Source organism: Lipophrys pholis (assembly GCF_963383615.2).
Source record: "Lipophrys pholis genome assembly, chromosome: 16".
Lineage (NCBI taxonomy): Eukaryota > Metazoa > Chordata > Actinopteri > Blenniiformes > Blenniidae > Lipophrys > Lipophrys pholis.
In genome coordinates, this window is record NC_137634.1 from 17,406,022 (window position 1) to 17,674,927 (window position 268,906).

Consider the following 268,906-nt stretch of genomic DNA (forward strand, 5'->3'; position numbering starts at 1 on the left):
GGGTGGAAAAAAAAGGTATAAAAATCATCTGCCAGAATAATAATAGCTCAGCGAGTGTGTCGGATCTCTGCAGTCATCTGTATTGGGTTGTTGTCAGACAAGTGAGCGCACCAGGAAGCTTGAGGTGAGAAAATTTTTACAGATAGGAAAGGATTTCAGGGCTTTAGGTGCCGGGTATCATAAAATATTCTATGCACTGCATTTGAATTGTAAGTAGCAGGAACACAGTAGGATACTGTGCATGCAAACTTCTTTAGGCTGCTTGAAAGATAGCACAGATCCTGTAGCCTCATCTGATATGAAAAGGCTACTGTTAAATTGCCTCCATGTCTTGGAAGTGAAGAGACATGAGTCAGTACGGGAGATTTCCCTTTTTATGATAGACATACCCTGCAGTGCTTGTTTTTGCTTGGAATACGACATGAAATAAAGCCATGCGCAAAGCCTCATGTTTCCTAACCAGGAAGTATTCCTCCACCGTGTAGAGCGGTTGAGGAATGTAGAGCTATTGTAGAGCCTGCGAAATCCCGAAACAAGAGAAGAACCAGCCAGAAGAACATGCAGGAAAATATGAATAATTTTATAGCTTATAGTTACTGATGTCTAACAACAATTAAGTAAGAAATGTGTATTTATTATACTCAGCCACTAAAGACACTTAAAGTCCCATTGAACTGGAGTTAGCACCCATCTACACACACACTGAAATGCCTACTAAACACTAAGTGGTTCATTGGTTCGAGCTGAGCAACAAGGCTGGCATGAAGGTCAAAATCTGTTTTCATTTAGATTATCCATAAAAATCAATTGCTCATGAGGAAAATGAATTTAATGGGTTCTGATAAACATGTGCGATACATTTTTTTTATTTTTTTTTCCCTTTCTTGATCCCTCACAAATCGACCGCACAAATGAGTCTGAAAACATTTCAGCTCCGAGCTTATCTGTAGGTATGCAAATGCAGCAGTTAAGTGGAAACGAGGGAAAGGTCATTAGGCATCCCCTGCTTATTGTAAGCCATCAAATGCTTACTGCAAAGAAATAATTGAACATAAGCATGACGTCTTTGCTTCTAAGTGACTAATGTTCAGTCTACTAGCCTGTCTATTGACCCTCACCCCTCCTCGGCTGGAATGAGGACAGTGAGCTAGTACGCATAATGAGGAAGAAGCGGAGCAGTGATGCATGGAGATGCTCAAAATGTCTAATACATCTAATAGTCAGCCATCTCTTCTGTGCTTCCTGCGTACTACCACCAAGGGGCCCGGTGTCATTTAGAGGTGAGAGCGGCGCGAGTCCACCACAGAAAATATTACGTTTATTCAGCGAATGTGATATGAATGACAGCTTCGAATTGCTTTGCTTTGCGACCTTGGAGGACCGCTGCTCAGACTGAAGCCAGAACTTCTTGTGTGCGGGACTGCGGCCCTGCAGTGAAGCCTTGTACTGACGCGGGACTTTGTTTGCCTTCGAGTTGCAAATCTAGACTAAATGCATTATATCCACACACGGTGCCTAAAGATTACAGTAAGCAGTGGGAGCCCAGCCAAAAGTGACACTTATTTTCGTACATGTATTGTGAAAGTCCTGTGAGGAAAGCAAAATTACATGTGCTTCTTGCTTTAAATTTCTTCTGCTATCCGCCTATACAACAATCGGATGGTATAGGTGGATCTCAACATACTATTTACACAGCTGACGCTATCGGAGCAGCAGATTGCTGATCATTGTGAGGCATCATACTTCAGCTAAACCAAAGTAACATCTATAAGTAGTGACTTTAGAAGAAGAAGTCAATATTGACAAAAAAAACTATAGCCATTCCCACATATTTTTACATGTTCTCAAAAACAGCGTTTCCTCTCCGCCTCGCCCTCACAGTGTCCTTTCTCATCTTTCTTCTCTCCTCCTTATCTTGCCACATGCAGACAAACCTGCACAATGAGACACACACATTGGTGTGGCAAAGCGAAAACATCTATCCTCAGGAGAGCATGTCCCAAAGGTCAGAGCCAAGTGTATGTGGGCTGATGAGGTGAAAGTAATCTAAATGGTGTTCTGAGCGGCAGAGGTGGCACACACACACACGCTCGTGGCAAATCTTATCATCACACAACTATTGTGGCACGTTGGACCTCGGCGGAAAAACCGCCATGGCTCCAAAGAGGGTGAAACTACCTAAAATGAGTTGGACCTCCACCGAGACACAGGGTCGCCGCCTTTCTTTGCAGTCTTGCGTCCTTTTAGTTCAGGGGTCAGTAATTGAGCGTTGGAAATTGAAGAAATTGCCACAAGTTGAAACAAAGTCACAAAACAGCTTCATTTTCTTAGTTATATATATATAAACTGGGAAAAAGCCAACTGGGAACAGATGAGAGTGCCAGAAGGAGGTTTTATGTCTTTCCACATTTGCACAAAATACAAAACAGGTGTGTGTGTGTGTGTGTGTGTGTGTGTGTGTGTGTGTGTGTGTGTGTGTGTGTGTGTGTGTGTGTGTGTGTGTGTGTGTGTGTGTGTGTGTGTGTGTGTGTGTGTGTGTGTGTGTGTGTGTGTGTGTGTGTGTGTGTGTGTGTGTGTGTGTGTATATGCAGCTTGGCAGTCATTTCCCCTGTCATATATGGTTGTGGTTATAAAGGAGCGCTCACTGGTCCCTGAGCTGGTTTCCAAATGTAGAGCAAAGCATCTCATGACACGCTGCTGGAGCTCGGTGACTGAGTGCAACTTGTTTTCATCTTCAAGGACGCGGTGACCGATCGTCATTGACACTAAAAAAAAGGGAACTATTGAGAGCACCTGATCTTCAGGGAATATTTAACAAGACAAATAGGCATCGTCACATCAACAGTGCAACATAGATAAGTGAGAATAAGGGAAAGCCTGCAGTAGAGGACAGTTTGGTCAAGGATGAATGGCATAAAACTATCAAACATTAAAATGTGTAAAAAACATCTCAGAGCTGCAGTATGTTGTGAAAGGAAAAGTTGGAAATAGGAACTAGGAAGAATTGCTTATGCACCAGTTAGAGTTTCTTATGATGACCTCATTCAAACAGAACCAGTGAAAATGTATACCTTATTAAACATGACAATGCAAAAAGTTAATTTCCAGCTTGGGTCGGTTTAATCTTCATTTAGATCTCAATGTAATCCCTCCGCTGTGAGCAGCAATCACAACAATTGTCGACGACTGTACCAAAATAAGACTCTTTGATTACGGTATCAAACTATATATTACCACAAAATTGAAAGATAAAAAGTTTGAAAGTAGATTTATGATGTACTTTGAATCTAGACAAAAAGATGCATTTTGAGATTCATCCATTTTCACTCATCCATTTTTAGAGGGACAATTTCATTTTGTTTTATCCGTCTCCGGGCTTGCTGATATATTCATAGAAAACAATAAGTGTTCTTTCGAATGCATACAATCTGAATCTTGGCAATTTCTTTTCACTGGCTTTGCTGTATCTACAGGAACGTAATCTGTGTGTCTGTATTAAAATTCATGAGAACAGATAAGAAGGTTTCATTAGTGTGGGATTTCCAAGCTGGTAGTTTTGGGGAAAGTGAAAGCCAAAACACTTCCAGTATCACTCTCTTGGATCCCATCCGAGGTTGGAAAAGTGGGGTCGGGAAAGTTTGACCTACTGGAACAACATTATATGATCTAACTGAACCAGTTAAAACCTAAATGTGTCCAATAGAGTGTGCTTGAAGCACACAGTGTGAAACGAAGCACAACAGCAACAGTCAAATAAATTCAAGAATAAAAAGGCACATGGAGACATTCGCTGAGTAAACTTTAAAATCTAGAGTTATACGGCCCTGAGCACAAGGGAAAACAATACATTAGACAAGCGTACGTGTGCATTCTCCGACGTTAGCTATGCCGTCTCAAACGTCCTCGACTGGTACCTTTTTCACATATCCACTACCTGCTGAGGGCAACAAGAAAATGCCACCAGTATTTGCATATCATCTTCCCACTGCGGGTCAACCAAGTTCGTCTCCTGGAGCGAAATGTGACCTTAGTGCAAGTCAGATTACGCAATCTTTCTAAAGGTCTGGGTACAGCAGAATGAATTGCGATCTACAGGAGACGGTGAAATCATATATCCTACAGTTCTAAAGGGAGGGACACGGAAATGTAGCAAATCATCCGAAAGATATGTTCTCGATGCTGCAGGAGACCGTTTCGTCTTTAAGTCATTTTACTGAGCTTCATTTTTATACATTCTGTCATAGCTGTCAACAATACAGGCAAAGTACACAAGAGAAGGATCTGTGGTTTCAGTCCTGATTCGGAGAAATATTTTTGAACGTTGGAGGTTGCACCGGTGAACTAGAAGTAAAGAAACAACAGACAACAACAGACTTTTTAAAGTGTGTGATTGGAGCACTGGAAACCTCAGACTATAAAGTCATGTCCCAATGCACAGACCCAAACAAGACTCAGATCCCAACGTAACTTAAGAAATATACTCATCATAATAATCCCAGTTGTAAGGACAAATAAGATAGAGAAGAAATGTAGTTCAATTTCAACACTTAACCAACAAGTGGGACAGAATACGACGTAGGTTTAGCTCATCTTAATAACAAGTGTGATTACAGTAGCTCTCTCAACATAAGACATGCACTTTTATATTAGAAGTGCTGCCACATGCTCATTATCCATCATCTGCAATTAAAAAAAAAACCAAAACGCTGCATTATTCTGCATTTCAATACAAGCTGACTGATGTGCTGACAAGCAGCCACTTGTGTTGAGTTGACGTATTGAGCGTGTTTTCAATAGATATTGAATATTCTAGGAAGCAGACATGTTGGATGGCACCATGTTGGCCTGCATGACATGTCTGTTAGTGTCCACGGAAAAATAACTAATGGGGGCGCACGTGCCCACACTCTGAAAGACTCTGCTGGCACTGATGCACCTCACTGCTAATTAATGGAAAGAACAGAAGCGGTCTGCCATGGTCCTCTCTGTTTTAAGCGTATGTCACGCTGTCACCCGAAATTTGTTTTGTAGCGGGTACTAGACTGTGACTGCCGCCTTCCTGACAAGGCTTCAAGCGCTTGGTTTCTAAGCAGCAGCTGGTCACTTATTAGCTCTGGCATGTATTGGAAGTACTATTGATGCACAACTAATGGAGAAAAACAGTCTCAACTCCTGAGCCTATTCTCTTTGTCAAAAGCTGGCAGAGAGCTTCGACAACAGGTCTTATTAGTTCAGTTAAACCTTGAAATTTATGGAGAAGACACTAATTCTGAATTTCTAATTAAAAGTATTTTCCCATAATTTGATTTACAAAAATCAGCCATCGTCACAACTTGGCTCTACCGAACAAAAAGGAGGCAAGCACAGCTTCTGTTTGATTCTATATGAATGTGAACAATGTCTCAAAGCACATATGTAGTATTGCTGTACAATGAAATGATCTCAGAACAGAAATTCAGGTTGATTACGATGGTGATTTTTTATTTTTTTTTTGCCTCATTTTCTCACAAATGTGACAACAGCCGGAGTAAGAGAAGGCAGACGTCAGTGGAAATGTTAAACCCGTTTCCAGAGTTTCACGTCTGGGGTAATAATTGTCAATAATTGTCATGTATTGCTTTTTATCAGTGAAGATGTTACATACTGAATCATGTTGCTGTCGAGTCTGTTGTTACCAAGAAACTAACAATCAGCTAAAAACAATTTATATTCCTTCCATTTTAAATAAACGATTAAATCTTCCCAGTCTCTTCACATGGCCAAGCTCATTTAAAGTTCGAAATGTGAACAGAAATGACTTTATCAACATGAGATTCTGAATTCAGCCTTCCATGGTACAAGTCAATGACGAGGCAAAGTTAACATACCGTAGCTCAACATGCACGTAGTAGGATCCTTACTAAGTAATCAGATTACCTAACAAGATAAATGGAGATTTCAACAGTTTGCTATAAATATACAGTGTTTGCTGATGCTTGGAGTTTTTTTTTGAAGATTGTTTCGAAGTGGCTGCATAGAAAATGTACGTCATATACCTAAACACACAGGTCAGATAGGTTAAGTTATCAATACACACACATCACACACAGCTACTTGATTATAATTGAATGTGCCTTATAAACTAGAGGAATCAATACCTCTGTTTTGAGTTGTAATCTAAACTTTAATTTATTTTGAATCAATAGATTTTGTTATTATGGTCATAGCTGCTCTGTTGCTATGGCTGTTTGTTTGTTTGTTTGTTTGTTTTTTAATGAGTGTGTTAATGCCATTATCTTGCCAGTAGGAGCCCTTCAAAGAAAAACACTTCAAAGGTTGACAAAAGGTTTTTGCCGTCCCACACAGCTGTAACGCGTAGTCCCTCCCTCTACCCTCTGAACACAGCTCGAAATTTTATTGAAAAGGCAACAATGAAAATAAAAGAAAATATGACAGGATCGACTGGTGGATAGAAAGCCTGGCTGCAATAACCTGGCCAATCATTGTTGAACCCCACAAGAATGGTTGAAGCTTTTGGCACTGACTGAACGAATGATTTCACAGACAATCAGCCAAGATGGTATTTTATCTGTGGGGTGGTGGATCGCTGTCCGTCTGACGGACTGAGTGAGCTCAGAGATTGGGAAAGACCTCGATATTGAAAAGTCACTCTTTCACTCTGACAAGGAACAAGTTAAATGTGGTTAAGCACTGAGGATTGGCCCTGGCTTCCTTCCTCCGGAGGCAATTCAGGAAGACCCTCTGGATGGAACACTGAGGTAATTCCCTGCAGGGAGAAGTGTTCGGACATCTCACTGCAGGTATTAGAAGACACATATCTGGGTCCGATGTCAGCGGCGATGCAAATTAAAGATGAATGGATAGTCTGATTATTGTAAAGACTAATGATTACACGGAGACTTATCCGGAGCATTTGCTCTGCTCAGCTTGTTCTATCATCTGGCTCCATTTAATAGTTGATTAATTGGAGGTTCAAGAGGTCTTGGCTGACATTTTGGCTTTTGTTTACATGAAGCGAGTGACCAGGTGCAGCTTATGAGCGAGCCTCCACTCACCTCACCTCTGTGAACTTGGCCTCTGCTTCCCCCTCTCCATCTCTATCTCTCTCTCTTTCTCTGCGAGTCAAACAGCAGCAGAAATCTGTGCTTTTGTACACCGAGATGAAATGCAAGTTCAATAGAGCTATGGTCTCAGGTGTGTCTTGTGCCCTGGTGTTGTGGAAAATGTCACTGAGATGAAGAGCGAGGAAGAAAAAGTGGAAATGTGTGTGATGCAGAGCATCTGAGATTTTTTTTGAACGAAAAAATTAAAAAAGGTGAGTGAGTTTATGTTAAAAAAAAAAAAAAAAAAAAAGGCAGAAGCAATGACTGATCCAGACAGAAGAGAACCCGTTCTAAAAATCAGAAAGACAGAGTCGCTCGCGGGTATGAACTGAGGACTCAGCAGGTAGATGACGAAGTCAAAGTCAAGGCAAAGTGAGATCTCTATCCTCTATCAGGGTCTCCACATATGTCAACAGATGTGCACAAATGGTTGAGAAGGAAAAAAAGAATAGCACAACTTATCTTCAATAAATATCTGGATGTCTTTATGGGCTTTAACATAGTAACTTATTGCCACATGGAGAAATCACTTAACCACAACAAAATTTTAACTATCACTATTTTCTTTTTTCATCCCCCACGTGTCTCATGCTCTTCCAGCGGTTTTGATTCCCGTGTGTGTGTCCCATTGCTCTTCCTAACGCCTCTCTCCTTCACCTTGGTTTCTTTTCACATATCATGACCTCCCCTCAGTATTTCTCATCCCCTTCTTAACAGCTTGCCACTCAGTCCTCCTGCTCCACTCTCTTTCCTTTTCTTAACACTCCTCTCTGCTTCCGTCCCGTCCCTCCCCCTCATCACACACTTGAGTGTGATGACAGCAGTCTGCCAGTTGAACAGCTGTGCTCACCTGCCAGGCTGAAAACAAAGTGACAGCTTTGGCACCATTGAGGTGTTGGAGAAGAGACGCAGGTCTCTCACAATCCTTTTCTACCTTCTTGTTGTGCAATCCCTCCTTTCTGGTTTCTTGTCACAAAAAGCTACATACATACATATGTATTTGTATCTGTATGTATATATATATATATATATGTACTTTCATAGTGTCACAAAGTCTTCAATCCGAGGGGAATTGATTTCAGACGATTGCATTTCCATCAAAGGATGTCTATTGCTTTAAGAGAAGGAGGGGGAAGAGAACAAACATGAACTTTCACACAACTGCTTCCAAAAAGTAATTTTCACAGTCCCACTGTGAACTTGGTCTTTCTAGTTCAGCAGGGTCTCCCCCCGTCTCTGTCACTCTGGCTGCTGTTTGATCTGAGTCGACCCCCAAACACTTCAGCAGTGACAGGCATATTTCATTAATGCAGGTGGTACAGGATGGTACACACAGGGGGATGTGGAATCTGTGCGTGTGTGTGTGTGTGCGTGTGCGTGTGCATGCATGTGTGTGTGTGTGTGTGTGTGGCTACAGTACAGTGTGCCTGAGCAGTTCACTCACAAAAAATGCTTTAAAGAGGAAGAAGGGAGTCCTCTTTTGTAAACCACCAATGTGCCACAACTTCTTTGTGACCCGACCACTTTCTCTCCATGATGATGTTATGATATTACCCAAACAACCCATCTGTTTTCAGCCTCGCCTGAAATGACTACTCCTATACGCCGTGACATCGTCAATCAACCAAATGATGAACCGAATGACATCACTTCCAGAATCTGACTTGTGAGGAGGTTCAGAACATCAAACATTCTTAGTAAACAAACAGGTTTTTTTTCTTTGGTGGAAAACTTGATATTATTCTGACTCTGTTCTTTTTTACTTTACATCAGTTTTTACAATATCAGTACTAGCAGGGGTTGGCATTAACCCCCGCTAACCCACCAGATACAAGCAGTAAACAGTCTTGGTGTGTAACACAGACACTTCTAGCCACCAAGGTGGGTGGGGAATGGGGTTAAAATTTGGAATACTTTCCCCCTACACATTACAAATTTCAACAACACAATTTCAAAGAGTGTCACAGAAATATCCAACTCCATGTAATATTACTCCCTGCTGTGTTTTCATTTTAAATTGATTTCAAACACAGGGCAAAGTATGGCTTGATTGGTTGTCAGGAAAAAATGTACCTTCATTATTTTTACTGTTTTGGATTTCTTTACATACATACAAAAATGCGTGCGTGCCAGACCATGTGTGTGTGCTCTGTGATGGACCGGCAGCCTGTTCAAGCTGCAGCCTGCCTTCCCCCATAAGGGAGGTGAGATTGGCTCCAGCCCTTCAGCAGATAAAGAAGATCTGTGTCTAGATATGTATAGAAGATCAAGGGGTGGAATGGTGCTGATAGGTGTGATGCTCTGTATGTAAGGTTTGCTTTTGGTCGATCCCAGAAAGAAGAGTTGTTCCCTTGAAAGCAGCTAATGGAGATAAAAGTTGCTCTACGCCTCCATCCAGCATGCCTCCACACAGGCCCGTTTGAGTTTCAAAGGACCTCCTCAGAGTCAGATCGCTGGCGGTGTATTTTGTCTGGCACCATTTACGATGTGCCAGTTAAAATTTGATTAGGCGAAGTCTGGGAACGTTGAAACCCTGCTGTGTGTTTTCTCTGTTGTCGGGAGTACACTGGCAATCAAATTTTGCCAGGAGATATTTTATGAACTACTTACACTAATGTGTTTAGAAAGACAACTCATTTCAATTATTTAAAGCATTACAGTCAACTTTTAGATTTTATGTATTTATTTATTGGGGGTCGGGGGTGGGGGTCCATTTGGACAGCAAAGGTGCTCAGAGCCACAGAAAACAGAACTTTTTGAAAACGCTTCAGTTTCATCTTCGTGACTCAAATTGTGCCAAATGATTATTTTTCCTACAAGCAGACATTCTCTCCAATATCATGTGGTCTAGAAGTAAGTTTTTATATAACTTCATATTCAGAATTAATTTGGGATTTTCAGTTCATGAGGATCGCCTTTTTTGCAACGCTTAGAGAGACCAGCAGCATGTTGGGCTCATTTTTTTTCTCTTTTAATTTCTGTGAGCTCACCTAACAAGAAAAGTGAAGGTAAGACTGGAATAGGGTGGCCCAGGCATAACGATAAATCTTCACAGATCTTTTGCCAGAATGTTTGGACTGGTGTACACAGCCAAAGTGCGTGTAGATATGTAACGGGGAGCTCACCTGTGCAGTTTGAACATATGTTAGTGGAAGTGAGACCCATCTTGTACATCCTTTGTCCTGTGTAATGAACTCTTGTATTGTATGAGCTGTATATACATGTTTTTGCTCATTCTGAATGTATTTCTACAGATTTGTGACCAAAACGTTGGATCTCTGTTGATGTTGAGATCGTCTTCCCATTTGCAGGTGGGAAGGGATATTGAGATATTTGAACCTGACAAGATTGAAACATTTTTAGAAAGTGGTTTAGGTGCTGAGATCTTCAGGAGGTTTGTTACTGTCTGAGGTGAGTTCAGCTCAATCTGTTCTAGTTTGGACTTAGTTTGTATTATTGACTTGAGCTGAAGATACTCCAGATAGTGGTTTTGACTCATCCCATATGTTTCTATTAGGTCATTGAATGGAAGCAAAGAGTTTTTGGAGAGAAGTTGTTTCTTATTCCTTTATTTTGCCATCTTGGGAAGTTTATTGGTTTCTTTCTTTGCAGGATGTCGGTATTGTCCCAGATGAGTGTGCGTTTGCAGGGGGTGAGTGACGATCCATTCATTTTCTGAAATTCCCACCAAGCTGTCAGAGATGTGCTGATATTGATGCTTTTAAAGCAGCTGTGCTTTGTGATGACAGGACTGAAGAAAATACACATTTTCATGTAATATCATGTCTGTGGTAAATAGTATTTCTGCACCTGTCGTGAGTAGATGAACAATAACAACAATGACGGCCTCCAGAATGTCAGGACAGGTTAAAAGTCATTTTTAGGTTGGGAAAATTGCTTTAGAAGAGTCGCTTTTTAAATGTAATGAAAACATCTTTATAAGTGCCGCTCGATGCCTGGTTCATATGGGCATAGCGGGACTGAAATAACTGACAGAGATAGCGCAAGTCCACTTCATCAAATCACGCCCGCTCTTATGAACCATTCCACTCTAACATTCAACGGGGGTTTCTAATAAAGACCTCTCCCAATGCAGATCACGATTATCTGTAAGCCTGTGTACTGGTAAATACCTTTGTGATTCATTTATAACAAGGCTGTCAGGGTCTTTCAGACATTGTCAGACTTGTAGTATATTGCAACCTTTCCAACTCAAGGTCATGTATTAATTTCCTTTTCCGCAGCCTGTGAGCCGCCGAGTATTTTCCCCGTGACTCCAGAAAGACGTCTATACAGTGTGTGTGTGTGTGTGTAATCAGCACATGTCATCTGGAGATCTCCGCAGCCTGGATCACTGGTTCAACCTTCTCTGGTACACTCCGATCGCAACCATTAAATCGGCAGCCGTACCAAATTATGAACTTTTTTTGCAAATGTCACACACAAACAAAATATTGATTGCTTGAAAATGTCACGTAAGACTCATAGACATGAAAGCTTGGCAAGTGCAGAGACCTTGCTTTCATGTGTGATTCTTAATGCAACACTAAATAACACCGGGGAAAGCGTTTCAAAATAGAAAGACTTTATAGTAAAAGTAGAAAAAAAAAATACTTGCACAAATGTCATTTGTGAAGCTGACAAAGCTTAGACCAGATCGCGACCAACACTATAATTGTGACTTTCACAGAGCTGAGTGTGGCGTTCAACCACTATCCTGAAAAGCAAAGAGCATAGCAGAACCGCAAACCTACGAAAGACGTGGCCGTCCGCCTAAACTGAGCCGGGCAGGGAGAACGTTGATCTGCCGAGAGGCCAAAGGGTAACTCTGGAGGAGATGCAGAGATTCACAGCTCAGGTGGGACAATCTGTCCACAGGACAACTCACTTTGGTCTGGTGACACCAAAATGTATCTTTTTGGATAAAATTAAAACTGACCAAGAGACTGGCGGCAGCTTCAAGATCACAGAGGTGAAGGTTAGAAAACAGTAGATCCTAAACAAGGTCTGGAAACAATTTGTAGACTCTGCCGTAACTACAGCTGCCATGCCCTTGAGCAAAGTCACATGTGGTTGAAGTGCCAGCAAACATTTATGCTGAAAGCTTTAGAGACCCTCAATAGCAACCTGAAAAGAAAACGTCACTATGAAGCAACTTTCCTTCTCAACCATATGTTGCTGAAATAAGACGCAGTGCAATTTCACGTTGAAAACGTGATGAGGAAAATATACTACATTGACATAAGAATACAGATTGGAGGCAAAGTTTTGTAATCTAGCTCGTGCGAGCCTGCAGTCTGAGCTTCACCATAGAAAGACCAAACCTCCCACAGGATCCTGGGTAATTTAGCAGGTAATGAGCTCGACGCACAGCGCCTCTCATAAGGGGCAGAGGAAGAAATGTGTGCGCACACACACACACACACACACATACCCACATGATTCAAGTTTCCATAAACCTCTGAACACACCTCTGTGGTACATTCCACCTGTGGCAATTTTTTCTGCGCCCAAACAAGCAGACAGAGATCTACAAGTTCCACTGGAGGACGACTAAATTAAATCTTAATCTCGCTAAGTGAGTTTGCATTTTAATCAGCAAACCGTTTTATACGCCTGAAGTTCTTTTTCAAAAGCGCAGTATGTCTTGTAGGTAATACCCTTCATCATTGGCAAAAAAACTAAACAGAAAGTGGCCTAAAGGTGACCTTGGATGGGGTCAGTGTTCTAAAAAGGTATCACCAAAAATAAACTTGAGGAAGCCAATTTCTTAGCACGTAAGATCTCTCAACACGACACATAGCAGCTCCAGCCCTGTGTTATCGTCTGAATTAAATGTGCCACGGCTACACAAATGCAGAAAATCATTTAAATGCAATACTTTATGGGAAACCAATGCTGTGGTAACATAGTGGCTCCTGGTATTCACTTTTATACGGGGTACCAAAGTCATAAACAGTCTGAAAAGTACTGACGAATAAACCCTTGGATATCTGTATGTGTGTTTACTGTGCGACGGTGTACCCTGCATTCCCCCATCTGGGGTCGGCTCCAGCTCCCCACCACTAGGAGTTGGTGAAATAGTATAAAAGATGATTTCGAATCTCAGTCATTATAGCCTTTTTCAAAATATCCCAACATTGAGGGAAATAGAAACTTTATATAATAAATTGGAGTAAATCTCACCACATAGTTTATGTCAATACATACATTTCAATTAAGAAGACATTTAGTGACACTAATGTAAAGCTTATCCAGAGATGTGAAGTAAAGGACCACTCATATCAACTACCTTAGCTGGAGACTTCATATTGTATTAAACATGATGGCACATTAATTAAAGATTGTGTTAAGTTCATTTCAACCAAATACAGTTTCAGTTGAATATATTAAAAAAATCTTCTTTTTTTTTTTACATTGGACCAATCTGTAGAGGTTTTGCGTGATTAGACTTTTAAAGGAACAATTAATGACTTTTCGAGTAGATTGAACGTCCTTAACAGACCAACAGATTCAGAACTACAAGAGACGAGGTTAATGACTCAGCAAGGCCTCACCTGCTCACAGTTACCATCGCCTCACATGAGCACTGAGACACTATTTAAAGAAGAAAAGACTCTGCTTTCTCAGTCAAATTAAGTTTTTTTCTTCCTTTTTCCATCAAAAGATCATGGTCTCAGACATAAAAGTGTCTAAAACAGCAGTGACGGGAAAGAAAGGATGAAAAAAGGACAGATTCTGAGGAGGGGAAATAGCATGGAGGCAACAGTCGATCCATTTTGGCAGACAATTCTTACAGCCAGTGTGTACACAGCTACATCAATCACAGCTGTAATCTGGAGCCACAGCCAGTGCATACCAACCCAACGACGGCGGCACAGGAAAACACATAGAAGGCGCTGGAGGAAGCGCAGTGTTTGAAACGGGTACAAAACAATGCACAGACTATAAATACAAACACACACACACACACACACACACACACACACACACACACACACACACACACACACACACACACACACACTCTGCTGTCACACCCGGGCGGTTAAGGTATTATAAGCAGCACGCTGAAGATGTCACAGTCTCCCTGCTAATGAGAGACGACATATTATCCCCTCCTCTGCTTACACTAAGGGATGGCGGAGCGGCAGTCTGCATCTTAACAACACAGACCCGGCGTGTCAGAAAACATAATTCCTTCCCAGTAAGAGGAGCGGCGTTTTGAGGCAAATTAACTTGGATACACACACACACGCATTTTGCAGTCATTGTGTGTCTCTGGGAGGTCCAGTCTAAAGCTGAGGTAAAACTAATGATGAAACCTAGTGTGTGTGTGTGTGTGTGTGTGTGTGTGTGTGTGTGTGTGTGTGTGTGTGTGTGTGTGTGTGTGTGTGTGTGTGTGTGTGTGTGTGTGTGTGTGTGTGTGTGTTTCTAGTTATGAAAGCTGGATTGAAAACACAGACACACTTGTAACTTGAAATAGTTGCCTGCGGGCGCAGTAGTCATCCATCAATCCAAAGTCACAGTCATAAGTGTTATTCAGATTTGAAGGGAAGAGAGAAGGACAGAGAAAGGAGCAGTTTAGAAAACAACATAGAACTGCGACGTCTTTCACATGAGAAAAGCTTTAATTTGTAAGGCTATTTTAATCCCCACATCTTCTGGTCTCACAATCGAAGATGATGGAGCGGACTTTTGATTCTTCACTGCAATGGCTACGTGCCAAATTGCCCAGTTTTTATTTACTGTGAAAGCAATTCAACACCGCAATTAAGGCTTGGAGGCTTTTAGAGGAGGCTGCACATCACAGGTTTCACCTCGATGTGTAATTACTGCTTCTGCTAAACTGGCCGAGCGAGGAGCAACATCTGAAAGAAGAGCGCTGAGAGAGATGGAGGGTGGGGGGGGGGGGATGATACTGGCCTTGTGTCTATAAAACTATTTTGGCCAATCATACAAATAAACACCAAGAAAGAAACTGTTACGTGGGAGCGGCGAAAAAGCCTCTTAAAATGTGATGAAGAAATATTTTCACTTGCACATTAAAATAGAGGAGCGCTGACTCGTCACTCGCTCTCAAACAAATACCAGCCGCAACACAGCGGGGACCGGAGAGCGAGCTTAATAAACACACCGGCTGAAACTTCATTAGATGGCAGCAGGACCTCGGTTATTACGAGTCCGCAGTGTGGGGGGGGGATAAACAAGACCTGTCATGATGATCTTTTGCTCCTGCTGCAGGAATGTAAGGTTTGATCTTTCAGCGGGAGAACCAGATGAAAATAAGCCCAGCAGTCCACCTGATGCGAAGCAGTCGGATAAATGATCATTAAAAATAACAATGATGTATTTCTTTTTTTGGGGGGGGGGGGACAGTTTGGTTTGTTCTAAACCAGAGCAGTCAAAAGCAGCAATGATGATCAGGAACATATGAATATGGTGATCAGTTTGTAACTGAACTGAAAGAGGGACGGATGTGCCACAAAAACGAGCCACGGGATTGTAGATCACTTAAATAACTAAACAGGCAGATTGTAAAGGCTGGAAAAATAACCTTTCTATAAGTAAAATGTGAAATCTAGTGGTGGTAGTAAGGAAATGTGATAAATGATCTCAGCCAATGAGCTCAAAAGGTAAATATGTCAGGGGAATTATGAAGCGACTTCACGCATGACTTACATTTGGAGTTGAGATTCAGCAACATGATGAGAGTCAACCGATTCAATTCGATATATTTAATTAACACAGAATAAAAAAAAAAACCAATATAATTTCCTAAAGAGCGACTATCTATAAATCTAAGTCCGACACAACCATCATATAATTAAAGGGCTTTGCAAATGTCAAACAAAAAAACCCAAATACAGCAGTGACTTCAAACCATCGGCAAGGAAAACACAAATGGAGAAAAATGGAAACTCGTGAACGCCAAACTACAAGAGAAAGATACATGTTGGTGATATGAACCCACAGAACAATGTAGTAATTTGATAAGATCAGACGTTGAAGCAATGCGTCCACCATGAGAATCCTTTGACTTGCATTTCTACGACGTTTCAAGATTTGACGCGATACACCTATAAACAATAATAATGACAAGGATCATTTCGCCACCATCTTATTTCTGTTCTATCTTTTAATTTCTGTTCTCTTGTTTTTCTTCCCCCACCTCAGTATTAGTCCCCCACACACACACCTGATCACAATCACACTACACATCCCTGCTTACCAGCATGTGTTATGCTGCTAATACAGATGTGAAAAACACCTGTAAAAGGTGAAATCACTATTTTATCCAAACTTTGGTGCAGTTTCGAAGAAGAGTGCGGAGCTTGCGTCATCACACTAAATTGAAGATTGAACACGAGATGAAAAATGGCACGAAATAACAGTACACTTTGAGGTATATAAAAAAAGTGAAAATATACGATTCTAAGAAATATAAAACATGAACTATGACAGACTGGTTAGTGAAGCTCGTACAATGTTGTGTCATGTGAGTCGACATGCACAGGAAGGATGTGACGAGGTTAAAACCTTCACATGCCTGAATAAATTCTATCCAACATCCATTTTTTTTTTTTTTTGTAAATAATTGAAAAGTAATGCAAACGCTTGTGATGCATTGACCGGGTAGGAAAGATTTGTTCACCGATTTTTAATGCGGTGAGAAATTGGATAAGATGTAGGCTAAGGGCTGGAACGGGAAATATACGGATTCCTCTGGAAATCTATATGAGGCTCAGGGAATGTTGGGAGTTGTGTGGTACATTTCTAAGTTTGAGCACAGTTGGGAATACAGTGCAGGAGGAAGAAGAGAACCAGGAGGAGGGTTTTTTTTTTTTCTTTTTTCTGAGAGGACACAGAGAATTGGCCAATTCAGGGGAGCAGACGTTTGCTTTAAACCTGAGGTATGTTTTGATATCCTTGATGTTTTCTTTTTCTTATTTAATTTTTTTTTTTTTTTTTGAGGGACAGCATATGAATCAATTTGCTGACTTCAAAGAAATGGCCAAGCAGCCTCATGCGGTGGAAAAAAAAAAAAAAAAAGTAATAAAATTTAGATTCTGCATGTTTCTCAAGAGCCAGAGAGACTACAAAGACACTCCACTGTTTTCGCACACTGTGACCCGTCATGACCGTGGAGAACAGCAGTGATGCTGTTTCCAAGTGACACACAGAGCCGCGCCATCTGCTCCTGAGCCTGGAAGAGTTCGGAACAGCAGCACAGATACCAGATGACACTTCAGCTGTCCGACACGGTTTTCCTATAGATTTCTGTGTGTCAGTCCATCCATTTACTTGGGGAAAAAAAATTCAATATTCAGTGTGCCCTCTAGTGGCCATTTTTACCGTGACAGTAGCAATAAAGACGGTTCGGCATGTGTGTGAAGTGTATGAGGCTGCTCATCCATGTTTGTGCTTTCAGGGAGGCAGAGCAGGAAAAAACTTCAGGATCAATGGGATGTCTTTTCTCTGCCTATTTATTTTCCTTGTGATTTTTCACCAGGGACCATCCATCCATCCATCTTCGACACTACTTCATCTTTTTACTCAGGGTAGTTTGTGCGGGTGCAGGTCGTAAAGCTGAAGATAGGCAAAGAAAAGAGAAGATGTGGCATATGTTGCATGGGTGTGGCCCACGTGCACATTACAAGTGTGGTTAAAATGAAAATACAGAGGTTTTCGAGCATTGTTACAGGCCGAACACAAAAGGGTTTAATTTGCAGAGATCCTGCATGAATTATGCTAAATTGCAATCTCAAGCAATTTTCAAATAGGTTGTGACTTTCAGTTTGTGTGCGTCTTGCAGGGGATTTACACGGAATAACACAATGACGGACATCATAAACAGAAGTATTTAACTAAGGAATTTGCATGCATTAGGCCTGTTTGCACGCGAGCAACCCCCTGGAAACGGTATTGTTTCCATGTTTGTTTACTCGCGTTCACCGTGAAGTCAGTGAATGGAGCACTACGACGCCGCAGCACCAACATGTGATACCATGGAGTCGGACATGTTGGTCTAAGAAGCCACTCAACACGTCGGAGCAGTGCTGACATTAAACCGAAGAACAGAAAAAGCAAAATGGGAGATGATTGACAACACAGAAGTTCTCTAAGAATATAGTCAAAGAAGTTGAGGGAGTGCGTCCCATCACAAGCTTGCTGAAGGCTGAGCTGGCTCGCAGCACCTTTTCAAACACGGTAAAATCAGATGTCACACGTTGATAAACAACACACGACGTAGTGAATCACGTTACACGTTGTGCGTTAATCCCAGTATTTTTGCACTATGAGGCACTCGGCTCTGATATTCCATATTCATGAAGGCGAACGTGCGAACTGGATCATGTGTGGGTTTTTTTTTTTTACACTTCTGTCAGACATTCCTCAGTGAAGAAAAATTACACGGCGAGACGTATTTTCTGTTTGCACATTTTCTCATTATGTTCATCACAGACTATAAAATAAAAAAAAAAACAGAGAGATGACGGGCAACCTGCCTCTTGGTGGAGTGGAGTGTGTGTGTGTGTGTGTGTGTGTGTGTGTGTGTGTGTGAGATTTTTCCTGTTCTCCGTGTGCATACATGGACATACATGTTATTGAGAAAAGTTTTTTTTTGTTTCCACGGAAATGCTGAAAAAGATGCAATTTCCATACAGGGCCACTAGATGGTGCTGTTACATGTGACTCTCAACTAGAAATCTACGAAGTCCAAGGTGACTCAGGACATTGTCGTTATTGTCCATCTCCTCGCACATGTGCAGAAGAACTATTTTCGACACAGTCGGAGCGTATTCGATAACTTTTTGTTTTCGGTGACTCCGAGTGCCGTTGTCACGTAAACGCACTTCCAGAACGCCACAAAGGTTTTCCGTTCTCACTAGAAATGGTTGTGGTGTAAACAGGGACGGAATTTCGGCGGTTTCGATCAGACAGAGAGCGTCTTCCACGGTGTGAGTCGGATGAAGGGTGGGATCAAAGCTCGCTGCAGCTCAGCGGCTCAGGAGGAGGTTAGACCTTGAGACTCTCTTCTCTTCTCCTCTCCTCTCCTCTCCTCTCCTCTCCTCTCCTCTCCTCTCCTCTCCTCTCCACTTATGCTGAAGTTGCAGAAAAAAATAAAAAATCTTTCTTTTTCATCAGTTTCGTCTTTTTTCTCCCTCGTCTCTGTGTCGATCCGTTAGTCTTTAATCTACATTCCGACGCTCCGGTCCGTCCCTCTGCTCTCACTCTCCCTTTCTCTCTGCTGACATGGAGTTCAAAGGAGGGGCCTCCCACTAAGAACCCCCCCATCACCTCTCTCATCCACTTCTCTGCGGTGTTTTCCCCAGTTTCCTCGGTAGGGGGTATTCAGATTTTCCCTCCGACTCCCTGTAAGTCTCTCCCTCTATTCCTTCTCTCATTCTCACTCGTCTACCTGCCTCTCCTCCCTTCTTCCACTGGAGCTCCTGCAGAGATACATGTGGAGATTTTATTAACTGGTGCAGGGACAGAACTCCTGCGTGATCGCATCCAAGTCAAAGTAGCAGGAGTGTCTTCAGGACTTTCGTCATTTTCATGTCATTTTGATTTATTCTGACTGTTTTCTTTTAATTTTTCTGTATTAAAACTGGATTTTAAGTTTGTTCTTTCTACATTTTATACAAAATTATCAGAGCTAAACACGTTCTAAAGATTTTTCTTCAACAACAGTCTTTCTTATCTTTTATAAAAAAAAAATAAAAATTATATTTGATTCTTTATTTTTATTGCACTAATTTATTGCTGACTTGACGCGCCTGCAGGACATTAGAATTAGTACTTTATTACTTTCACCAGTGTTTTCATAGGAAGAGGAAACTCTGAAATAGCATGTAAAATTTCAAACAAACTTTAGAAGAGGTGAATGAATACAAACATTTAAATCAAGTGATTCAAAAACCTTAACAGGTGTCATTTTACAGTTATTTTATTGGAACCTGCACGTCAACACATCAGATATGAAGAAATCGCAGCATTTGTGGAAAAGAAGAAGGTAACTTCAGTGCTGTTTACTCCCACGGAGCTTGCGGGATGCCATGACACTGCATCCACATTAAACTGGCTGAAAGTCCCCAAAAAAATAATGATTTGTAAAACCTGACTTGGCAGTGTAGGAGGATTTCCTCCCATTCTGATCTGTGTTCACAATGAAACGCCAGAGGAAAAGTACCACTACTAAAAAAGGAGAGGAAAGCTCAGGCGACCTTTCATCTCCACCTATTTCCTCTCTAATTATACATTTTAAATGTCAGTGTAGCTGATCGTGGCTTCCTCAATATGATTGAAAAAAAAATGTATTAAAAAAATCTCCCATCCGAGGTGTGATAATGTCAGTCTCATGTGTACGAAGAGCCAAAGAGGAAAACACGCAGTGGAGGAAGCGCTTGGTGCAGAGGATATTCAGACGTAGTAGCTGGACCTGCATCTTAAGCTTCAGAAAGCATCTTCAGACAGATTTAAGGAGGATTTTTTATTTATTTATTTTATCTCCGACCCTGAATGTAAGAGAGAGAGGCTGTTCGGTTGGTCTATTAACAAGTTCCCTTCCACTGTGGGCAAATCAAAAGTCAAAGAAACAAGTTGATTGAGTAGAGTCTGGGTTGAGGCTTATTCACTCCTTTTGCCTCCCATCTCCTCCCTCTTTGTCCCTCTTCGTCCGTCCAGCTCTGCCTCAGACCCTCAATCAACCCTGACCAAACACACACACACACCAACACACACACCAACACAACACAAATCCTATCTACTCCTTCCTTCAACATTTTCCCCCCAGCCTCTCTCCATTTCCCTTCACCCTTCACCACTCTCCACTTACGTCTTATAAAAGGACAAAAAAAAATAAAAAAGAGTGGGAGTTGGTCCGTGTGAGCACATGCACATGTTGAGTCCTCTCGTTCCAGAGAGGCCCCCACGGCTGACCAAGCAAAGGGGCCGCACGCTTCTTTCTAATAATGAGCGCGATCGAACGGTTCAGATGAAGAGGAAGAAAATCTAGAGTTTGGACGAGGCGATCGAAGACGTTCACCTTAGGCCTCAACGATACGGTGACACAAAGTGCTGCGGACAAACTGAGCAAGTTTGATCAACACACACACACACACACACACACACACACACACACACACACACACACACACACACACACACACACAGAGCACGACCAACGGACCAGAGCCCACTCCGATTGGATGAGTGTGTACTAAAAAGACCGAAGACAAAAAAAAACAACACCAAGTACAAAGGTAATGATATACAAATGATGATGATGATGATCATGATCATGATGATTTGTCTCTGTGCATCCACTGTGGCTTTATATACACTTACTGAGGACAGATTGAACTCCCTAATGATTTCTGTCTCACTTGTACACGCAAACATGAACTCATAATAACTAACGAGCGATCACACACACACACACACACACACACACACACACACACACACACACACACACACACACACACACACACACACACACACACACACACACACACACACACACAACCATTAAATCTCTACTTTTTCCATCTTACGAGATACTGTTCAACAGATGGGGGGAAAAAAATCCTGAAAAAGAAAAAATAAACAAGATATAATCCACAAAGCTTTGGGTCACATTGTTCCAACACAGACAACGTGTTTGGTAATTTGCGCCTTAATAGAATGGCCTCCCTCAGGGGAGAGCCATGCGACCAAATAGTCCTCTTTCACAAAGCTTGCCTCAAGCTCAAGAGGAACGGGCCTAGTCCTCCGGTGCAGTACTGCCCCCTTGTGGTCGCGGGAGGAACAGCAGAGAAAATCCTCAGTCGTCCCTGATGATCAATTATTCATCTTCACAAACATGAAAACATAGAATTTTTCTTCATTACATTACGATATATATATACACACACACACACACACAAATGTATATATTACTTATTTCATAAAAGTAGTTCAATTACATTTATTCAAGTTTTGAATCATTATTTGATGTAAAATTAAATTACATGCACACACTCATCATTTCTTCATAAATTGCTCAGTCACCATCATTCTTAGAAAAAAAAATAATAAAACACATGTTACATTTATAAGTTTAAGAATTAGAGTAATTAAAGTATATCCCACGCTGCGGCGAAATGTCTTAAGTGACGAAGGTGAGTACGTATACATCTAATCTAGTCAGAGAGATTCGACCAAGTCACCCTGACGCCTCCTAAACGGGACGAAGAGGGAAGTTTGAAGGATTACTGGTGCTTTCCTGAACAATGGGCGACATTCCGCGAGCTTGTCAGGTCATTTATTTGAGCTCCACCGCTGACATTGTTGAGGACGGAGAGCTGCAAGGACGCTGACCTCAACCTTTTTACAAGCCGCGGGAAGCCTTGAGGACAGATGACAAATGGCCGAGGCGGCCCTGGAGAGCTTCACTTCAGCACGTGATTCAAGGAGCGCTCAAACGGTCCAGGAAAGGCCAAGGCGGGACATTCGAGAGAGACGACTGCAGGAAAAGAGAAACATTTCTTCTGAATTTCTTCTGAATGCAGGATCGTAACATGCTTGCCTCCAAATGTTTGTTTCATTCAGCACACAGCTGCTCCCATGTCAAAACGCAGAATTAAAGTGACACTTTAGCATTTATGAGTTGAGCGAGGTGCGGAATAAGCTTCTTCACATATTCCCAACTATCTAATTTTGTCCCATTTAAATTTTTTTGTTGATTTACGGGGATTTTCTGTTGATTTGTGGAGATTTCTGGGTCGATTTCTGTGGATTTTCTGTTGATTTGTGTGGATTTTCTGTTGATTTGTGTGGATTTTCAGCCTCCAACTTGGCGCCGACGTGGAGCAGCACAGTTAACGAATCCTCCAGTTTCTCACAGGTAAACAAAGCTTTCATTCTAACGGTGAGATCTCACAGATCGGCTGAGAAAGAAGAAGCCGCTAATTCACCAGGATCTCACGTTTAAAAGGGACGTCGAATCAGAGCAGGTAACAGGTAAAAACCCTCTGGCGTGGTGGTTGGTTGAGCTTTATTTTAACTTCAGAGTGATCACATAGTGAAACACATGAGCCCCATCCATCCATCTGTCTTTTATATCCACTTTATCCATCTTCAGGTCACGGGGGACGACTGGAGACAAATCCCCTTTGACATTTCGAGGAAAGGGAGAGGCACGGCTACATGTGTCCTGAAAAATGACTCCACTGACCGCAGCACAGGGCAGAGCGGGTGAAGAATAATCAGGTGACCATCACTGGTGACTCTGTCGCTGGTTGGTCACTGACTGACCTCTGACTTCTGGAGCGCGACGTCTCCTGATAGATCACACGTCTAAAAGTTCAAAGCTCACGGCTTTGATGAATCTCAGACAATATATCAGGTGCCCTCAAACTGCAGGTCTCACCAAGAACCTTAAGAAGACCTTTATTCTTCTGATAACAACCTCATGCTTCTGTCTGACTTCTGGGCTTTACCTGTTGTAGTGTGAATGCAGTCGGAGGTTTTTGCTTGTGGCTGCCGTATTGATTTGAATAAATATGTGTGATACCACAGTCTGACCTACATATCTGACTCCACAATGTCAGTTTGTAGAACCAATTTCCGTCGGTTCCCCTCAATAAAAGATCAGTCAATCTAATTTAATAATCAAGTATTGATCACCAATAAAAATAGAGAATACAATAAAATTATCAGGGTGCTAAAAAGAAGCAGTCAACCTCCAAGGAAGGAGAAGTCACCCGTTTTATTTGAATCTTTTGCAGAACCTCGAACTTCACAGTGGTCAACGAAGTTGTGTTCAGGGTCAAACTGAGGGGATTAGCAGGAAACAAGACCCGAGAAGTTAATGGCACACGAGGGAAAACAACAAGTTATGTTTTTAAACGTGTGAGAGCAAAGTCACACACACACACACACACACACACACACACACACACACACACACACACGAGGGGGCAGCCTTTCACATATTCTTGTCTAAATGAAAATTTGTAAAGCAAAACAGTTTGGAAAATAATCTGTCACCTGTAGTCTCGGCGCTGCCCTTGAGCTCAGGTGTGTGTGTGTGTGTGTGTGTGTGTGTGTGTGTGTGTGTGTGTGTGTGTGTGTGTGTGTGTGTGTGTGTGTGTGTGTGTGTGTGTGTGTGTGTGTGTGTGAAAAACCCTCAGGTGGTAGTTTTCGTTTTCCCACCTGCTTTCGGCTTCTGCGACTGACAAAGTCACAACTTCAAAGTCAAAACAGAGGGTAGGTGGGACACGCACGCACACACACACACGCACGCACACACACACACACGGCGTCCCCATTTTCTCCCCCTATATTTCCTCCCCCTGCCTTCCAGTGGGTTTTTTTTCGCCCTTTGTGATGTATAATTGAAGCCGTGTGTAATTTCACCGACTCGTTTCCAGTTGAATCCCACTCGGAGCTGAACTTTCACTTCCTCTTGTGGCGGTGGAATATTCTCTCTGAAGTGGGAGAGACCAGCTCTTTGAACGTTCCTGGTTAACATGCCTCTCTGCTTCCACGCTGACCCGTCTCCACTTACAACATCATTTGCAACTTTATCGCGGCGGAAGAACAAAGCGTCTTTAAAAAAAAACAAAACCCACCTCAAACTTTAGGCTGTGCTGAAACTTCAGCTGCCATCACTTCCACGAGTCCGACTGTATAGGAAAAGGTCAAGCAGGGCTGTCCAGGGCCGCGCATACCACCTATAGCTTATGGCACATGGACTCTGCTTATGTGGCGTACTTTCACTGCTGTTTGGCGGCGTTGAATCACTTTACACTCTTGTATTCACTCACACGCTGCCAAAGCAGTTCACCGTCTCTTCCAGGGACACTTCAATCAATGGATGGAAACCGGACGACCCATTTTAGCACTTAGGCCAGTTCTTGTGCATCTGCAGAAGAAAACACCCTCCACATTTAGCTCGGCCCTCCGCGTGACAGTAAACCTTTAATGAGTAATAAAAGGGGAGCTGACCTTGAACACTGGGACGCTCTCGAGCTTTGGCGTGATGGCGGGGAGCAGGCGGCGGCGCAGCAGGGACATACAAACAACAGACAAGTGGTTTGTGATGCAATGGTCAAAGACATAAAAGAGTTGTACAGACACAAAGTCCGTATCCAAACAAATGTAAGAGAAAAAAAAAAGTGTCTTCAAGCAGAATAAAATCCATTATGCATATTTTTTTTTTAAAGACAGTTTGCAATCAGGAGACACAAAACTTGTGTTGTTGTAGTTTAAGAGGCGCTATAGGACAGGAATTAGTATAGATCTGCCAATAAACTAACAGTGGTGAATGTTGCTATGGCAACAACCAATAAAAACAGGTTCGATTTGGGTCAAAGCATCAAATTAATCATGTTTGCGACAAATTACCAGATTAAAGGTGTCCTGCACAGGATTAAGTGGTAAAGAAGACTGATGGATAATCAAAGTGTATTTCAGTGTTTTTTTTTTTTTAAAGCGTTATACAAATAAAATGTATTGTTATTATTTTTATCAATAACAGGTGAATCAGTCTCTTCACTGCTCTCTTTTCCTGCAAGTGTCTACTTCTATTAACAAATACATATTTTATTAAATTACTCTGAATTCATTTTCTGGCTATAATCTGAATTCATCCAAAGATTTAATAGAAAATACTTGACATGATAAGTAGTTTTGGCTGATCCGCCAGTGTTAGAACGGGAACAAATACACAGTAAAAGAAACAGTACAAGCATTTCTGCAACTTGAATGTAAAAGCATTTTACGTTCTGCAATAAAAACAAAAAAACGGTAATTATCATTAATAAATACCACAATTATACACAACGAAAGAAACACATTGAAATCTCTTTGCTTAACAGTTTTATTCATTGTCCAAATTCATATCAGTAGACTCAGAGAAATAAAAGGCAGGTTTGTTTTTTTTTGTTGTTTTTTTTGTTCCTTTTTTAAACATTCTCTTAAACAAAAATATAACAACTATTTACAGTCACTCGTAAAAAATACATAAAAGGCGTACAAGCAAAATCAGGTTGTCTTTCTAAAAGACATAAGTTACAACAGCTAGAAGTGTGAGACGAAAAGCAAACGCTAAGCCACAGACCAGGTTAATACCTCTTTGTACAGATTGTGCAGCTCACTCACCACATTTAAGCTTATTGTTGTGCATTTCTGCCATAATGCCAAAAGACGTTGACATAAAACACATTCACATCTCTCTTATTGCATTCCAGATACCCATTAATATGAGGGCGGGCGGGGTGGGGCATCGTCTTTTATCTATTTATCTATTTATTTTTTTTAATTTGCTCCACTTTTTACAAACACTAACACGTTGTGCCCGCAGTGTTTGAAAGCTGTTCGAATGCCCCGTGAAGACCAACTAAATATACGAAAAAATGTGGGTAAAAGAGGTAAACGCGAATGACATTCAGCCCTGAAGGGAAATAATAGGAGTTAAACTATTGGGAGTTATTGGAGTGTGAGGAAAAATAAAGAAAACTGAATTTCTTTGTGCAGAGAAAAGAAAAAAAAGAAGAAAAAAAAAAGAGCCGAAATGCTTCGTTTTATGACAATTTCAAACTTCCACTATTCAAAGTCACTGCAAAATGTTTAATACTGATTTGTGGTTAAAGAGTCTGAGGAATAAAGTTGTGCAAAAAAAAAAGAAAAAAAAAAAAAAGATTGTCAGTTTCTGACACTCAGTCTGTTTGTAGGTTTTGTCAACATTGATTTCAAGAAGGAAGGAAGGAAGGAAGGAAGGAAGGAAGGAAGGAAGGAAGGAAGGAAGGAAGGAAGGAAGGAAGGAAGGAAGGAAGGAAGGAAGGATGATGTTCACAGTGGGTGATTTATGAAGATCTGTTGGAAAGTTAAGAGTCTCAAAGTCCTGCACGGAGAAATGTGCCGAAACTGAGACGCTACACTTATTCTGATTAATCCAGATGTTCAAAGTCTAGAATCAAAAAAAGCCTGTCCACATGTGTTGCACACACACGACCACACACACACACACACACACACACATGTGCACACACACACACCCGCACGCACACACACACATGCACCATATCCCAAAAAACACAGCAGCATTTACACTCAAAAGAGCAGAAATGGCACCAACAACAGAGTGAGGGGAGAAAATGTCAAAAAGAAGTCAAAAACAACAACAACAACAACAACAAATCCGTGAAAGATTCCTGCCACCCCCCTTAAAATAAAGGAAAAGGGCAATCACAACCTTGGATTATTTCTTATAACAAAATATTCAAAAATAGCCTTTATAGAGGACTCTTCTCTCATCTATACATGATCAGTTGACATTAATTTATGGCAAAAGAAAAAAAAACAAAAAAAACAACAAAAATATATATGTATAAATTCATATATATATATAATATATAATATATGCCATGTATATATTAGCATCAATCATTTCAAGTCTTTGTGTGGCAATAAAACATAAACAAAAGAAGCGTCACAGAGCGCGAGGACGACAGCAGAAGGAGAAGAACGTCGAATTTCCAGTTGCGCCCCCTGCCCCAAACCGCAGATTTAAAAACATCTTTCCATTTCAAATGTACAAATTTTGCTTCGGTCTTCGATACAAATCAAAACTAATTTCAAGCACATCCTTTAAATATCCTACAAAACAAGCCGGACGAGCGAGCCGGGCGGCGGCGGCGTCGGCCATCTTCCTGAAGAGGCTTTTACAAGGTCGGCTGAACCCGGAGCGTTAAACACGATTCCGCTTGTAATTCAATACACATCGAGATTAATAAAAAACACTGTAAACAGAAGTGTGTAAGCACGGGTGTAAACTCTGTTCTTGCTTTCTGTGCACGGCTGCACAGAAGTTCTTTTTGGCGTGCGTGTGTGTGTGTGTGTGTGTGCATGCTCATTGTGTGATCACACAGTGTTTCATTTATTGTTCTACTGCTGCCATAAAAGGAAACGAGACGCGTTGCACTGTACAGGAAGCGGCGAGGTTTTTGTTCTTCAGCTCGTTAAAAACTAGTTATAATACAGGTTTTTTTTTGTTTTTGTTTTTGTTTTTGTAGGAGATCCGGGAGGCAGCATGCCGCTAAAGTACCTCGCGTCAGACAAGAACGCGCAGCGGGTGGAAAAGAGGAAGGGCGTGTGTGTGTGTGTGTGTTTTTTAAATTTTTTTTTAAGAAAGCTCAGTCCAATAAGCGTTAAACACAAACAAGCTATGTTTTACTCTCAAATTCCACTTCCTGTGCGAGGAGTGGAAAAACATGGCGAGGCTCTCTGGGCGACGGACACGTAAACCGCTCCGCGACGCGATTCGATCCGGACCGAGGAGCGACTTCACAAAGTGTAAAAGAAAAGAAAGCCGCTGAAAACATTCCGACGACAGTTTTCAATTTGCTCGCCACTGCTTTTTCTAAAAATTATATAATCGCCAGAAACAGAGGAAAAAAAACCTATTCCATGCAAAATAACATAATTATTATCCCGGGTGTGTTTATTTCAGATTGCACTTTCAAGTAGTTTATTTTAGGATTTGTCCTTTTCGTATGTGGCCGTTGAAGTAAAATGAGTTTGACACTCCTGCTTAAGAGGTGTTTTTTTGGGGGTGGGGGGTCGGGTGGTGGGAGTGAATTCAGAGGCTCTTAAAAGTAATCTCAAAATGATTTTTTTTTTCCTTTTTCTTACTCATTTACATTCATCTTGTTGAGCTGATGACAAACTGCAAACGTCCAAACAAAAACTCACGAGCTCAACTTTGTCTGCTCCTCCGCGCCATCCTCACATCAACACAGCAAAAGCCGCCGACCAGAAGAGAAAGTAATCACAGAGAAAGAGAGGGAAACGACTGTACAACATCTGTAAAAACAGTATGAAACACTTTGAGACGAGAGAGCTCGGCGTGCGAGACGGAGGTACGAGGCGGTCTGTTTCCCAGGAGGCCGACGTCTTCTCATCACGTTCCTTCTGGTTTAATTCGCGTCGGGAGTTGTTCCGTTACAGATTATCTAAACTCTCTCTTCTTTGTGAGATCGTTTTTTTTTTTTTTAAAAAGAGGTGATGGGTGGTAATGTCACTCATGTGGGCGGGGCTTGTAGGATGTGCTCTGACAACGTCACGACGACGGGCCGCTAACTCAGTCCGAAACCCCGGTCATAACGACTTGGTCCGAGTGTGAGGTTTTTGTTTTGTTTTGTTGTTTTTTTTTTACACCGCTGAGACTTGCTCATCTGGAAAAAGAGAACAGACGACAATGTTTAGGCTGCAGAGTTCAGAGGAATGTTTCTGTAACAATCAAGGGCCACAAATGAAGATGGACTTGAGGAATGAGGATATTATTTCAATACATTTCATCGCTGATTAATAGTCTGGTGAAAGGGAGTTTCTCTTTATTGTCATAGCGTCTGTATTTTCTTTAATATGTAAAAGCCGCATGTGATGAATATGTTGTCAATGGCACCATGTATATGAAGCTAAACTGAAATGACTTTTTATACATTTATGTCTTTGATGCAGTTTGTATAATTATTAACTGAATTAAATGTAAAAAATAAAAATACATGACAAGCAGAGAACTAGATGGACTAAATGGCCCGCAGCGTGGCTGAGCAGCTTCTCTGCATGGGGTTTGCACGTTCTCGAAAAACTTTTTAACTGGAGGTTAATTGCTTGGTGTGACTGTCAATCTCCGTGTGTGTTTGCTCCGTCCAGTGGAATGAATCAAAGACAACGTTCAAGGTTTGTACTTTCTTAGATATTACTGTGGGATTTTAGTGGTAATGAGTCAGAAGTCAGAAATATGTGACTGTTTGTGTTTTTGAGAAGTGCAAACTTCAAATACAGTCTGTGGCGAAAAAACCCAACAAATTTTAAAAGGGATATTTTCTTGAGTACTTCTGAGTGCCGAGGCGACTAAGACCACCATCTTCCATTACAGTTGACTATCGGCGGGGACTCACCGTCCTCGCTGTCAGCCAGGTCCTGCGGAGGGAGGCAGATGCTGGGGGGTCTAGAGCAGCCTGTCCGGGTGTCCTGGTGCTGGAGGTGCGGGTTGCCGGCCAGCCGCCGCGCCTCGGCCAGACCGCCGGCCGCTCCGGGGCTCTGCAGGAGTTTGCTCCTCTGCAGGGCCACGCTGTAATCGGGAGGCCTGAGGTGAGGAGGTCTGGGGAGTTGACCTCCGGGCCCACCGACTACTCCGTCTGTGAGGCCGAGATCCCCCAGAGCCAGACCCTGGTAGCCTGGAGGGGTGGGAGGGGGAGCTCGGTAACGCTCATCCTTGGCAGGGGAGGTGACACAGTACACTGGATGGAGGTGAGGAGCGAAAGAAAACAAAGGAGGGGTGGAGTGAAGGAAGGTGAGGACGAGGGATGGGGAGTGACCGGGGAGGGAGGGGGTGAAGGTGCAAGGAGAGGAAGGGGGGGGTGAAAAAGGAAGGAAGAAACCAAAGAAAATAATAATGAAAAAATAATTAAATAAATAAATCAATGTGATGTTTCACTAACACAACTGACAACTACACATGCGTCAAAGAAGTGTCCAAAATTAAAAGGAAAATATACAACAAATGAGATGGATGGCTGCAGCACATATGCCAAACACTAAAGTAGCAACTAATATAAGTTACGTTTAATCTCAATCGGTTATTTACAACTATCTGCTTGGTTCTTGAATCGGAAAGTCAATAAAAGTTATCGTAATCGACAGCTGATGAACTTGAAGATAACGATAATATAAAGCAAAGTTCCCACATTTGAAGCGATGCTGAAACACAACTAAAGTAGTAAAATGAGTCAATCTTCTCCAATGAGCAGATCCTGAACCAGACGTACGCCGGATTTTGCTAAAAAAAAAAAATAATCTAAAATGTGAATAGAAATAATCAGAATTTTGAAAAAATGTCATCAAATGCAGAATCAAAAGAACACGAGTGAGATCGGATTGAGATCCCATCACAAGAGCTGAAAGATGACTAGATAACTGCAGCAAACTAAGAAAAAATAAGAAAAAAAACAACCCTTCTTGATATGAGGCATTGTTGGACTGTTAAATGAGAGTTGATCACACTTAAAAGTCCAAGATGTCACACGTCTTACTGCTCCACCTGGAAATAAGAAAGTGATTCTCTCTCCTTGAACTATCTCGACAAGCGCGGCAACCTGACCTACTGCTACACAGACTACAGGGAGTCGAAGCGGTGAGCCGATCCCTCACCTATCAGGCCCTTTTCTGTGCTTGACGTCACCGTTTTGTAGGCAGGATCTGTGCTTTGCCCTCCTCCTTCCTCGTGGGCCGGCGAGGAGGGGTTCTCCGAGGTGTTTCTGCGCTTTATCGTCCCATAATTCCCCTCGTAGGTGTCGGACAGCGAGCTGGACGACGCCCAGCTCTGCCGCGACTGACTGGACAGATCTGAGCTAGAGTTTCTGGTGTGCTGCTTGGAGGCGTCGTCGCTGGATGCCCACGCGGGGGGGGCGGCGGCAGCGGCAGCGGCTTCGACCTCGGCGATCGGCCGGGACAGCTGCGTGTGCTTGAAGCCGCCCAAGTGTGTGTGCGGGAGAGAGTGCGGGTGGCCGTGGATGCCGTGGTCCCAGGGCCGGCAGGAGGAGACGGGGAGGCTCTGGAAGGAGTCGTGGGAGTTGGAGGAGCAGGACGTCCAGCTGCCGCGCCCGCTGTCCAGGGAGGTGTGGTCAGGGGTCAACTCCTCCGTAGAGATGGAGGAGGTGAAGGTGGAACCTCGCGTGACGTATCCTCGAGCTGACAAGGAACTGCTGCAGACGGACGAACATCAGGGAGAGGAGGAAGAGAGACGTTAGATGAGCTGCCACTTACTATTTTACCCATGATCTTTATTTCAAATGTCGAGTCTTAAAAAAGACTCAACTCTCTGTAAACTTGCATTTTACTGTCACATTCTTTTACTTAGACGATCCAAAAACCCTAAGTCAAGTCCTCAAGTAATTACTCTGACATGACATTTTGTTTCCCCCAGATCATTTCTTGGTCAAGTGAAGCATCAGCTTACGTGATGGTTGTACCAGATTACACAAAAGGCAAGTTTGATCCTGTGATTATCACTGGAGAACCGTTGGAAACATAACTTCAACAGCAAGGAAGTCCAAAATGTAAAACAACGATTATGATTTTTAGCTTTGATTTGATAAGCTTATCTGCAGATTTGAAGAGCTGATACGGCATAAACACAATGGCTCATGTGTACATGTGCTTTATGCAAAATATATATAAAAAAAAAAACAAGTTTTCTAAAAACGTTTCCAGCTCTTTGACTCTCTGACATCATTTTCCTGGCAAACAAGCCTCCACTCCATGAAGCAAAGCTGTATTTCATAAAGCAGGTTTCTATTTTTACAGCGCAGCAGCTGAGGTAATATAACATCGGAAAAGGAGATAGGTTATTGCATCCGATGAAACTTTAAAGGCTCCTCTTTATGAGGCCGAACGGCCTGATCATGAAGGAACAATAAACAAACAGCAGACAGTATAAAAAAAAAAAAAAAAAGACGTGTTTGTTTAGTCAGCCAGATTAAAAAGCCGCCCGCGTAAAAACCGATACCTCGTTAATGGGGAAAAGGAGGAGAGAGAACAGTAGTAAATGCGAGTCGCTCATAAAACCTGAGGAGTTTTACCACTTCCTGTTGGGAGTTTTCATGAGGAAAGGCGGGTTTGACGTCCAGATGGGAGAGGGAATCAGAAGAGGAGCAGACAGTGGATGAGTGACGCCTTTGTGAAGTAATGTCGACGCAACCTTCGATGCCGCTGCCACCGTAGTTTTCTTATGGTTTGTTTATCCATCTCGGTATCTCCAAGAATTAACCTTAGAATATACATCGAGGAGTTGGGGCAATATTCTTTAAACTAAATGGTGCATCTGAAATTGTTGGGCCGGACCCTCCTCCTGCAGCCAAAGATAAGTCTAAATAGTTAACGCTCAGTCACCCTATTACTATGAAACAAATACCAGATTGCTTATATGTTACGATGGATGATGTAGTGTGAGCAAGAACTAATAATATAGGGGATATGAACATTTCCCAATATGAGGTGAGAACACTGTTTATGTGAATGAAAACATGGAATATCCCTTTAAACCGCCTGTCCAGGACATTCCCCTCTTTTCCCTATTGTCAGCTAGAATCGGCTCCAGGATGAAAATCTACACCTTAAGGTGATGCTGAAGGACATTTCTACACTTTCAAAGGGATATAAAGGTATACCAATACAGTTTTACTATCAAATATCTTAAGAAATTGTCTAAATAGGCTTTGAATTATTGCCAGTACATTATTGAGTCCTACTGTCCTCCATTAACGACACATTTATTTTACTAGTTATTGTTCTTTCAATTGCAGTTGTTTTCTGTGTTCTTCATTCTAGTATTAAAAAGAAAAAACCAACAAAATAGCACCTAATAAGTACTACTTATTCAGCTATATTCTAATACTCCTTTAATTTCCTATTGTTAATTTTAGAAAAAAGGGTTAATAAGAGTCAGACAATGAGCAGCTTGTAGAGACTACAATAGAAAAGCGTATTTAGGATTATATACTATGATTCGTACCCATGTATTATGAATACTGCAAACTGAAACCCAGCTGAGAAACCAAACCTTTGACCCCCTCCTTACACCATAGACAATCTAACACAGAGAAACTCTGCCTAAGTTGATTACCTTGTGCTGGGCTGACTGTAATCAGCATTTATGTGTGCGTGCGTCACCGCTGAGCTCTCGGCGACCGCAGACGTCGTCGTCGCGGCCGAAGTGACGGCGGCGGCGGCGGAGGTTGTGCCGCTCCTGTTGTTGCTGCCGCTGCAGCGGTCGTCCAGCCCGGGAGCCGGCACCGAGTCCACCGAGCAGATACTGGAGCGGGAGGAGATCTCGCTGTGGCTCGAGTCCGACAGGTTGTCTGCTTTACCGGCCGGAAGGAGGGCGTAGCCTGGAACGTTTAACACATTAGAAGGTTATTTCAAGCAAAGATTAATCATCAAGGTTAACACGAAGAGATAAAGAGAGGGATAAGGTCAAACTAAGAGGGAGAAGAGACCTGCAGCGTTTGAATGGAACAAAATTTAAAGCTCAGCGTAAAACAGTAAATGTCGACATTTTTACAGGACAAACACCGACAGGAAAGGGTTCGATAGCAGGAGTTTCACAGCCTTTTCCCTTGAGTCTTTTAGGCAAAGATAGACGACACTCATTATTGTCAGAGCCGCAAAAAATCCATCTTCTGTGCCAGAGAGCTTAACTGTGGCCAAGCACTTCAACCAAAATATAATGACAATGACCAACTGTGTTTCTCTAAAGTAAGTGTATTAAATGAACGTGCATGTTGCTAGTATATCCCACATGGAAATATATTTAGAAATAAAGTAATTCTCTTTCACAAAGGGTTCTAATGTAGAAATACTGGGGGCTGCCAGTCTTCAGGCAATGTTGAACAATCACTGTAATTTACATAAATTCTCCCTTAAAACTGACAAAAACACCAAAACAAACCAGTCATATGAATCTGTGATTATGGGATATATTTTGTCAACGGACTCAAATTCAGTGAAAAATCCCCAGTTTGTGCAAACAATGTTGCTAATCACTTTCACAAACTGTGAGGAACATATATTGTGAACACTTAAAGGTAAAAGTACATAAAGTTACCGGGTTCAGACACTCTGAATTGTGTGAAACTCAATAGAACACGTCAACAACATAAAAATTTGAATTTCATATCACACAGTCAAACTAAAGGAGACTGCCTGAAAGTGTAATTAAATACTGCTGGCCACAGAAAGACACATAACTGCTTCTTCTCTTTTAATAACAAACACTTGAAATGATGAACGCTTTTGCAAATAACTAGACGATAAAAAAACAAGTAAAGCTTTACTCGACATTGACAAAAGAACCTTCAATTTCTCAATGAAGAATTTGAGTAGGATTCCTGCGTTCAGAACATTTTGCTACATTCAGCCGTCGACGGTGGAACATTTGAAAGAATTCACAGCGTTTTTTTTCCCCTGAACAAACAATCCTTCCAGAACTCAGAACGTCAGCTCTTATGTAAGATGAATTCTCCTCCGTCATGTCTGTGCTACCTCAAACCTTCCAGACATCCTTCCTGTAGTGGATGTCAGGCTCCTGCATTTCAACCAATCCCTGCCGACATGCATCAAAAATGTTATTTGAATCTACGTGGAGTGATGGATTCATAGTGAATGTAACGATGTGAACATAAAGTCTGAGAACAAACTGCCATCTTCCTTCACTGTTTTTTCCCTACGACTTCCTCGGTCATGGGTCAGACTGTGTCGCTCCTGGTGCCTTTGTCTCTACACAGCCAGAGAAAGGGGTTGGGACTGATGGACCTCCTGGGTTTCTGCTCTGCCTCTGCTTGGGCTTCGTCTTCAGCTGAAGAGGATAAAAACTCCCCTGCTGCCCCGCTGCTGCTGGGACGAGGTCTGACTGCTGCTGGTCTCTCTCTGGACTGACTCCTTTCCCTCAGCATCATGAATGGGGACAGCAGCCTCGTCCGGATTGGTGACTCTGAGCGTTTACTGCTCAGTAACTGGGGCTGGGGCGGCGGCGACAGAAACACGGGTGTCAGTCCCGGTAAAGAGGGAAAAGAATGAGCCCCTGTCCATTCCTCTGACGATCTTTCTGCTCTGACTCTGTGAAACATGTGGCCTGCGTCGCTCCTAATGCTTCGCTGACTGCATCTTCCTCTCTTTGGCTCTGGGGAAAACATGCCTCTCTGAAGTGCTTCTGTCTCCTGCAACTTGTCCTCCTTTTCTACTATACTTTTTCTCTCCTCCTCCTCCTCCTCGTCTTCCTCTTCCTCTTTCAGCTCTGCCTCTCTCTCCCTGCTCCTCTTTAGGCTGTGCTGCTTGGTCATCAGTTGGATCCTCTTGTGGAGGAGAGCCCCACCTATGCCATAGCTGCGCAGGCTGACGGTGCCGGTCTTTGTGCTGGCGTCGCTGGTCAGGGATGAGGAAGATCCCGACAGGTTCATCTGGCCGGAGTTCTGGGACTTGGCCACGCCTCCAACTGAAGCCAGACGGAAAGCAAAAGGGTTGGATTGTTAGTGTTATCAAGGAGGTGCAGCAGAGTCTTTCAAAAAACACTAAAACATGGGATCAGGCCATGAATGGGAGAAGCACAGGAGCTGCAGACCTTTACGTGGGGAACCCTGGGGTGACACCGTGGGGCTGGAGTGAAGGGAGGAGATGGAGGACACGGTGTCATCTGACGGTCTCTTGGTGCTCCACTCCTCTGACGAGTTCACTGGAGGCTTCTTCACCACCTGAGGCGAGTTGGAGTCTGAAGAAAACAGATGAGTCAATGTACCTGCTGAGGCAGTTACACCCTTAAAGTCTATTTATATATGATGTGATCTTATATGATGTCTTGAAGTTACATGAAAACACAAAACTCATCGTCTCACTGGCCTTAACATTGATGATATACGGAACTGAAATTCATTCATTTCTTTATTAACTTTTTGTTTTTAAGGTCAACATATTTTATCCGTTTATGTATTGCGTGGGGGCTCACTGGGCGTGCCGATGTCCTTAGCAGTGCTTTTCTTCCGGAGGGGGTTCAGCGGGACCTGGACCTGAAGGACTTGCGACACCCTGTTTTGTGACTTCCCAGATGGAAGCGCTGACCGCAGGGACACTGGAGACATGTCCGACTTGGTCGATCGCCTCTCACTCAGGTTCTTTGACACTACAGGCAAAAGAAGATGAAGAGGAATGAATCAGAAAACATTGTAATGATTGAAATTTCCTTGCATCTCTCATCAAGATTTACCAGAGTAACATTTACTGTTTTCCACCGTAAATCTAAATGTGGGAAAACTTACATTTGTAAATAATTTAGGAATTCTGGTAAAAGAAAGGAGAGGTTTTAGAAGGTCTGTACACGGGACATTTCAGTATTTTATAATGTTCAAACCTTTTGGGATTTCCCAAAATTTGGTATCAGTTCAAGAGAGAAGGATTTCAGCATATGGGCATCTCACCTTACCCCAACTAGAACTTCTCGTAATAAAACCAAAATACATGGAAGTTCAAATGGTTTAATCAAATCAGGGGAAACTAAGCTTGAGTGTTGGATTCAGATTTTGTAGGTGCGTGTATAGATCTGCCTAAAAACCACTGTTTTCAGGAGTACTAAAGGTTTGATCTATGTTTCATCAAATAAAATCACATTTACAATACGCTCAACCTTTAAGAAAACCATATACTGTGAGCACATTGAGATAATTTGATGGATCAACTTCTATTTCTTTTCTGCAGTACATGTGCAAACACACTAGATGGCAGTATGAACAAATAGAGTCATATCAATGTTCTTAATTCCCATACATTGCAAAAATAATCTTCTATTACAACTTCTATTAAGTTAGAAATATTTGAATCAAATGTGTGCTTTGAGAAACGTCAGGGCTACACAATAATCGATTTTCTTGTCTTATTAAACATTTACTTACACCATATAAATCAATAGGTCATCTGAGCAGGTGGACTTTCTATGTTACTCACAGGTGTGGTACGCTGGCTCGCACTGCAGGGACATGATTTGGTGTTTCTCCTCATCCGACTCCACTGTGAGATTAGAGAGGTATTGCTTCACCTTCCTGGCCATCTGAGCGTCTTCGTACAGCTTCTTGGCGTTGAGCAGCGAGCTGCGGCGCACTCGCTTCTTATGGGCGCCGCCCTGAACGTCCAGCATGTTGGAGTTGGTGCTGCCCTGACTCAAGGACCTGGGGAGGGTAAAGATGACGGAGGAGGAAACATAGCGAGAGAGAGATATCCCAGAAGAAAAAAGTGTGATGAAGAAGAGATAGATGGCAGTAAATGTGGAATAACAAAGAGAGGGAATGCACATAGATGTAAGATGACAGAAAAAAAAGAGGGGTGGGGAAAGGCAAATAATCATTACAAGTGTAAACTTCCTTATCAAATAGTGCTTCACTGGATGTCTTTCTTTGTATCGGAGCATAGCATTTTAAAACAGGACCATGCAACTGGGAGGGAGGCAGCACTCCCCGGTGTGCCATGCTATCACAGTACAGAACAGCAGGTCATTCTGTCAGATGGAGGCAAAAAGGGTTAGGAAACAAAAGATGCGCAACACTCGATATGGGGGAATATTATGCCGGGATGCACTTAGGAACGAAACAACAAAACCTGAGTCAAATAGTATCTATAAAGTACTTCTCACAGTCTGTTTTGTCCTGATTTAGGAGAATGACGGGATGTGGCCTATATGGAGCTTCTGGCTGAAGTTCAAATTTCATTCTTTACTTTTAAAACAACAGTGGAAAAACAATATAGCCAGAGTGCATCAGGAAGTTTTCAGTAGTATTACATCAGGAGATGATGCCTTTTTGCTAGAGAGGTCTCATAATTGCATTCATGTTTTAAAACTTCCAATGATTTTTGTCGGGATTAAGTTGTGTTCACCGACACTTTAGTTGGTGTTCATGTGAATTTTAATGATGACAAGTGATGAAAAGACTAAATAATGACTAAAATCATCAGGATGCCGTCTTAATGTGATGGTATTGGTTCCTTCACTACTTTAATACTGCAATAGCTCCTTTTAGTACCAAATTAGAGCCAGAAGCTTTCAGAAACTAATAAAGTTGAGACAATAATATAATAACAAATCCAACAACCCTAACTACTTTATTAATGATTATCACAGCGAGATTAAATGACTCAAAATAGGCTAAATGGATCTTTGAGTTTTTAGCATTCATTAATGAATTTGATTTTAGTATTTCTTCAGGGAAGTAGCCACATTAAGCTTTTTTCTTTTGGAACTTATTAGTTGTTTTGTGTTTGAAGCTGTGCTGCCTTACAGAATGATTTTCACCCCTTGTGTATGTGTGTGTACACATGTTGACGACAGTTAATGCTCATTTGTGCAGAACTGCTTGGTAGGACAATGTTTTACTTGGAGCTACTAAATGACTCAAACAAACAAACTTATGAGCAGACAATGGGTGGGTCAATGATGGGCTTCAGCATGGTTCAGGTGAATGGGCACTGCAAATGGAAAGGTTATTTACACAGAAGCTCAGGCAGACACACGCAAACACTCCCACAGGAAAAGAAAGAAAGGGGGGGGCACATGCAGAGTTTATGGCGGTGAGGGATGCAGGGTGGATCGAATTTCTGCTGGTTCGGACTCGAAACCAGTACGAGACTGGTAAACTAGGACAAACTTACCCTAAACTCTTCCACCTCTTCTTCCTGCAAGCAAGAGGCGTGAAGATTGAAGCGTGACTTAAAGACAAGTTCAAGGGTCGGGGATGAGGGAAGAGGAGGAGGAGGAAGAAGAGGAGGAGGAGGAGACAAGACTATGTAGAGGTCATGCTACCACAAACAACAAGAAATGATTGAAGATGGGAGGACACCAGACATAGGACATCTCCCCATATCAACCTGAGGTGTGTGATGGATGTGTGAACCACACAAACACTGCAGCAGGTTGTTGTCATGAGTGTGTAAAATGCAAACATGTATCATAAGTTAAAAGATTGTATATCAAAACTGGGAAGAAGAGCAGCTCATTTCAGAATGATGCTCTCTTCCTGTTGAGTAACACAGATGAAGTTCATCCTTCAGGCCCAGACAAACATATTTACATAATGGCCTCCATTTTGAAGACCTACGATTGCTAAAATTCACTCTCCATTGCAGAAATACACGGGCATAGGTACAATTATGTCGCATCCCATTCTAAAAGTGAGAAGCCAGAAATTGCTGCAAACACCCTTTGAGATATGCAAGCAAATGTCTCCTCATATCTTAATAGATTAAATGGCTGCACACATGGGTGTTTGAATGCAGCTGTCTGCATCTCATTTGTAGATCCAGATAGTTGCAAATTTCACATACCCCATTATTTCTCTAATATAATGGCTTTGCAAAGTGTCATCAATAGCTGAGGCGGTATTCTGATGCTTGCAGGTGTTAAAAGGAACTTTTCCTCAGAGTTGATATATGTTAATATTATCAATAAAAAAAGAGCGGGGTCTATTTGTAGGAATTCAAGTGTCATTGTTACTTTTCCCCCCAAAAGATACTTTTGACACTTTGAAGACAAAAAGAAATAAAAAAAATTACGTATTATTTCTTAAGCCAGCCTCGAACTGCTTAAAACAGACATGGGTTCTCTCAAGTCGACACAAACTTTTAAATCCAGGCCTGGACACTTAACTTACGACCTGAACTCATCAAACCACAGATGGAGTCTTTAAAATAGACACTAGCAACAAACTTGTCTTAAACCTCCATTATTTATAACATGTGAACTCCTAAAAACATACCTAGCTGGGCTGTGTTGTGAACATGATCTCTAAAACATAATTATGACAAGACAAATCTTAATGTTTCTTCAGTGGACCGGGAGTCATACATTAGGTTCAGATTATTAACTGCTAAATAAAGAAAAAGTGGATTTGAGTATGTCTGAATGTACTAGAAATGAGCCTTTTCTTCCCCATGTCTTGAGTTTGCAGTGTAAAGGGAGTGTCTGCAGGGGGCAGTCATGCACTGCAGCAGTGACAGTGATAAAAACACACAAACTGAGTGACACAAACTACACACTGCGGCTGGCATCAATTCCACCTCCCGCTCCATTCATTCCCCGGCTCATGTCCTCGGCTGGTTATATTCCACCAGAGGAATGCAATCAAAACACCGAGTGCAATGAACAGGGCGGGCATCGGAGGGGAATTGATTGGACCAGACCTGGAGTGTGCGCCCTGATCCTGTATGTGAAGGATCCAGGTTGGCCGGGTGGTGGTATGGGGTTGTTGCCGTGAACCTTTTTGCCAACATTTGTAGAGTTCAGAAGTGTTGTAACACCTTGCATCACTTTTGTTATTCTGGGCTTTCTTCCTTCTCTTTCTGAGAAGTGTCAGTTTTGCTGCAGTCTGGCTGAGAGGAAACAGGAAGAGCCAGTTCCAAAGATACACAAACCTTAAAGGAAGTTTACTAACTGATAGTAAGTGATTTTTTTTGTACAACTTGCTAAACCGCCATGAGTTTGCACATTTACTTACAGTAACTGAACCGAGAATTATCATGGTGAAAATTTGCTTATCAGTTTGCACTATGATTTTTCAAAACTCTGAATTATACACTTTGGAGACATTTAACTCCTGTATAAGGACAACAAGTGTTTTTGATTGACATCTGTCTATCTAAATGTAAGAAATCAGGAATATCAATGACAGTTACTCGAGAAACTGGCTCCAGCGTCACTACATCCAGGTTAGAGGAAAGAAAAATCTTAAGAGGAGATCATTAGTTCTGCTATCAGGACAACCAACCTCTGTCTGAACATGAGTGCGGGGTCCATGTTGGCCGAGGTCATCCGCACCACGTGTCTGATCTCCTTCGCAATCATCCTCAGCTTTTCAAAGTTCACAAGACCGTCGACACTGGAGTCATTTCCTGGGAAAACAAAATCACACACTCAGACGAAAGAAGACAATTTCAGTGTGAAGTCGGCTCTCAAAGTTGTAATGGAGATAAATGATTCATATTTTTGGTTGTTTGCTACAATATTTTTAGGTCTCGTCTTCAGAGTAAAAATCAAATTCTCTGATCTCTTTCTTGTTGTTCCTGCACGGGATCAAAGTAGCGTCTTTCTTTTCTATTTAGACAGATCAGGCGGTGTCTGAGAGTTTTTTTTTTTGTAAGCTGCACAGTAAAAGAAGCTTAGTTTTTGACTGCTAAAATCACCCTGAAGGTTTTTTTTTTTTAAAGACAACCAATTCTGAGAAGTTTGTAGTTTTGACCTGACTCAGTATGATCTGTTACAAAGGCGAGATGGGGAAGTCTTTAGCAGAAGTGAACCGCCTGAGTGAGACTGAAATTGACCTTCTGCACAACGCAGAGGAAGTAGAGGCCATTAAACTGAACATGTCCACCATGTAAAGGAGCCTCAGTCGCTGAGCCTCTTTCTGACACGTGTATGATTAGATACGCGTCAGAAAAGTCTTTCCTACCTTCGTGTAGGAAGGTGAGGTCCTTCTTGACCACGGGAAACAGCGGGATGATCGGGGGCTGCATGCTCTGGCTGCTCAGCACGTTTCGGTACTTGGCCATGTTCCTGGACGGGTCGAACACATCCTGCAGGTCCCCAAACAGCTTCTCGTACTTGCTGGGCAGTTTTTCCCACGAGCTCCGCAGCCTGGCCACCGGTGCCAAGTTGAGCCCGCTGTGAGATAAAGGGGAGAGAAGAGGAAGATGAGGTGGGGAGGAAGATGGTGCAGCTACATAGGTTGCGTTGGGAGAAACGGAGGAGAGGTACAGCAATAAATTTGAGCAAGTGATAGACAAAGAAAATAATCAGGCATCACAAGGTAAGAAACAAGTGGGTTAAAAGTTTAAATGTGGACACAACAATGTCATTCACATAATCATTTTTTTTTTCAGCTCAATCGATTGAGTGAGTCAGAGAACCTCTTGAAGCTACTTCAACTCTATACACACACCTCGTTTAGACACTAATAATTACAACTGTGGGAGCATTCGCTTCTTTTTCGTCACGTTTTCTTGTTCATTCCCATTAATTCTTAATCCGGACTCTGCAGCTTCGGGGTATATTATTCCTTTCTGCAGCATCTTTTGTAGAAAATGATTGTGTGAATTAGAAATCCTGTGTTTGACCTGCCTTCATTTTTGGACTTTTCTTTTTTCCCTGCACACACTAGCAGCTGTGCCCCCATCACCAGTTAGGTGATGCATCAGTGGGCCATATGTGCAAAGACACCCTGTGGTGGGCAGGAGTGTAAAGGCACACGGAGGTCAAACACTTTCGCTCTTCAGTGATTTTTACAACGTCAAACAGAGGCTCAACATACTGTCGAGCTCCTTTAACTGCAAGTCCAGATTGAAAGTGGCCGGCATCTAACAGCACAAAGGACATACTTACAACAGCACGTGAGAAATGTTAATTAAACTTTGGTAGAGAGAGGGCTGTACTGTAAAGTAAAAGCTGTAAACACTTTACGCAATCACGGCGATTCTGATATGTCTGTGACGGAGAACACAGCAATGCAAAACACTGATGTGTATAAGCAATCTCATAAACAGCATGTGACGAGTTGGGACTAGACTGCAACAGAACACCAACAAACATGAAACTAAAACACAGAAACCCTTTGCTGTGGAGGCAAAGCACAATGACAACAGATTATGTAGCAGATTTCTATGTGGATAATTCTTTATAGGGTGGAAACTGAGTTAAGTTTAACTGTAAGGTGCACATTTCTTTTGAAGTACACAGAATACCTATGATCAAGCACAATATCTCACATTTTAATATTCTAAACATTAATGCATAAATCAGGTGCAGTTAGTGTAAACGGGAGATGCTTTCCTAAAGCAAGCCATACAAACTCTATAATGTTTATATCTATATAAAAGAAACACTACAAAAATGACACCTACTTGTATAATTACCAAAACTACTTGTCTACATTCTTGTATTTCCTTAAATTGACTATTGTTAGTATCGAAGAAAATATAAAGAGATCCACAAAGTACTGAATTTGCTCACTTGCCTGATTAAGGGCTCATGCAAATGGTTTTAGTCAGGGTAAGTTTTTTATATTGCGCCATTGAGACACCAGGCAATTCACAGTGCTTTGCAAGGGGGAAAAAACAATAGTGCTTGGTCAAATGTTAATCATGCTCTTGTTTAATAACGCTTCAACTAAAGTTAAAATTAAGACTCCACAGAAAGAGCATGAATCTTTACAGTAGATGTAAATCCTACAAACTCAAAAGAAGTGCAGACAAAAACAAACTGGAAGCTACAAAGGCAATCCATCGTCCAAGTGCATCTGTAAAACATATCACACTGAACACTGCTGCCTTGATCCCATAATGTGGGTTTTATCTGTTATCAGGGCCAGACTAACCTCCTCAGCTCAATCCTACAGCCATCCAGAGACTAACCACAGGGGCCGGAGGGACTCACCCAGCGCAACAAACAATAAGTGTAACTGTTGCTGTGGGACTGTTATTTTAAATGCTGCAGACGTGCAGAGGCAGACGCTGTGTGGTTTTGGCCGGACCGGCTGCTGGAGCTCGTTTGGCATAAATGATGTCAGCGGGTAATGCAAACCGAGAAGCTCTGGTGTGCCTGCGACGCCACTGCAGAACACAGACTAGGAAAGGAATAAATACGGTGCAATGCTACTAATAATCTAAGAGAACAGCCCACCTGATAATAGCAAACATGGAGTTGAAGTTCTTGCACTCCCTGCAGTGCAGGGCAATCTTGATGAAGTGTTTGATGGTCTTCATCCTCTTCAGGGCATTGGGCTCCTTCAGGATCTCTGTGGCGACCCAGAAGGTCTCCTGGTTTATCACTTCCTCAAACTGTTTTAGATTGCCACTTCCCACAGAGGAGTCTAATTTAAATAAGTCGTCCACATACCTGAGAATCAAGAAAGAGAAGAGGAAAACCCATGAAAGCAATCCTAACGGTTTTAGATGGTAACGGCTTCAGCCGGTAAGTTTGTGTCCTGAAATATGAAACTGGAATATCTTGTGAGGTTTTCTCTGCAAACTGCTGCTTCGTACTCACTCTGTGGACTCAATATTTCTAAAGAGTTCAAAGTCCCTCATGGAAAGCTGCGCGGCGACTTCCATGGTGCTGAGCTGCAGCAGTGAGATCTGACTCTCTCTGAGGAGGTCCTGCGCATCCTCATCCGAGCACAACGTCTCCGTCTCCATGTTGTTTTTCAGGTAGTACCTGCAGGGAGAGGGAAACATTGAGAACACGTCAACGTCAGAGTTGGTGCGTTGGTTCAAATCGGTGACGAAAGACATTGGAACATGAAATTCCGCAACAAAGAAAAGAAAAAGAAGCGGGACATCAAAGAGTACTGCACATGCAGGAGGTAACACTTTAAAGTGGCATGTATTTTTAGCAACGGTAGATCGCTGCGGTCCCGTCAAATGCTTTAATACAGCCTCCAGAGGCAGACAATTTGGTAGACAAGATTCAGTTTCTCTCCTCCTCCTTGTTTTCTGCACACTCAGCCGATCCTGGAAGAATCTTAAATGTACTTCACTTTCTGTTTCGGATGGACACATTTTCTGTCTCTACCTTCAGATTAGTTGAAGGAAAAAGGACTAAATGAGTAAGTAAGCTCAAACAGTTTATTTTTTTATTTTATTTGGAAAGTCTTCAGCAGCGGGCCATCTCTCCTACAACATTATGCGCCTTTATGTATATAAATCTAAAACCTCCATCAACTTCCACGCTAATGGATTTGTAATGTGGTCATCTCGGGATGCAGAACCTCCGAGCATTAAAGGTCTGAGTGAGGAGCCCCCAGGGGTGAAGTGCTGGCATGGATGTAACTCCAAATTGCTCCCGATTACTCTGCCTGAGGAGCAGGACGAAGGAGCGAGGGCAGCCCGTGGGGTGATTACACTCAATTTATATATGGGGGAATACATAGGGGGTACACATGTTTGACATCAAGGAACAGATTGTAAGATTTCGAGAAGCGAGTAGGTGAACCTGAGATATGAAAAGTTTGGGGTGAATGCAACTAACAGCGTAAAGCACTTTGAAACTGCTGAGGCGGTGAAAATGCGCTATATAAAGTAAAGTTCATTTACCGTTTACTGTAACACATTTCACTTTCTAAAGTCCCGTAAATGCTGAAAACGTGGGGGATGTGATGAAGGGAGGAAAAAAGGGGTGATAAAAATAAAATTAAAAAAACAAGGATATATATTTAATGGTAATTGGCCAGCCTGTGTGGCCCCTCAAATTTTATTCTTTCTCAGGGTCGTTAATAATTGTGAAAAGTTGACGCTAATTATACGAGAAAAAGAAAAAAAAAACTGGAATCTAAAAGTAAGCTGAACAGGAAGTTCTGGGCCAAACTTAACATGTCCTTCAGATCACAATGAGGATAATATATCATAGAAATTCAATAAATGCACCAAAGAACCAGAAATTAATGAGAACGATTCAATCAAATGGACGTATTTTACTTCATAATAATGTTGACAGACGAAAGAGATGACCCGAGGCCGACATAAATACAATAACTTCAATTTCACTGTGCAGTGAGATGAAAAAAGAGACATGTCAGTGAGATCACTTCTGGTTGGGACCTCCAAGTTTAACTTATGGCACCAACTGTGGACCCGATGAAAAATTATCTGTATCTGCCACTGGATGAATACAAAGGAGTCGGAGTGACGAGAGAAGAGAGGAAAAAAGAAAAATAAGACGGGAAAGGATAGAGGAGATGAAACAAAATGAGCAAACAGCAGCTGATAAAATGAAAGCAGGGCATTAGATAAGAAGTGATGAGAGGAGACAGCAAAAAATGATGTTAGAGAAGAAAAATCGGAGGGGACGGACGAGAAGCGAGGAGAGGAGGAATGTGGCAGAGAGCAGAGGAGACTAAATTAATGACAGACAAAGCAAACCTAAACAGAAGTGGGTGATCCAAAGTCACTGGAACCGGGCCACTGTAAACGGCCGCTGGCAGGGCGTGAGTGTGTGTGTGTGTGTCAGTGTGCGTGTGCTGATCTTCACATCTCCTTCGCTGGATCTATATGTGTTTTGGCAGCATAAACAAGGGGCGCTATTGGCTTAGCTTGCCCCCGTTGTGGACTTCCTGTCAATCACTGGCTGCAAGAGCAGGCGAGACGGAGGAAGATAGAGAGACTGAGAAGCGTGGCAGGGATGTGCTGCTGATAAAGGCGACCACCACAAACCGTGCTGGAAACTCCGCATGTGCATTCTGTTGACACTGCACAGTGTATAATGGTAAGAGGATGCTTTCAAACATGAATGCAGATTGACAGTAATTTACTCCTCCGACAACAGCACGTGCACGAATAAAGGAGGAAAGTAAAGGGTTTTCTTGGAGAACTCTGTGTGGCCAAATTAACAAATTTGCAAAAAAATCATGTGTGCTCCATGAAGTAACTACTCCAACTGCATTCTGATATATACACCGACACATGGCTGTACCAGGAGGTGGCTGTCTGTATCTATATCTTTGCATATGACTGCGCGAGAGCATGAATAATTCCAGGCGTGCCATGGTGTCTGCGGAGGCCTCCGCCCCTGAACAGAGGATGAAAAATTCATGCTAACCTAGTTGGGAGGGGACCGACGACGGACCACAGGGGACGAGGAGAGAGAGAAAGAGGGAAAAAGCTTTGAGGGGAAGAAAAAAAGAAGAAAAAACCAGACTTCATGGCTGTAGCCCAATTATCCTTCATGTCCTCCTATCTTTCATCTGAAGAGAAAATGCGTCTGGTATCACGACGAAGAAACTAGCTGGGAAACCTACTGTAAGATAATGGAGGAAAACACTGCAAAGTCACAATTATGCAAATTGTGGTTTGTGGTGTCTTCAACAAAATGTTTTTTAAATTTATTTATTTTTCTTCAGATGTTGGCTTCAGAAAGACAAAGCAGTAATCCTTGGTTGTTTGGGATTTGAACAGATTACTGCAGCATTAACAAATGTTACAACCAGCTCACAGTAAACTGCAACTTCTGTGCTCTAATGACACAATCTTGCTCTGGCAAAGCTTGTTTTTTTTTTCTCTCACAGTGGCTACAGAAACTCTTTTCCTGCACTTTTAAGGCATAACAATTCTTGATTCATTTTTCTACAGAGCAAGGATAGCCGTATCTTCTGCTCCTCTGTACCAGGGCTCCTGCTGGTTTCCACTGAAGCCATCCAGGCAGTGTCAAGCGAATGAGCTCCATCACATAAAAGTACCCTTCTAACTCCAGGAACACGACAAAGATCCGTGGCTTTGGATAATCTAAATCCTGAGTTCTCTGTTAGAGCTAAACTCAAGCTGAGGGGATGAAGTTTAGACCCGTTGTTTTAGTAGCCATTTGGAAAAGGACTTTACATCGACTTAGGGAATACATGTCAATAGTAGTTGTAAGAAACAGATGGAGTTCTGTGAGTTTTTGAAATATAAATCATCTTAGAAGAAGTGTAAGTATGAGTCTTTGCAGCTTGCGTGACAGATGTGACCAGTTTTTCTTGATGTTGGATGCAACAAGGATTTAATCAGGTATCCTACTCCCTCGATGTCAGGACATAACCAGATGTACCACGGTTGGGAACAGTGATTAAAAGGCAGAACAAAGAAAAACGGTGAAAAATCACTGAGTTTTCAGTCCAATCTTAACCGGTCATGGGGTTGGTTTTGTCCTATTTTCTCCTTCCAGCTGCTGTGTGACCAAAACTCCCCAGTGTGGATTAGATTCAAGTTCATATCGTTGCTTTTTTTACCGACGTTGCTGTCTGAATGTAAAAGATTCTTATTTCTTGACATATTTAAGGTGGTGTACCTGAAGGTAGAAATAATGAAAGACTCCAAAGTTTTATGAAAAATTCTGAAACTCTATCCCATCACCTCTGGAGATAGACAAATTTCAATTTACACTTACAGCAGGGAGGCAGTTTGCATACACATGAGAAATCTGGATATAGCAAATTATTCAAATGATCCAGTAAACAGCAAATTGCAATATGCTTTATCAAACACCAGCAGTTCTCAGACTAGATCAAACAAGAAATCGGATAAATGCAAATTTTACCCAATACTCTAATGTCTTGAAAGTCAAGATAGAGCCAATCCTGGACTGTAGAGGACACGGATTGCAAGTTTATGTCAGTCAAATAAAATGAAAACCTGAACGGAGGTATTGCCATGTTCGTACAGACAAGACCCAATTGGGAAATGTGAGTATGTAAGTCTGCTAAATAAAATACGTCAGTCAGTTTTTTTTTCCCATCATCGTATTTCTGAAGTAAACACATATCGGGTTAAGTGATCGTATTTTCCGGTCAGTGTGACATCTGTGCTTCATACCTGCCGTTGAGCTGAATCCGGTCGGCCAGTTTGGAGAGCTGGTCGGGCAGGCGGCGCTGCTTTATGACTCCCTCGGGGCTCACAGACACCTCGCACAGGGAGTAGGTTTCTGGTGCCGCCAGGAGGCCAAACTCATTGACAGTGTGGGCGACCACATCCTTGGCCGTAGTATCCTTACTGATGATGATGTAGCAGCTCTGCTGGTCGGCCTTGAACACCCGGATAACCTGGTCTGGGATGTCTGGGGTGGAAGAGAGAGCGAACAGGGGAGCGGTCAGTAATTAGTCAGGGTGGTGATAGAGACAGTTCCAGAAGCCGAAACTGCTGCAGATCTAAGAAATGACATAAGTCAAGTCAATGTGATGTTGAAACAATCATGCAAATTTTTATAATAATCTTCCTCATCAGAAAGGCTTTTAAGTTATGTTTGCCAAATGAAACTTTCATTACGTGATTAATAGGACCGTTTAGCTGGCAAGATCATCAATGGATTCACTCGAGTCACTCATTTGGTCCCAAATCAGACAAAAGTCAAAGATTTTTCTTTGCAGGAACCTAAATTTCAAACATTTGTTTGCCATCAGCAAGACTTGAATATGTTACCAAAACAACATATTTCAATGTGTTTGCAAACTTTAACAAACATTTCTGTACATTATCACATTTACCTAACTGAATATTTACTTTTATGTTTACGAGAGGCATCTGCAAGGTTGTCTCAGTAAAAAAAAAGTACACTGAGCATACAACAACAAATCCCAAACATGTTCATGACATCACAGGTTACTTAGTAAACATGCAATGCAATAAAACTTGCAGATTCCAGGGACGAAATGCATACATGCACGATGCTGCAAATACAGAGACAGCTGGAGTTACACCTCAGCACAATGTTGGCTTATGAGCAATCAGTGTGCCATTCAAACGGCTATTACATCCACTCATTCATCTTCAACGGTGTCGGTTTTTCTTTCACTATTGTGCCCTCGCAATGAATTTAGCTTCCATCACAATCTACACTTCTATCTGTATATAATTTATTTCACTTTATTACTCTTTCACATGGAGCCTGAGAGGGACACGGAATACAAAGTACAACAAAGATATCGTAATGTCAACTTATTATGATTATTATTATTATTATTATTATTATTATAAAACAGGTGGAATTGTGTGCAACACAATTCTTCATCATGCAATAATGAATTATTCAAGCTTATAGTTTTAGTGAACCATATTATGTAATGCACCACTCAAAAGCTCCTAATGCCACATTAAGTATTGAGCAGATCCTATAATAACTGTGCATTATCATGCCAAGTGACACGCGCTTGTTTATTTCCTAAACCCGGGATGAAATAAAAGCTTGAATGGTTGTGGTGACTCCAGATTCTTTTGGCTGCTGGAGCAGCTGCACGCGACTTACTCTGTGCGGTGTGCGTTAAATAATGGAAATGTTCCCCCTGAGTGAAATACTGCATTAAAGATCCTGTGTTTGAGTAAGGAAGAGGGCATGGCCCATTAGCCACAGGCAGCCGAACAGCTTTAAAAGAATGAGTTATGAACGCTGCACAGCGACAAGTAGGGAGAGTCCAGACAAGCAGATGAAGCCGTCATACGGCTGCAGTGTGTGTGATAAAGGGATTTGTCTTTCTTGTGGGGACAAAAATCAAGTTCCAACTGAGAAGATTATCACATTATTAATGTTTTAAGGTTAAAGTAAGGCGAAAGGTTACCAATAAGCTATGAATATTCATACTAAGTCGGCAAGAATGAAAGCAAGTAAGAGGAATTTCCCGAAAAGGTACAAAATAGAGATTGTGTGAGTGTGTACCTTTTGGCCAACCGGGCTGAGACAGAAAGTCCTTTTGTGGATCTTCGATCTGCTTGCAACTGGTATTTCAAGTGTGAGTGTTTATGTGGTTTTCGGTTACAACAGCTGGAGCATCGTCGCTGTCATTATTACGTCAGCAGAAGCAGCACAATATATACAAATGATGAGCTGAAGGAAAAGCCAATCATAATATTGTTAGAATGGATGCTGATAATAATCGCCTCTGTGTCTTCCTGCTTATTTAAAGTTTTTAGTTTGCTTGTTTATGAGTGTGTGTAAATGTGTGCACTGGACCCACTTAAAAGGTCCAGTAAACATGACGTTTATCATATGTGGGCCTTGAATGCTCACTTTCGTGTCTATAGCTCATCGCTTCATTTGAAAACCGGTACTGGAAAGCTTTGTTTGCGACTCAGACGTTGTTTGCACTCAGCGTTTTGTCTATTTGCATCCGCGGGTTCCTAGAGTGAGGAAATATTGATGTTGGCCGTCTTTTCTCAGTGATGTACGACCGCTTTATGGACTCTGAGCTTATTGATTGTATTCACGCGATCCTGTACACTTCCTGCATCGGTCACATGATCACTGGCTTCATGATGAAGATGGAGTCATGCATAGAAACAGTATTTTGTGGTACTGAGAATCAGTTACTGTATGCTAATGTTAAGTGAGGCTCTCTCTCCTCCTGCTGCGCTGCCGCAGTAAAAGAGAGTCTCTCTGTTGATGTGCAGCCGGGTGGTGAGAGCTGGCTGACTGGAAGCTAAATGCTTTGTGTCTCATTAGCTGTGATTTGTGATGAGAGTGTGGGAAGCCCTCAGATAAATGGCTGGCTATCACATCCAGGGAGAGAGGCCGTAATCTTGTTTAATCCTCTGGAGGGGCTGCGACCCATCCTGTACACAGCAGGACAATCACTGCCTGACCCAGCCAAACACCCAATCAATTACCATCTCTAATAAAGCATCATTCATTCTCATCAACACCAAAGGATTTATTTGTGGACTGAGGCCAAAATAGACTTCCACACCGGGAAACAAGGCTATATGGGTTTTTGCAAACACAGCACTACGAGGGGGGACATATTTCCCACAAGCCCCCCCCCCCCCCCCCCCCCTTCTTTGTTTGCCAATGCTTTTCCAGCCACTCCAACATACACTCAGAAGGCATAAATCAGATGTGAAAAGAGGGCTGGTTATGATGGTTTAAAGTCCTGAGAGGAGAGCTTAGTTCATGGCTTAAAATCTTAAAAATATAAATTAAATCTTTTTTCATAATAATCAATAGTTTTTGTCACAATTTCTCAATTTTTTTTTAAACCTCAAAGCATGAGGACTGGTATTGGAACAATCAGACCTGGAGGAACTAAAACCAACAACTCCTTCATATTTATCCCAGGTAGCACTTTGATCAGGCGATACAATGCAATGCATGCTGGGATATCTGTTTAGTTGACACCAAATTCATCTTGCAAACATGATAACCTAATCTCTAAAGCACTGGTATGAACTATATTCTGACACTCATAAACGTCATATTGAGCGATGATAATGGAGAGAAAAAGAAACTCAAACTCAGTATTTGGTAGTTCACGGATGCACGGATACAAAGATTAGTGAGAAAAAAAACAGCTCATGAATGAAAGAAAAGCTATATTAAGATGCAAGACACTTGGGACTAAGGCACAATCTGACAGTGGCAGTGAAAGAATGTATACTTACAATACAGTCCTAGGGCTTGGCATACAGAATAGAAAAAGAGAAAAACACAGTAATTACAAGCGAAGGGGCGTGTGGAAGAGGCACAAAGAGACACGGTGGTCGGAAACATCATAGAGGACAAAAAAGAGGGAAGACCAGCCGAGTTTGTACTCTAGAGTTACTGCGCTCATGGGAAACTGGAGAGGCAGAATATGACTCAACATGTCGACACAAAAAGAAAAAAAAAAAAAAGAAAAAGAAAAAGCTTAAAATCACAGCCAGTAAAAAGAGGGAAAATGGGAGAAGAGGAAGAACAGAAACTGTGGATACAAAAGTGCGGCGGCATGCAGGGATACATGTATGAACAATAAAAGCAAGAGAAATAAACCGCGGTCATTGGAGAAGTACTTGGATTCCACCGACAAAATGAAAAAAATAAAAATAAATCATGCTCCATTTCGCGAACTGTGACAGCTTGTGATCCTCTGAACAAAAGAAGAAAAACCCATGTGTACAATGTGACCGAAAAAAATTGAGGCTGCTATTAATAACTACCCAGCTTCTGTATCGGGTCAATCGGTCAACCGCTGACTCATCGGTAAGAATGTAAGAGCGTGTGTGATCTGTGTTTGTCCTGTGGTGGACTGGTGGTCTGTCCAGAATGTAAACCTGCCTTCAACCACAGTCAACAAGAACCAACTGGTGTCTCCATTGTAAAAAAACAATGGTTTGGTTTGAACAGGTAAGGTTCAATATACTGCAATATAATTAAGTGTCAACTACTTCTTTACTACTATTTCGTAAGTGTCGGGAACACAATGAAAACACAAGAGAAAATTATAAAAAAAAGAATTAAGTGGCAACAGATATGTGTGAATACCATTTATTGCACGAGATATGATATGTATATATTAAAAAAAAATTGTCCTTAAAAGTAGTCGCACTGCTTCATGATTGCATCAGTGAAGCTGACGTGAACATTATCATCTACAGACTGAAAATAATGATTGCACTGAAGAAATCCCTGCGTTCATTCTTTAATAGCTGCAACATCAAAGAGAATGGGAACGCCAGATTGACGGACATATGGACAAACTGAAGGCTTAATGTCTGCAGGCTATAGCTGATGTCAGCATGAAGGCATAAAAAAAACACCTTAATAGCTCCTTAAAACAACCCAAGAGCTGCTTGAAATCATAAAAAAGACCAATCCCAAACCAGAACTTAACAGGATAAACACATAAAAAAGCTCAAAATATCCCAGAAATTGGCAGCAAGGGACGAGAACATATTGACATTGATGCCTACACCAGCCAATATAGAGAAATGTAAAGGAATATTTGTGTTTTAGGAATATGTGTGCATCACAGCTGTGCGTTAATGTAATCAAAGGTAAGACTTTGTGGGTGTTACAAGCTCTGCGGAGCATCTGGAAAAAGAGGTTGTATTTCATCAGGCCGTTCCACCCTAAACTATCAGCGCTAATAGGAGGCCAGAGGACTGACGGAAACGTGACCTAATGGTGGATGATTAATGTGGCACATTTGGTGTGTGTTTGTGCTCCGTTATAACACAACCACATGTGATATATAGGTCTGCAAACTAGAGCTCGACATGCAGGTGTGCGTGCGTGCGGACTGATCATTGACGGATGGCTGGCGTAATAAATCAGAACCAGATTTCGTCTCTCGCCGTCTTATGCCTTTCCATTCTCTCTATCTTCATCTATTTTTCGCACATAAATAACATGTACGAATCCACAGGGGACGCTCCATGTTAGCTGAAATAATTATAGGCTCAGAAACCCGTTGGACAGGAAAAGGATTAAAATAGTCCAGAGGGTTAATTCCTGTCAGACAAACTCAATTCTACAAAAGGTCTGTGACACTTCAAAAAGAAGTATGTGCATGTGTGTGTGTGTGTGTGTGTGTGTGTGTGTGTGTGTGTGTGTGTGTATGTGTGTGTGAGTGTGTGTGCATGTGTGTGTGTGCGCACATCTTTGGCAGAAAGATTCACGGGTTCGCTCCAACAGAGTGGTTATGTCCTCCTTTGTCAGCACAACTGAGTGTTTTCAGGATTTTTATTTTTCCTCCCTGATATTTCAAGGCGACATACACATAAAGAGGATGAGACAAAGAGTTTGTGTTCCATCCCACAGAGTGCATACGACACTCCACTCCTCACACAGATGCTTTACGCGACTCTGCTCAAGGGTGACTGGATGTTTGCGCAGCGTGGCTCAGTGCTCGCTGAGCACCGGAGTCCTTCACTCCATAAGTGGTTAACACTGTTCAATGAGTCTGAAGTCTCAAGTCAAGTGTAACATACAGCTTCAGAAGAGAAGGCCTGAACTGGGACCGAGACCCCCTGAGATGCTCAGTGATTGGCCGAGGCCACGAAGGTCAGTCACAGCTGCAAATGAATGTTTTGCTTGCATGATACCTAAAGTAGTGAGTGGTAAGCTTCTGGATGTTTTCGATGAAGTTAGAGCTCAAGTCTCAACAAGTAAAATATATTCACCAAAAGTGAGTCGAATCAGCAGTAATCCTAAAAAGGTATCTGACTCATCATCATCATCTTTCTAGAAAGGTTTTGAGGATGTTTTGTGTTCATTTTTGTGTCAAAGTAATTGTGAATAGTAAGAAAAAAACCATTTTGGTGTGTATTTATAAATGGGTAGTAATTTCCTAATATAGAAATGTGTTGGTGGTGTAAAATTATTCAGTACAGCAGCTCATTTGTGGGCCGACAACAAAAATGGAGCAGAACACAGTTGATGAGTTTAAATAGATTAAAAGTGGCTTTTGGGTCAAAGCTGATACAGCTAAACTAGCACTCATTTTTATTTTTGGTTTTCCTTTGTTGACTTTCAGGTGAGAGTGTGTGAATCACAGGAATTTCTGCGAGTGAGAGGACGAGGTGGAATAATTCAGTCAGAAATTACAGCTCAAGGAGTCTAGTACTACCTGCCTCTGCAGTTTCACTTTACACCATGTATTCTTACGTGCTTGGATTATTATTGGCTCTGTGGAAACATGTGGGGCTGATTTTTATGTGTTACGTTAGTGAGACTTCACACCAGCAAAGTAAACCCACTACAGCCGTTTCAAAACATTGTGACTCTGCGGTTCATGATGACTGAATCTCAAACGGCAAACGAAACAACAGCAGAAGATTCGGATTTCACAGGTTTACCACGTAACCTCTCCTCCCTCCTCCTACCTGCAGGGTTGGAGAAGTCGAGGACGCTGGTTGCCGGCTGCAGCAGGTCGGGGCTGCTGGAGGACAGGTTTCCGGGGATGGGCATGATGGCCACGCTGTGACGGCACTGCTTGGTTCCCACGATGCTGTCGTCCTGAGACTGACCCATGCCACCGTCACTAGAGGAGAAGCAGGGGGAATCGAACAGAGACGAGGGGCAGGAAAAGGAAGCGAGGAAGAAGGAGAGAGAGAGACATAAAGTCAGAACTGAAATCTTATGACAGACGCTGCAGAGGTAAAACCTGGGATTTAATCAAAATATGAATGGGGCGTTGTTTCTCTTTTTTCCCCAAATATTCAGCAGTAATGCAGCTGAAATTCATGAGCAGGGTTGACGAACGGGAGGCACAAAAACGGAGCGTCCTTCAGTAGCAACACACATGTTCAACCAAAGCACACACGGACGGGACGATGAGACAAAGCATGGTCGTGTCGGCTGCAGACAGAAAAGAGCGCATCTGAAAGTCATGAGAGTTTCAGATCAGTCAGATGACTTTCGCCCGGGGTGTCGCTTTAGGATATGCAAACATCAACCTTTAAATTAACAGTCTCGTATAACTGACTGGATCTGCATATGTGTGGGGGAAATGGCAGCTCGCTGGAGAGACATTCGCAAGCAGAATGTTGGACATTGTGAGATAGAATAACCTTGAAACAATGTGGTTACTTTTAGGAAACTGCTGTGGCTTATTTTATTACTTTTCAGTCCAATTATGTAATCATAATTGTCCCATATACTTAAATATTGCATAGGGAATTGTTGTGAGTTTGAGTACTGGTCAGTCACTGCAGTGTCTCCTTCTGCCTGCATACTAATTGTAGCTTCCCTGCCAATGTATGTCTGTACAGTATGTACTGCGCGCAGCGCAGTAATGCAGGACTTCCACCGACACAGCTCCACGCCTCCGTAGCAAAGCCTGTGTAATCTTTGAATCACCAGCCGACAGGTAGAGCGCAGACAGGACGGAACAAAAAGGGAGAGAAAGGTGGAACGTTGACAAAAAACAGACACCAGAGGAGAGAAACGAGCAGGATTTAATATTTTTATCTAATGAAATAGAAGGAGAGAGAGGCAGGGGAGATTTAGAGACCAGATAAGAGGGGAAATGAAGCAGATAAAGATAGCACAGGGCTGAAAAGACTACACTAAGATGCGGGTAGCTCTAGGGGAGTTTCTACAGTAATAATAGTCACATTTTGGGCATATGGAGCTAAAAACAGAGACCTAATGTTACCACGCTGATGATAACAAGCAAGTAGTCAAACTATATCATTAACCAATTAGGTTTGAAAGAAATGAAGACATCATAGGGGCAAACTCTGGTAACTTGTGTCTGATTTACTAATGCACCAGATGTGCTCAAACAAAAACCATCTGTAGTCAACAATATTTCTCTCTGCCGTCTAATTCGATAATGAGCTAACTCCTTGATACTTCCTGCAGCCTTCCTCCACAGTTAATATGAAGAGCACACTGTACCCGACGGTGAATATAAGTTTAACTGCAGCGTCTGAATGTGAAAAAGCAGAGGAGGAACACCTTGACTTCGCAGTAAAGAGGGATTCATGTGGCAAAGGAATTAGCATGAAATCCACAAAAGCAGTCCTCTCCTCGTGTTGGTGAAGGTCAGCAGCAACGCTGAGCGTGTGTGTGTGTGTGTGTGTGTGTGTGTGTGTGTGTGTGTGTGTGTGTGTGTGTGTGTGTGTGTGTGTGTGTGTGTGTGTGTGTGTATTATGCAGATGGGTACTGAATAAAATGATTGGAGGATGGAGATTTACACAAGAGGTCTTACCCAAACAGGCCCCTGAAGCAGCGGAGACAAATGGGAGAGAGACGACATTGAAAATCGTGAAACAGAAAAAAAAAAAAAAAAAAGGACAGAAAAAGAACAGAAGCACAGCTTTGCTGAAGTAAATCAAATTTACCAGTGCGGCAGTGTGTGGCTGTGTGTGAGTGTGTGTGAGAGAGAGAGAGAGAGAGAGAGAGAGAGAGAGAGAGAGAGAGCAGAGGACTTAAAGCAGTATAAATAAACATGTAAGGGAAACAAATTACACAACAGCCAAAGTTTGGACACACTTGACAGGTTTGCTGAACTCAAAAAGCAGAGACATCAGGACCAATTTTGCAATGAGAGTAAAGATATATAAGCAACACAAGACGGCAGAAAAGTAGCATGATGCTCAGATAAAACACGTTTAACCTCCGGATACAGACATTCCTGTAGAATGCAGTGCAGTTCAGCATCGCAACAAACGTTCCTCTAAAAGTGACACAAACATTAAACCAGTAAATAAAGACTTCTGCGTCAGCAATAACTGAGACAGAGAGATGTAAATTATCCTCCATTGAATGTTTTTTAGCCCGTGCATTTTTATTAAAAAAAAACTAAGTGTGTTTTTTTTGTGTCTTAGCTGCTCCGACAACTGATCCTGCTTGATTTGGTTCAAGGATGTCAAACAGCTTTCCCCCTATATTCAAAATCATGATTTCCCATTTCTTCAACCCTTCTTCAGCTCTGCAGCAGTGCAGCCAGTTCACAGTAAAATTTGGACATGATGTTGTTCAGTGAGGCACCAACATCTAATAACACGGTAATTATTGTGATCCCATTATGGGTGAGCGCATGAACTGTATCACAAGTTCCTGGGGAATGAGGAAATGGCTTCACGGGACATGGAGAGTTATGGGGTTTATCCTCTCATTAAATCACCTCCACTCCTGATACAAACAGACTGCAGGTTAAAACCTCTGTCTATTGCTTTCCAATCTGTGGGATGTAAATCAAGCCGGGCTGGACGATATGGGATGCATATAAAGGCAATCACACTCGGCGGGACATCTTCATTTGGCAGAAAAACAACTTGTTTATTGCCTGTGTGTCCTTGTCATATAAAAAAAAATAAAATCCTGGTCTGAAGTGGAGGACAATGTCAGCCAAGAATAAGGAAAAGAAGCAGCAGCAGCAGTGATGCCGGCTTTGAAAGTATCCAGGAACGAGCAACCGAAGAGCAATTTTGGGTTTCTATAATGAAGTTATCTACAGTAATCCTATTAAGCAGATGTTTGAAAAGTGAGCAAAGGCACTGAATTTTTTAATCTATAGGAGAGAGTGACCACATTATAGCAAAGGTGATAGCAGTGTTGCATCCTCCTGAGAGCCACTGTGTCCTTACAATGACACCGAGTTCAGTGTGTGTAATGGAATAAAATACACTGTCCTCAGAAATGGATGCGCCATATACAAGTACAAATGTGCTTAGAGAACAGCTTAGACAACCGCCGTTGTTGACAGAGAATCCTAACTTTTCAATTCAGGTGTATTTAATGTGTTGCAAATTTAAGATGAGCTACTTTCAGTTGCAGAACTACCTTGAACTACTCATATTGAGCATTTTTTTATTGACCGTTGACTTTGAGGTGTTGGTGAAAGGTTTAGATACAAACACATGCTTTGAAAACTCAAGATTTACAGACCAACATGACGCCTTTGTATTTCACAAGAATCTTATGCGTGAGGTAATTGCGTCAGTAAAGTGGCTGTATTTTGAGTATTTACAACTTTACAAAATCTGCTCTTCTCTCATCCTTTTAGATTCAAGTGCCATATAAATAGTAAAAAAAAAAAAAAAAAAGACAAAGGACACAATTTAAATTGTAGTCTGGACAATAAAAGGCAGTGGAAAGCATTTGAAAGCAGCGTAATCAGCCAGGTCAATAACCATGTGAACGCCTGGTGCATTCAAAGACTGAGCACATTCAGCTTTCAAGCAAACTGTTTGACTTGGTGGTCACAATCACTGCTGGAGCTGCACACGACTGCATGTGTGTGAATTCACATTGATGGCTCTGTAATTACCGGTAGCATTACTTTCTCTCCCTCTCTCTTTCTCTCTCCCTCCAGCACTAACAAAGTATGAAGCTAAATGAGGCCTGGAGAGCCACGGAATGATGAGATGAAATCAAGTCTATATCGGCACGTTACGGTTGGAATATTGAATATGAGCCTCATCTGCACAATTGCTCCAGATGCTGCCAGTACAATGGCGGGTTATGGATGACAGAAACGGCTGTTACAGGGTGATGATGATGATTACCGTGATGTCTTTCACATTTTTGTAATATACCTGTATTCTACAAGCTGAAGATAAGTGGAAAAAGAAGAAAGAGCATTGTATATCTGAGTACCACAGCTGAAAAGAAAACATAAAACACAGTAAATACTACAGTGTCAAAGCAAGATTTGAATAACCAGAGCTGAAATTGAGATGGACTCTAAAGCTAAAGTATTACAATGAGTTTGGGGAAGCATTATGTTCGGAGGGAAATTGCTCCATTTCTTACACCAGCTTAAACAGGAGGATACAATGTGCTTCACTCTCACTTTGTGAAAGGCTCAGGTCAGCAAGAAAAGAAGAAAATAAATCCAGCTGAGCTCACTACTCGTTTGAGGCATTAGAGGAGGATCTGTCTGACTTTCAGGTCATACCTTGTTCTGTTTATGAGTCAGCATCACAATGTAAGACCATTTCTAAGCTGATTTTACTCCTGCAGGTTTGTCCAATTACCTGAAGGGTTTCGGCGGCAGGATGCTGAAGCGCGTCTTCTCCAGCATCTTCCTGATCTTGTTTCGTCCTCCTGACACAGTGTTGGCCTTCATTTTCCGGGTGCTCTTTTGGTCGGTGGGGAACTCCATGTCGCCGGGGAGGTCGGGGATGGAAAAGCGATTGCCTTTTTTCTCCTGGATCTTGGGAATGTGGGGGCCACCGTTCTTCTTCTCATGCATGATCCGGCTGAGAAGCTCTTTAAAGACTTGATGGAGAAACAAAAGAAAGAATATTAGACAGTCTCGATCGATCGCAAGTGTAGTTTCTGCTATGTGTGTATGCTTAGGAACCACAAATAGTGTTGACCTTACTCACCGAATATGTTGGTTTTAACAGTGAGGGAGAGGTGCGTGTTATTCCTCAGGATGTCAGCAGCTTTGGACAAGGAGATGTTCTCGAAGTTCTGACCATTGATCTCCATGATCTGAAGCACACACATTATAGAAGGAAAGATAAAAAGAAGAAAAAATTAAATGACTGCACTGCAGCGAATAAGTCATTTTCAACAAACATACACTGAATTATATAGAAAGGATTTAGTATATAATGTAAATACTTAGGTTCAGCGTTTTCATAAATTACACCAAACGATGCATTTTAGGACGCCTTAACAACAGATCAGGGTTTTTCTTTTAGAGGTTGAATATCAATTTGTAAGAGAAGCATCGAATAACAACAAAATTGAACAGCAGTGATGTGAACAATCTATTGCTTTTTATTTTTAACCTTGAGTTCCTGATGAAGAGAACTCAGGTCAAGTTGTTCACTCAAAGCCACATAGAAACAAAAATAACTTCGTATTGCGGTCTTGCGGTCCTCAGAGCTGAAGGTTTTACTTTAGTGTTTCTGCTTCCTTTCTCTGGTTTGTACATACAGATCAAAACCATTGTCATTGGTGACATGATGTCGTCTCACCTGGTCTCCCCGTTTGAGTCCGGCCTCCGCCGACTTGCTTCCTTCTTCTACCGAATCCACAAAGATGCCGAACCCTCTCTCGCTCCCTCCCAGCACGTTGAAGTGCAACGGTGACTCCCTGGCCGCCTTCTGCAGGGTGATCTGTCGCCACTTTGCCTTGGCGGCACATGCAATGTTTAGCAGCCTCAAATGGCCCTTCATTTTCTGAAAGGGGGGGGGGCAGATAAAATTTGGATTAATCCACATTCACAAATTGAAACCAATTTTTTATTTTTATTTTTTAAATGATTGTCTCTCACTGTTGTTTCTAGATGTTTCTCAAACTCCTCCAGGAAGCGCGTCATGGCTGGATCGCCTTCAAAGTCATTGAAGTGGTTGTTGACCCACAGCAGCACTATTCTGGTCACCTGTGAAACACAGTGGCAGCTTCTTTCAGAGGAGAGACAAAACAGACGGTGTAACAAGCTCTTCGTGTTCTGTGGAGACCTTTTTCGATTCGAGCGTGAGCTGCTTTGACAAGAATGTTGAGAACTGTAGCAGAGCATTAGTAAGGTCAGATTAAAATGCGCTGTAGGTGGCTGTGAGCCGGTCATTGCAAAAGGAAAGGATGTAAATGATGCTAAATCAAGAGCTTCGTGTGCAGTCTTAGTTAAACTGTTGAAAATAGAATGGTTAAAAGTACAAAAGAGAGAAATTCACCATTTCTGTGTCGTAAGTCCAGCTCCAGGGGTCAGGCAGTAATTTTAATGCAAGCCAATTATAGATCTGCTTTCACTTTATCAAAATATAACATTAGCATGAGCAAGTAAAAAAGAAGAAACAGCAGGAAGGCTTTTTAATGGCTTAGACTGAGACTACTATGAAAAGCTTTCCCCACTGGCTGAATGCTCAACATTGTACTTCAATAATTAGAAGGAAAAAAATCTAAAATAAATAAAAGCCACATGTCCGGGGAAACAATAATTTTCAACAAATGTAGTCTGCAGTGAGCACTGTTGTAACCTTTGCCAAAGGTGAGAGTGGCAGACCATACATTGACACAAAGCACCAATCAATGAACGCTCCATTTCCAACAGTATGGTCCTTCACGCCGTCGCTACCATTCTTCAAAGTATGTTACTTTTTCTCTCATAAAGGATTAGATCCTCTTTAAAAGGGGTGCTTAAGAATGTGAGCCTGATAACCACATAAAGACTATTGACAGTACAAGGATAATCTTAGGTTAACGCAGTTATAGACAATGGAAGCATCAGGCACGAAGAAATCACTACCGAACTCAAGGACAGCTGAGGTTGCTGCACGAGGATCGATCAGCATGCGAGTGACACGACACATGAATTTACATCATGAATAAAGATCGAACAGAGCTGATGCAGGCACCAATGACTTAAAATACTCCTCGAGCTAAGAGATTTACTTACATGACATAGTGAAGAGATAGCCAAACGGACTATTAGACATTATAACATAAGCAGAAAAGCCTTAGGAACTAAAATGTTAATCTTCTCCTGACTTGTACAAAGACAGATCCATAAGCATCTCAACACCCGAACGCTTAAAATTCACCCAGAAGCCTAACACACTGACCGTGTCCCTGAGGCTGTCCACCTGGAACCACTCCAGCAGTTTCTTGCCGACCTCCATGGGATTTGACAAGAAGGTCCTGTAGGTCAGCAGGAAGTCTTCAATGTAGGTGGGGTCCACCACCGACGGCTCCTCCACCAGGTGCATGATCAGACGCTCCGGGGTTCCCTGCAGTCAAATGTGCACACCATCAGATAGCTCCAGAGAGGGAAACTGACAAAGGTGGTACTGATACTTAAATACGCATTAAGGCAATGAGTCACCTCAATACATCAATTTCTGTATAATATGTCCACATGAATCACAAAGATGACAAGGGCACAGACGATGAAGTGGCCGCCATTGAACTGAGCCTAGTGGCTCTGTTAATAAAACAAGAGCAGAGTAGTCGCTGATGCGAGTTTGATAAAGGAAATATAATACAGATGATATTTTGGACTGAAGTTCAAGTCCATGCTGCATAAAGTTCACTCTCATTCCAGCGTTGCTAAATGCCACCGCGGCAGGGGTTTCTAAGGAGGGGACGATCCGTTTTACAGGGAACAGAAACTACAAAGGCATCCACTTTTGTCAGACACAAAAAGAACAAAGCCCAAAACAAAAGCGGAAACGCTAACACTTGTGAATTGACTCATCTCCAGTGGACGTGTTTTAGAGCCAACAGCTTTCCTCGGAGCCGCGGCCAAGAGAATCATTGGGGCCCATTATCTGATCAATACCTGGCCGCCTCTGGAGAGTCGGGGGGAAAGGATCAAAAGGCTTTGGAGCGCGCTGCGATGTAGCGAACCAGAAAAATGCCCCGGCAAACACTAATTCTGCTAACGGTGTCTCCTAACGATCAACCAAGTACAGCGAGCAACCGCTCTGATGTCGAGGAGGATCGGTCAAGTCATAATGATGTAGTGCACAGCACATCAATCTCAAGTATATCAGTGTTGGAAGGAAAAAAATTAAAAATAAGACAAAAACAAATACAAACACAAACTCGCTGCTTTAAGTAGTCTCGTTATTCAAAGTGAAGTTCAAGGTGAGATTAAACATGGTTATTAGCTCAACCTCTCCCTCTGGCTTTAAACATTGAAGTTGTGTCATCTTCAAGTTGGATTAAGATGTGTACTTGGACAAGGTCAAACGTATTCCTGTATTGAGTCACATTCAGAAATCCAAAGCACACCCGAATAACTTAACCTTGTATTTGAACAACAGACATTCCTGTTTAAGGATTTGCATTGTGTGGAGGAAACAAGTTCTTTACGTACTGATCTCTGTTCAGAGGCTAAGTTCACATAAAGAGCAAACATCTTGGAGTAAATTACGGTTTGGTAAAAGACAATGACAGGAGGATAAATACTCCCTTCTAGGTTTTTCTGCTCACTTCTTAGATGAAACTGGAATCTTAATTGCTACTCTACTCATGCAAATTCACAAATAAAGCCAAAATACACAAATACAGCGGGTTACATAAGTTCAAACTGAAGAAAATACAAGAAAAAAGGTTGATTCTGAGGGAAACGGTGAGAAAACAACAAGAAAATAGCTTTTTTTCCCCCCCTGTAACTGACAAGCATTTACAATATTCACTCTAAATTTTGAAGAAGTAACAATACTTGAAATCACTCACTTTAATAACGATGTGCCCCTTCCTGGTCCCACTGCGGTCGAGCTCCCGGTGCTCCTTCACCATCACGATCTCCCCCTCCTCCTCCACCTTGTGCGTGTTCTTCTCCACGTGGTTGAGGATGCGCCAGTAGTCCTCCTGGGCGATGCAGACGAACTGGTCGAGGACGACATGAGGACAGCGGGTGAACTTGTAGTAGAGCAGAACGCTGCTCTGCACCACATTCGGGAACTCAAGCAACAGCACAGAGGAGGCATGAGTGCGGGCAGAGAGCGGCATGGGAAGGTCAGGCAGACGAGGAAAATACAACCACTGTTCTATGCCTGAGCTGAACCTCTGAATTGCAGTCTTCTTCTCTGCAGTCCAAAAATCATCTCAACTCGCCATGTTGGACAAGCATCCTTTACTCAGGTTTAAATCTAAACTAACCTTCCATTATATCACACTGGAGGCGCGATCGTCCGCTACCCTAACGCATTGTCACTTTCAGCAAGTCTCTTGACCAAATCATCAATTTCTGCATTTTCCTCTGCAACTTCCTGAGTCTCTGAAAGGCAGGAAGTGACATGTGCATCCGGCGACGAGGCAATGTGGACAGGCAGGCTGTCACTGCAAGTGTGTGCGTGACATTTTTACACCTTTTCAGATCCCTGTGCTATATTTACTACACTGCAAGACAAACCCACAAAGCTATTAGTAAACCAGACCTGAGAAATATGCTGTCTGAGAGCTATGCTAAATAAGACTTGTTTCTCAGCCGTGAGTTTGTAAGTTTGCAGCAATTTGAAATGCACAAAGTTTATGAGTTCCCAAAAGTCAAGGGGAAGCCCTCACTTTGGGTTTGTAAATGTTCTGCACTGGCTTCAAACCTAAAGACTATAGTAAAAAGAAGAAATGAAAACAAGGACTTCATGATTCTTGAACTATGACACAGATTTTGCAGGACAAGCTCAAACAAAGCACACACGCACTCTTCACCACATTTCATCACAGCATTTTTGTGTTTGGTTATAGTTCAATTATTAGAATAATTCCGCTTACAAAATGAAGTCAGAAAGTGGAGTGGGCCAAAATGTCACAGCGTGCAAATATTTTTGCTTTTCCAGGGAAATGTGGCTAAATGCCATCAGCCTTTTTAGATGACCAACATACCTTCTCACATAATCCTTTTGTGAACAATAAAAACTGGTGCTTGGAAGGCTTCATCAACATTGCTGGAACCAATTCAAGCATCATTCAATCACTTAACCAACCGACCGATCGCCGTTTGTAGAGCACCTTTCAGACAGGTTAGTACAATACAAAGTGCTGCACCGATGATTAACGGATGATTCACCCCTTTTGGGCTGAATCCGTCTTTACCTGGCAGTCGTCTCCTTTGGTGCGAACCTCTCCATTCATGTACTGTTTTTCCAGCGAGGGTGAGATGCCGAAGCTGTTGCCCATGCAAAGGGTCTCGACTCTCCCGTCCGAATGGCTGATCTCAACCGCTCCATTCAGGATCACATACCAGAGGTCAAGCTGCAGAAAGCACACAGAAAGGAGAATGAGAGATACCATGTGAATCGTCTCCTGACCTGCAGAGATTTTACTGCAAAATGTAACACTGCATCGAGATTCTTTCATATTTTGGTTTTATATCCATGCATATCTAATATGGTGTAGTGTTGAAACTCCTTGGAAACCACTGAAATTGTACTACAGAAGTTTGCGCACAAATGATGTAAAAGAGAGAATAACGCAACTGCGGATCAGGAAAAAAGATTTGTCATTAACACCAGCCGGCATGTCTATTCAAATAATTATATTTATAGATTTTTTTTTTACTGCTAATGACTGTAATCGTGGCAAGATAACATTGTAGCAGTGAGTACAATGTGCGACGTGTGAGGTATGAATGCTGCAACGGAGAGGCATTGTGTCTCTAGTGGTGGCTTTTGAAAAGGAAATGCTGGCAGGCATAATATAACAAGCCATTCATACCGAGTGTGAGCGGATGGAGGTAGGGTGAATGAGCCCGGGGCTCCCTCTGCAGCGATAACTGATATTTCCTCCTCATTGCCTTTTCATTTGTTCGATGTTTCTCACCTTAGCAAATCTCTGATTCTTCTCCCAGTGCTTCTCACTGTTTCTTCCCGGCTGTGTCTATTTTTTTTCCCAGCCAGTCTGCCACCCCTCAGCAATGATGAAATGGTAGTAAGTTTTTGTGATGCAGTTGTGCTACATCCTCTCAATTAACATCACGCCCACGGAGCAACTATTCCTCCTCCCTTGGCATTTTTCTACAAGGAATCTCCACAGCGGATCATCTCCCAATACCCCCCATCTCCTGTACACTCCTCCATCACACAAATCACCTGCATAAAATTCTTCACTGCATCCATGAACCTCCTCAATATCCCTTCACCCTTAGTCTATCACTGGCTGCCTTTCTGATGCATACACTTAATCTACCTTTCCTTAAACCACACAACATACCTGCTCCCACCACCGTCCTGTACATCTTCCCCTTCAACTGCGCTGGCAATAATCATAAATACAATTTCTTTAACTAAAATGTCAAAGACAGAATATTTCGCTCTTCACTCCGACAGTCCCTTGTTGACTCACTCGTCATTTTCTCTTCCTTTGTGCCGTCTGAAGCCTCTCTTATGTCTACTGTTAAGGCCACTTTAGTCTTTATTTTCCTTTCCCTCTCGCACTCACTTAGCAAAGTGCTTCGCTGTGACCTTCAACATGAGTCCACAGAGAGAGACAGCGGAGTGGAGAGCTGCCCATCAACCGGCTTGACACAGACCGTATGGAGGCGCGCACACATACACACACACACACACACACATCCATTCATGTGTACTTTCCACGAATGAGTGTGTTTATGGTTTTGTCCTGCTGGCGTTCCTGTTCGGCCGTGCTTGGCGTCCGGCATTTCATAGCCATTTATCGCCCTGTCGAGTCTAATGCTGCCCCATGTAACAAAACAGCCATGACAGAGCTCCCGTTTCTCAGGCATGTAACTTAATTAATTAGCTGCGTTGCAGCTCAAGTGATTGACGGGCTTTGCTCACTGCAGTGACTTTGCACTTGCCAGTTTGTGTGTGTGTGGACACATAAATCATGTTTCAGCACCTGTATATATGTTTTTATAGCTTTCTTCACTTCCCATTTAACAGCAAAGTATTATTATTAACAGATAAGTGTTTTCATTGCAGTTTATATTAATGAACCAATTATTATTCAGCGTCTAACTCAATACAAACACAGATATAAGTGTTTGGGGGAATTTCATGTAAATACTTGAATGAGGCAGATAAAATGAAGACACATTTTGCATATCATGATTTTAGTGATTGATCTAAATTGCAAAAGCTGCAGAAAAGGTCACATAACATATTCACTCTACTCACTGCAGAAGCACTAAATAGCCAGACTTCAGACGCAAGACATTTTAAAAGTTGGCGAGTTCTTAACACATCTGCAACCAAACTTCCTTAAATTCATACCTCTTGCTTGTCCTGCAGTATGACCGTGACAGCCTGCTCCACCACCTCAAACACCATGACGCTGCACAACTCCCGCCGCACGGACATGGTCATGTTGGCAAAGGCAGGCAGCTGGTGCATGAACTCCAACAGTTGCTCTATTTGGGATGAAAAGATCGAGGCAGACAGAAGAGAAAGCAAATCACAAAGTGAGAAAATGGGGGGGGGGTAAGAAAAACAAAATACTTTGGGCCTTGTGAGCCATGAAAAGAGGGTGTATTGATAGAACGCCTGTATCCAAAGCAATGCGTCTCAGGTGCGCAGGGGGAAAAACATATTGATTTTGTTTTTCACAGACAAACAGCAGCATTTCTGAAATAATCTATTGACTTTTAAATGGTCCTTTCAGCAAGCGAAACTCCCTCCCAAATATATAATTTTTATATATTTTTTCAAATGTTGAAAGTCCAGTGTTTCAAAGAATATATATAAAAAAATAACCCTTCAAAGGTGAGTTGACGTTAAAGGCAACCACACACGGGCAGTGATTTCCACTACACATTGACATGTTTAGATGCGGCAAAAGTGCTCCGAAATGTAACCAAATTATACTTAAACTGAGTTTGTTTATTCATCCAGGATCCTCAAGAATCAGCACTCACTGTATCCACCCTCCTTCCTTGTGATTTTTATGACGACCTTGCAAGTTTTACTACTAGTTCCTTCCCTTGTGGCCACATGTCCGACTCCTCTGCACTGTAGCAGAGTACAAAGTGACTCACCAGCACACTGTGCTGCCTGCATCCACCTTCCTTCATTCTTCTTCACTCTGTCTCTCTCCGCATCGTTGTCCCTTGCTTTCTTTTAAGGAGTTTAAAGTACCAGATGGTGTGAAGTTTGGAGCATGAGGAGAAGCCTTCAATTAAGTGCATGTTTATTAATACGACTACAAACTATCGCATGTGGTAAATTCTACCATCTGGGAAGCAAGGCAGAAGAAAGCAAAACTCTGTCAAGTACACAATGGACTTTGTATAAATTATAAGGTTGTAATCCTACTGAAAATATTTTGATGACTACAGTGAAAATTGGCCAGTACCCAGCCTTTTTATTTGTTAACACATTAAAACAAATCCATGTCTTTCAACGAGGCTTTGTCGTGAGTATGGATTGGAAGCAATTCAACCACTTTTCTCTCTCTCTGACTGGAAAATGTGCATACTGGAGTAACGAATGAAGCAAATTCTTGGGTAAAATATGACTGAACCATTAACTTACCCTGGTTAATTTACTGAGCATTGAGTTCCCCCAAGTTTATTCAAGTAGGATAAATCAATCATATCAAGCTAAATGTAAATTTAAAAATTAACTAAACACAGCTCTGGTGAGCCAGGGATGAACTCAGGTTCCTTCTCTGCTTTTTCCCCCTGAATGAGCTTTGACTGTATCCACTAGAAGGCCATCCTCTCAGCGGGCACTCAGCAGGCCAGCCCTTTACAACGACTTCCAGCTCTCTGATGTGGTCACCTACTCCTCTAGGAACCCGCTGGGTCCCACTAATGAGGTTGCTTCTCTGATTGCCTGCTTAAAAAACACACACTGGAAGGGCACAGGTGTTTAGAGACCACCACGAGGGGTCTTTACAAATGGGGGAACATTTGTGTATCTTACTGTGTGTGCTTACTGAGTGGTAGACGATCTAAAAATAGCCACTGAGAGCTGAGGACCAGCAAGGGAGAGGAGCAACATTGGTGCAAAAGTCGTATTTCAACTTATCTATATGTTAATTGTCACACTTAGACGTTAAGACTGACCGATGTCATCATCATTGCGGTCAGTCGGATCTTTCTCCAGACACTCGCGGACCAGGTCCCGACCCAGAAGAGTGTCCGTAGCTCTCTCCAGGTCTTCATCTTCCTCCTCCTCTTCCTCACTGTCCACTGCAGCCTCTGGAAGTCCAGAAAGATCCACATCGCCCAGGTCGCTCTCGGTGGCCTGGAGAACAGACCATGGGAAAAGTAGCAAAGAGACCGGTGAGAAATATTTTGTATAGATTTGTTTATCCTTTTTAAAAGCCAGGTAAATCTGAGTAATACCTTTCTTTTTAACCTACTGGCCCTGTTCCATTTCTTTTTTGGTAGGGGTTACTATATTTCCTGAGGATTTCAGTGATACATAAACTTCATAAAACATAAAGGATAGCCTTGCATTCATCAACTGTAGCTGTGACACTGAGTTAAAACCCCAAAATTGAAAAACATATGCCAGCAGCCAGATATTTAAATCCAGCAGCCATAGTTCTCCACATTCCCCCTGAGCAGGGCGGACAGATGGTTGGCATGGTATGGATCTAAAGCAGCATCGGGGCTTTTAGATCAGCTGGGAATTGAACTGTCAACCCAGAGGTGAACCGAGGAGCACCGAAGACCATCTGCTGTTTTTATCTGGTTGCCGTAGAAGAAACAACTGATAAAAAAAAAAGGAAAGCTCATTAAACTGCTGTCTTTGTCCGTGTTTCCCAAAATAATTTCCACAGATGCAATTATCGAGGCAGCAAATTCACTCACTCCCCCAGTATTAAAAAAATCATCGCTTAATAAGATGATTAAAAGAGAAGGGCATTGGACCACTTTAATTTAACTTGCATTGTTGGGATTAGCAGGTGCAGGTGATAGCTCAATTGTGTGAGGGATAGCTACAATGTGCCACTTTCAAAAGGAGGCATTTATGTTTTAACAAAGAATATCAAAGTGCAAAAATCATCACTATATAGTTTCATATGTTTGTTAGTTTTGAGTAGAACATGCTATTTACTCTAATACTGCTCGGGAGTTCTCTGTTAACTGCGTCGCAAAAATAGAATTTGGCCTTTCGGATGAGAAAAGACAAGCAAGATAGAACATACATACAAAACACTACGGGTACAAAAGGTGTTTCTTAGTTAAAACCTTGAAAATGAGGGGGGGCAACACTGAGAATGAGCAGTTGTGCCACCCTGACACAACTGTGCCTCGCTTTATCCTCAGTCTCTTTCCCTGCAACTGCAGTCAGTGACACATTTCTTGGTTCTTCTGGGAGCCCTGTTCATTTCTAATGCAGGATGTACCCTTTCAGTTCAATCCCTCTGGTCTCAAAGCAAGTTTGAGGCAGGAATACGCAGGGACAAGGGACACCCGATCAAGCAATACCTATACAATTTAAAGGGCGGCGGTGGCTGGCGGACCATGATAGGAAAGTGAAAAAGCAGGAAGTATTGTTGCGAGGTTTGGGATTTACAATGGCCAGGAGATGAAAGAGTACAAGTGAGGAATATGAGAAGCGTGGGTTAGCAACGGAAACTGAGGGAGTTAAAGCGAAACAGGTAAGAGAGCAAGCAGGACTGAAAAACAATTGAATGTACGCAAGAAAAACACACGCAAAACAAAAAAGGTTTCACTGACAAGCGCAAACCACAGGGAGGTCAGTGCTTTAAGACAGCTGTAAACAAACACGGAGCCAGGTCAGCGACAAGCTGATGGGATCAGAGCGGTGTGATAAATACCTAATCTGAGGATGAAAAGATCAAGTTTGCTGTGTTAAATGTCTGAACCGGGCTGACCTGGCTTACATCAATCTGCAAGCGCTCGCAGATAAGACTCAGGAGGGAGGACAGGCAGTGGCAGATAATATAACGCCGAAAATCTGGACAATCAATAGAAGTTTTCCAGTTTGATCTCAGTAGAGATTTGCTGCCATTTTTAAAGTTGCACCTGGCTCTGTTATCTTATTTATTGATTCATTACTCCATAATTACTGCCGCGATAAATTCATTTTAAGGCAAGCTGTATCAAATGCATGCAAACTGACATATAAACTCACCAAATTTATACATATAGTCTGTGTTTAGTCACAGTTTGGCTCTTTGGGAGACAAAATGACATACTGACTGTGTGGCCCTACCTTTCCTAACCTTTCCATCTATTTAGAAACAATTTTAGTATTTAGTGGCACTAACTAAAACTAGGAACTCACAGCCAATGTGTGCCAGAGGTGTACATAGTAACAAAAATCATCCACAATTGACAACATTTCCTTAAACCATACAGCCCTAGCTCTCAGTAAAGAAGAGTCGAGGCTGGAACGATAATCTTGAAAGGGTTTTTTTTTTCGGATTTATTACAACTTTCTCTGTTAAGAGAGGAGATTAAGAGATCTGAGAGATTAAAATGATTACATGACAGACTTATCATGTATTCTTTTATGGTGGTATTGATTCACAGCCATTTAGATACCCGGCTCTCTCAGAGAGACATTTCATTGAAGAGCACACCGAGCTGTTGAAATGTCACACAGAAGGTGAAGCAGATACAAGAGGAGATGGTGAATTGTAACTGGTAATGACACTTAATTGGTTTAATGATGGCACACTTATGCATCGAGCTGGACAATCACACTAAATGCAAATGTGGAAATAAAAAGGAAGGAAAAGGAAAAGATTGATAGTGTGAGTAAACTAATTTACAATTTAAAAATTGGCTATAGGCAAAACCAAAATGCATTCATTTGGTAGTGGAGACTTGTCCCAGTGTTGAAGGTCATGTACAGATAAAAAGTAAAAATCCACAACCTTTCTAAAAGCTTAATAAAAACCACTGAAGTATTTTGTAAATATTTAGATGTTCATACGCTTTTATTTTGAGGACTGCTATATGTATTCGCTTTCCGTTTAGTGAATGTATGTTGTCAATTGAATCAGAGATTTAAATCAGCTCATGCTTTCCCAACAGTATTTTACTATAGTCATGAAAATTTTACTATGAATTGAAAAAAAAAAAAACAGTTGAGATGAAACAGTGTAAATAGGATGTGACTGTAAGAATGACAGTGAAGAAACACTGATGATGCAACAACCATTCTAATTTCCATGCTCTCTTAACTTACAAAATGACACTTATGAATCAAGCAACATGATCACACAATGTCAACTTCCTAACTAACCTTCATCCTAAGTTTCCTCCAGCTCTCGGCAGTTTAAAACATATGGATGCATACAACAGATGCGATGGCAAACAAATCCAGCTCCACTGATAAGGTCGGAGCTCTTATAGCCGCAACACAGGTATAGATGGAGCGCCAAAGGTTAGGTTCATTTCCTACAGGTGACCTTTAATCCTCAGGCGGCGGTTCAGAGGGAGACAAGTCACCGGGAAGAACAACTGATGTGTGGTAATTAGTGGGATAGAAGGAGTGCAAGGAGGGAGGGTGAGGTGGATAGATATACTCCAGGTACCCAGACAGAATTGGAGCACGTCGGCGGCAGCGAGAATCCAACATCAGTGGAGCACTTTTTGTCGCAGACCAGCTGTTGTCGCGGTGTGATGGTGAAAGGTTGACGGGAGACATTAGTTTGTTCTGTACTGAGACTCGCTCTTTTGGAACCTACGCGTCACTTTTACGTTCCTCAAACACTTTTTTATAAAAAAAAACAAAAAAACAAGTGACAGTGGTGCAAAAGAATGTTTGAAAACCTTATTTGAGAGACAGAAGGTTTTGTAAGAAAGTTATGAAGCATTAACCTTCTTCAGCTTTGGAAAAAAAATGTAGAAGGAGACAAATATTTCCACTATAAACTTCAAAAACTTGATGTATTACAGCAGGAATACAGTGGCGAGCTCTCTCGTCTCATTGTGAAAAGGCCTGTGATGAACTGGGCTGCCCTTGCCCATAGAGATGTGCGTATAGATGTACAACAGCAGTACGTTTGAGGAGAATCAATAAGTGGCTCTAATCCATCAATCAATTAGACAAACAAAACTGCGTGAAAAATGTGAGTGTCGATGGTCTTTTTGTCCAAAAGTAGTAGATTAAAAAAAAAAAAAAAAGTGTAGTTGAAAATAAAATATACTAGTATTCAAGCAACAAGCAGTGAAGCCCCCCCACCTGATAAATGTCGGACAGACTGCTGCTCCCCGAGTCGCTGGCGATGCTGCATCCTGATTGGCTGGGAGGCACGTGCATCACCTGCTGGTGGGCGTGGTCTGTTAGGTGCATCTTATTGAGGTCGGCGGGAAGCTGTTCAGACAAGAGGAAGAAGAACAGAGAGGGCAAAGAGGATGTGAGTTCAAATGAGGCCAACAACACAAACACACAGCGAGAAAAACGGTATAGGTGGGAAACTGGTTGTAAAATCTTTGGACAAAACAACTCAATGATTTGTCTTACTCACACAACATAAAAAGTAGTCTATCGTCTACATATACGCACTGGATACTTATATGACAGAAAAAGGAAACAAACAAATAAATATATGCCCGCGCAAAAACTACAGTCATTTCAACAATTCAAAGAGCAAACTAATCCAAAGGCTACAAACAATATCAGGTCCTTCAAGAAATCTGTAGCAGTTTGTGCATTTCTCCAATGAGACGCTAATTTGCAAAAGCAAACAGCAAGCATCAATTCAAACAGATCTGTTGCTGTTTTGCCATCAAGTCTTTCTGAAAATTGCCAAATCTAAATTGCTGTGAGCGCATTCAGGATACCTCATCAATCCGGATGGGGAATGAGACAAAGACGTTTGAGTAGCGGGGGCGTTTGAGTGCAAGATGATGACACAGAATCAGCCGCACGCTTCTCTGGAGTACTGTTACGTCGCCATCCCTCATTGTGTGTGATAAATCTAGAATCAGTGCACATAGCATTTAGACCACAAGGTCACCTCATGGATAAATGATGCAAAACCATTGTTGAAGTGTCTGTGTGGTCAATATAATAGTATGCAAAGTTTGAATGTTTTAGAACTGTGAAGAAAGAACTGCAAACCCTGAGAAATAGAAAGGGAGTACATTCTTTTGGCACGGTTGTACTGGTCAACAATCGGTTTAAGTCCAGGTTTTGAGGCCATTCTGTGCGTTGTGTTTGCATGTTCATTCCTGCACCTCCAAGGATTTTCTTTCTGTCCACAGCCCAAAAACATGTTTTCAAGGCTCACCGGTGTCTCTAACCTGCCCGTAGCTGTGGTTGTGAGTGTGTGCGATCATGTCTTTCACTGTCTTTGGCCTGTGATGGACAAATGGCCTGTCCAGGGTACAGACTCAAGCCTCCCCGATATTCTAACTTGGATAAAACTGCATAAAAGATGCGTGGAAATGCAATTATATCCCCAGATTGTAGCTAATGGAGTAAAAGCATGTCTCAATGACATACTTTATCACGTCTTAATTAATAGGCAAAATTACATTATCAATCAATCAATCGTTAATTAATTCTTAGCAAAGGAATTTCTTATATCCCCAGTTGGACTTATACACTGGTGATGCATACCGAAGCACCAAAAAACTAAATGTTTCCCCTTTCCAGCCACGCAGACGGCTTGCTCAAATAAAACTCTGACATGGCTTACTAAAACCGAGAATTGTGCCGAGCTCTGCCTTAAGCCAGACTCAGACGTCGGATGTTTAAAGATTCATCAGCAGTGGACATGCTCTCATTGAAACGGTCCAATTTGTAGAAGCAGCTCAGCGAAAGGTCAAGTCTGGGTTTTCCTCTGACATACAGCAACTCATATCTCTCGTCGTTCTCTGGGACCGGGGTGCTACTCATTCAGGGTGGGTGGGGATGAAAAGAGAAGTGAACAATCTTTCCACAAAGTTTTGCAGCTGAAAAAAAAAAAAGAGTACCTGCAGTCATAATGAGAAAGGTTTCTGAAACACGCCATAGATCTGTTTTAGCACTGCTCCAGCGTACATGGCGGCCCTTCGCTGTGCTAGAGGAAAGCCTGACAAATCTTTAAATCTTACCAGTTTGGATCGGGGCAGCGTAAGGGTGAGAGACGAGGTCCTCCTGCGACACCGAGCAAACCTGCAGCACACTTCCTCCATAGCTGCATCAGACTATCCAAACATGCACGTACTCACTCGCGAAAACACCAACCGTTGTAAACACACCGCGGCGCAAACCAAAGCGAAGCTCAAAAAGCTATCTGAGGCGACGAGGAATCACCATGTCCACATGCAATATTAAAGACAGTGAACCTGGGGGCGCTGCCCCCTCGCACCTAATAGGTCTGTTGTACTGTACAACATCATCAGCAGAGAACATCCCCCCTCTTCCTGAATCCCAAAGGAAAACAGGATTGGCGAGGGGGGTTCAAAAAAGAAAAAGTTCACTGGCTTGTTCTTAATGTCCAACATATTAAAAGCTTTATTAATTCATGTGCGGTCGAATCGCACAGAATCCAGGAATCTGACAGCCAATGGGAATCCAGAGCCTTCATTCCATTCACGTTTTAAGGATTTGTGTGAATGTTTGCAGAAATGGTGTGAAGTAACAGGGTGAAGAAGTCAAAAGTGATTAAGGGAGTTGCTTGTTAGATCTGCACGTTTTTGCAGAAAATTTTGACCCGGGGGCGTCGATATCAGCAAATGAAAATAGACAAATTAAACAATAGAAAATATACAAAGTATAGCGGTATAGAGGATGGATAGATCCCCGTCTGAATCACTATACTCACGTTACAGTTCAACAGTAAAAAAAAAAAAAACTATCTAATTTCAAAGTGAATTATTCTAACATTCAGGGAGATGTAATGACTCTGGCAGGAGGTTTACGTCGTGACTAAAGGAGCATTTGAGCGAAATCCATTTCCAATTAGGGGCGTCAGTGTAATAAGTTGTGTGATTCATGTATCGACCAGCAGACAACACGGAATTTCAAGACTGTTGGGTGCTGACTATTCACCAAATCACACAAATACACAAGCGGGATCCACGACTTGTTGTCCCTGATGTTTATTGTTGACCTACACTGCACAAGATAACTTTGTTGTGTTTCTTTGTGGATGAGAAGCGGTGGGGGCAAGAAAAAAAAAGCGAGGGGGAGGACAGAGAGTGATTGCTAATTTCTTACAGGTGAATACTTATCGATTTCTGTGTGATGGAGCAGTTAACAGCCAGCGATGATGAAACTCCCAACCCTACATCCATTTAATATATTCACCAGGTTTCACACGGAGACGGATACATCAAACGTGTGCCCTGCATTCAGACACAAATAAAAGCTGAAGCGCCACAGGAAAAAAAAAACCCAAAAAAAACCACCTGAATAAGAAAATTCAAAAGAGCAGCGATCAATAAGCAGGTGCTTTTTCCGAGGTCTGAAACAACCGGAGGTAAAGATCTCATAGTAAAATCTTTGGGAAACGAAGCAAACGTTGAGCTGGTAGTGAGTTTGAAACGACATGCTTTAGGAAACAGGAAGACATTCAGGGGGAGAATGATTCCGGTTTGATATAATCTCTCAGCCGAGGAAACAAAATAGAATAAACTGACGTGAATTTGGCCTAAAGTGTCTTGAGTTCGCGTTGTTTTCGAGCTTGGTTTGAGACTGGAAAAAAAAGGCTTTGGTTGTTTGTGAACTCGTCCTGCTTACAGCGAAAAGATCTGTTTGTAGCTCTAACTTGCAAGAATAAAAACATTCGACTGAGGTCAAAGTAAAGTAAATATGGTGCTCAAGCAGTATTTGGTAGACAAAAGAATGTGTATTAATTTACACTGATTTCTAGTTTACTACTGCCTCGAGGTGTTACTATGCCTTTTTAACAGCTCACCATGGAAACTGAAAAAAGAAGAAATCTCCCCTTCTAAAAAAAGCTTTTCAATCTGGACAGCACTCAATCGATTTGTGCCACTCACACTGCACATGTTTAATTTCGATAAACTCCTACAAAAGTGAGAGTTTGTCCACTGTCTCCTCCAATGGACGTGCATCATGAATACGGGGAGGCTTGAAGTGTCTAAAATCCGCCTCACTGTTTACGTGTCTCCTATTTTAAAAAAGATGTGGATCTTTCCTTGACAGGCTATTAATTCCATTTCAGGTTGGGGTGATATTTACACAGCTGGAGGCAGCTGGAGGCTACCATTAGAGCATTACGAAGTGATGTTTAACATACGAGCCCTGCTGTTCGAGTAAACCAACCCACTAAATTCCTCCAAATTACTCTGGATTGTGTTGATGTGACACTGATATGTTGGCAATCCAGTAGCTGCACTTCAGATGTGTGACAGCTGAGCAGTCAACATGCCAAACAGAGCTCTGGCTGCTACATCCAGCTATACAGAGGAATGTAAACAATGGATTCTGTAAGACAGAGAAGCCAGAAAGCACTGTTTGGAGCCAGACCTGCATGATGTCTAAATGACGTGTGTTTTAGAGGAGGCGGGGTACGACGATGACAGAAAGCGAGAGAATGCTTCCCAGTATTTGAGGGAGCAAAGGAAGGTACAGGGAAGTCAAGTGCTGGGGGAAGTGCATCATTATGGCGGTCTCATGGCCCCTATTCACACCACAGACTTAATCCTGCTCTAATCCCCCTCTTTCCCACTCCCTGCAGACCACACTGCGGGGTGGGGTGTGTGTGTGTGTGTGTGTGTGTGTGTGTGTGTGTGTGTGTGTGTGTGTGTGTGTGTGTGTGTGTGTGTGTGTGTGTGTGTGTGTGTGTGTGTGTGTGTGTGGAGGGGTGGGGATGTGAGGAAGATGGGGGGTTCTCCCATTCAGTTCATGCATTAAGAATGAGAGTTAGGAGATTAAATATAAATGTGTAAGGTTCCTTCAGCTGTACGATTCTATCACGTCAAGGAGTTGCCGGCGCCGCCATCAGGGAGGCGGGCAACTGTAAATGTCGCTGTCAGACAGACCAAGAAGTCATTCCAAGGGTCTGTTCAGCTGAACAAAATAACCTCATGTCTGTCATATTAAGCATAGGATATATATTTACCACAAGTAGGAGGCAGCAGCCGACGATGACCAGAAGAATGAAGCCTCAACGCTGTCAAAACATCAACTTTAGCTTTACCTAGTGTTTTTTTTTTTTTTTTTTTTTTAATGAATAGGTAAAACATATATACAGCTAATAGGTTAGCTGATTCACCGTAATATATATTTGCATTAACGGTTGTTTATGTTTATATCACGAGCTTAAATGATTTATGCAGATGTATTTGTACAATCAGTGATTGTTAAATCACCCACTGAGACGTCATAAAGGCTGTGGGTGAAACAAAATGCAAACATAGTGCATCTGGCTAAGAGCCAGCTCCTACACAATATTGTATATTTCATTTCTCTTTACCTCCCGAACAATGGCCTTCTCTCCATTGGGAAGAAAAACACATTAAGCAACATTAAAATTGCAGCTCTGCATGTTAAGCCCTCTTTGGGACTAAATTTGTCTTTCTGAAGACAAAACTCATCTCAACAAAAGCTGAACAATCTGGTCAAAATGTATTTGGGAAATATCCTCTTTTGCCTTATTGCGCAAACTGTGTCCAGTTTTATTTATTACATTCAGTTAATTTTTAAATACAGTGCTCCATTCCACCTATTCTCTTTAGGGGTTAAATGGGCTATAAAGGACACAGACTGGCCATTTAACAACACAGACAATTTTTAGTCGGGGGATAATCTTCGCTACGTCAGTGTCGGGTGGGGTATTTCAGGGCCCCAACGGTTTTGGTAAACCTTGAAGACATTAATGGATGATCGGTTGGCCTGGGGCACCAGAAGGGGCCATGCCATTAAAAGGCAATAAAAATAAATAAATGTAAGAGGAGAATGTAGTAAATCACACAACATTGAAAGACAGGCAGTTCTGTTTACCTCAAACTATATTTTGTTGTAATTTAGCTACTTTTTGAACTTAACATTGTCTTTTAGACAAAAGTGCTTTGGATGCAAACGATATAATTATTGACTAACTTGCAGGAGACACTGGGGACTTCATTAGACTACTGATAAAGATATGGAAAATGAGTTTTATTCATCATCAGATACCTAGACAAAAGCTGAGCCTAAGACAAAGGCAATTAGTTATGCCGGCAGAGAATTGGGAGATGATAAAACACTGCACATGCCAGAATGAGACAAAGAAGCAGAAAAGAATAAACAACAACAATACATTGAGATGAATGATGAAGCCAAGTCATTAAGGAAAATGCGATGAGGCTGATAAATCCTTATGCGGATGGCAATTAAAGCAAGTTCAACAGGCAAAGACACAAACAGGGCTCGATGAATATTTTAACGCTACGGTGCAAGGGAGACCGAAAATAGCAGTAGATAACAAAAGACTGCTAATGTTACAGGTGATTAAGGGAGTATTTCTGTTTAAATAAAGTTGCCTGCACATTAATGGCGGTACAAAAAAAAAAAAAAAAAAGAAAGCTGAAGAAATGTGTATTTTCACCTGGGACAAAGAGAAACAGAATCTACATATGATAGAGTGACTCTGCCAGACCCAATATAATAACCAATGCATGGCAAAGTGTGAACTTTCCATATTAAATACACACAAGCAAACCAAAAGAGTAAAACACTGCTCATAATTCACTTTAGTAGTACCTACAAATATCCAATAACAACCACAATGGACCATAATGGCTCTAAAAATAGCTGGAGGAGGCTAAATCTGTAAGAAAAGAAAAAAAAAAAGATTCAAGTGCCATTAATCATCTCGGCAACTATGCTGCCAGCTCATTTCCACCAGCTGAAAGTACCTACTGTACACTGCTCATAACCTCAGAGTAAATAAGCCAGTTCACGGGCAGGGAGGTCACTGATGGGCTATCTGACACTAACAAGTTTGGCCTGTAGATGTCAGCAGTGACAAACTGCCTTGACGTGGCCTGAAAGGTGCAGCCAAGCCTCAGCAACAATCACTCATAAAGAGGATGAAGCGTGCATTAAAACCAGACCTTTCTTGATTTGTAAATTCTCAGAACTCTGGAAGGAGCCTGCATGTATCGCTGCTGTCGAGGTCACACTACATTTTCCAACAATAAGACAAGTTCTTTGAATGTCATTATCACCAAAGTAAATTCTAACGAGAAACAGTGGGAGGTGATAATGTATGCATCAGGGTATTTCTCCCAACGTCTTTTTAAATAGAAGAGGTGTTCAGTTGGACGGTAGATTCCATAATAGGCTTCCCCACTATAGATTTAAAGCATAATTACACATTAAAATAGGGCGCCTGAGCTAGAATAAGTCTCCTCTGATAATAGCTGTCGCTGCGTCAAATTATCTCTCGCAGTTATACCAGAGGCCACATCAGACGGCAGCTTCTGCACAAAAGCACCGAAGTTGCTACTGTCTCACAGCACAAATGACGGATACTTTCATTGATGTGACACTTAATTTCTGGATCTGATTTCAACTGGATTCCTGATTTCTCAGCTCTCCAAGTCGCTTGTGTTTCTTTGCATCGTCTTATATTGTCCGATCCATCACACCTCTTGGCTTTTAACTTTATATTCATGCTACTGATTACTCACACATTGCAACCTCCACTCTCCGGTAGCCCAATCACGATACCTACGTAGTTTCTGTCATGTCCTGTTTGCTTTCATTTTTTTTTTTTTAAAGGGTTTTGCTGGGGTTTTTTTTCCTCCAATGGATCAAACCCTTGTCATAAATTCTGCTTCAAAGGGAGCGAGGAGGAGTAAAATGACAGCTAGTGGCCTCATCTGACTAGCTAGGTGAGAGAACACTGGCTCTGATGTCTAGAAAAAGGACAGACACACACACACAAACACACACACACACACACACACACACACACACACATTTTGAAGCTCCAGATTTAGCCCTGTAGCGCTGCAGAAAGCTTTGATCAATCAAGGCCACTGTTGGCTGTAATATTGTGAGAGCCGGCCAGTGTCAAGCAACGCAGACCCGTATAGAAAAATGGAAAATACAGGCTTACACACACCCGAGTGTATACCATCATTCATGCAAAAGAATGGCTGCAACAACCCTGACATAGATAATCTCACAAGCCAAATTATGCATGACATCACATAGATGGGATTCACCATAAAACAACTGTGTGCATCTCTGGACTCCATTCAGTAGAATTGAGCTTATTGAATTGGCTCAGCACACAGCCATGCTCCACTCCATTACTGGCAGGTCTGCAGACAGTTGGATTAAGATACAGTGCAGGAAGACAGATGGGAGAATGGGAGGAAATAGAAGGACCTGAAGTGAAGGTGAGCGACAGAGACAAACAAGGTGCGGGCTAAAGGAATGCAGTGGAAAAATCGCCACGGAAGAAGGTAGAGTGCAGAATATGATTGAGACTGACTCGAGAGTGTATGTGTTTGTATAGGTAGAAGACATAGCATGGAATAAAACAAATGATAAAGTAAAGATGAGACTGACAGTGTGTGGTGGAATGACGATGGACTGAAAGTGAGCGAACAGATGAAGATAAAAAGTCTCCAATACTCCTCTTAAGAATCCAATTCTACTACAGTCCACACTACTGTGTGTGTGTGTGTGTGTGTGTGTGTGTGTGTGTGTGTGTGTGTGTGTGTGTGTGTGTGTGTGTGTGTGTGCGTGCGTGCGTGCGTGCGTGCGTGTGTGAGTGAGTGAGTGAGAGAGAGAGAGAGAGAGAGAGAGAGAGAGAGAGAGGAAGCGTCTACACCAGCAAGGGAGAAGGAACGTATAATGAATTGAAGTTGCAATTGGAGGCGACAACTCCAGCCAGACTTGTAAGAGAGAAGGGTGGGAGATAGAGAAGACGTGGAGGAGGGGAGCGGTAAAGAGGGCGCGCTGGAGTTAGCAGGCGACCACATGAGGAGATGAGGAGGACTCCAAAGCCATCAGGCTGAGTGGACTGCACGTGCACCCCCACAAACCGGAGCTCAAACACATGCCGTCATGCTTTTACTCAGCTTCCCACTGTAACACATTTTCATCTCCACCCAGCAACACTTTACGTTGGGTCTTACTCGCTAATATAATCTTCACAAATTCAGTCCATCCCCGCTGCCTGAAACTACTTGTTAGTAAAGAGTAACACTCATTTTCACGGAAATCAACACCCACACCACTTCACAGATGTAATGAGACGACCTCGCTTGGAGTTTTTAGCATGCAGGCGGAGTTCAGAGTCAAACTGGTCCACCTGTGTAACACGTGAAGTTCAGTTTGGTCATCATGAGCAGTGACATGATGGTTGTGATGGAGGACACAGGATAACTGGAGAGGAAATAATAACTACAATCAAATACAATCACTAGAGGTGAACTCGCAGGTGTTAACTGAAAGGTGTAATCTTGTTGCGTAACGTGAAGTGCAGGCTGAAAGCTTTTTGTTTTTAAGGTGGAACTGCTTGTTAGACTGATGTCAGGATGGATGTCAGGATGGATGGATGGATGTCAGGATGGATGGATGGATGGATGGATGGATGGATGGATGGATGGATGGATGGATGGATGGATGGATGGATGGATAAAAAACTAGGAAAAGGTTTGCTTCTATTTGAATTTATAAAAAAAAGTGAACTGGTGAGTCTAAATTGGATTTAAGTGCATTTGTACCCGTAATAAACAATGTTTCTCAGCGTTAACCCTGCAAAGGACAGGCGGATTGTTCTGGATATACTCAGCCTCTTGTCTAGCTGGTGTAGAAGAGTGATACATTGATTATATTGTCTTTTCTCTGCAGTATCTCTGTCTATAATGAATGCTAAAACAAGGTTTTTGGAAAGAAATGAGATGCTAAAGTGGGACAACTTTCTAATTGGGGTGAGAATTCTGCATAGCAACAAATCACCTCAAAAACTCCGGAAATTAATTTTTAGCTCATTTAAAGAAAAAAAAAAAAAAAAAGCTTCCTCCTGTGATTTGGCAGGCAATAGTCTTTTGGGTACAAGGTTCAACGATCATTGGTTGGCAAGTCCTTAGCCTGGGCAGACATTGGCTGGCAAGTTTCTACACTGAATAAACAGTCATTAGTTGGCACTTTCCACACTGGGCTGTGCCAGTGATGTGACAGACGGGCTGCTGAGTGGCACCAGCACTGCCAAAGGCCTGTGACTTTTGCCCCTGTTGTCTGATGACAGAAAGAGGCACTGGAGAGAGCACTGAGACGAGAAAGAAAAAAAAAAGAAAAAGGAAAAGAATAAACTGCACCCAAAGAATAGGAATGGGGAGTTTTGTTTATGTGTGATGCATCAGTTCAGCTGCTCATTTGACCTCAGAGAACCTACAACCCTGAACCCATTACTGAATCACCCAACGCCGGGATTAAATGTTGAACAATGGACTGCCTACTTTTATATGATTGTTGTTGTTTTTTTGTGAGCGATTATAAATTAATCACTTTAAGTTCCTGCAAAGCATGAATCAGAGCTATTGTATTTTTATGAGAATATGTTGATGACATTACATCATAAATCACAAATCCTTCAATTTGTCAAGGTGGGGACACAAATCATTGATTTGCAATTCTCACTTCTTGCTTATGGAACACCTAATAAGATTCCAGTCTTTAATTTGTGGACCGCAAATTGGTCATTTACATTTGACAGTTTGCTAAAAAGCAACTAAATTGGTCGGGAAATTAAAGTCAAACTGAAAGTCTTTGTCCACACATCGAGTTGAAGTGACATGAACAGCTGTATATCATCTCCTTCAACCGATAAATAACGGACCATTTTTGCAGTTTGGGCGTTTTAATCGTCAAGTTGACGGTGCCATTTTTGATTTGGGGTTGGATGACTTAAATGAGATCTGTGAAATCAGGAAATTGCAAACCAAATAGCTCACTTAAGGTGCATCGTATCGTTTGGATCCGTCATTTGTAAGAGGTCGGCTGCCGTCAATCTCCTTCACCGGCTTCAACACCAGGTGAGGACATTTTCTTGAGTATGAGGGAACAGGGAGAGGAATTGAAAATGTGTGGTTGTGAAAATGTCGAGGGGAGAGCAGAATAACACTGTATCACAGTCGCAATCTTTAGGAGTGTTTTTGTTTGTTTGTTTGTTTTTGTTTTAAACTTCTGAATGTATCCCCCAACACGTTTATATTCCGAAATTCCCTTTTTTCTGGGTACCTGCAGATGTGGGCAGACTGAAATATCTGTATAGGTGATGGCTGATTTACTGTTAATTATTCAGATGGAAACTCCATCTGCTGGCTGAGATGAAGCTGTTTGTAGACCTATTTGTGTGTTTGTAGTCTGAGCAGAGTTCACTTCAATATGCAACTTGTGAGAGATGAATTACAGCTCGTGAATGAACAATATGGGGAAATATTGCACCCATCTGTTGGTAATCAACAGTTTTTGAATGAGTTTTTAAAGTTAGGGCCTGTCTGTTCGGTAATAGGCTTCTCTTGTGTGTGTGTGTGTGTGTGTGTGTGTGTGTGTTACAGGAAGCTACAAGGCGTCTCTGTCTGAGCCCCTGAGGAAGGTGGGCCATGGCCAGGTCTGCCGGATACGGGAGGGAAGGCAAAACACTCGGCTGACACGAACACATGCATGCACACACACAATCAAATACATGCAAATGTGCACACTTACACACATGTGCACAAACACATAGTTACAGTAGTACCTCCGGGCTCCCCTCTGTTAACAGATGCTTCCTGCCTTACAGTGTGCGCTCACACACACACACACACACACACACACACACACACACACACACACACACACACACACACACACACACACACACACACACACACACACACACACACACACACACACACACACACACACACACACACACACACACACACACACACACACACACACACACACACACACACACAATCCCTGGCACCCCTACAGGTTGACCCAGGGGTCGGTTGGAGGGGCAGCTCCACCCTGTGCTTCTCGTCTAGTGTTTTTGTTAATGTTGGACTATGTTCCTGCATTTTTATGGCTGTGGCTTGCCAGGTCAGGAAATTAACTTTTTATTGAAGATTATTACACTTTATTAAAAAAAAATAATTAAATGCCATCATGTTACTGAGATGTGTCGAGAAGTGACTACAGCTTTCTGTGAGTAATCACAATATGCATTCACGCATTCATGCAATTAAAACAAAATATGCACAACGGTACTGAAGTCCTCCTGCAGGTCGGAGATCTGCAAATAATCAACAAAGAGCTGTTATCTTGACAGGTTTCGTCCCCACTTTGATAATGCAGCAATGAGAAGTGAATGATTTATTAGCATCACAGATGTGCATTTTCAAGCTGTCCAAACTGTCCCAGCACATTTGCTTTCACGCAGGCATGCCGCACTGCTTTCAGCTTCATCTTTCTCTTTGTTTCTCTCAACAAATTCACAGCACTGAATGGCCACAGAGCAATCACTAATCCACACTATCTTGTATTTATAAATGCCCTTGAAAATTATCCAGTAAAGGCTCTCTGGTGGTGGAGGCAGACGAGGGGATGTCGATCAATAGCAGAGAGATAATGGGAGCAAGTGAAATTGAGGGGGTGGGGGCCACGAGTGGTTGAAATATTAGCACGAGTGTGTGTGTGTGTGTGTGTGTGTGTGTGTGTGTGTGTGTGTGTGTGTGTGTGTGTGTGTGTGTGTGTGTGTGTGTGTGTGTGGTGGGAGAGAGGGGTGGTACCTCATAACAGACTCAAGTAGGAGGAGTCTGCATAAACCGAGGTTGTTCTGCATAGGTGTATGGATATGAATGTTGTGTTAGAAAAGCAGTTTTCTTTGGGTGTTAAACAGCCTCCGAGTGTGAGCCAGAGGCCGCCGAGTTCAGTGGTCACATGCACGAGTGTTGTCTATGTGCGTACAGACAATGGATCCTCGTGGATGTGTTTGTGCACAAAGGGATTCATCGTCGTAATGTTGACCAGCTCAGGTTGTAGAAATGCACACTGAGTGCCTGACTGGGTTTTTCACTGTGAGATCTCAGCCTATCACAGCAGATGGACACGTCTCAGGCCCTTTTATCGCGCTGTGATTCCTGAAACATTCAAATAGTCATGATTTTTTTTTTCTCCCCTCCTCAAAAGAGCTTTTTTTTTAGAAGAGCTTTATAACAAGTGGTGTTGTGAACATTGAGATGTATGCCAATTGTAATATCTTCATCAGCTATACAGACAATACTAGCAAATGTAACAGCTTAAGACAAAAAAAATAGAGATATATATTTTACCGAACATCAACAAACTTGAAGCTTTACAATTGAACAAAATATGCAAATATTAAGTTATCATCTTTTACCTATGTATATTCTGTACATATGCATTTATCCGTCAATCAATCCATTCATTTATTATCCAATTTAGGGTTGTGAGTTATGTATTTGTTAAAACAAAATCAATTGTACCTTTTATTTATATTTCATCACTGGCTTATTGTTTAATGTGAGCTGACCATAAAATGGATGGATGGAGGTTTTTCTTTTACTGCGTTACACTGTTTTTCCGTCTCTCTCTGTCCTCTTGTGTTTTACTTATTAATTACTGTGTGACTGTTAATGTAATTACACGTCTAATATCAGTGTCATGACATTTTTATCATTACCTTGCCTGTGCTATTTTCGTTCACACTATTATTCACATGAAGGTTACTTGTGAAGCATCAATTTGCTTTTCCAGTTGATACAGTGAATAAGCAAAAAAGGGGAACTTCAAGACTGAAATTCTATCATTGCGTGTTCAGACTGTTGGTGCAAAATGCAAGCGTGATTCGTCAAACGCTTCTGTACAAATAAAGGCTTAAGTGTCCATATTCGTGATTCTCAATGTACTCACCCATTACTCCAACTTGGTAGGACAAACTAGTATCTCAATATATTCTTGGGATAAAAAAGTGTGACAAGCTAAGCTGAAGGCGACGCCCGCTAACTACAACAGCAGTGACACTTGCATGATTAAAAATGTCAACTATTACAAACAGAAGTTCTTGGTGGAGAAGCTCAAATACTTAATTCAAGTGCGCTGCTTTCATGGCCATCTGGCAAAGTCAGCATCAAGTTCAATTAGACCTCTGATGTTCGGAAAAGGAAAAGTTCCTGCATCGTCTCTCAAAAACTACAAGATGCAAATTACCCTTTGAAACGATCATTAATACGGCACCTAAATAAGGCTCAGACAACAGTTTACCAATAATACATTAAGAAAACACAGGAAATCCAAAGACTGTGGACAAGTGAAAGAAAAATTGGCAACATAGCTTGTTTTTGTTTGGAAGATTTTTAATAGTAAATTATGGCTTATGGGAGGTGAGTAGGGCATGGCTTGGCTTAATGCAATCCACATCGATCTTTATCACCCCCACTTCCTGTGCATATGATACCCTAGACCTCCCTCGGCATGCTAAAAGCTCGCTCACTCCCTCCCCCTCCCCCTCTCTCTCTCCTCCTATTCTCATCTGCTTGAGCTGGAAGGCCACATTACCTTGACACCCAGTGTGAATCGTGTCGGTTGCTCCATCAGCCCGACTCCAGAGCTGAGGTCACCGTGAAGAGACAGTGGCATTACCTCACCTGGCAAAGGTCATCCTCTTATTGCACAAAAAAAAATGGTTCAGTCAACATATTCATGCACCAGCGGCTCCACAGCGCAACTATTTAATAATATCTTAATGGCATGGCGCCTGTAGTTTCCATCGGCTGATCTGATGATGCAGGGGATTATGGCACAAAGTGCATTTTATGATCGACAGCCACTGAGTACAACCTGTTGCTCACAGCAATTTCATAAATCAAATACTTCCCGATAAGACACTGAGAGGTAGGAGTCAACTTTTCAGTCTGACTTGTGTTCTTTATGTCAGCACAAAACAACAATCCACTGAGGTTGTAAGTGTTCCTCACCTTGTTCAGCAAGCTACATGAGGCAGGTAATTCTGAGGTCTTCAGCAATGACAAAGGTCCTGGTTTTGCAGAGCTTCTTAACCGGATGGACTTACAAATATACAAATTCATTCAATTAGTTTAAAGGAGATACATATTAATTTTAATATACTGGCTTAATCGTTAAATTCGAAGGCAACAGTCCAAAACAAAACGACTGTTCAATGGAACTAAAAGGATCCAGGTGGGAAAAGTCTGTACGTTTGTGTCACTGCACCTTTCTTCGTCACTGCCTTTACTAATTGCTTCTGCAATTTAACTACAACAATCCCTTGATTTTATCTCTGAAACAAAACCAGTTCGCTAATTACTCAAGGTGCTATCTTTATCCCTTCGAGTACCAACCCAGAATTAACCTTCTGCAAAGAAAAGTCTGAGGCCTTGAGGTGCTCAGTCCCCAGTCAGACGCGTACGACTGCCTGGGCAGCAGGCTTTAGCTCCGAGCAAAGAGTCAATAGACTGTACTGACGAATAATTAATCTCCTCCGTCAACTCAATGCAGGTTCAGCTGTTTAATGTAGCTATCTACTCGACCGGACCAGATGATGAATGGTGGAACGAGAAATGCAAATTAGTAAAGTTTTGAAGATGAACTTTTTGGGTGTATTCAAAACACGAGTATTTCAAATCTGAATTATACTTTGATGGATTACTTCTTTAAACTCACTGATACCTTGGCGAGCACCATATTGTTATTCGTGATCTAAATCCATCATCCCACTGCCCCTCTTCCTGACCAACACCTCCACCGGAGCCCCATTACTATTCAGCAGGGCACAGATCCACACAAACTGATTATGCCAATAGCTATTGATTGCTGATGGAAGCAAAGACAGTAGCCTGGGTCAGCCTGAGTCTGGACTTGATGCACTCTGCACTCTGTTGGATGTGTATTTTGCATAGACTCTCCTATTGGGACTATATGACTCTTATTTTTGCCTTTAAAAGAGAAAAAAAACCGTATCTAGGTCAAAATAATTCCATACGTAGGACGTTTCCAAAACATTCACAATGTCTTTTAAACCAAGCAGCAGAAAATAGTTATAGTTGATGAGAAATCTTCATTGCCATTCTAAAAAGGGCCAGCTTCCAGCTAATTTCTTTACTTCAAACTAACTTTTATAATGTCGAAGCTACAGAGTCATAACGAAATCCACGACATCTGGAAGTTTCATAAGTAATGGCAGGCATTCGGTAGAGAAACCGAGAGCAGAGGTTGGTCTTGTGAGGACACAGATGGTTTCAGGAGGAGTTGGGGTGATTTATAAGACAGGATAGGGGCAGAAGAGTGAGGATACAGCCCAGCAGGGCAGCAACAACAGAGGCAGCAGGATCAGGCTGGCAACAAAAACAACAGGCCCCATTATTGAGGTTTAAATAATAGATGGGAATGAAGAGATGGAAAGGTAGAGGGAGAGGAAGACGTGAACAAGTGGCAGAGAATAGTTGCAGACTAAAAACAGAGGAGAGAGGAAGGAAAGGGACGGAACAACGAGATGAGGAGGACACATTTAAGAAGGGGTGAAAACACGAAAAAGGCGCAAAAACTGAGAAAACTCAACTGACGGGTCAGAGAGTTCAGCGGAAGAACATTTTGAGGCGTCTGCCAGCATCAGGGCGACGTAGACTGAGCTTGTGTTCCACCGGGATGAGTGAGACGTGATTTAAAAGGACAGTTAAGCCATAAACACGATACAATAAAAGAAGACAATGTAAGCCAGACTTTGAAAGCCTCTTAAAGTACGTTACTGGCTGCTTTCTTCGGGGGAGTCACCTGGAAGACCTCCCGTTTAAAGTCCTGGGTTGTTTATGGAAGAAGTAAATAAATCCAGGCCGCACAAGTGCTTGGTGCAGCAGGGAAAAAAAAGTCCTGTCCCCCTCACACACACACACACACACACACACACACACACACACACACACACACACACACACACACACACACACACACACACACACACACACACACACACACACACACACACACACACACACACACACACACACACACACACACACACACACACACACACACACACACACACACACACACACACACACACACACACGCACGCTCCACTGGCCTACATTTCGCTGTCTGTCATCCGATGCCAAATTTCCAGTCAATATTTCAATAACCTTCCTCTGATGTTAGAAATGAGAGCGAGTGCAGCATGCGATTTTGGTAAGAGCTTTGTCGCCAGCCAGCCGACAGGATTTCTCTGTCCAAGTCGGTGATAAAAAACTAAGCGGCAGAAGAGACTATAACATAAGCTGACAGCTGCAGATGTAGTGACATTAAGTAATTTGTTTGAATTAAAGAAGAAATACGGACTTTGTATTTGTCTCAAGGATTGGAACTGGTAATAATGCATTTAGGTGAATCTGGTGGTCAGTGCAAAAGGTCAAACTGAGATCACTGTCATGAAGAATACCCTCAATTCAAGCCAGTTCGGCCTGAAACCACCACAAGAGGCTGAATTCTGGAGAAAATAATTGGATGTCATGGAGAGAAGATAGTCAATTATGCATTTCTAAAGATTTCTTAGAATTCAATGCTTCAGAGGCTTTTTTTTTTATATTCATCGGCTGATATTTGTTTTTCTCTTTTCTTTGTTATTGTGCCCCCAAACTTGGAATCACACAATTAGCTTTTATCGAATTCCTTCTTCTGCAAGATCACAATGAAATGACATTGAAACACCTTCTCACACAATTAAAACCCCCTTTTATGTGCCTGAAAATGGCATTGTGTTTGCGTTTTCATTTCAGGAAGGTTCAAAGGAGAAAGCGGCACAAACGGCCCTCTGGAGTCCTCCGGTGTTTCAGAAAGTTGCATTTTCCATGTCCACATGCAAAGCGGAGCAGCTCAAAAAAGCTGCAATCCAGAAAACACTTTCAAAAAGGTTTCTGTTCAGTGACTCCGAACACCGGTGTCATGTAAACGAGCAGATAAAATGACACGGAATTCAGCCATTTTCACTTGAAAACAAGTAAACGGGGAATTAGACCGCCCTTCTATAGCCCCTCTCCCACTCTCCCCAGCTACCCCTCAGACACAGCATAACCTGCCTTATGGGAGGCAAAAGGAAACGTAATTAACCTTTTGCAAATGGTGGACTCATCACAGACACCGACCAATTAAGCATGGACTTCAAACAGGCCGCACTGGAGGAAACCTTCGCAGCTCTAGGAGGAGGATAAATCATCTCATATGCTCATGCGTGCAACCATGGACGGGCCAGTAATAACACATGAGATCATGTTGAACCAGTAGCATAAAACAAGATTGCGTCTAAAAAGGCTCCAGATCCACTCTGATCTCTGATTTGCTGAATGATTAAAGTGGAGCCAAAAGCTGGTAGGCACACCCACTCTGATGAAAACACAAAAGCGGGAGATTGTGAAGGAAAAAAAAAAAAAGTAAAGCTATTGGCAGTTTCCCAGATCTATTTTAGATTCTATAGAATGTCTATTTGGTTTTCTCTCACCAGTTCCGGTCCTCAGGTCGGAAGCCACTGCATTGAGGAGAAAGATGTCAAGAAGGACCCAATGTAAAGACGACCATTGAGAATTATGTTAAAGTCAATACTGCCAGAGAAAGATGTTTACACAGCTCAGGGATGAGCTGCCCTAATGTGAAAAGACAAGAGAAACCTTCCACATTCAGTATGGAGTTGCAGGCTCCTCTAAGTCTTCCCATAACTAAAGAGAGTCCAATGCATGATCTGCCACACAAGAGGGAAGGAGAACAATAAAGATGATTAACAAGGTATTTAAGAGTTTTCTCTGTATTATGTGTGGTACAAATGTAATATGTTATCTCAGAGTGAACATCTTTTCTCTTTATCCCCTTTCATCTGCAGGGACCTAATTACTACTTACCCTACTGAAAGCACGCACAAATGCAAGCACGAGCGTAGATCCACACACACACACACACACACACACACACACACACACACACACACACACACACACACACACACACACACACACACACACACACACACACGAGAACACACACACACGCACACGCACACGCACACACACACACACACACACACACGCTGCAGACAAACATCTCTAAGGCTTTCAGCACCCAGACAGATGCTCCCATAGAGACAGACATATAGGGATCTTATCCGACAGTCATCCTGCTTTGAGCAGTCAATGAGCCACAGCAGAGCGGGGCCAGGCATGTTGTCATTCAGATCGTCTTTTACATCATCCATCCATTCAGTATTGACACCAACAAAAGAAAAAAATGCAAACAGCACAGATAAGAAACCCAAAAAGTCACACTTTTTTTATTTTTATTTTTTTTCATGCACTGCAGTGGCTTCCCTTGCATCATCGAGATGTTCACTGGGGACTAACTGTGGCAGATTATTCTGAGAAACTAAAACTAGGACATGGAACTGTTAATTATACACACAGCTACATCATTACCAGCTCAGAGCTGATTACTGGGAGGCGACACACGGATTAGACGGATCACATACTATTCAGATATCAGATCTAAAGAAAATCAAGTAAATATATGAAACTGGGCATCACCTGACATCATAGTGAGGCAATTTTGGTTTATTGATCTAGTTTTACCAAAGTGATAATATGAACCAAAAGTAATCAATTTCCTATGATGAATAAAAGAATGCTGTATCAATTTGAGTGGTTTTATATTAAGTGAAGGCATTTTTTTCTTTATGCCATAAATAGCTCAACCATTGTCGTATTATTGTGATCATTGAACCTCTCTAAATACTTAAAAGTACCAACAAAAAAAAAATGTCAAAGCCATCATTCATAGTCCCAGGGGCAGAGCACTAATAATATTTTTGGAAACCTTGAAATCACTTTGTTCTTCAGAGTGTTGCTGCTGAGAATAATAAAACACTGGTGCAAAGTCCCCCCCCCCAAAAAAAAATAAAAAATGTCTCTTAAACATCAAAGCTCTTCACCGACCACTGACATAACAATACATCTTATATATAAACCACCAGGTTAATCATGTCACATGATATAACATTGTAAAAATGGGGTTCAGAAGAAATGTACACGCAAAAAAACTTTTCAGCTTTATCCTCTGCAGATTATTCTTTTCAGTTGTTAAATGCATCTCCGTTACAGTCCGGGGACTGAAAAGGGGCTTTGGCACGGTGCCAGCAATGGGAAATATCAGCATTTTTCAGTATACAACGGGGCTTTAGAATTCAAATTAAAGAAAGAAGAAAAGCATGCATGTGTTTCTCTGCAGATAAAATAAAAATATTTTCCATATGCATAAGAATCAAGCTCATTTTCTCACATCCCCACCCTTATCTGTATCCCTCTCAACACACACACACGCACACACATACACACTCGCACAAATGCAAACAGAGGCAGCAGCATCCTGAGCCAGAGGCACTGGCCAGAAAAGGGATTACGACATCGCTTACTTTGGAGGACCACGGCTGCAAGCAGTTGGCATAGCAACGGACCAGGAAAGCCATTTCCACAAGAGGGAGGGTGCCAGCAAGGGGAAGTTTCCCCTCGTTCAACAAGAGATGAAGAAAAAAAAAAAAAAAAAAAAAAGCGCGAGGAGGGCAAGGACTGACGCCACTCTTTTTCACTGCAAGAAGGGAAATATCCCCGAGGGGGTTCTGTAAAACTCCTTTCTTGATTCAGTGGCGAGAGGCAGATGAGCGGCTTGAACACTGTCTGATGTCACAACGGGAGGAGACGCAAAGTCGGGATAGATTTGCTCATACGTCAAGCTTTTTGCTCTTCTGCAGAAGCATTCGAAGGAGCTGCAACAAGGCGGATGGTTGCAAAGTATTCAAAACTAAATCCAGAGAGGGAGGTTGCATGGTCAAAGACAAAGTCATCCAACAAGTTAAATTGCAAAAACTCATTCGACTCAATCTTGTCTTCCTTAGAATTCACTTCACTTCTCCAAAGAAGCAGTGGCTTCCCGACTTGAAAGATGAGCCCAGACAGTGGGAAAGTGGGGTTTGTCTGTGCATCTGCAGCCCCCCTGGGAAGAAGCCCCCTGCACAGCTTTCAAGTCCTGCGAACAATCCCCTCTCACCTCCCGAAAGCCTGGATCATTAGCCTGCAGCTTTGTTTCCTTCTCCTCGTCATTCACTGTCTGTCAAACTCCTTCTCTCTGTCTTTTTGAAACTCTTAATCTCCCTACAAAGCTCCAGCGGTGCATGTGCTCGCCCGGCAAAGCGGCTCCATGTCAGTGGCCCCAGTGAGACCCCGGCTCCTGTAACCCCGGCTTCAAGCTCTCGTCCGGCGGCTTCAGCGCTCACGCATCTCCTCCCCTCTCCCACCCTCGGAGAGAAGCTGCCGTTGGATAGATGATGCGCTGTGCAGAGCCAGCCACTAATGGGGAAGCAGAGGAGCGAGCGGGAGTGAGGGAGGACAGAGAAGGGAGGAGAATCCAGCTGAAAAAGAATGACATCACCTGTGCAGCGAGGGCGAGGGAGAGAGAGAGAGAGAGAGAGAGAGAGAGAGAGAGAGAGAGAGAGAGAGGATGGGAGGTGGCACGAATGAAGCGAGCAGGGAGGAAACTGCATTAGATGGATTGGCTGGTGAGCTGATGTGGATGAGGAGGAAAAAGAGATGGACGGAGTGGGAGACTCTAAAAGACAGAGATAGAGGGGAGAACGAGGGAGCATCTTTATTGATCTGCCGGTAACATAAAGCTGAGTGTACCGAGGCAACCCCCTCCCCTTTGGAAGGGTGTCGCATAAATTACAAAAAAAAAAAAAAAAGAAACAGGGGGTGCATAAATCACAGAGCCCCTATCAGATGCAAGGACAGACGCTGGCAGTATTTTTGCCAATACAACACAAAAGCATGATGCCACAATAGTTCATCTCTCATCAAACTAAAAAAAAGAAAGAAAGAAAAGATTAGCAGGTTTTGACAGACAGATAACCGTCACAAAACATTGCGAGGCAAAATACTATGATCATAAAGACTGAAGATTAATTCTCTCTTTTTTTTTTTTGGCAGAAGCTCCAATAATCCTGACATGAATCAAACTGGGGAGACCTCCCGAAGTAATAGTAACAGTCACAAAAGTAATCCCAGATAAAAAAAAAACAACAAAAACCCACGTTATATTTAGTAATAAAGCAAATATTTTAAACAAATAATGCAGCTGAAACTGTTGTGGGATCTTTGACCGTTTAAAATGTCACTGACATCCCTGATAACTACTTTTCAACAGGGGAGCCCCTCGCCAGAAACAAGAAGCAAACGTGCTTAAAAGTGTTTTTTTTTTTTTTTATTGCTTTTTATACATTATTTATTTAACTTCATAAATCTTTATGAAACACCATTTTATCTCAGGAAAGGGGCATTCATCTAAAAAGTAAAACCTACATTTATAAAACTATTTACAAATCGTGCAACGCTTTACAGATAGGTTATGATTTTCTAATATTAACTTTATTGTGCAATTTATCACACGTCTGCCATCTGGCGAGTTAAAATAAATTCACAAATTGCCCCATTATTCTTCAGGCTTGAGCATCAGCAGCTTCTTCCACCTCTTTTTTTTCCCCTCTGTAGCTCCTGCAGCATCCAGCCTATCAAGATTGTGATGCTGAGACAAAGATGAGAGAGCTGAAAGCAGAGACAATGGGAGCCGTCTCGTGAGCGGCTGAGTCTCGGCCAGCAGGGAGGAGAAGCATCTCCCATCAACAGACGCTCAGACCCAACCCCCGTCCCTTTTTCAGTATACCCCCCCCCCCACACTTGTGTTTCCTTCCTCTTTCTTTCTGCCTCAAAACCCCTAGTGTTTTCCAAACCGTCTCTCCTTCTCTATTCTGTGACTAAAATCAGCAAGCCTTCCCTGCCTCTGTGTCAGTCCGTCCACCGTATCCATCTCATCCCCTCTCCAAACGCCTATTTTTACACTTTTTCCCTGCTGCTACGGACCAGGGTTTCTACCCTCGGTTCTCTCTCCTCTGTGGGTGTGCGCACAAGAAAAAAGCACACCTCCTGACAAGCAATGACATCATCTTTTTACCCACCGTCCAATCAGATGCAAGCACATGGAGCCCTGCCTTTCAGAGGGGAGCTATGTACACAAGACGGGCAGAGAGAGAAAAAAGGGGAAGGCAGAAAGAGAGACAGATGCACAGATAAGATGGGAAGGAAATAATTGGGATAGAAGGAGAAAAATGTGGAGAATTGAGATGGTAGTTGAATAAAAAGCAAAACATGCAACACACATTACAGGCAAAAACCCTCAGAAGCACACGATCATATATTTTAAAACTAAATGACATTACCCAACAATGAATTAATAAAAGACATCAGTTGTCTGTGTGTGTGTGTGTGTGTGTGTGTGTGTGTGTGTGTGTGTGTGTGTGTGTGTGTGTGTGTGTGTGTGTGTGTGTGTGTGTGTGTTAAGAGTTAGGAGTCTGACAGGAGGGAGAGTACATGTAGTACTGTGCATGCTGGTATGCAAAAGGGGACAAACTGCAGCCAACACACACACACACACACACACACACACACACACACACACACACACACACACACACACACACACACACACACACACACACACACACACACACACACACACACACACACACACACACACACACACACACACACACACACACACACACACACACACACACACACACCTGCAGTAGTCGCAGTGTTTCGCCAGTTCTCTGCCACTTTAGGAGGCTGCACAGAATTTGAGCAAGAAGCGAGCTCTGTTCTAAACATCACAAGTTTGCTTTCAAGCAACAAGTAGAAACATGAATTATTCAATAACCAATAAGTAATGAATCAGGACTTTCATGACATTTTGCTGTTCTCGATCAATAATTTACAAAACATATTCATTCTTATTAAAAAAAAAACAACCTTCCTATAGGTGAGACCTTTGACCAGACACCCCCAGAAATATATATCTCTGCTGCACACTGATGGATTACTGTATTTATTGTAGGGCCAACATGGTGTGTGGACGAACACAAGAGCACCAACAACTCTGACCTCAGTAAAAGAACACAAAAAAAAAAGTGGATCGAAGTGGAAGAAATAGTGTAGTTATAGACTATAACACTAGGTTTGGGATTGTACTGAGAAAATGAGGACAGAGTGGCTGGAGAATGTATTTGTTTCATAAATGCTAATATCTACTATCACGTGCTTCTGTTTATCCTGAAAATGATCAAAACTCAAGGCTGCAGTCAGTAGCACTACACTGTGACATTACAGAAAAGAAACTGAGAAAGCAATCACTCCAAAAGGAAGCTAACTTCAATGAAGAGACAAATTTGTGGAGGGCGAGCCAAAAGGTGGTGGAGGGTGAAAAGCAGGGAGAAAACGTAATAAAGGGAAACAACAGCCTCAGTCCAAGCTCAAAAAGTAAAGACAAGCTTGTCTGCATGGTCTTTGTTGACTTTGATAATGGATTGCTGTACGCAAGTATGAAAGATCCCGCAGCAAAACACATGGCAGGATACGCGTCACACAGGAAACACGTCCTGGAACACACTGTGCTTGTGTTTGTGTGCATGCAGTGGGTGAAGTCAGGTGACTGTTTTGTTGGCGGGGTTTAAAGAGACAAACAAATTGAAAAATGCACGAAAAGTCATAAGGAAGAGGTTCACACAGTCCTGCATTGGTCAGCACTTTCTCCTCATAGCGAGAATTTCCCCAACTTTGAGTCTGAGTTGGGCTCAGGGGACTTTCTTGTGTGAAGTTTGCATAATTCTCCCCGCGGCGTTTGGAAATTTCCTATCCACCACCTATACACATCCATTTAGAAATAAGAACTCTACTTTGCTTATAGATGTGACTGTGTATCTCTGTGTGTTTGTCCAGGATTTACGCTGCCTTTGCTCACAGTCAACGGGGCTCTGCTCCCAGCCGCAAGCTGGATAAAGTAGTGCGGATGACAGATGGATGGATGATATGAAAAAAGAAGAGAAAGAGGATACAACTTAACCTGCACCTTCACTTTAAACTGTAACTGTACGCACTTTTGATTTCTTGACCACAAGAAGAAAAATTGAGCCATTTTCTCGAAAATATGACTGATTCAGAAAGGCGTCAAAAGACAGGAAATGTGACCCGTCGAAAGGCAAGCCGCCAGACAGACAGACAGACGCATTGACAAGACCTCCAACACAGCATCCTGTGTGTGTGATTGTGGGCTCTGTGAGTGTGCTGCTCACTGAGGCGTGGTATGGCTCGGTGATTACCGAAGGGGGTCCTGTCTTCTCTTTTGTCATCCAGCCCGATGTTACGGGGAGAATTGCCCCCGAGGGACACCGCACACGCGCACTAATTTGTACGCCCTCGCAGGCTCACGCAGAGTGGTCAGCTGCATTCTCTGTGCGCGTCGGGCTACCACTCACAGCTAATCAGTTCTGCCAGGCTAATTAAAGGGAGTCAGCTGACTATGGTCCCTGAGCTCGATAGCGCACGACAGTGCATGCACATACCAACAAAGAAGTGCTGAGTTGTGAAAGCTCCCGTAGGCACAGTGCTTTCCATCGCCAGCCCGAAGGCACTGACACGACTTGTATTAACACCCAATTAGGCACAAGGATTTAGTGAGACTATCCCCTCCAAACATACACAGGTAATTAAGAAAAGGTAAGTTTTATCCGTGGCAGTGTAGTCAGGAAGGTATTTTTCTTCCCACACAAATACAACAAATGTGCTGTCACGGGCGTGCCAAACTTCATTATATCTGTCCGCCCTTCAGTGTGACAATGTGGCAGCCCACTCAACAACGTCCACATGTCCTTGACACACAAAAGTTACCTCGCCATGCTTCAGCAACAACTGCCTTATTTTGAAAGAAATCCAACCACTTGGGAGGTCCAGCCGAAGTCTCATCCAAGAGCCCGTGGCAGGAGGGTGGGAGCGTGACTCTGAATGATACTGTGTTAATCTTTAAGAAGACCTGATGTTTCACACAATCACAGGAAATAGTGGACAATCTCACATGAAGTTCCCACTTCAGAGGTTTTTCTCTGCACATCGGCACTAATCCGTTTGAACTTGTGAAGCCTTTCAGATGAGAGGCGATACATCTTTCTATTTAAAAGCAAATCCGATTGCATTTGTTCCTATTCATGTGTTTATATATAGTCGCACGTTAACTAAATACTCACCTAAAAAAAATATTTCACAATTTCTCGGTTTGCTCGGTACAAACCAAACACATAAAAGAAGTTGGATGAAGGCGCTTTGCAGGAAAATTAAATCAGACTTTGCAATTTGTTGATTTTTCTTGACGCATTCGTTTGAATTTCAGGTAAGAAAAGACGCTGGGAAAATTCAAGAAACAGTCTGATAAGGTCTGTCATGTGGCACAAAGTGCAGCTCACACATAAAAAAAAACAGAAAAAAATTTACCGAATGAGTACAAAGGGAATGCTCCCGCTGCAGATATGGGATCAGGAGTGTTTGTGTGTGCGCGTCTCCAAAAAGCAGGACAGGACTTCCTGCCATTTAAACAGGCCCTTCCCTTTCCGAGTGGCCCCTGCAGAGACACGCCGAGTGCGAGACTCACGCTGGGACGTACCGCAGAGTAGCAAAAACATGAAACGCGCAAGTGTTAAATGATGAAAATCTTCACAAAACCCCAGAGTTTTGTTTTGACACTCACTTGAGAACTGAAGGTTGTTTCCAGACTACCTGAATGAGTCTATGGAGAAGTTTCTGCTCAGGAAAACTTATTCAACGTGTCACACAGGGCAGACACACACAATACACAATACAGAAACATCACCACTTCTCCCTCATCATCTGCGTCATCGTGTAAGAAACAAGAGAGAGTGTCAGTACCGGAGAGAGACTAATTGAAAGCAAACGGGAGACGACAGCGAGTCAGAGATGAGCACGCAAGAGGAAGGAAAAAACAAAAAGTTGAGAGAGGAGGCGACGGCTGGATGAAAAATTTAGACAGAGGGAGGGAGGAGGAGTGGAGGGAGAATTTACAAGGTGAAAAAGGGGTAAGGGAGGAAGAGTAAATGCTTTGTTTTCGTCGGGATATAGATTGCATGGTTTTTTTTTTGGCAGCCAACACATATTTACTCGTGCTATTACGGCACTTTGTCTCTGTTTTACACAGGATCTACTCAAATTCTAGCCACTCCATGAACAACATATTTTTCTTCTTGGACATTTTAAGAGCAGCTTGAGCATACATTCATCTAAAAATATAAAATCTTATCGAGCTCAGGCCTCGTCAGATGGGGAGATGAAGGTTAGACCGGCGGAAATAGCAGAAGGAGAGGCGATGTTTGGAGGATAAGCGAAGGGTGGGGGGGGAGCGCTGGAAGAAGGAGGAGAGAGGGAGCAGGAGAGGGAGGAACATAGAGAGTGAGTTCAGCAAGGTTGTCATCTTAGTGCTGCTGATGTAATCCCTAAAATTAGCAGCAACAACAGCCTCAGACGGTGCCCCACTGGTACACTGTGCTGCCCAGCGTACTGTAGTGTACTCTGCATGCACATGCTCACGGCGAGGACGTGTGCAGGTTTCAAGCAGGCTGCTGGAAGAATAGGATCTGTGGCTGATTTGAAAGAAAGAAGCAAAGCTTGCAAACGACCACTTGAAATGCTTGTCCAGTTTAAAAAAGAAAGAAAGAAAAAGAACCTACCCCTCCCCTTTTTTTTTTTTTTACTTTTGAGAGATACACACTGAAACATCTGTAATAGGTGTGAGTTTAAAAAATAAATAAATAAATAAAGGCTCTCATTGAAATACTATAAATCTGCCCAATTGCTCTCTGCGCTTTGTGCATGAGTAGTAAGTGCAGCAGGAGTCCAGCAGCTTGGCTGGAGCTCCTCCGGCTGACCGAGGTCTGTGGTTTTGTCTGCCGTACGAAGGAAACCGTCCCAGCCTGAGTGGAGTATTTTGAGACCAAGTCACAATTTGAGGAAGTAAACAAGCCATCGATTGGCACATCGTTGGCGTACTCACCCCCGCCAGCAGTTTGAGTGCATATATATATATATATATTTTGGGTCAGTGTTTGCTTTGGGGGTTATTTTTTTTGCTCTTGTTGAGAGATGAATGATTCAAGCTCCCCTCTTTTGTCTGCCACACCATGCAGTAATATGTGACTCGAGGGTGTGAAAGAAAACTGACAGCGGACACTCCTGCAATCTTAGGAATTTCATAAATATATTGCTTGCTACACTGTTTGACATGCTTTCCATACATTTGCTGACAACATCAAATTTGATATGTGCGGGGTGCATGACGTAAACCTCCACTGAATCAGAGGTGGAGTCAATATGCAAGAATGACGATTCGCTGTGCCTGATGTTAAGAGTAAATAAAAGACGCTGACCAAGAATCCAGGCCATGTCTGCGATCTTGTCCCATCACTGTGGACATAAGGGCCACATTAATGAAGCCACGGCAAACGATACCGCACCATTAGACATTTTCCATCTAAGGAAGCCTTTAACGCTTCGAGTGATGTTTTGACTATGAGTCCCACCAAGAGGTCGACGAGGGTAAAAACAATACGCGTGTCCATTGTTTATCTTTCTTTCTCGTGTGTATTACTTTCTCAGTGGGATTTGGAGCAAATTAGAAAATACGGCGCGCTCCAGCAGTACTATTATCCCCAGTGAGATTCATTTGTTCTCCATCTCCTCCTTCAAATTCCCCCGTCTCCATATCCTGCCCTCACCCCCCTTTAACCTTGCTTTTCCTCATACCATCCTCTCATTAAAACCCCCATCTGACCTCGCCACAACCTTCACCTTTTTTCGCCTCATCCCTCCATCCCAACAACGCACCACTCCTCCTCTCCCTAACACATTCTTTTGGTTAGCTGTCACCCCCCACCCCCCATTACCTCTCACTCTTTTTTTCACCTTGCATTATCATTCCCCAAGTCCCCTTCTTCATTTCACTCGAGTCCTCTCATGCCTGCACACCCATCTTTTCTTAATCCCAGATTTCATATCGCTCCTGCTCCGCCAGCTCTTTGTGTTGGTTCCCATCAGGTTCGGAGAAAGGAGCTTCTCTGCACTTCCTCACCTCTTTTATTATCTCGTCTAACTGTCAACTTCTCCTTCCCCTTTGCGTTGCCGTGTCTCAGTTACCTCTCCCCTTTCCCTCTTTGTTTCATCCTTCTGCTCACCTTCCTCTGTCATTTGCTCTTTGATTTTTGATTTTTATTTTTTTTAAAAGGTCACTGTTATGGCTTCTCCGCTCCACAAGACACGGGGGAGAGTAAAAGGAAAACAGGAATAGGGGAGAGGAAAGATGACAGAGGTCAAAAATCTACAATGAAATCAAGTTGTGTTGTCAGAGGAGTTTCCTTTCTACAGTTCCTCATTCACCTGAACGCCAACTTGCACTGTTTTTTCTTTTTTTTTAAGTCTTTTGCAGTGAGAATATTTTTATGATTTTTTTGTAGTGTTAAATGTGAGACTTACCATACGAGAGGTAAAATTAAACAGTATTATCTTCAGCTAAAAAGGGTATAATTAGCCTGGATTTCTTTCTCATGCCGTTAACATGAATATTGGGCAACCACTGCATCAAGACGAAAGGCCGTAAGTGCCCAGAATAATTTGCAGAGAAGAGTTTAGCTAAAATAATTGATGTGAACAATGGGTTGACGGTTTGCTGGTTGTGTCCGGTGCCTTTGAGAAAAGCTACATTCTCCCCGTGATGCCACTGGTTCTGAATTGACAGGCATCACATATGTTTTATTCATGCACGTCTGTTCTCTTTCTCTTGCTCTTCACTATATTCACACACCAGTTTTATCACCTAGTGTAAAAAAAATGTTTTCCTCAGTGTGTCTCCCTTTTTTTTTATATATGATTTGCTTTCTCCTTATTTTCAGCAATTCAGTTAGTTCAATTCGGTTGGTTTAATGCAAAAACTGATGGTGAACATAGCAGCGCAATATGGGTTTCTGCTTGTTCTGTCCTTGTGTGTATGTAAAAACATGTTTTTTAATCTACTGCAGCCTTGCAGAAGAAAACATGCTGCCATTATATCACTAGAGGAATTACTTTGCAGTCCAACCAGGCCATTAGCATATACAATTGATAAAATGATATGTGAAGCAAAGCAATCATGTTATTTGGTTATCATAATATCACTGAGAAGATGTATTACTGTTGCCAAATATAAAAAAAATATTGAGGTCAAATATTGCATTCAATGTTGGGAGGTTCACAGCGATCCATAAATTAAAAAAAATGCAATATATTCATGATGCTATACACTTTCATTATTAATCTCTCCACCCCATCTCATAGCTCTCGGTCCCTCCTCGGGGCCCGGCTCGAACTGGCTAAAGGCCCCTGGGGGCGCAGCAGGCCCCCACCTGCTTTCTGACAGAATGAAACCAGATGAACTCAGGAAAGAACTGGATGCAATAAAGCTGCGGGGAGTTTTAAAACACAAGCGGGTCAGACCAGCAGGCAAAATGAAACAACCTTGCAGACATACATAAAATCATCATAATGTACATAGCCACAGTAAAACACATGGACCAGAGCCATTAAAAGAAAATGTACTGAATGGCTGGATGCACCCAAAAACAAAGAAAAAGTCAGAAAGTTCTGTTTTTACCAACACATATTTACAAACCACAAACACACAAGCTCCGGTGAATATCATGGGAATGCCAATGTTTTTTATCATTTAATGATGCCAAGCAAAACTCTATAAAACTGACCAACAACACTGAGCCAATTCCAAAACAATCAGCACAGGAAATTGAGTTTTCCAATGAAACACCACAGCAGCTGGTGCATCAAATGTTCCCCACATATGTTTATTGTTTAACCAGCTTGTTTAGGCTATGTTGAATTTTACAAACTTGAAAGAACGAGGGAGGAAAAAAGACATCCTGAGCCAGGTTCGCTGAATCATCCGACGGTTCAGAAATAGCAACAAAGCAAGATCATTTTCCCATCGGCACCATTTTGGTGACTTTCTCGTCTGCTTGGAGGATGAAAGATGAAGCGTGGTGATTTACACAGCATCCTCTGACACAGCACGCGTGTGACTCACACCGATGATTTAACCCAGACACATGAGGAGCGCAGCTTTAGAAGCACTTTCACTGTAAGCAGTGACGTGAGGCCAACTTGAGTAATGGACCTGTGTGATGAGCACAACTCATCAAATCGAGTTAAGACCCCCGAAAACGGCGCCATTGTGATAGTCACCGCTAATGGATGCCTCAACAGAAAGTGGGATTAGATGAATCATGGGTGTCCATTTTGGGCTGAAGATTTAATGTTAAAGGATCATCGTGATATCACTTTGTGACATATTTTGAATGATCTTCGCTCTGGTAAAGGAATGGCTGGTATTTTTCCTTTTTTTCTTTATTATTAAAGTTTATTTAAAACAAAAGAAGGTGGATTCTTGAGACTTTATATATATATAATAACACCAAGAAAATAATATGTCAGTACCAATAATTCCCAAGTGTAGATGATTATCCTCTTTTGACATTTTCACCAACAATTTGTCTTCCTTTTTTAAAGATAACTGTTTTAACATCAGCCCAACCAACACAAACTTGATATTCTAAGCAGCTTGATGATTTTAAATCAAATTTGCATGAGCTGGTTTTTTTTTTCTTCTGTTTATGGAGACAAATCTATGCGACTGACAACTTCATCTCATGGCACATAAAACATTCATGGTACCTCACATTCGGCGTGTGTGATCTGTGTGTAGTGGGAAAACGACTCTTCAGTAGTTGGTTATTGATGTGAGACATTCAGTCACCAGCAAACTTTCACCCAAATGAAGATGCTTTGCAAAACAAACAGCAATCTGGGAAATTTGGTTCTCTTTTTCACATCACCCTGCGGTGGATGGTGTACAGTACCATCAGCATCAACATGGGTGGTTACTCGGTCTTTCCATGGACCTAAAGGAATTTCATGCTAACACTTTGCATTATTTATGCTGGTTTGCAAGCATAGAGGAGCTCACGTGTGCCCCAGACTTGTAGTTTGAAAACACTTTTTTTTTTTTTTTTTTTACAGTCGTCAGACAGTTTGGCTTCTGACACAGGAAGCGAGCTAACCACAGACGTTGCAAAAAAGTGCAGTGTTTCCGGTGTGATGCGTGTCGACACACGTTTGCTTCAAAACAGCAGCGAGGATGCTGCTTCACGCTCAACAAGCACAGTCGACATGGAGCCAGATGCTTGCTTGCTCTCTTTGTTTTGCATAATAAGAAACATTTCTCTGCAAAAATGAAAAATTTCCAAATCCCACAGTGACATGATATGAAGCTGTGAATTTAGCACCGGTCGGACCACTGCTTGACATCACTCCTTTATTCCGGTACTGTGCACACTGAACTTTCCCATAAAGATGGCTGAAGGTGCTTCGTGTTAAATTAATGATCTTGGGATGCCACAGAGTAAGCCTGGCTGTAAAAAAAGAAGAAAAACCCTACAGCAGGTTTTCCCCTGCAAGGCAAATGAGGTGATGAGTTCATCTATCTTTCGTCCCCCTAAGAGAAAGACAGTAACCCAGAGACGCATCAAATGCCTAAATGAAGTGACTTGCTCCGCGTGCGTCTGCGCCTGTGTATGTGTGTGCAGGTTTGTGTGTGCTATGAGTGCGAGTCATTAGTGAATCCCAGTGGTCTGGTGTAGGAGTGAGAGCATGCACAGGATCGTCTGTCTCTTGGCTCACTGGAAAGGGAATCAGGTTTCTGGATCGATGGCGATCAATCACAACCATCTCAGTCATTACAGAGAAGCAAAGAGTCAAATTTACTCACAACTTGATCAGTAAATTTCACTTTTTTGTTTTGCATCGCACTGTGGGAAATACAAGTCAACCACGCCAAAATCATTGCTGTGATTTTTTTACTCTATTGTGCTCAACTCCCTGCTCAAGATGGAGGCAACCTCTTTCCCATTCCATCATTTTTTTTTGTCTGAACTTGTCTCAATTCATAGCTTGAGGAACTTCATTCACTTCGGCAGAGGCCATTAAAGAGAGCCAGAGACACCAGACACCAGTACAGAACAGCGATAATGGATTACTGATGTTATTATGGCCCGATAAGACCTCTGAACGACATCCTCTGATCCACTTCCACAACCACAGTTCTGTTTGGGGCCTGTGTGTACAATATGCTTTTGTAGCATGCGTAACATCTGCTTACTGTGATTATATTACCGCAGCCGGGGATCCCCTCCTAAGACGCACTCAAACAAGAGCAAAAATAATCCAAACGAGCGGTTGACAATTACATTTGTATGAGGGACCAGATAACAACACAAACACTTACATGGTGGGCCGAGTCTCCAATAAAGGGTTGAGTTTGTGCAATACCAATAGAAGCCAATGAGAAGAATCCGCATATTTAACATAAATACCTTTGACACCAGCGTATAAGTGCTTTGACGTTGTTGAAAAGTCGACACAAATTTTCTTTTTTCCAAAAAGCTGAGAGCAATTAACTGAATTGCCTTTTAAAGACATTTTATTGCTGCAGTTCATTCGAACTCCCTGTTTGACATACATACTTACTGATAACAACCCAAAAAGCTATGATATTATCGTGACTTGTCCCTTGTATTGCCCTTTACTTCAGCAAACCATGAACGCGGATTATGCAATGAATGCAAATTGAAAACGAGATTTGAAAGCAGAGAGTTTCCTCTTTGGCACACACTGCCCCTCGAATAAGTGAGGTAACCCGCGTTATGCAACTGACTCTAGCCATAAATCTGTTGCTTTCCTGTCAGGGTTTAACTGTCAAGGAGCAGACTAAAGCACCGTCCATTTGTTAACCAGTCAGTTGTTGTTGCTCCCAGCATGCATCTGTTTGTTCCCCTTTTAGCCCCCCTTCCCCTGTGCCACCCACAGTGTCAGCGGACAGCGGTGTGTGCGCGCGTGTGTGTGTGTGTGGCAGCCCCAAAACGGCCGGCTTCCCCACCAAACACTGCGAGTGTCTAAACAACAGGTGTCTGCGCCAGAAGTGACTCACACATAAACACAAATGGACAGCAGAAACATCGGCAAAAAACCTGGTGGATGCAGGATTACTCCCAAATAAAAGCACACACATGAATTAATGCTAGCAGAGTTACTGACCTGGTTGTTGACATAATCCTGAGGACGGGAGACACATGCAGGGACATGAAAATAGAAGAAAAACAGGAGACGGAGTTAGAATCAGCCGTTAGCACCAAAGCAGTCAGTATGATATCACATTATTCAAAGGCCAGATTGAGTCACTTAACAATGATCAGAGTATAATCTATGTCACAATGGTGTCTTGTGTCACTGGTGTCTTTTGTATCCAATGTGTGTCACCTCTCCAGTCAAACCAGAATTTAATGCAGTCCCACAGTCATTCTCAGCATTGTCAGGGCATTTGTGTTTTTTTTCTGCCTTTTTGCAGTAGCACATCAGAACAGATTCCCTTTTACACTATAAATTCAGTGGGATTATGCAATCCTGAAGGCACAAGAAATGTCAATTTAAAAAAAATGGCACATTCACCTAGAGACTAGGGAGGCAGGTAGGGTCAACAGAGGACACTTTAAGCTCTCCGTTAAGCCCCTTTGTGGAGCCCTGGGGAGCTTTGCAGGAGTTGGGGAATGTGCAAATGTCAGCAAAGTTTATGCGCCTTTTTGTGTATGTGTGTGTATGTGTGTGTGCTGTACGCCTCAGCCACTATGATCGCAGTGTGGCTTCTGATGATTAGTTGGGACTAACTGACACACTGCGGGCCCCAGCGATGCTATCGGAGGGAGGGAAACTCAAACTCATGTAGTGGACATGCATAACCGCCGCCATTACTTTAACAAAGAACTCAATTCAAAACACCAACAACAGCATCAAATCGGAGTGGACTAGTTAATTTCTTTAAGTCATCGTTTATAACAGACGAGGCGTTTTTCATTTGTGTGATGCTGAGAATTATCCTCAGGACTCCACTGCAGTAAAAACAGTTCAAGTTCACCATTGTACATTTGTCATTTAGAATGACTTACCTGATATAAATATAATCAGTGGCGGCTAACATTTGATGAACCTAAACAGACGACTGCATGCTGATCACAGAGCCATAAAACAAAGCTGTCTTGAAGAAGTATCAGGACTTGGCAAGAAGCAGCAAAGCACTATTTTCTACTTGTGTGATCATTATTATTTCAACGGGTTAATACAAAATGGTGTTAGTAATAGCCTGTGCGGCGAGTGGTGGATTCACTCCTACCGTGTTGTAGCTGGCGGGGTCTTGTCCGTCGGTGATCAGCTCCCGCTCTCCCCTTGGGTTGATTCTCCTGAAGCGCCGCCTGGACCTCCGTTGGGAGCCCTCTCGCTGCAGAAAGCTGTCGTCCCCTTCGCTGTTGTTATCCACCTGCAAAACACAGTTGACACTTTCCTCAGAGCGGCAACTTGGAGGTCCTTGGCGGCAGCCGGAGGACTGCTCCTGACTGTCCGAGACGGGAGAGCATGGCTCAGAACAGCTGCGTTGTAGTAAGTCTGACTTCTGGATATTAGGGGCCGTGCTGCGGTTGGTAAAGTCCACAATCCGGTCGTCAGTGAGTGACTTTCCACTCCGACAATCCAAGTTTTCGGTCTTGAAGTCGGTTAAATCCTGAAAGTCTGAGTTCTGATCCTTCTTTGTACTCCATTCACTTCTCTGAGCCTCTGATATGTGGCCCTGCTCTTCTGCAGGGGCCTGGTTGAACATCCAGCTCTTCCAGAGCGCCGAGAGCCGGTGCCAGCGGAGCACACTCATCCGGACACAAGGACGGGATCACAACAACACATAAAAGCAGGAAATACCACAACGGCGGAGGGAGAAAAGTGCTGGGAAATACTTGTGTACAAAGACGAATCGAAATGCCGCGTCCAACAATTGAAACAAAGTCCAGAATCCTGGGGGATTCCCCAACATTACATCCTCCGCGGCGCGCGTCCAGTAAGGAGGAGAAACCAAATTAATTTAAAAAAATAAAAATCCTGCCAAAAAATCAACAAAAACAACCAAAAAACGAGGGTTGCTTCTCTTTTCGTGTCCAATTTGGCAAGACGTGTCTAATGCCGGGGCCAAAAGAGTTCAGGACGGAGTTCAGCTGCTCAACACGTTGCATACTGACAGACTTACTCACATGCTCGCTCGCTGGTTCTCTGCCGCTGTCTGACACGCGCACAGAGCATACACTGAGCCCACAGTTTCCTCCAGGAAACCGTAAATACACAAATATCCTCAGCAGGCAGCAAGAAACAAAAAAAAAAAAGAAAAGAAAAACAGCGAAGCACACAGATTCCGGCCATACAAATCATTCCCCACAGGCTTTCTGTGCTTGTCTGTTGTTAGAGGAGGAATCTGTTTTCTTTCCGCATTGCATAATGATTAGGAAGTCAATAGCCTTATTATGTGACTAATCACCACATTAAAAAAAAGTATAATCTGTTACCCAACTCAAATCTGAGGAGGATTTCTTTAGAGCTTATTTCGTTGTATTTTTTTTTTCCCCTCATTTTTTTTGTTTGCCGTTTGTTTCATTCATGGTCGTTCATTGCATTTATGTTTCATGAGAATGAGAATTTTAGCCACGACACCGAACTGATTGAGCACAGACTCATTTTTACCGGCAGTCACTCAAATGTAAAAATGTTGAAACTGTGGCGAACCTACACAGAACAAGAGCAAGAATATTAGATTTCAACTTCAAAAATCGCAACAAGTAAGAGACTCAATCAAAGAGTTGAGATCCTTTTATAAGAGCTTCCATTCTCAGATGTTGCCATGTGTCTCTTTATCATCTCCAGTGTCCTCATGGGACATTCAGGGCACAAAATGTTCTCTATAATAGATAATAGTGAAACCTGAAATAACCTCAAGACTTCCCAGCTGGTAGTAAATAGTGTCCTCTCTAACGCTCTGACTGGTTGCTCTAAACAAGTATCCCTCATGTTTGTTGTTTACCTGTTTCCACTGTCATCGTGCAGCGGGCCAGTTTGTCAACCTGTACTGAGAAGCCATGAGAGGAAAAACTGAATAATCTCTGAACTGGCATTTGAACGCCATCTTTTTTTTTTTTGGCACTACTATCACTACTCGCTAGTCTTTTGTTGTCGTCTTTTCCGCTTCCCAAATGTTCATTACTCATCTCATATTTTCGCCTCACCCTCGATCTGCGGATTTCTTTTCGGTGTGTCTGGAGATCTAGATGTGATGGAGCTGCCGACACTCCGAACGCTTCAAACGACACAAAACAAGACACTGAGCTGAGACTCTCCAAAAAGCCGTTTCATTTTATCTGGGAGGAATTCGAAATTCATTCACGTATCCGACAACATCTGAACGTGCGACGAAGCCTCTGATGTGAAGTCTTTTTTTTAAATACCCGCTCGCCGCGTCGAGCTTACCATGTTGTAATGTGCTTAGTAGGAGAGATTTCATCAGATCGTTCAGACACAGAGCTTATGTGAGTGACCACTGTGAGGCTCTTTCCTCAGGCAAGTCATGCGTATTCACAGATGCCCCGAATAGACAGACCCATGATCAGCCACAGAGAGTGATGAGGAGATATGATTACCGTTTGTGCTGAAAGAATGGAAGGCAGAGGCCAGACAAGCCGTTTATGCCGTCTGCCTACATGTATTCCCACAAGTGACGCATGCAATGAAAGTCGTGAAAAGACAAGGATTATGTTTCTCAAAGGTAAACATCGCGGAGCAGTTTGACTTCGGAGTATCTCGCACATCGATCAGCGCGCGGCTTTGAAGTAAATCGTAGGAGAGAAGCTGGACCCAACGATTTTCTGTCACAGTTGAAATGGGACTCAATAGCGGCTGTGAGTCGAGACGGACAGCGGAACAACCTTCGTGTGAAGGGAGTTCAGGTGTAATATACGGAATAACTGCTGCACCGTGGGTACTTTGGTTGTAATGGACTCTGAAACAACTGCATGAAGGATAGTTCAGTGAAAAAACAACACATAAGAATTGAAGAACGGCCCTGGTATTGGTATCGATGTGTCCTGTCTCATAGCAGGAAAAATAAATAAATAAATAAAATAAAATAAGTCACGTCCCTGAGTTTTAATGGGCCCCATGAGACGGACCACCCGAAGGTGATACAGGAGAATCCTTGTGGGCAGGTCAGAAATCTACTACCATTCTATGTTCACCCCGTGACCATGTCATTATTTTTTTTCTTCTCTGGCTCTTTGTCTCCATCTATCTCATGACCATGTGGTTATGTGTTTTTTTTTGACTGACAGTCACTGCAATACAGTGACCACACTTCCCGTTTCCTCAGTTACATACTTATGTGATTACCTTCACGTATACTCATCCACCGGTTTACATTCCTTTCTGTCTATCTGATGGTTGGCCTGCCACCATGGCACTGGTTAGGTTTTTCTTCTTTTTTGTTGTTGTTGTTGTTGTTGTTTTCCCTCACTCTGTTCGTTCATTTCACACCCCCTTCTTCCCCACTGCTTATTTCCTTTCATTTCCCTCCATTCCCATCGCACACACTCAAAAACAACCCCGCCCTGTCAGTCCATGAATGTCACTTCTGTCCATCCTGTGACCGGAGTCATGAAGAAAGCCACAGATTACATTCCCTCGACTATTCCCATGGCCCTAATTAGCTGATTGGCTGCAGCGCGATGCAACTCGACCACAATCCTTCTGCTCTTCTGTGTGTGTGTGTGTGTGTGTGTGTGTGTGTGTGTGTGTGTGTGTGTGTGTGTGTGTGTGTGTGTGTGTGTGTGTGTGTGTGTGTGTGTGTGTGTGTGTGTGTGTGTGTGTGTGTGTGTACTTGTGTTCAGACTTTCTTTTCATTTTCAATCGTCGACGTTGGAGTGTTGATTTAAGAATTCCTCCACTGTCTCTCTGAAGACATCATTGATGATGAGCACTCACCGCTGAGAGGATTTTGCACCGCGCATCCAAGAAATAATCTGTCAACCACTGTGACTGGTGTCATGTTCTCTTTTTCTCGAACCCCCCCCCCCCCCCCCCCCCCCCCCCAACCCCAACCCTGCCACTGTTTTCTTTGTCTGTTCAGCTATTACCACTCAGCATCGCTTCCCACAGTTTCTCTGTTTGATTCCAAACAAGTCGCTGCCGCCTGAATTTTAACATGCATCAATTACCTCTGTGTGAGTCACAAGAGCTTTTCCATCAGCTTTCAATCAGCGTGCAGAGACTGAATGGAAGCAGCAGGATTTAATTTTTCTCTTGACGTATTGTAGTGACATACCTACTCACAAGCCGCATGCAACATGTATTTTGGAGGCGATTTTCAGCATGGGAACAGTTTGGTGCTTTCTGCAAGACGTCTTTAAAAACCCATTGGCACTAATCTGGCAGAGGTTTAACACTTAAGTTTACATGGCTTTCAGTGCTAACTTGAAAGGTACTTAACATAAAAAAAAAAAAGAATTATTTGAACCCATAGTCACATTTATGTACTTCTTAAGATGTACTTCTTAAGTTTTATGTAGCTTTTGAGCTTTTGTTAGGTCACCAGCTTCTCTTTTATTTCACCATAGGAGCACAAATTCATTGAATTCAAACCATTACTAGCTCAAAAACTGAACATGTTGCTTAATTTCACCCGATTCAGTAATTTTGTAGTGGGGCTCCTGCGTTCCCGTGGAGGATTCTCAGATTTGTAAATTCCTGATTTACTGGGACTTTCATCAGACAATGGTTAAAAACGAGAGAAAGAATATCCAGTGAGTGGCAGTTGTCAGGGTGAAAATGTCTTGTTGATGCCAGAGGTAAGAAGAGAATGGCCTCTTTAATCACAGAACACATGCAGCTGATGGGCTACAAAGGACCACCCCGGGTACAACTCTCCTTTCCATCCTTCCTATTATCGATGGTTCAGGCCAGGCCAGGCTGGTAGAATTGAGAGGGAGATTTTTTTTCTTTGCACACTTTGGGCCCTTTAGTATCAATTGTGTATAGTTTGAACTACTGAGCCTGCTTAAGAATTGTTGCTGACCATGTCCGTAACATTCTGACCACAGTGCACCATCTTCTGAGACCTACTTCCAGCAGGATAACAAACCATGTCACAAAGCTCAAATCACCTGAAACCGCTTTTTGGAAAATAACGAGTTCACTGGACTCCCAATGGCTTCCACAGTCACTAGATTTCAATCTAATAAAGCTCCTGCTGGGTACCAATTTTTGTAGTTATCCTGTATAATTGGGAGGTCTTGCAAGAAATATCATTGAAAATATTAATTGTGGGCTTTGGAAAAAAATGTGGCACATGTGAAGACACTGTGAGTCTGACATCCACGGTTTGTGTTAACCTCTACGGCAAATATGAAAACATCCCCGCAAAGGTTTCCTGAGATGTTTATTTCACAGAAACGGGAAACACGTGAGATGCGTACGCTCTCCATCTTCGTTCATCTCTGGGTAAAAGCACGGGTCAGAATTGAAGGAATTCATTTGAGTCATTCAAAAGATATTACATCAGGGACAGGATGTATGGCTAGATAGCCAGGAAGCACAGTTCCTCCAGAAAGAAGCTGTCACATGGTGGAAGGTTCTATAAATATCTATTACAGTTCTATTTTGCAAAATGTGACATTATATTAAATGAGCAAAAGAAAGGTCAGAGTTCTTCGTCCGTTTGAAAAGCGCCGGACACATGCCCAGTTGCAAAGCCACATTTTGGTCAAAGACCTTTGTGAGACATTTAAATAAACATTAAAAAAAACATTTAAATATGAATCTAATAAGTATTTTTACACAAGCTTAAATATGCTTTGTCCTCGTTTTTGAGTAAATATGCTCAATGACCTTGTTGAGAGACGTCCCAAACCTTGTGTCTTCTCTTTTGTTTACTTTCTATTACTTTGATATTCCACAGTCGGAGAATCACCCTGCTCTCCTGTGTGGAGTTGCATAGAGAGACGACCGTCTGGTAAGGTGGACAACAGGAGGTATGCTTGGACATCAACAACGTCTCATTTCCTCAATTTCAGAGAAAAAATAAAAAACAATTATGGTGAGATAAAAACAGACATGTCCATATGTGCAGACGCAGACAAATAAAACCGGCATTCTCCATCTTGTTCATATTATTAGTATTCGCCTTTCTACTACAATCTGTGTCTCTTTTTACTCCAAGACGATAATGGATGCTTTAAACAAATGCAAGATTATTCAATTGAGAAAACATTGGTGAGGTTTGTATGTGTTCTCAATTTAAATATTTACCTACATCACTTCAGAGTGGGGAAGTTTTACAATGTGTTCATTGTAGACTTTTTTTTTTTTTTTTTGTTTATTTGCTGTAGTTCCATGTTTCTGAGGGTTATCTTACTACAAAGGACAATTATCTGATAAGATGAACTGTTATCCCTTCCAAACAATCTCTTTTCTACCTGTAACGTATTCACTATTTACAATTAAGTCTCTGTATGTGCTTTTGAAAATGATAAATAGCTCATCAATATATATCTCATTAATGTTCAAATGGACTGCAATAAGAGGTTTGTAATCTGGCAGTAATAGGAACTGGAAGACATTTAGTAAAATACACACATACTTTTTTTGTGCAAAAGCCACAGCTTGGTGAGAGAAAGGACTGTGACTGCAAGAATTGAGTAATATGAAATATACCGTAGCACAGATTGTGAGATTTTACATACAAAGTGATGCAACCCTTAGTTTTACACATAATAAAAGAGAGATAGCAGCCTATACATTTATGTGGAACCACCAGTGGGTGTTAAAATAACACGCACATGCTCAGAGTACAATACGTTATAAAGTAATAACGGCAAGTACAGTGTAAAGTTGAATACAAATATTATGGGGGAAAAATAAAAAGGTAGGTACATGGACATTTGGATGAACAGCCACCAAGCAGGATCGCTATTATGGGTGACTCTCAGCTCTCGAACTACCAAGTACCAGGAGAATATTCTCTCTGGGGGCCGCCATTGTTGTTATTGTCAATTTTCTCATGCACGTGTAGTAGACGTATTTACCACGACCGAAGCACCGTTGCCAATAAGTTGAATTCTCCTCCGTCTAAAACGAGGTGGCGTTGGAGTGTTTTCAAAGAATTGCACCTTGTGAACCGTTTCCAGTGGCCCCAGAGCACCAAAAGATTTAAAGGTTTCACTTGAAAACATTGTTGTGTAAATGTAGTCTCAGTCATACAACTCACACAAAGCAACAACAACAACAACAATTATGTAAAGCAATCCAAGCCTCAATTAAATTCATCTCAGTGTTTTGTTGTTGCATGTTACATTTTATTTGAGTGACAAAAAAAATAAAATTGCGAAATTTCTGCCGCCAAAACATAATGTCCTACATAACCAAAACCAAAACAAGTACACTTGCTGAAACCTTCATATTTTCCTGGGAGTTTTTGGAAAAGATTTGCAAAAAAATGATCAGTCATCCGTGGGAGATACTCTCGTGTTTCTTTTTTAGTTTTGGGTGAAACATCACTTCCTGTAAACCCGGGGGGACTCCCCTGGTTAAAAAGTCTCGGAAAGCCCTAATATGAACGCTTTCACTATTGTTTTGCAAATGGGGTGATACGAGGGTAACTTATGTCAAGAAGTCTTGCACTCTATTACCTCAGATTCAAACATGGAGCTCGTCTGGGGATGATGGGGTTTCATCACTTCTCCCGCAGCAACTATGTTTGGTAACTTGGTAGAGTCAGAGCACCAGAAATCTCAGATGAGTGTTTCTTTGAGGAAAAAAAAAATATCTGAAAATCTGAATCGAAACTTCCCCGGGGACTTTGTGAGACGTCGTTGATTTGACTGTTACAGGGACATGGGTCCAAGGAGTTCAAGGTTTGTTTTTCACATCCTGTTCAGAAGCGTCGATAGAAGTTGTGGAACCTGCTGCACGATGTTGTAAAACTTTACGGGCTCACTTCGTCTCATACGGCCGGATCTTTCTTGACCCCCCCCTCCGACACACGCAGAAAGAAGGAAGGACATTCGGGAGGAAGAGCAGGAGACAGATTTGTATGCACTGCGACCTTGTGGAGGTAAACAGGAACACATGACACTTCTGTTTCATGAAATATTGTGAAGAAGCTCTCGAAGCTTTATTAGTTGTGATTGCAAAGATAAAAAATACTGACTTTAAAAACCAGCAATGTTTTCACATGTTGGACTTTGTATCTTATTGTCACGGGTCACAAGTCGCTGTACTGGACCGTTGTGTTGAAAAGGAGCCGCACTGAAAGACAAAACTCTCTTGTCTACCGGCCACTTTCCATCCCCACCCTCACCTGAATCCACCAAATTTCAGCCACGAATAAAAGAGTGAGACTGCCCGATTTGAGCGGCTGAAATCATTTCTTGTCGTGGGGGTGGCAGGCCTCACTGTTTCAGTTTCTGTAATACGCGGGTTTTCCGGGAGCGGGTTATGAGCTCACCGTGCAACTAACTCTAAACTCTATATTCATATGCACATCACCGACTGTGCGTCTCTTTCCTCTCGAGTTTCACTTCCATCGTTCTCTTTCCTTCCGCTCTGTACATACCAGAATGCGTGTTGATAATGAAAATGAAAATAGGAATTTCATCTGTCTTCATACTTGCATATGTGAGATTTGTTTTGGGGGGTTTTTTTCTACCTTTTTATTTGAATTGTGAGTGCCTTGCTCTGCCGCTATCAAAAGTAAACTAACTGACTAAAAAAATGTACTACAAAAAAAAAACTCTTGCCAAGAAGGCTCCTTCAAATTTAGTAAATATATAAAGTGAAGAAAGGTAGAAGATAAAGAGCAGAGGTGAGCGAGACAAAGAAGTGAGATGAAATAAAAATCTGAAAAAGGCCGAACAGAGGAGTGCAGAGGAGAAAAAAAAAAAGGTGACGCAGACATCAAATGAAGACAGGAAAACAGGGATAAAATCAAAGGACAGGGATGGCAGGGGTGGGAGGATAAAAGGGAGGTCCTTTGGTAGGAAACAAAAGAGACGCAGAGTCGAACAGAGAGCGAGGAGGTGTGTCTTCACTCACCACAATCATTTCGGAGGGCTCCAAAGTGATGCATTCACAGCCTCGTCGGCCCCCCAGCTGCTTGCCAAAACTGCGGAGGGAACAAAGACACGCAATAAGTATCGGAACAGAAAAATAAATATCAAGGAAAATTAAGACAATACTCAGACGGTGACAGCAGCAGATGTATACAATCACACTCGCCCACCCGCAGACGGAGACCAACATGAGAGGACAGTGAATTACAATAATTGCACAAATGATTGAAATGGCCTGTGATTAAACGTAATATGATGCCGAGAGTGTGTGGGCCATGGGAAATACTGCACAGGAGGAACATCTGTTCACAGTGAAAGGTACCAATCAGTCAATATACAGCTGAAACAACTTAAATAACATGGGTTGTTCTGATGGGCTGTGAGCCAGCGAAAGATTTAACAACAAGGAAGTCATCATACTGATCATTTTAGAAGAACGTCTGACTTGTCGAATTAACTGCATAGAAATGGTAAAACTACATTAAATTCAAACATTTTAACAAGACGAGTCATAAAGGGTTTGACCTTTTTTTTTCTTTTTCTCCCATTTATGAATTGTATTGTTCATTTCATTTAATATTTAAGCAATCGTTTCCTTTCATGGTGAATGACCTTTAATGTTCTAAAATTTGATTCCATTTCCTTCGCCATGCAGGATTTAGGTTTAATATAAATACAGCTTTAACTGAGTATTTTTAATGGGTAATGACAGTCGCTCTGGAGGTTCGGTCAGCGAATGCTCTGCAAGACGTCTGAAACATTTGGAAGGGCTCAAGTTATGATGTCTGACAGGATCAGCTTATTTGGGGGCGACAGTAGCTCGGGGGTTCATTTACATTTTTCCACAGCATTGTAAATGTTTGTTTTTCCCACCTTGTGGTTTATGTGTCGGACTAATTCAAGCATATACTTCCATAAGTCACATCTTAGCAGATCAACACAAAGTGTCCATTGTAAAACTTCCTTTTACACATTATTTGTCCAAGAAGTCATGACATATAACTGCTCGTCTATTCTTGTGCCTGAGATGTTGATCTGATCTCATTTTATGACTAATTATTGCAGAAAACTATGTCATTCCAAAGGCTTCACATATATTTACTGCTTAAAAAAAAAAAAGATGTTTATATGGATATCTCTGCCTTGGCTCCAACATAGATTGAGGGAAGCCCAGAGCAATCCCACTAAATTGTGTGTCAACAGCAGTAAATCCTGTGGAAATCCATGAAATCACCAGACTATTAAAAAAACACAATTTCATATTTAAGAGGCTATAATTCTCACCTTGCTAGAGACACAATATAAACGTCCCCTCGAGAGGTCGGAAAGTCATTTTTAAAGCTGTTTTAGTGTTTTAACGCACCGTTACCTTTATAATACCTTTCTTACACATGAGAGTAACTCGGTTTACTATTACCTGTATATCAGATTTTACCAGACACCTAAAAAAAATAAATAAATTGAGTATTAAATCCATGGTATGATTTGCATCGTATCAGAGCAGGACGGCTTGCAGTGAGGGGTTCAATCACTGATGGAAAAAAGAAAAGCACGTTCAGACGGACCAATATTAGGATTGAACCACTGTGTTATCAGTCACACACAATGCAGGCCCCACAGCTTTTGATGCCGTCAGCTGGGTTATTATGTCCACTGGTAGTGGAGAGGAGAGCAGCTGATGCTGCGGGGAGACCATGTGGGAGACTCCTGCTGATCCCTCATCACATGAACTCTCAGAATGACGCCTGAGCTCACTCCTAAAACATGTCCCAGAACAGTGACAAGCCTTGTTGATGAATAACAAGGTCTCCTCACTCATGGATTGTGTATGTTGACATAATGTTCAGCCCTTCATGGCCATTCACTTTGTATGTGGGGAATTAAAAGTACATTCAGAACGGATGGAGTGGTGATAACTTTCTCTGTAATACAACTTGCTTCGGAATAACTTATCAACACTACTTCTTAAGAGATTCGTAGAAAAAAATGTCCCCGAGCTCAATATGATAGCTTCATGTGTCCAAGAATTTTTTTTTATATTTTACACAACGTTGTGTAAAAGACTAAACCCTTGGTACTTTTCAACCATTTTGTGAACTTTCTTTCTGATGTTACTGTCAGCTGGTACTGCCACATCTATCACGACAGCCCTCTTCTGTTGTTTTGTCTTGTTTGTTGTCAACCACCTTTGGGGCAGTGTCCCGTTGGGATTCGGCTACCTCAAGTCCATCCTGGGCACAAATGTTTCTGTACACTATCCCAGCAACTTGGTTGTATCCCTCCATATACGCTGATCCTGCTTGCCTCTTACACCCTGCCACTGTGAGCCGGACCGTCTCTGGGGAATCGTTGCCTGCCTGCCAGTCCAGCATTTTCTAGCCATCGGTAGGTCTTCTTGATATCGGCCACTTCCTCTATCTAGCGGTGGTACACGCCATGTAGGAGCTTGTTTCTCCATGTTACCTGCTCCATCTCATTCTCAACAGGTTTCAGCTGTCAGGCATTCACTTAGCAGCTCATCCTCTGGAGCCGTCTGCCTGATGTATTCTTGGTTTTTTGATGTTTCATATTGGATCGTGGCTCTAACGCTCACTTGTCCTCGGCCTCCCTCTCTTCACTTGGTGTATCGCCTCAGGATGCTGGACTTAGGGTGAAACCCTGCATGTACGGTGAGGAGTTCCATGTTTTGACGTCTGTGGCTTCTTTTTCATCCTTTAGTCAGTTAGTGATCCCAGCTGGCTTTCTAATGTACATTCTGATACACCACACGGAGCAGGTATGTGAAGAAGTTGGAGTTAATTGACGGATTAGACCCAGACAAAGATACGCCTGCTGAGAGCGGCTCTGTAAAGTTCCAGCGTCAATTACTCTTAAATGAAACGTCATCAACACACAAACAACGCCTCTTTCCCATCGGTGCGAGGTAGGCAATACACCACAAGGTCATTTCTGTCAAAAGTAGTTGTCTTTGGAGCAGCAGAAACAACATTGTTCTCTATGAGCAGCCGGCTGAGTGACCAGATTGCCGGGACCGTCTGCAAATTACAAACTGCTGCTGCAAAAGCGAGGCCAGATATCACAAAAATACCCAATAACATCACTGGTATTCACTGCAGTGTCACTGAAATACATGGTTGGCCACTCCTGGCGTACATGTTGATGTCTCTCTGGAGGTATTCTCATTGTGGTTGAAGTATTAAAATAGAACAAATTGGCAAACTGAGTTCAATTATCAGCGAGCTCGAGAGTAGTTTACAGAAACTTTGTGATATTTTGATTGAAACAAAAAAATTAATTCAAATTGTTTCACCTCCTCTTCAGTTCTCTGGTTAATGTTAGTAAAAACAAAGTAACAAAGATGGAGGATGCTCAGAATAGGAAAAAAGAACCTAAAATTAGGTTTAGTTTTTCAAACCAGCTTTATTTTGAGACGTCTCTTCCCACAAGCTCACCCACCGAGTGTCTCCAGCAATGCATATTGCCATTACGCAGGTCTCTGCGCTGTCAAAGAGTCTGAGAGATCCCGCCCCCGCCCCGCAGTATGTACAGCTCAATCAGCGTGTGCGTTGAACCCTGTGAACAGATTGGGCTGTAAACATGTCCTGCTCCCTTTTGGCATGCTGAAAGTGGCGACTCAGCATTGTTTAAGGTCTGTGGGAGCGGCTGGTTTTAATCATGGAAGCGTGCTGAGCTGGGAGCCAGCCAGCTTTCACTCTCACTTCTCCTCTGATTGCACCCTTTCACTGTCTCCCATCCCCACAGCTCCTCCTTTCAATCATTTCTCTCCTCTGTCCATCACATCTCATCCTTCTGCCCTTCGACTCCACATTTGCCTCCCCAAATACTTCCTTATCTTTCTGATGTCTGCTTCTCTGTTTTTATTCCTCATCTATCGACTCCTTTCTACCCGTCTCTCACGTTCCCTGTGATCACTCGTTTAATGTATTCATCTCAACCTTCCTGTTTTTTTCTTGCTTTGCTTCCGCTCTTATGTCCAGTCCACTGCTTCTCTCTTTTATTTTCTGTATTGCTGTTTTCTTCTGCTTTCCCCTGGTCTCGTTCCACATTCCCTTTCATCTTTTCTGCCCCTCTTCTTACCGGTTTTTGCTTTGGCTGGATCAAAAAAAGAAAAACTTTCATCTCGTCCCTTCGTCAATCACAGCGTCACTCCCACAGACGATACTTAATGTCAGTCTCCTGATTTGGGGCTCAGATGAAAGTCTATCTACATAATAGCTTCTAATGATAGAAACAATGATGAAAGTCCATGATTTACAATTGGATGAGCTAGTTTTCTTCTGAAAGACAAGAGTTCTCAGGAAATGGAAACAGTTGTGAAGCCTTGTGCAGAATCAAAGCCTCCCTGCGTCACAGCTGAGGCAGGAATAAATCTGCAGCCGCTGGAATTGGAGAAATTTTTGTGGGAAACCTCTCCCGCTGCAGCTGAACCAGGCCCAAATTAACTGTGAGCGGATTTATTTGGCACTTTACTGCCACATGCACTCAGACACATTGAGTGTTGAACTGTTCAGACGCACGATACCCGAATGGGGCAAATGAGGGCTTTGACCCAGTCCCATTCAGATACCGAAATACAATTAAGACTAAAAGCATTACATGAGGTTTTTCCCAAAGGAAACTATATTATTCACTACGCCTACAAAATATAAGACACTTTTCATAATACGCATCGGTCAGGTGGACCCAAGGACAGCAAAACGTATAATGCTTCATATTGATTTTTCTCATTTTAGTACCATTTACAGCAAACAAAGTAGTTAGAAGGAGAAATTCTTCTTCTAACAACGTTGTTACGATATATTCCAGCCTTCAGCATGGCTTTACTTTGTTTGGATGAGTGAGTGATATGACGCATTCTCCACCATTTCTCAGCACAATCTGTCTTTTCCTGCCTCCCTACGGTGAGGTCAAAGGTCAGTGTCAGCTGCAGAAAGCATTCCTACAGCTGTGAGCGTTCATCGTTGTCTGTCAGTGGCACTTGAGTCAGAAAGATGCTTGGAAACACATGGATCTGATCACCAGTTTGGCCAGTTCAAGCTCCAGAATGGTTTTCCTTTTTTTTCTTTTCATGAATAAATGTTTAAAATGTATATCATATAAACTGTCCGATACAGGAACACAGAATAAAGAAGGACTGGGTGAATGACATGAAATGCATACTATCCATACCCACTGACTCCACCAGAGCTTGGACGCCCAAGCACTCCCAGCCAGGAATGCAGTCGGCTGGGCTTTCAGTTCTCTCGGAGCGCTTAGGCTGGAGGTCAGCCTGACTCTGACAGATCTCTCCACACTCCACTGAGGCGAGACGCCTGGTCGCTGTCAGTGCCGCACAAAGCCTGCCAAGCCTGCCTCCTCACTGTGGGCGAGTTTGTGCGCGTGTGAGACAGACCGATAGAGGCACGCAAAAAGAGAGGGAGTTTGCGAATGATAAGGCATATCAGGAGAGCGAGCGTTCTTGACTGGTATGTCAACAGTTATATCGCGGATGTGTGCGCACCTTCATCCCCTCCATTCTTTTTTTAACCTGCTGCATTTCCACAAAAAACAGGAAGGATCAACAAACTTGAATCACTGCGAGTGAGTAACCAGTTATGTGGTGTTTACCTAACAAAATGATGCTGTGGCTCCGACTGAAATGAAATGTGATGCCTCTGAATCATCTGTGTCCTAGAGAGGAAATCAAACAAACCACTAATACCACAATAAGGCCAGACTTTAGCCTTCGGTTTGACAAAATAACAGATGGATTAGAGCTTCATGAGCTCATGAAACTAACACACTGATACGGCCACAAATCAGAGCTCCAGTTTACTTCCTCCAGTTATTGCGCACTGGAACAATCACTGATGTGGTTTAAGATCGAACTGCCCCTCAGTTAACAACATGTTTATAAGAGCAGTTGTCCTTCTGGCTCATATTAGCTGGTTGAGCTCTATTCTGAATCTATTTGGTAGTATTGACTCCTAAAGACTTGCAGAAACCTATGCAAACAAATCAAATCCTAAACCAGCATTGAACCGCTGTCTTTATCTTTTTTTCACATATATACTGTCTCTGAAATACATGCTACAATCAGTCTACAAAGTAATTGTTGTTAATATCATAAATAATTACCATATTCAGAAATTCTCATTTATTCACATTAAGGAATTCCAGCGATCATTTCTGCAAAAACTCAATCTCCTTGACAACAACAATCAGTATTAAACAGTTGAGATCCAACCAGATTCGCTATTAAGTCACAGACAACAGAATTTTAATGCCAAAAATAAACACACAATCCAAAACTATACAATTGTGGAGCTGACTTAAAACGGTTCCATGTTACTCTGTGTTGGTAATTTGGCAGAGTTGTTGTATGTTTCTTCAAATAAAGAAGAAAGAGAAATCCACACTACATTACCTATTTTACTACTTTGTTGCTTGGAGCTTTTCTTTTTGAATAAACCACCATTAACAGGATTGGAAACCTCCTCCCATAGAGCCGAAGCTCACCCAGTGCTAGACTTCAGCAGGTGATGATTTCTCTCCCCTCTTTTTCCTGCAGAAACAAGTTGTTGGCAGAGGGACGAACAGGTTCAGTGCCGGTCCAGTGACAGCTGCAGTGCCACGGGCAATAAACCATGACAGCCGGTAGAGAAACTAAGGCCACACACACACACGCACACACACACACACGCACACACACACGCACACACGCACACACGCGCACACGCGCACACGCGCACACGCACACACACACACACACACACACACGCGCACACGCGCACACGCGCACACACGCACACACGCACACACGCACACACGCACACACGCACACACCAAAAGTGCTAAAAGAATCCAATTAGTCATTTACATTTTTTCATCAAGATAGTTGCAAAAAATGCAACTTAGAGTGCTTCAGGAGTATAAAAAAAATAAATATAAAAAGCATCAGAGCACCAGGAAATTATATATTTTGTGCTGTCTGTAAGTACTTGCAACAGATCTGTCACAAATAAAAACAAAAAAGTGAGCATATAGGAAAGAAGGTGAAGCAATATACTATTTATACATTGACTATCCATACATGAGAATGAGCAACAAGCTGGATTCTGGACAGAAAAAAAAAAAAAAAAAGTTTTCTTTTACTTTTATGCCACAATGACCCACAATTGCAGCCCTGCAGCCTGGTCAGACTGGTGTCACTGGAATGAATGAGGCAGCACCATCCACCAAACCAGCCCACAGGAAAATGTTCACTTCCCAACTTTGTTATACTAAACAAAACAAACAAATCTTTGTCATTTGAGTCAACAGAAAGTTTAGGTTTTTCCTTGCAAATCAGACACAAATAGGCCCACTTGGCACCATAGACGGTGATAGAAATGATGACCCACAAACCACAACCACACACACACACACACACACACACAAGAGGTCTGCTCCTCCGTTCTTTCCTTCAGTCGTACTGCTTTGCTGGTGAACACTGACCACTCTGACTCACGAACACACACGCCCAGAGTAAAGAAAACAGGGGAGCTGGCTCACGGTCGCTACCATAAACAGACCACCAAACACGTACGCGCAGTGATGCAGTGGGTCCGACGGACACATGGTGTTTCATCTGAGAGAGAATGATGAGGCAGAAGGGCACACTCAGAGCACCATCAGCTTCACTTGCGCTGCGGTTTGTTCAGAAAACCCCTCTTGATTGAGTCTAAAATTCACTGCCCACAACTTAAGTGGAGCTTGCTGAAATCTTTCCTTTCCCAGAAAAAAAATCCTCAAATCTGATTAAAAAAATAAATAAAGTTAATCTTTGCTTCTTAGATGCTGCACAACTCTGAAAACCAATCAATAAATTGATATAGTATGCCAGCGTCCCAGTGCCGCATACATCACTTCTGTACTTTTCATTATTACAGTTGTTCCTCCCTTTGCATGTATTCATCGATAAATTAACAGCAGGGGGTGCAGTAAAAACTGCCAGGAGAAACACTTCAACCGACAGACCTTAATCACACATGAATGGCCAAAGAGAGGTCTGTTTCTCCTTAAGATAATCAGCGTCGATACAGAACGACAGCGTGCGGTTGTTAGCGGTGTGTTTTTCAGAAGAATGGGGCCCAGCGCTGGTTAGCCATCCTGCCACAGTGCCACGGGGAGCCCCTGGCTGTCCAGCAGGATAAATGATGGGAGGCAGGAAATGGAGCATGCTGAGGGGAAGAATGCAGAAGAGAAAAAAAAGGAGCGAGGGAGTTTTGAAAAACCTCAATTGTCTGGCCAGCGAAGGACTCTCTGAAGTGAACAACATGATCATGAGGCGAGAGAGCAACAAAAACGTCACGGCTACTGACCACTTGCAGGAAGGCTGGAAGTCCAAGTCTTTGTATTGCTCGTAGGTGAAATAATCCACATTATCCACAATGCAGACGGGGGAAAGTTCATTATTCGGATAATCCAGGATTAGGTCCGAGTGTTTGTTTTTGGTATTCCACAGTGCGAACAAGAGAAAAGAAAAAGTTCCTACAGAAAGCAGAAGTGAGTGAGTGTCGGGCTTTAAGTTTGACTTTAACTGAGGGAGGAGTGACTTCTCTCTCTTTTTCACTTCTGCCTGCCCGTCTGTCTGTCCACTGGCTCTAGCGAGGTGTGTGTTTGTCACTCCGTGTGTGTGTGTGCGTGTGTGCGTAGCCTGCTCATTTCCTGCCTGGATGTGCTTCTGGGCTCCAGGCGGGCAGCCTGCTCAGGAACACATGGCCAGCCACTGCTTTGCCAGGGGTTCCGCATTCCACAAAACCACACACGCACACACACACATACACATGCATATACACGTATGTGTGCACAGAACTCCTCCCATTAGCTCATTCGCTAACCCTTTCCAACTCCACCCCCCCACCTCACTGCTACTAGTGCTCCAAAACAACTACCCCCCCCCCCCCCCACACACACACACACCCTCCAGTCCTTTGCCCAACACTAACCTTCCCCCACACTTCATATTATCAAGTGACCCACACATGCATGCCCGTGCACACACACACACACACACACACACACACACACACACACACACACACACACACACACACACACACACACACACACACACACACACACACACACACACACACACACACACACACACACACACACACACACACACACACACACACACACACACACACACACACACCCCTAGCTGCCCTGGGGTTATTGATACATGGCCAACAATTCTTTTCTGCCACAATTGCCACTTTGTGTTTCAGCAGCTGCTGTTCCTTCATCATGTAAGCACCCGCAACTACAAGAGGATGAAGAGGAAGTAGGCGTCAAGCAGCTTCGACACAATTCATCTGAAAGCTGTATTCCAGCTGGACGTTTGGTAAAATTCTGATGTTCGTAGTCTCCTGTGATTGTAAACCTCAGATTTTGAGTGGTCGCCAAAGAGCTAATGACCAAAACAACATAGGGGATATAATAATTGTAGTTCATCTGGTTACTAACGTGTCAATTCATTGTTTGACTTCCTGTTGGGAAGAATCAAATATGTCATGCACATTAGGCAAACCTGCTGTTTTCATTAAACCTATATGGGATTCTGTTATACTGTATATTCCGGAATAAATAGTGGGTGGTAATTCCAGTAACTGATCTGAACCATACACATGTGATAAAACGTACAACAGTAGTTCCCTGTAAAGTTATCTACAACTCTCATTTAGGTCTCGAGGGAAGTTCAACATGCAACGCTGCTTCCTTTCAGAGAAATTGCCCCCAGTGATGGAAACTAAAGATGAGCAGATGGCGATGTGTTCTTTTCCATATTGCGAGCACGACCTTCCGTTTTAGTGTGTGATGGATAAACACATGGATTGATGGATGGACGGACGGACAGAAGGATGCGCGGGTGGGTTGATGGATAGATGTTATGAGACACTATACTTTTGACATCATACCCATCTTGGAAAGAAAAAAAAAAACATACAGTTTACCAAGTTTACCCTGTTTGTTTTCAAGATATTCTTGAAAAGAAGGCACCCGCCCCCCTTTCATTTTATGATCCACTTTGCTTCTGTCTCAGTCCTCGTAAAAGGACAGAGCAAGGTAAACGCCGAGCTGAGGGCCGACCTCAAGCATTTGCTGCCTCAGCTTCCACCATTACAACAATTCCACTGTTGAAACAGGTGCAAAAGAGGTATTTCCTTGGCACTTTGACTCATCTGAAGCAAGAACTTATTGCTTACAACAGATAATACAATACAAGTATTTTTCACACTAACACAGCTTCCTCCAAAAAACAAAGCAACTAAGAGGAGTCCTAGTGGATATTTGGGATTCGCTGCCAGGCAAACACACGTCTCTGACATGGAGCAGTCGAATCCTGGAGTTTCAGCATTGGCGGGAATCCAGGGGAAAATTCGGGAAATCACTGAGCCCAGCAGAGACAACACAGCCAGTCATAACACCCAGGATTAGTCTGTGTACAGAATAAATAAACAACGTACAATAGGTGAACTACAAGGCTTGGAATGGTTGGCAGGTGATGTGTGGACAAAGCTGAGCTCCATGATTCCTGCCTTCATGTTGTTGTTTTTTATTTTGTCCATAAGATCACAGCTGCTGGCAGCCACTCTGCAGTGTTAGTGTTGGTTCTAGTACGTTTTAGTAGTCTATTCTTGCAACTATCCTTCCATCCAACTTTATCTAAAGGCCCCTTTCACACAACGATGTTTTCAGGTGAGAACGGAAAACTGTTGTCGTGTTTTCATTCGACACATCATGATCAGGGGGGCGCTGGAGTCAATCCCAGCTGACTCGGGGCGAAGACTGTGCTCTCCTCGGCGAGGACGTCGGTCCACCGCAACAGATAACCAACTGTAGATATTCTTTCAAAGGCAAATCGTGCAAGAGGTTGTATTCATTAGTTTTCATTTGTATTTATTGGTGCAAATATTCACAGATTATTCATCTGTAGTTCACCAGATTAAAAACCAAAAATATTAGTATGATTAGTTATATTTCACTATCAGTATTCTAAATTTCTCAATGCAAATGGATAAAAACTTCAAACAACTGACTTGATGTAAAAACTCCACAAAAGCAAAATACGAACAAAATGAAGCAACGAGACCACATCATAAATCATGATTGACAATAAATTACTTTCAGAGATATAATGAGGCCCGGACGAGCTCCTTCACCGTCGCTGTGAGCTGCTGAAGCCGCTTTAAGTTATGATATATAATATTCACTATGTCCAACACAGTTTATGTATTTAAACGCAGCGTATAGGGCCATGATAGCTTTAGCTAGATAATCTGATGCTTTGAAGGGTAGTTAAATTGAAATCGAGCAGGCATTTCTTCTTCTGGCCGGCTGATTTAAGCTCCATTAATCTTCATTAAACCCTCTAACTTGTGAAAACAACCACAGGAGAAGCTCGGCCATTACTCCAAGTTACGGCTACATCAGCTAAAGGCCGGCACACTCTACCGGGTAATTGGGACGATTCTTGTCCCGATCTTTCTCAAGAGCATCAGGGGCACAGGCCCGATTGTCAGATGTATGCAAAAAAAATAAATTTTCCTGTGGTGCGGGGAGTGTCAAGAGCGATTTTGGCGGGTCCGATCCGCTCGGAAGGTCTCGGAAGGAGAGATCGGCGATAATGAAAAGGGTTCAATATTTGCAACGAGAAATCCTGCAGTGTGTGTTCTGCTCCGAGAGGAGCCGAGCAGCAGGGGATGTGACGTCATGTGTGCCGGTATAAAAGTCAACCAGGCTGAAAGCAGCGCTGCTGCTGCAGCCAAAGCCAGAAAGTTCCTGACTTGTTAATGCCTGACTTCATGGGGTTATACGATTTTAACTCATTGGACAATATAAGCGGTCCTGCACGGCACAGGTTCACTTTATTATTCCTCACTGCTCTCCTTTAACTTGATATTTTCCATCAGTTTGTTTTCCCCAGTGTGAATGCATTTTGTGTTGGAATATTAATTTGTCATCGTGAGGGCAGAGTAGATGTGCGCTCCATAAATTCACGTTTCTGCAGTTATATCGGACGTGACCATTATTATTAACCTCGTTATTACAGATCAACCCTCGTGGAGCTAAACAGACTTGGAACAAGTCAAGAACAAAGACATCCTTCAAAGCCCCCAGTGACGAGGATTTGTTTTATTAGGTCATAAAGATCGCTCTAAACACTCCGCCTCCGCACTGCGGCGTTCTGAGTATTCCAAGTGGGCGAGACAATCCGTGCACCAATCAGGATATTGTAAAAATAGGCAGGTGATTTTCCAAGAGATCGGATTGGTCAGTAGCCGGCGCCTTCATTCTCTGCCGCGGAGTTAAACATCAGAGTACCGGGGTGATTTATCCCGGTAAGAAGTGACTCTGCTTCACGGTACGGAAATCCCAGGGTTAATCCAGAAGTTACCTCGATAAAAGAAAATCCCGAGTTGTAATATCAGCCCAAGGTTGATATGTGGAAACATGTTTGTTTACGTCGAGATGCCGTGTTTTACACTGAAGTCACGTTTGACTACGCGAGATCTGGAATACAGTGTTGAGTGTGAAGAACATAGACCTATATATATAGTTTTATAGAAGTCTATAGTGCAGCGCCTGATACTCTGCTGAAGAATCGGTCAGTGTGTGCTGAGCTCCAAAGTCACACCACACACTATTAGACCAGAATGACGGAGATCTTGCGCGATCTGGCATTTGTGATCATCAAGTGTGGTTCTCTTGATCTGTGAAGATTTTTTAAAAAATCCTGCAGCTTGTGCCAGGCTTTCCAGGTTCCTGTTTCACAAAGCTGCCAGTGCTCCTCAGTTTCACCACAGAATATAGGTAGAACGAACAGCACAGGAGAATGTGTTATATCAGTGTTTTGAACAACAACTGTTGACATGACAACACAGACTGTGGACATGAGCTTTCGAATGAAAAACAGCAACGTTTTCCTGAAAAAATAATCCTAAAGTCTCCGTTTATTTCTCGAGAATGTTGCGGTTAGTCACATTTAAGAACATAAGTAAGATATAAGAATGAAAACATTCAGCATGCGTTGTACATACCAACATCTGGCGAGATACATGTGCTCCTTGACGAATACGGATCCCGAGAGCAGGATGTACCAACAGGTAGCGATGCTGTCTGGGCTGTAACAGAGAAATAATACAAAAAACAAAAAAAAAGGTCAAAAAAAGAACGGATAATGAAAAGGAAATATTCGTAGAATGAACAAGCTTATTGAACCGCAGAAACAAAAACATTTTTGAATTGTAAGGAGAGGAGTCACATGAAGAAAGGGAAGTGAGATTTCAGGGAACACACTTGAGTTTCGAAGACCAACTTCTGCATTTTGCATTCGCATAAATGTATTCTTAGGATGTCCAGATTTATAGAACCATATGCGCCATCATGCCAAGGTGGAGAGAAACCATTACGGGCAGGCGGACACGCCGAGAGGCCTGAAACGAAAGAGTCGCGTAATCTCCTTCGACGTTGCGCAACGGGCTGCCGCATGGAATATTCCCTCATATGAAGATGAAGACGTCAAAAAAATGTCTAACATGTGACTGCCTACCCCCTGTTCCATGTACGCTGGTTCGATTCTGCAAATTAACCCCCTTATTAACCCAATGAGGGGTTGCTCCAGTCGCCAGCGAGCAAAAAAAGCAATCACACATGAAGAGGTGAGTCAGGGGAGAACGCGCATAATCTGGGCCCGTGGTTCTGAATATGAATGGCGGGATGAGGGAGGAGAATGAGGAGTGAATGTTTGAAGACGGGAGATAAGAGATGCAGCCGCGGCGGGAAGAGGACGGTCGCGTGGAAAGACGATGATCGACGTGGAAAAACCACTTAGCACTTTTATATAGTGACTGTACAGTGGCCACTTGGGAGGACGTGAACAGATTCCCTTCCACGTTCCATTTCAGCACGCAGTTAAAAAAAAAAAGAAAAAAAGAAAAGAATAGAATGGATTACATGCGTGTGCAATGATGTGTGAATGATGCTCTTCTGGAGGATGACGCAGCGATGGGACAAAAACGTTCTACTCTTCAAAACTTGGCACAAGCAGACCAAAGGCAGAAAAAGAAGATTGTAAATGTAGCGTCTGCTTAAAGACGGTTGATATAAGTTATTAGTCAAGACTGATTATTATTGTTAAATTAGTGACACATGTATGCAAGAGTAAAATCCAACTAGATGCAGTTGCTTCGTAGTATTAAATTTGGAAACTTGTGGATGACGTGTTTTTTTTAATGGACTAATGAGAAGAAAATCCTCTCGGGAGTCATTTTAAGCGTGAAAGGTCCATTCAGCAGTTCCTCCACAGTGTGAAAGGTGTTCAGGCTTGGAGCGTGGGTCATTTTGTGTTTTGACACACTTTGAGAGGGATTCATCGAGAGCTGCAGAATTGAAACACTTAGTCGAGTTTGCAATAAATGCAGTTTTACAAGTAAGCACTAAGCACTGAATGTTAAACCATTTCATTTATTGTATTGGTTACATTATTGTCACCAAAAGTATATACCTGAGATAATGTGAAATTACTATAGTTCCATCTTTTAAAAGACCCCGCGATAAAGTGAAAGCAAGCCACCACAATAACCAATATATGTTAAAATCACTCTTCAAAATACACATTTTAACTTAGCTGGGGTTTTTTTTGTGTGTGTGAATGTGAATGCACAGTTCAACGCACAAGATACTCCTCTCAGTAATACCATGTGAAACTCATTTTTTAAATATAAGGATGATAAGTAGCTGCTGCCTGAATCCTGTCTGGATACAAGTCATTCCCATTATTCTGCTGGTCATGCGATTTCATATTTTTGGTGATGTCTCCGAGCAGAGCAGAGCAAAGCAAAAAAAAAAAAAAACTAATGTTGAAAAGTAGACAGGCGAGACTTGTTTATTTCTCCATTCTTGTAGTGACGTGAGGCCAACACGATTAACTACCACTGAGCTCTAATTTAAGAGACCCTGATTACTTTCATCTGCTGCCTGTAAAGGGAACACTGATTGGACATGGCAGCCACTTTGGTCTGGGTGGAGGCACTTATATGGCGAGCCTCTGTTCGTGAGGCAGGGGAGCGGATACGCGCGAGAGATTCGGTGCGTGTGTGTTTATTTGATGCTAAATTAAACCGCTGAGTGTCTAATGTGATCCCAGCCGGCATAATAATACATCAACAGCATGTGCAGCTTCTCTCTCGTCCTTTCATCAGTCTCTGTCCTCCCTCTCTCTCACTTACTTCCTCTCCATCCCGGCCGCTCTCATCCCTCTTCTGCCTTGCTTTTGTCATGACTTCCCTGGGTTCATTTCTCATCTCACCTCTCTCTTGACATTGCTATCCTGTCCTCCTACTTCCCCCTTTCGCATCTTGTTTTCTCTCCTCCTCAGCATGCACTCGTCTCGTCGTAATGCACCTCCTTAAATCTTTTCATTTGCTTCCATTTCCACGGCTCCTTTCCTCCTCCTACCACTCCTTCTTTCACTAATGCCTCTTCTCTCCTTCTACCCAACCTTCCTGACAAGCTTGACGTCAATTCTCTATATGATGTTACAATGACTTCTTTCCTATCCATCGTGGAATTAATTGAATTTATTTATTGATACCCCAGAACAGAAATTCAAATGAAGAGAGGCAGAAAATCAGTATCCTGGAAACTGCAGAGACCAAAGGCCAAAACAAAAAAAGACATGTTTTCATTTCAAATGTATTACAACTAAAAAAGACCGTGTGCTAAAACCTGTAATAACAAATACCCAGAACCTCTCAGTGTGTCTGTATCGTTCCCAGTTTTAATGCTAAATGTGGTGGCAATGTGTTTATATGGCAGCAAGTCTCACCCAAAGAAAAAAAAAAAACCTTACACTAACGTCATCTGTTGTACAAAAGCTGCATTGAAAATCTGGGGAATCTTATTCATTCGCGCAACAGAGCATCCAATCTCATCAGATAGCCACAGGAGCAAGGACACAAATACCTTTTTTTTTTTTACACTCCGATAGATATCTGCCATTACCTTGGGAAATTCTTTAGTTCAACACAGACAAAATGCATTTGTATCCCTGTTTCTAATGATTTACATCGTTAGCCTCGGTGTCCTTGGGGCTGAGCGCTGCAAACAGAGTGAGCAAGTCAGAGAGTACCGAGAGACATCTAGTGTGTGTGTGTGCTTTGATAGTTTGAAGGTCGGCTCTGTTGCGAATGCACCTTGAACGAGGAAGTTGTCAGCTGTCCCCATTACCTCGTACCAGTCGGCACAATGCACTCTCACGGATTGCGAAGACTCAAACTCACACGGTCTGAAGTGAACCGCTTTACCTTTAGCCACATTATTCTGATTGGTCAGAATCTAAACAGCTCTAACAGTCCACCATGACTGCCCACTTGTTTGGCCCACACCAGAGTGTGGATGAGTATTCCCACATGCATGAAGAAATGGACTGTGCGAGGAACGCGGGTGTGACAGCGTCTTAAAAGAGAGGATGAATGCAGGTGTGAGAGTTTATACTTACTAGAACAGGATGTGGTTGGCTTCATGCCTCTCGTACCTGGCTGAGGTACACATCGACCTGAAACAAAGAGGATGGTGACTTTTCCTCCCTGAAAAAGCAATGGAAGTACATTCTATGCTCTTTAAGCTCATCACCCATCCATCTTTTTCTCTCAGGAGGCGCCATCTTCTCCCATTTTAGACACCATCATTACTGGCTGTCAGCTTAGAGAGTTAAGGTGACCCGCTACTCGGCATCGGGCCCAAATCCAACTCACGTTTCTTCTGCTTTTAGTCTCGGTTGTGACAGAATAATACCGTCTCATTGATTTTGGTCAATTTAACTCACTTATAAGAGAACAAGAGCTTGTAAATGAACACATTAAGTACTCTATCTGGATAACTGCTACGATGGATCATTCTTTCACCATGCATGACAGAGCGGAGTCCATAACTGCCTCTGCGCTGCTCTGATTTGCCCAGTTTCCTTGTCGCATTAGACCTGGAAACCCTGTTGTTGTCAAGGCATCGTCTGAACTCGTTTCACTAATAAATGTGACTGAGATAAAGTCAAACATTTCAAACATGCTCGGCATGAAACTCAACTCAGTCATATAAGGGATGCAGCCAGAATAGGAGGAAAAAAAAACACCAAAACATAATAATTCAAGGCCTATAAAACACGTTTGGGATGGGTGTGACTGTGACTGACACCTAATTTAGGAGCGGGAAGAAAGAGTCAAGATTTGATGTAAAAATCAAAACAACTCACCTCAGCTGATGTTCTCGAAGGTGAGAGAGGACGTCCATGTGGTACAGGTGGCTGTAGATGGTGTGCAGGTCCTGCAAGGCAAGAAATTAGGTGACATTAGTTCAACCTATTGTCATTTACTAAGACAGACATTCCCAACTTGGGCACCCAGATGCGAGGAAAATTAGATCTGTATTCAAAAATAAACAAAAAAAAACAACATAATAAGACATTGGAATCTAGAGTAGGCCTGGGAGACTCCATTACTGCTGTGTGTCAGTGGGAGTGTCCACTACTGTTTGGCTTCATTGTGAAGTCACTGCAATGGACAGCCTTTCTTAGAGGGGAAAAAAAAAAGGTTGGGAACTACTCTACAGGAATTGTAAATTGCATCACATTTCCGTGCATGCATAAAAGCCTGGCATTGTCTGTAATGGCTATTTAAAAACAAAGTTTCACCGCCTTTCAAACACCTTGTGAAGTACTTTTCTCATTTATTCGGAAACTCCTCCATCTGCAGTGGTGATGAGTATTTAAAAATTCAAGGCTTTCAAACAATTATCTCATTGTTATGAGTGAGCGTTGTCTCTCCGCACTGCGTAAATCATCTGCATCGGCGGCGATTTGACAGAAACCACTTGGACTATGCCGAACGCTGTCTGTCACATTGACGCCGTCAAACCAGGCAGACAGGCACACCGCTTAAGTGCGCACATGACAGCGGTGGAGGCATGCACAGATACGTCCACACCAGGCCTCGAAATAGTGCTTTATCAGGGCAACAGCAAGTGTATGTGAAGAGGTGACGGCTTCAGAGAGGCATCGGTGGGATCAAACAAACACAGTGGGGCTTTTAGGCGGGTGGATTGCTCTTGAACACAAACTGCGGCAGCAGGTTAAAGGTGCGTAGTTAAACATTTGTTTGCTTTAATTTGAAATTACAGGACTAAAATGACAGATATATAATCTCTCCACCACAAGAAAGTTAAACTAGTGCAGCGGGGGGTGGGCAACTAATGTTCCTAATGGGCCATAATGAACTTCAATTCTGCTCTAAGAAACGTTATCTCTTATTAGAAAGTATGTCACATGGTTCTGATTACTGGTCCTACTCTGCATCAATGACAACAATGGCGGCATCCAGAGTGGCATGACTCCCAGTCCATATTCTTATTGGACTTACTCTTCATATGCTTGGTAGTTTTATTGGTCATAATAACAATGAAACTTTGTCATCTGTGCAGAAACAACATTGCCAGCTCGTCACCTTACTTAAGAAATACACCGTTTCCAGGGTTTCTGCCGTTTCCATGTAAACGGACATCGTTTTCAATATATTGTCTATATTGTATATAAAATGCCAAAATGGTGCGTTTTCATTTGACATAGGGACTAAGTACCTAAATGTCATCATCTCTGTTAAAAACTACATTCATTTTAATGGTTAGAGTTCGCCAAAGGCCTCTAAGCGCACACCGTATACTTTGAAAACCATTAAGCAGATGCATTCAAAATAAAGACAGAGCAGTTGTATTGCACGCATCACAATTCTACATGATTTGTAAGATCTGCTTGACCTTTCACGGGCATGTCAGGGACAAACACAATACTGAACAATGCCCAGGTTAGTACTCCACCCTCTAACAGTGGACGTTTAACGGGTTGTACTGTGTAGAACTATTGTAATGAAAACTAATTAGAATGATTATTTCTCAAGATGTTCTTGAAAGATTTATTTTTACTCAGATTTTTCCGAGAATATGGCCCTACTACACATCTCATCAATCAAATCTCCAAACAGCAAAAAGCCTGAGCCTTTTTTTCCTAAAAACACAGTCGTGAAAAGAGGCCATAAACATCGGTTGCTGTATCTCACACGGTCGGCTCAAGCGGAGAATTCGAGGAAAATGAGCACATTTCATTGAGTAAAGATGAAAACCAGTTCTACGTTTTGAAGAAAGCTGCAGTTTAGCAAGAACATACAAAAATCAGGACAGCGACAATTCTCTGATGTGAAACTAATAAATCAGAAGGTCCCATGAGGACAGAATCCTGGAGCGGTGTGTTGCCTCTTTCCTCACCGCTCGCGTTGTTTGCATAAAGCTTAACTAGATCAAAGCTCTATTTTCCCCATTGTAAAGCGCCTCATACCAATACTGCGAGTCGGACAAAACGTTGGCGTACTTTGAGGTTGTCTGTCTAAAAAGCACATCCAAGAAAAAAATGCACACATAAATGAATGAGCACATTTGGGGTTTTTTCCCGAACACGATAAAAAGGTGGTCATTCCTGTATGAGTGTATGCTGATGCGCTCGTGTGTATGTAATTGTGAAGTTGAGCGTTTTTCCTCGTGAACCGAGTCAACTGACAGTGGGGAAATAGTGAGACCGAATGCGACGGACCAACGGGGCAGCTTTGAGTCAACTGGTAAAAACAGGTCGACATTCAATCCCAAGCTTGGTTGGTGTCCTGATCCTCCATGTCGCCACGTCCACGGCTGCTGTCACCGCTGGCGTGTGAATGCGTGGGCGGACGGGTGGATTTGACTGATCATGTGAAGCGTGTTGAAGCAGCTGAAGCGGTAAAATACACTATATGAGCGAAAGTTGATTTACTATCCTACCAACGCACACACCGATGTGTTGTTGGCTCGATGTGATGAGCGATGAGGGGGGGTGATCAAATGTATCAGGGAGCTAATACTCTTTAAAACATTGACGGGCTGTCCAAAAAGTCTACATGAATTAATAATGAATGAAAAATGGAAACACACCAAACTGTACTGCCTGAACATTTCCACGTTTCCCTGCGGCGTCACACAGAGACGGGGAGGAAATGAATGAAGTTTCCATCCATTTCGGCGTGAGAGCAGGAAGCGAACGCGTGAGGCATTAAGACGACAAACACTCTCATGCAGAAATCGAAATCGCACAAGATTGTTGCGTTGTCCGTCATCGTGACAAGGTTGAGAAGGTTAGACAAATTCTGTCCGAACATGTCATCAGGTGTCATAACAAAATGACGTCCTGAAACATTCATACAACAACCAGGGCCTCTTGAGCCCATGAACCCGTGTTTACACTGTTTACAGTGATAATTAAGTCCAAGGGAAGTGTAAAGAAAAAAAACAAAGTTGCTGATTGTACACAAATACTGCCAAGACGACAACAACTGTCGAAGCAACCCCCTGATTTCTAATTGTTAATAATAACATTCGGTTAGTGATGAATTAATTTAAGGTCTAGATTCATATTTTATGTTAAAATAAGTCGGTTTGCTTTCTTGTCATGTATTCTAAACTCCCGCATTCAAATATGTGGTCGACCTTCCGAACGTCCCCCGAAGGATAAAAAAAATCTTCTTTGCTCCATCTAAAGAGGGAAATTCATCAGGACAGAGAGCTCGACCCGGGCCAGCTGTTTTACAAGCAGAGCCGTAACCTCCATTTAGAGATCCCGAGGCGGAGAGCGAGCACTGGAAAGGCCTGGTTCACAGTGGTGAGAAAGTGGAACTGTATTGACTTCACATCGCAGTAATCTGGGTTAGTGAGCACAAACAAACTGCTGCAGTCAGCGCTGCTGTCAAGCTGCTGAGCGTGCTTGCGTGTGCATGTGTGTACCGAGAGAGAGAGAGAGTGTGTATGTTGTTGTGTTGCCCTGAAGTGTTATCCTAGAGATGGGAGCAAAGATTAAGCCCGGCAGCCCCAAAAGCCACCTCATGCCCGCTTGTTAGTGTCCCTGAGGTACATTTAACACATGAGGGACGGCCTGATTCAAAAAGGGGCAAAAACGGAATACACATAATGTGAATCAGTAGCCAAGTGTACGATGGAGGATTTATCTCAATATAGAAGTATTTGATGGTTTAGCTCTCGGAAGAAGCCTCATTTTGTTCGCTTTTCTTTCCGAGTTTGTATATTTATCAAGATATGTGGATGACCGGGTGATGTTGGACCCATCATGCTTTTCAAAGGAATGAAGAAGAGATGATGCAAATCTATTTCAACCTTTGATTGAATGTTACAATTAATCATCGGTTACAGTAAAAATATTTGCTGTTGAGTTTTGCTGCATATTTGTGACGCTCATTTGTCACATCAATGCTAGAATAACCTGGGAAAAGTCGTTTTTTACAAAACAACAAAACGACCATCAAACCACCAAGCAAATTGTAAAAATAAAATAAAATAAACAAAATAAATAAGTAATTTTTTTAGAGTAGCAGACAAAACTAAAAACTGAAACTGTGTTAGTGTCGTACATGGACTTGCGTACAAAAATAACACCAGCCCTGGCTGATAACCTGATGCCTCATTGAAATGACCTCCTGACCCAGAATGCTACAGAGACTTTATGACTATGACTACTACTATTACTTCACACACACACACACACACACACACACACACACACACACACACACACACACACACACACACACACACACACACACACACACACACACACACACACACACACACACACACACACACACCACTGCCTGTCCTCATTCCATGTATTGATTAGTGTAAAGCAGGTCATCAATGGGCTCAGACAGACAGATAGCAGGATGTCCGACGACGGGATCTCATCTGCTTTGTAGCCTCACTCTGCGGCCTCTCGGCGGGAGAGGAGAGTAACATGATCGCTGCATGACCCACGCTAACCTCCGTCAGCAACACACACACGCACACACACACACACACGCTGCTTGGATCTGCTGTTAGGGTGTGGCGGCTGAGGTTTGGACTTGATTAAATCTGTGAGAGGAGCGATTTTATTTGAATGTCGTGACGCCAAAAAGGCCCGACCTGCAAGGAAAAGCTGACGTAGGAAAATCGATTTGAAATATGCACAAGACTGAGACGTTATTCGACAAAAGAATTTTCTCAACACAAGGATTGCTTTGTTTAAATAAATGAAAAAACAAAACAGACTTGATACTGGAAATAAGCATACAGCTCAACGATTACCGAGTCATCAGTCTCAAATCCACGTGCTGTGCAAAGCTGATACGAGGTTCAGTAAAGCAAAGCATCCCTTGTGACCTCTGACCTTTCCTCCCCTGAGTCATGCAGTGACCTCTGTGACCTCATCTGTTATTAGCTCATCACTATATCAGGAGAGACATCTATTTACTCATCTGCAGCTGAGGCTGGAGGATTTTATTTACACTCTCAGAAAGCACTTTGATTATGTCAGATGAACCATGTCAGCGTTGATAATTACAGTTGGTAAATACGGATTTCTGGCTCACGATTGGGCTCAACCAACTTTTTTTTTTTTTTTTTTTAATAATAATTGAAGCAGTATTGCTTTAGAAGTGGATCGGCTCAATTCATCCAAATGTCAAGAGGAAATACAGAGCGGGGATACTAAAGTACAGGATGCACAGTAATGATGTAGTTCATAGATTTGAATGTTGTATGGGTTTTACAGCACTTGCAGAATGTCAGATGAAAAAAGAAAAAACATTACTAAAAAAAGACTTGAGCAACCAGAAATATCCCCCCCACAAAAAAATCTGATCAAAATCAGATTCCCTGAAGTGAAGCTGTCAAACTAAAAAGACGAATAGATTTGTGTCATAGAGCTCACGCTCATGTGTACAGACGTGTGCAAGTCAGGTAGCCACAGTGCTGCTGCCACCTAGTGGCTGAAAGAAAAAAGGTCTCAGGACACGAGCCACAGATCTAACAACAGACACGTTTAACCACCTCAAGAATAAGTAACTTCCTTTTTATGAGAGAGTAGGTTCAAACAATAAGGAACAAGATTCAAAATACTGGCTATTTTTACAGTGCAGTGATCTGAAGTCCCTGCCGTGAAAGGAGACAAGCACTCACTTCATGTCTGATCAGGTGGATCTGTGTAACTGCTTCATCCACGTTTTTTGCAGCAGTGATAGATTTGTGTTTCTAACTCTCTTTTACTCCGACAGGACGGTCTGACGCGAGGCTCACTAAAGAATGCCTGTTACTCACGAACAAACAAGCCGCGGCAGCACACAAAAGCAAGTTGTAGCAATACTGTACGGAAGTCGTTGTCCCACCCACCGCATTTCTCCCTTTCCCATCAGGAGGCGGCTTTTTAACACAGAATTTATGAGATGTAGAGGCACTCCTACATGCGAGTGATAAGCAGTGACGAAAGAAGGCCACTATTGTGCAAAGCCAAGTTCAACTTTTGGTTGTTCTTTATAGACATTTTGAGTGACTGACAAAACTCAATCCACAAATTCCAAGTTCATAATCACAAACAAAATTCTAAATATGTCAGACTCTTAGTGAAAAACTGACTTTTCAGGAGGAACCAGGTTCCCCTTTTGTAGAGAGCCCAATCAACCATCTGCCCACAGCCGCCTTCAACCAGAATGTAAAGCATGCCGGTCGAGTCTGTCGCCGTCGACAGAGAGAGTATTGTGGACCGATGATACAAACACGTCCATTCAAGCTGGAAGAACAAACAGCTTAGCTGACATCTTGCCTTCATAACCAGCCCTGAACATTTACATTACATAGACTGCTGGCTACCCGAGACTCTGTGTCAACATTGTGCTGGGATAAGCTCGCCGTGGACAATGATGCTTCACTGTGATGTCATAGGTTTTATTTCAAACCCTCCTTTTGGTGTTTTACATGCAGGGTTAGATAGATTAGAAAGTCAATCAAGTTTGTTATATTCACATCGTCACCACAGTTCAAAGGACAGTGATGGGCCGTAACATTATGACAGGTCAAGTAAATGACACCAATTACCTCTTCGAAGCATAGCTTGAAGCATGTAAAGACTTTGTCGTCAAATTTCATGTAGGATTTGATAGAATTTGACAAGGCTGGCTTAGAGAATCCAAAAACACATGGGATTCTGTGAGGTCTTCCAGGTCTGAAGCTTCCAAAGCTTTCCAAGATGGCCCCACCTCACATCTTGGCACCTTCTTTTTAAGTGGGAAGACCCTTTTAAAATACTAAAGGGTTTCTATTGTCGTCACTCTGAGTCAATATCTCCAAGTCCCCAGCAGTAAGTCTGCACACTCTCCACGGCTGATTGGTAGAAATTATACACACAAACACTCACTGGCCACTTTATTAGGTACACCTGTCCAACTGCTCGTTAACGCAAATTTCTAATCAGCCAATCACATGGCAGCAAGACGATCTGCTGCAGTTCAAACCGAGCATCAGAATGGGGAAGAAAGGTGATTTAAGTGACTTTGAACGTGGCATGGTTGTTGGTGCCAGACGGGCCGGTCTGAGTATTTCAGAAACTGCAGATCTACTGGGATTTTCACACACAACTATCTCTCAGGTTTACAGAGAATGGTGCGAAAAAGAGAAAATATCCAGTGAGCGGCAGTTCTGTGGGCGCAAATGCCTTGTTGATGCCAGAGGTCACAGGAGAATGGCCAGACTGGCTCGAGCTGATAGAAAGGCAACAGTCACTCAACTAACCACTCGTTACAACCGAGGTATGCAGAAGGGCATCTCTGAACGTACAACACGTCCAACCTTGAGGCGGACGGGCTACAGCAGCAAGAGACCACACCGGGTGCCACTCCTGTCAGCTAAGAACAGGAAACTGAGGCTACAATTCGCACAGCCTCACCAAAATTGGACAATAGAAGATTGGAAAAACGTTGCCTGGTCTGATGAGTCTCGATTTCTGCTGGTAGTGGTGGTGTAATGGTGTGGGGGATATTTTCTTGGGACACTTTGGGCCCCTAAGTACCAATTGAGCATCGTGTCAACACCACAGCCTACCTGAGTATTGTTGCTGACCATGTCCATCCCTTTACGAACACAGTGAACCCATCTTCTGATGGCTACTTCCAGCAGGATAACGCGCCATGTCATAAAGCGCCAATCACCTCAGACTGGTTTCTTGAACATGACAATGAGTTGACTGTACTGAAATGGCCTCCACAGTCCCCAGATCTCAATCCAATAGAGCACCTTTGGGATGTGGTGGAACGGGAGATTCGCATCATGGATTTGCAGCCGACAAATCTGCAGCTATCATGTCAATATGAAACAAACTCTCTGAGGAATGTTTCCAGTACCTTGTTGAATCTATGCCACGAAGGATTAAGGCAGTTCTGAAGGCAAAAGGGGGTCCAACCCGGTCCTAGCAAGGTGTACCTAATAAAGTGGCCGGTGAGTGTACATGTCAAAATGCTAAATATTTTCTTCATTTTCTGCAAACTGAACAATTTTCTTATGACCATGAAATCAACATGGGATTGAGAAGCAAAGTATTGCTACCTGTGACAGTTTGGATGTATTCAATTCTTTTGTGACTGACAGCATTATTTATATGACGACAAGTATAATCCCTCCCGCTCTGGGCTTTTGGAAGCTACACGTGTGGGTGTGTTTAAGCCATCATGTTTCCATGGAAAAAGTATAATCAAGTTCATACATATGCTATGAAGTCTCTCTACATACAGTGAAATGTGAAGCACAACACAGCAGTAATCATTCTTAAGCCCTAATGGTTTAAACCGGAGTGCCGACAAGGTCGACTGTGATCCTCGGCATCAAAACGTCAGACTGGATCGTCATCCTGACAAAACAGGACCTGAGCTGACAATCATCTGCTCCACCGTGCAGTGCAGTCTTATCGCTGTCAGCATCCGTGTGAGGGTTCCAATACATTTGTAGCAATTAAAGCTCAAGTCTTTCACCTATCGCTCTTTTCTACAAAGCAGAGATACTATTTTCAGGAACAAAGCCGGGTTGAAGAAATGGACTGGAAACTCAAAGGAGGGCGGGGGGGGGGGGGGTCAAATGCTGTGAAGGTCTTTTCAAGCACTCATCACAACACGAATCTGTGTGGCAAATCATTTCAAGCACATACTGACATGAGCCGATGTCTACCGAGCGTAAACGCTGAAAACTAACACCGAAGGTCCCGGCGAGTTTCCGCACCGTGAAAGCCGAGGAGTTGGGTTCATAAAAAGCCCAGTGACGACAGCAGTGGCGCTGGTGGTGGAGCGAGTTATGGAAACAGGAGGAGAGAGGGAGGGAGAGAGGGACAAGAGAAGAAAGTAGGGGGGAGGTGTCAGCCATGTGCAGAAAAGAGAAAGTTGTACTTGAGTCGGATTTTTACTGGGCGACTGGTAAACTGTCAAGTCACCGTCAGAACTAGAAAAACCAACAGCTTTTGAACACACCTCGGAGATTAACGGCCCAAACATCTGTGAAGAGGAGGAATTAACACTTCCACAGTGGAATATGCTTAGTTCGAAGTGAGCAGAATTAAGGTTTTCAAATGAATCACCGCTCCCCCTCCTGGGAAAGACGCCAGCTGTGCGGCAACTTGCATGCAAAACAGTTCAGACTGTCACTTTTGCGAGCGCTGCACCATAATTTCTGACTTTGCATCGGGGAGAAACGATCGCTCCTTCTTTACTCCCGACTGAAAGACGGGTGAGGAGCAAGTCTGGCCCCAGAAAGCACCACGGCAGCTGCCATGTCTTCGCCAGCCAAACCAAACAGCCACACACATACGCACAAAAACACTGCCACACACAGAAATGGAAAGTCTGAGCGTTTATGTAATCTTAGCTGCTGCTTTTCACCAAAATGAACGGAGCAGTCGGAGGAAGTTTCGCTCGAGTCTGCAGTGAACTCACTCGTGTTTCGTGAGGAAAAAGTTTGCTTCCCAAGTTCTCATTGCCGGTGCTGAACTGGATGATGTTTCACCGGTGTCCATCTTGGTTAAGCTGTGTGGTTGATCAGTGTGTATTAAATCACTACGTTTACATGGACACTCAAAAATAGATTCATTGCGTTGCTCCAGATGGATTTTTAAAGTACATGAAAGCATGTCACCTCGACTGAAATCGATGACGAAAACGGAAGGGCTCTATTTTTTTTGACGGATACAGACAGAAGAACCGTGAGTCCATTAAGCTGCATTGTCGAAAAAAAGTCCATTTATCTATCAATTTTCAACAGCCACTTTATACAAGTCAATGATGTGAGAAGCAAACGACAATAGGGAAAATGCAGGACACGCCCCAGACGAGTCATCACAGTGCAAACACAAAAAATCACACACACAGTCACACCTTGCAGCCATTTAGGCCCCGTTTGTACGAAGCAACAAGTGAAAAAGCATTATTTTTACACTTGAGAAAAGTTTCACATTCACACGGCGACGTTCTGAAAACGATAAATTTAGCATGCAGGGCCACGAGTTGGTGCTGTTGGTTGTTTTAGTAATGAGAGCACACACACACACGTGTGAGCGATACGCTATAAACATCAACAATGGGGAGTAGTACCTGGAGACTGGTATTGACAGATAATGAAGTTGGATTGATATTACTGGCGACTGTCAACTAGAAAACTACCAAGTCCCAGGAGAATACGGACTGGGAGTCATGACACTCTGGTGGCATGTGCACAAGCACTATTTACTATGGCCATGGTGCACATGCGTAGCCGCAGTCTTTTCAAACGGTTGCATTGCCCTCCTTTTACACGGAAACAGAGTCGGGGTGTTTTCAGTGTCTCCGAACACGGACCCCCAAGACACAATGAAAGCTTTCCATTTTCACTGGACAAACGGAGCCTTAGAAACAACTAAACCCAAAGACGTGTCATCTTCACTGGTCCTTCATGTGGACAAATTAAACTTTGTTTCATTTAGAAGCAGAAATATGAGAGGACGCACAGGAAGAACATGAAAACTCCTGTCAGAATGACCCAAAGCCAGGAATTTAACCACAGTCATCTCTCGTTTAAGTGAGCCTGTACTAAACACGGCACCACCGCGCTGCATCGTTCAGACAAACACCCATTTGAAAAAGCAATCATGACGAAAACAATTTGCAGCGCTACGCACGTTATCAATGTCAGCCTGTCTGTTAACCTCCGGCAGGCAGGTGGATAACATTTTATTGTTTCGATTAGCTTCCTAATAGATCCCATTAGAATAAATTGGTGCTGCAACTTGTGCTTTCAAGTTGTTCTAATTATAATGTACCCCGTGTCCAAAGTAGCCGTTGGCGGTTTGGGAATCTCAAAAGTCATCCTAAACACCCTTAAAAAGCGGTGTTTTCCACTCCCTCGTGCTCCCTCTCATTACTTACTCATTTTGTGTCTATCTATCACTTCCCCGTGCTGACAAGAGTGCAGTCGGCATCCGTTTGTTATGTCCTCTGAACTGCTCAGCTGCTAAATTCACTTCCTAGTTAATCTTAATGATTCCAGCTATAAGTCTGGAGACATGTGGAGGCGAAGCGCGCTTTTCATCACTTGTGGTTTTCAGACTAATATCCTTCCCCCAAACAATCTCCGCAGCCCCTCAGCGACGGGCAGCGCGGCAGTCGGGGAGGTTTACGTGAGCTGGAGCTGCAGCAGATGTTGGGAGACTGAACACGCAGTACCGGGCTGAGCGCGGTTACTGCGGGCTGCTGCCAGACGGAGCTCGGCCACCATGCAAAGGCTGAGGCGGGCTGTTCAGTTGAGGCAGAAACGTACAGAAGTGAACATGAGGGGGCATGTAAACGAACACCGCACTGCTCTCTCTCCACTTAAGTTGAACCGGAATGAGCGACGCGCGGCCCCCACTTGGCCCATAAACTGCCGTGCGCGTGGCCTTGCAGCCACAGGCGGGCTTTGTCGGATAGCCGAAATGTGGAACAGATAGCCCACCTCGTCCACCGATCTGTTCAGACAGGCAGCATCGGCTTCTCACGCGCTCCGCGCAGCGCCACAAATCAAAAGGCAGAGCCGGAGCAGCGAAAGCTCTACACTTTCTCTTTTTGGACTGCAAAGACAAATAACAACAAAGCTCCTTACAGCTGGGCCCGCTCGCTTCAGATAGCCCGTGGGACTGGAAGAATTAGGCCTGTTTTCGTTTGGTTCGGTTTCACATGAGCTTCAGAGGCTCCTGGGGCCCCACGGAGTCATTCAAACCAGGTGAAACAAGAATGACGGCTTTTTATAGTGCGAGCAAAACCTAAGCCAAATCCAACCACTACAAACAGTGCCGAAACGAGACCAATGCGCACAATTAATATATTTAGTAAAACTATTCACGGAATTAAAATCCGTGCCTCCGTACACTGAAAATAGCGCAGTGTGTCAAAAGTGAATCACGACATCAAAAGCCAAAGTCAGACCTCCAGTCAGCTTTCTAGATGCCACACAACCTCCTCCACTGAGCTGCGTCTTATCCGTGTATGCTTAACCTGATGCGCGTTACAGTGGACTTGCTGGACAGTGGGCCATTTTCATGAACTCCCCCACCGCCACAGAGGTTGGCGGGAATGAACTTTCTCTCACTCACTCAACTGTGGGATCTTGAAATGAATACATTCCCTGCCTTGACGGAAGTAGGCAAACCAAAAAAAAGACTAACCGAGACCACCGAGGTCTTGAGGTCGTCTGATCATGACAAATGCAGAACAGAAAAACGGGAAACAAAATGAGCTAAAGCCTGTAGAGAAATTAGAGGTCAATCGGGTAAAACTTTGCAGTTCCCTGAGCAGAACTGTTGACCAATTGTGATTTAACCCAAATCCTAAGAGAATACATGATAATTGCCTTGATTTCTAGATGCATAGTCTGAAATAAAGCCCCCAATATCGCACAACAATTGTCCTTGTGACATAATCTGACTTTGCATGATAACTATTTAGAGCCTACATAGCTGTATTGTGAAAAAGTGAGAATCTCAGAGACGGCTCATTCATTGGAATTCATGATAAGTTCAGGAAAAAAGGTCAGAGAAAAATTCCAAACTTTACATTAATATGACATGACATACCCGTCCAAGCTAACACACAGTCTGAACACTGATTAAAGTAGAATGCGGCAGAAATATAGCGACGTGACACGGCCCAGATTTTTCCCCAGAGGCTTGTCAAAGTGCATTTTCTCAATCCTGGATGACTGTAACAGCGTCAGTTATTACTCAACCCGTGTAAAAGTGTGATAAGGGGATGGATGGCTAATTGCTGAAGCAGAAGTGTGTGGTCAAAAGGCTGACAGACATGTGGGGAGTAAACATCAGCTGCTGCACATCAGAAATACTAATAATACGAATACTTAAAATGTACTGTGTGTTTTTCCTTCAATCTTCAAAGGGTCATAAACACAAGAGTGTATTGATATTTAAATGCAGCCTAATCTGTGCAGATCATCACTTCCATGCTCTATGGAGGACAGATTTCCTTCAAAGTATTTAAAATGACAGTCGGGAGGTCAGGACTGGAGCTAGCCACTGTATTATAGATAAACTGTTGCTGTGTGAAACTGTGTCACCTACTGCAAAAGTGTACAACTTCATCTGCTGTCACATCTTGAGGCATCCTGTTCCCGATCTGGAGGTACAGGTTAGGAATAAAGTCACCGCTGCCACATCTTTGAAGACGTACAACAAGGTAGGTATTTGAGAACTGTGGAAATGCACACTTGTTTAGTCGTGCTATATGCAACAAACACGCAAACAACCTCAGTATTGGTATAACCTCAGTGAAGAGTTGATGCTTTTGCTTTCTCTTTCCTCAGAGTATCTGTCTGAAAACACATTATTTTGAGGAAAAACAACCACACCGTGACATAGATGTACACAATGGTGTCTGATATCCAAACAGCAACAGTGCGAGAGAGGAAAAATGCAACCGATATGACCTGAAACATGAAAACAAAAAACAAAAAAGCACTATAGGATAAGAAATGTTCCTCGGAGATTAAGGAAGAATTTCTATTCTATTGGTCTCTCAATTCAAACGCCCTTTCAAACTAACCCTAAGAGTTAAACAAGGTGGAGCTCTGCTGATTGTTAGACTTAGGTTTAGGGCAGAGTTAAAAACAATACATCCAGATGCCGTATTACGTTGTATGTGAGCATCTTTTCTCAGCCAACCTCCATGTGTCATTGTTGAATTGTGCTCACAAAGGCAGGCAGGAAGTTTAAGGAATCCTGCCGTCACATTCCCCACATTCCAGAGGTGAGCGCTGTAAATTCTTGTCCGACGTGTCAAACAAAAGACTCGAAGTAGCAGGTGACTAATGAGAAACAAGGGAGGCATGTGTTGGTAAACAGAAAGTACTTTTTTTTTTTCTTCTTTTTTTTAAAGTGCCTTGACTTGGGCAAAAAAATCTAAATCCAATATATCACTAAATCAATAAAATACAATAATGTGACCAAGAGGTTCTACAGACAAATGTGTCACGTGACATTCACACCGAGCTGTCACCATAGGAGTGCACACACGTTGCCACCATCGAATGGTGCTGAAGACACGTTTGCAAATGGAACAGCTTATGCCTGCGGCAGCTCCAGCTCACAGGAAACATTGCAAAGACTCGGGTTGCTCTGCTCCACCGTGCTGCTGAACCCCCCTTGCAGGCTACATCCAGGCCACTGTACAAACCTGCAGATACAGTAAAAAAAAAAAAAAAAAAGAGTAGGCTAATATTCTTGTGCTCCAAATACTTGTTCACATTCAGATTGTACTGCTATTTTAATTCTGAAGAGGTGAGTACGGGAGGAAGCACGAGTCCATGTGATGCTGAGGTACAAAGAAGTTTCTTTTGTTTCCTTTTGTTGTTTCCAGTCTGTCTTCATTCTTGTGAAGGTTGTAACATAGAGGAATGTAAAAAAAAAAAGCATTGCTCTCTCAGACAGGAATGTTGTCCCAGCAACCTCTTGTTCACGTGAATTTGTATTCACTCAAAATGCTATCGGGAACCCTCATATTCCAACTTGAAGATTACTCTGTTTTGAGTGTGAAATATTTGGTAAGCTGCTGAAATTAAGGATGCAGATCAAATGAAAAATGTGCACGAGAACTATTTACCATAGGCAGGTCACGGAGACAGTCAGAGTGTTTTCGAAAAGTTCCATCTTGGGAGCCGTCTTTAGAAAAGCTGCAGATATAGTGGCCCCGAGCTGCATTTGTCACGAAGACGGACGCCCGAAACACGACGAAAGTTTTGCATTTTCACTTGAAGACATATAAACTGCGCCTGGGTATTCAAAAAGGTGGATGACGCCTGTACTTGAGACACATATTAACACCTCTCATGTCACTTCGGCAAACAATACTGCGGAAAACAATTCAAAAAGGTATGAATGTCTTTGTAGTCTCTGCTCCTGTAGAATTGGCATCCTGGTTTTTTGTTTAGGAGGAGACCGAGGGGGGTGGGGGGTGGGGTGCCGGGGGGGGTGTATGGCAGCTTGGGGTTTGTGTTGTGATGTGGACGGTGACTCAGTGTTTCCACTGAGGGGTTCTGCCAAACACGGGCCTCCCACAACACTGCTTCTGTCAGCACTGCAGACATAATCAAACTCAATAGGGTCATCTGGCAGCGACCCCCCCCCCCCCCCGGTGTCAGATGGATGTGATGGGGCAGTTGACGCCAGATTGTAAAACTTCGGGGCGTTCCAAAGTTACACTCGGAAGTTGTCATTATGTGATTTTTTTTTTTAAGATGTACAGTTTTTGAAAAGGGAAGAAAACGCTGCCAAAGTGGTGGGTAGAGAGAGAGGCAGTCACGGCAGAAAGAACCACACATTACTAGTATCCATTACACACTCCGCTGTACAGCGCCCTGTTCTACAATGTTGGGAGAACTTTACAGCTTGGTGAGCACTCCGACTGCACATTGATGAAGAACAGTGAGATACTGCAACGCAGCATCAAGCATGAATAAAACGAGCAACTACAGTAGCAGCACATTCGCAGCCATCTGAGGGAAATGGGAATGAATTTAAGTGAAGAAAAAAAAAAAACAGAGCCTTGCACGTTTTAGTGTCGGTCGGTTTACCACCATTTAAGTTCAGATACGCAGACAGACATTTTTTTTTGCCAATTTTGAAAAGTGTTTCCAAGTGTTTTTGGGAGTGTGGGTCATCTGTGGTTTCGAAATCTGTTTCATTGGTTTCCAAAGACAGTCCTAAAGGTTGATGTCAAGGTTAGCTGCATTTTTTGCGAACACTACAGTGTGCAATGACGGTAGAGATCAATGTTTAACTGAGTAAATATTCTTAAATTTCTGGCTTTAGTCTCTAAAGATGAGAGGAATTCAGATTTAACAGGCAAGCTTGGATCAATGGACAACCATACATTACTATTTAAAATGTTGATGAAGCTTAACTGGCATTTTTCACCTCTTTTGGGCAACGAGATCGTCTAAAAACATGTGAAAAGGAGCACGTGGCAAACACAAGTGTAGTCCAGTTATCTGAAAAGATAAAAAAAAAAAAAAAAAGGTTTCTCATGTGTCTGATGCCTACAAGCTGCAATAGAAAAAAAGGATTCCGATAGCTTCAAGCTAAGTCTTCAATGTCAAAATGGACAAGCAATGTCTCATTTTCAAATCTGCTATATCTGTGTGTAATGAAGAGTTGGAGCTCTTTTCTGTTCAGTCACAGCTTTTTGACGGGCGCACACACACGCGTGATGTTTAAACAAGGCAAGTGATGTAAAGCCAATCAAAACCCCATTCTCGATTCTGGCTGGAGGTCAGACACAGGTCGCGGCTGCTCACGGTGTGGGGCCGCGGAAAAGAAATAACAGTGACTGAGATGGGATTCCTCAACAAAGACCGCACTGATGCGGTCGCCGGTTGAAGGAGTTAAAAGAATACAGACAAAGCCTGGTAGGATTTGTAGCAGGTGTTGTCTCACGGTCCAGTCTTCTACCTGTCCGCTGCCAAGAACGGCAGCGTGGCATCCAAAGTGAACGGCGGCTCACGTGGAAAAGTCCGACTGACTCGACCGCCAGACGATAAAAGGCGATGATATCTGACAACTTACCATTTTGCATCATTTCCTCCACACAAATGCAAAATCAGAAGAGGTCGTCCTTCCTCTAACGAACACATTTGCAGCTGCCGGTTTTCGGTACCTTGAGACGCAGTGCGGGTACAGAGGTCTAATGAAAGCGGGGAAGACTCCCGGTCCCCCGTATAAAACACTAATTGAAGTGAATAAATCTGAAAAATCGCCACCTCAGCTGCCGCGTTGAGATTTTATTGATGGAATCTCTAAATCGCTTCACCAATTTGAAAACTTTTGCAAAATTCGCATAACCAAGTCCTGACTCATCTCACCATGCGGCGTAACTCACTGTCGAAAAGCTCGGTCCTCTGGAGGGAACGTCTGCAATAACCTTGCCCCCACCACCACCTTTCTCGTTTTCTTTACATGGGCCAAACAAAGGCGCACATACAAGTTTAAAAATAAGAAAAGCGGCGTGGGCTCCTTTTACAGGTTGTGTCCCCCTTGTGTACGTGCACCGCCTGGCTACTGGGAAGAATGCTGCTGTTGTTGACGACAGCTCGTTCTCCCGGGGATTTACTGGGGGGGGGGGGGCAGAGAGGTTGGACCCAACGCGCCAGCTGGGCTCTGCTGAACCTGCCACACATGAGAAAACATGTTCCTTTACTGCGCTCGCAAACACAAGTATTCAAAAAAAAACAGGAGGTCCAAAACCAATGTGGGCAGAAAAAAGAAAGAGGATGATGAAAGGACGACTTATGTTATGCGTTATTGACTGTTTATTGCTAATATCTGTGTTTAACACAATTTCAGGGCAAGAACAGTTACTCTTCCTATTTTTTGGGATGATGTGTTTTCAGTACAGATTGGATTGTTCTTTTTCTTTTTTTACTCTCTCAATCATAAAAACCAGGCTGATTGCCCGAACGGCGTGGCAAGTTTCGAACAGCTTCCGCAGTCTGATTTTTCATCACTGTTGTCATTAACCGCTGTGCGACGGCAATAACGTCACCGGCGTGAGATTTTACACGCTGTGGCTAATGCTGCTAAAGAAAAGTGAAATTCGTCGGTGCGGAACAGAGCAGATTGTTGTGCAACTTGCAGCCATTCTGCAGCTCCACATTCAACCCATGAAGACAGTGCGCGCATAGAGGCGGGACACTCTGGACACACAGGGAGGCTGATCGCAATGTGTAGCCGGTCAATACATCAATGAAAATCTCCCCCCAGATTCTTTTTGGTTTCTTTGGCGGCGCCCCGTGTGAACTGGGAGGAGAAGGGATCCTTCCCCACACGGCGTGAGTCGTTTGGAAATATAGCCGACAGGGTTTTTGCTGCATGCGAGCACAGCTCACCAACAGCATCCCGGCTCGATGTGGGCTGAACAGCCAAGCAGGTTTCACTTCTCACAATGAAAATCGTGCTTCAAGTGGTGCCACGTTGGTCAGGAACGCACATTTTGAGACGAGCAGCAGAGTTTTGCTCACGAAAAGCAAATCACTTCTGCCACTGTCGAACAAGTTTGAGCTTCTGGTGCCTCTAGGAGTTGACAGTCAGGGGCCCGATCGCCAAGACGAGGATCTGAAAGCAACGCCGATGCCATATCACCTCAGTTTGGGACCGGTGCATTACTCCAGGATGACAACACTGCTCACCACAGCGCCGGTTTCATCAGAGACCACCTCCAACTTTTTGGAGTGACGGTGATGGAAAGGCTGGTCAATGAGGCACTGTTTAGAAGTGAAAAAAAGACAAAGAAATAGTCTACCGCATCATATATTTTCTCACTGAAATACTCTTTTTTTTCTTTTTTCTGGTAGATCGGTTGGTTATGAAGCACAAACTTGACATTATTGGAGAGCCAATCAGGCACAAACATATAGCAACTATTTTTTTATAACATTTGTGTGCAACACAAAATGTATTACCGACAAAACGGTAAAAGGAATTGGAAGACACAAACACAATGTAAGTAGGGCTTTGATTTATTATTCCTTTTGAAGCCTATTTTACTTCACTCATTCATTCTCATGAGGACAAACACTGCATGCACTCACGTACAACAACAAAAAAACGACAAGGAAAATGTGACCTATCAATAAAATCCTTCAGGGTTGGAAAAGATGTTATCTGTTATCTATTAGCCTGCTATAAACACACAAGCGTATAGATCCATGCACAAGCGTTCAAATCGGAGGAACAGGAAGCTCCTCAAGCCCAACAATTAGAGCAAACAGACACACACACACACAAAAAAAAAACCAAAAAACCAAACAGCTGAAAGAATCTGCTGCTTTCTTTTTCTGACACACATTCCAGACCAGTTTTGCAAGCTTGTAAAACTGTACGGCAGCAACAGGTTCCTGCACAGGAGGGCCTCCGGGCCTCCGTCTGCTCCGACAGAAACACAAACACGACAGCAAAGAGTTAAGATGGCAGGACCTCCGCCAACGTGTGCCGCCGTGCACCATGAAAGCTGGTGAGAACTTACTGGAAATCAAGAGCTTTGCTGTGACAAAAACACAAAGTCATAAAAACCTTCAACCAAACTCAAAATATTAAAAATCATAGAATGTCTCCACTCAAATCTGCCGAGAACTTTCTAATAGTTTCTTTTGCTGTGGCGTGCGATGACCTCATGGCCACAGAAACACTAAAAGGAAGCTGGTCTATCTGGACTTACGAGCACCTGCCTGCTGGCTGTTGAAACTGTTCATCTTCAGAAATAAAGCTGTCACTGCATACACAGCAGGTCACTCTGTACAACCTCACCCGCCGGAGGGCGAATTTAATGAGAACAGAGTATTCTTGGAAACCCATCACCATGGAAAAGGTGACATTTTGTAAAGATTGTTAGGGCTCTAATTCATACGCCCCTCTGCAGATTCCCTCCGATCGCATTGTAAAAATAAATAAATAAATGATTTCCAGAAGAAAAGCCAGAGGAACGCAAACGATCAACTGATGTTCAGCCTGTCAAGGGAACTGTGACGGCCTGACTGAACTATGCAAGATGAGTCCATGTGTAGCCTTGATGTGCATTCCCCGCAAACCTGACAGGTCAGAGCTGACGCTATCTTCCTCTTCACGCCTGCTGTCCCGTATGGAATGCAGCTCAACACACACACACACACACACACACACACACACACACACACACACACACACACACACACACACACACACACACACACACACACACACACACACACACACACACACACACACACACACACACACACACACACACACACACACACACACACACACACACACACGCACACAGTAGCAGTGACATGCTACAGTGTTTGCACAAGCGCAGAGGGCAAACATGCTCGCACTGCCCGGCCGGCGCGGCCTGGGAGGCCGCTTGTGGTACCCACGGGGTAAGCTGACGCCTTCACATTCAAACAATACCCAAGCGGGACAAAGCCCGGCCGTTGTTTGTGGGCCGCCGTGTGAAAGAGGGACTTCAAAACAGCCTTTAATACGCAGAGCTTTTTTTTTTTTCTTTTTTTCTTTTAAACAAGCTTGTAATTATAAAGCTGAAGTGAAATATAAATTACAGCATGATTAAGGCAGTTTAGACAAGCCACAACTCGATTGCCGTGGTGTTGGTACATGATTTCATTGGCACGAAATAAAGCTGACTCACTGCGCATCCACTGGATTGTGATAATATTACGATTACGTCATGCAAACTCGCAGTGCTCATGCTCTCAGATCCATACGGATTTGACCGAAAGTGAGTGTGATCAAGTACACAAACAAGACGCTCCCCCGAGCAGGGAAAAGTTCACGCCTCCAACCTTTTTCTCTGACTCATGGTTCTGTGGTAGCTCAGTCGTTCACAGCCGATTCCGGTTCAAGCACAAGTGGACAGGCCGCAGGAAATGATGTTACACGGTGTACCCAATACGTACCCAATAGATAGCTGCACTCAGACACATCATGTGACGGATTGCTATTGTTGGTATATTAAATAAGAATTTTGCCGCGTTGCATCACTCAAGCCATTTCTCAGACTTCGCTCGGCTGCTGCCATGTGTAGCAGGTAACTGGTGTACTGTTTGATAACCAGCGACCACAAATCATCCACTAAAAAGTCACAAAAAAAAAACCCTAAATGACCAAAACCAGTTGTTGTTCAAGGTCTGTCTGCCTACCCATGCTCAGGCCCTTCAGCCGAGTTAGGAGGGGCCTTTATTGGATCTACAAGGAGTGCTTTGAATGTACCGGGTCAGGGGAAGGCTGTGTTTATTCATCCATTTAAACACACACACACACACGCACACAGACACACACACACAGGCTGTCTTTCCACAGCTACCAACCCTCTCACACACATACTGCTTTGTAACCATTTCATTTCACATTGCCTATCTCACAGCGACAGTTTGTTGGCATATTCAGGTTTGTTGATGTTTCCGCTGTGTGTGTGTGTGTGTGTGTGTGTGTGTGTGTGTGTGTGTGTGTGTGTGTGTGTGTGTGTTTCAAGTACAAGACAATGCACAGTGCTGAGATGCTCCTAGTTTATGTGCTGCCTCGAGTTAAAGGTGCACACGCAACTCGCCAGCACATCGACATCATGGCAGTCCTGAGGCCACAGGCTGAGCTCTATTTCAAAGTGAGTCATTGGTATTGCCACGGCTCTCCCAAAACTCTCCGAAAGCGGACCGGAATGAGGAAGTGCAGAGGATTTTTAGAAATGTAAAAGGTTTGTCAATGTGGAAATGTCTCAACCCGTAAGTCAACCTGGATGAGAGCTGACTAATGCTCAGGCTGATGAATTGGGTCGGGTCATCCTTCTTGCCTAAGGGTCTCAGGTTTTTGAGTCAATATAGGAACTTCCATACTTAACAGTTCTGTTGGCTTTCAGAGAGGAAACGAATACCCCGAGAAGACTCACACATAAAGAAATAAGGGCCCTTCATTGAAAGGAAATTTTTTTCTTTTTAAAAAAAAAAAGTCATTAATATTACAGCAGCAGGCGATGATCAAGTCATGTGTTTAACAAATGACTGTGTCTCATTTCACCACACTTCTCCTAGTAAGAGAAGAAGTACAGTACAGAGTCAGGGCCAATAAATCCCTCTTTAACACGCTCTGTGTATTGTACAGCCCACATGCAGCATTATGCCTGTCCCTGACCGGCCTGCGTGAGGTCAATGAAACATTCGGAATCAAAAGCGCAGGTTCGCTTCCCTTCACGGTGCCAGTGAATAGAAGTGACGCCTGCAAAAATGTTGGCTTTAGAAAAAAGAGAACGCTTAATGTAGAATGTTGAGTTTTTACTGAGATGTGAGCGTCGCCATTTACACGATGAGTAAAGAAGCATTGTTTTCGCTTTTTAGTTTGAGAAAAGTTTGCCGTTTACACTGCAGCGTTATGAAAATGATGTCTTTCTAAAAGTTCCACCTTGGAAGCCCCTTTTTTGAAATTGTTGCATTTCCGAGCTCCGTTGTCGTGGAAACACGGGAAACGCTACGAAAGTTTGTCCCTATTTACGTGGAAGCGTTTTGTAAACGAAGTCTGCGTCCATATTGGCGACGTCAAAGGCAACAGAAAGAACAGAGATCACTCTGTTCAAGGATTGTATCATCATCATCATCATCATCATCATCATCAACACAAAATGAACACCAGACAAAAACCTGATCAACGCAGAATGGTTATTGTCACAAAACAACTAATTAAAACGGTCCTATTTAAAAAAAAGCTCCCGTGGACCAAGAATATTTTGCGGCCAACGTCTGAGCGTCATGTTCCATACAATCTTTGGAATTCAGGAATCGATCAAAACAAGCGTGTCACTGTACAGTATAATGACAAATGATACATTTTTGTAAAGGTATACGATTTCTACATGTTTGATTTGAATTAGATCTCAAACATTACGCCACCTGGGAAGAATGGCCAATGGACTACGTTACTCAAACTGGACCTTATGGGTCAGAATCTGTCATCACTTCCTGTGGCAACGCCCCCACGTGTAGGAAAGGCTTGTGTCCACACACACCCTCCCTACTTAGTACGTATGTCTCTCTGAAACCGCCTGTGTTTATCTACCGTAACGGCGACTCATCTTCCCGAGAGCCCTCGGTCTGGCAGAAGGAAATCAAATTGTTCAAATTGTAGATTTTTAGTCCTCATTTGCATTACTGAAAGACGGATCATTTTAGAACGTGCCACACAATACATCATGACTCCAAGTTAGTTTCTGTCCTTTATTAGACTGACGTCACCCCCCCCTTTGAACTCACGACGTGGACCACCTCTTACGTCCACTTTTCATTTGCCAGCCCTCTGAAGTTTCATCTAAAGTTTGCTTTCTCATTCTCACAAGCCAAACTTTTGATTATATGTTGCTGCGGCTCTCTTCCCCTGCTGACGCTCAGGCTTTTTCTCAATTTAAACATCCATATTTCCCCCCTCCCCTTCTCTGAGGCATCTTTTTTGATTACCTGTATAGTTTCTCAAGTTCCCGCCCTCTCTCTCTCTCTCTCTCTCTTTTATTTTTTTTTTTTTTGCCTCTTCGATTGGGTACCTTATAAGATTTTTCTTAACTCGGGGAACATCTTTCTTTGCACGCCTTCTGCGTCTCTGCAGTTTCTTTATTGCTTATAAAAACCATTTTACTTCCACTCAGTTCTGCTGTTGCTCATTTTGTTGACAGGATAAAAGGATTTTCCGCCTCAATTCCTTTCTCCATCTCCTTTGTCGACAAACACCTCTCCTCCTTCTAACGATATGTGCTTTTCTTGTGACACGCGGGTAAAAAAAAAAAAAAAAAAAAAAAAAAAACGATGCCAGGGGTGACAGGAAGTGCGACCGATTCCGTTTCACATCAGCAGATGCCAAAACCACAGGTTCTCCAACAAGGTGAGAAACCGATGCAGAACGCTTCTCAAACCCTGAGAAATACTGATCAGTGTTTCCCCTTGCATCGAAGCAAAGTCGACAAACCGCAGTAGTAAGTTTCAAACAGTTTGCAGGATTCTGCGATGTAGGATTGTGGAGTGTGTTAAAAGTTTGATGTTCGACAGCGTCACCCCCCCCCCCCCCCCCCGGTTATCCACCTCCTCCATCTAAGCTTTATCCTCGGGGAGAAAATGCAGGGCACAGCTTTCAAACGTGTCTCAACAAACGCACTTCATTATGATTCAGTCCTCCTTCAGCCGTTTTTTTTTTTTTTTTTTGCCGTGTGGCAACAAAATGTCTCCATGAGGCAAGCAGACCTCGACACGGTGACTTATTCAATGCCATCCTTAAAAGGGACCCCTTCAGATATCACATGTAAAAGTCCTTTTGAGTCGTTTTTCCATAACGTACAGACAGATCAGCCACTTAAGAAGCGGGTTGTTTCGCAACAGCTTTTCAAGGGACGAGCCGCCTCATTCTGACTGCAGCTCACAGTTTGGAGCTGCCTCGCGGCCCCGGGGAGTGGGCAGCGTGGAGACAACTGCACCGCAGCGGAGCTTCGAGGTATTCCCAGCAGCCTTTTCAAGCAGGTGATGTTCCAACGCAAACAAGCAAACCCATTAACAACTTCAATCACTGATCTGCTCGCCAGATTGTCATCAGTTCAAAAAACGAGTTTGTTAAACCAGCATGGAGGCGTTTGGAATTTCAGTCGAGCAGAAATGACACGCATTTGGTTGAAATTGGGTTAAAATGACATTACTCCTCCAACGAGCAACGAAGCCGCTAATTCATAGGTTTTTGTCGCGTCGTCCATTGAGAAGAGCGCGTGGATCTCTGGTCTGGTTGTTCAGACTCAATGACGAGCAAAAGGGAGGAAATTCTGCCGTATTCAATATTAAAATAAACGGCAGTGGACGAACGGTCAAGTTGTTCTTTAGCGATAACAGAACGATGCCCCCCGGGCAACGCTGGAGGCAACTGGAGCAATGCGACAGGGCTGAGCAACAGAAGCAAAGTAAGCATGGGGTTGTGTGTGAAACACACTGTGTGGCTGCACGTACAGCTTCAAACACGCGCGTCGATTTGTGTCTCCATGGCTGCGTCAGGTCACTTGCATTCGTTTCCTGCGGGCTGACTTCAACCCACACTTGACCTTGAAACACATCCTCAACTTGAAACGCGATCACACCAATTAAGGGGACTCGGGAAATTTTGTCGCGAAATGAGGACACGCCCACCATGATGCGACACGCCGCGGTCTGCTTCCTGTCGCTTCCCACAGTTGTCTGTGACCTACATCTCGTCGGTGGAGCACGAAATGCCTGAGTGAAAAGCCTCAAACCAAGAAGGTTCAATTTCAGTCTTACGAGAGAACTGGTGTTTTTCCGTTCCACTTCTGTTTTTTTTGAAAAAGAAGAACACAGGTGTCGTGTAGAGCTGAGGTATAGCTCCATTTTGAAGGACGTACCAGAATTAGGCAAACCTTTCAGCAGGGCTGATTTCAGGGGACACATACGGCCCAATGACAGGTAAAATAGTGCCACAATAACCTCTCACTTTAAACTTTAAAGTTGTTCTTTGTTGCGGTGCAGAGTATACGTTATGAACGCGTCAATATTTTTACAAAACCAAACAATTACTACCAAAAATGACTGCAGCGTGAAGGCAATTTGAATTAAACCTTCTGGTGCAGAATACAGTGAAACGTTTGACACCTTTACCACACGTGATGCAGGAAACTAGAAAATGTAGAACTTTCTAAAGGGGGCTGCATGAATAGTTTGTCCAAATTTGGACTGTGGAATTAGGATACAACATATCAGCATTATTTTTTCCTTTGAAGGAAGGGTTCGGACTGAGCAAACATCTGTAGGCTGGCAACACCAGAGGTTGGGTGGGGAGGAACCTGGGAAAGAACTGCAGACAAACAGCAGCGGGACGATCCTTCCACTTGCAGAGCTGCGTCAGCGTCAGCTCGGAACCCCTGTGATTTGGTAGCCTCTGCCGAAACGCACGCCTTCGCAATCGCTCCAAGAATACAGTCCTGACCGAGGCGACCACACACTGGTCTGCCTCTCCGCCTCCGCCGCCGCCGTTCTCCAACATACTGCGCCTGTGTTTCTCCGTCTCTCCCTTCTACTCGCAGCTTCCCTGGGGAGCCTGCGGGCTTGGTGATGGCTGGAATTCCCATAAACGTCCAATCTGGAGCGAGCTGCAGCCAAAACCACCATAAATCACCCCGACGTGATTTGTCGTCTCGTACCACCAGGCAGTCTGGACGGCAACGAGGAAAGGTAGGGCCGTTCGCACACCCCACCAAACTGGGAAAGGTTGACAAGGCATTAAAGCTGCGGCGGGGGAGATTACCCACCGAGCCGAACATCTGCACAGGAGACGGACCAACCACCAGCACGTCTCAGCGCCTCCAAGAATTTTCGCTGACGCTACAAAGCGTTTGGAGCAAAGGCACGTTTGCGGGAACGACACAACAGATGGGAAACGGCGGTATTAAGAGGACTATTAATAGTTCGAGAAGTAAAGCGGGTTTGTATTCTTTGTGGTTTCGACCTAATGTATCGCTTCATGTGATTTTCTGACCCGGATCGCATTCAGACATTCTGTAGAAAACGCCACATCAAAGTAGCTCCAGCCGCACTGCTACCTGGAAACAGGAAGTCCCTCCCAGTGTCGTCACACCGAGCTAACGAGCCACCGCTGCATCCTGCTCTTCCCATGTATACTTCGGACTAGTTCATCACAACACAAAGACACACACACACACACACATAAACTAAAGCCATGTTCCCATGACAACGCCTTGTCACGTAACCACATCTTCTTCTGGCCGATCATCCACACGGCGCAGCGTTTCAGGAGCCCGTAAACGTTTTGGTTTCATGTTTTTTTTTTAACGGGTTTCAGAGTGGAAAGTTGAAAATGCCGCCTCGGCTTTGACGTGTGGACATGCGAGACACACATTTGCTGAAAACGATGTCATCACCCCACGTCTCGACCCTCTCCGTGACATCACTTCCCAGGAGAAGCTGGACTGGGAGTCATGACACCCCGGAGGAAACATTGTTGTTATTGTCCATCTACTGAGCATGTGCAGAGGAACTACTTATATTTAGGTTGGAACTTGTTGCTATTGCACTAAAGAGTCATAAAGTCTCTCAAACGCAAATCAATACCAAAACAAGAGTAAGAAACCTGTTTTATTAAAGAATAAATATTTGTGTCGTTATACAAGAAGTGAAGATGCTGTCCCAAACACAACTACTCCCGACAAGTACAGATACTTTAAAACTCTAGTGAAGAACAACATGTTGCATAATGAAATATCTGAGGTATTTTATGATCACATACGGCGACAGAAAAACACAACCCATCCGTCAGCTTTATGATGGACTTCGCCTCGGCCCCGGGGATCATAAAGAAACCGAGTCAGGCGGCAGGTCGTTACTTTCTTCAAGCGCTGGCAATCATGAGACGGATTCCCAAATGATCCCAGATCCACTTCACTTTGCTGGGACTGTGTCATACATCTGTGGACTGAACACGGCTGTTGTGGCTTGTTCGTGGGGGAGCACAAAGGCCCTCTATGGAGGTGTGAAAGAGGCTTTCAACCTGGCATCCACCCACAAACAAACAGAGGATCAGCGCCTTTAAAAGGGACCTTTTCAAAAGCATTTTTAAAAAACATTTGGAGGAAAAAAGTGCTTGCTCTTCAGAACTATTACCAGCGGTGGGACATGGAAGGGAGTACGGCGTGAGCTATTTTTTGGGGGGGGGGGGGGAGAGCGTGCCACCGAAAGCAATGACAGGCCAGCTGTGTTTCCACGGCTTTGGTGCAGGGAGGAGTGCAGGGGAGGAAGAGGAGGGCTGGGAAAGCGGCGATGATTAAACTGAACTGGCTTCATTCAAGGCTCACGTTTACACAAACTATCTCGTGGGTTTTACGGCATAAGCCGTCTGATGAGAAGCCGTGACGTTATGTTTTGTTTAGTAAGCCCGGGCACAGGATGTAGTGCAGTTCCAAAATAAAAAAAATTTTAAAAAAGGGTTTTCCCAAACACCAGTTCTCCTCTGTCCAATCCTTCCTCGTATAAAGGAAAGTCCTGTAGGAGTCTGCTCATGACTACATTTGACCAGAGTTTCCATAAAATCTCAATTACTTTAACAGTGGCGTTTTGGCTTGTTGGTCACAAGCAATATTTACACTTTCTTTTAAGGAGAATGTTTTATTACGCAGAACTACAATTATTCCTGCTATTGTTTTTGTTGCTTTTATTCCTTGCTTGTTTTCTTTTTGACTTTGTGAAGCACTTTCTCGCTCTGAAGCAGCTCGTCTCTCTCCTTCATTGCATCCATGGATCTCTTCCTGCATTCCCAACATTATCTGTCCAACATATCGCAATACATCTCTCCTGGCTTTAACTGCTTCATCTGTGCTGTCCCTCTGGTCTGGTCGTTTTTAATCCAAACTACAGTGTAATAAAGCACATTCAGCTCCTGCACAGTGGCCTCAGGGGTTGTTGGACGTGACCCCGGTTCTGACCCTCAGAGGCCCATTTAAGGTCCTCGCACCCGAGATTTGAGCACCACAGAAGCCTCTCAGAGAAAAGCCGTGTCATTTAGCAGACGGAGACTGTACAGTGTGTACTAATAAGCATGTCTGTGTGTGTGTGTGTGTGTGTGTGTGTGTGTGTGTGTGTGTGTGTCTGTGCTGCGAAGTGAGAAACTCTGCTGACAGCTGAGCTCAGGTAAAAAAAAACCTGCCATGAAGGCTGGAACGTTCAGAGGGGACGATGGTTTTGTTTACCTCTGCTGTCCGCAGCGGGGGCGGCTTCTTCAATGCCGCCTTGAAAGAAGTTTCCATGGCTCCCGTCATTTTCATAACTTCGGCTCAGGACTTTCTCCCAAGCTCCCCCTCGTCTTCTCTCTCTCTCTCTCCCCCCGCTCGCTTTCACTTCCACTTCCACTCCGCGGCTGCTCGCTGGCGCAAACGAATCTCACATCCCCGTAGTCCCCGTCCGGTCAGAGCCGAGCAAGGATGGAGTTTAGTCCAAAACGAACCGACCCTGGGAACTCCTTCTTCTTCTTCACACGCCGACGAGGGAAAGGTTAAAAACTTCACTCACATCAAACTTCACGGTCTCACAAAAACGTAGAAAACTCCAAAGTGTGAGAGAAAGTGAGACGGTGGGGACTTCTTGTTCTGATTTGTGCTCATGTTAAGAGAAAAAGACGTAAATCCAGAGAGTCAGATCATCCAGGAGTTGAGATTTAGGCCCCGCCTCCTCCTGCACGCGCACAGGTGACGACATCTGTCCACCCGGAGACTTGCTGCCTTCAGGGACTGTCGGAAATCTATATTATTGACATGTGAAAGACCCTCTTGACAGTATGTGATAATCTATATGATTTGTTTTCTTAGTCTTATGGATTATGTGTTATTTGTTTGTTCACAGTCACTATAATGGTGAATATTACTGTGTAAACACTGTCTATATTGTTTTTATTAGCCCTATCTTAACATTGTGCCTATTTCATATTACTTTTCTTTTCTATTTGAAATTGTGCTATTCTATTTCATTCTTCATTCTATATTTATTTATGTTTTTGCCGTCGACCGAGCCTTGAGGAGGGAATTTGGTTCCAGGACATGTAAACAAACATGTCAATATTAATCCTTGAATCTTTGACTGTTTCTTTTCTGTGGTAATTGTGCAATATCTTTGAAATACACGGGATGGGATTTTATGGAAGACACGAGGAAATGTTTCTTTAATCACATTTTCTATGTCCTGGATAATCAAAGCTACTTTACCAGCAGACAGGACAAAGTGCATTGGATAAATATATGTAAAAAAGCAATAACCAAGCTGGTATCTCTCATGCTTTGAGAGGCAAAAATCGAATAACCCGAGTCTAACCAGCTATAAAAAACAATCACCTGAAGAGTATAGCAAGGATTAAAGGTCTGACAGTATTTAGAGAGGTAATCCATGCAGTTGTCCTTAGACAACTCCCAGAAAATCAATCACATGAGTCCAGATCTCAGATGTTTTAAATTTTGAGCATATTTTGATTTATTACTAGCAGTGACAACAAAGCTATGTTATCTGAGGAGCCATTCATACCTCTCAGGTCATCTGGATCAAACCTGGTCTCCGTGGCACCCAGTCAGAATCTAAAAGATTTTATTATTTCATGCACCAAATATTAAAAGCAGGCTCTCAGAAACCTGCAGGAATGCTCCGACTCTGAGTTCTTCCAAAACAAGTCTCAAGATTCTGTTATGTTTGAAACTTTTGTTGTCAAAGATATGCCACACCTAATGCGGGGTATGTTATTGTTTTGTCTGCATGAGATGATTCTAATCACGAAGTTATCTGTTCCTAATGTAGGACGTTTTGTGTTAATTTGTGATCATTTTTGCTTCTTAGTGGACATCAAGTTTGTATTTCAGGGGATTAGGGTCATTTTGTATATTTCCCTTTGCACTAATTTGCCATTTTCCTGTTTAGTGAGGATTTGTTTGTCTTGTTCAGATGTTATGGATGGATGGATGGATGATTGTGTCCTAATATTTTGATTGCTCATTATTTTGATTTGAAAAAACACACAAACACAAATTTAAAGGTTAGGGTTAAAAAGAATGAAAAAAAAATACCTCTCATAAGTCACCTAGATCAGTGTTTACATCAGGACCTAAAGTTGGCAGAGAGATGAGAGACTGGATGTTACAGTGAAATTCCTTTTGAGAAATTATTTTCCACATTGAAATACGTTTTGGGTTGTCTTGAGGTGAAACCCTGACCAGTACATTAAAACAAAACAAGCTTAAAAATAAAAACAAATCAAAACTTCTGCTCCGTTGACTAATAAATTCAGAGGGAGGTTTATTTTCATTCTTAGAACAACCACAGTGATTTTTTTATTTTATTGTTTTTGAGGCTGATGCTTGGGGAGAGAAAAAAACACGGTATCTACATTTGAAAGTGAAATGTACGCACTCTGACAGGAGCACTTAAACGCAGCACAGACCCTCCCGCTGACAGAAGCCAGGCTGAATTTACAAATTACCGTAGTGTCTCTAAACGCAGCACGTATGACGACGCCAGCCCTCCCGCAGCCGAAATGTTAAATGTACAAATTACCGTAATGTCTCTAAATGCAGCGCCTTTCTTTTCATGGGGACTTCAGCAGGAGCTACTGAACACACCTCTCCACATTTCATCTAAACTCTTGCCTCGAGCAGCGTCTCGCTGTCCCTGGAGTGGAGTCAGAGTGATGCGACACCGACATATTTCTGCCGCTCGGAGTCAGACCTGGACGCGCCTTTCCTTCATTATATAACTGCGGTGAGAGTCGAGCGAGGGAGAGCGCGTGCTCGGTTCACTTCAGCCAGTGCGCCGCCGGGAGGGGCGGGGCGCGCTGGCAGACGGTGTCGGGGTGGTAAATTCAAAGGGAGGGTGAAAATGTGCGATCCAGATGGTGACCACTGGCCGCCAGAGCACCACCAATCCAAACAAAGGGGCTATTCTGGAGGAGCCCGTTTAACTCCAGTGGGTTGATTGTGAAGGGACACATTACTTCTAAACGGTGTGATTTGATAATTAAGGAAAGAAAATGGAAGAAACACTCGATTTGCTTAGTAAATTTAACTGGAAATAGAGAGACATCCACAAATTATGCCGTCGTGGTTTTTTTTTCCCAAGTCTTTGTGGGGACAGAGAGGAGAAACGATCTACTGATCTGAAATGTGAAGCTTATTTCTAAATGTAATAACTTCTAAAACAAAACAAGTGGTGAACTCTTCAAAAGATCTTCCCCTCACCTCTGCTCCTTGCTTTCTTGTTTATCCACTTACCCCAAAAAATGATTTCATGTTCAAACGAGATTTTTTTAAACGTCTTTTCCCTCCTCCTTTTCTTTTGATGTGAGTTAGTTAAAACACACACCACCAAGTTCAACATCAGCATCTTTATTGCACAACGTTCCCATAAAATTGGGAAAAAAAAAAGAATTATTTGAAAAGACAATTCATAAAAGACAATTCTGTACAAATACATGGAAATAAAACTGGAGTATGTACAGTTTACACAAACCATTAACGCTTTACAATGGGCAACTAAATAATTTACTCATATACAAAGAGGAAAAAGATATAAAGTCATACCTTTTTTGAAAAAAAAAAAAGAAAAACATAATGGCTGGGTTGTACAAAATGTAGGCTGATATAGCGGAGCATCTTTCATTACAGTAACAAGCATGTAAATATCCATTCTAGACAGTTTTCCAGAAGCCGGTGATGCGTTAAGACTTGGATTATACACAGGGTGCGATTTGAGTCCATATGAAATCCTTGTCCGGTTCTCCAGGCTAAAGGTGCCAGCTGCTCCTTTTTAACCACCTGAGACGCATTCAACCTCATCTTAAACGGGGGGACCTGAACGTTAAATCGACACGTCTGATCACGAATTTCTACATGTGATCTCGTTACGGAGCAAAGCGGCAGTTAATAAGACTATGAGGCTGGTGTCAAATTGCGAGCCCTGAAGCACATTCCAATTCGGTGGCCACAAAGGGGTCAGGTTCATCTCGGGTGGGCCGGAGCGCTAAAATGAATAGTGCCTTAATACCCTTTAAATTAAAATTGTAAAGTTTATTTTCGATGCAGCGCTGAGTCGACATGATCGAAAATCTCTATGGAGTCACAAAAAACCCAAGCTCCAGATTGGAGCCTCTAGCGGGCTGGTTTTTTATAAAAAATAAAAATAAAAAAAAACTTTAAATTAAGATTTGTGGAAATGTAGGATTCAAACATGACAATCTGTGAAAAAATAAAGTTCTTCCATCAAGATACATTCGTTAACCGGCAAACATAAGGTCACATACTTCTTACGCTGTCAACATAACAAAAAGTAGTCATGTGAATAAGAGTTTGTGCCAATTGAAGAAGCAGCCGCTGAACCCCAAAGCAATAAATCGCACCCTGCTTATCTGAGACTGCCAATGAGGGGATGAAAAAAAAAAAAAAGAAGAAGAAAAAGTCCTATTTAGATTTTGTGTGTTAAACTATCACAGAAACGAGCTCTAACATCGCATTAGCTGACACAAACACATCCACCATAAGGCCGACTGTGCTCCTCCACTCATCCTCTTCGCCGAAGCCGTAAACATTTGTATAAAGGTGGCCAAGCTATAAAAGTGTGAAAATATCTCAGCATTTTGGTTGTAAAATATATGTAGCTGATGCAGGTTTTAGATTTTCCACAGTATAAAGGGACCGTCCGTCATCACATCGAGCGTTCACAGGAATTAAACAGCCTTCCCTTTTTTTTCTTTTTCTAAAGAACACAGCATTGAGTCTGCACAGTTGACATTCCTCTGATTAAAACATTATAGAAAGATGACCTCAGGGTTTTATTTTGGGGCAGCTGTCAATGAGTGCGGGTGTCTCACTGCCCTTATGAAGATCTGAGGTAGTGCTGTACCGATGGTAAGAATGTCAAAGCCAATTTTAGACATTTAAAAACTAGTCTGTCCAATGAAAAATGGCGAGTTAGATTACCCATAGGCCCAAGTGTCACACCAATGATCAGGTGGGCACAGGCAAAAATAAATAAATAAAAAAAATCGGATTTGTTGAGACGTGTCGGGGGAATTTGGCTTGTAAACAAATACATGACAAGATCAAAAATTCCAAAAATTAAATTGGCATGAGATTGATAACGTTCATAGTGATATTCACCTCGTAGCGATGTTTAGAAAATGTCTTTTAAACTTGTAGTCCTTTTGTTTTGTATGACTTGCGTTTAGGATTGTACAGGAGAAAAGAAAAAAAAAAAAAAAAAAGCAGATGAAGAAACTAAATCCATTATTGAAATTTTTCATTCTCACCAGGAAAAAAAAAAATTAAGTCTTTGGCTTATGTGTCCAAAAATAAGAGTCACGTTTTTAAAAAAAAAAAAAAAAAGAAGCAACATTCAAACGGGAGAAGGTCGTTTCCGGGTTTGTCTGTGGGTCTCTGGCTCCACCTTGTGGTGGAACATCGACATTGCTCCAGTTTTGAGCAGCCACAGCAGAAAGGGTCAGGCTCCAGCTGTGACTGTGGTCCGTAAAGACGAGCACTGCTCACAGATCCGGGTCGGGGGTCGGCTGAGGAGCGCCGACAGCCGACCCCTTGTCGGCCGGCGTGGCGTGGGGACAGTCTCATAGTAAGATCTGGGCCACGTAGGGGGAGTGAGTGCTGGCCACCGCTGCCAACAGCGGGAGGTCACTGGATTCGATCCTGCAACGACAGCAGAACACGGTTCTCGATAAGTTAAGAAAGAAAAAATATTGCTTCAAATTAGAAGAGGAGAATCCGAACCCGATGCAATTAAAGATTGTTAAATACTGAGGATGCACAATATCATCCAGCGTACACGCCATAGGGTTAAAACAGCACTTAATGTGATACAAGTGTCCCTCGAAGAGCTTCAAAACTCTGCTTACCCTAACACCATGCCCAGTTCTTTCACATGGACTCTCGTCTGGCCCTTCAAATACTCAGCAAGCATCTTGCTCTTAAAGTAGATCTCTTGTAGCCGATCTTCTAGGTGCATGATACACTGAAGAGAGGAGAGACAAAAAGAACAGCGTGGTGAGCAAAACACAACCGAGTGGGGTTCTTTTTTTTTCTTTCTGCGAGTAGAATCAAATACGGGTAACGACGTACAAAGTTGGGTGAGAGGTTGAGCTTGTACAGCTGGTGAGTGGACTGTAGTAAACTGGAAACCAGACTGGACACCAGGACTTCCTTCCCCAGCTTGCTGACGTCGGTGGCCCGCCGCTGACTGCTGGCTACCTGCACCGACCACTTGTCTGTGTCTGCGACAATGCAGACGGCCTCGGCTATGGGCTCATCCAACACTGGATGCTGCAACAGGACAAAGACGGAAATGGAGTTTAGGGACATGAATGATAAAACGGTATGTAGTAAAATATGAGATGACTTGTTATTAAAGTCAATACATAAAAAAAAAAGACATTTTAAAACAAGATATGCCTTTTTCTACATACTGCAAATATGCAGTATTTTGCTTTGGTAAAAAAAGAAGAAAGGTGTTCCTTTACCTGAACAGCATGGGTCAGTTCAGTCATGAGGCTCTGCCGTAGCTTCTCATCACTGGGCATCCCATGCAGTACAAAGTCTGGCACGTAGGTGGGGCAGTAGCCTCCGAACAGAGACCGGCCAAAGTTGGCGATGCTCGGCTTGGAGTAGTTCTCCACTAGCTTTGACCTACAAATCAAATTTGGAAAAAAAAAAAAAAAAAGAACGATACGCTTACTTCATTTCCAAATGTATGACGAAGATGACGAGGTTCATGAGGTCTTGTGTCTGTGCTTCGTCCACTCACCCGGGGAAGGGGACAAGAACTTCCTCCTGCCAGTCCTCCGTCTCCTCGCTCTCACTGTCACCCAGTGCACTGTCTGAGCTCTCGTTGCGCGGTATCTCCCAGTCGTTGACGGGCCCCGTTTTGCCCTTTTGGTCCTCTTTGCTGTCGCCGCTTCCATCCTGGGAAGTAGGGCCCGACAAGGCAAGATTCTTATCCTGCTCAGCAGGACAGATCCTGCAGCGGCAGGTGTCGGACGAGTCTGTGGATTCGCACCGGCACCTCCTCTGAACGGCCAACAAAAGGTCTCCCTTCCTGCTGGACCCTAACTCGACACTACCTGAACCCAAACAAGGGCCTGAACTCTGACCTCTGCCTGCTCTACAGTATTTGGGCTCTCCCAGGTCATGATGCTGGGGGACCCTTAAAGGGCCGGGCGTGTCTTTGTGCGCACTGTGTGTGGTACTGGCCTCCTGCTGCTTGGCCACGTCGTCTATAGTCCTCGTCTCCACAGGGTTCTCCTGGTTAAAATACTCATCGAAATGGTCGACACAGTTCAAGCTCCACTGGGGCATTTTGCTGGAGACCCGCTGCAGAGCTGGAGCCGCCTTGGTCGGTTTGCTTTGGTCCTCTGTTGCACTGGTGCTGCTGGTCTTGGAGTCGGCTCCTCTCTGCAGCTGCTGCGCTTGCTGTTGATAATGTTGAAGCGGAGATTTGTCCTTGAGGTGTTTCTTGTGCTTTTTGAATTCCTCCTCCACCTTCCTTCTGCGGCTCTCGGTGTCCGATTCAGGAGACATGGAGTCTCCAATGAGGAAGGTGACTTTTGTCATGGGCCCCGTCACTGTGTTTCCCGACATTCCAGGTACTGGAACAGCAGCGGCCACGTTCTTATCTGGAGGCTTCTTCTCCAGAGGGATCCCTAAAGGCCGAGCAGGCAGAATGTTGCAGGGCTGAGTCGCTGATGCTGAATCAGCCCAGACCTCAGCTCCAGAGGTGCTGACGGGACTCAAGGACGGACTCGATGCCGGCGTTGTGGGTACGGATGGAACGATGAGTTTCAGGCCGCCCTTGGCCTCTGTATCCAGCACGCAGAGTTGCGCCCTGGGGGAGGCGGAGCCGACGCGCAGCACCGTCTCCAGCCGGGCCTCTGTGGCCAGCGGGCTGCTGGACTCCTTGTGCAGCTCCGCCGTCTCCCTCTCACCTGCTTCTGCAGTCCTGATATCCTGACTCTGATCCGTCTGAAGCACGCTGCTCCTCGATCCATGACTCTCACTGCTGTCCTCCTCGTCTTCCTCATCCTCGTCGTCCTCATCTTCCTCCCGGGGCGCGTTCCCCGTACTGAGCTCGGCCTCGTTGTCGGTGCACGTGCTGCTCGGGAGGCTGTTGTCTGAAGGGTAGCTGCTGTCCTCAGCCTCGGTCTGCTGGCTCTGGGTCCCCTGGGACAGGTAGTCCCCGCTGGGTTTGTGGACGGTGACTAGGACGTAGTCCGACTCCTCCACCTCTCCCTTCCGCAGCGAGGTGGTGATGAGCGAGCCGGGCATGACGATGGCCTCGTCCTCGGCGCTGTCCAGCATGTGGGTCTCCAGGAGCTCCGAGCAGCGGATGAAGTAGGTGAGGACGTAGAGGAGCCTCTGAACCAGCTCTTGTCTGCGGCCGACCACCACTGTTCTTGACAGCCGCACCGGAGACCCGATGGCTCCGTACAGGTCACCTGACGAAAAAAGCATCAGCTTGTCAGAGCCGTCACACTGATGCGCACTCAGACATTTATGAGATCACAACTAAGATGTCCGTCTTTCATTTGGTCTTTTTTCAAGTTAAGCATTTATCACACACATTCTGCTTTTTTTTTTTTGCCCCTCGCTCACATTAACACATTGATGACGGTCACGGACTCTACGATTGACTGGTTGTTTTAAACATTGAGTTGGATTATTCCTGGAATTTATGATCAGGCATGATACTTCAACTTTGTACTTCTCGTAATCATATAAACACGGTTCTGTTCAGGCGACGCTTTAAATTTTAAGCTGTAATTTTAAGCTGTAAGTAAGACATATTTATTGGAATTTCTTCATGATATTGTAGGACAGTAGGCCATAAGATTATCAGATAACCTTCTAGAAAATACAGTAAGAAATGTATGTAAAATTGTGAGACCTCTCTTAAAATATCCTTCAACAATACCAAGTACTGAAGTGATTGGCTTAGAAAGAGTTAAATCTATACTGAACGCAGGTCTGACTTCCGAACACTAGGTGGCGTGATTAACCCACTTTGGAAATGCTTCCTATGTCATTTGAGGTTCACTTCTGGAGAACTCAACACAAGCCTGATGATTTCTTTCTGACCATGCATTTACAGGGTATCCCTTTCCTATATTCTATAAATCAACTGCAAATGTTCACACACGAGCAAGTTATTCCCACATGAATATATCTTTGGAATTCCACTGGTGCGGAACAACTCCGTGTTTACCTTTCGTCTCGAGTTACATGCTGCTGCAGAGGCGTTTTAAACACGACTAAAGGAAACAAATCACGCCCGAACAACCGGCAAACTCAGCGACACGACAGCGAGGGAAGACTTTGTGAGATGCAAGTCGGAGAGAGCGTAAGAGTCCAAACTTGTCCTCACACGGTAATGTTCGACCACGACATGTGTCTGCCAATATGTAGAGCAGGTGAAGCTGCTGCTATTCACTTACTTTCCACTGGGCTGCGTCGACAGAGTGCAAACAAATCAACCACCCGGTTGACTCCCTGTGCGTGTGGCCGTCTTACCTAGCTGTGCCCAGAGCGGGTTGTAAGGGTGCGTCTTTGCCAGCATGTCCACGCTCTGAGACGAGTGTTTCTCCAGGAAGATTTTAATCGGGGGCTGCCCGTTCGGCATGACGGTGGGAACCCAGGCCAGGTGGTTGGTCAGGACGGCCGTCAATAACGCGGGAAGGAATCTGAAAGATCAGACACGGCTCGGTGAGAAGGGAGACGAAAGCAATACAAAGCTGCACGTCCATCTTTAGTCGGTTTCCCTCCTGACCTTGTTTAGTCAGGTGAAACTCGCTTCAACTATAGAAAACTTTTCTTTGCCGACGTTGAAATGACACAAATTACACACACACACACACACACACACACACACGCACAGGAATGCATGAACACAAAAGCACACACACACACACACACACACACACACACACACGCTCCATTAGCATGATTCACTTCTCATTTCTTACCACAAGTGTCTACTTCCCTTCCTGTCTTATGATTCAACACTGTCCCGTGAGTCGAGTTCAATCATGTACCAGAGCACAGTTGTGTCTGCCACAGTATCAGTCACCAACGAGATAACTCGGAAAGCATATCTTGTGACGCTGTGACAATTTCGGTTTCCATGGAGACATGGCGCTTTTTATATGAGTCAACAGCATGTACCGCAGTCACATGACAGTCGTTTTAAAGAATTTTGGAAAAATGACCCCAAGTAGGAAGTGATGCTGAAACAGTGTGTCAGAGAATTCTATTCTTGTGAAAAAGGAGTTCAGCGTCACAAGTACACTGAAATGAAGTGCGATGAATATGAGTAGTGTCTGTTCACTCTCCGCCTTGCTACCAACTCATACATGTAGAGTTCATCGTGGTGCGTCGTGGCTTTGTGACAGCAACAATAAGCCGTTAGAGACAGACGGGGAGCTCCTCATTCACAGCTCCTTTTGAGGCAAATAAATAATTGAAAAGAGGGTGAAACATTCACAGTGTGTGTGTGTGTGTGTGTGTGTGTGTGTGTGTGTGTGTGTGTGTGTGTGTGTGTGTGTGTGTGTGTGTGTGTGTGTGTGTGTGTGTGTGTGTTTAAGCATAAAAAAGGGGGTTTGTATGAGGGAGAATGAACAATGTGGGGAAATCAGCAAGTGAATGTCTGTCAATAAGCTTGTGGCTGAAGCACAAGCAAACAACTACGAAGAAAGAAGATGTAAGTCGCATTGGTGATCTTGCGTGACCCCTTCAGATATCGCATGAAACCTGCCGCGAGTCTAGAAAGACACTCAACTGGTTCTTGGAGGCCTGCTCCATCAACAAGGAGAACTCCCTCATGAAGTGACCGCACAGCTGGTTCTTCTCCGACGCTCCGGACATCATGGTCAGCCAGACGGGCTCGGCCACCCGCGGCATGGTGTACAGGTCGCAGATGGTCATCCTGGAGACGAGGTACAGCGGAGGATGGAGGGATGAAAAGGGGGAGAGGGCGGGGAGAGAGCAAAAATGAAAGGGGAACGAGGGGGAAAAGGAGAAAACAGACAGACAGAACAGACGCGTTATTGTCTCTCAGGGTAAACAAAAGAGATCTCAGTTAACAGAGCTTTGCTGTCTGCAACGAGGCCAAGGGAGACCCTTGTTTTGTGTGTGTGTGTGTGTGTGTGTGTGTGTGTGTGTGTGTGTGTGTGTGTGTGTGTGTGTGTGTGTGTGTGTGTGTGTGTGTGTGTGTGTGTGTGTGTGTGTGCGTGTGTGTGCGTGTGTGTGTGTGTGTGTGTGTGTGTGTGTTTGACGACCTTGCGTGCACTCAAACTCACGCACACACACATTCTTGACGGCTGAGCCTGTACAGTGTGTATATCCATCTGTATGTGGCTGAGTTGGGGCATTTGTCCATTGAGACACTGAGAAGGAGTGGAGTTTCCATGGAGCGTGGGGCCCATTGGTTAGCATGTCTCGGCCAGGGGCCAAGCTTTGACACAGGCAGAGGGGGGGGGGGGTCTCCACAGACCCAAGAAATGTGGAGAATCAGGGCTTTCGAGTCGCATTTAAATATGGTCTGCAGCTGCTATCTCCCGAGTTAGAAAGCACAAAGCTGAACAGGCGACATAAAAAGGAGGCGAGCGTTTTTATGAGACCATCGGATGTTTAAAGTTCATTTCTATGCGCGCTTGTCTTCCACTGCAAACACATAAACCGAATGCCCATCGCAGTGTGCAGGAAATCCAGCTCGGTCAGAGAAATTGCAACCAGCTGCTCCCACCCCAGGTGATCCGTCACGAGACCTGCAGGTCCTGCTGGTGTGAAATAAAAACCCTGTGCAGTTTGCATGATTTAGCCTCACTGCACACTGCTGGAGATCGCAGGTTGTAAACAAGGTTAATTCTGCAATAAACCCACAACCTGGCTGACCTATAAAGGATTCAGAGACGGAAAGGATGCATACGTGTTGCATTCGGAGAAAACACAGTTCTTTACAAAGCAAAAGGGAATTTCACAACAGGTCCACTGATGTGGTTGGTTTAGGATGAACGAAAACTAGAACAGCTGTATTGTTTCGTGTCTCGCTTGACGGGAAGAAACGAACAAAACAACACCTAATTAATTAATATGCGGTTTTGAAGGGGTTTTGTTGTTGTTTTTTTTACTAAGATGCTTCCCTTTAATGTACATGTGTACACAATGTACAACAACTTTCCCATTAGATAGCAACATTTCTAAGTGATCAAACTCCTGATGACTTGTTACAGACTTATAGGAACCAGCAGGGTAAACCAGGATACACTTTATGCAACCCGACACCTCTCCTTACATCTGTTTGTCAGCAGGGCAGCAGAGATAATCAGTCATGTACTACAGCATCAAATGACCCTAATAATGCTTTATTCATTCCTAAGTATCAGCAGTCTTTTTAATCCCTGCTTGACCCCGCTGTGTCTGGGGGACATTTGTCTGCTGAGAGCCCACCACTGGGCTTCAGGCCGAGTACTTCCCAAATGAATGAGGAAATCTAGTCTCTGTGTCTCTCCTGCAGCTGTTCAGGTGAACTTTAAAGTGCATGGCTGTGAGATTCAACTGATGCGTCTGGCTTAGGAGCCAGATTTAAATTACTTCACTATGAAGGGCAACAATTCAAATATTCCTGACCCCTTTATGACTTTTTATTCGTTCTTCAGTGCCATTAGATCAGACTTTTAAAGAGTCTCTTGTAGACATGAATAAGTGCAAGACAGGTTGTGCAATTCTGTAAAATATTTTGATTCTAGATTCTTCTTATCAGAGCCGCAGGGTGGTGTCGTGGTTAGCGCTCTCGCCTCACAGAAAGACTATCTTCGCCTTGAGTCGGGTGGAGGCCTTTTTGTATTGAGTATGTTCTTCCCAGCGGGGATGGCGGTTTTCTATTCAGTCTACAAAACATGCACTTAAGGTCAATAGTTGTCTACAAGTCGCCTGGAAGAGCGAACATGTGTGTGCCGCTGTGTGTTTGCTCTATGATTGAATAACAGCCTGTTGTGGATTTATTCTGCCTTTGCTCAGTCAACTGGAAAATATGAAACATGTATGGATGGATGCCTCTTAAGAGTTTCACGGCGGTGAAAGATGTCATTGTTTTAAAATATACGGACTTTCTAACAGGCTGCTATAATAATCCTTTCACCACCATCATTTCAATGTTTCTGATCAAACTAAACCATTCCTGTGGCATGAAAGTGCTCGACACACTGATTTTGCATGTCGACTTCGTGCAACTGAAATTATGTCACTGTGGGTAAATAGGGAATTAGACTTCTAACCCCAGCATCTTAAGTGTTTTGCGCCTCTCGAGCTCAAACCTTAACACAACCCTAATATAGGCTTTTATTACTTATGCACACATGCCTCCGCTACATGCACAGCTTATCTTTCTGAGCAAGTCTGTGTGTGTGTGTGTGTGTGTGTGTGTGTGTGTGTGTGTGTGTGTGTGTGTGTGTGTGTGTGTGTGTGTGTGTGTGTGTGTGTGTGTGTGTGTGTGTGTGTGTGTGTGTGTGTGTGTGTGTGTGTGTGTGTGTGTGTGTGTGTGTGTGTGTGTGTGTGTGTGCCCACCCTGCGACTACGTCAAAGGCATTTCTTCCATTTTCCTCCTGTAAGCTTCCATGAAGTCAAAGCCCTGAATGGCAAAGGTGGTTTACCTTTAAATTTAGCTGCTGTCTGAAGGTGAGATTTTACAGATATTGTCAGTCCTGAGCCGTTGCATTCCTCCTGCTGGCACTTGCATATTATTTACTATTCTGGTGCTCGTGACCAGTGTCCGAGGTAGATAGGGTTGCTGCTGGAGAGGCTTGGGTTGCCGTGGACGGCTGCCAACAGGCATATGACTGCAGCAAGGAGGAAACCTCAAACAGGGAACCGACTGCCAGCGTGTGCGTGAGGCAAGTGAAAGCCGTGGTGAGGACAGGCATGAGAGCACTCTCCCATAAAGCATGTGTGGGTAAGTATCAACCGTACAACGCGAGCAAGAATTTCCCACGCCTGCACACATGCTCATAAATGCAATCATAAATCCTACTCGGCATCAATTTATGATCTTATATTTTGTGTCTTTAGAAAGAAGTGACAGATCGTTCCAGGAAGTGATGTTTCTTTGAAGTGTACAACTGAAACATCCTCTTTAGGCGGAAGAGATAAAAATGGCAGAATTGAGAAGTAACGGCAGTTATTGTGCAACATATGTGGTTTTCAGGTTGGAAAGGCAACGTTTGCCCTTGTATTTTAACATCAAAGTGTCAAGGAGTAACAAAAAAACGAAAAAATAAATAAATAAATAAATCATTGTTTTAAATAAAGCAGAAACTATCTGCTTGACATACTCCCCACAAATAAAGGTGAGTGTACGTTAATAATTGATTGTTGGGACACCTGAGCACACTGCATCAGTTGTCAGACAAGAAGAAGAGAATCACTTCACCTCAGCTGAGTTACATGACTGGCCATGAAGCTGATTCAAACCGACACAAAACAACTGCAACAACTTTTTAAAGCATGTCAGTTAGAATACAAAGTGACCACGATCAGGTGCCCGTCAATTATATTTGTCAAACACATTCTCCTTTAAAACCAGGATGACAATCGTGTTACTTTTTCACACAAACCGTTGCAGGTTTAAAAGCTCAGTTACTAAGATAATACAGTTTAACTGCTGCTTGGTATCAAAATAGACATGCTGGTATCCCATTAGCTAAAAAAAAAAAAAAGAATGTCTGGAATGAAAAGCATGTTAAAAAAATGTCTTGGGTCATTAAAGCCAGCCAAAAGTTAGCGCCATAACACCGGGCAAATATGAACACCCGGTGACCTACTTGATGGGAGATAAAAAGGTACGGTAACAAACAAGACTAGACTGGAATTAAAGATGTGTCAATAGCAGTGACAGCTTGATTTAAAATCTGTTATGTAAAAAGTAGTTTTACTTGGGGGTGGGGGTGTGGGGTGGTGGTGGTGGGGGTCCCAAGGCATCATTATGTAAGGATCAGGATCGTGTGGCACAAAGGTCACATTCTGCTCCTTCGATTATAATTAGTTTCCAAATCATTTCTGGAAGATATTTATGAAAATGTTGGCCTTCTAATAGTAATGGCATAAATGATCACGTGACATTCCTTTCCTGTGTCACCGAGTTGTCGCCTCACCTGAACTCATTGAGTCCATCAACCATTCGGCTGTAAGCCAAAGCCCTTTGACTGGCATCTGCTGATCGTCGACTCATCTTCATGGCCTTGTGAATGACACAACACAAACACGCTTTTAGGCATCTGGCAGGCAGAGGACAGGGAATAATCCAGAGCTGTGTGCCACAGTGAATACACATACAAGGGATGACCATTAAGTGACCAACTTGCAAAATGATCAATACAGAAATAGAAAACATAACGTTTGCATTTCAGTTCAATTCATGATTTACTGCTACAATGAAAGGTAACACCAACCCAAAGCACAGATTACTTTTACTGATCTACCTGTTCGATGGCGCTCTTGAGTTTGTTCATGTGGCTTTCAAAAAGCGGGAAGTGCGAGAAAAAGAAATCCTGGAAGCGGTTATTCTCCTCAACGTTGTGAGACAGCATGAAGATAACCCCGATGGCGATTTTCTTCTTCCGAGTCACACCGAGGCTCGGACCGGCGCTTTCGTCGGACATGTTGAAGCTCTCTTCCACTGACCTGATGATGACAGGAGTTCACATGGAGGCAACGTGAGATGGGAAATGTAGGGAATGTCGACAGCTCAAAAATGTTAATCGTTTAGCATCTTCCCTTCTGAAATCTCACAAAAGTAGTCAGACAACTGCTATAGGTCTGTTTTTCAAGTAAAACTATTGTACATTTGAATAAATAAATAAGAATTGTCTTCACATGTATCTGATACTCAGAAGTCACCAGGTTTCTGAGTATTGGATACGTCCATCCATCCATCTTCTATACCGCTTATCCTGTTCAAGGTTGCGGAGGTATTGGACGCATGTGAAGAGAATTTGAATCCTGGCCATTTCTATAGCTGTCGCAGATAAACAAGATGCTGCTGAACCTGAGGGAATAGTGCACGCAGAAACGGACAGCTGCGTTTACAGACCAGCACCGCATCCTGGAGAGTCACAGTGCTGAGAGTTTGTGTTTGTATTACAAAATTATTAAGCACGTAGCAGCAGTGTGGACCATTTTCTCAGCTGACAAGAGGAGTCTGAGGAAGTCCCTGCAAGATCAATTTCACAGAGGCCTGAACAGGGGAGATAGATCAAAGGGTGTGTGTGTGTATGTGTGTGTACACTGTGGGGGAAACTGTTTATTCTGCAAAACTGTCTTGTGTGTTTTATAGCTGAAACAGTTAATAAGTCAATAAAAAGCCACTCAATCAGCAAGGAAATATGTTCAAATGAAATACAAAAATAAGGTTAAAAACGTATCTCAACTTTCACAATTCACTCCTCTTTTATTAATATTTTATGGTGGCTGAGGAAAAATGACTTATGACGCCATCTTTCCGGACTTATCCAAGTTGGAATGACATTTCCAGTATTTTCTGACATTTTAGAGGCTTGCCAAGAACTGACAAGTGATTGAACACTGTACTGTCCATTTGCCTGTCCCAGCTTGCAGAAATATTCCAGTTTCTGCAAATCACAGCTGTACATGTACACAGCTGCAACTATCTGAAAGTGTGTTGGCCTGCATGCATGCTTGCACACATCTCACCATCGGGGGAAAACACCGTTTTCCAGGCTGGTGGTTTGACTGCGAAGCCATCGACGCTGGTAGCTGGACGCACAGCTGCTGGTCAAGGAGGAGCCAGGGGACGGGAAGGGAGTGATCAACAGGCTGCTCAGAGAAGCTAAAAGGGCAGATTGGAGGGGCGGGGTGTCAAGAGGGGTGGGGGGGGGTGCATGAATACAGAGAACAGTTACACAAACCAAGAGAGGAGGGATGATGAGGAGGAGGTGGAAGAACACAGAAGGGAGTTGGGAACAGATGGAAGGAATGGTGGATGACAAAAGAGCAAAAGGACAAGACTGAGTCAGACAACAAGTGTGTGGGGCTACTCATTCTCAATGACACATCACTCACACAAACCAACAGATCTCCAGCAAAGACAAAACATTAAGTGTCCACAGTGAAACAAAAAAGAAAATAAGAATAACTTCATTTCTTCTCCTTTGTTTTCTACACTGGGTGCCTAGACATTTTCTCTGAGATCTAATATCAGCCAGCCAGCTCACGGCCACATGATGCGCTTGTTGAACGGCCGGGCTTCACGACAGGCGCGGCGTGATAATGTCAACCTACGCACCCAGAATACAAGCACCGATCACAGGGCTATTTACAGCGCAAACAGCAGGCACTGATCAATGGTCACATGAATCATTGATTTTAAGTGTCATCTTGTGCGTATTTTAAGAGTGATCGACTGATGACCGCATATGGTGAATGATTGCCTTCAGGGAGAACAGAAGAAAAAATAAATAAATACTGGAGAGTATAGCACGTTATATATGTAATTGTGTGTGTCAGAATTAGTAAAAAGAAAGAGAGCTCTCCAGCCTAACTGCAGCGCGGAGGTGGAGAAAGAGGAGATGTGAGAGGAGGAGGAGGAGGCTCAAATTAGAAGTTCATTTACTAGTAGCAGGTTTTGAGAGCTCGCTATATTTAATCCTCTGCATGTGACCCATGTTTGAGCAGAAAGCACAATTCTCCTCGTACCAGCCATGCCAGTGGGATATGGTGGTGTTTGTATAAAGGGGGATAAGAGGGGGTGGCAGGTTGCACAGAGGTCAGTTTCACAGGACAAGGTTTTCCGGGCCCACAGAGCTCCGTAAACAAGCCAATACCCTCTTCTGCAACACACACTCAATAGATCTCTGGCTAGATCGGAAGAATTGTCTCCTGGAGCACGTGGGTGACCTTTTTAATGAATGGAAACTTGCACGCGTCATTGTCGGCCTCAAATATCTAGTTGGGTTTTTTTTTTTCAAACACTATGTTCTGTGCAGTTCATACTCTAAAGATCAGAGTTGAAAACTTTTGTGGGAACTTGTGATGTATCAGCATTAAATGGGGTGGCACAAAGAAAAGTTCCTGACATACTCTCAACGTTCGGTTTCTTGACCTCTTTGGACAAACGCAGGAACAATTTGAAGCTTAACTGCCGCACTGAAAGGCACGCGAGCGGAGGTCAATCCAGGCTTTGGTTTCTAGCCTCATTAACCTACCTGACCTGGCGATGCCGCTGTCCCTCTCGTCGTGCAGACCTCGGCCAGGCATGTCCATGGGGTGACTGTGGCCTGGAGGAGGGGAGGAGGGGAGGAATGTGGGAGAGAGAAAGTGAAGGGTTTGGTTAGTCGTAAAGGTTGAAAAGGAGAAGTGTGGGTTAGACGATGAGAAAGTGGGAAAAGAGCGGAGAGATCACAAAAACAAAACAAACAAAAGAAAACTTGTGAGAACAACTTTGATATGATTGGAGCCATGATGCTTCACATCATCGGCAGTCACATCCAAGCAAGAGCCATAAAATCTCAACTTGTTGCAAAAAGACTTGAGATGATAATGGGAGACAATGAATCAGAATTTGATCTGAGGAAGTAATCTATCTTCAATCTTCCATCTAGAAGTTAAACAGAAAACTTCTCTTGCACCTGCACCTGACAGCCTGTCAAAAAGACTTAAAAACGATCTCGTTATCGCTTGTTTGGCTTATTTTTCACAGCCCCGGGTACAGCAGACATTTGCAATCACCATTTAATGGAGCAGTACTCAAAATTACTCCACAGACCAAGCTTCAAACCCTAATCAGAGAGGCGGCGACTGATTCTGGTGCCGTTAGTGCACTCCTTTCGCTTGCAACTCCCAAAACAGCACGTGTTATAGGCGAAGCAGACAAGTGCTACTGTTGTAACACACTCTTGCTCAATGAGTCACTCACTGTCACCATCTACAACAGCTGCAACAATTTTGATACCACGTTCCACAACAAATCATACAGCCTGGATGTCACGGGGCTTGTTTGTGCATTCTCCGATATCCGTTCTGTCAACACTTTGGTGGAAAAAAATAGTAAAAATAAATAAATGAAAAAAAAAAAAAGGCACAGCTTCTCACAGCTGACCGGGGTGAAAAGTACAGAGGCGGCATCTGAATGGGAAATCATAATCATACTTCTGGCAGAGCTACGCAACATGCCAATGTGCTTCTATTGGATTGTTGGAAGACAGCACAATGAGGAAGGGGACAAGGAAGGCGGCAATAACCACAAACATCTGGAAGAAATTAGCTTTCTGAAACAGATGTAAATTTACAATTGCTGTGGTAAAACGTGAAGCGCTTTAGAATATCCCAGCCTGCAGAAAACACACGTAAAAAGTGACACGTTTCCATAGCTGCTTGGAACAACGTGGATAGAGAAAACATAAGTCAGACCAATATATCAAACTTTCGTGACTAATTTTGAAAACCTCTCTTCCATTACCATGATATCCCAAAGTCATTTTTACAACTCTTTGGTCTATAACATAAAATATGGAATTTTTTTTCACAGTATGCAAATATTGAGTCGTTTGTCATCTGTGGATGTAAAGCCCATAGTCTGAACGAGTAAACAGACAGAAAGGAAAACGAACAATATTCAGTTTAATCGTTCTGGACAGAATACACCAGGCTCATTGGAAGAAAACAGAGTCCCTTTTTTATTCCCCAGTAATGATACATGGGCAAGCTTCCAAGCAATATTTCCAGCAAAACTATGCAATGAGTGTTATATTTCAGGTATGAGCACAAGTGCTGAGGTCCCATGTGGGTCACAGTCACGGAGAAGGATTCTCCTATATTATCTACAGCATTTAGGAAGAGCGATTGAGACTGAAATATTAATGATTTCAATGTCTGAACAGAGAAAACGAAAAAGTATTATCTTCCATCTCTCCAAGAAATACTGCAGGACTGCCAAAAATAGTTTAAAATGCCCAAAAAACTCAACTTGAAATTTGAGTGTTCGCCGTCTATTGAGCGTTAAAAGCATTGCCCACATGTCACCGACACAGTCAAAGTTAGTTAAAGTGAGTGAATAACCCAAAGAGAAGGAGGAAAGTTGTAGAACAAATGACTAATGAAACACCAGTGAATCCCCATGCATTTTGTCCCTGTGCGTCATGCACCTGCAGACCTGAGTCAGATAGTACTCATATTGTTCATGATGTTTTCTGAGAAAGCAAGAGAGAGCTGAGGCCGTTCTCTGTCACGAGCATGAGTGGAACAAATAAATGGAAACTGTATGAAGATTAACATTCTTCCTGTATGATTGATGAAGTGGCAGGTTACATTTTTCCGTGTACTACACATTCTATCCAAAACTGTGTCTATTTTTGAATTCAATCATGAAATAAAAAAAAAAAAAACATCAGAAATGATCACTACAGTCGCTATCTGACTCAGGTTTTCTGCAGACATACTGTGCTTCTGCATGCTATATCTTCTAATGCTAGTGCAGCTACTACCACTACTACCTTTTCGGGTGCAGGGATCAGCACACGGGCATGCAGCCACTGAGAGGCGAGCCTCATACAACCACTACTAATCGAACTAAAGCCTACACACACGCATGCGACTGGCACACACAGCCAGTTTTAAGCGCCAACCTGAAAAGAAAGACGCGCTCTTGATGAGGCGCAGAGGGCCCTGTTCAGAGAAGGCCCGTCGAGGGCTGCAGAGCTGAGAAAATCCTGCGCAGCACAAACAAAAAAAAAAAACATGGAAAAGAACATTGGGAGGAAGAAGGGGAAAGAGACAAATAAATAAATAAAAATAAACCATGATTAGTGAACGGGCAAGGAGGGAAAGCAGGCTGCCCCCCAATGTCCGACTAGCTCGTTAGTTACAGGAGGTTTGTTTTTTTTTTGTTTTTAGTCTGGAACGGAAGTAGTGACGCTTATCATCGGTTGGTCAGTCAGACAGACAAAAATGAGAGAGCTGGAATCACTCACAGAAAACACAACTAACTTTTTGGCCCCGATTGTTATGGTCTGTGAACTGTTTTGCATTTTAATTCAGCAGCAGAAAATATACACAACACCAGAAATACTGACATTTAAACAGAAAATGTTTATAAAGCTAGTAATGTTCCAAAATGATTTTTATTAACAGACCGTTGAGAGATTTTAAATGTTCTTCTACAGCTGAAACTCTTATGTGAAGCTACTCTTAACTGATGCATGTATGACTTTCATCTGGCTTATAAATGATTTTTGTCTTTTCTGTGAGGATGACAGCGAAAATCGGCAAAAGGATAGAGTCTACCAACAGTTGTCTGCATCACTGGTTTTTAAATTTCATCTGAAAGCATTCATTTATGCTTTTAGCGGGCAGTACATTGTCCACACAGACACCCAGAAATGTAGTTTCAGGTTCAGTAGATGCCAGTGACTGTGTCCTTTTGACAGTAAATCAGCTGCAATTAAAAGTGTTGGTCGGCTTTCACAAAAAAACATTTATCCACTTTATTCTCATTATTGTGACGTAATCTGGCACACGCAGTATTTTAGTTGCTGACGTTACCTATGTTCCCGAGGAGACTGTTAGGCCCGGTGTTTTGATCAGGTCTTAGCGTGTTGCTATCCTGTCCGATGAACTCCAGGCTGTCCTGTAACCTGTGGGCGTTCAAACAGAAAGTCAGCCATTTAATCAATTATGTTTATGAGATTGATGAGCTTGAATTCAGTTTCTACAAATGAGCCAAGTGAAGAAAAGTTTTTAGACAAAGTGAAATAGAAAACTGAAATGTGTAGGCAACACCCGGGCGCAAACACACTGGAGGACTGGAGACAATAACAGACACATGAGAGTGTGAAAGAACGATGAAATTGAAGCTTGTCTACATCTGTTGACTTTAGGAAAGCGATACCATTGGAATCAGAGCGAAAAGTGTGTGTGTGTGTGTGTGTGTGTGTGTGTGTGTGTGTGTGTGTGTGTGTGTGTGTGTGTGTGTGTGTGTGTGTGTGTGTGTGTGTGTGTGTGTGTGTGTGTGTGTGTGTGTGTGTAAACATGCAAGTGCTTACGTGTTGAGGCTGCCGTACACGCTGCCTCCCGTCCTGGCAGTGAAAACCTTACTCAGCATTAGCTGAGGTGGCGATCTGATAACGCGAGGACAAAGATCACATATATCAGCATGTGCTGGATTCGTGTGACTTTCGCATTTTGTCTGCACGCCCATTCACGTCCTCTGTGCCTTCTTGCTCTTTTATCTGTGTCTCGTCTCCCTTTAAAAAATTCTAGTTCTACTGATTAAATAGTAAGCAACAGAAATAAAACATTTTCATTTGATGTTCCATTCAAGGTGTGACGAGCGAAGGCATATACTTCTTACCTGATCTGATGGATTTTGAGAGTGGAGCCTTTGTAGCTCATGGCCACGGAGCCAAACATCATCTCACCCAGCATCACCACATCAGACGAACACCTTGAACTCTGGGGATTTACAAGAGAGAAGCTCGAATTTCTTTGTTTTTTGGGGGTTTTTTGCCTTTAAAAGCCAAGAGCAAATACGTTTCTAAGAAGTTCAATGTGTGTCACCTGGAAGCGGAGGCCTTGTTCCTTGGTTTCCTTAGATTCTGACGTGCAGGATGAGGAGCTGTCGAGGGAACTGCTGCTGCCTCCTGTAGGGCGGAGCTGGCAGCATTTCCCAAACATCTTCACCTGGGCCTCAGTGATCTGTGACATAAACAAGAGATATATATCAATAGCAACATGACACAAACACAACTCATGATGCTTCACTCATTAAAAACCATAATGCTTGCTCATTTACAAGGACTAGGACCTTTGCATTTCCATCTTCACTACAAAGAGAAGCCAAAAAGACTCGGGACAATCGGGAGTCTGGCCTTATTATGCGTGACCACAATAGAAACATGTACACTCTTCATTCCACGAAAAAGACCCCAAATAAAATGTTAGCAAGAAGTATACTATTTAAATGGGAAAATATAAATGAAGTCACAGCCTGTAGGTCAAAAAGCAGAGGAAACCTAATGCTGAGGCGCTTGTGTAAACAGCTAACTAAAAGCAATGTGAGCTCCATCGGTCTGTGTCATGGGTTTTCTTAACTTGGCAGTCTATTCAAGAGGAATGCATTTGGGAGGGTAGGGAGGGGAGGGTGACCGAGAGGGAGAGGGAGAGGAAGGGTGTGTGTGCCCTCTTATTAGCGAGGCTCTGGTAATGGCTCATTTGAAACCACTGTTGCTCTCAATCTACAAAGAGTCACAGCGAGACGAAGAGAGAAAGAACAGACAGAGAAGAAAATAATTATTTTCTATTCAGTTTTTTTTTGTTGTTTTTTTTTTTTTACACACAAACAAACACATCATAACCTTGTCTGTAAATTTCTATACATGTATTTTGTGTTTTTTATTTGAAGTGTGTTGGATTTTGCAGGAAGCACATGCATACGCTCTCTTTCGGAGCGAGCTGCCTCCGAGTGTGCACATGGGTGTGTTTGTGTGTGTCCGCTGCAGTGCAGTGTGAGGTATGTACACCGAGTCCAGCAGCATGTGACTGCCAGTCATATGACTCTGTGGAGAACTCGTGACTGAGCAGCACTGCAATCACTCTCCCCCCTCCCTGTACTACTCATTCCCGCAGCTTGCTTTCTCCGCTTTAAAACATTTACTTCTCTGCGTTACAAGTTGTGTCTTCTTGTGTTTCATGCATTTTCTTGCTCTCATTTCTCCTCTGCACTGCCGCCTGCAAGTCTCCTGGTTTTTCTATTTCCTCCTTTTCCCGGTCCCCGTTAATCTCTCCAAAATAAACTTCAGAGTTGACAAAAACATTCATCATGTGATAAAAGTCACACAGTGGCTGGCAAAGCCCTAACAATGCAGAATGCACCAAAAATATTGACATCGGGCCAGGCAATACTTCAAAACACACTGCAGCGCAGCCTCCTACTGCATTTTCCGAGCACTATTCAGTCCTGAAGGAGTCACTTTAAACCAATGTAACTGGGGAAACTGTGTAAGGAGGAAATTTCAGAGAATTTGCTCTTGTGGTTTTGTACTCAATACTGCAATAAATTCCGGGGAATGAGGGAAGGAAGTTGAGCACATAGAGAAACCCAATTTGAACGTCTGTGTGACGTAGATAAAGCAGCAGGAGACGAGCGTGTGGTGGCAGGGTTGTGGCTGGATCGTGAGGCAAAAGGATAGCCATGAGAGAGGGTAACGCAGAAGAGAGGGACAAAAAAAGAGGTTTAAAAGGAGGTGTTAGGACGACACAATGACTGAAAATGGAAATATCAACAAGAAAATGTAAGAAGAAAAGTTGAGGTAGCAGAAAAATGGTCATGTAGAAGGGTGGGTATTATAAAGAGGAATAAGAGCCAAAAGAAACTGCCATAAAAAGACACTCAAAAAAGTGTTTATTAACTAATTAACACCACAAAGTAAGAGAGACCAGGAAACGGCACTCGTTTGAAAAAGCAGAGAACGATCATAAAGGCATAAAAACAAAATACATAAAAGGACTGACAACGCATTCAGGGACAGTAAATACAAAATACTTTTTTTTTTTTTTTTTTTTTTAAATGTGGATGATGGCAAAAGAGAAAAAGGGAGGAACAGAGACAGTGAGTGACACGGCTGTCATATGAGGATGAAAGAATGCTGCTTACACACGGGCTGTCAGCTGAGGCTATTATTATTGGAGATAAGAGCACCAGAACAAACCAGTCTGGATCAGACAGGAACACACGGCAGCATTGTGAAAATATTTGGAGGGTTGTTCAGAATTAAACAGGAAAAAGTGAATCACCGTAAAAGATAAAAAGGCCACACACCCAAAGCAGATAGTTAATTAGGATTGTTAACGTGTTTGGAAGCAATCATTGCAAATACATTGACCAATGTTCTACGCTGGTTTTATTATTAGGTTAGACTGGCTAAAGAGGGTGTTCCGACATTCATATCCACAGACAGACAACCTGCTCAACGTAATGTTCCACTTTTATTACTTTTATTAGAAGAGCTGAAATGTAAAACTTGCTTTAAAATAAATAAGAAGATAAGCCTTTAAATAAAACCCCAACAAACCCTAATTGACACACACACACACACACACACATAAATAGGACAGTTCAACCTGGTGCACCCTTGCTCTCTTACACTTTGTTCACCTGAGGGCAGTGAGTTTTCCCACAGCATGACGCGCAGCATGTGTCCTCTGATAGTCATGATTCAGGCACATGACACGCTGCATGTCACACCTATGCGACACTCTGTGGCCCTTATCTTTGCTGAGCTAGTTTGACTGTCCATCAGCTTTGAAGGTCAAAGTCTGCTTGTAACAAAGAGGAATATTTAACACATGGTACAAAAAATTGGATAAACACAGTAACACAGCCAGGATAAGTAAAGAGGAAATTGGGCAGTGGCTGTTGGATAAGGTCAGATTTAACAGTAAAGAATGTTCCTAGTTTCTCACGAGTGACCAGATGTAACATCATCATCATGTAGAAAAAGCAAAAAGAAAACACACAGACACAACAAACATGTGACTCACAGTGATGGGGGTTTCCTCCGTGCCCCTTTTTTTGGCATTGGAGTCGAAGAGGACATTTCTGCCACGCCGCTCACAATCCTGGTACACAATGAGCCTGATCTGACTGGGCTCCAGCTGGGGAAGAGGCCAGCTAAATTGTAGGAATGATGGAGAGAGGACAGAGGAAAAAAAAAAAAAAAAAAAAAGATATTAGCATTAACACAAGTACATTGATCAAGCATCAATTTGAACAGATCTTTCATTGTTGTTCGATATTTCATTAACAAACAGTCTAGAGGAGGCGTCACTCAACTATAACTGCATAGAAAGTGGTTTTCCATTTACACATGGCCAGTCTGCAGTGTTTACTTAGAATGTAAGACATAGTAACCACAGACTGACTGTATCATGAGCCAAATCCTTTCAGTTCTTTCATCAAATGAACAGTGATTTTGTTATGTAATAGAGCGACATCAAATATAAGCACCCATATTTTCAGCATATGATCGGGAACGTCAAACTTCCATTTACAAGCTTGTAATAAACACAGTTAAAGCTGTCACGCATTCTCCTGGCCAGGTCAGAGCCAGCTGACTCAATGAATCAGCTGCCATTCATCCATCTCACACCCCAATCTGCGGAGAAGCTCATAGCATGCCGTGACAAACTAATGCCCACCAGATTTATAGATATACAGTGTACCTAGATAACAAGCTGCCACTCAACATGCAATGGGCTCAAGATAGCAAAGAACTTTAAACCACTTTCGGCATGTGACTTCACGATATTAGTCAAGTCATCATTAATGCCTTCCTCACGTCACAAAGCACTTATTCACTGCTAAAGCAGCAGGTGGAAAGTTTTGAGTTTTTGACAGAAATTAAACTGCAAATATTCACCCATGGCCAGAACGATTGGCTCAAGCACCCAACAACAATGAAGTGGATGAAGCAGTATAGGAAATGGATTGATAGATTAACTACCAAAGTAGCCATACTGGAATTCCCGATTAAATTCTAATGGATATAATACTAGGACACATCTCCTGGCAGGCGGCAGACTCTGTACACCAGTTAAATAAGAGCTAAGCTGTTTTGGCTGGCAGCATCCGCTCTGTAGCTGTTGCTTAGTAACTCACAGTTTCATTCAACTTTCGCTATACTGTTGGTCATCTGAGGTAAGACGTTGTGATGAATGCTGTTGAAGATTTGGATCCCACAGCATATGACTGCCAGGCCTTCATCCCACTCTGTGACACACACCCTCCCCTCACCCTTTGCTTTTGGGGAAACTTGGTCCCTTGGATGATTTATTGGGAGACTATAAAGATGACAGCAGATTGGACAGACAGAATGACGGTCAAGTATTTCTGTTACACCAGACAGAGAGATGGGTCAGGCAAAGGAACACAGGACCCAGCCTAAATATAGCCTTTTTACTGGGGAGCCAGGGCGTACCTTAACACAAGTGTTTATTGTAAATGGGTTCTAGGGGTGTACGGAATGGGCACAGTTAAGTCCATTTGACTTGTAGGGTAAACAGCGCACCGACACAGGCTGGCAATCAAAAGCTGCACTTCAATAATTGGTCAGAGAGCTGTGGCCGAGGAGGGAATACCTGTGATGATGGATGGTTGCGTGCCACAGAGAAAAGGCGTGACTCTTGTCATTCCCATGCCTGGGAATTTGTGTTTACCAAACATTGGTGTCAACGTCGGGCAAAAACGAATACTGCAGGGTAGCAAAAGGGGCGGGAGTCATGTGCTGCAGCCTTAGTGTTAAGTAGTCAAACCAGAGTCATTTGATGCTCTGAGAGGCAGAAACAAAAGAAAAGTAACTTAACAAACGATGTGAACAATGACCTGCCCTGTTATCCTGTCCTGTAACTCCCCATGTTTCCACTTGGCTGACGAGCTGCCATCAAACACGAACCAAAGCCACGGTCAGAATTTAAATTAGGCTTGGAAGATTTTCAAAACAAGAAAAGGCCCCATTTCACTGTAAGTGTGCTCATTCACAGCACATTAAGTGCCTGCATTTTCTTTTCTACTAAAAACAGATTTCATCTAGATAATAGGCTGTAAATACACACATTTAAAAAAAAAAGAAACTACTATAACTAATTTCATAAAGGGTTGGTGGCTCTGAAGCAGCCAGACTTGATCAACTTCTACTTTCAACCAGTCACGCAATGTTAAAACACAAAACACAAGCAGGAAACTAACTACAACCAACAATGAGATGTTGGCTTGAGCGCTGAACCGAGGCGATGAGAGGGTTCGCTCAAGGCCTGACTTACATTTTGATTACAGGACCGACAGGAAAACAACCCTTTTTCTGTGTCTTGAGCAAATAAACCGGACAAATCAGCTGATGTTTTTTTTTATCTGTAGCCGGTACCACAAACTAACAATTCAGAGGGCTCTAACTCCCTCAAGTCTCGCTAAGCTATCAAACATGTAATAAGCTTTCACAAATAAACTAAAACACAGGCAAGCCATTACTGTAGACGGTGAAGAATATTGTAGCCATAGGTCTTGACTTTGCTCAGAATTTGGTCTTGTGAGATTTGCAAGTTTTCCATTGTAGCGATTGCTAGTGGCACAAACAGTCTTAATACATGGCATTACTAACCATCTCACATAAACAAGAGTGACACTGCTGACTCATTGAATCAGTTTGCAGACCTCTAAAGTCCAGCAGCATGAGCAAGGTAGTGACCTACTCATTTGTTAATCGTTTAATCTTTTGTTTTGGCGCAGGGTAAATGGATGATTGTGTTTGATTCTGATCAAATAATCAAGCAAAGCATTAACCTGTTGTCTAATCTGAACACTTGAGGAACGATGTAGTGCCTGGCCGGAAGGAATTGGCTCAAATTACATTGTATCGGGCTTAAGAACCAACATATCTGCTTCTGTGTAAAATTACATAGGTGGCTCTATTAGCGTGTCCTTTTCCTTCTTGAAACTGGACTACAGCTTGTCACAAATGGTTTATTACCGAGTATCCTCTTGGTTTTCATAATGAGCATTGTATGACACAAATGATATCCTAATATTTGCTATGAACTAATTTCTTACAGTTGTTATAAACTTTATATGATAGAATTCCCAACATTTCACACATTCATGAGCAAATTCGGTCCAACAATGAATAAGATTCTGTGCTGTGTCTACAACCAAAAGTAAATGTGCAGCTGGAAGAAAATGCAAAGTAAAAAATAAATAAAAAATACAGCTTCTTCTCAGGGGAAACTGCAAGTAGAAAAAGTAGCCAAACAGCGGAGAACAACTGGCTCTAAAAAAAACAACAAAAAAAAACATTGTAAATCAAAATGTAGCTGTAATACAGAGGTGGAAGATCACTGAGAGCAGAAAATCAAAAACATCTGACAGAGTCAAAAAAGCACCAGCGAGAAAGAATAGGCAGACTGAGAGTGAAGGAGGAAGTTCCCCATCAGTGAGCTTGTGACAGTCACAGCGCTGTCAGAGGAGAGAGGGGAGTCATTCATAAAAGCAGCACATGACTTCATGACTGTTACATACTTGTACTGCAGTGACTTTGATTGTCTGAACTAAAAGTGACTTAAAGATTTTAATATGCAGGTAAACAATGTGATCCTCTCACTGACCAACCTGTTGATCATTAAAGAAAAGGGAGCTATAAGAAAATGTTTTATTTTTGTTGTACTTCAAAACACTTAAAGAACAATAGTCCTAATTTCCTTTTGAATGATAACTCTTCTTATTTAGGAAGTCATCGAACGTGTTATTCAGAAACTTGTGATGATTTAAGCATTTACAAAACAGTTTTTCTCTTCTCCACACAAACAAAAGGCGATCTTCACCACAAACCCAAAAATCCACATTATATAACATGACTGCAAGTGACACAATCAATCTTGATTATCACCACAGCGGCTTACAGTGCAAAATACAGCCACAGTACTACTGCTGTCCAGCTGGCATGCTTAACTCGCCAACTCTCAAACAGAAGACAAAGACCTAAAATAACAGCACACGCACTGTCCGGAAACCGACTCGGACTAACATGATCATGCCTGGACGGATGCACGCAAGTCAGGTTAAATATTACCGACTCCTACCTGGGCATCATTGCGAGTCTGCCAGTCTTTTCTCAGCCCTCTCCCTCATTCCCTCTCTCTCTATTCCTCTTGCCTCTGCTCTCCCAGCCAAAGCAGGGTCTAAGAATAGCGGTGAACTAAATTCACACAACAACATGAGACTATCAGGTGATCGCAGGAACACTGTGTGTGCTGGACAGTACAGAGGCAGCAACAGCAGTGAGCCTGGACTGCAGACAGCCAAAGAGCACTGTGATAAGAGCACAACGCTGGCTAATTGTCAATGTGTTGCGTCTTAATCCCACTCCTTTTGTTCCTTTCTCGTTTGTGCCCTATTCTCTTCTATCTATACTTCTTTGCTTGGTAAATGTACAATTCATCCTCGTTAACAAAGAGCATACAGATGCAAGGATTTTCACATGCCGATTTCTCTGGAAGTATGTTTTTGTGATGAGTGGCGGCTCACTAAAGGCAGGAAGATAAGCAATAGGTCAGAAAAGAGGACTGAAAATGTATCTTTATCGACAGGCCATTCAAAAGCCAGGTTGGTGCCTTTTTATTTGCCGTTATCAGCTAACCCTTACTGCTTTATAAACTGCGGTTACAGCCTTATGTTTCATTAGACAATGCGTGAATCTGTTCTAATAAAATGCAATTTACATACTTGTATATCTTTTCAGATATCATGCAGCAGCACTAACGAGATGTTATGATGAAACATTTTTGTCTCTAGCACTTGGTTCCAGACCTGGCCTTTGGTGATCACCTCGATGCTCGCTGCAACTGTATCCCTGCCTCATTTCACCTGATTGACATGATGGGCCGTCATCAATCTTATAACGGGAGCTTGAAAGCAACTCGGGATTAAAAGGTCAACGCAAGCGAACTTGTTTCTTAGACTGCAGTGTGTCAGACATCAGCCAGCACTGAAGGCAAAGCCAGCTCTCTCTCTCTTCTCCACTGTCACTGGAGCGCGCGCGTGTGTGTGTGTGTGTGTGTGTTGTAGTGTTGGTCAGAGACGGTTACATAAACATTCCCTTGGTCCAAGCTGTGTGACGTTCTTCCGGCTGAGTGCAGCAGAGGATTCTGTTGGGTCCATGAGCTTGTAACTTTTAAAGCCACTTCTACAGTCCTACAGATAAATAACTAAAAGCAAAGACATGATTCAACATGCATTAAAACTTTTAGCTAGAGATCTCGCAAGTTCACACCTTTCACTACAAGGACATCTTTAATCTGGAAAATATTGGACAGAATCACAGTTACTTCTTATGCCAAAGGTCAGGTGTGGAAATTAAGCCACTGACACTTCGCCCAAGTGTGATATCGAGCAAACCGCACCAATCAATCAACATGAAGCAAGGCCAGTTTTCCATGAGAGAAGCCTGCCTTGTCAGCGATGACATTAGAGGAGACCTATCTCTAGAGATCATTGCACAGAAATACTCTCAAAGTGATACTTCAATAGTCTGATACGGACTGCATGACATCTGTATTTAGCCACCAACTCAACCTCTGTTTGACATCTCATATGTCTAATACATGAGTATTCCAACGACCTACAATGTTATGTGCATGTCATGGGTCATGCGTCATGCTGTGCATCCATGTTTCTCTCCCACAGTATATATAGTAAATGTATATATAATGGTCACATTGCTGCAGTCACTCTTACTCTGTATGCACACTCAACCTCAAAATTACACACACACATAAATACTTTTTTGGGGGTCTGGCTACTTGACAAATTTGAAGCCCTCCATGTAAAGAATGGTGTTTAATGTTATGTGGACTGTAAATTAACCCACACCAGAGAACATTCCTCTGGCCCAATGAGATTAATCAGCAAATATATAGATAGCATGATAATTAAGTGATTTGTTTTCAAGCAAAAATGCTAATGAACTATAATTTGGGAAATGTTTGCTTCACTGAGGACAGTTTTCTAGATGTGATCATGAATATCTTTCAGCTGTTTTGCCAGATAATATTCATCCACGTTTTGGACTTTGTACAAGTTTTGATGGCACTGGGATTCAAACCACAACCCTCCAGTCACCACCAGATCACCACACGTATCTGTAGGCCAGAAAAACAAGACGCTAATTTGTTAATATCAGATTTACAAATACTATCCGGAGTTTCCAGAGGATGAAACATAATCTCGACTGCTGTGCTTGTAGAAAATCACAAACATCTTCTGAAGACGACACTTTTCAGGAACGGCGGCTTTAAAGAATTGGCACACACGACTTGAAAGCACCTGACTACCTGCGTATCTGCTCACTCCCCTACTGGTTCTGTTGCATTAAGCACTTCTGCATTCCAACAATCACATGATGTTGAGTTGGTGAAGGTGCTACAGTACAACGCCCAGAGGCTGCTCCACTGACAGCAACAAGCCATTCACACACACCGACTGGGGCCAGGTTGTTACATCTATTGTTTCTGGGTCCGTGTTTGAGTCAGATTCTACAAAAAACAACTTGTGTGTACATTCAAAAAGGTGTGATACAGAATGTGTCATAAATAAACAAATACTATGCTTGATGTCAAGACAGGTGTGTTCATTTTAAAGGAACACCTTGGTTTTTAGAAACTCAGTATTTCTGCTAGAGTTCTTTCACGGCATGCGTTTACACATAAAACAAGCATATGTACACTATAGCTCAACCTGATGTCACAACGTCTGAATCAACAACACATGACAAAAAGGGAGTGATGGGCGTGTTGAGTGTAATGACTGTATGACTATGCCTCATGCAGAGTCACTGGACTGACTTGTACACAAGAGCAAGCGAAAAGTAAGTTTGCTTGTTTAGTCACATGTTGCACATAAAAAGCTTTTTTTTTTTGTGTGTGTCAGTGAATGGTCAGGGAATACCTTATTACAGAAAGAGATAAAACTTTACTGCCGAGACACAGTCATGTCTTTATCTCGGATCTGAAGACTGAAATAAGGCTAATTGGGTGGTGTGAAACAAGCCAAACAAAACATTGCGTTGAACGGACTCTCCCGTGATGTATATTTAACCTGGTCAGCACTCCAGCTGCAAATGTCGCAAACCAGGAAGGCATGGAGATCTAACTAGATGCTAAGCCAACATAGTAGCACTCAGCACAATGCTTCTGGGAGTGTGTGATGTTTGTGCAGCTTTTACGTAAAACTATATCTTTACTATGACCCTGCAGTTCTGAGAATCCCGAGTGTGACTACTTAAAATAGCCCTGATAGGAACCTGATGACAGCCTCCGTCTTTGCAGGACCTTGGCTGGCCTGCAACACACACACACACGCATATGCACACACACACAGGCCTGCGCAAGAGAGCGTGCAGTATCACGCTATAATGTGGACAACACAAGTCGACTCTACGATGCCAACAGGTAGATGTTTGGATGAAATAACGAGATTAAAGTGAAGTGATAAATCAGCAGTTAGGAACGGTTCACAGCTTTAGATTAATGATAACAATACAAGAGCCAATTTCCAAAGATGGAAAGTTTTCATGATGAAAAGTAATCAGTCTCAATTACCACAGTAAAATATCTCTCCACAGCTTTGTGCTGGTGACCGAGAGCGCAGCCATGTGATCGTCCCGCAAACATGACAGCCGGAGATTGATGAAGCCTCACATGACATAGTGAGTTATGAAAGTGCACAGGCAGGAAGGACACCATGCTGATCAGGAACCTGAGACACTACTTCTGAGAACTTTCAAGGAAAAAAAGACGAGAGAAAAAAAGACAACTATAAATAAAACAGATATTCTGCTAAATGTGGTGCAATATGCAAAATCAGGTATTTCCACAGATCTAGGATATAACCAAACTGGTGATGTGTTTTCTTGTCTTTTTCTGGAGAATGCACTAATTGCGCATGTCAGTTACGTCGGCTAATATTTCTACATTTTCATTCAAAAACTACATTGGTGTCAAGACACCTGTAAACGTTGAGTGATGTTCAGATGTAAAGGATGTTGTGTTGAACTGCTTTCGATTGCCTACACTCCAACATACTTCGTCCTTTATATCGAGGCACAGCTATATTGAGCTGCATGGCCCAGGTCAAGTAGGAAGTTTCCTCAGCAGGCTGCCAGGACCGTCGGTTTGCGAGTTGGTGGAGAGGACAAAGCTATTGGCTGACAATCAGGCCTCTGACTGGCCACAGGATGAGCCAGAGGCTCTCCGTGTTATGTACAGTATGCTGTCAGGCGCTGTACCCAGGGAAACAGGAGAGGCTTTTTGGGCTTTCCTCCCAGGGTCAGCCAACCTGCTGCCCTCTGTGGTATTCTGGAGGGCACAGGGATACACTGTGACTGAGCCGGGGCTGAGGGAGGAATTATGCAAGGCAAGACGGCTGCAAAATATACCAATATTCTTAAATATATCTGTGTCTGTGTTTTGTTTTCTGGTAACATTCAAAAGTAGATTTCAAGCAATTACCCACAAACAAGATTTTTGAGTTTGTTTTGATTATATCAAATCCCCTCAAATGAAAAAAAAATAGATAAATCTATCCAAACTTCCCAAAAACAAATATTTGCATTGATATTAAAAATGAAAGAATAAATAAATCCAACCAAAAACCTTTAGGGAAATGTAAGTTCTTAAAAGTCTTCAGTGAAGATCAGCACATTGCAAACATCAGCATCTGCCTATTGACTCCAGTCATGCCTTGCACTCCTCTCTCTGTGCATCTCCTGGAAAAACCATACTCAGCCTTTTGATTTTGTTAGTTTTATCTGATTAACTATCGCCACATTGTGGTTCTATAACGGTCAACTTCTCCTCACATTATTCTCTTGTGAGTGTTGGATCCTTTCAGTCAATCCCGCCATTCACTCTGAGATGATTTCAAGGTAGTTCTCTCCTCTTTCAAAAGCGATCCTATTCAATTTGCCCTTATGCCATGTTCGTCACTAACAAATGATGAAGTCTACGCTAATCCTGCTAACATCCAAGTTTCTCCCCACAGCTCCATCATCTCCACAGCATTTCATGCTTGATGAATAGGGAGCTTATGCTGGAGGTATGAAGAGCACAGCTGACCACTGAGTTAACAGAAACGCCTGCTGCCTGTCTGTTTGCTCTAGGACGGGTGCCAGCCAGCAGCCCCCTACCCACTCAGCCACACACTCACAGCATTTATATCACTGGGTACGGGGCACCTTTATGGCAGAGGAGCATGCTCCAGCACAGACGTGGGCCAAAGTGCATGCAACACTGAACAGAAAGTGATCTTTCAAGTCCACGAGTAATTATTTCCACCGTGGGTGACAGAACTGGAGCAGTTTTTTCCAATGCAAGTGTTTTTAAGCCCAAGAAGAGCATCTTCCCTTGGTGGCAGATCTGACCCTGACACAGAATGTGAACAGGAACATTCAGGAGGGGACAGCAAAGCATAAAGTCTCCTACTAGGCACCGCAATGATACATTGCTCTGGATGCAACTTTAGTTTATTTCAAATGCTTTATGAAATGATCACACAACACTATGTTTTTCATTGTTCCCGTTTTCCAAAATTCCTCCTCCCCATCAGCGAGCACAAAGCACCTGAAAGTGTGTCAGCATGGCGTGATATCTGCTTTAACATGTCACAGTGATCTGCTGTGACATCAACATTTTAACTAACAGGTCAACATGCTCAAACACACCAAGCAAGAGCTTTTTGGTAATGATGTAAAGATCACCTCATGAACGTTTGACACAACAAACCCTGAAGGCAAAGGCAATTTGATCGTCTGCTCCAGTGGATTTAAGACTCCTCCGATTACAATGGTAAAATTAGGACGCGCTATCCTATCTATGCTTGCAGCATCACGGGTGTAAACTCGATATATGGGGGTATTTTCTTGTTAATGGCAGTTGTAAATCAGGACGGGTCACTTTTTTTTGCTCGTGTGGAAGAGCATCACTGGGGGCCGAACGGCACTTTCCCTACGATGTGAAATGAGTATAGCGAGGAGATCAGTGTGTTCACGGAGGCGCGAGTCAGTCAGAGAGCTGCGGGTAAAGCGGTCACATGTGCAGCCATACAGAGCACACAGTGTCCTCCTCTCCGGACGGAGAGTAGCACAGTACCATCGGCAGGACTGTGGGGAAGCCGCTCGTACTTTGCTCCAAGTTATTATAGTTAAATAGCCCCTGATAAGTAACAGAAAGGCGCATGGATCACAACCGTCTCGTTGTTTTCTCCATCAAACCAAGCAGGCTAAAGCAGCTAATACCACCGAAACACAAAGGAGGGGGGGAACAAAGGAGAAAGAAGCAACTTTGACACGCTACGTGTCTACTAAAGGACTGTGTGTGTTATATTAGGGTTAAATATTAGTAGCAGAAGCTCAATAGAGGCGTGTTTCAATGATAAAACGTGTAAATGGGGAAAGAGATAGAGGGGGGCACTTTCTCTTGAGGTCCCACCAGGAGACAGCGTGCAGCCGCCTGGCAGACAGCGCCTCGGACCTAGCATTAGCATGCGAGCTAACTACACGTCTCTCACGTCTGCCTGCACGTTGCTGCATACAACGCGGATTAACTCAAAACTACGCAACGTCCTGTGGGGAAGTGCCCCCGAGTTCACGGTATATCCATAAACTGCCATGTTGACACACGAGATAGACGAAATGTCACTAAAACAAACAAACAAACAAACAAACAAAAACACGTTCACGCGCACAACGTTACCCAGACTTCAATGGCTCACCTGAAAGCGGGGTCCTCCTTGCTACATCTCGGGGGCGGCGATGAAAACGCATTCCGCTTGTTAAAAAGTTTCTGGAAGAGAGTCGGGGGCATCTTGCACCAAAGCAAATTCGGTACAGAAGCTTTATTTTCCTTTTTCAAATCCACGAGCTAATCTTGTTCCTTGTAACTGTCTCCATGGGTGTCACAGTCATATGACAGGCATTAGTCACAGGGGCTGCCTGGTAACCCGCTGCGTTTTTCTGATTGGGCGGGATTACACTGCCGCTACAACAAATTACGCCATTGGCTGATATTTTTGGTGCGGGACCACGTGGTCAGTCGACTCGTTGTGTTGATGTTTGGTCGGGAGTCGTGACAGCATGAAATTTATTCTCTTCAAATCTTACAATTATGAAGCTTCACACTGTGAGACAGATATCCTTGAAAGACCCGCTCCAAAGCAAAGGCAATAGACGCATTAAGGGAGCAAAAAAGGCATTCAACAACAATTATTATTCCAGGTTGTTTATTAATTTCCTTTATAATTTGACACATTTTCTATAATTCTTAAACGTTTACAGTCATACAAACATAGAATAAATAATCAAACCACTTTCCCTGTGTGGTTTTTACATTTATATTGCATTCCTTACACATTAAACACTTTGTTTTTGTCATACCCCAAAAGGGTGCAAACAAGGATAAATAAGCAGACACAAAGGAATACGAACAACAAGTATATCTCACATGAAAAACTAAAAGCAGTGAGGACAAAAGAAGGGGCCACCAAAGAAAATACTTTTCTGCCATCTAGTGGTCATCATGCATCATACAATTTCTTGAGCCGTTGGTGTAACATGAGGACACCAGAGAGGGTATTTGAGGGCTTATTAACAGGTTTCTAAAATCTAAAGTGAATGTATTTAGGGTCTAGATGTGTGAATTGGTCCGGCTATTGATATGCGATGTTTGTATTAGATATGAATGCTGATGAAATTGTTAGCATTCATATAATAAGTGATGGAAGTCAAACATTTTGTTTAGAGATTTGTCATGAGCATATGCTCATACAATGTAGCGCTTTAAGAAAAACAACATTTGAACACCAAATCTACTTTTCTTTTTCACATGTTTTCTTGCACTCTTTCGATGCTCACCCAATGCTTCCGAATGGAACAAATTGCCATTCTTACAGACTATTTTTCTTACTTTCGATGACAGAAGATGATGTGTGTGTAACAAATTTAAAAGGAAAAAAAGTCAAACTTTGGAGTTTGACACACCTCTCTCTCATCTTCTGAAAACACGCATTTCTGTCTTCGTCATCAATAAAGTCAAAGATCTTGGCTTTCCCTGGGTTGTCCACGGGTCTTGGTAGCATCACCAGCAGAGGTGATGCTTTAAAGCTGATCTCCCCAGCACTTGAAAACTCTGCCTCATGTTTCATTTCCTTCGGTGGACTGAGCTGACTGGTTTTGTGAACGGCGACTGGGGTGTGCTCTCTTTTCAAGGTCTCAGAAATGAGGGGACTTTTAAAGCAGACCTTCTTCTTGATTAGAATGCGTCTCCGATTGCTCAGCTATGGAGGAAAACAGATTAGGCTTAACTTTAAACGTGAATCACATTAAACATCCCAAAAAAGACAAACGGCCACTTACGTTTGGCGATGATTTCCTCCCGAGGGCTCCGTCTGTAACTTGAGGATTGGAAAAATTCATATGAAGTGTCATCAAAGTACTTGTATGTGTGTGAAAGAAGCATGTTACAAGAGTTTGTAATTTGTTGTCTTTATGCGATTTATTTAACAAGACAGTTTACCTGATTTAGATAAGCCAGCCGGTGTTTTAATCTCTGGCTCAGGTTCCCTCCTTTGGCTAGATAAAGAAAATATAGCTGTTAAACAAATAGTGGTTACTGGCCTGACATTTTTCAACAATCGGCACTTAAGATTTTGAAAAATGAACTCACATTGTCTCAAATTTCTTTGCATCGAAAATTGTTGAGGCATCTACAGACAGAAGGGAAAGTTGATATTAGATGGCCGCAGACTGCTGAGAACAAATACCAGCGCCAATGAAATCAAATATCAAAATGTCATTCTGTCATGAACGTGAATGTCTCCAAAATTATGCGGACATTTGTGAAAAGTCATAGCATTATAAAACCTCAAGACACTGCTCACAACACAAGTTGCTTCAGTTTTTATAGATTTGTGAACACATGGAGGGAAGATATCCTGCAAAATAATGTTGATGTCTGGCATTTGTTTTAATATTGCCAGAAAAGAAACATATGATAAATGTTCTCATATTACCAATGTTTGAAAGGTTGGGAGAGTGATGCATGCGGATGGTCTTAGCATTGCTCAAGTCCAGCAAAGTAGAATTTTGTATGTGAAGATGAACGCCAGGCAGGTCGTCCCGAGAGGGAAAAATCTCTGTCGAGACATAAGATGACGGAGTATACATAAAAAACATTGGGATTGAATGAAATTGTAGTCTGGATTCAAAAATGCCCACTCACACAAACATGCACACACCATTTCTGAAGATTTCTGGTGACGGAAGACTGCTGGGAGTTATAGAGACACTTGGGGAACAATCCTCTTCATCTTCATCACCGGGGTTGAACGTTGTATCCGTGTCCATGCTGCAAGATGCGTTGCTTTCTGGAGTAATTTCTTCACCTTCAAATGCCTCTTGAATCGGAGTCACCTGAATGTTTGGGTGACCTGCCGGCGATGTCCGACTGCCGAGTGTTTTGTAAATCGGTGCAGCAGTTGATGGGGCTTTGGTACCAGCGTTTTCAGGACATGAAAGTCTGCTTTTGCGCGGCACAGATTTGTAGTGGACTGGTTTAATGTCTGCCTGTAAAAGCAAAACACAGGATAATAGAGGAACTAGTGGAAAAAAGAGAAAGAAGGGAGTGCTTTTACATTTTAACCTTACATTCCCTGGTATGAACCTTGATTACTTAAAGGTGCATCTCAATGAATGAAAATCAAATGGGAAAGTAACTTGTTTTTCTAAAACTGTTATTAACATGAGTCTAAAAAGACACCAGAGATTGTCATTCATACATGTACAGGTACTTCTCAAAAAATTAGCATATTGTGATAAAGTTCATTATTTTCCATAATGTAATGATAAAAATTAGACTTTCATATATGTTAGATTCATTACACACAACTGAAGTAGTTCAAGCCTTTTATTGATTTAATATAGATGATTTTGGCAAAAAAGTAAAGAAAAACCAAAAATCCCCATCTCAAAAAATTAGCATATCATGAAAAGGTACTCTAAATGAGATATTAACCTAATCATCTGGAGCACCACACCCACCCTTGAATCAACGAATTAACTCTAAACACCTGCAAAAGATTCCTGAGGCTTTTAAAACCTCCCAGCTGTTTCATTACTCAAAATCGCAATCATGGGTAAGACTGCCGACCTGACTGCTGTCCAGAAGGCCATCATTGACACCCTCAAGCAAGAGGGTAAGACACAAAAAGAAATTTCTGAGCGAATAGGCTGTTCCCAGAGTGCTGTATCAAGGCACCTCAGTGGGAAGTCTGTGGGAAGAGAAAAGTGTGGCAGAAAACGCTGCACAACCAGTAGAGGTGACCGGACCCTGAGGAAGATTGTGGAGAAGGACCGATTCCAGACCTTGGGGGACCTGCGGAAGCAGTGGACTGAGTCTGGAGTGGAAACATCCAGAGCCACCGTGCACAGGCGTGTGCAGGAAATGGGCTACAGGTGCCGCATTACCCAGGTCAAGCCACTTTTGAACAAGAAACTGCGGCAGAAGCGCCTGACCTGGGCTACAGAGAAGCAGCACTGGACTGTTGCTCAGTGGTCCAACGTACTTTTTTCGGATGAAAGCAAATTTTGCATGTCATTTGGAAATAAAGGTTCCAGAGTCTGGAGGAAGACTGGGGAGAAGGACATGCCAAAATGCCTGAAGTCCAGTGTCAAGTACCCACAGTCAGTGATGGTCTGGGGTGCCATGTCAGCTGCTGGTGTTGGTCCACTTTGTTTTATCAAGGGCAGGGTCAATGCAGCTAGCTATCAGGAGATTGTGGAGCACTTCATGCTTCCATCTGCTGAAAAGCTTTATGGAGATGAAGATTTCCTTTTTCAGCATGACCTGGCACCTGCTCACAGTGCCAAAACCACTGGCAAATGGTTTACTGACCATGGTATTACTGTGCTCGATTGGCCCGCCAACTCTCCTGACCTGAACCCCATTGAGAATATGTGGGATATTGTGAAGAGGAAGTTGAGAGACACCAGACCCAACACTGTGGATGAGCTTAAGGCCGCTATCAAAGCATCCTGGGCCTCCATAACACCTGAGCAGTGCCACCGGCTGATTGACTCCATGCCACGCCGCATTGAAGCAGTCATTTCTGCAAAAAGATTCCCGACCAAGTATTGAATGCATAACTGAACATAATTATTTGAAGGTTGACTTTTTTTTGTATTAAAAACACTTTTCTTTTATTGGTCAGATGAAATATGCTAATTTTTTGAGATGGGGATTTTTGGTTTTTCTTTACTTTTTTGCCAAAATCATCTATATTAAATCAATAAAAGGCTTGAACTACTTCAGTTGTGTGTAATGAATCTAAAATATATGAAAGTCTAATTTTTATCATTAATTATGGAAAATAATGAACTTTATCACAATATGCTAATTTTTTGAGAAGTACCTGTATATTGAAAAACAAGACGCTCACCCCCAGTGGATAGTTCGTTTTGACTTCAGCTCCATCCTCCTCAGATTCCTCTTGAAGTGTTTCATACATCTTGCGGGGTGAAAGTCTCATCTTGTTTCTCAACTTTTCTAAAGAAATGAATGTGGGGAATGGTAAGAGAAAAATGTTTTGCTTGCATTTCAACTTATAGTGGGGGTAAATAGAAACGATATTTGACTCACAACTACCAAAAAAAAAAAAAAAAAAAAAAAAAAAATCATGTTTAGAAAAAGTTATAACTCATTTTTTAAAGAGTCATTCGAGAAACATCAACAGACCTTTAATACAGTTAGACGTTCATAATTACTTTGCGGCTGGTGATTTTTCTCGTTACGAAATACAATCGTGCAATTGTAAAGTTTATTTCTTACTGTTTACTCTTCTGAGACTCGTTCTCGATGGTGTGTCTCGTTTGTTTAGTGAACCGCTGTTAGGGCGGCGTCTGCGTAGGTCCATCTTCCAGAACCGAAAAGAAGCAATGCCAGATGAATTTAACCTTAAAATTGCTTAAACTACAAGATAATTCTTCTTCTTTTTTCTTTTAAATCTCGTGGCTGCATGCTCCGCTCTTCTTCCCTGTGCGTTGCTTAGCAACCAAGCGCACCTGCACGGACGAGCTGCCAATCAACGGCCGATGACACGTCACATTGTTGATTATCATGTCGACAAGCGAATAAAGTACAAAATCAGACCACAAGTGAACTTCAAATCTTAATGGATATGCTAAAACACCTACCAGTTCAAACACTTAGTTAAGCAAAACAAAACCAAAAAAAATTAATTTATATACAAAATAAATACTTTCGGGTAAAAATGACCCAAAATGGCATCTATTTATCCTCAAAGTTTGATGTGTTGAAATCCCCATGTCTTTAAAAAGCTTTTACAATACATTTCTCATTGTTTAGATTATCCTGCAAAATTGTGTTATTTTAAGAATATTAATGTGTTTGGTAATTACATTTTAAACAATGCAGACATGACCATAAATTGTCAATCCAAACTGTTTCAAACAGACCCGGAATGTCTCTATTACGTCCAAACTCCTCAAAACCCACATTCTCTAAAGTAGACACAGACTAATTAACTTTAGAACTGATCTGCCTCTTCAATAAATCCCTGGCTCTTCACACGGGCAGCTACCCGCTACAAGTGGACTCTATAATATGACCACCTACTCTGTATGATAAACTTGAATTATTTCAACCAGAGCCTTCAATCGAGGACATTTCAAACGTTTATGTGATTTAAAAAGTTGAAGTGGATGTCACTCAAATGGTCTTTCAGTTCAGATCTGGTGTACATAACTGTAGTTAATTTCAAGAGTTAGTTTATAGAGCCGACGTCTGCATCCAAGTAATTGAATTACTCACAAATCTAGCTTTAAGAATCATGGTCTTGTTTGAAAAATCAGAGCACAGTTCAGATTGAAAGGTCAGGTCTGAAGAATCCAGGGGTCAAGTTTACTTTGAAAAGTGTTTGTGTTGATTATCAAACCAACGTGTTATTTAAAGAATCTGCATCTCCCTGCAAATTCAGGGTGTGTTTTAAGGAGTCCTGGTGTGATCTGAATAATTGAGGTTTAAAGATTCCGCGTTAACTTTGAAGTCTCAGTCTGTTTTCAAGTGTCCAGGTGTGTTCTGAAAAGTCCAGGTCACATGTTAAGTGTCTAGATCTTGATTTTTAGAGTCTCTATTTTAGAGAGTTTGGTTTTGCTCAATTTACCTATATCTAGTTTTGAGAGTCTAGATTTGTTTAGTTAACAACATTAACAAATCATATTTCTTAAATCATCGATTGCACTGATATGTGTCCTCATAATTATTTCACAGAGCAGTTCACTTGTTTTAAAAGCATTTTAAAACATGCAAATTCTACATAGAAAGACTTGAACCTGGGATCATATAGCTGTGAGGTGAGAGTGCTAACCATTAAAACCACCTGTTGGAACTAACTTACATGAAAGCTCAAACCATAAGACTTTAAAAATATAAGAAGGAAAGTGTAGAAGCACTATGTCAGTTTGGTAGGAGAGTTCAATTATTTTTTCGATGAGTATCATCAAAAAAGTGATTTGATTTCTTTATTATTACAGCATCAAAGAGCACTGAGGCATTCATAGAGGAGCTGTACACGTGAAACCTGTTTGTAAAGGGCAAACAAGAATAAATGAGAAAAAGAAAGAAGACACCATCTTAAAATCATTCCAGAGTATCTTTTATTACACGCCCCTTGTCCTAGTCCTTGCCCTCCCTCGTCCCTATTGCTGCACTCAATCATTACAAGGATATGGTGCTGATTCCATTTTACAGCCGAATAGATAAATAAATAGGTACAATTCATCTCACTACACGCAAAAAAGAGAGAGAAAAAAATCCATTCAAACCATTGATTTAATAAATATGCTTACATCTAGCTGTCCTCATTTATGTACATCCGCATCGGCAATGCTTTGGGACGGTAATCAACTTAAAAAGCGTATACATTACTTCTAAGTGTAAACCCCTTTTAAAAAAAAAAACAACACACATTTGTTTCATTTAAAAGTTGACGTTTTGTTCTATTTACCTTCAGTGAGTGAGTGGAGTGCATCCTGCTCTAACAGCTGCTGGCAGCTGCGTAAAAACGGCCCAAAGAGAAGTACTTGTCTTTTTCAAGTCAAATGCCAATAGCCTCAGCAATGCAGGGCAAATTGCATGCATTGCCCTGAGCCCTGGTTTTGCATGTTTTCTTTTTGTTTTCTTTTACCTGACATACTCTTTGTGCAAAGATGTTTGGAAACAGGAAAAAAAAAAAAAAAAAAAATTGTGTTTGTTCCAACTGTAGAGTGTGAACCTCGTTGACCGTTACACTGGGCCAGACCTTTACATAAACAAGGAGCATGCATGCTAAGCTTCTGACCCGCAGCCGTACTGATGAAAGAGTGAATACATGACGTGAATTGTGACTCGGATGTGGCTCAAACATCGAGATGCTCTACATGGGACGATGCGGACAGCAATGATTGGAACTGCAGAAGCTGCTACTTGAACCTTCTTATTCTAAATCCGACCCCAAACAGAAGGATTTTTTATTTTTTTTTTGTTTTTTGTTTGTTTTACAGTTGTACAATATTTGGTTATACATACCTTTGATTCTTGTATCAGTTCAGGGTGCTATATCACACCCTAATAACTGGCACTGCCGTGAGCAGCGTTCACATCGAACAAAAAGTCTACTTTTTTCCCACCGGGGGAATAAGTTTGTTACTGTCCAACAAAGTGTCAGCGTTGTTACACATCTAGACATCTCCTGGAGCTACACTACATACAAAGACATCACGCTCGCTGTCGTATGATTGTAGAAGGTTTTTTTTTTTCAGCTGTTGGGTTGTGTTTGGCTGGTAGCTCTGGACTGATGGAGAAGAGAGAGTGACATACAGTACAAATGAACTCAAGTGTTTGAGAGAGGCTGAGTTTCTACTTGATTGGGGTTTGAAGGTATGATTCAGGAGAGGAGCAGTATAGCAATTTATGGAAGATTTGAGGTGCCAAAATCAAAACAAGTCATACAAAAATGGTATGATGTACATTGCTATATGTACAATAGTGAGATTATTTTTTTTGCATGCATGCATTTACTGTGTCACTTAATCAAAGTAACAAAAGCAAAACATTTACATTAAGATCAACATAGAATTTGTTAGGTGTGCTGAGTGAACAAGCATGTTGTGCAAATTAAATACATTTCAATAAATCTTTTGAAGCATTTTATCTCGGTACTATAAACGCATCTTTTGATATTATCCAGTCCATGTTCACCTATTCAGTGTGACGGATTGTCAGATCTCAGTCAACACTACGTCCACAATTTCCCTGTGTGGGTGTAAGTCTCTGTAGCAATTGATGGAAGTTCATCCCCTTTATCACCAGCAACAACAATTTGCACCTAATCCACACTGCCCTCTTCTGGACAACACATAAAATAAGAACGTTCTTAATTTTGAAAATTCATAAAAATGTTTGGTTTAAAGAATACAACATAATCATTAAAGGCTAAACAAAAGAAAAAGCTATCTTGTTTCATATTTGAGGGACCATGACACAGTAAATGCATGCATAATAATACAATCCATAAGCCAATCTGCATTATATTTTTTAACATTTCTTCTCTCTCTCAACCCTTTCATGCATGCTTCAAGAGAAATTATGCTATGGTGTCTACAACAGGAGCTGAGCATTACACCACTAAGATCCTGCATGCACGAAAGGGTTCGTTCGATTTTGTTCAGGTAATTTCAATCCTTCACAGTTGGGCCCAGATTTTTATTTTCTTTGCCAAAGCATGGTAAGCTTCAGGTGACACATCATCGTCTCACTGCAGGTCGAAGCAGAATTCTTTGTTCGGATGCTTGAAGGAAAATGAAGTCCGGTGGCCGTCACATGGAAATACTGCTGTAGAGGTCGTCAATTTTCCCCTTGAAGAACTCCTTCAGCTCCGGTCTCTTAGCCTTTAGTGTCGGAGTCAGGAGGCCGTTTTGAATGGAGAACATATCATTGTGGATGTAGATGTTCTTCACCTATGAATGGAACATAACTTAGTTATGAATTGTAGGACAAGAGTCCCTTGATGTCAGTGTAAGTCTAACTATTATTAACAGTTAGACTATAGGACTATATCCTTATGTTCGTTAAGGATATAGTGTAATTTTAAGCCTACGATTATATAATGTATCTTCCAAAAAAAAAAAAAAGAAAAGACAACAACCTTTTTCTGTGTATTTTTTGCTTTTCCAGATTTTTAACTGTCTACCTGCTCAAAAGAGTGGAGGCCGCTCGCTTTGCCCAGACGCACCAGATCTTCAAGAATTGCCTTCTTCAAAACCTGGCAACATAAGAGGGAAGTTAAAGGTTTCAGTTGCAGGGGCTGTGGATCAAGTAGCCGAGAAGGTTTCTCTCCACTCATGCCTGTCCGTGTGTTGGAGTGACAAAACAATAACACCCAAACCGGTGTGACCAAGTAACGTGTGAATATGACTAACTCACCTCTGAAAGAGGTGAAAATGTGCTACCTACCGTGTTTTTACATAGGTCCTTGTATGTGCCCAATATGCCTTTCTTCTTGGCCCACTCAGGCATGACTTCAGGGTCGGGAACCACGACACCTACCAGACAGGACTGAAGATAGCACAGGAAACAATGAAAGAAATGGCCAAACAGCTAGAAACTGAATCAATTAAATAATCGAGATGAGCCACAAATTGAGTGAAATGGTTCCCTGTCCTCACCTGCAGACTGTCCCCATGAATGTAGAGCTGTGCCACAGGTTCACTCCTGATGTAGATGTTCTCGATCTTCTCGGGAGAGATGTACTCACCCTGCGCCAACTTGAAGATGTGCTTTTTCCTGTCAATAATTTTCAGCGTGCCATTCTAAAACAGAGCAGAGATGTGACAAAAAGATAATGAGAAGAGGATCCAAGATGAGGATGTCTAACACGCACACACACAGAATGAAATATATATATATTAAAAAAAAGTTGATACAAGCTGTATGCACGCACAGGCAACCATTTGCCGATATCTCCGGTGTGGAGCCAGCCGTCTGGGTCCAGTGCCTCGGCTGACCTCTCCGGGTCTTTGAGGTAGCCCTTAAACACGTTTGGTCCCTTTACACAAACCTGGAGGAGAGATGAAAGGAGTGGGGAATGGTTGAAGTTGGAGGAAAAGCTTGTAAAATGCAGTTGCTCCCTCAGTCGCTTCCTTGAGACACTTGTGGTGTAATATTGGAACTGATCTTGTACTCGGTGAACTTGAATCGATCTTTTTTTTTCTTCTGAAAAACCATCTGCTTACCTCGCCCTCTCCCTTTGAGGCAAAGTAGTTCTTCTCAGGAACATCCACCAGTTTGATGAGGTTACATGGCAGCGGAGCCCCCACATGACCTATTGTCAGACAAACAAATCAAACAACCTGTTTCTTCATATGCTTTGGTTTGCTCTTAACTGCAGAAGCACTCAAATGGCATATTCAAAAACAACGATCCAGTTTGAATGGAAAACATAATAAAGAAAAAAAAGTCAATTTCAAAACTTCTTGGTGCTCGTTACATATTAAAAATTCTAATTAAATCAAAAAGGAACTCGCTCATACATGTCATGGCATACCAGAAGTAACCAGCAGGGGGCAATTCAGGACTATAGTTTGATGTTATTAAAGCAATTGCAGTTATCTAACAGTTCTCTCATTGCTGCCCCACATCAGGTTCAGACCTGTGCCTTACATCTGGTGTGATCTGTTGTAAATCTTTAACTGATAAAGTTGCAGCTGCGTGTATCATTTATTATTTACTGTTAACAAGACAGGGTGGCATGAAGATGGAGTGATATTAGCTCCTTTTTATGTTTTCAAGTTCGACCTGGTGCCTACGTAGGTAATCTCAAGAGTCTCTGACTGTTTGAACAAACACACGGTCCCAAGGTTGATGAAGTTGGAAATATGTTTGTTGATGAGTCTGTGATGGAAAAGTGGCACAGCTGGGATAAACCCGAATGACCCCGACTTGGTTAAAGTAGGTATGGGAAATAAATGAATGCCAAATAAAAAGACACTTCAAAATAGATTATCAAACAACATACTGAACTGAAGCTCATCCGACTAAACAAAAATCACTTTAAAAGTCATTGCAGTTCTTCGACGTTATGTACTGTATGACATAAGCCAACACCCCTCAGAATAAACACAAGCAGTTACAACTCGACATTGGAAATTACGTAAGTGTACAGCTAATGCTGCAGCCAAACAGTCCCTCTTTGTCTCTTATCCTTCCAGGCCTCTCCTTTTTTCCTCCCCAAGTTCCCATGTAAGGCAGCCAACCCCTCACTCCTGCACTGCTATTTCTCAATTGAATGTGATTCATAAATCATTCACTTCAATCCAAACCAGTTGAGTATTAGTAGTACTAGTACTAGTACTAGTACTAGTACTAGTATGTGCAATTATGCCATGTCATAGTTTGAAGTTTTAGCTATGTCATTACACTTTTACACCAAGACAAGGAGGGGACTACTATACTTACAGTATTTGTCTCAGGTGCACAGAAACATTAACCACAGTCAAACACACTTTAAGATTTAGTGTTGGACCTTTGAACTGAGCTTCCATGAGCACACATGAGCCGAGATAAGAAAGCCGTGTGATGGCGCTGACGCTCACCTGGGGTCCAGTCTCCTGGTGTGGTGAACGTGCAGCCAGCTGTGCACTCTGTCTGGCCGTATGCCTCATACACCTGCACACGGACAAAGCCAACGTTGAAAAGAGGGCAGTGGGAAGAAGGTGGCCACACTTGCAGTCCTCGCTGTTATTCGAACGCATGGTCAAGTTTGCATGTTCTATAATCTTGTGTCGTTAAGTTCGTACATCTCTTTGTGAAGGCTTTGCTCGCCCTTTTTTTCTTTCTTATCTTCTCTTGAGGGTTATCTTCGGCTGTAAAATAGTTCACCCTGTTCCCCAACTGGTGCCAATGGTGTTTGTCAACTGTAGGTGCTGAGCAAAGAGTGTACAGTGAGATAGTGGTGACAAAGAATTGCAACACCCATCCCAAGTACCATCCCAGGAAACAAAAAGAAAAAAGAAATAGAGCAGAAACTCACACTGCAGCTCCATAAAGCCCAACAACTCCGTCTCTGCAGGCTTAAAACTAGAAGCACCTTGGCCGTTTTAAAGAAAGTTTTAACTTTAAAGATGTATGTGACAGTGTTAACCTCTTAACAGGAAAGCAACCATATTTGGTCACTTCCACATTTCTGGCTGACACAGTAAGATGTTGATGTTTGGCGCGCAGCCCCCACAGCGAGAAGGTCTGGGTTGAAATACTAGCCGGGGCCTTTCATTGTGGGGTTGGCATTTTCTCCCCCGTGTGTGTGTGTGTGTGTGTGTGTGTGTGTGTGTGTGTGTGTGTGTGTGTGTGTGTGTGTGTGTGTGTGTGTGTGTGTGTGTGAGCGTTCCCTCCCTAAGGCCAAATAAAAATGAGGTTAATTTCAAGACCCTAAATTGCCCCTTGGCGTGACCTGGAGTGTGTGTGGTTGCATGTGTCTCTGTTTGCCGTGTGTGTGCGTGGTGCGTGTGTCTGACCTGACATCCCAGGGCTGCTCTGAGGAATCCCAGGACACTGGGTGAGGTAGGAGCTGCTCCTGTTATTATCATCCTCAGCCTTCCTCCCAGGCTGGCCTGTACACAGAGTGGTCACATCGTGGAATATTAACTCACATTGTTTCGATTCAAACAAAGACAGATGAACAGACAATAAACAAATCAAGTCTGAGTTTGATGAAAACTGTTGGGTTTCTGACTCTTTGTCCGTCAATTCTGAATAAATACATTGGAATATCTAATTCTGTTGAGAAATGCTTATTTGATGTTTCAGTGTCACCGTGAAGGAACAATAACAATATTTTAATAACAATCAATAGGGTTTCTGACAGGATATTTAAAAGTCGTCATAGTAGCTACTTGTCATTTACACCTGCTTGTTTTATGCTGGTGTTTTTTAAATATTTGACTGGACGCAGGTTTCCAGGGAAACATAACAACTGCCTTATTAATTCAAATTAAGTATGATTTTAAAAATGTCTCACAGGTGACTTATTAGAAAAAAACAAGCTCTTAAGACCACTGTAAGGGTCAAATAGTAGAAATATATTGAACTGCAATGTGCCGTTGTTTGTAAAAGTCAATAACACATTTAACGGGAACACTTACAAATGCATGTTAATGTATAGAATAAAGTTGAGTGACGTCAAAAGTTTTCAGTATTTGAATGTGTCCAGTGGGAGGGGCTATTCACCTGAATCTTACTGAAGAAGATCTTGTCCCAGATGCTGTCGCTGCGAATGACACCGTTGCTGACTTCAGCACCTTTTCTCTTGGCAGCAAAGTTGAGCAACCAACGCTTCAGCGGGGTGTTTGCCTGGCTGAAAATCTGCAAAGGACGCAGCAATCAAACACATAAACGCTATCGTGAGATTATCTTTTCTCTTTCAAGCATATCTGAATATTTGAGGACCTCAACATCAAGTCATTTTAGGCATTTCTGAAGAAACAAGACCTGAACGCCTCTCTCTGTGGTTCAGTGACAGAGTTTTTAACTTTAAAAGTGCAAATACACTCCCTTGCACCGAATCTTTTCACAAAGCCTGTGATAAACAACCTATCTTTAAACAATTGCAATCCGAAATCCTTTTTGCACCAAAGATTCTTATCAGTCTTCAGACTTGAAAGGGCTGTTACGTCTCAGCTTGAGAGACTATCTGCAGAATTCAGCAAGAATGTTTCACGTTCTCATCCTCATAGTTTGGATTTCACGGAATCTTGCTTGCAAAAAAGTAGCCCGTTCTCAATTTTCGTATTTCAAAATTTTGATTCATCAAGAAAAACATCTTCCAGTCAGGCAGTGCATTGAGCCTTGATTATAATGTTTGTGCTCTTGTTTCTTCTCAAAAATGACAAGACAGCCGGCACACCGGCATGTTTTTTTGAGTAAATTTTTTATTTTTTTTCCTGTCCAATCATCTCCCTTCCCTTAATAACTGCAAGCACCTGAGATTTAATCTGACGCGGTTTCAGGTGGAACGCTGTATGTTTGGCATTCCTGCTTTTTGACGCTTCCTCCATATCTTTCTGGCTCTTCTCACCTTGTCATACATGCGGTTGAGTAGTCGAGGCACCACGGGGAAAATGGTCGGCCGTAGAGCCTTCATGTCATCTGACAGGAGGCGGATGTCTCCCTGATAGAAGCCGATCCGTCCTCCATGGCAGTACACCACAGACTGCAGCAGACACAACAGGCACTTTTCAACAACCATGAAAACAGTCAGATGTGGGAACTCCGTTGTCGTAAAAATCTTGCAACTGTCACAGTAATTCACAAAACCTCTGACTCATCGTACACTTAGTCATAGATTTCATTCATAGGCATGAACCTTTTTGAATGTGCTGTACTACTAATGTTAAAGATACAATGCTGGTGAGTAACTAATGCTAAACTTACAAGACATTTAATTTTTATTAATTAATTAATTTATTTATTTATTTATTCATGAATCTATTAATCTATTCATTAATCTATTTATTTATTTATTTATTCATTCATTTATTTATTTATTTATTTATATATTTATTTATTTCAGGCAAAAAATGAAAACATTTTTTTTAGGAAATCACATGAAGTAGCAGTTGGTGTAAACTTGTCTTAAATGTCAGAGTTGTAATTCTCACACTCTTGAAAAAAGAGGAACCTTATAGTTTGCATGCCGCAAGTTTTACCACTGTGTCTTTTTCCCATTGCCTTACACAGGTTGAAAGCAGAGAACACTGTTGTGTTTTTTTTTTTTTGTCTTTCATGTGAAATTATATGAGATCAACTTGATTATTTTTGCCACGATGCACTCTACATGTTAAGGCATGAGCAGTCATGTGTGCGTAATGAGCCATGACTCATTACGCACAATATTAGTAAGCATTATCTAATTATTAGAGAAACTTCGGTGTGTTACTCCTCCTGTCAGTCCTCACACTCAAGGCGCGAAGGGATGATAAGCTTTTGAACCAACCCTGATGCAGATCAACACATGAATCAGAAAATGTATGGCATGATAAACAATTCCGCACTCATCTGAGAAATAAACACATAAGTCCTTTTTTTTTTTTGTTTACTCTGCCTGATGTTGAATTTGAGCTTTTCTGGTGCATTCACACCCCTTTTAAAGATCTGTTTGTAAGAAAAGATGAACTCAAATCCAATTGTTGCCATGTAATTACGTGGCATTACTCAGGCTCCTCAAACCGTCCGAGGACATGGTGATGCATTGACCATGTTTTTGTGTTTTACTTAAACATCACCACTATCAGATACGGTGGAGTTGTGTTTATGTTTATGTAGGATTGGCATACTTGCTTGTAATGTGTGAACTCGTGCTTTGCTTTCTGGGGAAGTTAGGTGTTTTCCTGTGTCTGGGTGTCAGACTTTTCACAACAAACCAGGCTGGTTTAACCTGCTGCGACCGGATACATCTACGTCTCCCCACATATACAGTTCAGTAAATCCACTGCCTGGAACAATAGCATTGCACTGGATTTGTATTTAACAGTTTGTTTAAACAGTCGAAGCACAGTGGCACGCAGACATTGGTAGTAAAAAAAAAAAAAAAAAATTCTTTGTGTCTTGTCAGCTTAGTTTGAGTTTGACAGTAGTTGTTAAGTTCTTTTGACCTCCCGGCGTCTCGAGGTAATTCAACAAAAGTGAATGGACGCATAGGCAAGGCGATGTGTGTCTATCCACCAGTGGATACAAGGGTGAATGTATTGAAACAGTTTTATCAGTGAGACCGTGCTAAATCAGCCCAAGACCATTACCAAACATGACATGAAAACCTGACAAAGACAAATGAAGAAATTATGGATATTTTTTTTTACACACGTTTGGTGGGAATCACCAGCCATTAAGCCCTGAACTGTGTCTTCGACTGTAACTGAATAAAGATCAAATCCAAATTTGTGTGAAAGTAGCCTTCTTAGTTCATTCTGTTGACCTGCATACTTGCACACATACACTAAACCAGATGTCTGCCACTCAAATGTTGTATCTGTACCTCTCCCTGAGCATTCCTTTTTGTTGTTTTACGCCAGAGTAGAAGTAAAAGATGCAACAAGCTGATCAATAATCGATGCATTTACTGTATAAAACAACACTAAACAGTCTGCTGGGATGTTTCCTCTGTGTATCTGTGTGATTGGATTTTTCCATTAAAAATACTGTAGTAAGCCACAATTTTGAGAAATGTAATGCGGATTTGGTAGTTTTTCTGTTTGATGTGGGCTGGACGTCCCTTCATGTAGCTTTTTGAGTTGAACTGTGAAAACAATATAGAGAGATCTATTTCATTATTCAGTTATAGGGGTACTAGGTGGCGTAAATGGGAGAAAAGGTGGTTTTATTGAGCAACTGTAAGATTTTTTGGTTTAAAAATATCAAGTTCCTGTTCCTTTTTTTCTTCTTCTTTTTTTTTTTTTTACAGTGATCTGACAATTTCACATCATCTCAGTCAGACAGATCATGCGAAACGCAGTGACTTGTCGGAACAAGAATCACGATCTTTTATATAATGAAGTTTCCGAGCTCAAAGATGTGAATCAAAAGTCTACACACAGGGAATGTGCTCATCTGGAGGGGTGGGTGGAAATTCTCCGGAATTCCTGTATTCATTTAACCCATGACTCCAACTCTGACTAAAAGTGAAACTTAGGGATTGTGTTTTTCCCAACCTGGAACAGCCAGAATACAATTGATCATTCTAATTTGAGACATTATTATGCCAGGAGGTGAAGTTTCAATAGTTCCTTTAATCTCCGCTTTCATTTGTTTACCAACAGTCATTGTCTGTATACGAGTTATCATGAGGACGTGTGGGTGCACTGTTATCTTAGTAGACTACAAAGTGATGAAACTTGCACACCCCTGGTTGTGACCTCCAGAATTGGCAATGATTCATCCTAGTAGGAAAACGAAACTGACAAAAAAGCAGGAAAGGTGGATAAAGTTTCACCGCCCTCTCCGCTTCCCTCCCCCTGAATAACTGACGCCCACGGTCAACGACACTCCACACAGAGAGCCTTCCTCTGCCCCCGCCAACATCCTGAAACTCATAAACTCTCTCATTCCTGTGGTCGGGGATATTAGATGAGCCTGTTTACCTCAATGAGCCTCTCAAACATGTGAGCCAATGGCAGGAAGGAGATGAGGCAATCATCTTGGTTGGGGAAAATTACTTTCTGCAGGGAGACAAAAGGACAAAAACAATTAGACACTCTGAAGTGATCTCGCACAAGAGAAACGTGACCATGAGAAGATGTGTGTCTCAGAGGACGAAATGCTAAAACCAAATGATAGTCAAAAATGGGGGAGGAGAGTGTAAGATTTGAGAAGTGAAAGGTCGGGGGGGGGGGGGGGCCTTACGTCTGTTACTTTGAGGAAGCCGGAGAAATCAGCCACCACATTCCCATGGGTGAGCATGACTCCCTTTGGGTTTCCTGAGGAGAAAGAAAAGGCAAACAACATGTGAGATAAATCCCCTTGATGTGCCAGAGAAGCACAGATCCAGTCAACGAACCAACATGAAGAGGCACCTGGCTCAGCAGAAATCCAATTTAATGGCATTAAAAACAAGAGTTCGTAACTTGCTTTAAGGTTGTTTGTTTGCAATGTCAGGTGTGGCAGCAGACACACACACACACACACACACACACACACACACACACACACACACACACACACACACACACACACACACACACACACACACACACACACACACACACACACACACACACACACAGAGAAAAGATTGAGGGATCGCTCCAGAAACACAGAGCCACATGAGGGACTCTGTCCAGCAGGTGGCAGCCTCCTCTACTCATGAACTGCTGTCCTTAAGCGACCCCACATTTGTTTGGCTTTTCCTGTTGGCTGAAGCCAAACCCTTATTGTTGTTAGATGACACCACACTAGCATCTAAGATGACAGATATCACTGGAGAGTCAAAACTGGACATTCCTGTAATGAGTGTCGTAAATAGCGGTGCAGTATTTAAGAGAAGTATTGAGAGAACTCCTATGCCATAAAGCACATGGCAGAGTTGTTGCTGAGGAGTTGCAGTGTTTGTTTATCAATGCAGTAAATCTTTTTTTTCAGCATGCTTATCCAATGAGTTCACAGGTGACCAGGCGATGACTTTATCAACACTTCATATCATCAATAATTACATGTTTACCGTTTTCAAAAACACCAAACAATTCCATGAGTGATCCAAGTTTGACTTGGCACGCTTGAATGAATTCCAGAAGAGATCAACGCCCCAGTCGAAACAGTAGAAAGGCAAGCCGTTCGCTATTTGCAACTTATTTTTGATGTGCAACATTGTGCAGTTCAAACTTAATGACTCATTTTTGAAAAGTAAATGTAAACGAGAGAGTGACTTTTAGAAAAGTGCCGTGAATGCGAATGTGTTCAATGGCTTGGAATTTAGGTGAAAAAGTAATGTCTTGAAAAAGTATTTCATCACGGGCACGTTGTTCCATCCAAACTGTCGGCAGATATCAGAGTAAAACGTGTCTGATTGATCAAAATCAATTGTGATGTAACTATTTTTTGTTTTGTTTGTATACAGGCAAGTCAAAATCCTAGTGAGAGCCAAATGTCCAAGTACTAGAGCCCCAATGTGGATTAATACCAACTGATTCCTGACTATTCGAAACTTAAAACTGAGATCAAAGTTCAACTATCTTCATTTCTGTCAATTATTTCCTAATTGCTTGTGTTACTCACATTCACCTGCGCTGTCCCAGATGGAGGCGTGTGTGACTTCCCATCATCAAACAAATTATGCATCACATTTTCACACACACACACACACACACACACACACACACACACACACACACACACACACACACACACACACACACACACACACACACACACCCAACTCTCACCTGTGGTTCCACTGGTGAAACACACAATAGACAAGTCATCTGGTGCTGGTGGCTGTGGTTAAACACAAAAAAGAAAAAATGGAATTAATTACATGTAACTTGTCGTAAAAGAATTCAACATCATCCTGCACCGACACAGATTGTAACCACAGATTACTGTAAAGCACGGGATGATTTTAGTCTTTGGATCTGTGCTCTTCTTCTGTCAATATTATTGTCCATGATGCTATAACAGGGTAACCAAATTCTTGCAATCAGAGTATTTTATGTTTATGTCACTGCCTCGCTGACGTTGAATAGAGAGTGTGCGTTCAATACATCCAATTGAATTATACAGTTGAGCCAAGGGAAATAATTTAAACAGAATTCCATCTCGTGCTGGCACTAATTGATTGCTACTGCTTCAGCATGATACACTTTATCGTAAAACATGCGGTGGCCTTGATACGTAATGCTTTTTTCCCTCTCTGCCGGTGAAGTAGCTTTAATCAACGTGAAGGGGAGATTTTATCTCCCTCACGGAAGTGGGGCTGCATTAACCCGTGGCAAATGATTATCTTTTTACAAGTGTTATTTAATTATTTCTGTTTAGCAAGGTACCTGATCAAAAGCTCAAATCTTGCACTGATGATCTTGTAAGATAAAAACAAAAAATAAATACACAGTATTCTGCCTGCTTTTAGAATATCATGGAGTAATACACAAAATGTCCGGCATATTGAGCAAGTAAATGTAAACATTATTTTTACAATAATCTACCAAATTTCAACCTGGATGACAAATTATACTATAGTTACAGTATTTATATATTAGAGCACCATAATTAATGTAATGCAATTTCTACAAAGGTACATGTCCAAAAAATTCTGTGACAATTCATATATGCAGTATTGAGCATTTACTGTAGTAGAATTTTGAGTCTGTTGTACTTACTATGGGTTTTCTGTAGTTCTCTCGGCCCAGAGCCTGAAAACAACAGCATGAAAAAAAACCTGTTACAATTAAACCTTTCTATATGGGCAAATCACCACAAAATGTGTTGACTGAACAACCCATTGACATTATGTGACTTCCACTGGCCTATTATTCTCAACGGGTCTGAAACTGAACATGTATGGCTCTGCATTGCTACTCAAAAGTGCTAGAGATCAATCATGAAAATGTCTTTGCGTTTTTGGGTCACAGTCTTCCAGGAAAATGTTCTGATTCCTGTTAACCACCCGAGCCTCCATTTCTCATAGGTCAAACACCTTTCATAACCACTAATCATTACAGAAAAATGACAGCTATGTCTCACGGCATCCCTGCTTGTGTTGTCTTTTGGCAACTCGCCATTGATCAAAATATTTCGTGCCGAACGGCCTTCGCATACTTTGGACGTAAGTTAAGAGAGCAAGCAAGACGGCACTTAAATACTGGTTTAACAAGCATGCATTATGACTGCTCGGCAGTATTGACACTTACAGAAAAGCAAGCAGAGAGCTGTGAAATCCCTCTCTGTGTTCATAAGAGCACGTGGTAGACCTATTTAACCGTGGCATGCATTGTTGTTCATATTCTACCCAGCATGAACCCGTAGTGTTTTGTGCTCGAGACTTATTTTTGACTGACCAAATCTCTACATCACATTGTTTAGACTATGCCACACACAGCGTTTCAGTTGGTGCGTCGCAGACTCCAGAACGCCACCGCACTATCAGAGTGGGGCATCACTGTAGCACTTGTTACTCTTATACAAGCAGCATAAAAGTTTCACAGGCATAATAAATGCACTGACATGAGAGTCCATGTCTGTCATCAGTCTGAATAGGTTATCAACAAGTTCACTGTATGCAATAAAGTCCATAGGCATGCAAATATCAGCTAAAAACAAGATTGCAATGAATACGCCTATTTTACATTCAAGAGAAGATAATGAGCTGTAAGTTTGGAACATTTCAATGAATAGTACAAAAGCTGAAATATGCTTGGGTTTTCTTAATCAATAGTATTTATAAATATCCAAGAACGCACAATTAAAAAGCTGTTCATTGTTTTTAAACCTCTTTGCCTTACTTTCTTTCCATATATTCCATACCTCGACTTCTTGCAAGGCCTGCACGTGGACACCACAGCCCTTCCCGTGCTCCACCAGGGCCTGGTCGAAGGCATCCATCAGCAGGATTCTCCGCAGGCCTGGTGTCTCCTTCCGCTCCACGTTTTCCAAAAGCACCTGAGCTTTCTCTGCTTTGTCGCAGATGACTGTGGAGATGTCCGCTGCAATCACACACGCACACAAGAGCACACGCACCCCAAAATAAGGATAATAACAACGAAGGTTTTGTCAGTTTCCCAGTTCATCCGGACTTTGAGAACGATTTTAAGATAGTCAAAGTTTAAGATAATCAAGTCTCGTGTTTTCAATTTGGAGCAGCATTGAAAATGCCCGATGTGTTTTCTTACCAGTGTTAATGATGAACCGTATTGCGTCTGGGCCTAGTGTGTCATAAAGGGGAACCACCACCATGGAGTAGGTGTAGCAAGCTAGCTCTGAGATGATCCACTACAATCACACACAAGACAGAGTTCAGGGGTTAAAGGGAGGTCACACATCTGTGAATGAACGATATCTCATGTCTGTGAGTTATCTAAACTACAGATTTGGTACCTCAGGTCTGTTCTGAGCGAACACTCCTATGAACTGGTTGGGGTTGGGCTGGCAGCCCTGGTGCAGAAGGCCCGAACCCAGATGCTCTGCCCGGGCTGTAACCTGTGGAGCGGAAAAACAGGACATTTTGAGCTTAGAACTGCCAGTAAAATTACCTGAAGAGCCCACATTATTTCATTTCAAATATGGTTTTAGATATATTTTAGGAAGATTTAGTGACATCCTCGTATATCAGTTAAACATTTGTCATAATGTCTTTTTTTCTCTCCACCAAATAGCCACTATAGAATATGATCAAGTTTTAAATTTGCACAATTTACCACCGGGTGAAGTGAACTACCTTATTTAAAACACGGAATACCCCCTTTTTTTTTTCTTTAACTCCCATGATTGTGAAAGACACTCGGAAAATAAAAACAAAAAAAAAAGAACTGAAGCTGTAAGGCAAATGTGGCGGAGAAAGTTGCATCAGTGTAATCAAAATTTCCGTACTTCGGCAGAAGTCTTGCATAATATTTCCCAACATAGAATATGAGACATGCTTCAGTAACAATGACGAGTTCTCTCTGTAAATGGCACTCTAAACAGGCCCAGATTTGTCAGGGAATAACAGTGAAACGAAACTAAAGCTTCTAAGCGTCTAATAAATCTCATGTTTCGCCTGTCTGTCAAGAGCGTATCCGGCTTTCGACTACAGTCAAACTGAAGCATCTTCATTTATTTCCACAAACATTGACATAGTATAACTACAAAAGTTGAAAGGGAAAAAAAGGCCAAAAAGTGATATTATAACCTGCAAAATCTGGCGACCAGGAAGTTGGATAAAGAAATGCGTGTCGAATGGTTTAAGTCATTGTAGTGAGGCTGTACTCACTTTGTGATATTTAGTAGATTTCTTTGTATGTATAATCATTTCTTTTTCCGTGCAGCTTTGCCTGAAGTCTCCCACCTCACAGTACAGGCCCAGGAAGTCCCTACATTGGCACTCACCTCTTTGTAGGACAGCCATTTGTAAGGCTGGTTTGGGAGTCGGGAGCCGAGACAAGGTCCATCACCTTGTTGAACCCACAAGGAGGCAAAGCGTTAGTTAACGTCATACACCCAACAAGAAACTTTAGACACATTACCGTGGCCTGAACTTAGGACAGTCTGTAACAACCCAAATCAGCTTTTTTTTTTTTTTTTAAATCAAATTGTCCAATTACATATTTTTATCCGTGGAAGGACCTTATAAGAGTTTACAATTATGCCTCATTCTTATTTTTGATGCGCCACTTTCAAACCTAATTGAAAAGAAAAAAAAATGTCATTAGAAAAAGGGCTTATAGAACTGACGAGGTGGAATGTGTCCTGTCACGGAGTGTGATCCCGGCTGGGTACAGCTGGAGCGACATCAGGTGGAAAAATCTGCATTGTGACTCAGTCGCTTCATCTTAAAACTCATTGGTCGTGACTTCAGACACTGTTACCAGTAGCGACGATGGCCATCGCCTTGGCAACCAGATGACTCGTTTTTATCTCCAGCAGCAGAGAACGTAATTGGAGGTTTCACGGTCAGACCACAGCATTATCAGATGGCATGTGATCTCTGTCAGCTTGTGTCCTGCACTGTGCATTGAGGAGAAGCTGGACTGACATCCAGTAGAAATGATGATTCTGAGTGTGTTCATAGCCCCTCGTTCAGAGGTTTTGATTGTGCTTCTGTGCCTGACAATGACAAGTTTTATTAGTCAGACAACTAATTTAGGTGATAAACAACATCACGACTTTACTGTGCTTCAGTTAGATTCTCAGGACAGCCATATTTATCAAAAGAGACATTTAGGGTTTACATCATCAAATGACAGCAAAGTAACATTAATATAGACATATATTAACAGCACACTGATTTTCTAAACAAAGTGGGAAGTGAGGAGAAATCCTCACATATATACATCAGTTTAAAGGCATTTTCTCTTCAGTTAAAAAGCTGTATTGTTCTTGGTTAAGTTTACAAAACATACTGGTTCACTTTGACTTCAATTTGCATTTAAGAGCTTATTTTAAGTCAAATATTCCCAAATGTCCAGACTGATTTCTGTCTTAATTAATGGTGAGAGAAATTTACATTAAAATGTCAGCCAACGAAACAGTAAAGTTGGTGATAACTTGATGTTTACATTTCAGAGCACCATTTCTGCCCTACTTTGCCCTACTATATATCCCAGAGTGGTACTATTAAGGTTATATAGAAATATTGAGTAGCTTAGAATCAATTTTCAACAATCTTTGTCACCACATCTACATTTAATATTCTTTATTAATCCCAAGTCATAACCGTTTGAAGGACCAAAGACAGACGAAGTTATGTTTTAAGGCTGAATGAGGAGAAATTTTAGCCATTTTTCTCCACCTTGCATCCTACCCACCAGATATATGGAGGCCTCGCTGGAAGACCTCATACATGGTCCTGGCGTCGTCATGGTAATGAGCCAGCAACTTGGACGGGTCTCCCATCATGGACCTGCGACCCCCGTCTTCACGCTGAGTCGGAGAGAAACAGAGATAGCGTGTTGGAGTGGTTCAGCTCCGGCATAAAAAGTAAGTGATGAAGGAGTTTTGAGGGTTTGAGGACAGTATGAGGAACTTTTCTCTTTGTCAAATGATAATCCTTCTTTTTATTTCTGAATTCATAACACTTTTGGATCCTTCCTGAAATGAAGAGTGTTCTGGTTGATTATCCTGTTCTTTTCATATGAAGATAATACAGTTGGCAAGTCATTTAGATTAACGATTCAGGCGGAATAATAGAACATCTGGAGCTTTATAGCCCCCTCAACACACACACACAATGGGGTGGGTTGAAAAAGCACTTTGCACCTGCTGTTTGTATTTTTTCCTCTTCGGAAATCTTCTCAGGTTACCGAAGAGATAAAAAAAAAAAGAAAAAAAAACCTCAAAGCCACAAAAAAAAGCTTTTCAAATGAGTTTCACAATTACTGCTGAACTCATGATGTCAACTTCACCTGTTGGAAAGAGGCCTGTGGTGAGAGTGTGTGTGTCTGTTTGTGTGTGTGTGTGTGGGGTTAGGTGAACCCGCCCATGGTGGCGCGAAGCCAAACGTCACACACAACTTATCAAAACAGGTTTGGATTTACCCAGCAAGGCACTCTTAATAAGGTGTAAAAACAGTAAATGCGGGGGAAACAAAGAGAACATGTTGTTCTGTGACTAAAAGCAGAATTAACTTTACTGCTCTGAAATCATTTGCCACTTTCAGTTTTTATTCCACCTCTGGTGTTTCCCCAATTATGATGATGCTGTTTGCTCAGTTCCCATCTTTTATGTGCATGTGTACTGATCAGAAACTTCCGTTTGAGGATTAATTGGCGACCCTGAAATAGGTCATAGGTGTGTGACTATCAGCGTTCACAAACTGCAGCGCCACATCACTGGATGATTGATGTATGTGTCTCACATTGGTTTTTTTCACACACTTATTCAAAGCGATCTTCTCTGGCTGAATAAAACAACAAGAGTAGTTAGTTTTTTTTAAAAAACTGATTTTGATGCACTCCATAACTACAATGCTGACTCACATTTCCTCACCCGTTATTCAATATTGAATAGATTTACTGAAGTTGCCAGTTTGTAATTGCTTACGGCTTCCTCCCACATCTCGGATTTACTGGTATCTGCCCTCTCGACCTCCTGGATACCCCACGGTTAACTTTTGATCTGAAGCTTTTAAAATACTGCACCCTTTTAGGGTTTTCTCTAAGAATCTGATTTATTCTGAAGGCTCATAACTAATAGGACAATATTTTATCCCGAGTTTTTGGCCTCAACATTTTTTATTTTATATTTTTCTGTAGATGTGGATTTGTTCCTGCTTCGACGCGTTGTACTTCATTATTGCGACCCTTGTGAATATGATCTGAACACATCCATGCATCTGTGTACGCGCAAGTCTTACCGGCACCTCCTCAGACTGGTGCTGCAGGCTGCAGGGGGGCTTGATGGGACGGGGCCTGGTGGCCAACCAGTAGGCCAGCACGGCGGTCAGAGCGCCGATGCCCACCAGCGTGGAAGTCGGCAGCGAGCGGAATAACTGTCCAAGATCGCTGATCTCTGGTATCCTCAGGCCACTCATCATCTCCTGGGCCTGCATCTTCTCCATCAGGGTGGAACTGAGCTCTGCAAGAAGAAGGACGTTCAGTCACGTGTGGTTTCGAGAAAACTTTTCCCAAGTGCAAATGTAATGTATGTTTGGTTGTGGTAGCAAAAGTCATTTTTCAGAACTGGGTTATCGGAAAAGAATATAGCGAGAAACAGCATATCAGACATGTATATTCTCCGAGGCTGTGCAAAGCTTATATTTTTACCATTATGTAAAAAGGTGTGGAAATGCAGCTGTGGTACAGATGTATGGGTATGATTGACCCAAAAAAAATTAAAAAAGAGAGAAGAGAGACTGAAACTGATCGAACCCATGTCTGGCAGCTGGCACTAGATTGCAGCCGTTAGCATAAAATGAATGATGTGAAAATGTGGCAATCTGTCCACAGCCACTATTAAAAAAAAGTGTTGCTTCTTTCAGTTCCACAGTTAAAACTTTTCAAAGTTAAACATATGTCACTAAATGTTCCCCTGTTGAATGTGTTCCAGATGGTGAAAAACTATCAAAAAAAAGTACTAAGTATCATCACTTGTGATCTTGTAAGGCTATGATAGTTTGAAACTTTATGATATATGTTGGTAAAGAATATTACAATACTCTAAAGCCAGTCTTAAAAAAAATTAATAAAAATGCCATCAGCCACCAGGTGTACAATTTCATCCAATAAAAGGTCTTGAGGTGTTGGAGCTGATCCCAGCTTAATATGAGTAAAGGGAGGGAGTCACACACATTCACGGACAATTTGAGAGGCAATCAAAACACATGTATTTGGACAGTAGGAGGAAACCAGAGTACCACACATGCACAGGGAGAACATGAAACCTCCACAATAACAGGCTCTCTGGTCCAACTGGGATTCAAACCAGAGACCCTCTCACTATGAAGTGATAGTATTAACCACTAAAGCACTTTGCTGCACAAACACAGTATGCCACAGAATGTAATGTTGAATGTAAACATGATCGATATTACACAGATCTCATCATTCCTGGCTTTAGGAATGACCAAACTGGGGAAAAGGGCTCAAGTCACACTATCTGGGACTAATATACTACTGTATAAAGTGTAATCTTTCAAAAAGATGACTTATTAGATGCATTTTGCCAATGCTGTCATGCCACTGTTTCACATTTTCAAATGAAAGACTTTAGTCAGGTGCAAAGACATTGAGAGATGGAGAAAAAAGAAAAGGGCAAAAAAAGGTATTACTGCACAAACTTAGGGAATACTATGAAAACAACACTGATCCCTATGTTTTGCCTGTTGTGTACAATCAATTTACAATTGTTAGTTTTGCATGAAAGTTACCAAATATGCTCACTTGTGCAATGCGGGCCTAAATCAGTCAGGCAGACTAAAATGTGAGTAAAATGAAATATCCATAAATAAAACACTGAGTCTCAGACAAAGTCAGTGACTCTCTTGAGACTTCATGTGTAGTGAAACGTGTGAGAACACTGATGGCTGTCACCGTTTTCTGACATTTGGAGGGACTGAAAACAAACAGGAACTAGTCCAGGAAGTAGTCATCAACTTCACATACGTGATTGGGGCTATAGACACCATTTATTTAAACCCTACAGGAAACTACAGGAAGATACACATTTCTCAGGGTAATTTTTATCTGTTCTGTAACGCTCCGGTCTGATAACAGTTTTTATTAGTATCCTTGACCTAACCACTCAAATTCAGTGACCTTAAACGCACGGAACACACTTACAAAAAGTTTGACTGATGGGTTTCCTCCCTTGCATTCCTGCTTTTTACTCTGAAAGCAGATGGGCCATATTTATCTATTCTACAGGGCTGAGATGTGATATGCCTGAATAGCAGATAACATGTATGGTGCTCATTAAGGCTCTGCTTCCTCTCAAACACACACGCATACACGCATACACGCACACACACTGTGAAATGCATAATTCAGCTGAGGGAGAGGCTGGCGGCTGTGCTGACTTGAGGGTTTCCTTCCTTCCCCTGGGACGTGAGTCACAGACAAGTCCACCTGATCAAACGCATAGTGTACAGTAGGGGCACTGCTGCAGCTCACAGCCAATCAGAATCACTTCCTGTCTGTTTTCAGTCACACTTCTTCTCTGTCTCACTAAAGTGCGCACCAACAGGCTGATGGCGATAACTATAAATATCATAGGCCGTGGGAACCTTAACGCCCTTATTCACCTGTTATTTTGAGAAGACAGTATCTACTGTTTTACTAAAAGGCGGCCCAAACTTGTGAGCACTTGTGAGCTCGAATGTCACAAGTGTGACTTTAAAGACGTCCTATTAGAAGAGAAGCAGCCTCTTTCTAACGGTTGCTATAGGTCAGAGGTTACAGGTGTTTGAGCGGATCCCAGCTGAGCGAGCGAAAGCAGCGTCCACCCCGGACACCTCACCAGTCCAACACAGAGACAGACCGTCTCACACACACTGACTTCTGTACCACGGTAACACTGTTAAATAATAACTGAGCTCTCTCCTATTGAATATCATTGTCTATAAGTGGCACAACAAATGTCTTTTAGATAAAAACCCAAATCATTAAACACGTGGCTGAAAAGAAGTGCTCTGTCTTGTCACACTGTGCAGTAAAAGCTTTATCAAAATTTGTTGACTGATAGGACCCAGAAACTGTCATTTGATAAACTTGGATTTGAGACTGTAAACAAAATGACTGTAAACAAAGGTCTGTAAACCAAGGACAACACTTTGACCTGGCTACGAAGGCATAACTACACTGTCACGGGAAGCTTTTGGTTCAGGAGGTAATGAATTACTTCACTGGCCTGGAGGTAAAAGAAGCAAGCGCGTGTTAAGAGGTTGTACATAAATTCAAGTTTTAAAAACAAGTTACAAATCTTAATTTATGAAGTAGCGCATAAAAATGAAAAGCTAAGCTATGATTTCCCTTTACAGTGGTTGCTAATCTTTGTCATAGAAAGACCTCACCGGTATAAGGTGGGGAAACTTGCTGTGTGGAGTTTCTATACTATGTGTTTTGTCCATGTATTTTGATTTCCTGCTTAACGTATTTGGTAACTTATTCAAACTTTAACTATGTTGAATTATGTACTGAAGTTATGGAAAACGAAATGTACTCAATAGAGTAAATGCCTAACTCTCTACCACAACTCCCTATTGAAATGAAAGGTTACTTTGCACAGGCGCATACAGATTGAAAAAAAGTTATTTTGTTTCTTTTAAATCACAGTAGAGTGAGCAGCAGATCCTAAAGATGCGTGTTTGTGTGTTTAAAAGTATCTTATTCCACAGTACTGTATACGGTATGCGGGGAAAATAAATTGTATTCTTTAACAAAGTAATCATATAAGCCCGAGAGTATCTTTTCCCAGAGGGCAGAAGTTGTCACTGCACTGTGACGTACTTGACGCACACACACAAACATCGGTCGTCACGTTTGTACAGGACAACTTAGAAATAACACCTCACTTTCACGTGATCATACAAACTATTTGTCATCGCCGCTATGACTCAGGTCCACTGCGGAAAACCAACACCTGATCCAAAGCGATTTCCCAGATTCCGCTTTCTTAAAAAAAACAACGCTGGAGTTTCGGTTCAGACAGACAGAAACTATCACTTCTAACCAGAAACCCATAGCGTCCCTGTGATGTGTGTAAAAACAGAACTATGACCTAAACACCAAGACTCCTCCGTAACCTCATTGTCAAACGGAGCAACCAGTCAAGTCGGTCGCACCCATGTCACTGAAAAGGTTTGGTACAAGCACAGAAATACTGGTGGAGGATCAACGCGTGAAGTGGCCCAAAGCTGCAGATAGGAGAGAGTTGGGAACAGTGAAGGATGACCTGAGGGCTGCACCACTGAAATAACCAGAAAATCCCCATGATCGGGGGGGGGGGGTGAGATGCAAGCTCAGTCTTGGTCACCTTGTAGCTGACCAGCTTTGATGAGGGTGTCTCGCGTTTAAAAAGCCGAAACACCCGATTCAAAGGTAAAACACTGACGATGTGTCCCAAATTTACATCCCATAGCTGAGATAGAGCTCCCACGCCATGTGACGACCATCTCTTGGTGCAAAGGACTGTTTAAAAAATGTCCTGTGTTTAGTGTTTAATGCTTAACGTAACACGAAACATGTGACAGAAATGATCATTTACTGTCTACCCGCTGGCAGAAATGTCCTGCCATTCTTCCTGCAATAAACACATACATTTCCCAACAGCTATTCTTTCATCAGTGGTCCACCAACAAATCACTATGAAGACTTGATCCATTCCATTTTAAAGCAACACAAGTGATTTCCAGTTTATTGTATCTAGTTTGCCAACAAAGATATCCCCTTGTCCACCCCATAATGTCTGTCTATGTTCCATATCCAGATTTTTTCGAATGAAATATAAAGGAATGAAATGCTATTTGAAATGTATGCATTCTTCTAACTGAGGTTTATGTTTACATTGATACAGCCAAAGCTCGGTTGTGTTTGTTTAAGATAATTCAAAAGTAAAAAAAATAAATAAAAAAAACCTAGCAATAAGTCTTTTAAATTTGCTGAAAAAACTAATTCAAAAATGAAAAAATGCTCAATGCTGAGTACTCGGGAAAAACAGCACTTGTTTTCTTATTTCACATCGGATCCTTCTGATAAAATTGTTCACAATTTCCCAAATGAACAAACCCAAACTTGTCATGTACATTGAAATGTACAATCTGCAAAGTCAACTCAGTACTTGAATGTAATATTAAAACCATGAGCATCCTGGTGTAAGCACTGATTATCGAGCAACTCACTCTACTCTACGATTCAGGAAATACTGTGTTATTATGAAATAATTCTCCAAATAAAAATAAAAAACATAATAAATAAGTTAAAGTTTATACTATACATTTCTAACTAATCACATTTCTCTTATACAAGACTTATTTAATGTAGTCATTTGAGAAAAAAAAATCATGTTAAAGTAATTAGTCTGTAAATCAATGTAATTGAATGTTATCAAATTAACTCAAAAACCACATTAATACTATTTTAAAAATCCCGATTTGAGTTGTGATGATGACCATACACTTTTTAGCTTCAAACAATAGTTAACCTATATTTAGTTAGCCTACATTTGCCTGCACAGAGCACAGCAAGTCATTTTTCCTTTACTTCATTCTCTATATTTTCCACATTACTGTCTGTTTCCCCCCTTCCTCGCTACTGGAGTGCCGGTTGACGTATCCAAACAGGAAGATCAATAGCAAAACATCAGCCAGTAAACAAACAGGGACATCACCATTCTCACGTCAATAGAGAGAATCAACGTGCTCTGCATTCAGACACTATGAATTAAAATTCAATCTTAGCAAATTCAAGGTCATAAGTACTAAATCACGGATTAAGGGCTGCCCTGGTAGACGGTACTTTACTTGCGTTAACAATCAGTTAGCATGCATATTGGACCAATCTCATCATTTCAATCCACATATTACATGTTTTTGCCGACTGAATCATTAACCGACGAGTTTTGTTTTGTGCCTGATGGGAGATGCGGCCCGGCTGCAGAGGCGACCGAGCTGCTGCGGGTTAGTCGGTGCTTGAAAAGAGAGGCAGCGGAGAGGGGGGGGAACAGCACTCAACCAGCTCTAAATATAGACAGACTCCATAACCCACTGACACCACTGTGCAGAGAGCTGGAATAGAGGAGGCTGGGGACCGAGCACCGCTGGTTACAAAAGCACCACTGCGCGTGAATACAGACACGCATATGCACCCTCCACCGCAACCTGCGGATAACTGAAGAGCGGGGAATCCTGGGGGCAGATGTAGTGACAGTGATAATGTTAGTCATGCTCGGGAGGAAATTAAATATCATTCTTTATCCACTTAACGAGGAGGCGATCTACAATAGAGTATTGACTATAGACTCGACTACAAACATTATTTATTAATAAACAATTTGCTACATTCTGTTGGTTCACACACTTTTTATACAATGGGGGATTTCCATAAAAGTGCAAAGCTAATATCCTGAATAATTATATATATAGTGGGATTGACTGAGGATAAAACAACTTTACTGTATCACTCAGCTCATTGCAATTATGCACCTGCAGAAGAAACAGGGTCACATTACAGCTGATGTGCAGGGTTGACAGAAGAAAGTTGTTGTATTGACACAGCTGCAGTGATGGTATTTGTTGTACCATCTTCTGTGAAGTTGCTCGAGAGGATCCTGTCGATCTATAAATATGCATGGGATGTAAAGTGAGATGTCACCCAACATCGAGCGCTCCGTTTGGATTTCTCAGCTCTGCAAAGTGATGCTACACGCAACGTTTTGTCAGTCTATTATCAAAAAGGGGTGAGGGTGAGGGAACGTCTGCAAATAATCCACTTTAGGCTCTCTGCACCTGCAAGGTGAAACAAACCCACAGATGCTTAAGTGCAGACATATCGTAGCGTCATCATCACGTCTTCCTCCCATTAAACAGCACTGCTTCTCTCCGAGGGTCTTGAGGACAGACGCAGACATCTGCACAGTCATTTTATTCCTTGCCCATTTTCCTTCTCTTAGAAAAGTATTGAAATTGTTCTTTCTTAAAACAGGGACCAAATGGAGCAGACAATCTGTATATTTACTATAATCAGAATTACAAGGAGCTTAGCACCAACATCTGGAGGCTTACTAAGATTTCATCTTTCACAGCTCACAGAGAATGAATGCAATCACATGGCAAGTGAGACAACGTTTTTCTCCAACACCATCTGCTCATGGTCCGTTACATGCAGGCATGTTTGATGCAGTCTAACAGGCAAGAGGTGCAGAGGGAGCCGAGTGAATCCAAAAATACCGATGAGGAGCAATGATCAAATGAAAAAAAAAAAAAAATTAACTCACAAGGAGGTACTGCTGGAACGCTTGACTCCAGAGACGAAGACGGTCTGGCAACAAATACAGGTAAGGCCGTGACTTCAAAACACACAGGGCAGGGAAAAGACAAAGAGACAGGTGCACACTTTCAGGATGGGAAATCAATCAACACAACGTGAAGTACACAATGGAAGAAACACTGGCCAACGATCTACGTTGACCACAGATCAATCACACGAAATTATGTAGAAACACACATTACATGATGCTGGGATACAAGTGTACCATACAGAACAATTGTATCATCAAGGCAGAGCATGTTTAGATGTAAGGTGGAAAGAAGAACAGGTTGTTTTTTTGTTTTTTTATTATTCTAATGAAGTATACCATAAAAGAAAGTAATCAGTGCAAGATTATTTCTCTTCAAGTAATTTCTCTGTACAATATCTCATCGAGGTCAATGGTTGACACTCTCACCTCACAGCTAGAATAAACCTGGTTTGACTTGTGGAATTTTCTGTGTGGAATTTCAATGTTGTGAGGTTCTGATGAAGACCGCCAAAATTTGAAAGAAGTTTTTTATTAAATTTTTTTAAACAGATTCCTCAACAGTACCAGACACAACACAACATGTAAGACCCGAGCTGAGATCTTAGTGGTAATGCTGCCATGAAAGATAGCAGATAAGCATTAGTCCCAAAGCCATGCTGTGAGGGCGAATTTGTAAAAACACCCATATTGCAAGCTAGAGGAGACCTTTTTTTTGAAAATATCACTGTATTTTACACCATAATAGAAGTAACATGAGCTTCATGTTGAAATCAGTCATTTTCGGTTGTAACTGTTTGGTGTTGTGAAAATATTGACATTTTCGTCACGTATATTCTGCGCCACAACAAAAAAAAACAACCTTAAAGTTGAAATTTAAAGGTTATTCTGGCACTATTTTTCCAGTCCGGCCCGCTCTGTATGTGGCGGTTGAAATAAAGTGAGTTTGACAACCCTGATTAAAGCTAAATTAGTGATTCCAAATTGCCCGTAAGTGTTAATGTGTGTGTTTGCGGTTGGCTGTCTCTCTGGGTTAGCCTTGGAATGGATTGGCAACCTGTGCAGGATGTAACCTGCCTCCCTCAGCTGAGCTCCTGCAACCCTCATTTTAGATAAAAGAGTATGGAAAGCAGATTGATAAACACTGAAAACAATATCCATGTCTTTGTTTCACTCATTTAGGAAAAATCCAACCTAATAAAAATATCTGATTATGAGGCTTTTTCTCTAACCCGCTGCTTGTTGTCTGTTTAATTATCCTACTCAATAGCTCAACCCCAGAGACTCACACACACACACACACACACACACACACACACACACACACACACACACACACACACACACACACACACACACACACACACACACACACACACACACACACACACACACACACACACACACACACACACACACACACACACACACACACACACACACACTTTGAGTCGCCTACAAAGATTGTTGCTTCAGCTGGTGCATCAGAAGAACAGCAGGTCGGCATCGTCCCCGTTTGCAAACCCCCATGACCTTCAATTGCATGCGTGCACTCAAAGAACTCGCTGTTTTAATTGGCTCTATAAGGAATGCACTGTGGCACACAGAGGGCCATGAAAGTGGTATTCACTGTTGCTGCCGTTCAAGCCGCTGGCTGCAGGACTTGAAAAATGAATCTGTGAAAGTGTGGGGAGGTTTAAAATCAAGGTCGAAACAGTGCTGATACGTGGAAACTTGCAGTTCAGCACAATCTCCTGTTCTCTTGGGCACATTTGGAAGGTGTGGGACCAGTTTTAAAGCATAAAGTAGTAACAGCGCTTGACTCGAGGTGATATGCTGAAATAATGAAGTTTATTTTTAATACCTGCCAACTGGAAATAGTTGAACTGTTTTCAAGCTGGATATTGTGCTGCGTGAGAGCCTGCTGCAACTGGAAAGCTCACTTCCTCAACACAGTGATAAATCTACATGAGAACTGAGCTGGTAACATTAATGTGTGCATGTAATAAGTATTTATAGAAATTTTTTCCCCACGATGGACGAGGGCAGGTTGACAGACAATCACACACTCTCTCACGCACATTGAGAATATGCAAACTCCAGTTTAAGAGACCCCCCCCCAAGCCTAACCCTATTAAAGAATTGATATTTGTAAAATTCAAAGAATATATTTAACAAAAGACTGTGTTTTTTTTTTTTTAATTACATAACTCATGCTTAACTAAGAGAGAACACCAGCAGACATACACTTGGCTGGGAGGCCTGACAGATGTGCAGAGTCACATACAGTACTGAGGGAACATAATACAGTGTCATATCTGTTACAAAACATTTAGTGCACATACTGTGCATGAACAGCTGGGCTAACAAAAATAAGCATGTGATTTTCTTTTTTTTTTTTTTTTTTTCAGCCTGGCTTGTGGGGAGCGGCTGGAGCTCAACAATGATCACGGCTGAATCTGTGATCCCTACATGAGTATGGTTTTGCCTTAACTATGGAGGATTCGCACACAAAATGGAGAAAAGCATCTTGTCTCATCTAAATACCTGCTTCCCTAGGAACTTGTAAATGATTGGATGAAATAAACACATCTGTGACTGCATCACCGTGAAAGGAGGGCTTTATTCAGCCCATTGTACAAAATGAGTCAAACTGTCCAAACAGACTGATTTGAATCTAGAGAACTCCTGACCATGAGTCATGTCGCCTGCACCACAGGGAGATCTTTCACTTCCTTTATAAGGAAGTTTCCACCTACTTCAAGTTTGCCGCAGCTTGAGGCTGAGAGGCTGCGAGCGGGCCGACTAGACTTCCTGTGACCTCTGAGGCTTAACGTGGAGGAAACACAACCCTTCGCCCTTAAGTCCCGCCCCATCAGCCCATCCGAGGCCCGTCACCAATGATTAGAGTCCAGCGTGGGGGAGATTACAGCCTATTAGCACAGAGGCAGATGACCAGCAGTAACCTCGCTATGGCACTCTATTTAAAGACCGCTGTTCAACTTTCTCTTAACCTTGATTTCTCATTCTGTTTGGTAGCTTTATTCGCATCAGCAAATTGAATCGTCTTTTTTTACTCTTACTTTTTTCATTTCTTGTTTTAAACCATCAACGTCGCTTGCATGGCCTCAGCTCTTACCCCTATCTTTCTCTACCATTCCTCCAAACCCCCCCCCCCCCCCCCCCATGACTGAAACCACAACAACTTTTTTCCTGTCACTGTGACTCTGGGGTAATTGTGCACGCAATAACGTCCTGGTCCTGCATGAAGAAAAGCCATTTCACCTCTTGCTTTTCAAGCAGCACAGTGGGTGATGACCATCATCATTCATTAAAGATGAGAATCATATCTGGAGCATAAAGATGCACAGCGGATGGATAGTCCACAAAATGAAATACCACTGTCTTAAGAGAAAAAAAAAATGGCATACAGAGCAAAAGAACGAAAAGAAATAATTGCAAAGCAAAAGATGTAAACTGTGACTCCATTGCAGGAAGAGTTCAACTGAAATTGCACTGCATGAGAATGAAAGCAGCTGTGGTCTATAAAGCGGAACTTACAAAGACGTCGGAGGAAGCCAGTCAGCCGTTGAGGTGTGATGTGTGTCTGTTTAGACGTGTGTGCATGTGTGTGTGTGTGTGTGTGTGTGTGTGTGTGTGTGTGTGTGTGTGTGTGTGTGTGTGTGTGTGTGTGTGTGTGTGTGTGTATGTGGGAGTGTGTGTGTGTGTGTGTGTGTGTCTGTGTGAATCAGGAGGGCACCAGGCGGATATCACATCACCCTGTGCAAACGAGCGATTACCTTCCAACTGCCACCAGACAGATTAAGCTGAGGCAAGCAAGAGGAGAGCAGCGAGACGCGCTATGGCATAGTTTGAGCCTAGCTGGCTTCCGTATCACACCACCCTCTGCTCGACTCACTCTCTTACCACACCCACCCGCCCCTCCCTACATCACTCTCTCTCTTTCTCTCCGACAGTCTCCAACCTCAACGTGCACACTCATCTCTTGCTTCCCTACATGAAAATGAGACAAACGTGCTGCTATAGTGACGAGCAGTACAAACACCCATTTCTTGGTACATGCATGCAAATAAACCCGGGCACTCATTGTGTTTGCACATTTAATACATCTCTCACACAGGTTGATTTGACTATCAAAGTGTGGGTGTGTGTGTGTGGGGGGGGGGGGGGGGGGTTGGAAGGATTTTACAGCTCGATTGGAAAGGTGAGGATAGTTTTAGGGCACTGGAAATATTTTTAAGGGTCTTCTTCTTTAAAGAATTTCCCTTCTATTCTATTCAGCTAAACAAAGACAACCTTGGATATTACTCCAAAGACATACAGTAAGTGCAGTAAGTGAAGACCGACCTGGATCAGCACATTAGGCCAGGCCATTACTGCAATCCAACAATATGAGGAAGATGTTGTGCTGAGCAATACATAAACAGCAATAATCCACTCAGACAGAGAGCAGCCATGTGGCTATGAGAGCACCCACACTGACTAATAATATTGATCATATCTGGGATTTAGGCTTTAAGGTGCTGTGTTTTTAATGTATGTCTTACATTCACGACCATGAATGCAAAATGCAAAGAAATGACTGTTACTGTTGCAGAAACTTAGCTCATGAGCTCAATAAGAGACATTTATCAGACAGCAAAGCACAGCTGACTTAACCCTTAACGTTTCGCCTGACTCATTGTGCAGTCAAGTGAGTCTAATTCATTTACCTGTCATCATTTTGGCAACCTTTTCATGTCACACTTGAGTCATTAGTCACAAGTCTATAATACTTGGTTAGGCTTGAAACATGTGTTATGTTGTCGGTTACTGGCGTTCCATGGTGAGGTAGACCCACCGCCATTCTTTTAATTAAATATTAAGGGAGGAAAAAGAATAGGTTTACACGCTGTGTAGGGCTGCAGTAGATGGTGATTAAAATGAATTATTCATATGGAGGAGCAGCAGGGTGTCGGGATGTGATGACAGGTGAAAGGTGCCATGTCTCTTTTTTAACTTCACTTTCAACACGCTCAATGAAACAATTCACTTGGCTTTAAAACCAGCTAAAAACACATTGGACCATGGGTCTAACTGGCTGTCAGTGAAGACACGGCACCTGCAAACCTGTAACAGCTCATTTTAATATTAATGCAGCAGGCAAAATGCCAGCAGTTTGGTCTTGAATGTCACAAACAACTATGCAAGGCAGCCACAGTCCAGCTGATTGGTGGAGGGATGAATTGATAAAACTGGCCTACTGGACAGTAAAACGTAGCCTGCCTGCATGATCCACGGGATAATTGTGGAAAAATCACCCACCCATGCTGTGCCTTGGACATCTTCAACACTAACGCAGCTTTATGAGGATTATATTTAAAAATTCAGGCTTAGAGGTCAACCATCGGTCTAAAACGCGCTCTGTGAACCAGGGGTGGGGGTGGTGTCGGTTCAAGTGAAGCATGCTGTGCTGTATATTTTGCCGGTAGGCCGCAGGATTTTCAGCACCCATCGCTCCTGGACAGCTCCGTCCAATCAGCTGCGGCCGTTTGACGCGCGTCATCCTCTCTCATCCTCCTCATCCCCTCCTCCTCCTCCATCACTGAGACATGGCGGAGGACACATCACAGTCAAAATGCTGACTTTCACAACCGGCTTCTTGGCAAACTGACATGTGCAATTCCATATAGAACTGCAGCAGGAGGTGGAGGTTTAGGTAGAAACATGCCGATCATAGCCAGTTTTTGTAATATATATATATATATATATATATAAGAGGGTGTGAGCAGATGCGAGAGTTTTAAATGACGTGTGTCCGGTTTTAACGCACAATGTCACACGACCTTAGCAGCTGGCCGGCCTTAAATGCACGCGTTTGGCTCGTAATGACGCCAGTGTCTTTTCCAAAAGATGTAATTTAATGACAAACACACACTTTGTGTGCGATAAATGAAACCATCCCTATCCCAGAACAAGCATCCAAGCCGCATGGTAGCGCTTATCCACCCAAACGCATATCTTATTAAAGGTTTCATCCAAACATCCGCAGATGATTCGCCATTAATCTAGTTCTTGCATATGAATTAATTCAGGTTCAAATAAAGCCTGACATAACAAGATGTTTGCGCTAACGTTGCACAGGCCTGCACGTGTAGTGTGAGACAAATCCAAAATGTCACCGGCGTATTTCGTGTGCAGGCTGACCATGATGCAGCCGATATTCGTGGTTAAACTGAACAGACAAGATTTTATATATATATATATATATATATATGTATATATACCAAGCAGAAAGCTCGCATCGTTTAGGGAAAAGGAAAAAGCCGGCAGTGAGTGAGACACAATGTGCCTCAGCCCCTCTGTGAGACAGGTGCATCGTCCCTGGCCCCAGCCCAAGGAACGCCGAGCCGCAGAGAAAATGAATGACTAAAACGCGCGCACAGTCACTCCGAAGCGAACGAACTCACCTAATATGATCCAGAGCGAGCCAGAAACCAACACGAATGCGAGCATGTCTTTCTCATTGAGTCAGCTTGTCCCGGTGCAGGAACGGCTGAAAAAAAAAACTGCAGCAATCGACTGCAGCAAGTCGCCGACAATCTGGGGAGATTAAGGAGGGAGGGGGGGAGGGAGGGAGCGCGCGGGGGGGGGGGGGGGGGGGGGGCGACTACGACAATATATCTGAGACGGACCACAGTGGAGGGAGCGGGGGGCAGAAGAGAGTCGGCGTCCAGCGGGTTTCAACTGTGTAGAATTCGCCTGTACAAACGGAGCGTGTTGAGAGAAGAAACAAACCCCGGCAGCCTCAGTGCAGCATCCTTCTCCTCCTGACGGGTTCTCCACCTTCACCCAGTTGGCCGCTGCGCCATGGCAGACAGACACCCCTGCTGGATTTAAGGCGCTTGTATGTCGGACAGATCTCATCGACGCCAAGGTTATTGGCAAAAAATACTAACAATTTACCTCATCTCAATTTGTAAAACACCTCCTCGGTTACGTTTGATATTTATTACGAAAGCAATGTGCTCTCTTCCAAAGCTGTAATTGAAATCCATATAAATTGTGCGTAAAAGCGCTTTATTTTTCTGAAAATGCTGAATGCTTTCAAAGTGACCCCTCGGTGATGTTTTTCTTGGGAGGGTTTATTATTATGATTTGTCGATAATTGATTAAATAGATAGGTCAATCTGGTGGGCACATCACGCCATCCCCGCAGCCGAGCGGCGCTTTGACACAGAGTAACTTCGCATCACGGTCACGTGACGCAGGAAGACACTCCCAATGAACTGGAGTAACCTTGAGAGAGGCTGACAAAGAGAGACCAGCGTGCTATACCAGAACAGTCATTCCTTTTAAAATCAGCAAACTGCTATTACAAACATTTATGTGTATACATTGCATGTTATGTTGTCATTTTTTTTTTTTAAATTCCTGTAATATAAGAAATCAAGCCAGAGATCCAGGCGTAATTATGGACTCAGACCGGAAAAAAAATCATCTTAGATATATTCCAAGAATGAAAAGATTTCTGAATGAACACAATTCAGAGAAACATATTCACACGCATTTTTTTTTCCAGTAGGTTTTTATTATTGTAATGGTGAGTTTATGGGTCTCTGTCAAAGAATCTGTCAGACAGCTGCAGCTCATCCAGAGTCCTCACCTTAACAAAAGAGGGTGGGGCACATCACACCTGAGCCTCAATCTCTGCGCTGGCTGCCTGTGTGTCAAAGGATCCACTTCAAAATTGGACTTCTGGTCTAGAAATATCTTAAAATCCACATTGCAAATGATTTGTAGATGTTCCTCACAGACATAGTAATTAATATAACTGGCTCATATGCATGTTTTCTAATGTACCACTGCAGGATTACTGTAAAATCTTAAGACCTAATGAGGATTTTTAAAGTCTTGTTTTGTTCTTAGATGTCATCTGAAGGAGATCTACTATTAGAAGTTTAACAATTGTATTGGAATAAAATTTATATTTTGATAATCTTTAAATGATCTTGGGTTGAAACACATCCCAGTTACTTGTAGAATATGAGACATCCAGACCACCAAGGCAACACGTTTACTAAGTTTTCCCAGAGTGTGAAAAAACAAGGTGAAGCATCTTTTAGTTCGTACACTACTCACCTGTGGAACAAACCTCCTGAACACCTGAGGACCTGCTGACACACACTTCTAAATCAGGACTTAAAACATCATTATTTCTTAGGCTTTCCATTTAACAATAGATTTGAGTTATTTCATTACCTTTATCTTGATAAAGCTTTTCTTAATCACGTTGTTTTAATGCATTTCCTTTCTTTCATGGTAAAGCACTGTGGATCACCTTGTGTCTGAATGGTGTTCTATATAAATGCATTTCCCTTACCTAATGCGTGATTTCTCTTTTTTCTTCACCATCAAACTCCCTGTAGCTTTCCCCTGCAGTGACCAACATGCTTACTGTCTTAATGTGTTGCTGTCATGTGACTGACCTTATTAAATGGGTCACTTGTAAGGAAGTAATCTGCCGCTTGCATCAGTGCTGCCCATCAGCTCACTGTTCTTTTGTCCATCTAAATGCTCAGAAAACTCCCAGGGGACAAACTAGATGTCAGCACAACGAGGTAAATAACTTACGTGTTTATTCATAGATAAAACTAAACAAGATTTAGAGACTTGTTGTTGGATCACTAACGGATAATGGGGTTACCTGGTCAGTCGGCAGGCAACAAGAAGACCCGCTTGCTCTCCTCACATTCACCCAATGACATCAAACTTGTGATTACTTAGTTTTATTGCTCTTAACCTTAAAGCTTATTGTAGATACATCTCGTACTTTTTTCCAAACTAGAGCATGGTGAGGGAAACTTTCCTGATCAAACTGAACAACAAAACAGATTATTATCCTATTTCAATTGTCAGAAATTGTTTCAAAGGCTGTGCCCATGTGAGTTGCGATAATGTTGCTATCCATACAATAGGGCAGCTGACATGATTCAAGCTGCTGGAGCTAAAAGATAAAATAAAGAAGAAAAAAACTGAAAAGTACAAGGTCTGTGCCAAAGAATTAGAGAAATACAATGAAAAATGACAGACATTTTATGAAACTTTCTGTTGTAAAACACACTGAATTGGAAAAGCTTCTCCTATAACTGTTGGATGAAGCTTTTTTTGGGGGGGGGACAAACTCATGCTGACAACATTGTTTTGAGACTACTGAATTTATTGAAAGTGTATCATGCACACACACACACACACACACACACACACACACACACACACACACACACACACTCTTGTGTAGTGTGACGTTTACAGGGTGACGATTATAGGGTGACAATTTAGTAGTTTGCCAAAAAACAACACAGGCTTGGCTTTTCAATGCCTAAATTGTGATAGGATTTTACTCTGATAATTTTATTACATTCAAACTATGCCTCTAATAAAACACAATGAGAATTCTCTACACACAAACAAATTCAAATGACCACCTGACAGTTTACTCAACATGCAAATCATTCCTAAAACAATCTCTCTTCCACAACCAACTGTACCAGTATTTCCTTGAATAGATCCAGCAATAAATTAATGAACGATAGAAGTCATGTCACTTTTGCAAAGAAAACCAGAGCACGACAGAAATAGATCACCATCTTGAAATAGTGACTATTAGTGTAATGTACCACCAGCTCTTTAAAGGTTTACTTGTTAAACGTTCCATCAGTGAGAACATCTTGTCGCTCTCAAGTCTCGCTATCTCCCCATACGTTTCAGGCATGTTGGTTTTCTTTACCGCACTGTAGGTAAAACACAGCATGGCATCTTTTCAACCCTCTCAACCTCCGTCGTTAACGGCAACATTTTATTGCTTATGCTCTAAATTATTGATCACAGTTTTAAAGTAATTCGCCGACAAAGCAAGATCACAAAACTCTTTTTAATGCACCAGGAAAGTGACACACTTCACTGTTATTCAGTACAGACAAAAGTTGATGTATATAATAATATGAACCAGTATTTAGTATGACTGGTCCGAAGGTGGTTACAGACGGCAGCCAATATGCCTCAGTGAGAAAACAGGTGGAGGTGAATATAAATAAGAAACAGTGAAAGCACATAAACCAGGTTGTATGATCACTTAGAAAATGAGAAAGAATGTGATGAAGAAAGAAAATCCAATCAGATAAATAAATCAGCTAGATAATACCCTCATCACTGAATACAGTTAAATTAGTCAGCGCTCGCATATAGAAAACAACAAAAAACAGCAGATAAATATGCAATTAAATACACAAACAATCATAAATACTCAACTACAATTTCTAATACTAATGCAACAAAATGTATTATACTGATTTATACAAACTAACATATAAATACAACAGATAATAACCCACAATCAGACAAAACACAGAGAGAAGAGTAGCAACAAATACTTTGGAATAAAGTGATGTGAAGTTCATTATAAAAAGTCAAGTAGGTGTTTCAGCCGATTGACGAGCGAATTAAATGAAAGATGAGAATAGCATGAAATATTGTATTTGTACGTTTTGTATGACGAATTAAATGCATAAAATGCACCTATGTATGGACCCCTTGTTGTTGCTGAGTTCTTAACAGTACCATTTGAAATCGATTTAAACTAAAACAATGGAAGCTGATTTCATTTAAAGTGTTGACGGTGGGGGAAGGTAAAACACAAGATACAAAAATTTCACAAAAAAAGCCACAATCGGAAAGCAATTTAATGTTTTTTCTTCTTTTTTGTCTCATCACAACCTTCAAATATATCAAGTCAATTCATATGTGCCGAACATCAAAGCATTTGTGGGTTTCCTCTGTGTACTTTGCTTTAATTTTACAGCCCAAAACCATGTCTGAGGTTAACGTGTGACTCTAAATTCCCCATCGGTGGAAAGGTGAGCGAGTGTGACAGTCTCTCTGTGTTTGCTGAGATCATCTCCAGCTCTCTGCGACCCTGAATTCAGTCCATGTGAATTAAATTAGGAAGTGCGACGTTCAAATGACAAATATCTACTTTGTGTGGACAAAACCTGAAGTGTCTCCGCCTCGATGAGAGGCTCTGAATTCGTCTACAAAGTCACACATTCTGTCGGAGCTCCAACGTTGGATCAATGTCGAACAACGAGTTTGGTCTGGAGAACAAACAGAACATGACATACAGTCTTTTCTGTATCTTGTCTCTATCAAGGTCAGTACAGTGAGTGTCCTGGAGGGGGCGCTCAACCGACAGGCGTGATTGTTTGAAGCAACGTTTGTATGACTGGCCTGAGGGCTTTAGTCTGTGCAACTCCTGGATATTCATGGAAATCTTGTGCAAATTAACTTAGACTTCCTATTTGAGACTTTAAGTCAGATCAGACTCATTTGTTTGTCTTCTTTACACTTTTCTTTCGACCTCCAAAACCTAACTCCACCCAAAACTTTTGTCCAGGATCACCATGTTATGCCAGGTTGAACAGTCAAAACTCAAACTTTCTTGCGTGCAGTCATTTGCACATTCAACATCGTAGTGAATACCACACATGTGCATACGCCACTTACATATTTGCAATCAGAGTTTAGTTTAAATGATATATTTTACATTGTTTGAGCTGGGTTTTTTTTGTAGAATGAAATAAACTCTATTTATGTTTTTCCCTCATTCGGTCACGTTTCTATTCATGTGACCATAGCAATCATTCAAAAATAATTTTTAAAACTATCATATCAATTTCAGGATTTTAGTAAAACCCTGAAATGACGGGTTATCCGTGCAAAAGAAAAAGAAGCACCTGCGGCAGTTGGGTATTGGGCTTGACATACACATAAGAGCTGATGTCTGCAACATGAGGTTGAATAAATAGGTAAATGAAACAGGGAGACTCATGAATCCGTCAATAAATAACAAAGATGGGCCATAAGTTCATAAAAGTTTATCAAAATAAAACTGCGTGCACCCCCACCCCCCCGACTGTGAGAAGTTATAGACTAATTGCCTGGCTAAGAGCGGAGAGCTTCGACTTGCTCCAGTGTCAGTGAGCTGTCAAAGCAGATGGTCAAGGGGGAGCTTGGATGCTCAAGCAGCTTGTCTCATGCCAAAGCCTCAAATTACTGTTTTATCCTTGCAGGTGGCCTAAATAGTCGGACACACCATCGCAGTGTGAGCAGAATGCATTGAGAATTTGCATCAAACTGCGTCTCGTGTGCTTTCACACCTACATCGACACTGAAGTGAGCGGTGGTGGAGTTACATCCTTATTTTTCAGGCTTATTGAAGTGGTGAATATTTAAGAAGGAATCAAGTGATTATCAGTAAATCTCGAAGATGATGGATGGATGAATGTAATCAGGTTTGACGAGTTGAACTAGTAAAGGGTGGAATGTGAGACCACAGCAGATTCAGAGCCTCTGTGAAGACTGAAGAAAAGCGAAGGCATCAGAAAGGCCCTTCCAGTTCCTCCATATTCTTCAAATATGTGTAGCTTTAACTTAAATCACAGCACTGTGGTTTAAGTTTCTTTAATATAAGTAATAAAAGCAACTTCTAATTCATTTACTGGGTATCACACCGAAGCCAAACCTTTTTTTTTTTTTAACATCAGCCTGAAGGGAAACACTGGAGACAATTACATAATATTAAAATTGCAGAGATTTCTTAAAAATACTCAACTTGATCAGATTATCTACAAAGATAAAACATCAATTTGAATTTAAGAATCATGTCTTTATAAAGTACTTAATTTTAATCAACTATTATAGTATTGTTATAATGATCTGGCCTCTTCAGAGATATTAATCAACTTCATGTGACCCCTGAACTAAAATGTGTTACATAAATGACTGAAATAAAGAGTTATATGAAACTATTTTTTTCACATGCCATCATCAATCAGTATCTTTCAAGACTTTAACAACCCCACTGGATACAATACACAACCATTCACTTCTTACATTGCTGATGATACTGACTTCCAAATGTATTTGTTACCACTATTTGATTTTAATAATCTTTTGGGGGGATTTCAATATGCAAACTTCAGTACCTCACAAGACACCCCCCCGTCCCCAGCCATTTATTGTGAGAATAAATTGTGATGTAACGTTGTTATGTTGTTATGTTGAGCTAATTTTAAATAAACAAATGGCAGTGTCACTGCCTTGGCTCGGCTCCTTGACAGGATTTTTGACAAAGACGTTTTGAAAGCTTTCAAGAAAAACAATTCCCCTGCAAATCCAGAACTTTGCCTTTCTCGGGAAATCCCACAAGCTTACTACCGGTGAAAACTCCGCAGGAAAACTCCCTGCGATTCCTTCCCGGGAGCGCGCCATGCGCGCGCCACAATCGCTGGCGCGTGGCGCGCTCCTAGCACTTGTGCACGAAAAGGGAAATCCCAAAATGGACAGCAGCCTCACAAACGTGACGGCGTGGATGCTGATATCCCCAAATGCCAAGCGGTCACTTGCATTTATTTGGAATTTATTTGTGAGAAAAAAAAAAAAAAGCCCACAGTGTTTCTTGTGCTGCACGCGTTCAGTCAACCTCTGGCATTGCGCGAGCGCACGGCGTGTGTCTCTACTGTAGATAAAACTATGTTAATGTGTGTGTGAACGAAGCTCTGCATCTGATGTAACGACTTCCAATGCCCCACTTACCCCTGCCATCAACCCCACGTGCAGAAAGTGCAGCCCGCCCTCTGCCGGGGACTGCAGTTATGACACTGTTTAAAATAAAAAGCCTCCGTTCACAGAAGCCGGGCATTTCTTGTAAAAGGGTTGGTCTCACGCGTGCACATATTTATCGTTCCAGCCTGATAAGATATGAATGCCACCACGGCTATGTGCGCGAGCATGTAATCTTGGCACCGAATATGATTATATATTCATACTTAATACATTTTGCACAAATCATAACTTTGCTTTTAGTTGACGAATATTCCACAGCAGTGTGTGTGTGTGTGTGTATAATGGGACATGCAACAATGAGACACGTTCTGCCTGACAGTTTGATTCTGCCTGAATGAAATATAATTTGCAATGTGTCTTATTTCTTTCAAATGATTGAGCTCGCGCAGAAAGCGTGGCACTGTAACTTATAAAAAGTCGAATGGAGAATATCACAAAGCATGGTAATTGCAGATGATTCTCGTCCACTTAGATGGAGGGGTGTACGTGCAGCAAACACCCTTGCTGGTACAAACTTCCTGCTTGCGCTCAGCGGCGTGATTTCCCGTAAACGGTCTGAGAGGCTGAGGAAACCGACCGAACAGCGCATGCACTGGAAATGCTGTAAAAAATGTGCTTTGTGAATAAAACAACAGCAAAAAGATACGACATATAAAAGGAATTGCAAAGAGGAAGACTTGCAAAGCTGTTCCAAAATCACGAATAATGTATGAATGCATTTCAGAAATTGGATTGAATTTTTAGTTTGACCCAAGACTTGACCTGTTTTGGCTCCGTGCACATTTTTTACAGTGTGCGCTGCGTACGGCTTTACGCAGCCGGGGAAAACCCGCTCCACGGTCTCGACGGTTTCTCATAAAAACCAGGTCCCCTCCTGTGTTCAGGCAGTACAAACTTGTACCAGAGAAAGGATCACAGGTGGCGGACTTATAGAGCAGAAGAATCCTCTGTGGATCAAACGCAAATCAGTCGGACTAACCTCCTGCTTTTTTACCCTCTTTTCTTTGGATCTCAACGCAAGATACACTTGTAAGTTGCCTGAGATTATTAAGGAACACTACTAAATATCGTGCATTTTCATAGATTTAGGCTGTTACCGTTTTTGAATGAGCATTGTACTATTTTTAATGCACTCAACAACAAAAAAAATCAAGAAAAACATTAAAGAACAGCAGCCAGATGAGGAAAAGTTCATGCATTTGTTTTGCATGTCTATAATTGCCATACATACAATTAATTATTGCCGCTTATTAATTAGAAATGCGCCTTTAATAAGTGAATATGAGTTTCTTTTTTTTCTTTTTTTGTGCATGCGTGTTTAGACGTTACCACTGTGCCAAGTGTGCGCCCTCCGCGCGCACTTTCTGGAGGAATCCTGAAAACATTTTCTGCTTTTAAACGCTCTAAAATCGAATTCAGATAGCATCTGAGCATCTTGAGTGCATTCAACACTTTTCTGAGGGCTTAGAAGTCGCAAAAGTCAAAGTAAGCTGTTTCATAGTGATTATAACCCACTTCACTCCTACACGTGAACGCCCCCTGCCCCGGCCGTGAACTCCTCCTCAGCCAGCAGCAGTATAAATCTATTCCGCAGCAGATGTGGAAGTTCAGTCCCCCTCACTTCATTCGGATACGCCACATTCTTCGTTTATCTGAAAATTCTTTCACGTTTGTTTAGGCAAACATGCCGGTGTCAAGGATGAGGATGAGGCCGTGGCTGGAGAAGATGATCGAGTCCAACAAGATCACAGGCCTGACATGGCTGGACAACGTGAGTTACCAGATTGAAGGCTTTCATGCATCAGACCAGGGATTTACAGAAGTTTTGCAACAAATATTTAACAATTAAGCAGAAGGTGAAAGCAAAGTTGTTAAAAGTTGGGCAGATTTTGGAGTTTACCAACTTTGTACAATTGTTATAAAAAAAATTAAAAATCATCTTATGTGACTATAAGCTTGTGGAATAGGAAACTTAATATTGTTTTTTTTTTTTGCATGTTTCAGGATAAAACAATGTTTTCCATTCCCTGGAAACATGCAGCTCGACATGGCTGGGAGCTGAACAAAGATGCATGTCTGTTCAAGGAATGGGCTATCCACACAGGTGAGTTACTGTGACCACACACACACACACACACACACACACACACACACACTGAACTGAGCGAGTGTTGACGAGAAGGGGTTCATTTTTTAGGACCAATGTTGTAATAAATTGCTAATAATAATATTAATGTGTACATGCATTCTGCAGGGAAATATTCAGAAGGGAAGGCCACCGACCCGAAGACGTGGAAAGCCAACTTCCGCTGTGCAATGAACTCACTGCCTGACATCGAGGAGGTGAAAGACAAGAGCATCAACAAAGGCCACCACGCTGTGCGTGTCTTCAGGATGCTGCCATATTCACCGAAATGTCGAGGTGAGACAGGAAGTGAGCAAGCGTCTTTCTTTCCTTTTTTTTTTTTCACTGCCGTGCAGCTATTCTAATGAGTGAACGTCAACTGACAAAGTTTTCTTCTTTCCTTCGCACAGAAAAACGAAGCAAAGCAAAGGAGTCAAGGCAAAAGAAGAAGGTAAATACTCTCTATATTTGAGTGAAACCTAATTTCTGTCCAAAAAGCTGCGGTTTTCTGACTCTCGTGTCTCCTTGTTTTGTTTCTTTGCAGAGTTGTGTTGTTAAGATGGAGGAAGAATCAGACGACAGTGACTCTCAGTCACCCAGGAACGAGCAGGACGACTCTACGTCCACCCAGGAGAACACAGTGGACAGCACAGTGCTGACAGACGGAATTGGTGAGCAAGCATGCTTTTTCGATCCGTTTGTAGAGAGAGAGGAAAAAAAAAGAAAAAAGGATTGTGGGCTACATTCGTACAAACAGTAGATTTCAGTACTCAAGTGGCCTAACATAATGACTGTTTACCATCATTGTAGATTTCCCTCTCATGGCATCATCTGACGTTCCTGAGTGCTCCCATTCGGTTGAGATTGGACCAGAAAGCTTCTGTCACAGATTTGAAGTTTCGCCCGAACATTCAACCGGTAAGACAAAACACATTCAAATTTCTTTGGTACGGGCCTATGTGAAGTCATTTCTGATTGATAGGCTGATTGTAACAGAATCAAACTTACGTATATCTATTTCTGTCCCTCTCCCGCGCCTGCGACCTTCCAGACTACAGCGATTTCGAAGAGATTATCGAGGTGAGCATACTTTTTCATTGGCAAGGTAGTAACAGTCTGACACTACTTCAGATTCAATGATAAGTAGTGCTTGTTGAGACACGAGTCCAGTTGGACCTGAAATAGCTATACTTAGTCCAGTGTTGCTCTTTCAGATTTGTCGACAACTGGAGAACGTGGAGAAAGAACCGCACTGTGTCCCATTTACCAGCTTAGATAGCATGAACCTGGGCAATCTGACGTGCACCAGTCCGGGGAGCCAGTGGAGTGAGTCGTCTTCAGGTAAATAAGTTCAAACTTCCCTGCAACATAATGAGCAAAATTGTGATCTGTTCCACTTGAATGACTCGTCGTGCCACATCTTCTAACGTACAACACTCTTCGCTCTCGCTAACTTTTGGATCTCTGCCCGTCTTACAGACGAATCAGACGAGATGCCACACTACACAACGTTGGGCCCAGAGTTCATACTGCCCACAGACGACAGCTGGAAGTCCTTTCCTTTTTCACTCAATTCATTGCTATGAGAGCTGCTGCACGGCAGTCCTTTGACACTTTAAGACTTTGAAATCAGTGCTGATCGGAGCCCTCCACTCACCTCAACCATCCGTCAACTGAAGCAAAAACCGCATCCCTCTGTGAATACTCCCGAGACGCCCCCTCATCCCTCATCGTTTGTGTGGTGAAGTCAAGAACTGCATCCGAAGGACCTGACGCGGCCATTATGTTTTTGGCTGGTTCAAAGCATTTTGTCACCGCGTGTTTTTTTTTTTCGTTGGTTCTTCTGAGAAAATAAGTGGTTGTAGTAGAAATGTGTGACAGAATCTTTAATTCCAATGTAAAGGCTCGCATTTGGTGGGGTTAATGTGTAGTGTCACGCATCTTTCCCGTTATTTGTTCTGGATACTTATTGTTCTAAAGGGATAGAAATGCATCATATATCTTAACTCTCATGACAAACTTTTCAGCTCCGGATAAAAAGCTTTCCTTCAGGTAATTGTGAATGGTGTTGTACATACTTGTTTCAGTTGTGTGTTGTTATTTTTAAATAAAACATCCTAAACTAAAGCGTGGACACCTGTGAACTCTTCATTACAAGAACCTACACTTTTGGGTTTCTGCCTGGAAAACAAGAGAACTTTTCGCAGATTCTCTCACTTCTTAACTGCAAAAGGCCGTTATTATGATTCCATGTCTGGGATTTCACTTATAATACAGGTTCAACTGGTACGGTGGCAAAGTATTAAAAAAACATGAATCATGCATGGATCCACTGACTGGTATAATATCTTTATACCTTTTGCACACATTTTACTTTAGGGATAATGACGCTTTTTAAGGAGGAATGATGTCTGAAAACATTAAAACCTTAAGAAGCTTTAAGGGACTTGGTGTTTTTAATGGTTTCTAACTAAATAAATTCATTAAACTTTGTGACACATGGTCCTTAACGACAGCTGAAATCTTCCGTGCAACTTCAAGAAATACCTGGAGCTTGAAGAAATGTCCTTTTTGACATGATGCTTTTTTTTATAGCTTCACAAAAGCATAATTTTGTGTAAACAGTTTTTATTTCTATATATCCTAAAATGACATAGATCTTTTGAATTACATACTGGGGGACCTAGATCACTTTTTAAAAATATAAATGAGCATGACTAGTAAATGCTGATGCACGATCCATTTTATGAAGAACCCCTTGCAGGTTTGCTTTATGGAAACATACAAATATAAAAAGACATTGTTTATTTCAGGGCACTAATAAAAAAACTAAAGGAAAAAAAAAAAACTCCCCAGAAAGAACCAGTAATCGACAAATTTCCGATTTTCAGAATTTTATTATAAACACAATACACACTGACTTTGAAAAATGCAGTGACACAAACGGTGATTCATAAAAATACACAAACATAATTTCGGTGTCTTATCTAAATGATATTAATGACTTTAATTCTTGACGTGATGGTTGGACAGATTGTTACATTAAATAATAAACAAGTTTGAACAAAAGAATAAATGATTAAAACAAAGTCAGGTTGACAACATTACTGTGTTGAACGTCTCTCAATAACACATTTTGTGTTGTCATAATGTCTTACTCCATATTTTTCCAGATAAAAAGCCTAATAAAAAGTCTTGTCCAAAATACGGAATATTAAACAATTACTGTCGTGAGTACACACATTGATTCATGTTGAGGTAAGTTCATGCAATTGGCCAGACAAAAACAAAAGAGAAAAATGCATAAAATAACCAGAGAAAATGTGTTAAAAAGGTGAGAGCACAAAAACTACTTCAGATATTTGATACTTTTTAACCACACTTTCCCCATTCATATACCTACTTAAAGCACATTTCACACAAACAATAAAGCCAGAAAAAAACAAGACTTTTCTAAGGTAAACCTGGTTCCATATTTGATTTAATTCTTTTCAAATTGTAGGCTTACTCAGCAGCAACGTAATAGTATCGTACGAGTACTGTATCAGATTACAACAAAAAAAATTTAATACAGCATTTAATTACTTACCTAAAACAAAACTGCCAAAAAAACAAATGTGAAAACGTGTATAAAAACAAACGGCACACTAATGCTTTTCTTCGTGAATGAAGTCAGCCATCGCCATTCTTGCGTCTTTTGGAGGACACGGGGGAGAAAAGCACCGAGACCAGTTTTGCTTCACCGGTGATTGGCGTCCTGTCAAAAAGAGAACAAACAGCTTAAAATCTAACACATTTTGCCATTGTTTCTCTTTTTTCCGGTTTCATAAAATGTGAACACACACTGTATACCATGAGTCATATTTCAGGACACGCTCAATCTCTTAATGTGATCGAATGTGAACAATGAGAACCCCCCCCCCCCCCCCCCCCAAAATAACCAATGTCAATATTTCGTGATGCAAGTCAATTTTGTCACCAATGGACACATTCCCGTCCCCAAATAGAGCCAATAAGGACCAGCACACACACACAATGATGGACCACACATGGAGAGGTTGGATATGGATATTAGTGACAACTACTGAATAATTGGGTATAACATGAGCCCAGATGGTTTGTAAAGATTATCTTCTCTAATAGCTGCCATGACCAAAGGGCAAAAGGGAAGAACACTGATACTGTAGCCCATCCAAAGAACAGGAAGCGAGAAGCCCATTCATTTATGCAATGGACAGTTAACTTATTAACGCCTGAACAAAACTGCCATCCTCAATGGTTACAACCTGCTTGATTTAGTTCCCCCGACTTCCTGACATATTGTAAAGTGTCAGCTCCAAACATAAGACCATATCCCTGTTCCCTCCCAGGTTTGGATGACTAAACCTTCTGCTCTGTGTTTTATTCTCAGATGTTGCCATGTCCTCATCTATCATACGTTTGACATCAAGTCTCGGGCCAGAAGATTCAAAGCCACTCTTTATCCAATATGGCGGCCACGCTGAAAGGTGAGCTCCAGTGCGCAGCTGCAATCAGTGATGTGTCTCCTTATACTTTGTCTTGGACCGAAACAACCCCCGTGTGGAAAGCCCTCAAGTGCAGCGGCACGCTTGCCGGATGAGATGCACGAAGCAGTTGAGAGGGCGCCGCTTGGCACAGGGGAGGAAACGTTTCATTTTGAAACCGTGTCACTTGAGAGGACAGCGGTTGAACAAAAAACTATACTACAAAGAGATTACACTCCAGTGAAGAGAGTCTTTGGTGTCACCACGATGCCAAACACGCCGCTGTAAATACAAACAGTAACAGAGCGAACGCACGCACGCGTTCACACAACTTCAAGAAATGATGACGACTTTGTTGTGTAAACCGATGCGAGGCTATTTATTGAGTCAGTCACCCACCGATATCAGTTTGAATAGAAGCACGTTGCTCTGTGTGTGAAATACCAAGATGTGACTGAAATACAACGCATCCATAATTTATATTATAATTACCATATATGATTATTATAAGTTAGAATAAAATATTCACACACCTGTGTGTGTTTCTGCGTTAATGCAGGTTGATGGGAAAAAAACCCAACAACAACAAGCCCTTAAATAAGATAAATAAAAACATGTTTAATGAGCTATAAAGATCTGTCCATGTCTTCGTCTCTGACCTCTGTGATTTCAGATTCGGTCAGCTTTTTCTGACGAGATCTTGATATTCAGAAAACACAGAAATCTGCTGCATTTGCTTAACACCAAAAAAAAACTAACAAACAGTCATCGCAGTATCCTCAGAATCTTTTGACATATCTCTAAAAAAAAAACCTGACTGAACTGCTCTAAATTGTCTGTGTCCCCACTCAGTAAATCGTGGCGGTGGCTTCAACCTCAGTGATAATCTGTGGTCTTACAATGAGAGGAATTCGCTGACGGCGGCGGGCCACGACACAGACAAACAGTGTCAGAAGTGTCATGGCCGCCGCCTCACGAGCTACTACCAATCAAGAGAAAATGATTTGCCAGTCAAACTGACATCAGCAGACTCAAACTTATCCGACCCCCAGGGAAGTGAAATCTCTGACCGTTTCTATGCCGAGCTCTTCCCGGTACGGAAATGCTACGAGCAGAACGGCTTGAGTCTTAGTTTGTTGTTATTCTTACGGTATAAACTGAAGTCGCCACTTCCCGACTCGGTTTATATGCTGTCAAACTCGCTGTCATTCGCAAGTTTATGAAATTCACAAATCACACAGTCTGAAAGAGATTTGCGAGAGTAACAAACGGTAGATTTTTTTTTTTTTTTAATTCGGCTAATTAGACCTTTGATTTGCTTTGTATGTGCTCTTCCTTCTGCGCATGTTTATATATCAGCCTTTATTACCGTTGCAAATAAAGTATTTCAAGTAGGGGGTATGAATGAAAGCGCAACCGCATGAATGATATGGCAACAAAAACAGTTTAAAACAAGATGAGTGTAGAGGGCGGGGGGAAGAAGAGAGGGGTGCACTGCCTTTGTGGAGTGTCCGTTAAACCAGGAGCCGTCAGTTATGTTTGGTGCTTTCCACCTGACAAGTGTAAACACTTCATAGTGACTCATTCTGAATGAACATCATCGCCCTGAGCCGATTTTTCTGCTTTTTTTTTTTTTCAAGTTTGTTGAGTAAAGACAAAACTCTTGGTACCTCTCCCCCCTGAAGCTTTGACAGGCGAGCTCACCACAGGGCGGAGGGGGGGGGGGGGGGGGGGGGGGGGGGGGGGTGAAATAAGGCCGGCTTGGTATTTCCCCAGCGTTTTTTTAAAGTCCCGTGACACCAACGTATACCTGTCCATCACAATCCAACACAGTTCCTCACACCTCACATCACATGAGCCGTCACCAGGCGAGGGCGTGGCTCAATCTTCTTTTATCTATTTTCACACATTACAACGTGACTCAACGTGCTTCAGAAATGGTAAACAAAACGTTTAAAAGTAAAAAAAAAAAAATATTTGCCAACATACAACAGGCAAAAATAGCTTTAATTGGAAAAAATGAACTAAGCTCGGCCTGGAATTTAGACCTGATTGTGTATTTGTAGTGAAGCAACATTTTAAGTGGTTTTGTTTGCGCCGAAGTGATCAGAGTACAGTCTTCTGATGTAAAACAACAGCTGAAGCCCTTCAAGCCGACAACTTAAAGTTTTTTTGAAAAATCCCATCCGTGGGAGATCTGTTGTGATTCTGCACAGTCGTCTGTGCTATTTCTGTCCACCTCAGCCATGTTGCTTCAATTTCTGTCCGTCACAGACGTTGCTGTAATGAGCAACTTTCCTCCGTGGTCAAGTTTCATTGTTTCATCATCCGTCTCATCGAGTTGTATCATCATCATTTTTTTAAGAATAAACTGCGTTGTCGGAGAAATACACACGGAAGATCCCATAATAATGCAACTCAAACGCGTTTGATCTCGGAGGAAAACCTGTTAAAAGTCTGCAAAAACACTTGTGAGGGGCGGTGCGGAGGTTCACCTTCCAGCGGGACGACGACACAAAACGCAAAAGAACTTGTGCACGGGCGGCACACTTTTCAGATATTTGTTATAAATATGTGAAAACCATCTGCAAGTTTCCTTCCGCTTTACAATTACATGTTATGTTTGTCTATCACACAAATTCTCCACCCGCCCCCCCCCCCCCCAAAAAAAAACATTGCCATTTGTGGTTGTAAAGTGACAAAAATGTGGAAAGCTTCAAGGGTGATAAATACATTTACAAGCCACTGTATGTCAATACTAGATGCAAGTACCGTGGTGGAAAAAAAAAAAAGCATAACAGAAAAAAACATTCATATATTCCACAACGTATTTTGCAACAACAATGCTATAACGCTTACACTATGTTACTTATGTTTTCAGGTTGTTGTTTTTTTGTGTCGCTGATTAATACATATTAAAAATGATCACCTTGAAAAACAAAATTGAACTTTAACCCAGTTTAACTAAAAAATGTAAAAAATTGTTGAAGATTGTATCTTTGATATGACCGTTTGCAATGTCTGGTTTCAGTTCTGTGGATGTCTGTACGGGAAAGTGTGCTCAATCAAATGCCCTGCTTTTTCCAGAAATATCAACTTTTCATGTGCTGTTGTCATTCAGAATACTACGGTACTGTGTTGAGTGAAGTGTACTCCCCCCTCTCAAAGGCAGGTGGACTGCCTTTGAGAGATTCTAATATAAGAGTGACAAAGCTGGAGCAGTGTTGGTTCTAATCTGCCCACAAAATGCCAACGTGCAAATACTGCGTTTCAAAGCAACTGGGGGAGATAAAAAAAAAAAAATAGTTGGGCGTGTTGTGTTAGACTGGCACCAAAGAAGGAAGCGGAAACCTCAGAGCTGACATTGTTAGAGAAAAACATATTAGATTTGCATGTTGAGTAAACTGTCAGGTGGTCATTTGAATTTGTTTGTGTGTAGAGAATTCTAATTGCGTTTTATTAGAGGCATAGTTTGAATGTAATAAAATGATCAGAGTAAAATCCTATCACAATTTAGGCACCGAACAGCCAAGACCGGCGTCGTTTATTTGCAAACTACTAAATCGTCAGCCTATAATCGTCACCCTGTAAATGTCACACTACACAATCGTGGGTGTGTGAGTGTGTGTGTGTGTGTATTTGTTTCTTCCTGGTTTTTTTTGTTTTTTTTAAATTCGGTCGTCAGTCGGCTGAAACACCTACTTGACTTTTTATAATGAACTTTACATGACTTTATTGCAAAGTATTTGTTGCTACTCTTCTCTCTGTGTTTTGTCTGATTGTGGGTTATTAGCTGTTGTATTTATACGTTAGTTTGTATAAATCATAATACATTTTGTTGCATTAGTATTAGAAATTGTAGTTGAGTATTTATGATTGTTTGTGTATTTAATTGCATATTTATCTGCTGTTTTTTGTTGTTTTCTATATGCCAGTGCTGACTAACTTAACTGTACTCAGTGATGAGGGTATTATCTAGCTGATTGGATTTCTTTTCTTCATCACATTCTTTCTAATTTTCTAAGTGATCATACAACCTGGTTTGTGTGCTTTCACTGTTTCTTATTTATATTCACCTCCACCTGTTTTCTCACTGAGGCCTATTGGCTGCTGTCTGTAACCTCCTTCGGACCATTCATACTAAATACTAGGGATGTGCCGATCACACATTTTGGCCCCCCGATACCGATCCGATTTTTTCAGAATTGAGTATCGGCCAATACCGATACTTTCCCGATCCGATACTCACATTGCTATTGCAAATATACTCAATAGTCTATTTTTGGAGCAACTAAGATGTCTGAAGGTAAAAGCACTATTGGCAGAAGCTTTGTTTTGCTAGAACTTATTGTAAAACTCACTTATTGAATCAAAATTCTTCTCAGAATGACTTAAGAACTTATTTAAACGTTACTCAGTCATAACAACAAAAACCCAATTACACTCTACACTCTTGTATCTCTTATTTATGTTAACTTAAACAACTCCACCTGGATTTTGTGGCAAATAAAAAAAAAAAAATAATGAAACCCAGTGAATCACTTTGACTAACATATAAACTAAAAAAAACTACAACATAAACAGTATTCAGTAAAACCAATCAGAAGAACCCACTTCTACTTCAAAGTGTCTTTGGCTGCTTGGGTTGAAAATAAGTCCTTAAAAAAGTGCAAATACAATAAAAAAAATTTTTTTTAATTAATCTTCAACATAAATGCTCTTAGGCTACAATGAAACTTCTTTGTGTATTCAATTTTTTTTAATTCAATTTGTATTCCACTTCAAAGTGGTAAAACCTGTTTGATAAAAATAGTCTGAACAATAGTTCTCTCAAAAACGTATTCAGAATCCGATCTTTTTCCTCCCTGGCCTTCTCCCAAAAAACGTCCGTCATTTGAATTTGTTTGTGTGTCGAGAATTCTCATTGTGTTTTATAAGAGGCATCGTTTGAATGTAATAAAATGATCAGAGTAAAATCCTATCACAATTTAGGCACCGAACAGCCAAGCCCGGTGTTGTTTATTTGGCAAACTACTAAGTTGTCAGCCTATAATCGTCACCCTGTAAACGTCACACTACACAATAGTGTGTGTGTGTGTGTGTGTGTGTGTGTGTGTGTGTGTGTGTGTGTGTGTGTGTGTGTGTGTGTGTGTGTGTTTGTTTCCTCCTGTTTTTTTTTTGTTTTTTTTAAATTTAAATATTTATTTTTGTCATACATTTTGGCTTTTACTCCCAACAAATATCTACTTTCTGCTTCTTGCATTCACTTCTTATTTTAACCTCCACAGAAGACAATCAGGCTTAAATTGGTCATTTAAGGATTTTGCTTAGATGTTTTTAAAAATTGCCTTGTGTATTTGTTTTTTTAGATAACTGTCTGACCTGTTTTTTTTTTTTTTTTTTAAATATACTGAATTGTTACTTTTCAACAGCTTTCCCGAAATACTCGAGAAGACAACAGCAGGAATTTGGAATTAGCCGACTTGAGTCTTAAATTGTAAAAATACATTTTTTACTTTTTCAAATTCAACAAAACCTCGTCGTGCCATCTAAGTTCGTAGTTGTATCATAGCCGACCTAAACGCAGCAACCTTTCGGCGTTGTTCGTAAATTCTGTTCCGAGGACCAGCGGCAAAACAAATCTATTGCTCACGTGAGACAAAAGACAACAACATCGGTGCGCTGTCCTTTCATCTGCGCAAAAGCATTCGCTGCAAACCTTCCAAAGAAACGGATGAGCCGAAACGTAACACGCAGGTGAATTTTACAGGTTTAAAGACCTGTGATTTAATATCGTGTTTTGAAAGCGCGCAGGCTGGATAAACAGAGGCAGAAAACAAAAGCTGTGATTATTGACATTTCCTTGAATTAAAATGTCAAGGCTCAGAACAATGATTTAAAAAAAAAAAAAAAAAAAAAAGCAGAAGAAAAAAGCCACACAAACCTCGGTTTGCCATCATCTCATTATCATTTTTACTGGTTGAACTAATAAACCGGCTAATTGCACTTCTGTAGAGAAACATACACGATACTTGAATTCATCATGAATATCTACTTTTCTCAAGTTGCAGCAATCAGATCAGGACTCATAATAACCACAACAAACAACCAGGTGTGAACAGATCAGCCGTAGAAACTGGATACGTCTCCAAAACGATTTATTGATGAGATGAGGCATTCGGCCTGGAGTTTGATTATTCACGAGGGCCATAAAAGTATGAAAGGGTAATTATGCATTAGTTTCAACATGACTCACGCTGAAACAAGAGGGAAAGGGAGAATTCGTCACCGTCGTCCCAAGACTATGAGTGTTCACTGTTCAGAGTATCAGGAACAAAGTATTCAACACTTTTTGTGATTTGTTTATTTTGTCATGGAATCCTCGTGTGGACACTGTGCTTTACAAGCCCGGTTTGTTTGATTTCGCATGACCCGACCTCCCCAGTTGCAACAGACATTGCTTAAGCTAAAGGGCAGCCAATCGAAGCCACACATCGGTCAACTTTCTGGATCTTGGAACCTCTTTGGCAGAAGTCGCTACTTTCATTCTGACACAGCTGGGAACCATCGCAGGAAGCATTGGTCAAGAGCTGACCAGTTGCAAAGCAGTTTTTTTTTCTAAGCAGGGTCAGAAATGAATTCGAAAGTCACGTGAATACATTGGGTCAAGTACTAGTAGTGCTCTTTAGTCTCTATTCCTCGGCCCCCAAATCCCCGGTCTTCCACAAAATAGTTTTTGTTCCTCCAAAAAAAGAGTGAGAAAGACTCAAGTCCACAAATGAATCAAATGTAGTTTTAGCAAATTTTTTTTTTTTAGATGTCAAAAAAAAAAATGGAGGTTGACTCAGGAACACCTTTTAAAGAAACAAAAATCTCATAGAAAATACACAACACAGAATGCAGACTATGTGTAAAAGAAAACCAAGGCCAAACTCAACATAATCAACCCAAAACCCAAAGCAGAGCATCTGGGATTCGCCAAGCTTTTTAAAGTACCCCCAGCAGGTGACGCCAATACCTAAACGAAGTGGGAGGGGGCAATCAAGGTTCAGAAAGAGGAAAATAGAGGGAGGGCTGCCTGCAGGAAAACACTGACCAGGACCTGTGGCCATCACAGTATCGTACATGAGGCAAGAATTTGTATTTCTGCGAGAAACTTGACAGATTTCTCAAACTACATACGTTCACCCTTGATCAAACGAGCACCATGACGAGTGACAATGAACAGGTAACAGTAATATAACCATGGAGCCTGTATTTAAGTTGCTGACTCGAGTCATTATTCTACAACGAGAAGTGCATCATATGACAAGGGTTCTACACCGTCGCTATGAAAACAACCACAAATAACAGGATCCAGCCTGGTTAGTAAAGTTCAGCCTGTTTTCAGCAGGACCGGCCGGTCAGTGTCTGACCCAGATGTTGTTATAGACACTGATCTGCAGGCTGTAAGCCAAGGAATGATGATTGACTGGACAGATGCTCAGATCAGATAAGTATTTAAACTCATTTAGTTGTTAATTGATAAGCTTCTCGCTGTCATTCCTGATCTCTGCTTTTTTTTCTTTTCTTAACTCTCTCTCTCTTTTTTTTTAATGAAACACAAATGGACCCCAGTTTGCAATTCAGTGAACTGGGTACAACAGAAAAATGCACCAACGGCAACTGAAGTAGACAAACAATGTTTTATATAGATTAGATAAGATCTGCTTTTCCCCCGCAGTTTGAGTTCATGTGAGGGCGTCAAGGCTGAGCTGACAAAACAGCAGCGCACAGGAGTTTAACTGGAGCAGTTTAAGGATACGCTGGTGACTGCGAGGGCGCATGTGGGTGTGTGTCCGCAAGAGGTGGAGGTTGGCAGATTTACTGCCACAAGTGTGTGCGTGTGTGCGTGTGTGCGTGAGAGAGAGAGAGAGAGAGAGAGAGAGAGAGAGAGGGTGAAACAAGCAGCCTGCTGATTTACTGGAAATGGCAGAGCTGACTTTAAATGTTACCAACAAGAGAAGGATCCAGTGAACTTAAGGAAACCACACCATGTAGACGAAAAAGAAAGAAAAGAAAAGAAAAATAAACAAAGCTGCATGTGTGCATGATGAACCAAAATAAAGACTTCTCAAAGAGAAACAGAAAAATGAAAATTCGCATCTGGCGCCATAGAGTTGGATTGTTTCTATGCCAGATCCCCTCTAATAATGATATTCATCGTTAAAATATTACAGATTTGTTATCTGCACTACGTATTTTTAGGATGTGAAACCAATCTATAATCATATCCATATTATTTGATATGTTGAAAATGGCAATACTATGGTTGTAAATAGCCTTTAGGACGCCTCACTCATGCTTATTGTAATCAAATCGTGTCTCTTTCAACAGGTGTTACCCGTTTGCCTGTTTGCCCAAAGGTCCTGGATGTGCAAATGCATCAATGAGTGCATGAGGGAGTGGGAGTGCTTTACAGTTGTGGGGTGAGAGATACTGAGGGCAGAGAGAGGAGAGAGGTAGTGAGTCAAACTATCGAGTGAGCCGTTTTTGGCATGTAGATTTGGCAGATGTGCAACTTTGTGTGTGTGTGTGTGTGTGTTTGTGTTGTTTGAGAAGGCGGTTCACTGAAGTTGGCTCTTTTACAGGAAAGATCAGAAGCCCCTCTCTCTCTCTCTCTCTCTCTGTGTGTTTAACACACACACACACACACACACCCACACACCCACACACACGAAGGTAAATACCGCAGACAGTGCAGGATGGCACAATGCCCATGCCAAACAGTTAACCTGTCTGACATGGCATTTGTTTTTCTATTAGTCGAGCACTTCCACAGAAGAACAGGCTTCTCTCTCATACCGCATCATAAGTATGACACATGACAGACTACATTGGGTAATCTTGGAGTGAAATGAACCGCATGACATTTTTATTTATCTTTTTTACATATCACTTCTGTCATCAGCCATCAGAACATTCCCAATCCTCTGGAAATGCAGTTTTGACTACATTTGATCCCTTTTTTAGTTTAAAATAGAGCTGGGCGATATGAGCTTTTATCAACAGCTCGCAGGTCTTAGGCCACATCATGATACGAGACATATATCTCGTCATTTTGACTGAGAATCAACATTATTGATGCATGTAGTCACAACGAGGTGAATCTTGCATAAAACAAAATTTCTTAAACTGCACAATCATGAAATTGTCATTTAAATTTTTTCTTCGCTCGTGTGAATATAAAACGCATGTGGAGCTTTCTCGGCACCATTTCACAGACTGGGCCTAGTAGGCGTGCGCCATTGCCCTCTGGTTTAATGACGTTGAAATGATGTTTGATCACAAGTGACTTAATGAACCCGTGGTTGTGCGAGGGCTGACGGGCAGGGCGACATCGCCAGTCGAGATCAAGCCCGCCGACATGCCACCTGCTGCTGGGCGTGCCGAAAGGTGAGATGCTTTGCCCCTTTGATGCCATGGCAACAACAAGAAAGGTTCAAAACAGACAGACAAAAGGCTGTACATGTCAACATGCGCTGAGATGCACTGTTCGAAAACAACCAGAGACATTTATTCCAAAAATGCTGACCATCCTGTTTCATTCCTTACGCTGCGGCAGGTTTTACAGTGCGTATCACTGCTGTAGACTTTTTTTCCAGAGACACTGCTCTGGGCAACAGGGGCACTGCTCTGGGCAATTTCCCTACTGTGTACCCTCAGTGCAAACTTGAAATGTTAAGAAAAAAAAACCAACTTCATTTTCTTGAAACATTATGTCTTTGTGGCACCCTAAAGTTTGTAGTTGAAGGTGCCCTGCACAGAGCATTTAAAGAAATGATGAACAAAAAAGAACAGCTCGGCAGTTTGATGGCTACACTTCTAATAAAGCACATGACTTAAAAATACCCCCATCATGACGGCAGTGTTGCCTCATGTAGAAGTCACGAGATGCTGGAACCTGAAACTCCCTCCTGTGAGAGCCAGCGATCGCTCTCACACATGCAATCTAGAGCTGCAGGATGTACCCATGCATTCATGGATCTCAACCAACTAGTCAGTTCTCAGATATGAAACTGCAAAAAAAAATACATGCAAACAAAAAACAAAACGAAAAAACATCTATGGCAATGCCAAATATGAAGAAATGAAAAAAAATGTTGAATGCTTTCCACAGTCCGAAGGTCTCTGAATCACACTGACCTGCTTTGAGCTGGAGTCCTGGTTTACATGAAACCACGTGACTTCTGGGAAGGCATATTGCCCTGCAGTTCTCTCGTCTAACCTGCAGGTGGCTCCACTCACAGGGCATGCAGGGGCATTTCTAAGAAATCAGTCTGGACTCAGGAAATCCAAGTTTTCCCTCCCATCACACTTACCCTCACCCTCAGAGAGCGATTTACAGGAAGAGCTTTTGGTGTGAAACTTCGAGGGGCAAGGGAGAAACACAAACTAAACTTGGAGAGAAGATCAAGAAACATCCCAGCGTGAGGACAGCTCAACAGATAAACAATTTATTCTCTGGATCTGGATCAAATTATACTCGCAAACAATTGTTTTTTGTTTGTGTTCTCGGCATCATGAAAGCAGTCGTGAATTCATCACAAGTCACAGAAAGAAAACAAAAATCTAAATTACTCTCAGAATATTCCATTTAAACATTGTTTGTATTTGTAGGGCAGACGTTATGATAACCATCATGAGACATCATCATGGTGGGGCCTCTCTTCCTCTGCCTCACATTTTACACTCGCAGAACTGATTCAACCACAGACATTAGGATCAGAGAGCAGAGTGAAATTCTGACTGTAATGCGGCTGCACCCCGATGAAATGTATCACTTTCAATCACTCTTGGTATGCCACTGAACTACTACTCTGTGATTGAGTTACAATGAGTCACTACTCAGCACTGCAGGGAGATATTCAACTGAGCTTGAGCCACTTGGGGACCAGAAAGTCATGGTAAAATTAAATAATTGTTTGAGACTGAACCTATCAAAAGAAAAAAAAACACAATAGACCTGTTAATCTGGTTTCATTGCTGTTTCTCATGAAACCTACTGACAATAGATGATAAAAGCTTCAGTGAAGAAAACACATGCAGGGGAACTAAGAATGTGGTATGCTTGAATATGATGTGTCAGAGACTGCTGTGGCTGAAAGCCAAAATTCTTCTGTCAAAAGAGAATTTTTTATTTATTTTTTTTTTAAACTTGCAAAGTTGGTCTTTTGATGAATTTCCAACCGTTCAAGTGTGCGCGACCTGCTGTTTCTGTGGTACAAAGGTCTCACCATTCTGGTTGAGTAGCGCAAATGTGTAACTGACCCAGTTTAGGAAATTAGTTTCCTGTTTGTTTTTTTTTACAGTACAGCTGCTGTTCAGTGGCTCTGCAAGACAGCTGATAAAAAACTATCCAGCTTAAAGTGACAGAGCATTTATAATGTACTTTTTATAATGTTCTCTTCTGTAAACATCAACATAAAAAAACGCAGATTCAAAATATAAAGCTTATAAAAAAAACGATTAAGACATGTTTTTTTTTTTGCGTGTGTTTACAGTGAAACCAGAACACATTTTGTCATTTGAAGAACAACGAGTTCACGTTGGACGTAATGCAAGTCCTTTGGCGCCATCAAGTGGCGTTGAAAAGCATAAAGGCAGAACAATGGCCCAAATATTGACTAATGCTGACATCTAGTGGACATCCATGTAACATCACTCGAGGTAAAACTTTTATTATTTATCAAAACGAATACATGAATATGTGCGCAAGTAACATCAGCTTTGAATCCAAAGTAGTCAGGCATGATTATTTTTACTACGTACTAATATTTAATTAATTTATTAATGTTTTTCTTGTTTTTCAACATTGAGAGCTCATTTCCATTTGCACTCTCATGGGGTAAAACCAGTAATTTACTTAAATGTCGTGTTTTTATCTCATATTTGGGCTACCTTTTCTTTTTGCAGCACGGTGACATAAAATTAATACAATCATTTTGCTAGTATAAAAATAATGCAAACAAAATAGCCCATTTCAGTATGTCACAATGAACCTGTAAAGAATTATTTTTGCAATGTTGTGTAAACCCTATAATGAACCATGATAACACTCAAGCTTAGTTTTTCTGTACTTTTGTACATGACAACCACTCAGTTTCCACCACAGGCGTGAAATGGAATTAACTTATTAAAATTGTTGCTGGTCCATTTGGTATTTTAAAATCCTTTATCAATCAAAAACAACTTTCAATTCACTCGACACACTAAAGTGTATAATTACTGAAGTGATACGAAATGTGATGCGATCCTAATGTCATATTAAACAAACATTTCACACTAATGAGAGCAACATATTACTAGAATGGGACAAATTAGATTTTTTTTGTTGTTTTTTTTTTTTTACACAGATTTATCATGATGAATAAAAAGAAATATTGCTCACCATCTATATTCTACACCTCTTTAATCAACATGGTCACATGATGCTGGAGTTGAAAGTCACACACTCACACTCATATTGATCGCTAATTAACCTCAAACACATGCTGTTAAGACTGTGGGAGGAACCTGGAGTATCTGGAGAAAAGTCATGCACAGATTTCAACTTTGATCCCTTAAACTTGTTAAAACATAAAATAACATCCCATTTTCTTGATTCAATCACTAGTAAAATTTCGCCCTCTCATTACCAACCCCACACGAAGAACTATGGACTCTGCAACACTTATAGACGATATATTCGGAAATACTACTGAAGAAGTCAAATGTGGCTTTCTGATAAATGCTCTATCAGATCATTTCACTATATTTATTACTTATCAGCACCGTCGGATAAAACCAGAAGAAGATCCGTATACTGAAGAATCAATCAGTTCAGAAAAGACTTGCTGGAAGTAGAACGGGATGAGGTTCACATTGAAGATGTAAACTCAGCACTTGATACTTTTTTTAAGAGCGGTTCCTGTCATTATATGACGGAAATTGTCACTTAATACTTAAGAATAAAATAACCACCAAGAAAGGATGGCTTACAAAAGGTTTGCAAAATGCTTGTGAATAGAAAAATAAAGTATGCAAGGATTTCCTAAAATCTAAAACACAAGCAACAGAGTATAAATATAAAACATGTAAAAATCAACCGACGAGTTCAAAAGATTATTATTCCAAAATATGACTAGATAATATGAACAACATCAAAGGGACAAGGAAAATACTAAATTGTGTAATGGAGAATAAAGTCGGCATAACAAGTGTACCCAATATATCTACTGAATAAATAAAATAAGAAAATAGACATAAGAGAAATGGCGAATTAATTCTGTTCCCATTTTGTTAATATTGGCCCTAATCCGGCAAAGAGAATGGACACCCGTGACCACCTGGGAGTGAGGAAAAGGGGAAGTAAAATCATGAATTCCCTGAGGGAGTTACTGAAGCAGAAATTAGATCCACTGCAGCTCAGCTAAACAAATAAGACGTCAACAGACAGCAATGGGTTTGATATAACGATTATAAAACAAACTATTGACTGTATAAGTAACCCGTCTTGAAAAGTAATCCCACTCTTCAGGTCAGGAGATAAACACTGCCTAACCAATTACAGACCAATATCACTACTTACACAGTTTGCTAAAATCAATGAAAAGCCTTTTGTTTATAGATTAGATCCATTTCTAGACAGTGAGTGTGAGAGCCAGTTTGGGTGTAGAACCAACCGAGCCACAGCCTCAGCTTTAATGACCGTCACAGAACACATCACCATAGCAACAGAAAATAAACAAAGCACTATTGGTGTATTCACTGATCTTAAAAACCACAACGTCCTATTAAAGTGTTAAATTGGACCAGAAACAGACAATTTGTGCAGTTTGCTGGCAATACCTCAGAAAAATGAAAAATAAATTAAATGTTGAATTCCCCGTTTCCGTTATCGGCCCGTTAACTTTTTATTCTGTCCATAAATAATCTATGTGAAGCATCAGAACCAGTTTGTGTTATTTGCTGATACAAATTTTTTTTTTTGTCAGGAAATAATTCAAAGGAGACGATTAATATAATCCAAAAAGAAATGGTAAAAAAAAAAAAAATTGGTTTGACAAAAATAAACTATCACTAAATGTGGATGAAACTAAATTGATGGTGTTTTTAAATTCCAAATTAAACGTTGACATCCTGCCGTCTCTGAATATATTGAAAGGGTTTTGGAATTTAGTATCTTGGTTGTGACACTGGATGAAAAATTAAACTGACCATATTCGAAAAACAATTATGTAAAACTATTTCTATTCTTCACAAAGTAAAATGTTTTTTTGAATTGCACAGCTTTACGGTTATTATACTGCATGTTAATATTGCCCTATTTCATGTACTGCTTAGAAGTATGTAGAAACACATTCAACCACTATCAAACAGTTGATAACAATACAACAAAAAGCAATAAGGATCACACATAGAACCCATGGAAGAGAACATACCAATCAACTATTTATAAAATCAAAACTACTCAAATTAAAGGACCTTGTAAAATGAAACACTAATTATAATGTATGAAGCAAGACATTTTGTATTGCCTCAATTGATTTTGCTGAAATATGATTTGACAGTGAACTGCAGGTAGTATATTTTTATTTATTTAATTATTTAGTTTCTGTAAGCTATGAGCTAAAATAAGTTACATGCAACCTTGATTTGAACCTGCTGAAATGGCATGATTTGTGTCTGTGTGACTGATTTCAATATTCTGCAACTCGTGCATTTTGTATTTATTTTTTTCTGTTACGTGTTTGAAGAAAGGGGCGCCCATTATAAGTTTATCTTCTTTGTGCTCCTTTTCAATTCTGTAAGCATTCATTGGAATGAAATCTGAGAAAAAGAAAATAACATGACTGACATGAATAAAAAAAGAAACAAAGAAAGAAAAAAGAAAGAGCATGAATTAAAAGGATTTCTTGCTGTGACATGCACAGTGTTCTATTCCTTCTTCTTCTTTCAGTATGATCCTGTTGGGGCTTGCCACAGTGGACCATCATCTTCAAATCATTTGACTCTGGCCTTCCTCATCTGTTCTCGCACCTCCGTCTGCATCTTTCACCCTCACAATTCTCAAGTTTGTTAGACATGCCACCAAAAGTTTCCCACTTAGATTAATCCTGACACTTGTCTCTATCCAGAGGATAGATAATGTGCAACACGTGGCTACAGCAAATGCAAAAGAAAACGATTCATGAAAAATGTTACGTAAAACAACTGGCTTTAAATCATTGCGCTCAGTGGCAGAGTACGGTTGGTGAACATTAGGCGCGTTTGGCGACACCCAGCGATGACACGTGGTACTGCGCTCTTATATGCCCATCAACCAGCGGAATAAAGTAAAATGAAAATGATTGGGAATGTTTCTGTAAGTCACATATGAAAATCATGATATCATAAATATCTATTTGCAACACATTTCATAAGGATTTGTCATTTTGAGGATGACATCAGGATGATGTAATTTAGATGTGGCTGTCACAAACAAGTTTTTAAAGTCCATTTCTTTACGTTATGTGAGGTAACTATGCAACAGTGTGAACAATCGAAAAGTCAGGTATTTATGCAAGCACATACACCTACACCCTAAAAAAAACAAATCAAAAAAGAAAGATATGAGGAAAATCACACCTTATTTAAAACTAATTTTGTGATTTGATGTTTGCTAATATCACTTAGCAAAGCAAGATCGTCCAATAATAACAGCGACAATGTAAAGATAATTATAACAGCAACAACACCACAAATAAAAATACCAATACTAGTGAAGAGAAACATTTAACACTGTATTAATGCATGAAGGCCTTTGCTTTTCAGATGGCCTCAAACCTTTCATGAAAATAGAATTTCATGATGATGCAAAATAGACACGACGACTGCCCAGCGAATACAGCTCACATTTAAACAGAAAACTCACCTGGAATTACACGTCTATCCTATTATTCCAAATCGAGCTCTTGCTGTTGAGGAAGATCCATCCACGGATGTGG

The 268,906-nt window shown here is 42.2% G+C and overlaps 4 protein-coding genes across 17 annotated transcripts; 1 reads left to right on the plus strand and 3 right to left on the minus strand.

Moving 5' to 3' along the window:
* Positions 1 to 28,697: 28,697 nt before the first annotated feature.
* On the minus strand, positions 28,698 to 163,963 carry rapgef6 (Rap guanine nucleotide exchange factor (GEF) 6). 5 transcript variants are annotated; one of them, XM_080483627.1, is made up of 32 exons: positions 163,479 to 163,963; positions 135,011 to 135,081; positions 134,261 to 134,317; positions 130,800 to 130,883; positions 117,695 to 117,764; positions 108,918 to 109,061; positions 107,789 to 107,806; positions 73,938 to 74,069; positions 69,833 to 70,013; positions 68,040 to 68,176; positions 65,902 to 66,060; positions 64,543 to 64,695; positions 62,925 to 63,089; positions 61,637 to 61,744; positions 61,338 to 61,541; positions 60,738 to 60,846; positions 60,384 to 60,627; positions 55,779 to 55,936; positions 49,026 to 49,266; positions 44,731 to 44,898; positions 44,365 to 44,580; positions 42,140 to 42,351; positions 41,459 to 41,582; positions 39,348 to 39,371; positions 37,653 to 37,873; positions 36,661 to 36,834; positions 36,280 to 36,426; positions 36,034 to 36,153; positions 33,787 to 34,051; positions 31,314 to 31,867; positions 30,062 to 30,403; positions 28,698 to 29,332 (listed from the first exon to the last, which is right to left on the minus strand). In XM_080483627.1, the coding sequence occupies exons 1-32, from the start codon at positions 163,551 to 163,553 to the stop codon at positions 29,310 to 29,312; spliced, it is 5,100 nt and encodes a 1,699-aa protein (XP_080339753.1). In that variant the 5' UTR covers positions 163,554 to 163,963; the 3' UTR covers positions 28,698 to 29,309. The 5 variants fall into 5 exon arrangements, with proteins under 5 accessions (XP_080339753.1, XP_080339754.1, XP_080339755.1 ...); XM_080483628.1 differs by lacking the exon at positions 39,348 to 39,371; XM_080483629.1 differs by lacking the exons at positions 130,800 to 130,883; positions 134,261 to 134,317; positions 135,011 to 135,081; positions 163,479 to 163,963 and adding an exon at positions 126,075 to 126,205.
* A 2,669-nt stretch (positions 163,964 to 166,632) lies between these two features.
* Positions 166,633 to 199,759, minus strand: fnip1 (folliculin interacting protein 1). Of its 2 annotated transcripts, XM_080482794.1 has the most exons (18): positions 199,630 to 199,759; positions 188,859 to 188,988; positions 185,877 to 186,014; positions 185,671 to 185,771; positions 185,363 to 185,437; positions 184,863 to 184,954; positions 183,947 to 184,030; positions 181,529 to 181,600; positions 180,018 to 180,153; positions 178,787 to 178,988; positions 178,460 to 178,545; positions 174,091 to 174,237; positions 172,827 to 172,996; positions 170,068 to 171,754; positions 169,784 to 169,949; positions 169,386 to 169,586; positions 169,163 to 169,278; positions 166,633 to 168,956 (listed from the first exon to the last, which is right to left on the minus strand). In XM_080482794.1, exons 1-18 carry the CDS (start codon positions 199,719 to 199,721, stop codon positions 168,878 to 168,880), a joined length of 3,774 nt encoding a protein of 1,257 aa, XP_080338920.1. In that variant the 5' UTR covers positions 199,722 to 199,759; the 3' UTR covers positions 166,633 to 168,877. The 2 variants fall into 2 exon arrangements, with proteins under 2 accessions (XP_080338920.1, XP_080338919.1); XM_080482793.1 differs by lacking the exon at positions 183,947 to 184,030.
* Positions 199,760 to 206,563: 6,804 nt separating this feature from the next.
* acsl6 (acyl-CoA synthetase long chain family member 6) lies at positions 206,564 to 239,458 on the minus strand. Of its 8 annotated transcripts, none has more exons than XR_013936119.1 (23): positions 239,057 to 239,172; positions 232,566 to 232,637; positions 225,493 to 225,713; positions 223,946 to 224,060; positions 222,528 to 222,592; positions 221,538 to 221,639; positions 221,333 to 221,432; positions 220,968 to 221,146; positions 219,824 to 219,856; positions 218,891 to 218,942; positions 217,356 to 217,429; positions 217,094 to 217,171; positions 214,036 to 214,170; positions 213,189 to 213,323; positions 212,477 to 212,572; positions 211,559 to 211,631; positions 210,200 to 210,288; positions 209,908 to 210,024; positions 209,633 to 209,776; positions 209,421 to 209,522; positions 209,158 to 209,229; positions 208,508 to 208,924; positions 207,466 to 207,985 (listed from the first exon to the last, which is right to left on the minus strand). XR_013936119.1 is itself a non-coding variant. In XM_080483332.1 (22 exons), the coding sequence occupies exons 3-22, from the start codon at positions 225,694 to 225,696 to the stop codon at positions 208,784 to 208,786; spliced, it is 2,106 nt and encodes a 701-aa protein (XP_080339458.1). In that variant the 5' UTR covers positions 225,697 to 225,713; positions 232,566 to 232,637; positions 239,057 to 239,172; the 3' UTR covers positions 206,564 to 208,783. The 8 variants fall into 8 exon arrangements, 3 of the variants coding, with proteins under 3 accessions (XP_080339458.1, XP_080339457.1, XP_080339459.1); XR_013936120.1 differs by having other exon boundaries at positions 208,493 to 208,924; XM_080483332.1 differs by having other exon boundaries at positions 206,564 to 208,924.
* Positions 239,459 to 247,044: 7,586 nt separating this feature from the next.
* Positions 247,045 to 250,887, plus strand: irf1b (interferon regulatory factor 1b). Of its 2 annotated transcripts, none has more exons than XM_080482974.1 (10): positions 247,045 to 247,298; positions 247,948 to 248,040; positions 248,274 to 248,373; positions 248,524 to 248,691; positions 248,805 to 248,845; positions 248,939 to 249,065; positions 249,205 to 249,312; positions 249,446 to 249,474; positions 249,609 to 249,735; positions 249,874 to 250,887. In XM_080482974.1, the coding sequence occupies exons 2-10, from the start codon at positions 247,954 to 247,956 to the stop codon at positions 249,978 to 249,980; spliced, it is 894 nt and encodes a 297-aa protein (XP_080339100.1). In that variant the 5' UTR covers positions 247,045 to 247,298; positions 247,948 to 247,953; the 3' UTR covers positions 249,981 to 250,887. The 2 variants fall into 2 exon arrangements, with proteins under 2 accessions (XP_080339100.1, XP_080339099.1); XM_080482973.1 differs by having other exon boundaries at positions 247,106 to 247,298; positions 248,524 to 248,703; positions 249,874 to 250,526.
* The last annotated feature ends 18,019 nt before the right edge of the window (positions 250,888 to 268,906 follow it).

Coding starts and splice junctions, on each gene's coding strand:
- rapgef6 (XM_080483625.1), bottom strand. CDS start 109,445: ATGAGTGTGCTCCGCTGGCACCGGCTCTCGGCGCTCTGGAAGAGCTGG. Junction 60,847..61,337: donor GACTCAAACGGGGAGACCAG/GTGAGACGACAT, acceptor TGTGTGCTTCAG/ATCATGGAGATCAATGGTCA. Junction 37,874..39,347: donor AAGAGGTGGAAGAGTTTAGG/GTAAGTTTGTCC, acceptor TACCCTCCCCAG/GTCCTTGAGTCAGGGCAGCA.
- fnip1 (XM_080482794.1), bottom strand. CDS start 199,721: ATGCCCCCGACTCTCTTCCAGAAACTTTTTAACAAGCGGAATGCGTTT. Junction 184,955..185,362: donor GTGTACGGCAGCCTCAACAC/GTAAGCACTTGC, acceptor GAACGCCCACAG/GTTACAGGACAGCCTGGAGT. Junction 181,601..183,946: donor GAGCGCGTCTTTCTTTTCAG/GTTGGCGCTTAA, acceptor CCCCTCCTCCAG/GCCACAGTCACCCCATGGAC.
- acsl6 (XM_080483331.1), bottom strand. CDS start 239,102: ATGCTCGCATTCGTGTTGGTTTCTGGCTCGCTCTGGATCATATTAG. Junction 225,714..239,056: donor CTCGCTCTGGATCATATTAG/GTGAGTTCGTTC, acceptor TTCTTCTTGCAG/AGCTCAGTTCCACCCTGATG. Junction 217,430..218,890: donor TTTCACCAGTGGAACCACAG/GTGAGAGTTGGG, acceptor CTTTCTCCTCAG/GAAACCCAAAGGGAGTCATG.
- irf1b (XM_080482973.1), top strand. CDS start 247,954: ATGCCGGTGTCAAGGATGAGGATGAGGCCGTGGCTGGAGAAGATGATC. Junction 248,846..248,938: donor AGTCAAGGCAAAAGAAGAAG/GTAAATACTCTC, acceptor GTTTCTTTGCAG/AGTTGTGTTGTTAAGATGGA. Junction 249,066..249,204: donor AGTGCTGACAGACGGAATTG/GTGAGCAAGCAT, acceptor CCATCATTGTAG/ATTTCCCTCTCATGGCATCA.